Here is a 288,358-nt window from a genome sequence, read left to right on the forward strand (position 1 = left end):
AAAATTGTTTTCATCTCACTATGAAATGGGGTTTTGTCAAGTCTTCATACACACACACACACACACAATTCTCCTTTTTCTTTTGCATCCATTCAATTTTTAAAATTTTCCTTTTTCTATTTTTTCTAATTACTTTTCCTTCTATCTTACAAACACTCCCTAATTTTCCTGATTCCTTCTAATTTTTTTCCAATTTCTTTCTTAAAGCTCTCTCTCTCTCCCCCTCACATCTTTAACCAATTTTCTCCTATCTTCTTCCCTATTTTTTCCTCTTCCTTCCCCATAACTTTCCCTAATTTCACTTGATTTTCCCCCAATTATTTTTATTAATTTTTAAAACTAACTTTTTAAATCCTTTTTTCTTTTTTTCAAATTCTCTCTAGGCCCTTTTTTTCCACATTGAGCTATTTGAATCTGTGTTGAAGCTCCTATTTTATTGTGACCCTGATAACAAGGGAGGGGTGTTTATGACACCTGTCTTCCCAATTAAAGTTAAGCTGGTCCTTACCATGTTTTCTTGTTGGATGGTGGCAAGTATGTAGACTCTCCTCTTCAATAAAAGAGATGCTTATCAGGACTTCACCAAGCTCTTATTTTTTTTGCAAAAACATTATTGTCATTTCTTATCAAAGCTCTTATATACTTTTTATGCAATTTCGTAGGTGCTTTACCTACATACTCCAACTCTTCCTTAATTCTATAATGTCCTCTTTCTATCCTTCACCATGACTCTTTTGTCTTTTCACTATGCAAAAGGGGTTGTTGTCTTGTCTTCCACACACATGTTCTTTCCATTGCAACTCTGGACGGTTGCACATAGTGTACTTAAGTCATTAAGGCCTTATTTGGCTTCTTGACTCCTTTCTCTAACTTGTATCTTGTTTTTCTTTCAAAAAATTTCATGGGATGTTTTGCTCCAATCAGAAGCTCTCAACAACCCTCTTCTGGCTCCTTCTCCCTCATCCCAAGCATCTTTGGATGGTTGCACTTATTACATTTAAGTCATCATGGCATTGCCTTTTGACTCACTTCATTGCTCGCCGAGAAATTTTCTATTTTTTGGGTTTTTTCTTCTAAGAAGTCTTCTGCCCCAAACTATTCCCAGATTAGCCCACTCCATCCTAGTTATGGCTATCATATGAACCCCCTCTATTGTCTCTCTCCTTCTTCCTCTCCTCTATCTTTCTAATTCTAACTTTACTGTTCTCGTTTTATCCCTATCCGCCCCCCCTAAATTGCACTCTCCCACTGACCAACTAATTACTCTATCTACACTCCCTAACCCCTAACTACTCTAAACTATGTTACCTAACCCCCTAGCTACACTAATTACACTCCCTACCCCACAAACTACGTGTCTCCTCCCGACTTCCCTCTACCCCTTTGCCCTATCCACCATCCCTCTCCCTGACCCGCCCATGACTACCAACTAACACTCGACTTCCCTTTTGTCCCCTGTTGACTACCGGTCTATCCACCTTCCATCCCATTTCAACTATCCACCTGCTTGACAATCCACCTCTTGTCCCTGATCGACTACCCCTCACCCTTGACTACCAAAACTGCTCACCCACCTGCCTATTTAGACTCCTCATCCTGCCTCAACTCTCAGTGCTCTTTCTACTCAGTGCAGCTACTACTTGCTACTCACTGACATTGGTACCTCTTGCTCTACCCATGACTCCAGCCCACGGTTCTCGACTGCCGCTCCTTGCCCATGCACACTCATCTACTTGGACCACCGCAAGGCTCTCATCATTCTACCATACCTTCACCACCATTGCCACCATGAACATTTACGTTACCACTTATTGTCAACATCATGGATTTAGAGGTACTAACTTACCACTTAACTTCTATTTCATGGACTCATATTGAATACATTTTTTGACATATGTGCCCTCCCTTTCATGTGTAAATGCATTTATGATTTAATCCTTATGCCCCTTTCTAATACTCCTTTCTCTAGTGTTACTTATTAGCCTATCTAATGTGGCTAATCCCTCTTCTACCTCTTCTTGTCTCTTTCTTTACTAACTCTATTGTCAAATTTTCCCTCCCCTCACAAATGCTTTATATCCCTTTTTTCAATGTTCATTTATCGCTACCCCTCCTAACCTTTCTAAATTGATGGATCTAGATTTTCTAATGCTTAATTTACTCTTTCACCCTCCCAACTCTCCATGGTCTTAAAATTCTAATTTTGTGCTCTATTCTCGATCATATCCCTTGTTAATCTTTTTTGTTAATTTAAATTTAGCTTAATTTAAAATTTCTCTCATCTAACATTTTTAAAGGATTTCTTCTTCTCATAAATTTCCATATGCTTTCATACCTAATCCACCACACCCTTTCATACCTAATGGCACCTTCTCATTATGAATCACCTCCATAATGATCCCAAGAAAAACCCCTTTGTCCTATGCTCTTCCCCTAATATTACCTATCATTACTTCAATCAAATTTGCACTCACAAGTTTACATCAAGCTTGATAAGGTTGTGGTCAAGTTTATATTTTTATTATGACCCTGATAACAAGGAAGGGGTATTTATGACACTTTACTTCCCAACTAAGGTTTAGGCTAGTTCTTATCATGTTTTTCTTGTTGGATGGTGGCAAGTATGTGGACTCCGCTCTTCAAGGAAGGTGTCACTTTCTATGACTTGTTAAGCTCAATGTTTTTACAATTATGCATTCTACAACTTTTGTCCACACACATACACACATGCACATAAACTAGTTTGGAATATAGACATACTTTTTATGTGTGAAAGAAACACACACACACACACATGCACGCATGCACGTGCATGCACATGTGCGCGCACACACACACATGCACGTACACATGTGTGTGCATGTGTGCATGCAAACACACACACACATATGTGTGTGTGCGAACCCATTCACAACAACGAATGTGCATGCACACAAAGTACACACACACATAAGTGCATGCGTGCGCAACACACACACACATGAACTAGTTTGGAATTCCTTCTAATAGGTTTGTGAAATTTAGGAGACTCCTTGTCACTTAGAATATGTTCACAAAACTAGATACATCTAGATTTTTTAAAAATGATATTCCTTTAATATAGGCAATGCAAAGTTTTATGGAAATTTTATTTAATGGTAAGGAAAAATGGTAATTTACTTAGTCATAAGAATAAGACACAACTATTGTTGTCTCAAGATGTAATGTTATAACAAGGATTCCCCAATTTGAGCATTATACAGCTTCGTTTATTTTAAAAATCAATCTCAAGTTTTGTTGCCAACCCCTTAATACAAGAGTTCTATGGGGGACACTTGGATGTTGATTTGTGGAATTTTCCACATGTATGTGTGTTTTTATTTATTCTTTTTATACTTTTAGGAGATACCCTCATCCGTTTGTGTAAAACAAAGGGAGACTCGCCCATGAGCATTCACGCTCTCTTGCTCAAGAGGTGAATGCTAATTCACAAGACAAAAAAAAAAGCTAATTTGCAAGAAGAATCATCCCAAATGATGTGGTGGATTTAATTAGGCAAAGGAAGAGAAAAAGCATCTCATTTATATGCGGAAATTGTCCACCATTAACCAAACTAGTGCTAGGTTATCTATCTCATATAAGTAGCTAACATTACTTAGTGCAAAATCTACCTTATATGCATTACAAGAGCTATTAATGCCATTAGTGATCAACATTATGGACAAATTTATGATTAGTTTAAAACATGTACAAATATGCACAATTGAGAGAGAGAGAGAGAGAGAGAGAGGGAGGGAGGGAGGGAGGGAGGGAGGAAGGGAGGGAGGGAGAGAGAGAGAGAGAGAGAGAGAGAGAGAGAGAGAGAATTCATCTCTTTGATATTCTCTCTCCTGTCCTTATTTGTCCTTCTCTTTTCCTCCTTAAGTCCTACTAAATTCTCATCCTTGGTCTCCTTTACATCATAACCATCACTAGGTTACTGACTAGCCATAATTTGAGCAATCAAAAGATATGTAGTAGGAACTGAAAAAGAAAGAAGACTCCTAGAGGTGTGTCCTTCAATATTCTCAATCTACACACAAAATTTGACACCAACATAAGACCACAGATAGGACAACTATTTCTATACCTACCTCACCACCTTTTTGGCTCCCCTACAAAACACGCTACCCCCTCCCTTCGCTGGATGTTCAGCTTCTTGACATAAACTGAGCCACCATTCCACCTTTCTCATCCTCCCTCGACCATTTGCCTTTAGTGCCTCACAAACTTTCAATCGATTTATTTCCCTTTTTTTTTTGGCAAAGAAAGGAACCTTCTATTAATGCTTGAAAGACTTCATACAAAACAACAGCCACGAAGGTGCTGAGTATGGAAAAAACCGAAAAAGGTTGAAAGAAAAGAACCGATTTGTTCCAGAGAAACCGAGCTCACTGCCTAGGGGATCTCTGGTACTAGGGCTAATAGCCAAGTGGGGGGACTATATAGCCACCGAATCCCTTGTGGAGTGAAGATGTAGAAAACTCCTATAGGCCAAGCCTTGCAGAATCAAGCACGCCTCTCGATAGTCGCTCTAGAGCCTAGAGTCCCATGCTCCCAGGTGGAGTGTAGAGTGTAGATGATATCCTACTAGATGGCGACCATGGTAGCTGAGGTGGAACCGGATGCTCACTTATCACGAGACTACAGCGAGCCACCCAGATGTTCCATGCAGTGATATTGGCTACCACCTCCCAAATGCTATCCTCCAGAGGAGAAAGGGGAGCAAGGATATCAGGAGGGACTACCTCATGGAGCACTATCCTCTGAATGCTTTGACCCTGTATTCGATAGGTTGGGGAGATCTCATCAATCTAGAATGCATGTCCTCCCTCAGTCAACCAGGCCACCATCCCCCAGGTGTAGTCTTTCAAAAAACTCTGCATATGGGTGATGATCCTGAGGGCTCCCATCCATCCTTGTTGCTTCGTGACAAATCCAAAGGCAATGCAGGATCATCTCCAAGAAACCACCAAAGCAACAATGGCACTGCCCCTCCACTTGCATCTACTCCAACCAAAGCCTCCATGGGCGGCCAGCTAGAAGAAGTAGGATATCTTCCTCGACCTCTGCAAACTGGATCATAACCACATCCAAAACTTGGAACAGACATCCCGAGGCACTCCCTGGGTTACCCAATGCCGCTCCCTCGAGGGCGTCCACCTCAAAGATTCCATCTAAAGCCTCCTTCCAATCTGTGTGGTGTGGGAAAAGAAGGGCATCTCATCCATCTGCTCGGCAAGGCTGCCCCTACAGGGTCAAAACCACTCTCCCAGATCCCACTGGACCTCCCTCAAGGTTCTACCCTCCTACATCCAAAGGTGCAATCTGGGGGCATCCCGCTTTGAGATAGTAGAAGGGTCAATGTGCCACTCCTTCCCCAAATATCCCACCACTCTGATCATCTGCCAGTGAATTCCATCAAGACTCCCATCCATCTCAGGGTCTCATTGAGATGAAGTAGGCCTCTAGGTCCTACACGGAAGACGCCGGGGTGCATGCTACCTCGCTACATCATCATCCTCAAGGGGACACCAGTTCGAGAAAACTACCCCAACCAGATGCTATCCCTCCAAATGCAAAGTCCCTCCCACTAGGACTCAAGGATGGCTAGATCAATCTCTCTCAGTCGTCGCCACTGCCCTGCCCCTCGTAGATGCACTACAGTGCCAAGCCTCGCCTTTGCCTCCATGGGTAAACTTCTCCATCTGCTAAAAGACCTGATTGGACCACTATCCCATTGTGCCCAACCAATGTGTGTCCACTGTTTGAGCATATGCTCCTCTTGATTTTGGATCTCTGGGTGCCACGTAAGGGGCTGACACTCAAACTCCTCTTTGTATCTAGGCGGAGCACAAATGAGACCCTCTACTATTCTCTACCAGATCCTGTGAAGGCTCCTCATCAAGGGTGAACCCTTTCCTATAAGGGGGGCCTCTAAGAAGATCCACCTGTGTGAAGGCAGCCACTATGCTCTGGTGCATGGGGTGTTCCTGAGAAGCCCTCGCTGTAAGAGGAGCCTCCAAGGCTCTACACCTGGGATGAGGCGGTGAACAACCAACTTGCTCAGAAGGGCTCTACTCTGCATCTTCGGATCTATGATACCCAAGCCTCCTAGTGCCTGCGGCAGCATGATCACTGTTTGCCAAGCAACCCGGTCTCTAGTATTCCACATGCCATCTGAAACTTCCCAAAGGAAGTTTCAAACCAACCATCAAAGTTGCCCAATGCATCCTTTGTGAAAGCACTAACAGGAGGCGATATACCAGGCCATGGCAAGAAGGACCTAGTTTGCCCTACTAAGGCATGCCCTGCTAGGGAGAGCTTGGTCGCTCCAGTAGAGAAGCTTGTGCTGAACACTCTCAAGGACCGAGCGATCTACTACTCTACTGTAATGTCAATACCAACCTGGCATCCAAGATATCTCGCTGTTTGGCCCCACGGTATCCATCTGAAGCCAAAGTCACTCCTCCACTCATGGATCTTGTGTGTCTCCTCATAGCCGATGAAGAAACCTATACCGAATCATAGGCTTCGGATAGGAGACAAGCAGTCTAAGTTAGATCGAGAATGTGAACAGCTTTTCGTTTTGCAAATATATAGACTTTGTCTAGTTGATCTGTGCACTCGAGGCCTCACAGTGGATAGCCAGGGCTCCCCTGACTCTCTCCAAACTTGCTGTGGTGCCCTCAACATACAAGGCCGTGCCATCTACAAACTCGGAGTCAAGCAGTTCCTCCTCTTGTTTGATTGGGAGCCTCAACCCTATGAGGCCCGCCACCTGTGATCTCAAGTAGTAGCCCAAATCCTCTACCACGAATAAGAAGAGGAAGGGAGCAAGTGTTTAGCCTTGGTGGACCGAGCAAGAGAGACAAAAGGCCTTACCCATGTGTCCTCTGATAAGCATCTGGCTAGAGCTCCCTACATAAAGCGTAGAAATTCCTCTGACCCATCTATCTGAGAAACCCAATCTGCGCAAAGTGCCCTCCAGGAAGGACCACTCCACCCTATTATAAGCTTTCTCAAAATCCAAGAGAAGGATGGCCAGTGACTGTGACTCCTCCCTGGACCAATCTGTTGCCTCCTAGAATGTAAAGATGTTGTCCAAGATGCTACACTCCTGGGACGAACCCCGTCTTTGTGTCGTGGATGATGTAAAAAAGATGGGGTTGTAACTGCAAGCTCAAGACCTTGGCAAGGATCTTGTAAGCGGTATCAAGCAGAGTGATTGGTCTCCACTGCCAAATGTCTGACCTGTCACCCCCTTTTGGGATCAAACAAATCCACCCCTACTCAAGGACTGAGGGAGGGAGCTCGTGTCAAAAATCTTCTAGCATGCTAGTCAGAAAGGGGTGGAGATAATCTCCCAGAAGTTCTGGAAGAAGGCTGGAGTCAAGCCATCCTTTCCAGGACACTTCTGGGTCAGGAGAGCCTTGAAGGCTTCCCAGAGCTCCTCATCCATGAAAGGATCCTCCAGCCTGCTACATAAATCCTGTGAGACTACTGTCGGAATGTGATCCCAAACTGCCTCTCGGACCATAATACCAGCTAGAGTCAACCTCTCTATCAGAAAGATCTTGTTGTAAAAACCTATGGTCAGGTCTAATATCTCCTACGGGTTAGTGTACATGATGCCCTGTGGATCCCAGAGACACTGCAACTATGTGCCTATCGATTGGGGCCCAGTGGTTTAGAAAAATTGCTTCGTCATCTTGTCCCCCTACTATACCCACCAGTTCGAGGAAGCGTGATAGGAGAACTTAGCCCGTTGAATCTACATGTCCTGAAGCTCACGGTGAGCATTGTCGAACTTGTCACTAAGCCACTAAGAATGTGGGTCCTACTCCCTAAGCCATTCTATGGAGGCGAGGTCTCTCCTCAAATCTCACTCATGCTCTAGAAGATTCCTCCTCTACCTAAGGGTGTGAGCTTGTAATTCCTCATTGCTCCTCTCGATCGCATTGGCCACCGACAAAGCCCAACCCTCGCCTCGTGTCATCTCTAACTACTCCCAAATCCCTGCCATGACCTACTGTATCTCCTTGTCCTACAAGAGGTCCTTTGGAATGTAGATCCTCTCTTTAGGAATACCTCAGCGGGGCTGATCTAAGTGAAGTACTACAGGAGAGTGGTCTGACATCGTGGTACCTACCAAAATCCCGATAGAGCTGTGCAATGCCTAGTCCCCAACATAGAAATGGTCTAGTCTCTCAAGCAGTCCATTGTGTCTCCTCTATCCAAAAGAGAAGAGGAGGCTGCTAGGTATTCTACTGAAATCTGGCTCTTGCCATGGGTCTCTGCCACTTATGATCATGAAAATGAACTTCTCCCAGGTGCTACGCTCTGCTGCTATGGCATCTCAGAGAAGGAGGCACTGCCCTGCTTGTCTTCCCCAAACTCTAGGTTGTTGAAGTCCCCTCCAACAATCCAGGAGTCTACATTCGGAAGACACTCTGACAGTCTCCTCCAAAAGGCCCCGTGGTGCTGTCTACACACTGGGGCATACAAGTTTAGGATCCCAATCTTGGACTCTCCCATCCTAACTCCCATCCAAACTGTGCATCCTGGGATAATATAGCCTTGATCGTGGACCTCTGGAGCCATAGTCTATGAGACCGAGATGCAGACCCCTCCGCTTCGTCCTATTGCAGGGGACCACTCCTCTAGGCCTCTCCCTGGGAGGTGGTGACACCGTAGTATGCATGATCCACCTTTGCCTCAAGCGGCAATCTGATAACTCCTACTACCAAACCACACGTCGGCTCCTCTCGTGTGAAGCTCAGCTAGAAATTCACCTCTGCACCATGGGCGTACCAAAGATCCAGTCCCCATGCTCCCACCCACTCATCCATCATGCATGAAATCTGATCTCCCATAATAGCATCAAACAACTTTGGGGTCCACTGCTCCAACCCTGTGGAGGCAAACTGGAAACTCCAAATGGGGTGTGTCTGAGAGCCCACTGCACTGATCAAACCCCCCTTCCGTGGCTGCAGGATCATAAGCGTTACCTCTAGTGGTAAAGGATAGGAATTCGGGATCTTCAGGTAGTTCCAAGGTCCCAACCTCTAGAAGTCCCATGGTAAGGGGCACCCCCAAGTTGTAGGTGGGGAGGTGCTGACTTGGAGGACGAGCCCTATCCCTTTGGCTCCCTCCCTGAATGGGCGATGAGGGAGTAGAAGGGACGCCGTCTTACCCTCACCTGCTGGCAAGGGTGTCAAAGCAGGGGAGGGGAGGGAGCTTGAGTAACCTGCTATGGAGGTGGGGGGCTCCGGGGGCAGGACGAGGTGGAGGGGTAGAGGAAAGGGGGCGGGTGGTGAGAGTGATCATAGCAGGAGGGGCAGGGGGGTAGGAGAGGGTGGGGGAAACCCAGGGGGGGGGTAGTGGAGGGGAAGGAGGGGAGGGATCTTGAGGGAAAGGGGGAGAGGGGGAATAGAGGTGATCACAAGCTCCCCTTGCTGATCAAGCTCACCGAGGCTCTAGATCCGCTCCTCCTCAGCCGCTAATGTCTGGCTAATGTCCACCATCGCCTCATCAAGGACTCTTGGGGCTCGTTGCTAATGCAAGGGTGGATGCGAATGTGAGGATCATCTAGTTGGGTAGTGACCCCTTCCACTAAGGGAGGTGGATCCCCATGTAAGGGCTCCTACTGCTGTTGCTCCTCCTCAGGTGCCTCGTGGACAACCCTATCTCTCTCTCTGCATCTAGCCCTTTGCCTACGACACTTTGCGAGCCTATTTGCTTGGTTTCCTCTTCTTTTAAACCTGGGTCTGGTCCCCTTCTAAGGGGGTCACCCAGGGGGTCTGAGACTCTTGCTACTTTTTGTGGGGGTGTGGGACTCTGGTTTGCTGGCTCTGCCTGCTCTCTGCGGGGGTGGGGGGAGAGGCACTTGGCCATGGCCACATGGGCTAGGTGACCCATCTATCAGCACCAAAGACACTGGCCTGGTAACCCAAAAATCTCCACTCGTCGGCAAAGTGTGCCCCCTTTGAGGGTCTCTAGGAGGATCAACTCTGGGAGGGACTCTGGGCTTCCAACCATAGTCTGATCCTAGGGAGCCCGTCATCTACTACAACTGAGGCAGACGACTCTGGCGGGGACTCAAGCACGGTGCCAAATGCCTGAACAAGGGAGGGGAGGATGGCTTGATACTCCTTCGAGAGCCATAGGAAACGGAACATAACCAAAAAATGGGAAAAATGGTGTGTTGTCCTCCACTGTAAAGCCATGGTACCTAGGAAAGAGGTACACTAGATGCAGGCTAAGGAGGATGGGGCTCTACTCCACGAGCATTGAGGTAGTGTCAGGGGAGCTCAGCTAGACGAGGAATACACCTCTTCCAAAGATGGTGACCTCCTCAATGTGGTCACCCTCTAATGTCAAGCTCACCTTGATCCACTCTTGCACCTGTCTCCGTGTAGGCATGAGGCCCACAATTTTGCCCACGAGCACCTTGTTTTGGAAAGACTGAACTGCCTGTTGTACCTGTTGCTTGTTAGATAGGGAAAGAAGAACCTTGAAGGCTGTGGGATTCAAGGGTGCTACCATAGAGCCCCTCTGGCCAGACCAAGGGTTGCCACCAAGATTTTCTTTCGCCTTAACAAGCACAAAAGCTCCCGTTGCCAGGGAGGAAGAAGAGAAAGGATGGCGGGGGTGAGGAAGAAGGACATCCAAGGTGGTGGCAAAGGTGAGGTAAGGTGAGGCGAGGCAAAGAGGCAGAGGAGAGAGGTGGAGAGGGCGGAAGGGAATGTAAGAGGAAGAAAGGGAGGGAGAGAAAGAGGGAGAAGAGAAGGAGAGAAGGAGGGAGTGAAGGAGCGAAGCGGAGGTAGGGGAAGAGAGCCTATGGGGGAGGGAGGAGGGGCAGAGAAGAGGGTGGAAGAGGATGAGGAGGCAGAGGGGGAAGATGATGGAGGGGGCAAGATGGCAGAGGGCTGCACTGGGGCATAGCCATCAAAGGGGGAGGAAGGAGTGCAGGGGCAGAGGAGCAACAGGGTGGTGGAAGGGGCGGCGGGGCGGAAGGGTGGCGAAGGGGACAACGAAAGGGTGGAAGGGGCAGGGCCGAGGAGCAGGAAGGCAGCAGCAGTGGGGCAACCAGGAAGTGATAGGGTAACCAAGACTTACTTGCATTACACTATTGACCACATGCTCTTTGGCACCCGTGGCCCTCATGCAATCTTTTATTAACTCCCCAAATAGTCCACCTCCTTGGTTGCTATGCCCCAATGCATTCAAACGGCTGTCCTACTCTTCTCTTGGTGCCTTGACCATGGTGCCTCCGCATTTTCTCTGTGCTCACTGCGTAGTCCTCTTGTTACCCCACCTGCAACATCGTGCCATCAGTGCTGTGATTTAGCTGCCATCATCAAACTCTGCACCTCTTTCTTCACCCGTGTCAGCATGGACTAATAGGTTCTCTCTCCTATTCTTCACCTTTATTACCTCTTTAATTATAACCCTTTATTCCCCCCCTCCCCTTCTCCAAAAAACCCCCAAACTCCTTTCTTCTCTTAAATTTTCCGCGATCCCATTCTTTTTTCCTCATTCCTTTCCACCCTCTTTATAATACTATTTAATCTCCCTCTTTATATCTCCCTTTAATCTCCCCCCTTACTCCCCCCACCCCCCTCCCCCCCCACTTTTTATTCTTTTATCTCTATTATCTCTCCCATTACATTAATTTCCCCTTATTCTTTTACACCCATCTCGTCTTTTATATTTTCCTTCTTTTCCATTTTTTCTATTTTCCTTCTTTTCTTGTTTTCTCATTTAAACTCAAAACCTTAAAAATTCATTCACCTTTCACCCTATCCTACTTAGTTCTTATTCCCACCCTTATCTTTTACATGTATTAGGGTTTCCCCCCCCTTTTTTCATTTTTTTCATTTTTTTTGGTTAATTAATCTTAACACATGGCTTCTTCTTATCAGTCCTAGTTATCCCAATAATAAATTTTCCTCTCCTAATTAAACAAATATTTACTTTTCCATCACTCACATAATCCTCCCACCCTCCATGTTCTTACTACTTACATTAATTTTTGTACACCTTCCCTTCCCGTCCATTTAAAACCAAAGATAGTTCACTCCATTCCATAACTTATAAGCCTATCTTTTTGCACTTACAATTCTACATCAAGCTGCTAAGTTTTTGGTTAAGCTTCTATTTTATGGTGACCTCGATAACAAGGGAGGGGTGTTTATGACACCTATCTTCCCAACCAAAGCTGGTTCTTACCATGTTTTCTTGTTGGATGGTGGTAGGTATGCAGACTCTCCTCTTCAATAAAAAAGATGCTTGTCACAACTTAACGAAGCTCTAAAATTTTGCAAAAAATGTTTTTTGCAAAAACATTATTGGCATTTCTTATCAAAACTCTTTTATTCTTTTTATACAAATTTGTACGTGCTTTACCGACATACTCAAACTCTTCCTTAACTATATAATGTTATGTTTCTATCCTTTTCCCTGACTCTTTTGTCTTTCAACTATGCAAAAGGGGTTGTTGTCCTGCCTTCCACACACATGTCCTTTCCCCTGCAACTCTGGATGGGCGGTTGCACATAGTCCTCTTTAGTCATCAAGACTTTTTAGCCTCTTGACACCTTGCATTAAACTTGTTTTACCTACATTTTATACAATTCTTGTTTCATGTCTTTGCAGAAGTACTCTTGGGATACTATACTTTAGTCAAAGTCACTCAACAACCCTTTCCTGACACCCTCTCCCGTGTCTCAAACGGTACTCTCATGTTTCAAAAAACATGAGTTATTTTTGTTCATTAGAAGGCACGATCTCGAAGCCCTTTCAAAGAACACACCATTACTCATTAAAACACTTTCCCTTAATGATTGGATCGAGCTTCTTAAATTCGTGAAAAGCGAAAGTGATGGCACCCTCGCCAAACTTGAAAAAGTTGCCTCAAACCTAGCCGCTATCAATCTTAATAACACGAGGGATTTGAATGAATACCATACCATCATCCACGGCCTCACCAATGACATCCTTGTTCTTAACGGTACCATCATCCCCGACCTCACCAATATCCTTGTTCACAATGGTGCCTTTCCCCTCCCCATCCTGGCTGGGTTAGCCCCTTTAAATACTGGTTTTCACAGCTTTATTAACCTTGACCTTTTTTCCCCTGAAGATAAGGCTTCTTTTGAAACCCTCTCTCAGTCCCTCTCGCAACCAGTAGAGAGCTCAAAATTTTCACCTCCTATGTGCCCCTTCTTCCTCTTAGACACATAGAAATGAAGGTTCCGATTGTTGATCATAAGATTTGGTGTCTTGATAACCTAAGCTCTTTTGACCCTTTTCCATTCATTTGCTTGCCTTCATTTGTAACCTCTCTTCAAAGGAGGTGGATCAATGCAAACAAGATGCCTACCAGGGGCATCAACATTAACTCAAATTATTTCTTCAACTCCCACTTCCTCCTAAGCTCTATTGACATTGATCTAAATGTGGCCTCACCAAGGAGGTGTTCTTTTGCTCAAAAGGTGCCACTTGTGATGATGCTAGTGAGAGTGCTCTCAACGGAAGCAAGAACGGAAGAAGGAGAGAGAGAGAGACAGAGAGCCACACAAGTTTGGTGGGTGCAGAACCACCCTAATCTTCTTTTTCATTCATTTATATATGTGTTTGAGTATTGTACATAACTGGGGTTAAGGCACAGTGACCTTTAACCCCACAACCTCCCACTTAAAGGACAATGTGCCTTTAAGGGAGAACAACCAGTGAGCATACTATCCAATGCCCATCAATACGCGACAATACTCAAACCGTTGACTAGGTAGACTCTTCGTCAGCATATCTGCAGGGTTATCATCTGTATGAACCTTGACAAGCTCTATGCGCTTGTCCTCAAGTACCTCCCTGATGAAATGGTACCTGACCTCAATGTGTTTGGTCTTTGCATGAAAGACCGGATTCCGTGCTAGCTGAATAGCACTCATGGAATCACTATGCAATGTCGGTACACCTGTATGAATCCCCAAATCTCCCACTAGCCGATCAAGCCATATAGCCTCCTTGCAACCCTCTGTGGCTGCAACATACTCAGCCTCTGTGGTAGACAAAGCCATGCACTTCTGTGCACAAGACATCCACGACACTGCACCACCTGCAAAGGTGAACACATAACCAGAAGTGGATCTCCTACTATCCACATGCCCTGCATAGTCTGAATCTATGTACCCAAGTACACGCATGTCTCCTTTACCAAAGCAAATGCACATCTCCTTGGCACCCTTCATGTACCTCATGATGCACTTAACTGCCTCCCAATGCCTCTTTCTTGGATTAGCCATATACCGGCTAACAACTCCCACTGCAAATGCAATGTCTGGTCTAGTAGCTATCATAGCATACATAAGACTCCCAACTGCTGATGCATAAGGAACCTTGGCCATCATGGCCCTCTCCTCATTTGATTTGGGACTATCTGTATGACTCAGTTTCACATATGGAGGCAATGGAGTACTCACTGCCTTCCCCCCCTCCATATTGAAACGCTGCAATACTTTTGTAACATACTCTTTTTGTGAAAGCCAAAGGAGTTTCCTACTCCGATCACGCGTGATGCGCATACCAAGAATATGACCTGCAAGTCCCAAATCCTTCATATCAAAGGCCTAATGTAACTTGGCCTTTAATGCATCTAGCTCATAAGTATTCTTGCTAGCCAATAGCATATCATCCACATATAGTGCCAAGATTATCAGGCTATTATCCTTAGCCCTTTTAGTGTAGAGGCAGTGATCAATTTCACTCCTTCTAAAACCCTGGGACCGAATGAAAGCATCAAACTTCTGATACCATTCTCTAGGCGCTTGCTTAAGACCATAGAGACTCTTTTTCAGCTTGCAAACTAAATGCTCTTTGCCCTTTTCTTCAAAGCCTTCCGGCTGCACCATGTAAATTTCCTCATGCAAATCCCCATGCAAGAAAGCTGTCTTGACATCCATTTGCATAAGCTCCATATCCTCTGATGCCACTAGTCCAAGCATGCATCTAAGTGTGGTCATCTTCACAACTGAAGAGAATATCTCATCAAAGTCCACACCCTTCTCTTGCTTGAACCCTTTAGCAACCAAACGGGCCTTGTATCTAGGCACATCATCACCTGTGACCTTCATTTTGTAGACCCATTTACATGGCAATGCTTTCTTTCCATGTGGCAAAGAAACCAAGTCCCAAGTCTTATTCTTCATAAGTGAACTCATCTCTGATTGCATAGCATACTCCCACTTGCGTTGATCCTCACGCATCATAGCCTCTCTATAGCAAGAAGGCTCCCCGCAATCAGTAAGCATCACATAGTCTACCCCTGGAACAAACCTATCAGGCGGTCTAGACACTCTAGATGATCTTCTCAAGGGCATTTCAGCTTGCTGTCCCACCTGCATATCAGCCACATTTGGCTCATCATTTCCACCAATAGATGATCCATCATCTACCCTTGATTGTATACCTGTGGGAGTACTTGGTTGTACCATTTCTTGCACATTTGGTGCATGGACAGCTTGCTGTCTATCAACATAGGCAGGTGGATTCACATCCTGGAAAGTGATTCTCCTCATTTCCACATCCCTCATGGGTGCCTTATGCATCTTCTTCTCATTGAAGACCACATCATGGCTGCGTATGATCTTCTTTGCTTCTGGATCCCAGAGACGATAGCCCATCTCTCCACTTTCACCATAACCTAGAAAGATGCATTTCCTAGACTTAGGATCTAGCTTCTTTCGAAGCTCTTTTGGCACATGTGCATATGCCTCACACCCAAATATACGCAAATGAGAGTAAGAGGGCTTCTTGCCACTCCATGCCTCTTCAGGAATACCACCATCCAAACTCTTACTAGGTGATCTATTGATCACATGCACTGCAGTCTTCATTGCCTCAGCCCAAAAACCACCAGAAAGACTTGCATTGGAAAGCATGCATTGCAACCTTTCTTGAATGGTACGGTTCATCTTTTCTGCAACTGGATTTTGCTCTGGAGTACGAGGGGATGTAAGCTCCCTCTTAATCCCACAAGTATCACAGAAATGCTGAAAGTCATGAGAGAGATACTCTCCACCATTGTCAGTCCGTAGGCATTTAAGTGTTCTACCTGACTGATTCTCAACCAAGGCCAGCCATTTCTGAAATACCTGGAACACATCACTCTTCCGAGCTATAGCATAAGCCCACACTTTCCTAGTTGCATCATCAATGAATGTCACATAGTATTCAGCCCCGCCTAATGACCGTGTAGGCATGGGACCACATACGTCTGAATGCACCAAATCAAGCATTTCAAACTCTTTCTTTCCCCTTCTTTTATGGGCTGATTTAGTCTGCTTCCCATAGAGACAGTGCTCACAAAATTCAAAATCAGAGAAACTCAAATGCGGTACATAACCCAAACGGCATAAGAGTTTCATTCCATTCTGGCTCATGTGCCCCAACCTGCAATGCCACAAAGAAGTGCTCGGCTACTCGGTTATTGCAACAACATGATCAAATACCCCTGATACATGTAAGGGATACAAAGTCCCACACTTGGCACCCCTGGCCAAAAGCATAGAGCCCTTTTGAATTTTCCAAATTTGAAAGCCAAAAGTTGTGTGAAAACCAGCATCATCTAGCTGACCCACTGAAATAAGACTCTTGGTCAGCTTAGGCACATGTCTCACATGTTTCAAAACAAATGCAGACCCATTTGCAAAAGAAAACTTTATGTCACCTGCTCCCACTATGTCACATGCATAGTCATTTCCAAGATGCACACAACCTGTCTTTCCACTATCATAAGTGGAGAACCATTCCCTATGGGGAGTAACATGGAATGAAGCACCAGAATCCAAAATCCAATCTTGGGAATATGCATCATCTGAAGTCGTAAGCAACTCTGCAGATAAACTAGACATGAAGAGAACATCATTGTCACTATCATGTGTGACTGCATTGATCTCCTCGATCTTCACTTTTCCTTTGTCCTCCCTTGGACTCTCTTCCTTTTGATTTGCACCCCAATTTGCATTCTTTTTCTTATTCTTTTGCTCTCTTTTCAGCTTGTAGCAATCCTTTTTCATATGGCCCTTCTTGCCACAGTGGTAACACTCAATGTTCCGTGCCCTGGATTTGCCACGAGACTTCCCTCTTTCTTGGGACTTCCCCCTGAACTGTGATCTGCCCCTTTGCACATTTAAGGCTGCATCCTGCTTGTTGCCATCCATAGACTTCCGTCTAATCTCCTCGGCCAACAAGCTACCCACAACATCATCAAATTTCAGTACTCCACCAGGTGCAGAGTTACTGACAGCTGTACGGAAGGTATCCCATGAGGATGGCAATGAACATAAGAGAAATATTGCCTTAGTCTCCGCATCAAAATTCATTTTCTGAGCCTGAAGCTGGCTGAAAATAATATTGAATTCATTCAAATGAGAAGCAATGGAGACCCCTTCCTTCATCTGCAGTTCAAACAACCTCTTCATGAGGTAAACTTTATTAGAGGCAGTTTCCTTCTCATAAGTGGCACACAGTTTCTTCCACAAATCTTCAGTAGTCTGCTCATTTACTACTGTGAAATAAACTGACTCTGCAAGATGAAGTCTAATAGTAGACTTTGCTAATGCATCCAACTCATTCCAATCATCCTCAGACATATTTGCAGGCTTAGCTTCAATCCCTGCCAAGGGTTTAATCTGCTTCTTTTGAATAAGCACATCCCTAATTTGTTCTTTCCACAAAGAAAAGTTTGTCCCATCAAACTTTCTAATGCTAAAAAACTCCTTTTCAGACGTGGAAGAGGATGCCATGATGCAAATAAAGCAAAATCCCAAATGCTAGTACCTGCAAGAGAGAATCACACCAAATACTAGGTGCACCAAATGTGTATGCCACAATAGACTGAAAGATCACCAAAGCTCAAAGCTCAAAGCATCAAAAGATGCATCTGACTCATGTGCATATACTATGCATCCATATGAGCAAATCTGGCCCAAAAGAAAATGCCAATAAGTGCCAAATGACTCAAGCATAAACACTGTCCACTGGCATATACATCAATAATGTCTCATCCAAGAGAGCATAGCACTATCAGTGCATCACCTGCAATGTGTCAAAACTGTCCCTCAGCTTAAAATAGCATCCATGTGCAAAGCGTCCATAAAAATAGCATCCCACAAGGCAATTTGGGCCTATCAGCGCATCCAACAAGGACCGCAATGCATCCAAATGGCCTACAAATCATCCACTGCAACCCAATGCACACCACGAATGAGCGCACACTGCTCAAACTGCAACCAGAGTGATCTGCATAAGGTATGCTCAAGAAATCATAGTCCCACAGTAATGAGCACCGAGATGCCTCAAAACATGGGCGCCATTGCATAATCGGACTCAGCAAGAAAATCTGCAAATATCTCTCTTCTGCCAGAACTCCAAAATCCCAACCGATGAGTGAGAAATGGGAGTCAACACTTATCCACTGCCATGTGGCATAAATCTAAGGTTTCAGAACCTTAGTATGAAAAATGCATAACAGAGAGACGAAATCGAATACACAGAGATCTATAACTCTGAAAATCCTCCACCGAATCGCGCAAGAACTGACAGGTAGGGGTTTTTGGGCGTCCGGAACGCAATGGGACAGACGGTTTTGGAAACCGTGGTCTCAATCACTGGGTCCAACACACGGACTGAAAAACGTTTTTGGAAATAGAGCTATCTGTAAACTCCACCGGAGTGCGAATGATGAGCAACATAGAAGTTTTAGGACCTCTTGAGTCCACCGGAACTGACAGATCTGCAAATGATTGCTCCAAACTTGAGTTCCAACACCCGGGCAAAAAACGCAGGAACTGACACAGAGAGCCAGAAATCCAATGAAATGATCCCGGATTCAAGAATGAAGGTGTTTCCAAGCTCCTGAAGTAATGTGGACACCAAAAGCAAGCAATAGTTGCCTCTACAAGTCAATACGGAGTCTCTGTCATCAAACGGAACAGGGAAAAGCTCAAAAAACGACTTTTTCTTTGAAAGCTCTTAACAGGCTCTCAAAACCACTTCGTAAAGCCAAAGTGACTTTTCCAAAGGTTCCTCCAAGGTCTCTGCACACTCGGATGCAAGTAAAGTCACCCACAAAGCTTCCCACAAAGCTTCTCCTTCCTCCCACAGAGCTGCTGAGCTTCTAAGCATTCACGCACGCTCAGCTAGATCACCCGAGCTCTGATACCAGTTGAGAGTGCTCTCAACGGAAGCAAGAACGGAAGAAGGAGAGAGAGAGAGACAGAGAGCCACACAAGTTTGGTGGGTGCAGAACCACCCTAATCTTCTTTTTCATTCATTTATATATGTGTTTGAGTATTGTACATAACTGGGGTTAAGGCACAGTGACCTTTAACCCCACAGCTAGCTCTTCAAAGAAAGACGATAACTATTATGTCAAGTGTTGTTCGAATGTCTTTAGGCCTTACATAAAGTGTACCTGTCTCATACATTATCCATGATTACAGCTCTTCCAATACCTTGCCTCAACTTAACCTTGATTTATTTACACTTCTATCTATCTTAGGTAGATGGTAGGTCATCACATTAGGTGATCACATTAGGTGATGACCTACTGTCTCACCTAGTGTAATGTACCCTACTGGGGCAAAGGCTGGCACACACACACACACTTCCTACCCCTTCCTCCTCTTGAACACCTTTTTCCTATTTATCTTCCCACCTTACTACCCCCCCCCCCTCGTATTTTACCTATTCATTGCCTCTACTAACTATTCTCCTTTTTCTTTCGCATCCACTTAATTTCTTAATTTTCCTTTTCCCTAGATTTCTCATTTCTCTTCCTTTTATTAATTTCCTTTAATTTCTTCCTTTTTTATTGTAATTTATCTTAATTTCCCTAAATTTTATCTTATCTTTTCCCTAATCTCCCTTAAGATTCCCTTAAATTTTCCCTTAATCTTTTTCTATATTTTCCTTTTTTCCCATCTCTTACCCCTTTCTTCCAATTTTTTCATTAATTAATCTCACTCCTTCTTTTTCCTCTTACTCTAATTTCTAATCCCCTTAGTTTTTGTTTTATTTTAGTTTCCCTTTTAATTAATTCTCCTTTAATTAATTAGTTCCTTTTAATTATTTTCCCCCTTTAAATTAATTTAGTTTCCCTTTTTAATTAATTAAGCTTTTTTCTATTTTTTCTAATCAATCGCTTTTAGTTTCCCCCCTCTCCTCCACCCAAAACCCCCCCAACCCCCCCCCCCCCCCCCAAAAAATCCTTCTCTAATCCTTGCTTCTACTTTGGCCATTATCTCCATATTTTCTTATTATTATTTTTCTAATATGCTATCTCCCTAAACACTCTCTAAACACCTCCCTAAACTACTCTATAAACACCTACCGTGAATTGCGCTACCCTCGCCTTTTGGGTCCCCTGCCTCACCGCCTTTCGGCACCCCCACCTTTTTGGCTCCCCCCCAAAATGTGCTACTCCCTCCTTTCCCCAGTTGTTCTACTGCCTAACACGAACTGAGCTGCCATTCTGCCTTTCTCATCCTCCCCCAATTGTTCGACTTTAGTGGCTCACAAACTCTCAATCGATTGATTGCCTTCCCACCCATGACAACTCTCCTATTTAACCCTACCTGTGCAAACTAGATTCCCTCACAAGCCTTACTTCCATTGCACTATGACCACCTGCTCTCTGGGGCCCGTGGCCCTTGTGTAGTTTTTCATTAACTCCCCGAACAGTCCACCTCCTTGGCTGTTGTGCCCCCAATGCATGTGAATGGCTCTCCTACTCTTCGCCTGGCCTCGACCACGGTGCCTCTAGCCTTTCTTTGTGCTCACTGCGTAGTCCTTTGGTTACCCCGCCTACACCACTCATACCATTAGTGCCGTGATTTGGCCGTCATCAAACTCTGCACCTCTTTCTTCACCCATGTCAACATGGACTCACAAGTCCTCTCTTCTATTCTTCACCTTTATTATCTCTTTAATTATAACCCCCCCTCCCCTTCTCGAAAAAAACCCCCATCCCATTCTTTTTTTCTCACCCCTTTCCTCTTTCTTTATAATACTATTTAATCTCCCTCTTTAATCTCCCCCCTTACTCCCCCCCCCCCCCTTTTTATTCTTTCACCTCTGTTATCTCTCTCATTACATTAATTTCCCCCTATTCATTTATGTCCATCTCGTCTTTTATATTTTCCTTCTTTACTATTTTTTCCTCTTTTCTTCTTTTTTCATTTAAACTTAAAACCTTAAAAATTCATTTCCCCCTAATCCTACTTAGTTCTTATTCTCATCCTTATCTTTTACATGTATGACTCTAGGGTTTCCCCCCCTTTTTTTCATTTTTTTCATTTTTTCTGTTAATTAATCTTAACACATGGCTTCTTCTTATCAATCCTAGTTATCCCAATAATAAAATTTTCTCTCCTAATTAAATAAAGATTTACTTTTCCATCACTCACATAATCCTCCCACCCTCCATGTTCTTACTACTTAGATTAATTTTTGTATATCTTCCCTTCCCATCCGTTTAAAACCCAGGATAGTTCACTCCATTCCACAACTTATAAACCCATCTTTTTGCACTTACAATTCTACATGAAGCTGCTTAAGTTTTTGGATAAGCTTCTATTTTATTATGACCCCGATAACAAGGGAGGGGTGTTTATGGCACCTATCTTCCCAATTAAAGCTAAGCTGGTTCTTACAATGTTTTCTTGTTGGATGGTGGCCGATATGCAGACTCTCCTTTTCAATAAAAGAGATGCTTGTCAGGACTTCACCAAGCTCTAATTTTTTGCAAAAACATTATTGGCATTTCTTATCATAACTCTTTTATACTCTTTATACAATTGCGTAGGTGCTTTACCTACATACTCAAACTCTTCCTTAACTCTATAATGTTCTCTTTCTATCATTTTCCCTCACTCTTTTGTCTTTTAACTATGCAAAAGGGGTTGTTATCTTGTCTTCCATACACACATTTCCCACCCATTTTCACCTCAAAAAGACTTTCCAGAGTTGTGAAATGAGTGCTCTTCATTTGGCAGAATTGTAGTTTGTTGCTCTTACACAGCATGTTGGGGCAAGGTGGATCACAATTCAGAGAAATAGATAGATAGATATATATATATATAGAGAGAGAGAGAGAGAGAGAGACTTCAACTCCTATAAGAAGAATGGACTCGAAAGCATCCACACGAGTCGTTCGGATGCTTATGGTTGTGGTTGTTCAACCGCTATTCAAACCTCTTCTTGGAGCTTTACATAGTTTGACCTATTGTTTGGGAGCTTCGACTGAGTTTTGACGACCGTTTGAGCCTTCGCTCTTCAAGCTCCTTTTTCTCCGGTCAAATTGAGCACACGCGCTTGTGGCTACCTGAATGTTTTCTCGGCTCTTTCTCTTCACTCACCCGCTCCTTCCTCCATGCATATTTTCTTGCAAGCTTTGTCCTTCTAACTCACGGTTGTGCTACATGTTTTTGCTCGAGAGTTTGTAGCTCACGCTAAGCCATCCGTGATCTTATCACTCCTTAACAGATCTTCTTCTCCTTGCTTGAGTGTGTCCGCGTGCTATTCCATCACTTCACAAGCTTCGTTTGGAGCGTCTTTTGTTGGCTTGTTCTTCTACCATGTATTGACGACTTCTACCCAACTTCTATCCTTGTAGTGCTTTTCTCCACTGCCAGTGTAACTGTTCAATGTTAATCAAGACATGAGGGAAATGCCTCCCAGTCAAGGTCCTGAGGGCTGAAAACGATTGCTGGTTGATCTTCCGGAAGACAGTTCGGCGTTTTGAGGTGATAGTGACCTGCAGGCATCTTCTCAATTGATGGCGACTCGTCGAGCATGCCGATTAGGCTTCTAAAAGGGAAGTTGATTCCATCGTACAGCCAGGGATGATTTTCAGCCACCCCTGGACGTTGACGTTCAGTTGCAATTTTACCTGGCTGGGTCGGTTTGTAATTTCTGTCGATTCTCAATGCCTTTGTTTCACAATTCCACCGACCAGCAGCTAAACATTCAAGGCCTTTATTTTACATGCAAGGGGTGGGGAAATGATACCGAGAGCCGATTCCTAGGAGGAAACGATGTCACCCGACAACTGACCAGGGGCCGAGAGCCAATGACCCAGCTTTTCGACCGGATATCCATGACCGGTGTCGATTTCTAGCTATCAGCGGATTGGGGAGGGCATGGATACGTGTCATTTTTAAATTGGCGATTGTGGTGGCCCCTTGTTGTGGCGGCGGCGGTTGGTATCATTGTTGGAGCATTGTTGTGAGGTGATTTGGTGACGGTTGGGGTGATTGGGTGTGACACGTGTTCTTGGGGGAGTGGTTAATTTTCTAGTGGGTGCTTGGACACGTGTGTGCATTTTCTTTGGTGCATGTGTCTACTTGTGATTGGCGGTTGGTATGTTTTGTAGATTCTCATTTGGATTGTTGGTGATCGTGTGGTTGTGTGTGATATATGGGTAGCATGTCTTGGCTCTTGTGTTTGTTTTCTTCGTCACTTTTGGTGCAATGGGTTGGGGTGGTGAGTCGGGCATTTGCTGGGGTGAGCTTCTCTAATCTAGGGTTGGTCAACTGGGGGTTGCGTGGAGGTTCTTTCATCTCGGGTTGGTGGCTGAAGGCGTGTCATTTGGCATTGCTACGTCGGTTGGTGTTGCGGGATTTTTATTTTCAGATTTCAAATGGTTTGCAGGTTTTGGTTCTTCTGCTTATGTATGCGATGGGTCGGATGGCTCGTTTGTGAGTTTGTGTTTCGACGGACGGAGATGATGCTGTGTTGTTTAGTTTGAGAGTTGAAGCTGCAGGATGTGGTGGGTTCTGTAGGTTTTGGTTTCGTTGGGGTTGATTCTGTTAGTAGGGATGTGGGGGTTCGGTTTGTTGGGTTGGGTGGACATGTTGGTGGTGGTGATTCGGGTGTTGCGTCCTCTTTAGTTCATTCATGTAGGTGCGGGCAGGTCTGAGATTTTATTCTTGCCATTGGAGGAAGATGAGGAGAGGCTGGTGAGCGAGTCAGGTTCTAATCGTTCTTTGGATAAGGACAAGTGGGCAAGGTGAAGGCTCGACATTTGGAGGCGAGTGAATGGGATGGATGAGACTGTGAGGATAGAGGATTTAGATTTTCGGTAGCAGCTGAACGAGATGCTTAAGAGTTTCTTTCTTTAAGTTGTAAAGTGTGACGGTTCACTTTATCCTCTTGAGTCTATTATGGGCATGTTTCATTGTTTTGGGCATATTTTGAGAAGGGCACAAGATGTTCACGCTGCTACGAACGGTGTTATGGAGATCTCCTTTGATATCGTCAAGAATCCTATCTTCAAGTCTTCGTAGAATGCTATGGTGGTGTCTATGAACCGGTCTGCTCAAAACTCTGCTTCAAATGAGAGGGAGAAAGATTGTGTGGTGGGCTTGGGGAGGAGCGTGAGATTTTGGAGGACATCGAGTTCTCAATATATCATCCTCGTGGTGTTCAGAGAATGTTTGTGTACTAGTCTTTCAAGGTTTTGCATTCGCGGTGGTAGGAGTGTTGAGGTCGGATTTCTCTCGTCATAGTGATGAGATGGGTGATTTTGTTGAGTAAGTTATTTGTTTGTTTCTTTGATTTTTGTTTGTCTTTTGGATTGCAAGATTGTGTGTTTTTGTTGCATGCAACTGATTGTGTGGGTGTTGTTTGGTGCAAGTATAACGAAAGAGTTAGCAAGAATTATGTGATAAGTTTGACGCATTATTAGAAGATTAATTTTCGTCTTGGAGTTCACGTACATGAAGCTAATGTTGTTCGGACGTACGATCGGCTTGTGCATTATCTTTCGCCTCTTGAAGAGTGTTCGGTGAATTTGAAATTTCTTTTCCTGCAAGTTATCGAGAATTTCCGAATTGAGTAATGTTTGGTGGATTTGTGTATTCTTTGTTTGTGTTTTAAAAGTTTGTGTGTTTGCATATTTGGTTTAAGAAGTTATCTAATAAACTTGTACATTCTATGTTAGCTACTATTGGTGTGGGTGGTATAAAGAGGATGTGGTGTGGGTGGTATAAAGAGGATGAATAAGAGTGTGAGGGCTTCGATTGTAACTAGACTTACTCTTTGCCAAGTTCCTAAGGAAGTAGGCCGGCTTGTTATTGGTCATAACGAAGTTCCTAAGGAAGTAGGCCAGCTTGTTATTGGTCATAAACGGGTTTCAAGCTATAGAAAGTATGATAAAAGCAATGCTCTTAAGTTTGCTGTTGCTCAGAGCATGATTGCCAAGCCTTATGATGATTCTGGGGCTCTGAGGAGTTACTCCATTAGGAAAAAAGGGAGCTCATTTTGGGTCCTTTTAGGGTTTAGCAAAACAGGCTCTCGACCAATAAGTAGAGGGCCAATGTAACATTGGAAAAATACCAAAAATCACGTAAAATGATAAAAGAAGTCATATTCAAAATCTCTCTTTTTAATGGTTTGACATATGTGATCTTCAAATATCTTTTTTTGTGTGTGTAGAATTTGATGATTCTGACATCGTCAACACATCCGGAGGGGACCAAAATTTCCAAATCGATCTCGGAGACATCAAAAACTGACGACCGAAGGTCCGAAAAAGAGCAAAAATGTTATTCTTTTTGGGCGTCAATTTTTGTCATTTTTTGGGGCTTTGGGCATCAGTTTTCAGTGTCTCCGAGATCGATTTGAGAGTTTTGGCCCACTTCGAGCGCGTCGACGATGTCAGAATCATCAAATTCTGCACAAAAAATAGAGGATCTTATATTCGCATTCCATGTGAAGCTTGGGTACAAGATTGGCTTTTTTGCAGTAAATATCCGTATCTTATGATATTTTTCATATTTTGAGTGTAAACAAAAATAGGTAAATAGCGAATTTCTTAGAGGATCCCAAAATGAGTTCCCTTCTTTTCTAATGGAAGGTTCTTGAAGAAAATATGAAGGTTTTTTCTGAGAAGGTAGATGGAGTTGTACCTTTTAGCAAAGTGAATGATAATTCTTCGATTTGTAATAATCGTGCTACAAGTATTTGCTTTGTATTTTTAATGTTTTTGTTTGTTGTTTGTTATATAGAGTTGTTTGCTTTGTTGAGTTTGTTTTCTTTTGCTTTTTGCAAGTTTTGTTAGTTCTACTGGTGGTGGTGCTGTGGTCGATTGTCAACCTGTTGTAATTGCTGTGGTGGAGTTATCGATGGAGATTCTTGTGGTGATGTTGGTGCTCAGGTTGTCAATGTTTCTGATTCTGTTGGGAATGTAGGTGTTGTGTGCATGTTGAAGATTTTGCTCAACGTGTTTTTACTATGGTAGAGAATTGGATTCTCCTTTGTGAATTTTCACACACATATATATATATATATAAAATGAGTAGGCCTATTTTTAGCCTGCCCTCCAAGATGATTCATCAGCTTGAAAAGGTAAATTGATTTCTTTTGGAATTATTTGTGACTATCCACGTGTCGTTTCGTGATTAGCCTTTGAGAAGGAATTAATAGCTTATTTAAGGTGCCCTTAAATCGTTTGACTAATCTTCCTTGCTCTTATACTTCACCTTTTTGTTGCGCCATTTTGCGCAGAATAGTTTTGAGGGATTGTTCATCAATTGATGGCCTATTGTTTTCTTGTGGAGTAGAGGAGATTTACCCTTCATGGACGATATATTCCAATGTCAGTTCTTAGCTGGAATGCACTTGTGATTTGCTATAAGGACGTGCAACACGTGGCTATCTTCAATTTGCTTGTATTTTGTTGTTCTGATCTGTTATTCCGAAGCGTTGGAAACAACATTTAGGAAAGGTTGCTTCGAACTAGCTCTCTTTGGACTTTAGTTTCATCTTCAAGCTTCTTTTCTACCAAAACACACTTTTCTAATTACCAAGTAATTTTGTTCTTTTGTGAAACTTGTGAAGCCGTGTCTGTGTTAATATGGAGTACCCCAATGTAAAGGGGGGACTTGAACTCAAAACTCTAATAGTCACTCACAACTCACCCTTAGGCTACACAAAGATATTGTAAAACAAGTATAGAATAAGGGTTATGAATTCTCATCCTCGTAAATAAGAGGGAGGGGGTTCCTTTCCGCATAAAGAGGAATGTCCTCATTACCCTCCCCTTGCCTTTCGACCCTCCCGTCCTACCTTTTTCACTAATTAATACATTTTTGAATTCCTTTCAATTGCAAAGACCTATTCTTGTGCCATTAGAGAGACAACCTTATTTCACATATGGGTGCAAGAACACCAAATAACCTTCAAAGGGTGTTCTAGTCCATTAAAATTGAACACCATGCAAGATCATAGTTTGAGTATATCATATGTCCACTCTATTAAAGAGAATAGATGGAATATAACTTAGCTTAGATTGTGTTTGAGGTATCTTGGTGCATCTTTTCATTATCCCTCTATTGCTACAACCTATTTTGGAATTTTGTTGCTCCTTTTTGTTTTGCCCTGACCTACTACAAGCAATACATTATCTCTTGTATCATAGTTAGAGAATGTCATGTGTCTTTATACAGCATGGTGGTGGAAAGAGTGTTGGAAACAAAAACTCTAACATCAACAAAAACTATTTTGTTGATGGACCAAGACTCAAACTAGCGGTTATTGGAGTTACCATAGTGCTACCAACCTGTTCATTGGAGTTATTAGCTTCAATCTCCATCATTGTGTGGTGACATATGTTAAAGCGACTCTATTGTTCTGTATATCCTCTATAGGTGTTTGGGTTGCACTAGAGTCACGTGGCTAGAGTTGACGATTAGTATGTCAAAACAAGGGCTTCTGCCCCGCCTTCATCTTTCTCAACAATGTTGAAAGAGGAGCTGGTGGTTAAGGGGGGTGAGAGATAGCTTTGACAACCCAAGCAGATTGAAGGGCGTTCCATAGCCATTCTGATGAAACGGAAGGTGTTTGCAAACATAAGGAAGTTGGAAGGGGAGGGGAGAACATGTGCTTCTTGTGCAGAGGACTACAAGAACACGAACTGTGGTTCAACCAAGGAAAAGGCACCATGTATAGAGAAATTTCACTTCAAGATAAAGATTGTAAATTCATGAAGGGATGAGGGATCTCATGCAAGGCAAGAAAGAGGACCCATTCACCTTCCCAATATGGCAAAAAGAGGGCTCCAACATCTCACCAACTCCCATAACTGTCTCACCCTGGGCAACCAACAGCCATCCAAGCTATGTTAAGTTGAAAAACCAATTTCTCTGCTAGACATTTACATTGTACTTTTTAATGCAAATACGTTAAGTTATAAGTTCCGTTTATTGGCAAGTTTTGCAACAAAAAACTACAAACTTTGGCAATGAAAAGTAAATTCAGTTAAAAAGAGTTGACACGATGAAAGAAGAAAACATTAAACTGCTTAAGAGAGAAACAAAAAGAAAAAGGTGGCCATGATTTCACTCCTTGATCAAACCTGCATTTACAATTAACACCAAAATTTTTACATAACCCAAATAACACAGTATGCTTTGCACTATCAATTTACAGGATATACTACAGTAGCAGTTCAGGTATGACATCCCTTCTCTACTGCAGTGATCTCCTAAGAGAGGTTAAAACTGGTATGACATCCCTTCTCTACTGCAGTGATCTCCTAAGAGAGGTTAAAACTTACTGAAAAGATAGCAAGTTTCAGCACCCTTGCTTAGAGGCCCTATAACAGAAACTATTAATCACAGAAGGACTCTACTTCTCACGTAAGACAATAAAATTCCCTGAGCTTGTCTTGTGAATACGAGAGATTTTCTTCACTACAGCAGCAAAAGCAGCTTTGTCCTGCAAAACAAAATAATCTAGTTAAAGCTGTAACAGGCAAGGAAACAAGGAGCTGACAGACCATGAACCCAACGTTGACATCTCCAACAAACCTCAGCCGTCATGAGCCGACTTTTGAATTTGTTCACAAGGTCATGACTGTTGGCAGGGCCCATTTGCTTGAGTACAGCCTTCACTTCATCTTCAGTTACAGGTCCATTAGACTGAGCAATGGCTTTCCCTTGAGGAGAAGCTACAACCTTAGCTGGTGAAGCAACCACCTTCGATGATGATGTTGCAGATTCCTTCTTCCCCATGATAGGGCTCTTGATATCCTGCAAAATGTCATATGAATGAAAGCAGACTAACACACAATTTGTAGTCATGTAAGACACGCACATCCAATAACTCACGATATACTAAATTATTTTTCACTCCCAAGAAAAGAATATCCCAATCCATCACTTGAATTTGTATGATGAGCTTCACCTCCCCTTCACTGACTTTTGCCTGCTTGCTTCTCCATAATTTTTGCTGCAGGAACCCCTATGCCTCCCTTCATCACACACTCTCCCGACACCCAGGTTCATTGTGTGTCTAGGAACCTCTCCAACTTTTACCTTCCCCCACACTCGTATGAACCTCCTTTGTGGCTTGCCTTTCCTATCCTCCCCCATTTCCTTCTGACCCATTTGAGCAGCCTTGACCAATCCACCTCTCTCTCTCTCTCTCTCTCTCTCTCTCTCTCCTTCCCCCCCCCATATATGGTTGGGTCTGCTCTAGCTCTACATACATCAGATACTTTGGGGGGGGGAGGGGGACCGAGAGTTCCCCACCAAGATCCAATTCTATCACAACCACTTTTTGAGAGTATCTGAGGATGGAGAGATTATCAAAACTCAATACCTGGAGGACAGACGAGTCGCGCATGCACTGAGGATAGCCATTGGACAAATGGGGGTCTCATCCCAATAATTGAGGATCGAGGCAGGGAGAGTTGCAGGCACACCTAGAGAGCAATGGATCTGCAGACTCTACACACTAGAGGAGGTGGAGACAGAGGAACATTTCTAAGTACCTGCCTTGTTTATTATGAGATCCGCGGACGATACCACTGTCCCTTTCAGGAAAGGCACGGTTTTGGGCCACTCCTGAGGTCCACTTTCACGACCAGGTTTTTATTGGTCTCTATTTGACTGAGATGCGGTGAAACAGAGAGACCCTTAGCACACAATAGGAGGTGACAATACCTCAGGAGACAAAGATAGGTCGAGCACATCGACATGTCACAGATTTCTACGCATTTGAGTCAGCCCCAAGACAGTGGAGTGGAGGAGGAGGAGCTAGATAATATGAGAGTCGAGTGGATCAATGGATGGAGACGACGTGGTGTCACGAGGACATGAAAAGTGATGTAAAGTACCTTCGTAACTCAACCTATGCTTAACCCAAGGTTAACCATGGTTAAGTGTTGTAATGGTTTGGCCGTGAGGGACTGGCTAGAGGAAGTGCACACTTCCTAGAAGTTCCTAAGGGCAAAGTCTAGGTGCACCACTAGGTCCTAGGGGCAAGGCGAAGGCTTTAAAAGAGAGGTCTAAAAGTTGGGCCCAAGGACAACCAACATTATCCTTGGTATGGGGGTTAAGACTTTAATGAAGGGGCAAATGGCAAGGAGGAGATGCCATTTGTCATGCATGTGTATGCATGCCCTTCCCCCACCTTCCATCTCTCTCCCCTCACTCTCCCAAAGGTGTTGGACGTTTTCAGTTGTTCTTGTGCAGTTTTTGAGATGTTTGAGCTGTTTCAACCCTGTTTTCAGCCGTTTTAAGCCATTTTAACTCTGTTTTGACTGTTCCAAGGTTAGTACTAGGAAGTGCCAAAAGTCATTTTTTGAACTTTCTGAAAATTTTCGTACGGACTGTACGGAATCCATACAGACGTGTACGGCAATTGTTGCTATAGCCATCAATCTTAGCGAGCATGTCACACCGTGAGAGGTCATTGACCATTTCAAAGCAGGAGGGGCAGGACGAAGACAGAGCATCAGAGAGCTTTGAAGAGAGGCACAGTACCAGCGGGGGTGATGACCAGCAAGACAGTGGGGCTCATCCAGTCTCTCCTAAGCATGCCACGAAGGACTCACAGGATGAGGTAGATGAGGCAGAGGAGCTTGATCCCAAAGCACTTTTTCAGCTACGAATGCAAAGTGTAGCGGGATCCCTATCGCAGTTGCAACATGCTATCACGGAGATTATGCAAGCTCCTCCCCCTATGGTTGCTTCCCCTGGAAGCAAAAAGTCATTTCAGAAGAAACATAAGAAGACCCCTGGGCATGTTTCTTTCGGTGGACAACCATCAGAGATGCCCTCGATCACCCCTGAAGCGGGTAATACCAATAACTTCCATTCAGTCAATCAGGGACAGCAAGCCCTTCCTCAGCCCACGATGCATCCAGGATATTTTGGAGGGGGATCAGTTTTTCAGGCAATGGTGGCACCATCCGCAGAGGCACCCGGAATGCCAGGTAGCCTTATGGGCAGCACGCAGCCGGGAACACAGAATTTCCAGCAACCTATGATGGCTGGAATGCCCCTTGCAAATGCCAATGTGATGTACTCAAACTTTGGGATGCAGACAGGAATGCCTGGGACAATGGGAAATACTTGGAATATGCCACAGATGCAAGGAGTGGGACCTGGAATGCCAAACCTTACCATGGGTACGGTTGGAATGGCTCAGAATGCGGGAGCAGTGATGCCCCCACTGTTTTTACAGGCCCCACAATCTCACCCTACAGGCAAATTGAAAGATTACAAGGAGGGAGGGGCAACTGTCAAGTTTGAGACTTTCAATGGGATGCAGGACAGATTGAAGGCTTTGACATTCGTGCAACAGTTTGATGCTGCCTACTCAGGTAGACACTTCACAGAATCCTCCAAAGTCCGAAAGGCAGCCACCTTTTTGAAGGGCAATGCGCTCCAATGGTGGACAAACCTCCTCTTGCAAGGCAGAGCACCTACCACTTGGGTCGAATTCAAGCAAGTCTTCTCAGCAACAGATGATGTAATCTACTACACTAGTGCCCCCCCCCCCCCGTGTGGGAAGCAAGTAAAACCACCTGAGGGCCATAGGTTGAGCCCGTTGTAGATGATGAGATCATGCATCCTTCCCAGATCAAGGAGCACGTGTCCATATGGTGTAACAGGCCCGTGTCGGTCCGATGAGGTCCTGGTCATACTTGCTCCGTCTAGGTCCATGTCTGGTAGCATGATAGAGTCGTCTCGGAAGTCTAGGAGTGATGCCTCGCGCGTGCTCGTCCTGGCGTTGAAGTCCCCAACGAGGAGAACCTCCCCGTGGGCTGAAAGGTTTGGGATATCCTTATGTAAGGGTGCATATGGCGATGTCTCACCCTCCTCTCGTGCCACTCTGGCGAAGTGGGATGTGTCTAGTGGGAAGTAGCATGCCATGAAAAGGTAACGGGTGTCTGTGCGTCGGATCCGGATCCACATGAATCGGGAGTGTGCGTCCTTCCTCTCAATGGAGATGGCTCCAACGAGGGAAGACCTGTACAATACTACGACCCCGCCTGATCCTCGGACTCCTCCTGTATCCCTCGTCTCATCCCTGGAGGCTGGACTCCCATGTGTAGCCACTGACTATCGGTAGTGGACGCTCTGGGCTCTGGTGTGTCTCCGTGTAAAAGATAGCAAGCCATGGGAAAAGAAAAATGGGAGAAAGCCATGGATGAAGAAATGGATGCCTTGGAAGCAAATGCTACATCTAGGAGGTACGGGTGGGAGCCCGACGGGTGCCAGTCAACAACCTACCATCTTGGACCACGACCCATTTCCCCTCCTTGCGAGCAACATCCCGCTGCTGCAGAAGAACTTGTCCCTCCTCAATCTGTAGTGGTGTCAAATCCTCGTCCATGGACAGGGGGGGATGCTCTTGTAGAGAGGCTCGGCGTCGGAGTGTCGCTAGTCGAGCATGTGAATCTCTAAAGCGAATGACTAGGGGCTGCTCTCGGTTAGGATCTCTCCTAGCACGCCATGCTCCCTCTATGCCATGGTTGGGGACCCCCATGGTGGTGGTCACAAAGGTGATCGCCTCCTCCACGGGCGTTGTAGTGGTGCTGGTGCTGTCTCGCGTGATCCCTCGTATCCAGATGTTGAGGGCCTTCGAAGCCCTCTGCTGCTACTCCTCTATGGCGGCTGAAACGGTTGCCTTTGCGGGCTCCCGTTTCGCCACGTCCACCCATCTAGTTGTCTCTGCTATAGCCGACTGTATCGTGGCTATCTGTGCCTCCATCTCTGTGACTGGGGTCCCTCCATGCGCTGCTTTGAGGGTCCCAAGCTCCTCTCGAAGCTGTGTGATGTCGCGTCTGAGTCCCTAGATAAGGGTGCCCTACTCGTGTATAATGCGAGCCTGCTCCTGGGTGTATCAGGCCTGCTCTTGGGTGTAATGTGTCAGCTCTGCCTGACGGGCCCAAATGCTGTGTATCTCAGCCAATAGGGAGTCCCAAGCATCTGGCGGGGGCCTAAGATGTCCTGGTCCAGGTGGGAACTCAATCTCGAGAGGGGTTGGAATGAAGGTGGGCTACTGAGGTTGTACTGAGGGTGGGGATAGCATGATCTGGGCGAGGGAGTGATATGTAGGAGTAGCGAGGCCGGACGAGGTGATGAAGGGTGGCTGACTGAGGGGTAGAGGTGATATGGGGGGAAAAGTACTGTGGAGCCGTGGCTAGTGGGGCTAGTGGTGAGGCTACTGGAGCGGAGACCTGTGATGATGATGCAGGAGAGGGGGAGGAGAGAGGTGGCGTAGATGATGAGGCGGATGATGGTGGTGAAATAGTAGTGGTAACCATAGAGGTCGAGGATGTGGTGAGCGGCATGGGCTTTGGGTGGGCCCCTTTCTTTTGGGCCGCGGTGCTGTCCACTGTCAAACCACTCCGGTTGCTGCGTTTGTTGAAGTCCTCCAGACTGAGTTGCTTTTGTGTTTTCGCCTTCCCCTTCCCCATCTCCACGCGTATGTAGATTTGGATCGAAGGGTCTCCCGCCTAGTCTCCTTTCCTCATCCCCCTGTTCCTTCATTATGGGGGAAACAACAGTGGGCAAAGAAGGAATTGCAGGAGGTCGAAGCTGTTTTTTTTTCTTTTTTTTAATGTCGGAGCTGAGAGCGGGGTTTTTTTAATTCAAAAAAAACGGGAGGGGGGGGGGAGCGGGGGGGTGGCAGAGGGGTAGCGAGGGGGTAGCGGGGGTAGCGGAGGGGGTAGTGGGGGGGTAGAGAGGGGTAGCGCGGGGGGTAGCGGAGGGGTAGCAGAGGGGGTAGCGAGGGGTAGCGGGAGGTAGCAGAGGGGGTAGCGAGGGGTAGCAGAGGGGGTAGCGAGGGGGTAGCGGGGGTAGCGGAGGGGGTTAGCGAGGGGGTAGCGAGGGGTAGCAGAGGTAGTGGGGGTAGCGGAGGGGGTTAGCGAGGGGTAGCGGAGGGGGTAGCATAGGGGGTAGCAGAGTTAGCGGGAGGGGGTAGCAGAGGTAGCGAGAGGGGTAGCGGGAGGGATGTTGCATAGTCAGCCACAAAAATAACGAGATGAAAGAGAGAGAGAGAGAGAGAGAGAGAGAGAGAGAGAGAGAGAGAGAGAGAGAGAGAGAGAGAGAGAAGACGGGCCGGTAAAGCAATGAATGTCCTGGTTAGAGGTTTCGCAGTGGGAGATACCCCAATGGCAGATGCTCAAGCCATATTTGCCAAGCTGGGAGTCAACCTTACATGTGAGGCAGCTTGGAGGGTAGGGAAGACATAGATACCAACAAGACCATTAGTGCTGAAATTCCGAACTGCAATCGATAGGTCTAACCTCATGAGCATGCGAGCATCCCTTAAGGGGACCAAAATCTACTTGGATGATGACCTCACCCTTCTACATCAGGAGCATAGAAGGGAAGGCATGACAAGGGTAATGACAGCAAGGAAAGCAGGGAAATGGGCTGCCTACAGGGATGGCAAAGTGACTATTCGAGAAAGAGCTGATAGAAGTGATAAGGGAGAAGGGGAGAAGGAAGAGGGGGAACTATGACGGTGTCAGAGTCAGGAGGGGAGTGCACAAAACAAGCTGAGTATGGCTGTATGGAGCTGCAATGGTACCCTTTGGTCCAACCCAGGTGGCTTCTCGAAGACATACACAGGCAGAGACATCATCTTCTACACTAAGACACATGAGAGCCCAGAGAGAGGGCTGCCCATGGTGACAAGGTACATTTGGGACTTTGTTCATAGGGGGCGTGTGGCACACTTATGCATGCTCCTTATATGATGTCCCGAGGCAGACACCGGCAGACATGTCCTCTATGCCCAGGCCCACTACCTGTCATCTATTCACTACGCAAAATGTGCAGGCTGCACTTCGCCGGCTCCACAACCGAAAAGCATAGGATCGCGAAGGCCTTCGGACAGAGCACTTCGCACATGGGCAGGAGGTCCTAGCACCGATCCTTGCACATATGTTTAACCTTGCAATTTGTCACGGCTTCCCACCAGCATGGAGCACCACTACTATCGTACCGATACACAAAGCAGGAGACCTCATGGACATCGGGAACTAACACACTGGCCAAGATCTATGGATCGGTATGAGAGAGAGAGAGATCAGCAGTCATACAGAGGCACGAGGGCAGCGAGCACTAGGGTAGGCAGGATTCAGGAGGCAGCACTCTACTCTAGACCACATCTTCATTCTCAGGGCTATCATTGAGGAGGCGAGGTCCATACATAAGAGAGTCTACACATGCTTTGTAGACTTTCGAAAAGCCTTCGACACTGTTCCACGATTCCGCATGATCAAGAGACTACAGGAGATGCAGATCCCACAGATGCTGATTTGGGGTGTGATGAGCTTATATGAGTCAGTCAGAGGCAGGGTCTGTGCCCCAGGCGGTCTATCGGATTGGGTCAAGAGCACCATTGGGGTGAAGCAGGGCTGCCCTCTCTCACTGACTCTCTTTGGACTCTACATTGATGAGATTGCATCTTTCATAGATCGCCTAGGTGGCGAGGGCTCATTATTAGGGGATCTCCTCATACAGATATTGTTATATGCTGATGATATAGTCCTTATATCCTCTTCAGCGGAGGGGCTGTAGAGAGATCTGGAGGCATTAGAGGTGTTTTGCATAGAGAGAGATCTGACGATCAACCTTGGGAAAACTAAGGTCATGATCTTCAACACCTCACGAGCAGTGACTAACCGACTTACTTTCACCTATCGTGGTGAACCAGTAGAGATAGTGCAGTCATACACATATTTGAGAGCAGTCTTCACATGACCCATCTTCATGATGAAACATGCAGCCCAGGCACGACTCACACGAGGGCATAGTGCTTTGGCTAGACTAGAGCGGTCGTGTTTCCAGGCGCACTTCCAAGATCCACCGACGAAGGGCTGGCTTTTCGACACACTAGTGCGGCCGACTGTCATGTATGCAACACCTTTCTGGGGGTGCAATCTTCCGAGGACAGACTGGAGGAGCTTCGAGCGGCTACATGTGACGACGGGATCCAGATCCGATGTAAGATGAGATAGTATAGGCAGAGTTCGCCATGACACCTCTCCAGGTTGATGCCATCTTTCAGATAGTGACTTTCATCCATAGAGTCTGGGACTTACCCCATTGGAGACTTTCGAGGTTGGCCCTAGAGTCATCCAGAAGACTCGCAAAGAGCGGGGCAGACACATCTACATGGCTTGCCATGCACGGTATCCAGATGGATAGGCTTCCCCCCTTTCAGTGCACCATGGATGCACCTCCTAAGTCGATCCCGCAAGATGAGATCAACCGTATCATACGGTTAGACCTCTTCCAACTTCACACATCCCGGACGCGGGGGGGGACCAGGATCTTCCCACCAAGACCCAATTTTATCGCAACCACTTCCTGAGAGTATCAGAGGAGGGATTCATTATTAGACCTCAATATCTCGAGGACAGAGGAGTATCTCATGCACTGAGGATTGCCATCGTCAGATGCGGGTTTCATCCCATCAGCTGAGGATTGAGGTAGGGAGAGCAGCGGGTATACCTAGAGAGCAGCGGGTCTACACGCTATGTACGCTGGGGGCGGTTGAGACAGAGGAGCATTTTCTTTGTGTTTGCCTAGCCTACTATGAGATTCGGGGACGCTACCACTGTCTCTACCTAGAGGGGAGTGGCTTCGGTCCTTTGTCACGACTGATGCATTTCCATGACCGGGTTTGTATCGAGCTTTATCTGATGGAGATGCGGCAACACAGGGAGGCGCTTCTACAACAAATCAAAGAGTAGCAGGGGATGGTCAGACCACTACATAGAGGGTGACTGGGCACAGCGGCACATCACAGACTTCTCTACATTTGAGTCAGCCCTCGGACACAGTGGGGTGGAGGAAGAGGAGCTAGCCGAGTTCACCACACGAAAAGCAATGAATGCAAGAAGTTGCCAAAGAGGTACTAATCAATGTAATAGTATCCTTGGAAAGCAAGAAGTTGTCAAAGAAATAAATGTAATACATCCTTGCCAACAGCAATCTTGTTTCTATGGTTCAAGAAATGTAAGGTCTATGAAACAAGAGATGATCGCCGATGTCAACAAAGAAGCGAACAAAGCTGACCTCTATGTAGAAGTGAAAGAGCATGAAGCGAAAGAGAATAATAGATCGATTTTATTGCCAAACGGCTGGTCTCATGAGGGGGAGTCCACAGAAGACACAATCAATTGCCTCAAGCTAAAAATACCACAAGTTAAATGGGACCAAGATGACATAGGGAATATCAATTAAAAGGAGACAAGTCAACAAGGGTAAAGATTCTCACACAAACCCCAAGTTGAAGGGCACAAAGATATGGATATTTGAGGAGCTCACTCCAATCCAGTTGAAACAAAGAGCTATTGAACTTGCCAAATTGAAGGAATTCAAAAAAGTAGGCAAATGGGCGATAAGGGAATCCAAATCTAATCTCAGCAAGCTTGATGATAAGGTGGAAAAGTGCATTTTTGTTGGCTATAGTATAAGAGCTATAGGCTTTATGATCCCGTGACCAACAAGGTCTTTTATTTTTGCAGAAAATGCAGATCTGCCCCTTGCTGTTTTTGACAAAAGTCAGGGTCCCTTCGATGCTTTGACGGGCTGCTGCCCATCGCGCTGCACTTGACAAGCCTATTGAAAATCAGAATTTGCAGCAAGATACTCCAGTGGTTGATGCCTCACTTCAGCCTATGGCTGATCCAGTCACTCAGCAAGAGATTGAAGGTGCAATGGCACATGAAAATATAGCAATGCAGGAAGAAAGGACAGCAGTTCCTTGTTGGCTGCTCAGCACTCTTAAGGACAGCAAGCTTTTTGCACCTCTTCCAAGCTGTACACGGAGTGGCACTAGAGATGCTAAAGGATGCCCACTATTGTGAAATAGCTAGAGTCAGCAAGATACTTGAGATGGATGAACGTAATTGTTTCAATGACGCACATGACAATGTGTATTGGATGCACGCCATGCAGGTGGAGTTGGACTCCAGCGAGCAAGTGGATTTGCCAATTGGATGTACAAACTGAAACGAAAGTTAGATGGTTCCATAGACAGGTACAAAGCCCATCTCGTTGCAAAGGGCTATGCTTATAAGAAAGGCATAATTGTGATCAGACCTTTTCCCCTACTTCCCATTGCATTGGCTGCACTTCATGGATGAAATATCATCAAAAACTGCATTCTTAAATGGGGATCTTCATGAAGAAGTTTATGTTACTCAGCTCATTGGTCTTGTGGTGCCTGACATTGAGGATAAGGTATGCACGTTGAAGAAAGCCTTGTATGGCTTGAAACAAGCTCCTAGAGCTTGGTATGCCAAGATTGATGCTGTTTTGACCAGCCAGGGAATGCAAAATAGTCCACATGAGAGCACCCTCTATGTCTGGAAAGAAGGGAGAAATTTGCTCATTATGGTTCTTTTCTGTCATGCTGCTTGTTGGTACACATATATTCAAAAACTCTTTTCAGATTTAGAAATTGCAAGCCCATTTCCACTCCTATGGAGCCAGGGCTTAAGTTGTCCATTCATGATGCTAGTGAAGTGTTCAATGCCACTGTTTACAGCCAGGCTGTAGGGTGCCGCCAAAAAACAAATCAAGTTTGCATATCCACCTCAAGGTCAAGGCCCCAATCCTGAGGTGACAGCAGTGCCTGCAGAGAGGACAGCAAACCAACAATATCCTCCTCTGGAAAAAGAGTACGACTGGCTGTTACAGCAGCCCAGGTAATGCCCACACCCGAATTTTCTTCAAGGGTGTGGCCATACACACACACATATACATACTTACATACATACATACATGTGTGTGAATGTGTGTGTGTGTGTGTGTGTGTGTGTGTGTGTCATAGAGTCTTTGGAGACTCCAATTTCTCCAAGCTTTCCTATTTCCGGATGTCATTAAGGCAATCTGTTTATGATTGCCTCAGTGCTTGTCAGATAGATTCCTCTATCTACTTGTCCAATATTGAAATCTTATGACGTTTTGTAACGGCAAGTTCTCACTTTGGGAACTACTTCTTGTAATGTAAACAAATATGATTTCCCAAAAAAAAAAGTGTATATGATGTATTTATTATGTATTTATAATTTATATTTTGCATTCATGCATGTGAACGGCGTGCACGCGTGTGCGCGCGTTGGGTATTGCAAAAGTAAGAAAACCGACAATATAGTGCCTCCAAAAATGGTTTAGTGGCAATAAACTCGATCATTCTAAGATCCATTTATGTCTTTTTGGCAAATCAGCATGCTTCTTTCCACAAACATATCCTCATACCATTGTGTGCAAACAAGGACTACGATCATCTATCTAGTTTCTCCCCTATACTGTATATGGGAATCGAAGGCAGTGGCCAAGTAATAAGGGTTAGGGACAATTTTTATTGTATTAAGGTTTTTTCCCTAACCTCAGTTAGAGGTTGAGTTTGTGGGTTAGTTGATCGCCACACATGTATTGACCCTAGTTAGGCTCCATCCTAGGGTTTTGTCTCTATGACTACCCTAGCTCTGTAGTTCATTGTTGTTGCTGCATTTCAGTTTACCTTCCTTCAGCTCCATTCGTGCTTCCATTTCTAACATTATCTACACCCTATGTGCCATATGAGAACGCGAGATGTCAAGATCTCGGACGATCGTCGAGAGGTGGGCATATTTCTGCAAGGCACGACCTGCATGGCCTCGACCACTGGATGGTGCAAGTGATCTCTGGCAAAAGTGCTACAACTGGGGGGGAAACCTCTGCACAACAAGCTGCTCAAGAGCTCCACGAGACGGCTCAACCACCTCAACCACTGGGGGGGAAACCTCTGCACAACAAGCTGCTCAAGAGCTCCACGAGACGGCTCAACCACCTCAACCACTGGATGCACACCGGGGTGGAACAACTGCTCCAGAACACGCACAACTGGGCTGGATTTACTGCTCCAGCAAGTGCACTACAGGCTGGAAGTACTGCTCCAGCTGATGATACAGAGCTCTAGCCTAGCAAGTCTAGAACAATCAAGAATATCTTTGGACAGAAAATAGACTAGGATTACATCATGTAGGAAAAGGAAACGCATTGCTTGGGTGTGCAGGAAGTACACAAGAAAGGACATAAAAGTCTCTAGAAATGAGGGAGAGTGAGTAAGTCAGGGCCTGGACTTACTCAGGAACCTGTGAGGGGCTACACAAGGTCAGGAAAGAGGTTAATTCCTTATTAGATTCAGCTAGAGCAAGAGCTATTGCTTGTCAGAATCCAATTTTGTAGAGTTTCAGTGTCTTCATTAGAAGCTGAGTACAAATGAGAGAGCCATGCCTTTTATAGGTTTAGGGCAGGCTGTTTTACATCTTTATTTATGAGATGGTGCCCACAGATTGCCACGTGCATTATTCCAGCAGCCGGGAGTTCTTAGTACAAAATACAAAGCCAACTTAAAAGCTACTACTACCAGTGCCATTCCCCACAGCCTACTATGAGGTTCTATGAAATGGCCCTAGTGCCGTTCTCCCATGAGGTTCTAGAGAATCGTAGTGGTACCTTTCTCCCCATTGCAATGTGAGGAATTGCACTATTGTCATTTTGCACAACCTCCTATTAGGCTTAACATGGAGGACAACTTGTATATATACCTTTGTAAGACTAGAATAAGTCCAATCATACAAATTTAGATTTTTTGTTGTTCTAAAGATTAGAAATCTACACAGAAAATAAAAGAGAAAATGAAAGAGAAGAAAAAAGAAGTAAACAAAAACTTTTATGAAAAACAAAAGGAAGACATACTTAGCAAGCAAAGCAACACTTATGTCGTCATCAGTGCCCAAGCATAAGCAGCTATACTGGGTTGCTAAAGACCCGCGGAGTCTCTTGGGCAACTTGGCCTGATTGCATAGGATAAGGCAAGAATGAAGCTTAACATGGAGGACAACTTCGTCTTGCTTCCCATTGTTGCAAGGGGTGAATGGCACTAGTGCCATTCCCCACATCCTTATAGGAGGTTGTGGAGAATGATACTACTACCATTTTTCCCATTTCATTGGGGGAATGGCACCAATTCCATCCTACCCATTGCTTTTATCCATTGCAAGGGGATAATTCCCCTCCTTAAATTCTAAATACCCCTCCTTAAACCTACACATATGAATTACATTAAGCCACTATATAATAAAGTGCATCATGCATGTGAATGGCATGCGAGTCCTACTATTAAAAACATACTCCTATGTGCTAGCCTAACATGCTATGTTACATGTTTACAAGTTACCCCTCCGTCCTCCCATCTCTTATGAGGTTGTGGGAAATGGCACCATCGCCATTCCCCCTTGCGATCTTTCATCATATGTCCATTTGCTTTCATTGAGGGTATAATATTTTATAATGCATTTAAAATGTTTTGAATATTTATTTTGTGTTCATTTTCTTGACATTTTATACTTATTAAATAGACTTGCAAAAATGGCTGGTAAGGGAAACAGAAAGGCTCGTAAGGTGTCTCTTATTGATAGGGTAACTTCTGGTGTAGACCTGCTCATCCCATGTTTGACATTTCAAAAACCTGCTGCAAATCAGCCTTGAAAGCTGCAATTTGTTGAGTATCTGGGCCCGTGATGAGCATATCATCCACATATAAAATCAGCACTAAAAAATCAAATCCACTCCCACAGACATAAAGAGTGGGCTCTATGGAGCTATTCTAAAAACCAAGGGATAGTAAGTGTGCATGAATTTTGGCATACCATGCCCTGGGTGCCTGCTTCAAACCATAAAGGGCTTTTCTAAGCCAGCATATCTTATTTTCAGAATTAACAACCTCAAAGCCAGGAGGTTGTGTGACATATACTTCTTCCCGCAGATCCCCATGAAGAAAAGCAGTTTTGATGTCAAGCTGGTGCACTTGCCAATGATGATGGGCTGCAATGGCAATGACACATCTAATGGTAGTAATCCTTGATGTGGGCGCAAAGGTCAACTCAAAGTCAATGCCTTGTTGTTGGGCATACCCTTTTGCAACAAGATGGGCTTTGTGGCGATCTGCCTTTTTAATTTGTAGACCCACCGGGTTCCAATGGCATGCTTGCCGGGAGGGAGATCTACTAATTCCCATGCGTCATTTTTAGCAATGGAATGTAACTCAGCTCTCATTGCATCCATCCACTCTTTGCTGTCAAAAGCATCTTTATGGCACAGAGGCTCTTCATTGCAAGCTGTAGCAAGGAGTGCAAACTCAAGAAAGTGACCATGCTGTCTATTCCCTGATCTTGTCCGGGCAGCAAAAGGCTGATCTTGTTTGCTGTCCCTCAATGTATCAAGAAGCCATCTGAGAACTTGCCTTTGCTGTCTATTGACAGCTCTTTGTTCAATGACTGCATCATGAATAGTGGGATCATTTTGTGCTGGAAGAGAAACCTGCAAATCAGTATGGGGTAGTGGCTGATTATTGCTTGGTGGAGGGCCTGTAGGAGGCTCATGTTGCTGGTCAAAGTCCTCTTCTGAGGATGGCAGAGGTAACCAAGATTCAAAGGCATCAAACATGTCAACATCTAGCTTAGCTTTGCAGTCCACAAGAGGAGAAGCTGAATGTTCAGCAAAGATTACATCTCTACTAACAATAATCTTCCTAGTATTTGGTTGATATAACCGATACCCTCTGCTCTCTTGGCTGTAACCAATAAATATGCATTTGATTGCCTTATCATCAAGCTTATGTCTCAGCTGAGATGGTACATGAACATATGCAAGAGACCCAAAAACTCTCATGTATGAAAGTGAAGGCTTCCTGCCTTTCCATGCTTCATAAGGTGTAACAGTCTTCAATGCCCGTGTAGGTGATCTATTCAGCACATAGTTGGCACACATCACAACATCAAGCCAAAATTTATTGGGCAAAGACTTGGCCTTAAGCATGCATCTGGCCATCTCCATTGTGGATCTGTTTTTCCTTTCAGAAACAGGATTCTACTGAGGAGTGTAAGGAGTAGTGCATCAGTGAATAATGCCCCGTGAAGACAGAAATGCATCAAACTCCTTAGACATATACTCTCCCCCCCTATCTGTGTTGAGGGTGACAAGCTTGCATCCTGATTCATTCTCAACCATATTCAGCCACCTCTGAAAGCATAAGAAAACTTCAGATTTGGCTTTTAAAGGATATACCCAGCAATATCTTGTGAAATCATCAATGAGAGTCATAAAATATTTGTTACCCCCAATGGCATTTGTCCTCATTGGGCCACAGACATCACTGTGTACTAGCTGCGATTTCCTTTGTGAGAGTTTTGGACAATTCTTTTGAAAAGGAAACCGATGCATCTTACCCAAAAGACAACCCTCACACACATGTTTGGAAACTGTGTGAGTTTGAGATACACCATTTGCTATCTGCTGTGAATGTAGCTTTGCAAGAGCTCTATAATTAAGATGACCCATTCTCTCATGCCAAAGATGAGTTTTAGCAAGCTGCAAATGCTTCAATAGAAAGTGCAGCTGAGTGATGATCAAGGTGATAAAGCCCCTTTTGCAAAGTGCCAATGAGAACTATGGCATTGTCATCACGAAGATCATAAACTAGGCATCTGTAGCCATCAAAAATCACTCTGAAACCTGCAGTGGCAATTGCTAATATGGAAATCAAGTTGACTTCAATTCCAGGCACAAAAAGAACATTTGTCAGAGTGACAGGATGGCTTGAAATGGATGTGAGCTGCACATCTCCAATTCCTTTTACAGCATAGGAAGCATTATTAGCACATGTGACAGTCCCCCCTCGAGGTGCACATCTCCAATTCCTTTTACTGTGACATGCTTGGAAGCACCACTATCAAAGTACCAGGACTGAGCATCATTAGCAGTAAAGAAAAGAATGCATCGGCTTTGGAGGGATCAAATGAGCAATGGACAGCCCATGCCCAATCATCCTTGAAGAGCATGTGCATGTGAAGCATCTTCTGGCTCATGGGATTCAATAGCATGAGAGGCATTAACTGTTAATCCTGGTTTCTTTTTCTCTGAAGCAATGCGCTTCCTGCATTCTGAAATGTCATGTCCAGGCTTGCGACAATAGTTGCATCCTTTCTTCTTTGACTTATCTGCTGTATTTTTAGATGCATGGGAGGAATTGCAGCTGTATGCGCAGATTTTGGCTTGCCCATAGGCTTGGAAGCCTTGCCTCTTCCTGTTGTGAAGCAAATGCATGATCAGGAATAATGGCTTGTCTATTAGCTCTACTTTGCTCTTCTTGCAAAAGCAAAGTAACTAGCTGATCAAAAGAATAGTGGTATGGATTGCCACTAATCGAAGGGTTGTAGCAAACCGTTGATATGTATCTGGCAGTCCATTCAGTGTGGTACTGACAAGCTGTGAATTTGGCACCACCTCATCAATGTTGGCAAGTTGTTCCATGAGGTCCTTGACCTTTGTCAGGTATGCATCCATAGAGTCACCTTCATTCATGCTGACTTCCTGTAATTGCCTTCTCAAATATGCAACACGTGCCTCATTGCGAATCTGATAGAGAGAAGCCAATTTATCCCAAGCATCCTTTGCTGTCCTGCAAGACCGGATGTGTGGAATAATGATTCTCTTGCATGATAAAGCAATACATGAATGTGCATTTGCATCTCTTGCATCCCATCTTGTCTGTACCTGAGTTGGAAGAGTAGTAGCAGGAGTGCTAGAAGATGAGGCATCAGGAGGAGTATCCCCTGCAGAGGGACCAACAGTAGAGTCAACCATTGTAGCATTGGCTGGCCTCAGATCAACCCCAGAAACAATTTTCCACAAATGCTTTGCAACAAGAATATGTTTCATGAGATAAGACCACATCGGATAGTTGGTGCCATCCAACTTATCATCTTCACGAAGAATACCAAATAGATCTCGATTGTTCCCAGCCATAGCAAATGTGATACCTTGAAAGAGACCTGAAAACCCAAAAGCCTCAAGGCTATCACTGCAAAAAGCTGGCTGTCCAAAAATGACAGCAAATATCTGCAAATTTCCGACCCAAATCAAAGGGCAAATGCAAATCTGACCCAAATGTGACTGTGGCAGACAATGTTCACTGCAAAAACAGCAAATCTGGCAATTTATTGAGGGCAAATAGGCCAAAAAGAGGGCAAATGCAGAAAAGCCCCAAATTTTGCTAAAATTTTGCAAATGTGAACAATGTATGTGAATATGACTCAATGTCTTGCAGAAAAGACTCAATGTCTGGAAATCTGACTCAATGTCCTGCAAATGTGACTGAATGTTCTCCAATCTGTCCTAATGTATTGCAATCAAAAGAGAAAGACAAAATCCCAAAAAGATTAGCCTCAAGGTTTGTAACTACAAAATTAGGACTTGCTGTCCACAAAGTGACTGCAAAAATGCAACTGTCCCAAAATATAAGCCTCAAGAAATAGGCTAGACTTCAAACAGTAAAAGGAAGTGAAGGAGAGCAAAAGTCCTCAAAAGCCCCAAGTTTTTGTCTTAATTTCTTGCAAATCTAACTGTAATATACCAAAAAACCCCAAATGTCTTGCAAAATCGAAAAGCCCCAAATTTTGAGATTGAAATTGAGCCAAATTTCAAGTTTAGGTACAATCTAATTGCAAATTAGCCAGGAAGAGGGCAAATCTGACAAAAGCCCCAAATTTTGGGCCAAATCTGCCCAAATGTGCCAATGATAAAATCTGCACGTTCTTAGAGTGACGCTGCTGAAATTTCCAATGCTTCGCTCAAGATTTGCGTTGCTCCATTTCACGCTCCAAGTCACACGTTGTACGCTGCTGGTTGTAGACTTGCAAGTCAGCTGCTCTACTATTATGGTGATTCACCAAAGTTGGCGAAAGTCTCATGTAAGGCGCCTCATGAAGACACCACATCGAAGACAGCAGGCACGTTGTTATGGCGCAAGTCACACGCAAGTTTTGCCTTCACTCCGTGCAAGTTACACGCAAGTCTTGCTTTCGATGGCAAAGACGTAGCACTATTGGGAAACAATGGATTGTACGGTAACGTGTAGGTGCCCAGCAAGAAATCAGCCTCCAATGAGTTAAGGGAAGGCTTGGGATAACTGACATGGGCTGGAGAAAGATGGCAATGCCTGCTCTGATACCAATGTAGGATCGGTTGAGAGAGACAGTGTGCAGGTAGCAAAGCGTCACACAAGTCTTAGCCATCACGAAGGGGGAAGACGAGGAGGCATAAACAGCGATGCATCCTAGGAGGAGATGGAAGAACAAAAAGAAGGGAGGAAGGCCAATCAACGTGAAGGGATACGTGGATGTCAAACCAGCAGCAGGAAAGCAGCAAGAAAGAAAGCATTCATTAATGTCTATAAAAGGCAGAGCAAGAGGTAGGTCGCAAAACAGGCTTTAACCGAAAGGCTGACGAAAAGGACTGGATTCAGTCTGTACAGCGGACCTGCTTATAATGACTCATGCCAATACAGCTCACAATCATCTGGATATATGCAGTTTAATGTCATCACATAAAATTGTCTTCCCCCCCCCCCCAATGTGCCCCCCCAACAAAAGAAAAGAGAAGAAAAGAAAGCATCACATACCTCTTGCTCGGTCTTAACTTTCTTTGCACTTGGAGGGCCATTTGCCTTGGCATCATCAGGACCTGCCTTGCGCTTCCCTTTGGGAGCTGTCGCAGAAGCTGGAGCTGGGCGTCCAGCTGCTGCATTTATTGGTTTTGATGGCGTCGTGTCAATAGGCTCTTCTTTTGGAGCAAGACTACGTTTTGGAGCAAGAACAGGGGAGGAGATGTCTTCATTGTCCAGATCAACCTGCAACAGTTACAAACATGGGTATTGATAGCAACATTACAAACGTGGGCAATACATAGAATTCCAAAATAACATCAGAGCAAATATTCATAATCAATCGGAATTTAAAGAGAAGATAATGACTTATGTGCAAGCTAAGATTTCCATTTTGTGCTTAGATGTGCGGGTAATACTGTAGACGACTGTGTTGAAGAGGTGCTCAATTTCGAAGTGTACAAAAGGTTCCCACTGTTCTTCCATCAAACTTAAACAAATTAAGAACATTCATGCAAAGGTGCAGGCACACTTACACACAGTCAAAAGGATGATAAATTTTATAATTAGTCAAAGTGATATGCCTAGAAATTATCACAAAGTTAACTCTGGCTTGTAAAGGGACTTGTAAGACCACTTTTCTCATGCCAATAATTTGATGTGTGATCAAGGGACTTGTAAGACCACTTTTTTCATGCCAATAATTTGATGTGTGATCACCCCCCATTCAAGCACTGTAACATTGAGGATGGATTTCCTACACTCCACAGAATTTAGGTGGGGCAGTTCTAAAGTAGACAAATATCATCAGCAACCTGCTGGCATCACGAGCACTAACGAAAAGAGGCACAAACAGAAGATCAACACAATTACATCATCTTAAAACCTTATCCTAGGACAGAAATTTGAGGAAACACTAAAGAGATAACAGGTAAATTTCCACATACATCTTCATCCTCTTCTTCAGAATAATCATCTGATTCATCTAGACCGGCAGATTTGCCAAGTAGCTTCTTTAACTCTAGCCCTGATTCACTCAGACCGCCCTTTTCCTCCTGCCGACCCTCCTGCCCTTCCTCCTCATCTTCTTCTTCCTGCAGAACAAAAGAGAAGAGACCAGATTTACAAATGACCTTAAGAGTTTACAAAAGCCTGACTCATATCTGTCTTTTTCAGCACACCTGCAGTTCATTGACTGCTTTAAGTAATACAATGCATGAATCAAACTAACAGTCATATACATCTGTGCATCCTTTCATTGTTATGCAGCTTTCTTGTACACTTCAACCGATAAAAGGGTAATGTATGATCTAAAAGACAATGACTTAACCCCTAAACCTTGAAAACATACAAGATATTCTAAGATTGTCATTTAACGTGACACGTGGCAGTATATATGTCGTTAGACACCGACAATGAAAGGTGAGAAAAGGGGAAAAGAGGGGAGTGGGGGCTGCTTGCCTGCCTTTGTCTTCCTAGAAAACAGTCTGTTACAACCATTGTTACCATGATCAATATAGTTATGGTTGTCTAGCACGATCGTAAGTTCTTGTATTATTGAATACCACATTTGTAAGTGACCTTGAGTCAATTTTGATGACATGTAAAGAACTCAAGAGATATCTCTTGAAATTTTTTCATAATCATTAGAATTTTATTTTTGAATGTACATTCAGGATTATTTCATCTATAAGGACGACACAGTATTTGATGCATTACTCTATAGTATATGAAAGTGCTAATTACCATAAACTAATATTTGCATGCAAGAGTGGATGAGCTTGTAACGAAGGGGGGAAAAGGGCTACTTTAGTAGTCCTTTAGCTAGAGTTAGTGGGAAATGTAGAGGGCAGGGGTGCAGCAACAGCACAGCCTACTAACCCCAGGCTGAGCTGAGCCCCTAGCTCAGTTTGGGGTGTTAGAGACAGCAAAAGGGCCCCAGCTTATTCACAGGCCGTCATGGAGCTTCCAAAGGTGAAGACCTTGGCCACAACCCCTATCGCAGCAATAACCAGCCCATACACATTGCATTACAAGCGGAGGATTAGCTCAGACCCACAGGAGTGTTGGAATTATTGCCATAATTCATGGCAGAGACCAATGTATGACTAATAAGTGGGTTAGGGACACTTTTACCTCATTAGAGGTTTTCCCCCCCAACCACAGTTAGGATCCCTAACTACAATTAGTGGTTAGTGGTTAGGATAGGCTTTTGCCACTTTGACAAAACCCAAGGCTTGTATGTTGTTTCTAACTCTTCAACTATAGTGAGTGTTCTTGCTCTCTTCAGCTTTCTTGCTCTCTTGCACACACACACACACACTCACATTTGGTATCAGAGCTCGGACCAGCTCCCGGACTAGCTCCAGCCTTGCACCCAGCTCCGTCCGTACCATGCACATTTGTCGTACGGTTGTACGGCTCTGCCCACCTGCCGCTCACCATTCGTCCAGCAGAATCCGTACCTATAACCCATCGTACACCTACTGTCAACTCACCGTACAACTCCGTTAGCCGTCCATACAGCGCCATCCAACTGTACGGCCTTGCTGCCATACGCCCATACAGTTCTGCTGCCCATTCTCCGTACATCCGCTTCCGTTTGTAGAGCTGTACGGCAAAATTTCGTACAGCTCTCTCTAGCCTATCCAGCTTTGTCCGTACACTCTACAGCCAACTCAGCAATCTCCGTCGTACTACGTCCGTACACATCACGCCTGTAACAAATGCATGTCCGTACAGTTGCCTACACTAACTGTTTGTTGCCTGTGTGTTGACTATACACTGCTCGTGCGTTGTCAGCTCCCTAGCCCATGTGCAGGTTTTATTCACACGTATTGTTACATGTGCTTTTGGGACACAAGCATTTTGCAAAATTTGGGGCTTTTGCAAGCAAATTGCAATTTTGGCACAATTTGGGGATTTCAGTAAATTTGCCCTCTTTTGGTTGCAATTTCCCTATAGAAATTAAGGATTTAGTGATTGGACTGAAATTTCACAATGTACGAGGTGTTTGGACACTTTGCTGGCATTTTTGGAATCAGATTGAGTCACATTGCACACTTTGCAGTGTTTTGTGGCAAATTTTGGGCATTTGCAGGTTGTTTGGGGCAGATTTTGAGCCTTAGGCCGAGACAGGTAGTTGTCCTTTGGTTTTGGACACCCATTCTCCTATATTTGGCACTTTTGGACTTTTTGCAGGTGTTTCATGATACGACTAAACCATTAACGCCAAACTTTTTTTGCAAATCACAGGTGTAGGCACAACTATGTTCCACCCAACCAACCCCTACTGTAGCAAGCTCCAATGGTTACGTAAGTAGGAAAAACCTGCATGCTACACACAGAGCCCACATATCCCTAGATGGATCTAGTCTGCCAAATGTCATCATTTGAGGGCATCTCCTAAATGCATCATTTACCCCTCTCTTGGGATATCATTGAAATCATTTGCCCCTTGGCACCTTTAATGCATTTAGACCCCTTAGCCTTAGATCCACCTAGTCTTGTGCCATGTCACCCTCACCAAGGACCTTGACCTTGATTCCTTTTGATCATTTACGTGAAACCCAAACAAATATAATGCAAACATTGATCCTTTGAAGGAAAATGTCCACTGACCCTTCCGAGATCATGTTATCTCAACTTGAGCATAACATTCCTTCCCTCTTCAGGCATCAACGTCCTCGATGATAAAGTTTGGAAACACTCTCCGTAGCTGGTATACGGATTCCCAGGTAGCTTCTGATAGAGGTAAACCATGCCATGCAACCAACACCGTGGGTATCTTCCGATTGTGTACTTGCATTGTTCCTCGGTCCAGGATTCTTGTTGGTTTGCGTCCTGCATTATCCTCCATCTCCTGAAACAAAACAACACCTTCGATTAGTGAACAGATCTGTTTTCATCCGCATATACCTTAGCTCTATCCATAGCTTGGCGGATGTTAGTTCTCGCAAGTGCTAGCATCTCCGGCATCTGAACCACAAAGTTCACGGCACTAGGCACTTTCTAAGGTACTCCAACTGTAGTTGGATTTGCTGGTCTATAACCATAGTTCAGCTCAAACAGACTGAACCCTGTAGAGGAATATTTTCTATCATTGTAGGCAAATTCTAACAGTGGTAACCACTTGTCCCATGTATGTTGCCTCAATGACACATATGCTCTAAGCATATCCACTAAAATTTAGTTGATTCTTTCCGTCTGACCATCCGTTTCTGGATGATCCCCACTACTCATTTCCAACTCAGTCCTTAGTGTCTCAAACACTGCAGTCCAAAAATAACTAGTAAATTTGACATCCTTGTCTGACACTATGGATTTGGGTAATCCATGCAAACGAAATATATGTTTAATAAACAAAGCATACCATCTCTTATGGTATATCTTGCATAAGTTTGGCCTTTTCTAGATGCCAAGTCACCCTTTTTCTCGGGCTTAAATACATGAGCCTTAGGCCAAAGGATCTGGACAAACTCGTCCACCTTTTGAGTTTCTCTAATTTCGGTCATTAGAGCACTCTCTAATACTGTGAAACTCATATTATGCATAATGCATGACAATGCATCAGCAACTTTATTATCCTTCCCTCTTCGGTACCAAATTGTCAAGTTAAACTCCTGCATGAGTTCTGTCCACCTAGCTTGACGGCCTCTCAAGTCAAGGTGGTTACAAAAATGTTTCAGAATATCATGATCAACATCAACATAAAACTATGATCCATATAAATAATGTCTCCATGTTTTCAGAGCATGGATAACAGCATACAACTCTAATTCATGAGTTGGCCAATTTCGTTGAGAGGGAGAAAGCTTCTTGCTTTCAAAGGCTACTAGCCTTCCCTTTTGGAGGAGAACTGCTCCTACCACAATGCCACTTGCATCGGTCTCAAGGAAAAACGGTTTTTGGGGATCAACTATTTTTAACACCGGTCCTGAGACCACAGCTTGTTTTATGGTGTTAAAACTCTCCTGTTGATTCTCTCTCCATATAAAAGGTACTTTATCTGAGGTCAAATCAGTCAATGGCAATACTATTTCGAAATATCCTTTGATATGCCTTTGATAAAATTGAACAAATCCCAAGAATGATCGCAAAGCGGTCAAACTCTGAGGGATAGGCCAAGTCAGTATCGCAGCCACTTTCTTTGGATCCATTTCTACCTCCTCAGGAGTAATAATGAATCCTAAATATACAAGTCTTACCATACACTGTACAGTTTTCTTTTTATTTACATAAAGAATAGTATTCAAAGTATTGAACACTATTCTTAAGTGTTCATGATGCTCAACAATACTTTTGCTGAACACAAGAATATCGTCAATAAAATGTTACTACAAACTTTCCGATATACGAGCGTAGTAAATCGTTCATAAGTATAACGACTGTAGCTGGAGCATTGGTAAGTCCAAACGGCATTACAAAAAACTCATAATGTCCAAACTTGCTTCTAAAAGTGGTTTTATGCACATCCTTGGCTCTAATACGGATCCATGTAACGCATCTAGCAAATCATCGATCCGAGCCATCGGATACCTGTGCTTATTAGTGATATTATTCAATGCTTTGTAATCTATACAGAGGCGAAAAGTATCATCTTTCTTTTTTTTTAATATCACTAGCGAAGCAAAAGGTGAGAAACTGGGTTGAATCTGTCCCAGCTTGAGGTATTCTTCCAGTTGTCTTCGTACCTTTGCTTCTTCGGTAAATCTTAATATATAGGGAGGTCTATTTACAGGTTCTGCCCCCGGGATTAGTTCAATCTTATGCTGAACATTCCGCTCTGGAGGTAACCCATAAGGTAACTCATCTCTAAAACAATCAGAGAACTCCTCTGCTATTTGATCAGCTAGCTTGGCCATCTCTCCATTTTGGATAACATCAATGCTAGCCGAAGAACCATCAATTCGGCTCTACCAATGCTGTACAAAGAAACAAAAACTCTTCTTGAGCTTTTCGAACTTCCATTACGAAAACCAATGGTCCTTGAGGTATATCTTTTTCACCTCGTAAGACATACAGTACATCATTCATCTTGAATTGACAAATGTGCTTTTTTCAATCTATGGCTAGATTCTTCCTAGAATGCCAAGCCTTACCTAGGGCTATATCTACGTGAGCAAGCTTTGTCATTTCAAAATCAAGCTTCTCTGTATAGTCTTGAATTCGAAGATCCAACTGAGTAACCCTTTGGTCCCATACTTCAGTTGAACTTCCGTTTGCCATTCTAACTATATATGCATAGTCAGATGGGCTAGTCTTTAATTTCAGCCTCTTTACAAGCTTGGAGCTAATTACATTGTGTGTTGACACTGAGTCCAACAACACAATGACATCATGATTGGCTACTTGCCCTTTCATCTTAATTAACTCCGTATCGTTAAAGGCTGTATACCCCGTTGCCACGGGCTTTGATAGGGCATTATCAGGTGCACTGGTTACTAGCTTAGCAACAGACACACATAACAAAATAGGTACTGACCTTTGAGAAGATCCTGCTAGTTGAGAAGATCCACTCATGAGACTGAAGGCATCCAAAACACAAGCCTTCTCTCCTTGCTTTTTCTCTTTGCTCTGGGTTTAAAGAAGACTTCGACCAAGCCCGGGCTGCCATTGGTGCTACTTTTCTTTTCACTCCAATGGTGGTACTTGGTTTAGGAGTCTCAATTAGCTTGACCACTAGGCTGTGAGGCACTCCCTTTACTAATCCACTTCTTAAACCCAGTTTTCTTTGGGTACTCAGACCGAGTCCCAACCTGCATAAACCCACTTGGTCTGTTTCCTTTGGCATCCTCATACTTCAGGGCTATGGCAATTGCTTCATCTAGCATGTTCGCATACTTAGCCCGAACTTCCATCTTGATCCGATCATTTAGTCCAAAGATAAAATCTTTTACCTCAACTAACTGAGGTAGAGGTTCATAAACTTTTATTACACTTTCTCTGAACTTATCGGTGTATTCCGCCACTGATAAATTTCTCTAACGAAGGTTTCGATACTGATCCCAAGCTCGGGATGCTTCATCAGGAGGTAAAAAGTGTTTTCTAAATTCTTTTTTAAACCCCTCCCAAGTAGTGGATGCCACTCCATCTTTCTGCTGTTTTATCCACCACCTATTTGCTGCCTCATTAAACATATGGGTGGCCTCGCGGATTTTCTTCATATCATTCCTGATTTCACAAATGGCGAAGGCCTCGTCCCATTTGTGTAACCAGGTCTCTATGATATTGGAACTACGGTCAAACATCCGACCAAAATACTTTTCTGGCCTATAATTGGCAATATTAAGCACCTTAGCCCTCCTAGGCTCGACCATATGAACACTAGATTCAGGTTCCATTGGAGCTTTACCCTTCTCTTCACGAGATGGTCTAGCAAACATACTATGAACCATTTTTCTGAGCTCCGATTGTCCTACATTTGCTTGCAATTGTTGCGCTAAAATCTGTTGCAAGGCATCCTCCAATAATGCAATTCTACCAGACAGTGTATGGCCTGCTGGGCGCGACACCTGCGGGGTCGAACGGACTCCCGACTCTACGGGATCCACCCTAGAAGCTTCTTCTTCAACTTCCATTTAGGTCGATGGGTTTTTTTTTTTTAATAAATAAAACACCACCTAAAACTGTATTTACAAACTACTTTTCAATCTCACAACCACAAAAGGTGTCTAAACAGGCATAACCATCAACTGAAAATAGCTGAGAACCAAGATGAATATCTTTTCCCTATACTAGGGAAACATCTGCAATCTCAAATAACTCAAACACCAAGGGCAAATAAACTAGCATATACCCCAACAAAATTTGGCATAGAAAGCTCCCTGGTCATATTTATGCTGCATGAAGAGATCAACTAGTCCCTGTAAGCCACTCCCAATCTGTATTTATAATCTGTCCTGCAACCACCTACCTTTACGTTGGATTCAAGAGAAGATCAGCCATTATAAACAAATACCCAAGCTCCAGCCTCTCTTTTATTAGTGCACACAAGGCTCCCAACAGACTAAGGTTGGTGCGTTGCTAAATAAATGAGTTGTGCAATGAAGCGATGAACAGCCATGTGGGCATAGCACCCGTCAATCACGAACGAGTTCACCAACCACCTGCAACTAATACTATAACAGCGACGTGAACTCTTGCACCCACGCAATCTCTATGATCTGACAAGCTCCCCATAAGGCTCACGACTTGAAACAGGTAACTCTTGGGCACACGTAATTTTTTTTAAACGCAATCCCCTGGTTACTCTCAACCGTCAATCGTGACATCAACAAAATGAACGGGGCTTGTCAACGAAGGGCTAACTCCATCCTTTAGCACAAGATCGCAAAGGTCTGCACCTTTTAACGTTTGCTCAAGCTTAAGGTGGATAACGATAGAGAGCTTCTTTTTCAAACGCACACTACGAAAGCGTCATGCATATTCGAGGTAACAATTCCAACCACCTGATACGCTTCACCCATCGCACCCTCCTTTAAAGCGGACAAACCTTTCACATCCGGATTTTCCTGCTTGCATCCGTGGATATTATGATCATCTGCCTTTCAAGATAATCTCGACATCACCCCTCTGGCTTCCCGACGCAGGTGCCTTCATCTATCGCCATATCAAAAATTTAATTCGTCGTTCAAACCTTCCGAACCAATATTTGCATACATGTTTTTCATGAGTGTTCTAAATTGCTTGAGCTCGGAAGTTGGAGAACATTCACACGTTCATACACAGAGAGCTCGCTAGCCAAGCCTTCCTGCACCTTTGTGACCTGACGCTCTGATACCAAATGATACGACTAAACCATTAACGCCAAACTTTTCCTGCAAATCACAGGTGTAGGCACAACTATGTTCCACCCAACCAACCCCTACTGTAGCAAGCTCCAATGGTTACATAAGTAGGAAAAACCTGCATGCTACACATAAAGCCCACATATTCCTTTTTTTTTTTTTTTTTTTGCAAAAAGAGACTTCTATTAAGTATTAAAGAAAAACCGTTAGAGCAAGCTCCATACGGGATACATCATGCAATGCACGAAAAGCTCAAGAGCCAAAAAGAAAGGATTGAGGCTGAAAGTGCCATCTCAATCCGGTAGAAGCCTCCGAGAAAAAGGGAGAACCCCTCCAAACTCGAAGAAAAATAGTCCTTCTAGAAGAGGCTGCCCGTGAAGAACCCTGCATGCTAGCCCATATGGCTATCAAGGTGTGAACCGTGTCAATCCAAATACCCGTGAACACCTGTAATGGGTGTATCTGGGTGCCATCCAAGGCCTCAGTACATCTGGCTCTCCAAATGTGCCAAGAGGAAATGCTAGCCAAAATCTCCCAAGAGGTGTCCACTGAAACATGAGAAGCTCTGAAAGGAGTAAGTGGTACATCCTGTAGAGAGCAGGGCTCTATCATCTGCCGGCGGACCGAGAGTGCCCAAGAAGAAGGCTCACCCTCATAAAACACCTGGGGCCCGGTAAGAGATAACCATGCGACCGAGCCCCAAGTCATGAAGAAAGGGGATGTGTGAAAGATGCTGAGTATCCGAGCAACCCCTTTCCAAACAGTCCTCGCCTGACTGCAGTCCCAAAGGCAATGTCGCACTGACTCCTCTGCAGAGTGACAACGAGGACAAGTGGGATCAGCCCCAAAACGTGATCTCCACAGGTTCACTGCAATCCCTCCATGAATAGAAAGCCAAAAGAAAAGAGTGATCTTTCTATTTCTGAGGGATTTCCAGAGCCTCCTCCAGAAATTTCTACGCAAGTCTGCGGTGATGAAGAAGCTTTCCCAATGGGGGGTTCTGGAGGGAATCCAACCCCTACTGTTCAGCTGAAACCTCCTGGCATTACCAACCGTGAAACGAAAGAAGGGAATCCCCCTCTCTCGGTGCCCATGATCTATCCATTCCCACTCTCCTGGGTCCCACTGCAAGCACCTGATAGGTGCACCTCCATATAACCACAACCTCCAGGATCCCAAGGCCAAGAGCAGAGGGTCGGGGTCTAAGTACCACTGCAGGCCCGCTCCAAGGTCCACAAAACCAGCAATCCTGACAGGCTGAAAGGCAACCTCAAGAAGAATGCCATCCCTGGATGTAGAAAGTAAACCTCCATCCCCAACATCAAATACCAGAGCGTCTTCCCCGAGACCTCGGAGAGCGATCACCTGTAAAGGAACTGATGTCCGCGAAAAAGCTCCCATCCAAGTGGTGGAAGTAATAGGCAGCTCAACTGTCCATTCCACCGGGATGGCTGCATCTATCTGCTGAATCCTGCGTGCTACCCCTCTGAGGTGACTCACGGACTGCAGTCTCTGATCCACAGGTAGCCTGATAAAAGATTTCCAAGTGCCTACTGTGTAGGCGGGGCCTCTCTCCCATTTAGACCACTGCATGTAATGGGAAGTGCCCAATGGTCTGGCATGCTCGTCAAGAATACTATCATTCCAAATGATCGGCTGCCTATCAATCTCTTCGACGGTAGAAGGAGGAATCCTTCGAAGAGTGTTCCTGAAGCTCCCCCAAGCTTTCAGGATGGCAGTCATGAGAGGAGAGGCAGGAGATCTGAGAGGGGCTGATGTGAAAATCCAGCGAGGGCTGTCTACCCAATCATCTCCCAAGGTTGGTGTGCAAGCCTGAATGCGTCCAAAAAAGAAATCCTTCCAAGGTTCCTGCCCAGGCATGAGTCCCCTCACCACCACCTTACAAAGCAATGCCCTGCACTGCAAGTCCGGGTCAATGACATTAAGGCCCCCTTCACATGTAGGGAGAATAATGGTCTCCCAGGCCACCCTTGCTGCAACATCTGCTGTGCCATCAAGTCCACTCCATAAAAAATTCCTGACTGGTCTGATGAGCTGAGTGATGCAATCCCTAGACCGGCACCAGCAAGAACACACGAACCAGGAGGTGGCCAAGAGAACCTGATTCACTACCACAACTCTAGATGCAAGGTCGAGTTTGGCAGAGCTCCAGAATAGGAGCTTTTTCCTTATACTTTCTAGTACTGGGGCAAACTGCTGTGCTGGAGAGATGTCCAATCCTACCTGGCATCCCAAATACCTGATAGGAACACCCCTCTGAATCCAGGAAAAACCAATGTCAACACCCCAGCCTGGAGTGTCCTCATCACTGATCCAAAAGCCAAAGGATTTATGCCAGTTAATGTGTGCCCCTGCAGCTGAGCAAAAAATATCCAAGGCTGTCCGGAAAGAAACAAGTGACTGCAAGGAGGCCTGAATAAAAATAGCAGTGTCATCAGCCAACTCACAGTCAAAAAGCTCCTGCTCCTGTCTCAAGGGCAGTCTCAGCCCAAAAAGCTCAGCCTGAGATCTAAGAAAGATACTCATAGCTTCTGCCACAAAAAGAAAGAGGAAGGGGGCTAAAGGGCATCCCTGACGAACTGATCTGGAAATCTGAAACCTGTCACCCCTTACCCCACCAATCAAAACCTGGCTGTGGGCTGATCTGTAAAGGGAGGCCACACCTCTGATCCAAGCATCTGAAAATCCAAACCGTAGAAGAGTGCCCTCAAGAAAACCCCAATCTACTCTGTCATAGGCTTTCTCGAAGTCCAAGAGTAAAACTGCTAGCCTCTGCCCACTCTGCATAGCCCACTCTGTGGCTTCCCAAAAGGAAAAGATATTATCAAAAATGCTCCTGCCATGCACAAAGCCTGTCTGAGTATCATGGATCAGGTCTGGAAGAAGGGGCTGTAGTCGGATGCTGATCGCCTTGGCAAGGATTTTGTAAAGTGTGCCCAAAAGAGTGATGGGTCTCCAATGGGATACAAAATTCCTGTTGCCACCTTTCGGGATAAGGTGAATGAGTCCCTCGGTCAATGAGTCAGGCATCTCACCCGAGTCCCAAATGCCCTGCAGGGCTGAAGTAATATGATCACCTATCATATCCCAAAAGGCTATAAAAAAAGGAGGAGTAAGACCATCAGAACCAGGGCATTTGCCCTTATGAAGGGCAGAAAGAGCAGCCTTGAATTCTGTGTTGGTAAAGCGTGCATCAAGTGAGCATAACATCTCTGGGGTGACCAACACAGGTAAACTCTGCCAAACTTCACCTCTAGCCGCCTCTCTAGCCTGTGAGTTCGGATCTGCGGAAAGAAGGGAGGTATAAAAATCTGTCGCTAAATGCATGACGGTTTCCGGATGGGACTGCAAAACTCCGTCAGAGTCAATAAGCTGCCTGACACTCTCTCTACTATGTCTGGGGCCAAGTGTAGAGAAAAAATGTTTATTGACTCTCCCTCCCATTTGTATCCAAAAGGACTCCCGAGCATGGAACGCATACTCTGCTCTCTGATCAAGCAAGGTCTGCAAGTGAGCCCTTGCGGCAGCAAGGCGCTCCTGTACCCAAGCATCTGATGGTCGTTTCTGCTCCTCCCTCTGAAGGGCTGCCAACTGCCGGCGGATACCGATCTCTCGCCTGAGTACCTCATCTCGTCGAGCACTAGCAACTGAGTGATAGAAGTCGCTGATACTGTCAAGTGATGTGGCCACATGTGAAGGACCGGCCACCCCCCCCTGCATATGAGAAACCCAGATCTCCAACACTACCTCTGTGAGAGTCTCATCCATGTATAAGGCGTCTGGGATCCTGATACTGTGAGACCGTCCTCTCAGATGAGGCTCTGAAATGGACAAAATTACCGGAAAATGGTCTGAAGTGGAAACACCGGGTGCAATGCAAACTGTCCCCCCTCTATCAAGAGCCCAGTCATCCACAAAGAGCCCACATATTCCTAGATGGATCTAGTCCACCAAATGTCATCATTTGAGGGCATCTCCTAAATGCATCATTTACCCCTCTCTTGGGATATCATTGAAATCATTTGCCCCTTGGCAACTTTAATGCATTTAGACCCCTTAGCCTTAGATCCACCTAGTCTTGTGCCATGTCACCCTCACCAAGGCCCTTGACCTTGATTTCTTTTGATCATTTACGTGAAACCCAAACAAATATAATACAAACATTGATCCTTTAAAGGAAAATGTCCACTGACCCTTCCGAGGTCATGTTACCTCAACTTGAGCGCAACATTTCGCACACACATTTGGCAAAGATTCAATTCAGCTTATGCTTTTCGGAGGTTGCATTTTGAGCCATTGTTTGGCTGTTTTTTGAGCAGTGGGCAGTCTGCATCAATATCCCTAAAGGGATTTGTGTTGTGCACCTTAATTCCCAGGAAGGGAATTTTTTGTTGGTATTTGCTGCATTTTCTTTGGCGATTATGGCCCAAAACAATCCCAATGAAGTGTTTGGAGTCCTCACACAGGAGGATAAGTTGGATGGTACCAACTACTCCTTATGAAGTTTTATGGATCGCAATATCTTAGTTGGCAAACACTTATGGGACTATATCAATAGGGATGAGCCACGGCCAGAGAATGTGGTTGCACCTGCCACTCCTCCTCAACAAGCTGGAGGAAGGGATAGAGGACAAGCTCAAGGTGCACGACAAGTGCTAGGTGCAACGGTGGCTCCTACAGAGGAACATAAAAGGTGGGATTCACCTGATGCACTAGCACTTTCAGCTATCTTCCTTTCTATCAAAAGGTTTATCATTCCGCACATTCGATCATGCAAGACCCCTCAAAGGCAACTTCGGATATTTGGAGAGTATGTTTTCAGCCTGCAATGATGCTAGGGTTTCTTTCATGAAGAGAGAGTTGACTCATACTCATATGGATGAGGGTGACTCTATGTTTGAGCACCTCACTAAACTCAGGATTTGAGAGAGCAATTGTTGAATATTGATGATCTTGTTGAATATTGATGAGATCATTCCAGATTCAGAGATGGTCACTACCACTCTAAATTCTCTTCCCGAGTCTTATCTTGGCTTTCACACCTCATTGAATTTGTCATTGAGGGGGGGTGGCAACCTTCTCACTTTTCATGAGTTGATAGGACTTTTGTTGCAGGAAGAACAAACCAAGAAGAACATGGCTTCACGAGCTCGTGAACATGTGATGCTTTCGAAATTCAAGCCCAAAGGGAAGGGGTAGCATCAACAGCATGCAATCAGCCTTTGCATCAGCATAAAGCTGATTCTAGAAAGCCTTCTCACAAGGCTAAGAATGATGCAGAGAAGCCCAAGAGAAAGGGTGTTTGCACGAAGCCGGGTCACTACATAGGGGAGTGCAAGAAAAGAACTGACAAGGAAAAGAAAAAGGATCCCGGTATGGCTGTCACCGATTCAGCTCCTCATGCGCGTGATGGTGGTGATGCTTCAGCCAACTTAGAGGAAGAAGAGTATGCCTTTCTAACTTGCACTTATGATCGTTCTAAGGATTCATGTGCTTTCAATGTCAATGAGACATTGAATAATTGGTACTTTGATAGTGGTGCCACCAAACATATCACTTCCAAGGAGTGTTTGTTTGATTCTCTGCATCCATCGCCCGCTGGGAAAAGGGTGTCTTGTGCCAATGATTCTTCTTATTCCGGTCGTGGCATTGGTGAGATTGTACGTACAGCCACAGATGGCACAAATTTCAGAACTCATGATGTGCTTTATGTACCTGGAATCAATAAGAATTTGCTTTCAGTGTCCTCTCTCAATAAAAGAGAGTTTCAGGTTGTCTTTGAAGATGACAAGTGTGCAGTCCAAGATAGGGAAGATGACTATGCCTTGAGACTATCTAGCATGCTGTTTCGTGGTCTTTTTCAGCTTAATGTTTTTAAGAAAAGACCATATGATGCACTTGCAGTTTCTTCTCCCACTGCTGCTATGCAGAATATAAAATTATGGCATGCTAGATATGGGCATATGAGTTATGGCAGCTTGATGACACTTCAAAAACATACTATGGTTGATGCTTTGCCTCCTTTGGAGTCACCTTGTCCTCATGCCTGTGAAGGGTGCATACTTGGGAAGATGCACCGGTTTCCCTTCAAGAAGGATGTTGCAGTATGAGCTGTTCGAAAATTACAGCTCACTCATAGTGATGTCTGTGGTCCCATAAGAACTCCTGCATTGGGTAATTATCTCTATTACGTCACATTCATTGATGACTACTCAAACTACACTTGGGTTTATGGTTTAAAGAGAATATTAGATGTGTTTAAGCATTTTCGACACTTTGTGGCAAAGGTTGAGAATGAAACAAGACTCAAGGTGCAGAACTACACACGGACAGAGGGGGGGAGTATATGTCTCATAAATTTGAGATTTATTTAAAAGAGAAGGGCATCACACATCAGCTTACAGTGCTTACAATGAGGCTTACCCCTCAGCAAAATGGCAGAGCTGAGTAGAAAAATCGAACTCTTATAGAGATGGATAGATGCAGAGTAGAAAATTGCCTCACAGTGCATGGGTGACTATGGACGTTGGACCTCCATTACGGGAGGATCACCTTGCTGGACAGTGGCCCCTGTCGCTTCTTTCTTTCTTTTTTTTTTAAAGGGAGGGAGGGGTGTCTCCAACTAAGCGCTCCTGCAACTGCTCCTCCGCGGGTGCCTCTAACTACTCTCTCTCTCGCGCTTGCTGCCTCTACTCGCCCGCCTTGGCTCCTCCCGCCTCCCTCCTACTCCGCCCGCCTCTGCTCCGCCCAACTGCCCGCTGCTGCAACTCCTCTGCCCCTACCCACTTAGCCCCACCCCTGCTCTGCCCCTGTCCGCTTAGCCCCATCTGCCCTCAACCTACCCCCGCCAGCCCTCTGCCTACCCCCGCCTAGCCTCAACAACTAGGAACCCCTAGTTGGACTGAACCCGTAGCTCAACTAAGGGGTCAGCTCAGCCAAGGGGTAACAGGAGATATGGGCAGCAAAGAATGGCCGAGCCTACCTCTCTCTTCAAAATCACCCTCTACTCCAGCAACCTCTAATAGTAGAGCCCAATACGCCACAATTGCAGCTAGGACACCTCTATATGCGCATATCTATGAATGAGGAATAGCGAAGACCCCTAACTGGTTCGTACCCTTGCCACTCAACCCAAGAATCAAGCCCTAAGCCTCCCTAGGCTACCTGAGCTACTGTTGTGTACCCAGTACATGTCAGATACCAATCCATGCACATGACTCATCTAAGAACTCTCCCGAGTTCGCTAAAAAACCCGAGAATGTCCTCTTGAGGTTCTATAATGTCTCCCATGTTGCATCCTCCTCAACACGATCCTTCCACTTGATCTTGTATTCCGTGATAGTTCTATTATGAATCTGTCTTTCACGAAATTCAAGAATACTCTCAGGTTCGTGTGGAATAAAAGTCAAATCTATAACTTCTATTATTTCTTGAGGAGAAACAAGTTGATCATCCGCACACAGTAACTCTTTCAGTTTGCTGACATGAAACACTAGATGTACTTTAACATCAGGAGGCAATTCTAGTTTATATGCAACTGGTCCAATTCTTTTAATAATCTTGAAAGGACCACAGTATCTGGAGGATAACTTCGGCTTAGGCTCTTGGATTCCTTGGGAATACGCACATATACCATCGTTCCTTCAGAGAACTCTCTAGGTGAACGATGTCTATTAGCATAAAATATGTCCCGATCTTAGGCACTTCTAATAGACTCCTTGGCAAACTGCAACATTTCTTGCATGTCTTGCAAGAATGTCTTTGATGCATCATTTTGGATTCCCTTTAACCCAACCATAACTGGTGACTTAGGTTGAAACCCATACATAAGCATAAAAGGACTGTAACCAGTACTCGAATGCTTTGCACTGTTATAGGCAAATTCTATCATAGGGAGATAGTCTTCCCATGAAGACTGTCTCTTAGAAACATATGTCCCAAGCATATCTTCAACTAATTGGTTGACCTTCTCTGTACTGCCATCAGATTGTGCATGATCTGAGGAACTCATACTTACAGTAGTTTCCAACTTCTCAAAAACAAGTGTCCAGAAGTTACTTGTAAACTTCGAGTCCCTATCACTGACTATGTAAAACGGCAAACCATACAGCTTAAACCAGTAGTCCACAAACTCGTGAGCCAGTTAAACAACTGAGATGGTTGTTCTAGTAGGTAAGAATCTAGCCATTTTTGTCAGACGGTCCACTATGACCCAAATGGAGTCAAGACCCTTGCGCGTTCTAGGCAAACCTGTAATAAAATCCATGGAAATACTTTTCCATTTATTACCCGGGATTTGCAATGGCTGTAATAACCCCGCGCTTCTAACGTGTTCTGCCTTAGTAACCTGACAAACCCGGCAACCTACCACATAGTTTTCAATAAATGCACGCATCTTAGGCCAATAAAAGGTATGTTTCACAAGAGACAGAGTCCGATGTGTACCTGGATGTCCAGCACTAGGAGCATCATGACACTCCCAGAAAATCTTGGATTGAAGATCCGAAACATCTGGCACACAGATCTTTCCATTCCGAAATAGCAAGCCGTTCCTAATCATCCACTGACCCCCGCCGCATGTACCGTAGGTGGCACAATCCCTGAGTCCTGGTCAACCATGTAGCTCCCATCCTAGACTTCTGCCAATAAGAATTGAAATGACTATCAGTTGCGCAAAGCCCTCTCAAGGATTGAAATAGGTCTGAGGATATTTTCGTAAATGACATAGCATTTACAAACTTGACTCGACTTAAGGCATCTGCCACACTATTTATCCAACCCTTTCGATAACGTATTTCAAAATTAAAATCTTGCATTAAATCTGTTCATCTGGCCTTTCTTCCTCGCAATTCAGACGTGTCACACACATACTTGATTGACTGATGATCGGTCAATACAAGTAACTTCAAACCATACAAGTAGTGTCTCCAAACCTTCAGAGCATACACAACTGCATAGAGTTATTTTTCTAGTGTGGGCCAACGATATTGGGTAACGTCTAGCTTCTTACTCTCAAAAGCTATAGATCTGCCCTTGAACATAACGCTGGGTAGGATCAGGTAATGCAAGAACGGGTGCTTCCTTGATAGTTAACTTCAAGGTTTCAAAAGCCTTGTTCAATGCATCATTCCAAGAGATCGGCTAGGTAGACCTACGTCCACGACCTTTCAATATGTTGGTCAAGGGTGCCGTGATACTGGAATAATCACACACAAACTTCCGTAGAAAAACCATTAATCTTAGAAAAAAACGAGGTTGTTTCACAGTCTGAGGAATAGGCCATTTCAAAACCTTGGTCTTGGTATACTAAGGCTCTGTGAGATCTTGTTTGGGATATTAGTTCGTCTTGGTATACTAAGGCTCTGTGGGATCTTGTTTGGGATATTAGTTGGATCTTGGTGTTTCCTTTTTGTGTTTCATCATGGTGAAGATTCCAGTGTTTTGAGGGACCCAAGGGGAAGACCCGGAGTCTTATCTTCAAGATTTTGTTCGAGGATGCCAGCTTTCTGGATGGTCCATGAAGGATCGGGCAGAGATTTTGGATACGATCCAGATCAATGCTAATACCTTCAGAAGAAATCTTGTGTCCTAAGTAAATGATCTCCTTCATAAAGAAGTCACATTTATTCATCTTGGCATAGCCTATGCTGTCTTAGTATAACTAAGACAATCCGAAGGTGTCCAATGTGTTCCTCTAGCGTTCGGCTATATACCAAGATGTCATCTAAGAACACGACAACTAATTTGCCAGAAAATCTTAAAACAAATCGTTCATCATTTGCTGAAAGGTAGCAGGCGCATTGGTCAAACCAAAAGGTAATACGAGAAACTCGTAGTGGCCATACCTAGTTCAAAATGCGGTTCTATCTATATGTTTAGCATAGATATGGATTTGGTGATAACCCGTACGCAAATCAATCTTAGTGAAATACTTTGCTTTGGTCAAAAGGTCTATCAAATCATCGGAACGAGAAAGAGGGTCTCGATTCTTAATTGTCACTTTATTCAATCGTTTATAATCTATACACATTCTCCACAAATTATCTTTCTTCTTTCTTAAAAGGACAGGTGCTCCCCAAGGTGATTTACTTGGGCGTATATAGCCCATATTCAGATAATCTTGTAGCTGTGAAGCTAACTCATCCTCCTCAAGCTGGCTCGTCCTATAAGGTGGAATACTAATAGGTTGAGTCCCATGTACTAAATCTATGCGATGATCTACTGCCCGTTCTGGAGATAAATCTTCCGACAGTTGAGCAGGGAATATATCCACGAAATCATCCAACAACGTTCTCAATTCATGGTGTTCAAACACGCTTAAATCATTTTTGTTATTAACAGAGACAACAAATGAAGAAAGCGGAATCAAAATACACTAATGCACATCATAATGAGAAGTGTTTATTATATTCCGAAGCTGCATCGCAAATACAATAAGTCCCTGAGAAGAGGTAATATTATCACACTGAATACAAAATTGAGTGTCCTTACCCAAAAAAGAGTATATGCTCTTTCCATCCAATCCGAATATCGTGGGTTTTAAACCACTCTATTCCGATTAACAAGTCCACATGTTCCAAGTGCATGACATAGCACATAAGAGCAGCTGTGTAGTCTTGATTCCGGATAGAAAGTGCGTCAATCTTGCGATCCCAAAACTGCTTTTCAGCTGGAAGCTGCACCTCGTAGGTGTGATCGCTAGGTATCGTGGACAGTCCCCTCCTCTGTACGAGTTTGTAATTAACAAAATCATAAGAGCTGCCCAGGTCAAAGAGAATGTGAACTCTTTGGTCCATTACTTCTCCATAAACTCGGAAAAGATCATGGGAACCAAATAACGAATTACCAAAAGTACAATTACAAGAAAGTGGGCAGGTAATGACACAGAAAGAAATACCTGTCATCGAAACCTGATTAGCTCCCTTAGCTTTAGTACCCTGACCCGCATGGAGCTTCGGTCCCGACACTTGCATCTGGTTCTTGCGCTTAGGACATTGAGGCATTTCAACATGCTTTACACTTGGCTCCTTTTGTCACGTGAGCGATAACTGTGTACATATCATAGGTTGCTATATCCCTCTGGGACGAATTTGTGCAACCATGATGTAGTTTCCAGGTATTCCAGAGATATCTCCAGGATACTTCAGCCATACCATGGAGGGGGTTTGTTTACCACTTAGCCCTGGTATGAGCCTTGTATGTCAAGTCAACCCTATGAGTTGACTTCTCTGGTCAACCATAAGGTTGACTTGGGGGCCATGTAGGCCACCCTTTGTATTTTCCTCTTCTCCATTTGAGCAGTACTATGTTTTGCTCCAACTTGTTTTTTGCTTCCCACACTCCACTACTTCCTACACCCAACAGCCATGCTATGCCTCTCCCTAGTACGTAGCTAAATCATGCTTCAAAGCCATGGAAGATGCCTCAATATGCAAGACAAAAATATGGTGGTTTCCAGGCTATTACAGCTTCAATTACAAGAGGGTTATGTTGGGATAGCTACTCAAATAAAATCATGATGGAAACAAATATGGACAGCAAGGGGGCTGTTATATCAGTTTGCACGACCGATACATTGCTCCAGATGAAGCCCTAGCAGCTCAGCGCATAAATGGAAGAAATGCCTATATTTACAGTAGCCTACATAACCATGACAATGAAGTAGGCCTAATGGGTGAAAAGATAGATGAGGCGCCAAGCAATGATGAGCAAATCCGTGATATTGTTCAAGATGCAAATGTTAACCAGCAAGATAAGGATGCGGATGCACTTACTCTCGATCCTTCTAGGCATGCAAACTTTTAAGGATAAAGTTTTTGAGGAGAATTGTTGTGAATGCGAACTTTGTGAGGGTGTCCTTGTGCTTGGTACAAGATGTGATAAATGCTGCCATGTATTGGCACTCACAAAAGCCAATCCGTGTGCACATGATGAGGCTGAACAGACCCATGAAGGTGACAACACATGTAACCTGTCTGCCATGAACATGTGTGATGCTCTCAAGCCACTCTTGGCGAGGAGTCATGTGCTTAGTAGCACCACTGTCGATATACCATGTATCACTTGCAACAAGGGAAGCATCCCCTAATTGATTTTCAGCATTCAAATCCCCCCTAGCATCCATCTTCTCATTAAATGCAGCAAACACAAAATCTCTATAACCTTGGGCAAGATGAGCTTCACCGTGTGCATCTGAAGCACGAGTTTCAGTGGGGGCAACAAAATTACTGCTAGAGCTGTCCCTTTGCCTCTTCTTTTCATTGGCAATCCTGTTCTGACACTCTGTGATGTAATGCACTGGCTTCTTGCAATAATTGCATTTGCCCTTTTTCTGATTTTTGCTTGAACTGCTTGCATTCCCCTCCTTGGGCTGAGTTGTATGGCTGTGTTTTGGCTCAAACTTTTTCTGAAATTTGCCTTTTCCACCCATGGCAAGCGCTTTCTCACCCTGACGAGAGGCTTTGGCAAAATTTGAGCATCTCTCCTCTTCCTGCAACAAAAGCCCAACTCACTCATCAAACGAGAGTGAGACTGCCCCGAGAACAATGGTCAATGAAGTGACGAATGTGCCATATGATGACGCTAAGCTATTGAGAGTAATAGAGATGAGCTTCTTGTCTTCTATTTTCTTAGCAATACTTGCGAGCTGATCACGTAGATCAATGATCTTGGCAATATGATTAGTGATGGCCTGGCCTCCTGCATCTCGAGATCCTTGAGCTAATTTGTCAAGATGGCCCTTGCCTCATTCTTAACATGATACATGTTCGCCAATCTTTCCCATGCTGCCTTTGCATACTTGCACGACTTGATAGTCGTCATAATGTGCCTCTTCACATTTGTGGCAATCAAAAACATCGCTTGGGCACTGCAGCGGTCAAACTTCTCTTCTGCTCCTCCATCGATGCTATGGGACTAGCAGGAGGGACTGTAGCAATCTGTTGTCTGCCTGTAGTCTGACCCGAAGAAGCTATGCTGGATGTAGATGAGCCTGCTGGCCTCACCTCATCCCCACTAACAATATCCCACAAGCCCTTACCAACCAAGATGTTCTTAAGCATGAATAACCACAAGGCATAGTTTGGTCCATCCAGCTAGTAACTTGCAGAAACCACTAGCCTATGAGCTAGAAATTCAGAAATATGTAAAATGGTCTGTGTTCATCAAGTTGCAGACATAAGCCAGCAAGATAAGCCCCGACATAGAGCTGTTATGATTGCTGTCCTAATGCAATGTTATGTTGATGTTTTTGGGCGACAAATTTTGCCGTATTTGCCATCAGGGCATTATGCTTCTTTATGCCGCATGCAGTTACCAACAATGAAGGTCCATGGGTGTTGATATCACAAGGAGATCACCCATATGTTTGCCACTTCCTTCACTGCCACATGCAAAATGTAATCATAGAAGGGAATCATGATGTTGAAATGAATGGCTGCTCAATAGACATGCTTTCAAGCCTGGACAGAAATGAAGCCATTGTACTTCCAGATTTGAGCATTGTGGCTATGGATCTGAAATTTTTGATGCAATTCTTTTCAAGGGGTAAAGCATTACATAGCCTTATGTGCATGCCACTATTTCAGTCCATTCACAACGAGGATATATGGAACCTCATTTATCAGCTGATTGGAAACCCTACAATAATATCAATCTTGGGAATTGTCCCTTGTGCTCTGCAAAAGAACTAGCTGAGCTTGAAGGAGCCAGTTGGAACAGAATGATTGCAGGGGAATGTATGGCTAGGCCTTGTATTTCCAAGTTTAATGTTCATGCTACATGCAACCTGCTGATGTTGTGCAGTAAAAGGCGCAGAAGCATCCAGCCAGCCAATGGTAATTTGGTTACAGATTTGGTTGCAGCATATCTTGAATATCAATGTATGCAAGCTCATGCCTCTCCTTCAACAAAGAAGGCGTACTCTTCAAAGGGCTTGACTGGATCTTGGTTAGTTGTACTTGAGGACTATGGCAAAGACGACTTGCTCAATGATGCTCAAATGTAGGCATGGGCTGTGGACGGGCTGATAGGCTGCAACAAGCCCTGGAGATGGCGCAGCAAGCAGAGGGAGCCAGCAGGCTTGGTCGGCCAGTATTGGGGATGGTAGGGCTGGTCAGAGCCAGCCTACCAAGCCTAGAAGATGGCAGGGCCAAGGGGGGCTGGACCCCACATAATATGGAGGGCAATATGCCCTGGAACAAAGGCCTAGAAGCCAGAGCCCCTTCCTTGGGCCTACATCCAGGAGGCAAAGGAAGAGCAAAGGTGCTGCAGACTTAGCTTCACACACGGCTGAACCCTAGGCTGTCTACAAGGGCAGCAAGGAGCTGAGGTCAAAGGACGGAGAGTCTACATATGCTCGAGGTGGAGCACGTGGGCTCAAGTCTAGAGATATCTGGTAGATAGTAGAGGTACGTGGTGGTAAGATCAAAGGACCACGCTCTGGTGGGACTTTGGATCTATCTCTCTTTTGTATTGTGTCCACAGCTTTGGATGTGATTCCACTCCCCCCACACACTCTGTGAGCTCCTGGGCTATTCTATCAATCTTCCGCCGTGCATACCCTCTGTTAGTCCATTTCTAACATCTCTCTCTCTCTCTCTCTCTCTCTCTCTCTCTCCTTACTGTTAGCCTTACTGTTAGCCCCTTCATGCTCTCTGCCGACCATGCACTCATCCACTTTACTTTGACTAATGTCTCCCATGACCCCCCCCCCCCCTCGTTATCATGACCGCGAAGCTTGCTTTTCAGCTGTGACTCCAAGGAATTCTGGAGAAAATTCCTCCGCTCGAAGTCTCAGAGCCCCCTCACAGATCCACGTGTCTGGTCTGCATACACTTCAGCTCTATACGATGTTCCAGATCAGCCAGCCATCGATTTATCCCATTCCCCAAGGCCAGCTTCATCTAGTCTCTTCACACCAGAGAGTGTCCGTGCAGTAGTCCACCGATTGAAGAACGGGAGAGCTAAGGATCATGATGGATTGCAAGCGGAGTATGTAATCCATGGGATTGATGCCTTAGATTTTGTTCTTTCCCGTCTCTTCAATGAGTCTGTTTGTACAGGCCTACCACAGTCCTGGTTAGGCAATACCATAGTACCTATCCACAAGTCGGGGGACCCTATGGAGCCGTCGAATTACAGGACCATCATGATTGGCCACGTTATGGCCAAGATCTATGCATCAGTTTTGGAAAGCCGTATAAATGACCATGCCGAGACGACAGGACTCAGAGCCAGAGGGCAGGCTGGATTTCGCAGGGATCATTCGACACTTGACCACATCCTCACACTCAGGGCACTAGTAGAGGAGGCGAAGTCACGAAGGCAACGGCTTTATTGTTGCTTCGTGGACTTCAGGAAGGCATTTGATACAGTTCCGCGATTCAGATTGTTTCAGAGGATTCGCCAGATGGGCTTCAGTGGAGAGATACAGTGGGCTATCATGGCTTTGTATGAGAGGGTCACTGGTCGGGTTCGGACACGTGACGGGCTCTCAGAGGAGGTATGCAGCACGATTGGGGTGAAGCAGGGTTGCCCGCTCTCTCCTACTCTCTTTGGATTATATATTGATGAGCTAGAGATGTTTGCACAGATGACAGGCGGTGCTCTACTCTCTCAGGATCCTCCATTCCTATCCTCCTGTATGCGGACGATGTGGTTCTCATTTCCTCTACTGCTCAGGGCCTCCAGGCACATATTGAGGCACTCCACAGGTTTTGCTAGGACAGGGGGTTGACCGTAAACCTTGGCAAGACCAAGGTTATGGTTTTCAACACCTCTGATCGTATTTACAGCACGGATGAGTTTTGCTTCACTTATGACGGACAGCCCATTGAGCTTGTTAGAGAGTACACTTATTTGGGGGCAGTTTTCAGGGGACTGGTTTTCACCATGACATATGCAGCACGAGATAGGATTAGTAAAGGGTATTCTTCGTTGGCTCATCTTGAGCGTCAGTGTTTTCAGTCCCACTTTCAGCATCCCGATACGAAATCCTTGCTTTTTGATACATTGGTGAGACCAGCTGCGATGTATGCAGCTCCTTTCTAGGCAGGAGACCTCGGCGCTGCAGATTGGAGACGAGTAGAGAGGTTACAGATCATCATGTTCTCTCGGCTCATTAGGGCCAAGGCTACAGTTCCGCACGAGATCATGCTAGCAGAGTTTGGAGCTACTCCCCTTGCATTGGATGCAGCGTTTCAGTCGGTCATGTATTTGCACAGGGTTAGGGAGTTTGGAGACTCAGCAGCAGGCAGAGCTCGGTTGCCATGGTTAGCACTTGCATCTTCTATGGAGTTGGCACGATCTCGGGCCCGATACTGCTGGTACTTCAGACTCACTAGGTGGCTCACATCTCTTAGACTAGACATGGATAGACTGCCTCCCTTCCGATACAGCATAGATGCCTCTCATCTCGAGTTGACTCGCCACAAGCTTAGCCAGGTCACGAGAGCAGACTTGCTGCAGCTTCATACGTATCGCACTTGGATTTATCCCACGCAGCTTCGGACGAAGATGGCCACATATCGTGACCACTTCCTTCGGATCTCAGAGGATGGATTTGTCATTCCACCAGGCTATACAGGTATCCACATGTCCCGCTCACTGAGAATTGCCCTTGGCCAGCTTAGAGTCTCTTCGCATCAGCTCGAGATAGAGGCTGGTAGGATGCGACGCATGGAGGATGGACGGCGACCAGGCTGAGAGACCAGGATCTGCCCTTGTTGCACCATGGGAGAGGTGGAGTCAGAGGAGCACTTCATTTAAGATGCCCGCTATATTATGAGCTCAGAGGTAGATTCCACTGTCTCTTCACGGATGGCTTTGGACCTCTCTCACGAGTGATGGACTACGAGGATCAGCATTGCCTAGCTCTTTATGTCAGGGAGGCCACTATGCTTCGACGAGACTACCTCAGAGACCATCAGCACAGACCGGAGCGTGATAGAGCCCAGCCTGATAGAGCTTAGACACACGCTATACTAGAGGACAGAGACCAGGAGGAGCACGAGGAGGTCAGAGCTCACACACGACACATGCCTCCACCCTGTGGATGTACATATGAGATGGTTTGTAGACGCCGCAGGATCTTGTTACATAGGGGACGTACTCGCCGCTTCATCTCCAGACGATCCAAGATGATGGCAGCTTTTCGGAGGAGACTTACTCATGGAGATCTCGCCCCACCAGCCGCTCACCTCACCTTTGCTCAGATTTGTACTCTCATAGCAGGAGGCAGAGTCGATGGACAGGATTTCCAGTATTATTTTGGTTCTCAGACTCCGTGACACCTGGACTTGTATCTTTGCATTGGCATATTGTACTCATCCCCCCATTTTGCACCCAGGGGCGGTTTCCTTGCATCTAGTTTACTTTGTATTTAGGCTCAGATTTGACATTATGTACTTTCACTTGCATTGTATTGCGTAGCACTTAAAGCTTCACAATGAGCAAGTGAAAGATCATGAGGGCCTATATACTGAGTTCATTGCATATGGGATAGATACCTTGGCGCCAATCCTAGCAAAGCTCTTCAATCAAGCAGTTTGCACAAGCTTCCCACACACTTGGACCCTTAACACCATCACACCCATACAAGGCAGAAGATCCAATGAGTCCTGAAAACTACATGACCATTATGATTGGACATGTTATGTTCAAGATCTATGCATCAGTACTGGACGCAGAGGTTAGCCTAGTTGCAGAGCTTCAGGGGATTCAGAGTCATGGGGCAAGCAAGCTTCCGGGTAGATCACAGGTCCATGGACCATATACTCACACTCAGGGGGATCATCAAGGAGGCCAGAGAATGGAGACAAAGGGTGTATTCTCGCTTTGTGGATTTCCGCAAGGCTTTTGACACGGTGCTGAGAGCCTCGCTCATCAGGTGCTTACAGGAGTTGGAAAACATAAGAAGATCATCCAGGTAGTCATCGCAGTTTATGAGAGAGTCTCGGGTAGGGTTCGGACTGGTACAAGGTGAACAAAGGAGATCATAAGCACCATTGGGATCAAACAAGGTTGTCCATTATCACCGACCTTGTTTGACCTCTACATAGATGAGCTTAGGACCCTTATCGGGACCCTAGGAGGGAGCCGGATCCTTGCTTCAAATACTCTTATATGCAGATGATGTGATCCTACTATCTTCCTCTGCAGAAGGGCTTCAGCGACATCTAGACACACTACATACTTACTGCAAGACACATGACTTGAAGGTCAACCTTGGTAAAACCAAGGTCGTGATCGTCAACACATCCCAGGCAGCCATGCACAAAGAATATTTTATCCTGGATGGGTTGCCAGTGGAGGTAGTTCCATCCTATACCTACCTGGGGGTCCTGTACTCCAGCCCGATTTTTACAATGCGACTAGCACTAGACCAAGTCTCTCCTCTTCGACTCCCTAGGTCAACGCGAAGGTATGTATGGCAGCCCTTGTTGGAAGCCCGACGGAGTGGGCTCAAGTTGAGAGACTTCAGGTTCTCATGCTTTCACGGATGATCCATAGTAAGCCTTCTATCCCACATCAGATAGTTTTGGCTGAGTTTGGGGCATCCCCACTACAGCTCGATGCAGCATTCTAGATCATCACATCTCTCTTCCGCATTCGGGAATATGGATTTGACCCCACAGCTCCCTTGGTTGGCTCTATGTTCCCCCGTGACAATTGCAGCAGAGGATGACCAGAGGTGGTGGTTTTCATTACTTGCAGATGGTTTGAGAGCCTTGGACACAATATAGACAAGCTACCCCCCTTCCAGTATAGCGTTGAGGCCTCATTTATCCAGCTCACGAGGTGAACCAGGTCATCCGAGAGGATCTCCTATAGTTAAAACATTCAGGACTTAGTTGGCACCTCGTGAGCTCCCTGTGAAGCTTAGCTTCTACAGAGACCACTGCCTAAGAATTTTGGAGGAGGGTTCATCAACCCACCAGGATACATGCGTATCCGCCTCACCCACTCCATGAGGATCTCGATTGGGCAGCTCCAAGTCTCATCACACCGCCTTTGTATAGAGAGGTCGAGCGGAGAGCATACCTAGCGAGGGCCGCATCTGTACCCTGTGCAAGAGATCGAGTCAGAGGAGCATTTCACTTTGAAGTGCCTAGTGTACTACGAGATCAGAGGTCGGTACCACTGCCTTTTCAAAGACGGTTTCGGCTCCCTACTCAGCTTCCTATCCTACCCAGACCAGAGATGTTTGGCAGCTTTCATTCATGAGGCCGTACCGCACAGGAGCAGTTGCTCAGAGCATGATCACCGAGTTTTTCCGACCAGACAATATTGATCAACAGGACTCACAAAGGTGGTGGCCACGATAATCCGAGCTAGAGCCAAACACGCCACACTCACCAGCGCACCGAGGCACAACTCATGCTAGGGGACCTTACCTCCATGCTTACTAGGCCAGACGCACGACCCACTATCCACAGGCGTGACTGTAGCACTTGTTCACCACAGGGATACAACCAAGAGGCTTCAACAAGCTGTAGATATCGACAACCGCTAGCGCCCTATCACAGGATTTTTGCCCCGCAACAACCTCACACATCGATGCTCCCCTCCTAGGTTTGACACTCTCAATGGCTTCCACCATATGTACCGATGCCATTATGGGCAGGATTATGGATTTTTTATTTTGTATCCGTCCTGGGTGTTGATGCTTGTCTAGTGGCTCCACCCATCAATTCATTGTATCAGCTTCTTTTAGTCTCATAGAGTCTTTTTGGTCTTCCGCAGACTTTAATAGACTCTCTCTCTCTCTCTCTCTCTCTCTCTCTCTCTCTCTCTCTCGCTCGCTCGCTCGGAGAATAACTTGAAAAATATGCTAGAGCAACCATCAAAAAAACTAGGGATTTACATAAAAGAAGTCTTAGAACACCGTAACAAGTTTTCTTTGCGGAAAAAAAAAGAACACCGTAACAAGGTACTAGGGCTATTCCACAAGCTAGCTCAATAGGTACTCTGTTGGAGATATCATAGTCAAAGAGTGTGTTAGTGTGTAGTACTAGGTGATCTAGTGCTAGTTTATGTGTGCGAGTCTTGTGTGAGTGCCACGTGTCGTCATGGGACTTATCCCATATGCACTAGGTGCTAGAATGTGTGTGAGTAGCCTATGTAAAGGCTTGTTATACTTGATGAATGAATGAAAGCCTTTGTCATGTCTTCATTTGAGCATCATTTCCTCACACTCTAACTCTCTCTCTCTCTACCATGCTTCTAACATGGTATCAGAGCCACTTAGCCCTGCCAGCCATAGCTGCCACGACCTAACCCTAACCCTAATTCGAAACCCTAAATCTGCTAAGCTGCCCTATTTTCGCCTCTGCTGCCTTCTCTTTTCTGTTGGCTCATCCCACCTAGGGTTTCTGCACTACAGACCTCCATTGCTTCTCCTCTTGTAGTCGCCTTTGCCTCGCCTCTTCTTTTCTGCACAGCCGCCCTCCATAGCTTGGTTTTCACCCTGTCTTTCTTTCCATAGCCAGCCGCCTTCATTCCTAGGTGCTCTTGGTAGCTTTCCTGCCTGCTGGTCGGGTCATTTCCCTAGGCCAACCTGCTGCTGCTATCATCTTTAACTAGTTAGGGGCACTTTTCCCTCTTTAAGAGGTTTTTCCCCCTAACCGCAGTTAGTTCACTAACTATGGTTAGTGACTACTAAGGTTTTGTCACTAGGACAAAACCTTATCTCTAACTCTTTTAGTTGTACACTCTTACACTCTTCTATTGCAACTAAGCTCTCAAGCTCACTCTCTCTTGCTCTCTCTCTCCCCAAACTCTCACATTTGGTATCATAGCAGATCGTGCTCTTGGACCTGCTCCTTGCTCCCGGACTCTAGCTCCCACGAGCTTCCATCGCAAGATCCATACTGAACTAGCTGTACACTCCCGTCCGTTGCAGCCGTACAACAGGCCCGCATTCGCGTCGTGCAATCAACTCGTCCGTACGGATCTGCATTCCGCGTACAGATTCATCGTCCGTACAACCGTACTGACAGAACGAAATCTTTCGTACCTCGTCGAACGGCTCTGCGTCAGCTTTCGTCCGTACACAACTCGATCTGCGCCGTACGCCTATACTTCGCCGTACATCACGGGTACCTGCTTGTCCATACACGCATTTTGTCGTACAATACCGTATTGGTATGGTCTTCCGTACAGCAACGCAAGCAACCGTACACATCCGTACCTGTAGATCTGTACCTGCAGATCCGTACCTGCTACCTCGATTTGCGCATTCTGCCGTACTGCAGATCCGTACATACTCGCCATCCAGCCGTACATGTATGTGCCGTACTTCCATACTGCAGACCTGCATCAGCCATTCCATACAGTTGTATAGCAGGTGTACGGATTTTGTACAAGGTTTATTGTGCAAGTTTCCTTCATCTGCAGGTGATCTTTGGCAGGCACATTTTGCAGACAGCCATTGTTTGGCTCAGTTTTTGGGAGTACATTTGGGGCATCCTGTTTGTTGCAGACATTGCAATCAATTTGCAGAATCTGCTCCAAAAATTTGGGGCTTTTTGGTTCTGCTTGCAATCTTGCAGACAAAATTTGGGACTTGCAGATAATTTCAAGCTCGAAATTTGGGGCTTTCAATTCTGCAGTACATTTCTTGAAGAAATTTGGGGATTTTGTAATTACACTACAATTTCGTAGTGAAATTTGGGGCTTTTGCAGACAGAGCGCAATTCTTGCAACATTTGGGGCTTTTAATCAATTTGCCCCTTTGCGGTTGCAATTTCGGGCCTGTTTTGGGGCTTTTGCGTTGGGAGAGCAATTTTGGAGTTTTCAGTTCAAACTGCCTTTCTTGAAGTGTTTTGCAGCACTTTTGGCAGATTCTGGAGAGTTTTTGATGCTTGGACAGATTTCTGACAGTGCAAGTGCAGAAATCTGAGTTGCATTTACAGCCACTGCTTGGCTGTGTTTTTTAAGAGTTGTGCATTTCATTCCCAGTAAGGGAATTCAGTTTTGTATCTGCTTAAATCTCTTTCTCAGATATGGCCCAGCAAAATCAGAATGACTTCCAATTCGGTGGTCTTTCACAGGAAGACAAGTTGGATGGTACCAACTACTCCCTCTGGAGTTTTATGGTACGCAATATTCTGATTTCTCGCAATTTATGGGATTATGTGAATGGGGGTGAGATCCGACCAGCAGGTATGGCACCTAATATCCCTCCTCATCAAGGAGGTGGAAGAGGTTATAGCCACTACTCCAGAGCAGAAGAGATGGGATTCACGGGATGCCTTAGCTTTGTCATGCATCTCTCTTTCAGTGAAAGATTTATCATTCCGCATATCCGGTCGTGTAAGACCTCGAAGGCAGCGTGGGATATCTTAGAAAGCATGTATGCAGCCCGGAATGATGCAAGGGTATCTTTCTTGAAAAGAGAGTTAAGTAATACACATATGGAAGAGGGTGACTCCATGTCAGTCCACCTCACAAAGCTACAGGATCTCAGAGAGCAATTATTGAACATAGATGACATTATTCCTGATTCAGAGATGATTACTACCACTCTGAATTCTCTTCCTGAGTCTTATCTCAGCTTTCATACCTCGCTGAACTTATCATTGAGGAGGGGTGCAAATCCTCTCACTTTTCATGAGTTGATAGGACTTCTGCTTCAGGAAGAACAGACCACGAAAAACTTGGCTTCATGTGCAGGTGAACAAGCTATGCTCTCAAAGTTTAAGTCAAAAAAAAGCTACGTGGCACAGGAGAAGTTGAGCTTACTGCCATTGATGGCTCAGTTTCAGACTTTCAGATGTCTTATATGTGCCTGGTATCACCAAGAATCTTCTTTCAGTATCCACTCTTAACAGAGCTGGATTTCAGGTCATCTTTGAGGATGACAAATGTGCTGTCCGAGATAGGGAAAATGATTATGCCTTAAGATTATCTGGTACTCTGCTGCGTGGGCTTTTTCAGCTTGATCTTTTTGAGAAAAGAGCAGCCCATGCTCTTGCAGTTTCTACCCCCACTGCTGCCATGCAGAATGCAAAATTATGGCATGCCCAATATGGCCACATGCATTACAACAGCTTGATGACACTTCAGCAGCACTCTATGGTTGATGCATTGCCACCTCTTGAGATACCTCCTCCACATGCCTGTGAAGGGTGCATTTTAGGCAAGATGCATAGATTCCCCTTCAAAAAGGATGGTTCAGTTAAAGCTGTCCGCAAATTACAGCTTATACACAGTGATGTCTGTGGTCCCATGAGGACTCCATCATTGGGTGGTCATCTCTACTTTGTTACCTTTATTGATGATTACTCCAATTTCACTTGGGTCTTTGGGCTGAAGCGCAAATCAGAAGTGTTCATGGTGTTTAAACACTTTTTAGCCATGGTTGAAAATGAAACCGGACTCAAGATACAGACATTGCGCACAGATAGAGGTGGGGAATAGTTGTCTGCAGATTATAATGCTTTTCTAAAAGGCAAGGGTATTGTGCATCAGCTCACAGTGAGGCTGACCCCTCAGCAAAATGGCAAAGCTGAGAGGAAAAATAGAACTCTTATGGAGATGGACAGATGTATGCTGAAAAGCAAACACATGCCTCACAAATTCTGGCTTGAAGGTCTGATGTGTGCCAACTACATTTTAAATCGGGCTCCCACTAAGGCTTTGAAAACAAAAACTCCCTATGAGGTCTGGAATGGGAGAAAGCCTTCAGTGGATCATTTCCGAGTCTTTGGATGCCTTGCATATGCTCATGTGCCAGTTGAATTTAGGCACAAGTTGTCAAATAAGGCAATTAAGTGCATATTTGTTGGGTACAATGCAGAAAGCAAGGGGTACCGTCTCTACAATCCTGCTACACACAAGATCATTGTCAGTAGAGATGTGATATTTGCAGAAAATTCAGCTCACACTCAGGCTGAATTTCATATGCCTTCTTCTTCAGAGGATGTTTTTGAGGGGTTGCTACCCATTGCCTTGGGTTCCCCTGCTGATATTTCTTATGCAAATCAGAAATTACAGCCACCTCCCGATGCTTTAGTTCAGCGACAAGATGTCTTGCCACCTCCACAAGCAGTGGAACAGGTGGTGCAGCAAGAATTTGCAGACATACATGCAGCAAAAACAGTCCCAAACTGGCTGTTACAGACTCTCAGAGAGAGTAAGATTGATGCTCCATTACCTGGCAGGACTCGCAGTGCAGCAAGGCACATGGAAGGTGCTAATTGAGTGGAATCAGCATATGCAGGTACTCTTCTTGATGAGGAGGAGCCTGCAACATTCGAAGAAGCAAAGGACAATGTGCATTGGATGAATGCCATGCACGATGAATTGCAGTCCATTGAAAAAAATCAGACTTGAGATCTTGTAAACTTGCCACCAGGTAAACATGCCATTGGCACATGATGGGTTTTCAAGGTGAAACGAAAGCCAAATGGCTCCATTGACAGATACAAGGCAAGGCTGGTTGCTAAAGGCTATGCTCAGAAAAAGGGCATAGATTATGAGGAGACTTTTGCTCCTACATCCCGAATGACCACCATCCGATCTGTTATTGCAACGGCTGCACATTTTGAGTGGAATGTTCATCAGTTGGACATAAAAACAGCCTTCTTAAATGGAGACTTGCTGGAAGAGGTGTATGTCAAACAACCTCCAGGCTTTGAGATTACAGCAAATGCACTTCAGGTATGCAAGCTAAACAAAGCTTTGTATGGGCTGAAACAGGCCCCGCGTGCATGGTATGCCAAGATTCATGCCTTTTTGACCAGCAAGGGGCTGCACAATAGTCCTACTGAGAGCACCCTCTACATCAAGATGGATGGGGGGGAAATTTAAGTCATCCTTCTTTATGTCGATGACTTACTGCTCACAGGGTCCAATGAAGATTAAATTGCAGATTTCAAAGCTGATTTGCAGACCACCTTTGACATGTCAGATTTGGGGCTGCTTCACTTTTATTTGGGGATCCAGTTCTCTCAAGAGAGACGTGGCACTGTAATGTCTCAGTCCAAGTATGTGCAGAAACTCTTGGACAGATTTAACATGCGTGATTGTAAGCCCATAGCCACTCCCATGGAGCCGGGGCTGAAACTCACAATGCCTAATGCAGGAGAATCAGTTGATGCCACATCTTACAGTCAAGCTGTTGGATGCCTCATATATCTCTGCAACACTAGACCTGATATTCAGTTTGCAGTATCTCAGGTGAGCAGGTATATGCACAGCCCAAAAACTATGCGTTGGCAGGCAGTTAAGTGCATCTTCCGTTATTTGCAGGGCACGAAGTCTTTTGGCTTGTTATTTCCCAGGGGGGGTGACTTGCAGATGCATGCCTACAGTGATTCAGATTGGGCTGGTGATTATGACACTAGGCAATCCACTAGTGGCAATTGTTTCTTTTTGGGTAATTCTTGCATTTCCTGGCTGAGCAAGAAACAATCTACAGTGGCTACCTCATCATGTGAAGCTGAGTACAGGACAGCTTTCACAGCAACACTTGAATGTGTCTGGCTGCGACGTCTATTTGCTGATCTTCATCTGTCTTTGGAGGGTCCTTCTCCAATTTTCACTGATAGTCAGAGGACCATTGCAGTAGCAAAATCCAGTGTTTCATGCTTGCACGAAGCACATTGAGGTTCACTATCACTACGTCAAAGAGAAGTTGCATGCAGGAGAGATCAGTATGATCTTTGTGTCCACACATGACAACGTTGCAGATATTTTCACCAAAGTACTACCACGTGAAAAGTTTGAGGCATTTCGCAGTGCCCTGAACTTATATCCGTTTGGTGATTGATCAGCCTTGTACATGACATTGGCATTGCAGGGGGGTGTTAGAGTTATAGATATAATTCAGCAGTGACCAATGTAATTTAATAAGCTAGTTAGGAGCACTTTTCCCTCTTTAAGAGGTTTTTTCCCCTAACCGCAGTTAGTTCACTAACTATGGTTAGTGACTACTAAGGTTTTGTCACTAGGACAAAACCTTATCTCTAACTCTTTTAGTTGTACACTCTTACACTCTTCTATTGCAACTAAGCTCTCAAGCTCACTCTCTCTTGCTCTCTCTCTCCCCAAACTCTCACATTTCGAGGGTATTCTTGGTGCTTTTTCATTAGGCTGCTGATCTCTTTCAAAGCCCTATATGGAGCCTCATCCTCATTGTGAAGACACCTCCACTAGAGATGACCAGCATGACAAAGCAATGGCCCTTCTTGGTGTGAGCTTGGTCAACAAATTGCTTCATCATCTTGACCTCACTGTCACACGGGAGGTGTTGGATAGTTGGACTTGCTCTTTGCAGTATTGCGGTGGAGGGGGGATCGGTCTACTCTTGCGTGTTGGGTCTCACACCTCTTTGCTCTGAAGGGGGGTGTTGGAGATATCATAGTCAAAGAGTCTGTTAGTGTGTAGTACTAGGTGATCTAGTACTAGTTTATGTGTGTGAGTCTTGTGTGAGTGCCATGTGTCATCATGGGACTTATCCCATATGCACTAGGTGCTAGAATGTGTGTGAGTAGCCTATATAAAGGCTTGTACTTCTTGTCATGGTACACTTGATGAATGAATAAAAGCCTTTGTCATGTCTTCATTTGAGCATCATTTCCCCACACCCTAACTTTCTCTCTCTCTCCCTTCACCATGTTTCTAACATACTCATTACATAAAAAGTTTTGTAATATCTAATATAAGGGATCACTAGTTAATAGTAATCACCAGTCCCATAGATCCTGAACACCAGTAGGATACCACGCAAGGCAATGGAAGCTATGCAAATCAAGGGATGGCACAAAGAGGGCATGAAATGGATGGAATCATGGGTATAACAGCTGCTGATATACCAGAAGATGCATGTGAAATCAGAGAGAGAGTGACGCAGAGAATGCTACAGAAGTTATGGCAAAACCCGGGGACAAAAATGCATGCATATGGGCATTGGATTACAGATCACTGGGAAGCAGTCATGTCCACATTTTAGGGGAAAATTCCTGGTTGCCCTGTTTCTACTGCTTTTATTCATGATTGGAAGAGAATTCTCTTATATGCAAAATGGACAGGTGCTTCCTCTCATCATGGTAATTCTTTTCGCTTGGAAAGCATCCATTGGAGCAAGGTGTTTGAATTGCCTCTCGCTCTACAGGCACCTATTAAAGCATACAATGAAATTGGGCATCAGATTTGTTGGTGATGTTGTGGATCAACAAGGTTGTATACTTTCATTTCCACAAGCTTGGAGGACATTCTCCTTGGGTCTGCATCATAGGTCCATTTGGAGAACACTTTCAGCTATGTTGCAGCCATTTGTTCCGGTTCCTCCACTGTTTGCACAAGACAGATTAATGGACTGGAATTTGACTTCCTTACCTCCTGCTACCCATACACTCTCAATGCACAATCTGACCTCCTCGAAGGTCTACAGATTTCTTCTTCCACCGCCATGGATTGACAAGCATGCCAACACTCTTTGGAATTTGGATAGGCCTTCATCTTGGTGGCAATCATGACTCATGAAAATCTGGAAAGCCAAATTGCCATTGAAACAGAGGCTTTTCTTTTGGAGATGTATAGTGGGAGCTTTTTCCATTGGGGTGAAATTGGCAGCACGCCGCATTGCTTCCCCTTCCTGTCCCCGTTGCTCTCATCATTGCGAGACAGTTCCTCACCTATTATGGTCTTGCCCACACTCTCGCATACTGATCACTCATGTTTCTCATTTGCTGCGGCTTCGGTTTCCTTCTATCAGATTTGGGAAACTCTTCTGGATGTTTGGATGCCTCTCATCTCAGATGTCTCCATTCCTCCTCTTCTTTCACTGGACTCGCTTTTGGGTACTATGGACCATTTGGACACAGAGACTGCATTCTAAGGATGGGTCAACAGTTTCCTCAGGCATTTATTTTCTTCATAATGTCCCTCAAGCAATCCTTATATGACAGTTTTGCTGCAAGGGACTTGGATGCCACTAGCCTTGAAGTGTTCTCTACTTGTTTTTGAGTTCTTCCATTGGGCTCTCTTTTGGAGTCTCATGTCAGTAAGTGGGAGACTTCCCATCTTGTAAATTTATGATAATATAAATACACTGGATTTTACCAAAAAATGTGTGTGTGTGTGTGTAGTTTCACCAAGCATAAAACTACACACACACACACACACTCTTTTTTTGTGAAAACTTTGAATGCTTTATTTTACAAAACACATACATGTTATTCCTTTTGGCCAACTCTTGCCCCATCGCCATATTGCTCCTGCTTTATGCCATAGATGTTTGGCACCCAAGGAGTCCTTGCTTCATCTCTTCTGGAATTGTCCCGTCACCCGTCTTTCTTAGGCAATGCCTTCAGGCTCGCTTTCCAACTGCCTCTTTGGGGCAAGTTCTTTTGGATATTTGGCATTCACCCAAGGCGAGCGAGTTTGATCTATTCTTCACATGGGTTAGATATTGGGCCTTTGGACTCTGTGGAAAGATAGGAATCACAAAGTCTTTCAATAGTCTGGTCCTTCCCTTTTCTTCTCTTTCCGGATGTTGCTCAGGCAGTCCTTCTATGATTGTCTGTTCATTCGTCAGATAGGTTACAGTCTCTACTTGTCTTATAATGAGATTTTCTGATCTTGTACTTGCTGATCTCTGCTTTGGGGATAGCATCTTTGTAATATAAAGACATGGATTTCACTTCCCAAAGAAGAGTGTGTAGTTTCACACAAAAAAACTGTGTGTGTGTGTGTCTGTGTGTGTGTGTGTGTGTGTGTGTGTGTGTGTGTGAAAGAAGGCAATAACCTTCTTCTTTCTTCTTTCTTTCTTTCTTTCTTTCTTTCTGGAAAAAGTTTCTCTTTGCTTTTGATTTCCTATTGAGGCTCTCTGTTTTTTGAGACCCTCATGTAAATTTTGCTGATAATATAATCATGGATTTACCAAAAAAAAAAGGGGGTGTGAAAGAAGGAAAGAAAGAAAGATGTATTAACGTCCGCGGGAGGCCTTACGGGTCTATGGGACAAAAGTGTGGAAACAAAGTAAACTCATACAAGCCATAGTGGGCTGGAGCGCAGGGCTCGCTAAGGCCCTCGCTGAGTACTAGAAAACACATAAATTGAAATACTAATGTAGTACATCATATCAAGTCAGGCCAGAAAAGCCAAATAGTGTGTAACATGAGTGGGGCATGTCAGGTGTTCAGGGCTAATGCTCCAAGAACATGATCTGGCTCCATGTATCCAAGCTACGTGATAGCTTTCTGGTGTGACACAAAGAGCTCACGTATCTGCATCTGTCGAGCTGTCTGGCGCTGTGGTGGGGGGCGTGGTCTCCTCGATCTCTGGATCCAATGGGCTATGTCAAGTGTAATGCCACATCTCTGTCGATCACCTCTGAGAAGAGCTGAGGTAGGTCTAACCTCAATCGTGTGTGATCTGGTCTCCTGTCGCATGTGAGATCCCCGTGACCCTCGTTCAATAGTGGTGTCGTGTCGACTCCCTCTACTAACCCATCTATCTCTCATGTCAGCTAGCTCCTCCTCCTCTACTCCCGAGTGCCCTGGAGCTGACTCAAATGCATAGAAGTTGGTGACCTGCCTCTGCGCTCCATCCACCTCAGTGTCCTGTGACGTGGTGCTCGTATCCTGCTACTCTCTGATCCATCGCAGTAGTGTCTCTTTGTGTCTCCGCATCTCCATTAGGTAGAGCCCAATACAAATCTGATCCTAGAAAAGAGACGCGACCTTCACCCCGCCCCTTGCGCTGCCTAGGCTCCGCCCTGCCACTCCCACCCTTCTCTCCCCGCGCCCTCCCCTCGCACCTTGGTCGCCGCCCTGCTCACCTTGCTGCAAGCCCCCTCCGCTGGCTGAGTGCTCCCGCCTGCTGACTGGCTGCCCCCCGGCTCCGGTTCAGCCGTGAGCCTCTCCTGGATGGCGCATCCCCAGCCTTGGCCTGCTTGTTGGTGGCTTCCTTCCCGTGGCAGTGTGGTCTTCCAGGCTAGTCTTTTGCACCCTTCTCCCTCTCCGTGGAGTAGAAAGCGTATGGGTTGGGGGTGCTCGGGCATTTGGAGGTGTCGAGCCACTTGTGGCATGGGGCCTTGCACTTCTTCGGAGGGGAGTATCTTCGGCTTCAGCCGTCTCCCTTGCCCTGGCGGTCCTCCACTTTTGCACCTTCACAGCAGCAGTAGGTTCATCTTTCAGGAAGCGTCTCTCCCTTCCCGGTGGCATTTCTTTGGAGGGAGGAGGTTTGCCCTGCACTCTCCTGCTCTTCCGGAGTTGGAGTTCTCCTCGCAGCTTTGCCCTGGCGACATCGGCCATGGCCATCCCCCAGCCGTACAGTTCGTGCCTCCCCGTGGTGGTGGTTGTGCTGCCCTCATCCCATCAGCATCTCCTGGCCGCGAGTGGTGCACTGGAGCTGGAAAGACCTGGCCCTTGGACAACAACCCAGAGGGGTCGCGTCGGCTGGTGGCCTCCTTGCTTGGGTCTCCAAGCTTCTCAAGACTCATAGTTTTTCTCGAAGATTCTTTTCCCACAGGGCGGCGGCCCTCGACTCTTTCCTCAGGGATCCCTTCTCCTTTGGCTCTACTTCTTCTTGTCGTACCAGGAGGCTCCCCATGTGGGTTGAGGCTTGCAGGTGCGTGGAGCGGGCTACTGGAGTGCGGACTCGCCCCCCGTCAGGTGGTGGTTGCTCATGCTGGCAGGTCTCTTCCTATTGGCACCCTCGGGCGGGCACGATGGACAGGAGCTCAGCGGAGGAGGGATCCATACATGCTTGGATTGCGAGTATCTCCAGGATTCACTTCATCAGGGATTATTGGTCGGCCTCAATTGTTGGATGTTGACTCAGAGGAGTCATATCAGTTGATGGTTCACTGTCTCGAAGACTTTCTAGTACTTCCAGGATTCACTTCATCAGGGATCCGTAGCTTTTTTAGTTTCGCGGTTTACTGGTTTTCAGAAGACCCAGACTAGGGCTTTTTGTTTTGACAGCATTTTGCAACAGTTTTATGCTTAGCCCTGTGTGGCTTGTAGTTTCGCAGGTGGGAGTTATCCCTCTGCTCCAGCATTGCTGTTGAGTCTCTTGTATCCCTTGTCTCAAAGTAATATAATTAGCCCTTCTTTTTGCCAAAAAAAAAAAAAAAACCTGATCCTAGAAGTGGATCAGTCGTGAGAGTGGGCCAAACTCGTGTCCCTCCTGAAAAAGGCAATGGTAGCGCCCTCGAATCTCGTAGTAGGCGGGACATATACAAAGAAAGTGCTCCTCGGTCTCGACCCATCGTGCATAGCATACAAGTCCACTACTCTCTGGGTATGCCTACAGCTCTCCCTGCCTCAATCCTCAGCTGATGGGAGGAGACTCGCATCTATCCAATGGCAATCCTCAGTGCATGTGAGACTCCTCTGTCCTCAAGATACTGGGTCTGATGATGAGGCCATCCTCCGATACTCTCAAGAAATGGTCATAGTAGAGCTGGGTCTTGGTGGGGAAATCATGGTCCCCCCCCCCTAAGTCCGAAGTGTGTAAAGCTGGAAGAGGTCTAACCGTATGATGCGGTTAATCTCATCCCGCGAAATCAGTTGGAGGGGTGCATCCATGCTATGGTAAAAAGGAGGGAGCCTCTGTCCATCTAAATGCCATGACTAGCTAGTAGCAAACCAAGCAGAGACGCGTGCATGCCATGATGTATCAAATCCACTCTCTACCAGTCGGATAGAGGATTCCAATGCCAGTCTCGATAGCCTCTCACGAGGTAGATCCCAGACTCTATGGAGGAAGGTCACTGTCTGAAAGATGGCATCGATCTGAAGAGGGGTCATAGCAAACTGCAGCTGCCTGTACTATCTGATGGGGGACTACGGGCTTACTACGAATCATCCTGGATCCCATGATTATCTGTAGCCGCTCAAATCTCTTGCACTCTGTTGCTGAAATATCACCCCCCCAGAACGGTGCTGCATACATGGCAGTTGGTCTCACTAGGGTGTCGAAAAGCCAGCACTTCGTCGTTGGGTCCTAGAAGTGCACCTAGAAACACTGTCGCTCTAAACGGGCCAGAGCACCATATCCTCGTGTGAGGCGTGCTCGGGCTGCATGGATCATCGTGAAAGCTGGCCCAGTGAAAACTGCACCCAAGTATGTGTAGGACTGTACAATCTCTACTGGCTGACCTCGGTAAGTGAAGCTATGTCGATGGAGCACTGGGTATGAGGTGTTGAAGATCATAACCTTGGTCTTCCCAAGGTTAACTGTCAGATCTCTCTCTGTGCAAAACTGCTCAGATGTCTCTGTAAACCCTCTGCTAAGGACGACAAGAGAACTATGTCATCCGCATATAGTAGTATCGGTACCAACAAATCAGCCAACGGTGACCCCTCGCCTCCCAGGCGGTCTATGAAGGATGTGATCTCATCAATGTAGAGGCCGAAGAGAGTCGGTGAGAGGGGGCATCTCTGTTTCACCCCAATCGTGCTCTCCACCCAGCCTGATAGGCCTCCTGGGGCACGAACTCGTCCCCTGACGAACTCATATAGGCTCATCACCCCCCAAATCAGAACCTCTAGGATCTGCATCTCCTGGAGTCTCCTGATCATGCGGGATCGTGGGACAGTATTGAAAGCCTTCCGAAAGTCTACAAAGCAGGCATAGACTTTCTGACGCCTCGACCTCGCCTCCTCAATGATAGCCCTCAGTGTGAAGATGTGGTCTAGGGTGGAATGCTCTCCAAAATCCTCCCTGTCCTAGGGCACGCTGCCCATGTGCCTCTGTGTGACTGCTGATTTCTCTCTCTCTAGTACAGATCCATAGACCTTGGCCAGAGTGTGGCTAATCATGAGAGTGCAGTAATTCCCAGTGTCCATGGGGTCACCTGCCTTGTGTATTGGGACGATGGTGGTAGTGCTCCAGGAGGGTGGAAAGCCGTGGCATATGGTGTGGTTGAACATCTGTGAGAGAGAGAGAGAGAGAGAGAGAGAGAGAGCTATGCAGGCACATAGGGGCAGGAATCACTGTTAAACATAAAGCAGAAACGAAGTCATGCCATACCTGTTTCATTTCTGGTGGAGCAGGAAGCTCTGGAGCCTGATCGTCTCGCTCCTCAGGATCATTACCAACAGCTTCATCATCATCAGTAAAGGTTTCCTCATGTTCCCAATCATCACCTGTTTTATAATATCAGTCTACTGATCAGTTCACAGACTTCTGAAGGCACTAAGGTTACAATGTCACAAGGTGTCTGGCTTTTTTAGTTAGCATATTATGATAGGCGCTTCCTACTGCAAAACTGTGCAAAAACCCTCCTGATTGAAAAAAGTAACCTGCCTCTTTCAGGGTCATCATCATCAAGATCAAGATCATCCCCTCTGGCTGGTTCCTCTCCATCATCATCACCTGCTTTTTTACTCAAACCAAGCCGATTCTTTCTATCTTCCTCGTCATCTGCATCTTCTTCTCCTTTATCAGAAAGGACAGGATCATCTTCTTCATCTCCTCTCCGCCGAAAACCACCGCGACCACCCCCACCTGCTCCTCCTCCTCCACCTCCTCCAGTCGTTTTCCCCACCTCTCCAAAAGCTGCAGCACCAGTGCTAGCAGCTTTCATCATCCACCTTTGGTAGCCATCTGCTGTTCTACGCCGATTCTTCATCTGCTCTTCTGCTTCTTCTAAAGTTAATTGCTTGTACTGAGCGACCTTATGGAAGTTATACCTGCCCCGCAAGTACATCAGCGAAAGGTAACATCTCTCTCTCTCTCTCTCTCTCTCTCTCTCTCTCAATACCAGACATAGCAGCATATAAGGGAATATACCAAGATACATATCCTGTTGCCAGTAAATCAACATGGTCTCTTCAGACAACTAGCCAAAATGCTCAGGTTCAAACGAGAGGAATCATGGCATATCACAATAACATTATGGGAATGGCGAATGACTTGGCAAGGTTGGTCATCTTTGTCTACAAGGCCTCCTCTCATCTTTTGTGACACTGAAGTGATCCTTATCCAAGATTCAGCTTTTTTTACATCTTTCCTTGCTTACAAAAACTCTAGGAAAAAATACTCTTATTGATGTCTGACAAGACACAATAATATCAGGCTACTTTATATCCTGTATCCCACTTGCCAAAATCCAGGCAGTGGATGTGAGGACTTCATATATGCCACCCGGTGACAATTAAAGTCTCCGTTTTTAGCTAAGTGGTTTAACCTCAAGGATTCCTATGAACAATGACTAGCCAAATCCATGGCTAACCAATCACCTACATGGCCAGAATTCCCATGTCCCATACAAATCCACCAATCTAGATGTTTAGTCAAGTTGTGATTACCTTGGGATAACCAACTAGTTGCATATACCTAGATGAATCCAATCACATTCCCAAACTCATCCTCTAAAAACACAACATAGTGCAGTTTCAATCTCACGATAGTCACTCATAAGATTGAAAACCATAAACTCCATCACGCATAGCAGGGACTAGCTACTCTGACATCCCCACTGACGTCATCAACGCCCAACAGTGGGTGTAGACCATAGTATAAAAGTATGCTCTCACGCATACAAATCCACACACCCACACATACTTGAGCATCCATTTATACAAAGTCTTCGTACTGAGTTTCTATCGACACTCCGGAGTTGAAGGGCAAACTCAGCCATGACGAAGGCTAGCACTAAAGGAGAAGGCTAATCAAAAAGTAGTCCAAATCTCTTCATTCAAGCTACAACTGCTTGTGAAGTCTAAACGATTTCATTTTAGTCTCTCCCAAACGAGCATCTAAATCTAGCTGATAGCGCAATGCACCATTTAAGATAGAAAGAATTATCGCAATACCAGCAGGCGCAACTTGGACGAAAACTTCACAAGGTGAAATTTGCATGTCCGCTAATACGGCAGAAGCATATACCTAGATGAATCCAGGAACATTCCCAAACTCATCCTCTAAAAACACAACAAAATGCAGTTTCAATCTCATGATAGTCACTCATAAGATTGAAAACCATAAACTCCATCACGCATAGCAGGGACTAGCTACTATGACATCCCCACTGACATCATCAGCGCCCAACAGTGGGTGTAGACCATAGTATAAAAGTATGCTCTCACACATACAAATCCACACACCCACACATACTTGAGCATCCATTTATACAAAGTCTTCGTACTGAGTTTCTATCAACACTCCGGAGGTGAAGGGCAAACTCAGCCATGACGAAGGCTAGCACTAAAGGAGAAGGCTAATCAAAAAGTAGTCCAAATCTCTTCATTCAAGCTACAACTGCTTGTGAAGTCTAAACGATTTCATTTTAGTCTCTCCCAAATGAGCATCTAAATCTAAATCTAGCTGATAGGGCAACGCACCATTTAAGATAGAAAGAATTATCGCAATACCAGCAGGCCGCAACTTGGACGAAAACTTCACAAGGTGAAATTTGCATGTCCGCTAATACGGCAGAAGCATATACCTAGATGAATCCAGGAACATTCCCAAACTCATCCTCTAAAAACACAACATAGTGCAGTTTCAATCTCACGATAGTCACTCATAGATTGAAAACCATAAACTCCATCACGCATAGCAGGGACTAGCTACTATGACTAAACTAAACTAGTTGCATAAACTAAACTTTAACCAATTACCAACGAGGTACATACTTCTTAAACTCAACAAATTATGAAAACACAGAGTACCTAACTTTCTAAGCAAGATGCATTTTAAACCATAATCAGAATACTTGAACATAGGGTTGAGAAGAGACATAATATTGTGGCAAACAATATGATGTAATCACAATATATATAAGTGGCTAAAATTAATAATTACAATCTTTTCTCTCCACACCATTAACAAAATGGTGGTATAATATATATAATGGCCTTGCTCAGAAGCAAAAAGAATTTGATTTGGGGTTTGCTGTATTTTCCTTATCCACTTTATTTTGGGATTCTAATGTAGCCCACCCATTACTAATCGGGGTAGACCAGCCCTCAGAATATTTGTCCGCGTTCACCCAATGGCTGAACTGGTCTGCTGTGTTACTATCCATCCTTCTATCGGATAGCTTTGCACATGTGCTAAAGATGTTAGAAACAGGGGTGGAGGTTTCTTGCTACAGCCAGCACTCATTACTAATCGGGGTAGACCAGCCCTCAGAATATTTGTCCGCGTTCACCCAATGGCTGAACTGGTCTGCTGTGTTACTATCCATCCTTCTATCGGATAGCTTTGCACATGTGCTAAAGATGTTAGAAAGAGGGGTGGAGGTTTCTTGCTACAGCCAGCACTCCTCACAGCAAAAGCTAAACAATGCGATAGTGCCCAAGAATCATATTTTTCTTTCCGTAGTGTGTACTAGTATAGAGAGAGAATTGTGCAGACAGAAAATGAACAGTGCTGAAGACGGAGATGTAGAAACAACAATATATATTGTTCCAAGATGGACCAAATCATATACAAAATATGTGCACAGTGTACCACCCTCTATCAGCAGGGTGCTGAATAGATGTGGACCCTTGTGTAGCTCAAAATATGGACCAAATCATAAACAAAATGTATGCAAAGTATACCACCCTCTATCAGTAAGGTGCCGACCAGATGTGGTCCCCTGTGTCACACAGCACTGTTCTCTTACCTCCTCGTGGCACCTTCAAAACACTTCGGCCTGCGTTGCTCTCCCACAGCTTCTGTGGGCTTCGTAGTTGTGTCCCACAAACACACCTTCCTGCTGCTCAGTGAACAGCCCAACGTAAGGCGGAGTTTGCTCCTGTGAGCCTTGACCTCCTTGCCGTTGTGGAGGAAGCCAATGGTGAGGCACAGGTCTCCTACGAATCCTGTCCTCCTTGCTGCTATGTAGGCAGCCAATGATGAGGATGTTCAGCACACCTTATGGACGTCCTGCTGTAGTGGTGGCAGCCTAAACTGAGACACCAAAGACTCTGTAGAATGGAATAGTAAATGCCCCCTTGGCGGCCCTTTTTATACGCTTCTGGAATGAGTCGGAGTCATCCTTGTTCATTAGTCTTTCAACCCGCAGCTCCTGCTCCTCCATGTTCGACCATGCAAGCGAACCACCCTCGTACAAGTTACAAGCCAAGCGGCACCAATGGGTCCACGGCATCACCATCTTCAGTCATGAACCCGCCAGTGATCTTAAGCAATCTTGGTACAACCATCCAGCTATCCCTCTCATAATCTAAGGACAGCCTGGAGCCATCCAAGTATCATGCTCCCGAGGTCTGTTTCAACCTATCTTCACTCTAGCAGTATCCGCAGCCAAGTAACCAATCTGAGCAATGGGATCCCAGTGGCTGATCCACACAGATCTCCTTGCCCAGGTGTATTCTCCAGAAAATCCGGACCATGAGCTTCAAATGAGCTCTCGTGTAGGTATTCTTAAGATGACAGCACACTCCTTTCACCTGTAGATGTCCTGTCGCCACCACAAAGGCTTCAACAAGTTCATCAAGTCCACCTTCAAGCAACCTACAACTGGGCTTCAAAGAAGCACCAAGTCTTCCATGTCTGCCTTCCCGGAAGGCTTTCACCCTCCAATCTCTCATTACTAGAGAAACATACAGCAAAGTTTCTGCCCATAGCATGCTACTAAGGTCTGAATGAATACACAATAAATATACATACTACTAGAAACACCCATTTGTTTGCTTGCTCTGAAAAAAAGCCATTTACCTCATGGAGCTACTCACAGCTTCCTGTGCAATCATATAGTGCCTTCTTCAGTTTCCTAGCTTCCATCTAACTTTGACTCCTAAGATCCTTTCAAAGAGACTTACCACATGACAATGATATCAGCTTTGCACTCAGAGCAATCTAAGCACTCTCCACAAAGGTTGTTGGTTCGCCTTCAAACCACCTTTCAATTTCATACATACATACTGGTACACCACAGTCTACAATTCTTACCTCAGCAACACTGGGAGTTATTACCAAGACAAGCACCTTCACAATTCATCATCGTGATGTGCTCCTGAACTAAGTCATGCTCATCCACATCCATGCTATACAACTATATCTCAAGATTAGGAATCCTTGCATCATTGTTTATCTAATACATGTCTTTGACGATGGTCCTACGCCAACTACTGTGTCCACAAGCTGAATATGCGGGAGGACTGAATCTCCAATCGTGCCAATGATAATGGCAAGGCCTCTACATCATCCAGTACCCAATCCCTCACTGCAACGGGATCTGTTGGTGGTGTCACCACTGCAACCATGGCTTTAGCTCCACTCCTATCGTGATTTCTCAAATCACCCGAACCACCAAGTGGCTCTGCATCTTCATCTTCCATAATTGGTAATTGGTTCCATCGACCTTACCTATTTCCCCAAAGCTAGGGGTCAATCTGTTAGTAGACATGACAAGGATGTGAAGGGCTTAGGAATTTGTCACGGGGACGTGAATGTATGAACCGTGACTAACTTTGGCTTAGGGGGCTAGCCCAAGGGAAGCGACACTTCCTAGAAGTCCCTAGGTGCACACACTAGGCCTACTTGCTAGGGGCAAGGCAAGGTTTAGAGAGGTCTTAAAGCTAGGCCCAAGGAAACCAATGTTTCATTGGTTAGTAGGGGTTAGGCCTTTAATGTGAGGGGCAAACCAATGTTCCATTGGTTTGTGTGGGTTAGAACATTAATGAGGGGGCCACGTGGCAGCCCCTCATGCACACCTACCCCCCTTGCTCTCCTTCCACCTTGGTTTTTAATGAAGGTACGGGTTTTTCAACGTAGCTTATTTCTCTCCCCCCCCCTTCGTGAACATTGGCATGCATTGTTGGAGTAAAGGCACATTGCCAACCCTTCATTAAAAGATAGGACACCTATGACTGTCTTAAGACAGTCATAGGGTAAACCTAATCCTAATAAAACATAAGTGAGTTTGTGGTGTGGCTCATCATTCTTCACACCCGCACTAGAGTGTCACTCTCTCTTACTCTCACTCTCTTGCTCTCTTCCACAACTCTCCCACTCTCAACTAGTATCAGAGCCTACCTTAGCCTCCCTTGCCTACCTAGCCTCCTCTCCCTACCCCATCCTTTCCGTACGGACGTACGGACAGATCCGTACGGACGTACGTCGTCCGCACGACCGTACGGACGGATCTCGACAGATCTCGACGGGCTCGACCTGCGCAGGACGACGGTACAGGGCGGCGCATTTTCGCGGGCTGCAGGGTGAAGGCGCAGGCGCGGGCTGCAAGGTTTTTGCGCGGGCTACAGGGTGACGTCGCGGGCGCGGGCGTCGTCGGGTTACAGCAGCTGCTGTACGCAGCATTTCGACGCTACATCAGGCAGCTGCATAGCTGCTGTGCGCAGCTAGTCATACGGCAGCCGTACGAACTGTCCGTACAGTCGTACGGACTGCCGTACAACTGTGTACGGGCATCTCCTTCACGGTTGTACGGACGACTCCTTCACTCACCTGCAGGACTCGTTTGTTTTTTGCTGCAAGACTCGATTTTTTGGGGGGAAGCGTGCCTGCTACAGGCACAGATAGTACACAGGTACTCTGCAGGGACAGAAGTACAGCAGGTACTTTGCAGGTACTGAAAAGTACAGCAGACACATTTTTTGTTGGAAGAGAAATAGTGCTGAAGCACTCTGTTTTGTGCATGTACGCGCAGTACATGAAGCATTCCTGAAGCATTTCAGCTGTATACTGTGCATTTGTTGAGGTACAGCAGATACTCTTGTGTCACTCACGCTTGAGGTGACTTGTACCACAGTGGTGGTGTTTGCGCAGTTACTTGTCTTTCAGGAAGGTCAGATGCTTGTTTTGCAGAAGCTTCTATGCATTTACTGAGTGCAATTCTCAGTTTTGGGTGACCATTTCAAAGGGATTTTGCCTGGATGTGTTTGCAGTATATGCCTTGAGGCAGTGTGTAGCCAGGGAGCACACATTTGCTTTGTTTTCCGCAGTGCATTTGGTGACATTTGTTGCAGGTCACATTCTTTGTACGCACTTTGAAAATCTCAGTTGAGCCACGCTTGGTCAGGGCGCATCGAGTTTACTCGGTCCCTAACTGCCCATCGTTGACAATGCTCAAAAGATTTTCTTCTTGGTGTTTGTACTTTGTGATTTGTGTTGTTACTGTGTACACAAGGGCAGTCTATGCATTGCACATTGTCAGGTAAAAGTGTCAGAGAGATTTTCATATTGCATGCTACCTCAGTGTTGAGGTGTTCTCCACTTGATTCAGGTGTCAGATCAAGGGGCTTTTGCCCAGACTTTGTTTGATAGCACTTGGGTTACCGACAGAGATCTTCAGATGCATTTTCTCCCCTTGGTATAAGGGTGATTGCTTGGGATTTATCCCATTTACTGTTGCAGGTTTTGTGACAGGCTGAAGGGTCATTTACTGTTTTTTGGGTGTTTGTCAAGTGGTTTCTGCAATTTAACTCAGTGCAATACCTCATCTGAGGTGGGAGAAGTGATCAGTACAGTCAGTACAGCAGTGTTTACAGCAGTGTTGGTGGTTTTGTCAGATGATTATGCACTGTTAAGCACTTGTTGAGCAGCTGCAGCAGTCTGAAATTACTGTTTTTATGCCCCTTTGAGCACAGTACAGTGTGTCAGAAGGTACAGTATTTGCAGGGTCATTTACTGTTTTGCTGCAGATTTTACTGACAGTAAAAACAGCACCATTGAGAGTGCTTCTGGCTCTTGAATAGAGCAGGTTTTTTCTGAGAAATCAGAATTTTTATTCAGTCTTTTTACTTCCAGGGTGTCAGGTACTCTCCTCATCTGATATGGCATCAGGGGGAAGTGATTCTTCAATTCTGAACATAAAGAAACTGGAAGGAGCACACAACTATGCATTATGGGCAGAACAGTGCTTGAATGTACTTCTGTTAAAGAAGATTGCTAAGCCCATAAGGGTGAAGGGTGTCAAGCCATCTGACATGGCAGCTGATGACTGGGAAGAGCTTGATTTGTCCGCGAGGGCAGCTATCATGCTCACTATTTCAGACACTCGTGTTCAATGTACAGGCTGAAAAGACCTCTTATGGTCTATGGCAAAGACTAGAAGAATTGTATGCCCAAAAGAGCTCAGCCAGTAAGGTTTATTGGCTGAAGAAGCTGGTCGATCTTCGCATGAAGGAAGGTACAGCTATGACCTCACACTTGAGTGAGTTCAATGCTATCTTTACACAGCTGATTGCACAGGGGTTGAACCTTGATGAGGAGTTCAAGGCTACTTTCTTGTTGTGTACCCTCCCCGAGAGTTGGGACACTTTCAAGACCACCCTGTCAAACTCGAATGCCACTCTTATTTATGCTGATGTAGAGAGCTCTCTCCTTATGGAGGAGATGAGCAGGAAGAATAATGCGGGCAGCAAGTCTTCAAATGCTTTGCAGGTACAGGACAGAGGCAGGACTCAGCAGAAGGGGAGATCTGCTAGTAAGTCCAAATCCCGCAGTCAGTCCCGTGGTAAAAAGGACATTGAATGCTTTTATTGTGGCAAGAAGGGACATGTGAAGTCGAAGTGCTTCAAGTTCATACGGGATCAGAAAGCCAAGAAGGCTGAAACAAAGGATGCAGGAAATGCAAGCAAAGGCAAAGGCAAGGCCAAGGCAGATGACTTGGATGCAGTGAATGTTGCAGCAGAGGACAGTGACAGTGACATACATGATGTTTTATGCTCTTCTGCTGTAATAGCGCATGCTTTGGTTATTGATGGCCATGACATGCACACCTGGCTCTTGGATTCAGGTGCCTCTTTTCATGTTACTCCTCATAGGGAGTGGTTTACTTCCTACACAGGTACTCATGGAGTTGTTCATCTTGGGAACAACTATGCATGTCAGATTGCAGGGATTGGCAGTATACAGATAGTATTTCCTGATGGACAGTCATTTATGCTTGATGGTGTTCGCCATGTAAATCTGATTAGCACTGGCTTATTGGATGACAGTGGTTACCACACCACATTTGGGGATTCCAAATGGGTGATTACTGATGGCCAGACTGTAGTGGCTGAGGGTTTTAAGAGTGATACCTTGTACCCTCTTTATGTTTCCAGTGTGGGTAATCATGTTGTTGCCATAACCGAGCTGCCAAAGGTTTCATTGTGGCATAGCCGGTTGGGACACATGTCTGTTAAAGGAATGCAAGAACTGTCACGTTTGGGTTATCTGCCGCCTCTCTCTTTTTCAGATTTGCCTACTTGTGATCATTGCATTTTTGGCAAGCACTCTGTCACTCCTCATAAGAGGAGAACTCCTCAGAATAGAGCACCACTTGATCTAGTGCACACTGATTTGTGTGAAATGCCACAGTTATCACTAGGGGGTGCAAAATATTTTATTACTTTCATTGATGATGCCACACGTAAGGTGTGGGTCTACTTCTTGAAGCATAAGGGAGATGCCTTAGATGCTTTCAAGAAGTTTGTCGCTCAGGTTGAGAATCGGACAGGTCGTAGGCTGAAATGCCTAAGATCCGATAATGGGGGTGAGTATGTGTCACATGCTTTTGTGCAGTTTTGCCAAGCTAAGGGCATCAAACAGGAACTCACAGCCCCTCATAATGCATCTCAAAATGGTGCAAGTGAGCGGATGAATCGAACTATTCAGGAGAAGGTTCGATGTATGTTGTCTTATGCTGCATTACCCCATGGCTTTTGGGCAGAAGCCGTGCAAACAGCAGTTCACATTATTAACAGGTCACCAAATAAGGCTTTGGAGTTGAAAGTGCCAGAGGAGGTGTGGTCTGGCAAGCCACCCTCATATAAGCACTTACGTGTATTTGGCTGCGAGTGCTTTGCTCATGTACGCAAAGATCTACGCACCAAACTGGATCCAAAGTCTATCAGATGCATCTTTATGGGTTATGGTGACGAAGGTGAAATGGGGTACAGGTTATGGGATCCCGTTAAACGGAAGATTATACGCAGCAATGATGTCATCTTTAAAGAAGATAGTGTACACAAGGAACCCGTGCAACCTGTGGAATACAGGAGGGTTATTTATGATGATGTTGGACAGCAAAGAATGCCCATTTATATGCAGCAGCAGGCTGCTGCAGATCACCCCGTTCAAGAGGGTATACAGGCTGAAAATCAGCCAGATCATTTTGCCAATGATGCACCACTGGATGTGCCAACAGATGGGGCTGTAGAACAGCCAGATATGGTGGTACAGCCACCCGTCATGCATGAAGAACAGGCTGGACAGCAGCCTAATCCGGAACATTTTGTTAGGAGGAGCACCCGTGCACAACGGCCTCCTGCCAGGTTTGTTCCAGGAGCCAATAATGTGGCTGATTTTATCATGCTGACAGATTGTGGTGAGCCTTCCAGCTTCAAGGAAGCTATGGGAAGAACAGAGAAAAAGAAGTGGGAGAAAGCCATGCAGTCAGAAATGGACTCCCTACTTCAGAATGATACATGGGACTTGGTGCAGTTACCTGCAGGCAGAAAGGTTTTACCATGCAAGTGGGTTTACAAAGTCAAAGTGGATTCAAATGCTTTACCTAGGTATAAGGCCAGATTGGTTGCCAAGGGATTTAAGCAGGAGAAGGGTATTGACTTTGATGAGATCTTTTCCCCTGTAGTCAAGATGACTACATTGAGAGCAGTGTTAGCTCTTGTTGCTCATGACGACATGGATTTATGTCAGATGGATGTGAAGACAGCCTTTCTTCACGGAGATCTTCATGATGAGATCTATATGAGTCAGCCAGAGGGATATGTTGTTAAAGGGAAAGAGCAGCTTGTGTGTAAGCTCAAGAGGAGCTTGTATGGACTCAAGCAGGCGCCAAGGGAATGGTACAAGAAGTTTGATGCCTTCATGCAGTCCCAAGGGTATCATCGGTGTGAGACCGATCATTGCTTGTACACCAAACGGGCAAAGGATGGCAGTTTGATGCTACTCATTCTATATGTGGATGACATGCTTATTGCCAGTAAATTTCAGCATGAGATTAGTGCTTTGAAGAAACAACTGCATAAGTCTTTTGACATGAAAGACTTGGGTGATGCAAATCATATTCTTGGCATGCGTATTACTCGTGACAGGTCCAAGGGACTTTTGTTTCTGTCACAGAAAGAGTATATTGACAAAGTACTGCAGAGGTTTAAAATGGAGGGGGGGAAGTCTATTAGTACCCCGTTGCCTCCACATTTAAAACTCAGCAGTAAGGACAGCCCCAGATCAGATGATGATAAGGCTGAAATGGCCAAGGTTCCGTATGCATCTGCAGTTGGATCTTTGATGTATGCCATGGTTGCCACTCGTCCGGATATTGCTTTTGCGGTGGGAGTCATCAGCAGGTATATGGCAAATCCAGGCAAGCGGCATTGGGAAGCAGTGAAAGGTGTCTTGAGGTATCTCAAAGGTACCAAAGACTTGTGCATATGCTATGGTAGGCAGGATGCATTGGTGCATGGTTTTACAGATTCAGACTATGCAGGGAATGCAGATAACCGGAAGTCTACTACCGGTTATATTTTCACATTTGCAGGAGGTGCTATATCATGGGTGTCTCGGTTGCAGAAATGCGTTGCACTGTCAACCACAGAAGCTGAATATGTTGCAGCCACTGAGGCTTGCAAGGAAGCAATATGGCTTACTCGGCTGGTGGGAGATTTGGGCATTACAGGAGATATGCCAGTTTTGCATTGTGATAGTCAGAATGCTATCATGTTGGCAAAGAATCCGGTCTTTCATCAGAAGACCAAGCACATAGAAGTGAAATATCATTTCATCAGGGAGGTACTGGAAGACAAGCGACTTGAGCTTGTGAAAGTACATACTGATGATAATCCTGCAGATTTGCTCACTAAGAGCTTGCCTACAGAGCGGTTTGCACATTGCCGCCACATCATGGGATTAGGATGAGACCATTCTTACTTTATGGTCTTATATACAATAACTGTATATTGCTGTAATTTTTATTCTTTTCTCCCCTTTAGGCACATTGGCCTTTAGGTGGGAGGTTGTTGGGGTAAAGGCACATTGCCAACCCTTCATTAAAAGATAGGACACCTATGACTGTCTTAAGACAATCATAGGGTAAACCTAATCCTAATAAAACATAAGTGAGTTTGTGGTGTGGCTCATCATTCTTCACACCCGCACTAGAGTGTCACTCTCTCTTACTCTCACTCTCTTGCTCTCTTCCACTCTCACGCATTTGAAGGTTGTACGGAAATCTCACGCATCCCGAGATCCTCTCTCTCTCTCTCTCTCTCTCTCTCTCTCTCTCTCTCTCTCTCTCTCTCTCAGGGAGATCACCAGATACAGAGAGAGATTCCTCAGAGAGCACCGTCGCATCCCTGCCAGAGACCTGATTATTCATGAGGAGCAGGACGAGGCGCAGGATCATGAGCACAGAGATAGCCCATCTTGCCAGAGAGCACCGATGGTTCCACCCCGAGGATGTACATATGACATGATCCGGCAGCACCGCAGGATGATCTTACACAGAGGCCGTACCCGTCGCTTTATTTCTAGACGACGGAGGATGATGGCAGATTTTCGGAGGAGATTGCTCCATGGAGACTTGGCACCGCCAGCAGCCCATTTGACACTTGCCCAGATCTTCACACTCATAGCAGGAGGCATGGTCGATGGCCATGACTTCCATCATTTCTTTGGATCACAGCTCCTGATCTCTCGCACACACCAAGACCCACCTCTTGCACTCTATTCAATAATGGGGGCGTCAAGGACGCGGTAATGAAGCTTCACAACGGCAGAGTGAAAGATCACAAGGGTTCATGCACTGAGTTTGTTGCATACGGGATTGATATCCTAGCCCCGATCCTAGCAAAGCTGTTCTATAAAGCAATTTGCCTTGGTTTCCCACACACATGGACCCTCAAGACCATCACACCTATTCACAAGGCAGGGGATCCCATGAGACCAGAAAAATACAAAACCATTATGATTGGTCATGTCATGGCCAAGATATATGCCTCAGTACTTGACATGGAGGTCAGCCACAATGCAGAGATGTAGGGAACTCATGGCAGATGGGAAGGCAAGGTTCCGATTTGATCATGGGACCATGGACCACATACTTACACTCAGGAGTATCATAGAGAAGGCCAGGGCACGGAAGGAGAGGGTCTATTGCTACTTTGTGGATTTCCACAAAGCCTTTGATACAGTGCCATGAGCACGCCTCATCGGTCAGTTACAGGAGCTCGATTATGGCCACGAGATTGTCTAGGCTGTTTCCGACAGAGATTGGACGGGGGTGGATGGACAAATGAGACCATGAGCACCATTGGTGTCATGACATGATTATTTGTATTAGATCCTAGTGGATCATTCTAGGGAATCTGACGATTACCCTATGGTTGTAATATTGTAAATTGGCCAATTGAATTTAATAAAATATGCACATTTGCATTAGGTCCTAGGATGGTTAGGAAAGGGTAGTATTGTGCATAGGTATTGTATTAATCAATGGTAGGCATAAACAGTCGTAGGCTAAGGGTAGGATAATGGGGTATTCCCAAGGGATGTGATCCCAAGAGGCATGAGGATTGTACCCTCTCACATCATTCATAGTGTATGAGTATGGGCATTTGCATGCATATGGATTGTGGCTGGAGATGAGCATGTAGTTAGAATCTAGCAAAAATACACTCACGTGGGCACTCCTTCCACCCCATTTGGAGGGCCAATCCTTCTCAAATTCTGCATCATTCTCTCACACATGAGCATCCTGCATTTATGATCATGACAATTGGTGTCAAACAAGGCTGCCCACTTTCTTCGACCTTGTTTGACGTTTATATAGACGAGCTTGAGTATTTTATGAGGACCCTAGAGAGAGCCGGTTGCTCTCTTGCCAGTTCCTTGCTCCAGATTCCATTATATGCTAATGAGGTGGTGCTCTTATCTCCATCCGCTGAGGGGCTCCAGAGACACCTAGATGCACTACTGGCTTTTTGTGAGTCCCATGACTTGAAGGTCAACCTGGATAAAACCAATGTCATGATCTTCAACACCTCCCGAGCAGCTGTACACAGAGAGCAATTTACTTTTGACGGATCATCGGTTGAAATTGTCTCATCATACACATACCTGGGGGTTCTATTTTCTGGCCCTATCCTCACAATGAGACCGGTGATGAAGGCTCGTCTGTGCGAGGATACGCCTCCCTTGCCCAATTGGAGAAACAATGCTTCCACTCACATTTCCAGGATCCATGGACCACAGTTCTCCTCTTTGACTCCTTGGTCCGACCTTCAGGCATGTATGGCAGCCCTTGCTGAGGGCCAAACCTCCCCGATACAGAATGAACTCGAGTGGAGAGATTACAAGTTCTCTTGTTATCACGAATGATCTACAGTAAGCCATATGTTCCCCATTGGATCATTCACGGTCTTGGAACAACTAATTGCATGAAAAACATGTCACTGCAGAAAAACTGAATGAAAATGAGATACATTAAGAATGAACCGGGGGGAGGCATATCCATTGCAGTTAGATGCAGCAATCTAGACTATCACTTATCTATATCACCTTCGAGACTATGGCTCCTGTACTGCAGGGCGATGCACAGTCCTTCGTTGGCATTGTCCTCTTCTATGGCATTAGCAGCTCAGGGTGATCAGAGATGCTAGTATGCACACACATGCAAATGGTTCGAGAGACTAGGTTTCCATATAGACAAGCTACCTATCACCAAATTGGTACTTCTCCCAAGACATAAAGAGGAATCTTTATTGCATTGACGATGGTCAAGAAAGTTGACTTTGATTACCTAGAATAAGCTTTGTTTTACTTTTGCTTTGCATTGGTAAAAGAGAACTATGGGAATGCCCACAAGGAACTAGGATTAGTCCAAGACTAGAATGCATGCGTTTGGTTAACCTCTAATGGGTTAAAGTGTTGGTATTTGTTTATTTTGGTGTGTAGGCTCTTAAGGGTGCAAAAAGGCCCTAAATTCAAGGGGCAAGTGCCAAGAAGCAGGGCCCACAAGGAAAATTTTCAAAAGAGGCGTCCCTACTTGTATGGAGGGCCCACTAGTGCTAGAAAGTCCATTAAAGGCACCCCACATGGAAGAAAGAAGCGCTTTATGTAAAGGGTAGCCTAAAATGCAGGTTTAGCTTTTGTAAAAGCACAAGCTAGGCCAAGTCTATAAAAGAAGGGCCTCAAGGCTCCTAGATGGATGGAAGAGTTGTAGTCAGCTTCATGCTCTTCTCAACGCCAGTTGTACAAAGTATTTTCTATTGCAATAAAGACCTTCCGGGGGATCCAACCCTTATTTCTAGGCCCCAGTGTTGCGCGTGATGCGTCTCCTTCTCTCCCTCTATTCTATCACAAAGAACCTTTGAGATAAGTGCTGCAGTTCTGATTTTCAGATTTCAGTTTGTGTTCTCTAGTTTTTCTATCACGAAGTTCTTGTGAAATACTGCAAAAATATTACGTGGAAGTGTTTGTTGCTTGCTACAGTGGTATCAGAGCATAGGATTTCCACTTTCCTTGGTGGAAACGGTCCAAGGCTAGCATACAGCTGTGAATCAAGGTGAGGCGCACCTGTTTTTCTATCAGTTCGAGTGCTAGAGGGTGAGGCGCACCAATTGTGACATGATTCTTGCTCGAGAAGGTGGGGCGCTCTTGTTTGTGAACTAAGACACATCCAGGAAGGTGGGGCACTCTTGTTTGTGAACTAAGACACATCCAGGAAGGTGGGGCTCTTGTTTGGAGGCTCGTTGTGGCACTAGGAGCTGAGGCACATCTTTCAGGAGACACAAATTCTTCTTGGCTAGACATCTCTTCTCTCTCTATCGCCCTATCTCTTGGGCTGTTTTTTCCTATGCTTTGTGATCTATCAAGTGGAAAAGAAGGTCATCTTGTCATCATCCTTGGTGACACGCTTCCAATCTCTAGCTCAGAATTCTCACAACCTAAAGCACTCGCTTTTCACGAAAAGCATCTCCTCCTCCAAAAAAGCACCCACTTTTCACAAAAAGCAACTGCTTTTTGTGCACACGCGGCCTTCTTTTCTCCAAAGGAGCAAAAAGCAGCAGTTGCTATTTCGTTTTTCTCATCATGGACACAGCCTCTCAGCCCTCACAAGTACAAGCACCTAAGCAAGATCGCGAGATGAAGGGGAGAAGGTCCCAAGATGAGGATTCCTATCGAGCACTATTGGCTGAATTGGCAAAAGCAACAAAGAACCACTTCCTAGTGAAAGCTTGCCATTGGACAAAATGCTTTTAGAGATGGTATGGGACATCTAAAGCTAAGTATTTCTTTCATAATTATAAAGTTTGATATATCTTTATTTAAAGATCTAACCCTTGTATCTTATTACAAGGAAAGAAGTGTGTTTTTTCCTTGATTGTTTCAGGAATCAAAAGCCAAGCACACAAGATAGCTTATACATGCATATTGTGGTCCTAAAGGATGGGACAAGCTAGCTATTTCCAGTTATTTGGAGGATTCCAAGTTATTATAAACGAGTGATATAGTCTCTATTATGGAACCAGTTTTCTATGAAGTATGTGGTCAAGGCAATGGACTATTTGTTTGGTCTCATCAAACTTTTGTATACATAGTACCAGGACAAAAGGATCTCAAAGTTATCACATCCAGTTTATGGGTTTGAGCAGCTTATGCCAAAGAGGAGAAGTGTTAGAGACTACTTGTATATCTTTTATGAATTGAAGAGTTAGATCCATGACAAATTCAAGATCAGACCCTATTTGAGGGTAGTATGTAAAAAGTTGGCAATTTGATGCCTGATTTTATGATCTTCAATTAGGGAATTGAGTTATGATAACTAATCATGATAATCAATTATGTTCTTATGGAGGATGAGATGATCAAGTAATCGATCCTTTATGGTAGAATTCCATGTGGTCATTATTGGCCAAGTATTTCATTTTCAAGTTGTATTATCTCTGCTCCAGAGGAGTTTCAATTTTGAGATTCAGTTTTGTTGTTTTCTTGTGGAGCATGACATGCTTAAGGAGCTCTCTATATAACAGCATTGAATACAGTCATCAGTGACCAAGTCAGAATTTTTATCATTCCACAGTTCCATTATTGGGAATCGTATATTGAATAAACAGGAGTTCTTATGAGGACGCATGATATATTCAAGAACCAGTTTTTGTTAATGATGACAGGATTATATTTGGTCACTTTGGCCCTGTATTTTATTTAGGATACTATTATTCAATAGTTTCCATTGGAATTTGTTTTATACAAGAACTCTTATGGTTTCTCATGGATGATTATGGCCGAAGCGACATAGTTTTTCAGTTCATCTGTCAATTATATGTCCTTTTGGAAAGTTTGAGATCCCTCCAAGTTTATGTCTGATCAGCACGGTAATTGTTTGGTAGCAAGATATTTTATGTATAAGGAAGCACCATATTAGTGAATAGAATTGCATATATTCTTCAATGCACAGTTCTTTCCAAAGGAACTTCTAAGTTGAGCTTTACAATACTTGGAAGAGTATTGGTATGGAGTTTATCACTTCATTCAGAAAGATTTGAGAGGATTCTCAAAGAAAGAGGATATTGAAAGATTCCAAGAAACAGTTTTATTAAGCTGATAAAGTTTGCCTTATGAACCCTTGTATGGCAAAGCAAGGAGAATAGTGGATTATATTCCTAGAATTTGTTTCAGGGAAACACTACTCATAAATGGGAAGTCTTTCGAGCTTGATGCGCTCAAGTATCGGTACAAGTGATCATTGGCCTAATGTTTCTTTTCCTTATTTGGGAATCAAAGGTGGAGTTGCAGCCAAAGAAGCCAAGGGAAAAACAAAGCCCATGGAAGAAGCAGCATATCTTATTACAAAACTATTGAGGTTATCTGCAAGGAAGATGATAAGCAGAGTATGAAAAAGTGATGGATTTCTATTATTAGAGTCTTATGACTGTTTTGGAACACTTTAATTCCACCACCAGCATAAATGGCAAGAGTCAGGGCGTGTGAAAGGCAAAGCCGTCTACTCCACAGAAAACAAGGGCATGGATTTGCCAAGAAAAAAAAGGGCCTATAGCTCTCCAGTGCTCTTAAAGAGCAAGACTTGCATATTGTAATGGTATGAGATTATAATTGCAAATTCTAAGTGCTCTTAAAGAGCAGGAAACACCAAGAAAAAGAAGGGCCTATGTCTACCCAGTGCTCTTAAAGAGCAGGAAATGCCACAGAAAAGCAAGAATCTTCATGCGGAAAACAAGTGTTTTAGATACAGAAAGAGGGGCATGTGGCTGCCTTGAGCCCTGGAAGGCTAGTTGGCCAAAAGGAGCAGAGAATGCCACAAGACTGATCTAAGTCAACGATCAGAAGTTACCAGATTCCAAGATCCACTTTAGGTAGAAGGGATGGAGTAGATCCTCCAACAAGAACAGACTGTGTATTGCACAAAGAGGAAAAGCACCCATAGGCAAGTTTATATGTAGGTATCTTGCCAAGTACCATAACTATTAGGCAATTGATGCCAATAAAGGAGGTATCCTCAAGTTTTATGGTTGTATCAAGAACCTTTTCAGTTGACGACAACTGATTAGAAGCCGAGGAGATGTCACCAAATTGGTACTTCTTCCAAGACATAAAGAGGAATCTTTATTACATTGACGATGGTCAAGAAAGTTGGCTTTGGTTGACTAGAATAAGCTTTGTTTTACTTTTGTTTTGCATTGGTAAAAGAGAACTCTGGGAATGCCCACAAGAGACTAGGATTAGTCCAAGAGTAGAATGCGTGCATTTGGCTAACCTCTAATGGGTTAGAGTGCTGGGATTTGTTTATTTTGGTGTGCATGCCCTTAAGGGTGCAAAAAGGCCCTAAATTCAAGGAGCATGTGCCAAGAAGCAGGGCCCACAAGGAAAAAATTAAAAAGTGTCGCCCCTACTTGTATGGAGGGCCCACTAGTGCTAGAAAGTCCATTAAAGGCACCCCACATGGAAGCAAGAAGCGCTTTATGTAAAGAGTAGCCTAAAAAGCAAGTTTAGCTTTTCTAAAAGCACACGCTAGGCCAAGTCTATAAAAGAAGGGCCTCAAGGCTCCTAGATGGATGGAAAAGTTGTACTCAGCTTCATGCTCTTCTCAGAGCCAGTTGTACAAAGTGTTTTCTATTGCAATAAAGACCTTCGGGGGGATCCAGCCCTTATTTGTTGCGCGTGCTGCGTCTCCTTCTTCTCTCCCTTTATTTCTATTGCGAAGAATCTTTGAGATAAGTGCTGCAATTCTGATTTTCAGATTTCAGTTTGTGTTCTCCAGTTTCTATCACGAAGTTCTTGTGACATACTGCAAAAATATTGCGTGGAAGTGTTTGCTACCTGTGACACTACCACCCTTCCAGTGTAGCATTGATGCTGCGTTTGTCCCGTTTCGGGGCAATGAGTTCAACCCGATCATTCGTGAGGATCTTTTAGAGCTACACACATTCAGGACCTGGTTGGCAACACAGACAAAGCTCCCTGTGAAGCTCAGCTTCTATAGGAACCACTGCTTATGCATCTCCAAGGAGGGTTTCATTGTCCCGCCAGGATACACTCAGGTCCACCTACCATTGCAGTTTGCTAGTTTCCCCCTGAGACCTCCCACTTTGCCAGAGATATTCGAGGTGAAGATGAGACAGCTCCATTTGCTGCTCTTTATCAATCCATTGTTGACTTCTCTAGCCACGGAGAAGTCCTCCTAGTTGGGGACTTCAATGCGAGGACAGACGCTTGTCAGGCACCACCCCTCGACTTTAGGGATGATTCCACTCTATTGTTGACCTTGAGGAGGCAGGTATGCTACGGGTTTCGGTTGACAGACGAGGACCATTCACATCTTATGGGTAGGCCCTATCCGACCTCAACAGGATGCATGATCTCATTATTTATAATGGTCTTGACAGATGGCCCGCCTCAAGTGGTTTCACGTGCTTTCCACATGGGGGAGGCTCCAGATTTGTTGACTACATCATGAGATCCCCTGCCTTCACATCTCGCATCACTGACTTTACCGTAGCACCTCTCCCTCCATGGGCTAATCATACCTATCTTTTCTTTAGCATTTTCACTCCCCGTCACGCAGCTCTTTCCACCCCGTTGAGTTCTTACTCCACCTACCATGATATACGCTTTGATCGCGATCATTCACCTACTTACTTTGGCCGTCTATACATACTTCTCGCCTACATTGACTTCATACCCCTATTAGAGGATCGTGCTGCCCTAGTCACCCACTCACTACACGAGGCTGCTCATCACGCTTTCCCCCACACCACCTGCTCCACCCGCCCACCACCCCCTGGGACCGTACCCTGCAATAGCTTCTACAATGATGAGTGTAAGGCTTTACATCGTCAGCTCAGATTCGAAACCAAAAACAGTCTTCCGAGCAAACCAAAGACGCTACGCGAGTACCGTCGACTGAGGAGGAGCTAATGAACATTCTGTTCAGTAACAACTCTAAGGACTTTTGGCGGAGATTTTTAGAGGAACGGTCTCCCTCACCACTCACTGACACTCAGTGGTGGTTTAATCATGCACGCACACTCTATGATATCCCAAATCAGCCAGTCCCTAACCTCTAGGGACGAGCATTTTTCGAGCGAAATCTTCAAAGCGTCCGAGCGAAGGAAAAAAAAAGCTTCCAACTATGTAAAAATATGAAAAAAATAGATTGGAACAAAACATAGTTTCACTTAGAAATATGCAAAGTATTATAGCAATGCCTATTTTATACACAAATCTTTACATGAATCTTTGGGAATGGTACGTAACATAATGGGATGGCTTTTGAAGAAGCCCACATGTAGAGTGGACTTCTCTATGACAATTCTGTTATGATCCTTCTTACAACTTTTACTTAATAGGGAGTGACATTGAAAACCCTCTCTCAACCTAGCCTATGAAAGGGTTTATTCAAAGAAACCTCATTGAAATAAGACATCAAGGTAGTTTCACCAACGAAACCCCTTTGAAGTAGGTCTTCCAAGATAGTTTCGCTAGCCAAACTACCATGAACAGCATTTTTAAAAGTGGCATAACTTTCACATCCAATGTCCAAATATAGTCATTCAGCCACTCAAATTGATCGGGAAACCCCATCATATTTTGGAAGATATTACATATATAGTATTAAATATTACATATATTTTTATGAGAGTGATATATAAGCCCAAGTTAATACTTATTTATAGTAATTTAAACTTCTTTAGAAACATATCAATAAATATCTTGTTATCTATGCTATTAAAATACTAGAAAGCTCTTGTCACATTGATATAAATGTATTTAATAAGTAATTATATATGCATAATATTATTACATTGAGAGTGATTATGAGGGATGTTTCTTAAACGAATTATTTTTCAACACTTTTTTAGGATGTCTATGAAGAAGAAAATTTATGTTATGTAAAATTCAATGTCTGACAATTTTGTATGTTTTTATGATAAAGGGATCTAGTTAAAGAAATACACTTTATTAAATCTCTTAAAAAACACGCTCGGATAAACCTGCTCATAGGTTTTTGCTCGTAAAATTGACGCATCCCTAACCTCTCACATATGTCACACCCCACATCCTGCACCCTCTTCACTAGAGGGGGTGTAAAGGATGCCGTAATGATGCTTCATCATAATGGCCGAGCGAAGGATCATGAGGGACTATGCACTGAGTTCATTGCATATGGAATTTCCTAGCCCCAATCTTAGCAAAGCTATTTGATGAAGCTGTTTGTTTGGGGTATCCACGAACCTGGACCATTGACACTATCTCACCCATTCAAAAAGCAGGGGATCCCATGAGCCCAAAGAACTACAGGACCATTATGATTGGACATGTCATGTCCAAGATTTATGCATCAGTACTTAATTCCGAGGTCAGCAGATTTGTGAAGTGTCAAGGACTTAGAGTAGCAAGACAGGCCGGATTTTGGCATGATCATGGGACCATGGACCACATTCACACGCTCAGATGTATCATCGAGGAGGCGAGGGCACGAAAGCAGAGGGATTACTATTGCTTTGTGGATTTCCACAAGGCATTTGACATGGTTCCGAGGGACCACCTCAATACGGTGCCTACAGGATTTGGGTTACGACCAGGAGATCATTTGGGCTGTCATGGCACTTTACGAGAGAGTTTCAGGCAAAGTCCGAGTAGGATCTGGGTGGACAGACGAGATTATGAGCACTATCGGGATCAAACAAGGGTGTCCATGATCACCTACCTTGTTTGGCCTCTACATTGACGGGCTTGAGACAATGATGTAGACACAGGGGGGGATGCTCTCTTGCGGGCACGTTGATCCGGATATTGCTTTACGCAGATGACATGGCTCTCTTGTCTTCCTCAGCAGAGGGAATCCAAAGACACCTTGACGTACTACAGTCCTTTTGTGAATCTCATGATTTGAAGGTCAACCTGGGTAAAACCAAGGTTATGATCTTCAATAAATCTCGAGCCGCCAAAGGAGCAGTTCGCATTTGATGGGTCACCTGTTGAGGTAGTTTCATCATATACTTATCTTGGGGTCATCTTTTCCAAACCCATCTTCACTATGAGACCCGCGATGCACGCATGCTTAAGCAGAGGATATCCTTCATTGGCTAGACTAGAGAGGCAGTGCTTCCGCTCTCACTTTTAGGATCCACGGACCAAAGGATTGCTTTTTGACTCCTTGGACCGTCCAGTGGGAATGTATGGCAATCCATGCTGGGAGCCAGACTTGTCGAATACAGAGTGGGCCACGGTGGAGCGGCTACAGGTTCTCATGTTATCACGGATGATCCGTGGTAAGATATTCGTTCCTCACCAGATCATTCGGGCGGAGTTTGGGTCACCCCCATTACAGCTAGATGCTGCATTTCAGGCCATCACGTATGTACCGAGCCAAGGAGTATGGGGATTACACCTCTAGGCGTAGCAAGCTACCATGGCTAGCACTGTCCTCTTCTATGGCACTTGCAACAAGAGGAGACCAGAGGTGTTGGTATGCACACACAAAGAGATGGTTTGAGGGACTCGGGCTCCACATGAAAAGACTACCTCCATTCCAGTATAGCATGGATGCTCCGTTTTCTCCCCTCCTATCACACAAGGTCAGCCAGTTTATCCGTGAGTATCTATTACAGCTACACACATTCCGGACCTAGCTGGGCCCGAGTGATCTTCTAGTGAAGCTGGGCTTCTACAGAGGTCACTTCTTACATACCACAGCGGAGGGTTTCATTGATCCACCAAGGTACACTCAGATTTACTAACCCCACTCACTGAGGATCTCTCTTGAGCAGTTCCGAGTCTCTTCATATAGACTTCGTATCGAGAGCAACAGAGCAGAGTGACTACCCAGGGAGAGGCGCATATGCACTTTGTGTGACATGCAAGAGGTTGAGACAGAGGAGCACTTCATCTTCAGGTGTCCTGTTTACTATGAGATTCGAGGACGTTTCAACTGCCTCTTCAAAGACAGCCATGGGATTTTGGCCCGATTCGTCTCCTACCCAGACCAGCGATGTTTGGCAGGTTTCATTCATGAGGCACTCAGACACCGCGAGAGGACACTTCGAGCACGGAGACAGGAGCAGACTTTTTCATTGGCTGATCCCTCTCAGAGCTCTATCACGGAGTTTTTCCAACCACATCACATGGACACCCACGAAATGAGGCCTCGACATGACTGTGACCCGGAGCCTGTGACCCGACAACTCAGACAAAGGGTTGACACACAAATCACACTTGGGGACATCCGCTCCATGTTTAGAGTCGGGTCCCGCCCGACGAGGGTCACATTAGACGTAGAGCTATGACCTGGAGACATGCCAGGGCTGCACCTTTGAGTAGCCGACAACACTCTATCGTCGATTTCATGCCCCCATTGCCTCATCCACCCTGATGTCTTGATGGTGATGATGATGATGATGATGATGATGATGATGATGAGATAGTCGACTACCGACATGACATGACTATGTTGTACTTAGGATTTAGTACTGATATTCTGCATTTTTTGCATTTGCATTGGTGTGGATGCTCGTTTAGTAGCTCCACCTACCACAATATACGCTTTGACCGGGATCACTCACCTACTTACTCTGTCCGTCTATACATATTTCTCGCTTATATTGACTTTATACCCCTTTTAGAGGATCGTGCTGCCCTTGTCACCCGCTCACTACACGAGGCTGCCATTCACGCTTTCCTCCACACCACCTGCTCCACCCACTCACCACCCCCTGGGAATGTACCCTCTAATAGCTGGTACGATGATGAGTGTAAGACTTTACGTTGTCGACGCAGATTCGAAACCAAAAAAAGTCTTCCGAGCGCACCCGATACGCTACGCGAGTACCGTAGACTAGTACGGAGAAAGAAACTAGACTTCACTCATCAGAACGAGGAGGAGCTACTGAACATTTTGTTTAGTACTCTAAGGAATTCTAGCGGAGATTTCTAGAAGGACGGTCCCCCTCACCACTCACTGACACTCAAATCTAGTTTGATTATGCTCGCACACTTTATGACATCCCAAATCAGCCAGTCCCTAACCTCTCACACATGCCCCGCCCCACATCCTGCACCCTCATCACTAGAGGAGAGGTAAAGGATGCCGTAATAAAACTTCATAATGGCCGAGGGAAGGATCATGAGGGGCTATGCACTGAGTTCATTGCATATGGGATTAACCTGCTAGTCCCCATCTTAGCAAAACTCTTTAATGAAGTTGTTTGTTTGGGGTTTCCACGCACCTGGACCATTAACACTATCTCACCCTCTACATTGATGAGCTTGAGACAGTGATGCAGACACAAGGGGGGTAGGTTGTTCTGTTGCAGGCACGCTGATCCAAATATTTCTCTATGCACATGACGTGGCTCTCTTGTCTTCCTCAGCAGAGGGGCTCCAGAGACACCAGGACGCACTACAATCCTTTTGTGAGTCTCATGATTTGAGGGTCAACCTGGGTAAAACTAAGGTCATGATCTTCAATACATCTTGAGTCATTATGCGCCAGAAGCAGTTCACATTTGAGGGGTCACCTATCGAGATAGTTTCATCATACCCTTATCTTGGGTTTATCTTTTCCGGATCCAACTTCACTATGAGACCCGCGATGCAGGCACGCTTGAGCATAGGGTATCCTTCATTGGCCAGACTAGAGAGGTAGTGCTTCCGCTCGCACTTTCAGGATCCACGCACCAAGGGGTTGCTTTTTGACTCCTTGGTTCGCCCAACGGGGATGTACGGCAGCCCATGTTGGCGGCCAGACTTGTCGGATACAAAGTGGGCCCGTGTGGAGCAGCTACAGGTTCTCATGTTATCACGGATGATTCGTGGTAAGCCATCCACTCCTTCCCAGATCATTCACGCTGAGGAATTTGGGTCACCCCCTTTACAGCTAGATGTTGCATTTCAGGTCATCATGTATCTGTACCAAGTCAAGGAATATGGGGATTACACCTCTGGGCGTAGCATGCTACCATGGATAGCTCTATCCTCTTCTATGGCACTTGCAGCACAAGGGGACCAATGTTGCTGGTATGCACGTACAGAGTGATGGTTTGAGTGACTGGGGCTCCACATGGATAGACTACCTCCCTTCCAATACAGCATGGATGCTCCGTTTTCTCCCCTCCTATCACACGAGGTCAACCAGGTTATCCGTGAGAATCTATTACAGCTACACAACATTTCGGACCTGGTTGGGACCGAGTGAACTCCCAGTGAATCTTAGCTTCTACAGAGATCACTCCTTACATATCACAGCGGAGGGTTTCATTGACCCACCAAGATACACGCAGATTCACCTACCCCACTCGCTGAGGATCTCTCTTGGGCAGTTCCGAGTCTCTTCACACAGACTTTGCATTGAGAGCGGCAGAGCAGAGTGACTACCCAAGGAGAGGCGCATATGCACACTGTGTGACATGCAGGAGGTTGAGACAGAAGAGCATTTCATCTTCAGGTGTCCTGTTTACTTTGAGATGCGAGGGCGTTTCTACTGCCTCTTCAGAGATAGCTATGGGATTTTGGCCCGTTTTCCCTCTTACCCAGACCAACGGTGTTTGGCAGGTTTCATTCATGAGGTACTTAGACACCGCGAGAGGATACTCCGAGCACGGAGACAGGAGCAGACTTCTTCCTCGGCTGATCCCTCTCAGAGCTCTATCACGGAGTTCTTTCAGCCAAATCACATGGACCCCCACGAGACAAGGCCTCGACGTGACCGTGACCCGGAGCCTGGACCCCACAGCTCAGACAGAGGACAGATCACACTTGGGGACATCCCTTCCTTGTTTAGATTCGGAGCCCGACCGACGGGGGTCACAATAGCCCTGGTTAGACGCAGAGCTACAACCAGGAGACATGCCTCGACTGCACCTTTGAATGGCCAACAGCACTCAATTGCCGACTTCATGCCTCCACTGCCTCATCCATCCTAATGTCCTGTTGATGTTGATGATGATGATGATGATGTTCATGATGATGTTGAGATTGATATATAGTCGACCATCGACATGACTATGTTGTACTTAGGACTTAGTATTGCCATTCTGCATTTTTTGCATTTTGCATTGGTATGGATGTTCGTTTAGTAGCTCCACTACCACAGCTCGTTTTATCAAGATTTTCACAGTCTCATAGACCCATCGGTCTTCCGAAGACTTTAATAAACTCTCTCTCTCTCTCTCTCTCTCTCTCTCTCTCTCTCTCTCTCTCATTCATATACATGTACATGTACATGTGTAAGCGTGTGTAAGCGCCCACACACACATACACATCCCCCATCCATTAGAAGCTTTTTTACAATACAAGGATTCAACAGTCTGTGAAGCACTTAAAATAAAACTGTTGGCCGTACAACTTGCCCCTCTGGATCCTAACTCATTGCCTAGGGTACTGCAAACGCCGGTGCCAAGAGCCACTGTGAAGGATTACACAACCAAAAGATATGTCAATCCATGAGTATATGCATGCCATGTGCCTTGCAGAAGAACTCTCGCCTTTTGGTAGCCCTCTGAGCGTTGCTCTCTGATGATTCGGAATGTCATGCCAAATATTGACAAGGTATAAGCCATAGGTCGAGTCTACTAGCCCCCATCACAAGAATGCATCGCGCTACTTAGATTCCAAACTAAGAGGCAACCAACCATCTCCCGAATATTGTCCTTTGGCGAAAGGTCCAAGGGCCAACAAACTGCAAGGGAGGTATTCTGGATATCTTGGCTGATAACCTACTTCAAATATATCAGATAGGCCAAGGAGATCATCTCTATGGAGGAAGCACGCCACCCCTCTAACAAAAACATCAACAACCCCAAGTGAAAGCCCAACAAAACCTCTGCAACAACCCCAAGTGAAAACCCAACAAAACCTCCGCAACATGGCAACAATCTACTACAAAATCTAGGCCGAAGGACAACTCTTTAGGCAATGGGCGATCGTCTCCATGTCTCCTGCCTTGCCTCATTTGCTCCAACCACAAGCCAATGGGTAGACCTTCATGGACTACTAGCCAGAAGTAGAAAACTCTCCTTGGGTCTATAGGCAAAACCAACACGAAAATTTTGTAATAACCTCAACGAGCACCTAGCAATATCGCTTATGTGACTCATGAGGGGCTCCATGATGAGGCATCAAGCTATAATCATCTACCAATATGGGTGGTGTATGCCATTACCCCACAATGCCAAGTTGGTGTGCGTGTAATTAATATACGACATTCGGATGCAAAATCAAGAGATGCTACCCTATCTCCTTTCTACACTAGGGGCTGGTTCGAATGAGGCCAATGGAGAGATGCCTGCACACCCACATCAAGCTCGTCATCAACACTGACACCTTCCCTAGGCCTCTGTGAAGATTCAATGGTGTGATATCTAGTCCCCCTGTGCGAGTGGAAGCCCCTACTAGAGCAAGATCTTCTAGGGCTTTGAGGGGTAATCACTCTCATGATGAGCTTGCCACAAAAGGGTATTTGCAGACGATAGTGTATAATATATGCTCAGATGCATGCACTTTCGAACAAATGAGCATCCATTTAATATTTAGCCTTCACAATGAGTTTCTATTAGATCTCCCAAGGTAAATGGGCAGGCTAGCATTTTAAGCATACGGTTAATGTGAAAGGGTCCGCATCCCTTCATCCAACCTACAACTCCTTAAATTTCTTTCTCAACTTTATGTGCAAACTATCATGCAAGCATAAAAATTTATGATTATATCTCCTCGTGGATGACAACAGAGATCTCATGCATAAGCAGCTGCAGGTCCTCAAACGTCTTCTGATGATAAAAGAGAAGTTGAATCCTGCGACCCGAAAGTTTTGCCCACACCTGGCAAGCTCTAGAGTCTAGATAGTGGATGGCAAGGTATGTTCTCCATACAGGTCATATTCGAAGGGAATTATCCCGAAACCAGATCTAGGTTCACAACAAACTACACAAAAGACCAAGGAAGCTACTTACAGTGAGATCCAGCATCAGGCTGAATTGTGCAGTGTAAAGATTGTACAGAGGGATCTCAACGGTCTTTCACATGCTTAGAAATTTTATTCACTCTCTAAGGTGTGCATTCCAATACATGGTTAGTTGTGCTTTGCTCAAAATGCTGTGAAGGTCCATCCAGTACTAAACAAAGGTGCTGCATCAGAAGAAAGTACCAAGAACCAGCAGGCATGGCAAGAAAGTCTTTCCCATGCATCATAAGGAGGTAGTACGTAGCTTGCTGTCCACCTTCCAGCAGCCCCTGGAATGGCTGTTGTCCTTGGTCATCCTCCAAAAGCCATGGCTTTCCCTTGTATTTTTCCTGATTTCAGTCACCCCCCAATAAAACATGGGCTTTTAAAAACATGTGTCCAGTAACAATACTCTGGTTTAAAGAAACAAAATCGAAATCAAAGCACATGCCTACAAAGATTTTAAGAGAACAAAAAGTGACAGTATCTGCCATGCACTTTTGTGTTGCAATTCTTGAGAAGTCTTGACTTCATCTTCAGCTTGTAACATATGTCTTAGAGGACCTAAGGGACAACATGAGTAAAACATACAAGGCAAGATATGTAAAGACCTTTATAAGAAAACACACCAATATAGAAAGTCTGGGCTACTTACAATTAGTCTTGGCTCCACTCATTTTGACAAGATTATGACACAAATAAACATCCACCAAACCATGGCACAAGGAGGTAACTGAAACGATGCAGACTTGAATTCCAAATTGCCCTCTTTAAGTTCCAAAGTGTGCTTTTTAAAACAAAGGTCCTCCTGCCCTTACATAGATGTGCTTTTCAGACTCGGTGGCACAGGAAAATATTAACAATTTTTAAAAAAAACAATCAAACATAAACAAAAAGAAACTCATTCAAACAAACAAAGGCCAACAAAAGATAGTATGTATCTTACAAATAACTATCAAATTGCTGTCTCGGTTTGAAAGACTAGGAGTATATTGATGAAGGTTCAAACCAGTGACTAGGTTGTGGACAGCATGGTCTTGTTAGAATTATTATTATATTCTAGCAGTGACCAATGTAATGTAATAAGTAGGTTAGGGGCACTTTTCCCTCATTTGAGGTTTTTCCCCCTAACCACAGTTAGTTCACTAACTACGGTTAGTGAAGGATAAGGTTTTGTCACTTAGACAAAACCTTTCCCTTTTGTTGTACTTCTTCACTTCATCTATTGCAACGTTACGTTCAGCTCTCTTGCTCTCTCACACTCTTTCTCTAACATTTGGTATCAGAGCAGCAAGACCCTACTCCTAGCTCAACAGCTCACTGCTCTTTGCTCAACACCCGACGTACAGTCCATACGACCTGCAAGTACCATCGCTGCTCTTCCGTACAGTTCGTACCTTTTGCTTGTAGTTCGTCCGTACAGCCATACAGCAGCCCACGCTGCTGTCCGTACGCCCATACTAGCGACGAAGCTCCAGCCATACAGCCTGTCGTACATCAGCCCGTGAACAGCCGTACAACGTCCGTACGCTGTACGGATTTCGAGTTTGCCGTACAGCCACACGTGCAGTCCGTACCTACCATCCGTACAACACATGCGCTGACTGGCCGTACAGAGCTGCGTCAGCCAGCTGTACAGAGCTGCGTCAGTCAACCGTACGTCCGTACACCTCCAGCCGTACAAAGCCGTACAGTCCTGTGTCAATCAATCGTACGTCTGTACACCTCCAGCAGCAATAGCAGCCATACATCCATTCAGCACCAGCTGTACTTCCGTACAACAGCAGCCCGTTCAATTATCTGCTGTACAATTATTTTGTTTCGGAGCAGATTTTCTTAGCAAACATTTACAATTGGTTGTTTGGCATAACTTTTTGTGCATTTGAGCCATTGTTTGGCTGTAAAATTTGGGGCTTTTGCAATTGGATTGCAATTTTGTAGAAGAAGAGCAATTTGGGAGCTTTGCAGGCTTTTTGGACTCAATTTGAGTTACATTTGAGCACATTGGCAATAGAATTTACTCCTTTTGCATATAAATTCCAAAATGGGGCTTTCAATCAACTTGCCCCTTTTGATTTGCGATTTCTTGCAGAAATTTGGGGTTTTTTCTTTATACAGCAATTTCTTGCATTTTTGGGGCTTTCAGGCAATTTGCCCTCTTTTGGATGCAATTTCCCTGAAAAAATTGGGGCTTTTGGCATTCGGATGCAATTTGGCAGTGTAAAAGCATTTTGGGACTGTTGCAGCCAATTTTGGACTCATTTTGAGTGACATTGCAGACATTGCCAAATTCTGCAGTGTTTTTTGGAAGTTTTTGAGAGCATTTGCAGGACAAATTGAAGTGCATTCTGAGCCTTTCACAAGCTGTGACAGTATTTGTCACTATGGGCAGATTTTTCTTTGCAGATTTTACTTGTGCATTTTATATCCCAGGAAGGGATTTCACTTGGTCAGTCTGCTGTATTTTTTGATATTATCTGGTATAAATGGCTCAAAACAACTCCAATGAGGTGTTCGGGGTTCTCACACAGGAGGATAAGTTGGATGCCACCAACTACTCCATGTGGAGTTTCATGGTTCGCAATATCTTGGTTGGCAGACATCTTTGGGATTATGTCACTAGAGATGAAGAAAGACCAGATACAACGCCTATACCTGTCACTCCTACTGCTAGAGGCAGGCGAAGAGGTGCAAATACAGCACAGGTGATTGGAGCAGCCGCTCCAGGAGTTTCCACAGCAGAGCAGAAAAGATGGGACTCTAGAGATGCACAAGCTCTTTCAGTAATTTCTCTTTCTGTCAAGAGGTTCATTATACCTCATATTCGGTCATGCAAGACATCTATGGCAGCTTGGGAGATACTTGAAAGTATGTTTGCAGCAAGAAATGATGCCAAGGTTTCCTTTCTGAAGCGAGAACTTTCTCATACAAATATGAAAGAGGGTGATTCCATAAATTCTCACCTCACAAAGCTTCAGGACCTCAGGCAACAATTGATGAATATTGATGAAGTCATTCTCGATTCAGAGATGATCACCACCACTCTGAACTCTCTTCCTGAGTCCTATCTCGGTTTCCACACCTCGCTGAATCTATCATTGAGGGGAGGCAACAATCCTCTCTCCTTTCACGAGTTGGTAGGACTTCTATTGCAGGAGGAACAAACACGCAGAAATATGGCAACCCGGGATGGCGAGCATGCTATGCTCTCCCAATTCAAACCCAAGGGTAAAGGGCAGCATAAGCCACATGCCAATCAGTCCACACATCGGCATAAAGCTGATTCTGGACAGCCTTCTTATAAGGCACAGGGTGATACAAATAAGCAGAAGAGAAAGGGCATCTGTCATTATTGCAAGAAGCCAGGTCATTATATTAGAGAGTGCAAGAAGCGCATAGCCAAAGAGAAGAAAAGGGATTCCGGTATGGCTGTGTCAGATGCATCAGTTCCACATTCTCATGATGGATGAGATGTTGCAGCAAACTTGGTTGAACAGCACTATGCCTTTTTGTCTTTCACTTCCGATTCTGCAATGGGTAGTTCAGATACTACAGCCACTAATGATGATGATCTATATGCATTGTTATGTCTCAGTCCAAGTATGTTCAAAAACTCTTGGACAGATTCAACATGCATGATTGCAAGCCTATGTCCACTCCCATGGAGCCGGGGCTGAAGCTTACAATGCATGATGCGGGTGAATCAATTGATGTCACACTCTATAGTCAGGCTGTTGGATGCCTCATTTATCTCTGCAATACACGACCTGATATTCAGTTTTCACTTTCTCAGGTGAGCAGGTATATGCACAGCCCAAAGATTATGCATTGGCAAGCCGTAAAACGCATCTTCCGTTACTTGCAAGGTACAAAGTCTTTTGGCTTGATGTTTCCCCGGGGGGGTGACTTGCAGAGGCATGCTTACACTGACTCAGATTGGGCTGGAGACTATGATACTAGGCAGTCCACCAGTGGGAATTGTTTCTTTCTAGGACATGCTTGCATTTCTTGGTTGAGCAAGAAACAATCTACAGTGGCTACCTCCTCATGTGAAGCTGAGTACAGGGCAGCTTTCACAGCGACAGTTGAATGTGTTTGGCTACGTCGTTTGTTTGCTGATCTTCATCTTTCATTGGAGGGTCCTTCTCCGATTCTCACTAATAGTCAAAGTGCTATAGCAGTGGCAAAGAATCATGTGTTTCATGCTCGCAGGAAGCACATTGAGGTTCACTATCACTATGTCAGAGAGAAGTTGCATGCACGAGAGATCAGTATGATCTATGTGTCAACACATGACAAGGTTGCAGACATCTTCACCAAAGCACTTCCACGTGAAAAGTTTGAGGCATTTCGCAGTGCCCTGAACTAATCTCCTTTTGGTGATTGATCATTTCCTTGTACATACATTGGCACTGCTGGGGGGTGTTAGAATTATTATTATATTCTAGTAGTGACCAATGTAATGTAATAAGTAGGTTAGGGACACTTTTCCCTCATTTGAGGTTTTTCCCCCTAACCACAGTTAGTTCACTAACTACGGTTAGTGAAGGATAAGGGTTTGTCACTTAGACAAAACCTTTCCCTTTTGTTGTACTTCTTCACTTCATCTATTGCAACGTTACGTTCAGCTCTCTTGCTCTCTCACACTCTTTCTCTAACAGGTCTAGCCCTAGACAAGCTCAGACTGAATGTATGCAGAAATCAATGAAAATGATCATTCATGCCAAACAAATCTGTAGTCACATGGTGAAAATAGATTGCATACTGCAGTGCCTAGAGATTGAACAGCTCTTGGATTCTATGACACTTTTCCGACAGACAAATTTGGGCGTGAAGGTTACTGCATGTTTGCAAAAAGGGTTCAGTATCGTCTATGAACTTGACTATTACAGCTATCAATATATATACATAGGAGTTCCAGGACATCCAATGAATACATTTGAATATGTATAATACGAGTCGTTTATAAATCTCGCTCCTATTGAAATATGCTGTATCACACATATTGTTTAGCTAATAATATTATATTGTAAAGCTATACTCAGGCTCTTCAAGCAGAACAGCACCAGAAAGAAAACATTGGGAGGAATGAACAATGCCAAGTTTGTTAATTGGGTATATATAAGTCTCATAATTTTGATGAGGGAATCTCTCATCTAGTTTGACAAAATTTGGAAAAAAAAGCTCAAACATGACAGGTTAGGACAGATACCCGCAATGCCTCTGTCAATTGACGGCCTTGAAGGCCCTCACGATGCATGCTCCATTTTGTGTCAGGGCTCTTCTTTTTTGAAAAAGATGGCAGACCTTGCAAGAACCTAGAAACAAAATACTGCTTGTTGAGAGGGTGAGCTTTCACATTATACTCCTGCACACATTCAATTCAACAATTCACCTTGTCATGGCACACCAGCCATCATAAGTTCTGTAAACATTTCAGCACACTCCCAGACTTCAATTACCATGTTCAAGCAAAGCTATCTTTACAAAACTAGAACTAAAATGGTGGTAATGGCAGGTATTTCGTGTATGCATACATACGTACATAGATAGATAGATAAAGGTGGAATCAGAACCAAATACCTCTGAAGATCATGGCAACACAGCGCAAGTCCTGACGCAAGCATAGAACGGAGTCAATATACATTCACATAGTTGCGCAGACAAACGCAGACTGAAGGTGACAGGGTGGGTGGTCAAGGATCCTAAACCTTTACCAATTTGGGTGGTACTCAAAAGAAACGCCTGGAGCTCTTGCTGCGAAATAGTGACATCCAGCCAATCCAAAAGGCACATGAAGACATGCGAACAATGTGGGATAAGGCACCCAACACCTCCAAGCCAGCATCCTACACAAGCGATCTCCAGTCCTTAACACAAGGAATCCTTGAGAGCCCGCTGGTGGAGGAGCTCATCTCCTGCAACAAGATAACAACCCATAGGGGGGAGAAGGCCCTCTACCACACTCGCAATGGCCAGAGGACAGAAAGCAGAAGGCTTCAGTGCCACCCGAGAGAAACAAAGCAGATGAAGCTCCCACAAGAGCTAAAATTGCCCCTTTAACCTTTGTGCATGGCTCAACAAGCACCTTCCCATCACCACCTGGCCCATCTAATCCCACTGTGAGTTTTCTGGAGATCAGGGAGATGCAGGATTGAAGCGACACACAAGACTCAACCAGGATGAACCTGCTCATCAAGATTATCTATTATGTGACTGGGGTTAGAAAAGAATACTTGGTTTTTCTGTTTGAGAAGCCTGAAACGACAAGGGGAGCAGACAACCTAACCAGCGGAATAGGATTCTCTTTCAGACACAAAATGTCTATGGACAGATGAAGCTACTGCAGATGCTGGGATACACTGGCCCTCCCGCCAGCAGACAATATGCAGAAGGATTTGGATGTCAAAATGTCAGATCAGTTTGAAAAGGAATTGGAGCAACTTCACAGTGTCAGGTTGGGGAGGAAGAACCCACAGAACAACCTCTAGAAATTGTACAGGCCTCAGCTAATGATAACAATGCGCTATCTCAACAAGCTGAAGTTTTGCACACAAGTACATAAATATTTTAATCCTTAACCTCAACGTTCGAGGGCTCACATATGACTAAATCCCTGGCAGATGGACCTGACAGTTTGTCACCACTCATTACTTCTTTTCAAGAGGTTAAGATAGTGGGTGATGAGCTCAACAAGAGACTAAAGTCTAAGAATAATAGATAGGAGCCTGGAGAAGGATCTAATATCTTACAGATCATGATCAAATAGACAAGACAAAGTAGTTGGAATCCTAAACCATGCTAACTCAATGGGTTGCTCTCAATCTGAAGCTTCTCATGGGCAGAATTGACTTTGTTTCAATCTATGCTCCTAATTCACTCGTACAAAGGAAAGCGGTTGCCCTGGAGCACCGCTGACTTAATGGTAGAAGATGACTTCAAAATAGTAGAAACTTCAGAGACAGATGGATGGGCGAGGGTTCAATGAGTAGAGGATTAGATCTTGTGGTTGGGATGCTAAGGAGAGATCATACTCAGTAATGTCAATGCAACGAAAGTGTTTACTTGGTTTATGCATTTCTATGCACTATAGATTTCTATGAATCCGGATCTGCCAGCGCCCACCTTATCAGACACCTGCAGGATTTGGGTTATAATTAGAAGATCATCTTGTGAGAGTTTGGGGGGGGAGAGAGAGTGAGCTTGAGAGCTGAAAGCTTAACAGCTGAGTTGCAATAGAAGAGTGTAAAAGAGTACAACTGAAAGAGTTAGAGATAAGGTTTTGTCCTAGTGACAAAACCTTAGTAGTCACTAACCATAGTTAGTGAGCTAACTGCGGTTAGGGGGAAAAACCTCTTAAAGAGGGAAAAGTGCCCCTAACTAGCTTATTAAATTACATTGGTCACTGCTGAATTATATCTATAATTCTAACGCCCCCCTGCAGTGCCAATGTCATGTACAAGGCTGATCAATCACCAAACCGATATAAGTTCAGGGCACTGCGAAATGCCTCAAACTTTTCACGTGGTAGTGCTTTGGTGAAAATATCTGCAACGTTGTCATGTGTGGACACAAAGATCATACTGATCTCTCCTGCATGCAACTTCTCTCTGACGTAGTGATAGTGAACCTCAATGTGCTTCGTGCGAGCATGAAACACTGGATTCTTTGCCACTGCAATGGCACTCTGACTATCAGTGAGAATTGGAGAAGGACCCTCCAAAGACAGATGAAGATCAGCAAATAGACGTCGCAGCCAGACACATTCAACTGTTACTGTGAAAGCTGCCCTATACTCAGCTTCACATGATGAGGTAGCCACTGTAGATTGTTTCTTGCTCAGCCAGGAAATGCAAGATTTACCCAAAAAGAAACAATTGCCAATAGTGGACTGCCTAGTGTCATAATCACCAACCTAATCTAAATCATTGTCGGCATGCATTTGCAAGTCACCCCCCCTAGGAAATAACAAGCCAAAAGACTTCGTGCCGTGCAAATAACGGAAGATGTGCTTAACTGCCTGCCAATGCATAGTTTTTGGGCTGTGCATATACCTGCTCACCTGAGATACTGCAAACTGAATATCAGGTCTAGTGTTGCAGAGATATATGAGGCATCCAACAGCCTGACTGTAAGATGTGGCATCAACTGATTCTCCTGCATCATGCCTTGTGAGTTTCAGCCCCGGCTCCATGGGAGTGGCTATGGGCTTACAATCATGCATGTTAAATCTGTCCAAGAGTTTCTGCACATACTTGGACTGAGACATAACAGTGCCACGTCTCTCTTGAGAGAACTGGATCCCCAAATAAAAGTGAAGCAGTCCCAAATCTGACATGTCGAAGGTGGTCTGCAAATAAGCTTTGAAATCTACAATTTTATCTTCATTGGACCCTGTGAGCAGTAAGTCATCGACATAAAGAAGGATCACTAAAATTTCGCCCCCATCCATCTTGATGTAGAGGGTGCTCTCAGTACGACTATTGTGCAACCCCTTGCTGGTCAAAAAGGCATGAATCTTGGCATACCATGCACGAGGGGCCTGTTTCAGCCCATACAAAGCTTTGTTTAGCTTGCATACCTGAAGTGCATTTGCTGTAATTTCAAAGCCTGGAGGTTGTTTGACATACACCTTTCCAGCAAGTCTCCATTTAAGAAGGCTGTTTTTATGTCCAACTGATGAACATTCCACTCAAAATGTGCAGCCATTGCAATAACAGATCGGATTGTGGTCATCCGGGATGTAGGAGCAAATGTCTCCTCATAATCTATGCCCTTTTTCTGAGCATAGCCTTTAGCAACCAGCCTTGCCTTGTATCTGTCAATGGAGGCATCTGGCTTCCGTTTAACCTTGAAAACCCATCGTGTGCCAATGGCATGTTTACCTGGTGGCAAATCTACAACATCACAACATCCCAAGTCTGATTTTTTTCAATGGACTGCAACTCATCGTGCATGGCATTCATCCAATGCACATTGTTCTTTGCTTCTTCGAATGTTGCAGGTTCTTCCTCATCAAGAAGAGTACCTGCATATGCTGATTCCACTGAATTAGCACCTTCCATGTGCCTTGCTGCACTGTGAGTCCTGCCAGGTAATGGAGCATCAATCTTACTCTCCCTGAGAGTCTGTAACAGCCAGTTTGGGACTGTTTTTTTTTTTTTCATGAAAAAGACCTCTATTAAGTAAGAACAAAAACCCGCGAGAGCAAGCTCAAAGCGGAATACATCATGAAATCATGAGGATAATAAAAAACCCCTCAGAGTGAGGTGGAAAGAAGCCAAGGCTGAGGCTGAAAGTGCCATCTCAACCCTGTAGTAGATTCACAGAAGAAAGGAGAATCCTTCCATTCCCTGAAGAAAGAAGCCCTCCTAGCTGAGGCTGCACGGGAGTCCCCCTGCATACCCGTCCATACGGCCATCAGAGTGTGTACGATGTCTGTCCAGATACTAGCCAGTGTGTGCGAGGGATGAACCTGAGTACCCTCCATAGCCTCTGTGCATCTGGCTCTCCAGATATGCCAGGCTGCTATGCTCGCTATAATCTCCCAAGAAGTATCCACAGAGGCATGTACAGCTGTAAAAGGACGGTGTGGAACCACATCCAATGAGTAGAACTCAACCCGATGACGTCGAACCGAAATGGCCCGAGAGGAGTCAAGTCCCTCATAGAAAACCTGAGGTCCTGTAAGAGAAAGCCAAGCCACCGAGCCCCAAGTCATAAAAAGTGGGGAATGGGCAAAGTGACTGAAGATCCTGGCTATCCCCATCCAAATCAATCTCGCCTGTCTGCAATCCCATAAGCAATGCTGAATAGACTCCGAAGCAGAAAGGCAACGAGGGCAAGTAGGGTCGGCTCCGAATCTGGACCTCCAAAGGTTCACTGCAATCCCTCCATGAATAGAAAGCCAAAAGAAGATAGTGATCTTTCTATTCCTGTGGGATTTCCAGAGCCTCCTCCAGAAGTACCTCTGCTGATCCGCAGTAATACCAAAAGTCTCCCAATGAGGAACTCTGGAGCCTCTACTACTGAGCTGAAATCTCCTGGCATTACTTGACCGTGTAACGAAAGAAGGGGATGGTCTTCTCTCGATGCCCCGCGTCAATCCACTCCCACTCTCCGAGGTCCCACTGTAAATACCTGATGGGAACTCCTCCATAGAGCCAGAGCCTCCAAGACCCGGTGGAGAGTAACTGGGGGTCAGGGTCTAAGAACCACTCTGAATCTGATCCCTGCATCAAAAGGCCTACAACCCTGATAGGCTGAAAAGCAGACTCAAGCAAGATGTCCTCTGTAGATCTGAACAATCTGCCACCATCTTGGACACTGAAAACCAAAGCATCCTCCTGTGCATCTCGGAAGGCTAAGACCTGAAGTGGAACCCCGCCTCTCGAGAAGGTACCTGCCCAAGTGGAGGAAGTGAGAGGTATATCATCTGTGTCTATCCAAGCCTCTGGGAGGGTTGTCTCAATCTGCAAGATCCTCCCTACACTCCCTCTGAGATGTCCTGTCAACCTTGATTTGGTTTCCTCTGGAAGCCTACGGAAAGCTTTCCAAGATCCCAAAGAAGAAGCAGGTCCCCTCTCCCACCTGGCCCACTGCATGTAGAGTGAGGCATCCAGTGGCCTGCCACGATCATCTAAAATACTGTCGTTCCACATGATGGGCTGCCTATCAATCTCTTCCGGGGAGGAAGGAGGAATCCTCCGAAGAGAGCTTCTGAAACTAGCCCAAGCTTTCAGAATGGCAACCATGAGAGGGGATGAAGGTGATCTGAGGTGTGCTGTGGTGAAGATCCATCTAACACTGCTCATCCAGTCTCCTCCTGAGGAAGGTGTGCACCTCTGTATGCTGCTGATAAGAAAGTCCTTCCATGGTTCCTGTCCTGGCATAAGTCCTCGCACCACTATCTTGCAAAGTAAAGCTCTGCACTGTAAATCTGGATCAATAATATTGAGACCCCCATCCTGTGTAGGGAGGATGAGGGTCTCCCAAGCCACTCTGGCTAAGGCATCTGCTGTGCCATCAAGCCCACTCCAGAGAAAGTTCCTGATCGGTCTTCTGAGCTGAATGATGCAGTCCCTAGAACGGCACCAACATGAACAAATAAACCAGGCAGTGGCCAGGAGGACCTGGTTGACCACCACGACCAAAAAGTATGGCCAGAAAGCAACTTGCCTGACTTGGCACAATCTCTATAATCCAGCTTGTGCTCTTGAATAAATAATATATCAATGGAACCCCCAGTAACACCTGGATGAAGCTGATCCCGGATCAGCTGTCTACGGCGGCGATGTGGGACGCCACCTAGGCCCTGTATGTTCCAACTAATTATCCTCATCGACGGGAGGATGTAGAGTGGAACACCTTACCCGACCTAGTGGCGGAAACAAACCCCTCAACAGGGGAAGACCTCCTGCTCGAGGAGGGGGGGAAGGAACCCAGTGGTGGAAAATCAATAGGGGAAAGAATCCTGGCACCTGAAGAAGAAGCCCTGTCAATAGGAAACCCAACCACTGGGTCCCCAAAAGTAGCGGGCACAAACTCCTCCTCTGGGAAATCTGAACTCTCTGCCAAGGCTGAAAACGAGTTCCTGTGGAGCAATCCAGACACCGGAGTACGAAGGATCCCTTGTGAGGGAAGAGGATCAACAGTGTAAGCTATCCCCTTTCCCCTATCCAAGGGAGGGAGTGAGGAATGCTCTCTATCCTGTGTCTACCCAGCCGCAGAGATCTCTCCGTCCTCAAGAGGAACATCTGGCACTGCTGGATCTAAGGAAGAAGCTGCAACTGGGGAGGAGGTCGAAGCTTCAGCGTCTCGGACTGTGCAAGGTGAGACAGGAGGGACAGCTCGAGGTGAAGCAGAGTCTACTAAGGTACCCTCGTGAACTGAAGGAGGGACCTGCACACGTACTGGAACCCACTGTAAAGCGTCACGTGTGCCTAAGGGAGGTGGGGGTCGAGGAGCAGGTGAAGGACCTGTACCACCCCCTGTCGAGGCCGAGAAATAGGTACTGGACCTGTACCACCACCTGACTGAGCCACCTGACTGAGCTGGACCGCCACGTGAAGAACGAGGAGCAAGAGCTGGACCTGTACCACCCCTCTGTCGAGGTCGAGGGGCAAGTGCCGGGTCTAATCCCCCCCCCTGTCGATGCCCTGAGGCGGTAGCTGTACCAGAGGGCTTCTTAGGCCTTTTCTTCTTCCTAGGGCAATCCCTGGCAAAGTGTCCCGAGGTCCTGCAAATCCTGCACTGGTCCTGCCTGCCTGAAATCTCCACTCTCTGGCGAAAAAAGAAACCATCCGGGCGCTGGATCATGACGTGGTCCATCTTGAGGTTAGGATCCTTGCAAAGGACCCTAACTCTAGGAACCCCATCAGCCTTGGTTGCCTCTGCTGCAGTCAATGGCAACCCAGGGAGGGGTGGGATCTCAACAACTGCGCCAAAATGCTCCCCAATAACAGAAAGAAGTCGATGGTAAACCTGGGGAAGCCCGGGGAACCTGATGAAGAGCGAGAAGATTTTCTTATCTGCCTCTACTGGGTCGAAACCAATGTGAAAGGCTTCAAAGAAGATCTTCCTGTGTCCCAGGTGTAAAAACTCGGCCTTGAGCACAGTGCTCGCAGCCTCTGGAGTGTCAAAAACAACCTGGAAAAAAACTCGTCCCAGAAGGCGAACATCTAACAATCGAGGAGTGAGGTCTGGGGGGAGAGCCGCAAGCATCCAGTCTCTGGCTTGGGATCTGGAGGGGTGAGACCCGAAGATGCGTGCTAGCAATGTGGTAGAGCATTCAATCTCTACATCCTTCTTGAGCTGCTGCAACTCGTCTTTAGAGAAAGTGATAGTTTTCGCGGCCGGTGGAGGTGGAGTAGGATTGGCTGACGGGGTATCCATCGCCAATCAAGGTGAGGAGCCGACTCTAACAAAATAAAGGCTCCTTCCGTTCCTAAAAAGCTGCGGGGGGCAGAGGGAGGGGCAAGGAGGCAAGGAGGAAGCAGGGGGGAAGGGGAGGGAAGGAGGAGAGGGGCTGGGGCTGAGAGGGGAGAGGGGCAAGCTAAGAGGGAGGGAGGGGGCATTGGAGGGGAGGGCTAAGAGGGAAAGGAAAGGAGAAGAAGGAGAGGGGAAGGAGAGAAGGGAAGGGCAGGAGAGGGGGGGGGGGGGGGGGGGGGGGGAGGGGGCGAAGAAGAAGAGAGGGGGCGGGAGAGCAGGCAGGGAGGGGGCGGGACAGCAGGGGGGAGGCGAAGCACAAGCAAGGGAGGGGGCGGGACAGGGGGAAGGGGCGGAACAGCAGGGGGGAGGTGGCGGAGGCAGGGAGAGGGGGCGGAACAGCAGCGGGAAGGGGGCGGAACAGCAGGGGGGAGGGGGCGGAAGCAGGGAGAGGGGGCGGAAGGGCAGGGGGAGGGAACGAGGGACAGGCAGGGGGAGGGGGCGGAGCAGCAGGGGGGAGGGGGGGGAGCAGCAGGGAGGGGGCGAGGGACAGGCTGAGGGGAGAGAGAGAGGGACGGGCTGAGGGAGGGGGAGCAGCAGGGGAACGGGGAGGAGCAGCAGCTCTTTCACTCAATGTGTCATGTCTTTGTGTTCAAGGATTGTCATTTGGGACTGTTTTTGCTGCATGTATGTCTGCAATTTCTTGCTGCACCACCTATTCCACTGACTGTGGAGGTGGCAAGACATCCTATGGCTGAACTGAAGCATCGGGAGGTGGCTGTAAATTCTGCTTTGCATCAGAAATATCAGCAGGGGAACCCATGGCAATGGGTAGCAACCCCTCAAAGACATCCTCTGAAGAAGAAGGCATATGAAATTCAGCCTGAGTGTGAGCTGAATTTTCTGCAAATATCACATCTCTACTGACAATGATCTTGCGTGTAGCAGGATTGTAGAGACAGTACCCCTTGCTTTCTGCACTGTACCCAACAAATATGCACTTAATTGCCTTATCTGACAACTTGTGCCTAAATTCAACTGGCACATGAGCATATGCAAGGCATCCAAAGACTCGGAAATGATCCACTGAAGGCTTTCTCCCATTCCAAACCTCATAGGGAGTTTTTGTTTTCAAAGCCTTAGTGGGAGCCCGATTTAAAATGTAGTTGGCACACATCAGACCTTCAAGCCAGAATTTGTGAGGCATGTGTTTGCTTTTCAGCATACATCTGTCCATCTCCATAAGAGTTCTATTTTTCCTCTCAACTTTGCCATTTTGCTGAGGGGTCAGCCTCACTGTGAGCTGATGCACAATACCCTTGCCTTTCAGAAAAGCATCAAAATCTGCAGACAAGTATTCCCCACCTCTATCTGTGCGCAATGTCTGTATCTTGAGTCCGGTTTCATTTTCAACCATGGCTGAAAAGTGTTTAAACACCATGAACACTTTTGATTCGCGCTTCAGCCCAAAGACCCAAGTGAAATTGGAGTAAGCATCAATAAAGGTAACAAAGTAGAGATGACCACCCAATGATGGAGTCCTCATGGGACCACAGACATCACTGTGTATAAGCTGTAATTTGCGGACAGCTTTAACTGAACCATCCTTTTTGAAGGGGAATCTATGCATCTTGCCTAAAATGCACCCTTCACAGGCATGTGAAGGAGGTATCTCAAGAGGTGGCAATGCATCAACCATAGAGTGCTTCTGAAGTGTCATCAAGCTGTTATAATGCATGTGGCCATATCAGGCATGCCATAATTCTGAATTCTGCATGGTAGCAGTAGGGGTAGAAACTGCAAGAGCATGGGCTGCTCTTTTCTCAAAAAGATCAAGCTGAAAAAGCCCACGCAACAGAGTACCAGATAATCTTAAGGCATAATCATTTTCCCTGTCTCGGACAGCACATTTGTCATCCTCAAAGATGACCTGAAATCCAGCTCTGTTAAGAGTGGACACTGAAAGAAGATTCTTGGTGATACCAGGCACATATAAGACATCTGAAAGTCTGAAAACTGAGCCATCAATGGCAGTAAGCTCAACTTCTCCTGTGCCACATACTGAATATGACGAGTTATTGGCACAAGTGACTTTCTTACCAACGGGAGGTGGATGCAAGGAAGTAAAAAGACACTTCCTAGAAGTAATATGCTTGGATACACCGCTGTCAAAATACCAAGTGTTCAGTGTTTCATTGACACTGAAAGCAGATGCATCCGTGGAAGAGTCATAACTTCAAGTCAAAAATGCATATGTATCATCATTACAAGTGGTTGTACTATCCCGAGCATCTGGAGCAACCAGCCTAGAATCTGAAATGCAAGATAAAAAGGCATAATCCTGTCCAACAAAGTTAGCTGCAGCATCCCCACTGTCAGATGCATGAGGAGCTGAATCTGAAACAGCCATACCGGAGCTGTTTTTCTTCTCTTTTGCAAGCCTTTTCCTGCATTCTGCAATGTGATGACCTGGCTTTTTGTAGTAATGACAAAAACCCTTCTTCTTGGGCTTACTTGCATCATTTTTAGCCTTTTGTGAAGGCTGTCCTGACCCACTGGAAGGCAAATTTACTGATGTCTTTGCCTGTCCCTTTGTTTTTTACTTAAACTTTGAGCATAGCTTGTTCACCTGCACGTGAAGCCAAGTTTTTCCTGGTCTGCTCTTCCTGAAGCAGAAGTCCTATTAACTCATGAAAAGTGAGAGGATTTGCACCCCCCCTCAATGATAAGTTAAGCGAGGTATGAAAGCTGAGAAAAGACTCAGGAAGAGAATTCAGAGTGGTAGTAATCATCTCTGAATCAGGAATAATCTCATCTATGTTCAATAATTGCTCTCTGAGATCCTGTAGCTTTGTGAGGTGGACTGACATGGAGTCACCCTCTTCCATATGTGTATTACTTAACTCTCTTTTCAAGAACGATACCCTTGCATCATTCCGGGCTGCATACATGCTTTCTAAGATATCCCACGCTGCCTTTGAGGTCTTACACGACCGGATATGCGGAATGATAAATCTTTTCACCGAAACAGAGATGCATGACAAAGCTAAGGCATCCCGTGAATCCCATCTCTTTTGCTCTGGAGTAGTGGCTATAGCTGCACCACCAACTTGTTTTGCAGCTGCACCCTATGCACGACCTCTTCCACCTCCTTGCTGAGGAGGGGTATTAGGTGCCATACCTACTGGTCAGATCTCACCCCCATTCACATAATCCCATAAATTGCGAGAAATCAGAATATTGCGTACCATAAAACTCCAGAGGGAGTAGTTGGTACCATCCAACTGTGAAAGACCACCGAACTAGAAGTCACTCTGATTTTGCTGGGCCATATCTGAGAAAGAGATTTAAGCAGATACAAAACTGAATTCCCTTACTAGGAATGAAATGCACAACTCCCAAAAAACACAGCCAAGCAGTGGCTGTAAATGCAACTCAGATTTCTGCACTTGCACTGTCAGAAATCTGTCCAAGCATCAAAAACTCTCCAGAATCTGCCAAAAGTGCTGCAAAACACTTCAAGAAAGGCAGTATGAACTGAAAACTCCAAAATTGCTCTCCCAACACAAAAAGCCCCAAAATAGACCCGAAATTGCAACCGGAAAGGGGCAAATTGATCAAAAGCCCCAAATGTTGCAAGAATTGCGCTCTGTCTGCAAAAGCCCCAAATTTCACTGCGAAATTGCAGTGTAATTACAAAATCCCCAAATTTCTTCAAGAAATTGTACTACAGAATCAAAAGCCCCAAATTTCGAGCTTGAAATTGCAACCAGAAAGGGGCAAAAGCTCAGAAAGCCCCAAATTTTGCAATTTCAGCAGAAAGCCCCAAATTTCAAACCAAATCTACAGATCTGTCTGCAATGTTTGCTCCAAGTGCAGCTCCAAATTTGTTCACCACCTGCAAATTGACCCTTGCAAAGAATCCTTTCTTGAAAAAAACTTCGCAATGAAAATAACTAATGCACGAGGCAACTTCAGCGTTGTATGGGCCTACTGGTACGATTGTACAGATGGCAGCGTGTACAACTGTACTGAATGTACGGTCAAGTTGTACGGACGAACGCCTTGCTGTGTACGGTTGTACGGACGACCTTGTACGGTTGTACCGTCTACGAACTATACGACGAGCTGTATGGACAACGAAGTCGACACGTGCAGGTACGAACGAGCTGGGAGACAAGCGCTAGTACGGCGACGCAAATCCAGTACAGGATGTATGGAATGTACGATGGGAAGCAGTACGGCAATCTCTTGTCGCTTGTACGGAGGTACGGCGCAATTGTCACAGATGTACAGCTACAGTAGTACGGCGCTGTACTGGTGCTGATGCAGGACGGTACGACGGGTACGAATGGCGATGACGCAAATACGTGCAGGGTACGGATTTCGTACAGTCGTACTGTACGAACAGTCGTTTGATTGCTTCGAGCAGGTACGGACGGGATGTAGCAGTAGGAGCGTGGGCTATAGGCTGGAGCTGAACGAGGAAGGAGCAAGGAGCAGGATCAAACTGTTCTGATACCAAATGTGAAAGTTTGGGGAGAGAGAGAGAGAGCAAGAGAGAGTGAGCTTTTGAGCTGAAAGCTTAAGAGCTGAGTTGCAATAGAAGAGTGTAAAAGAGTACAACTGAAAGAGTTAGAGATAAGGTTTTGTCCTAGTGACAAAACCTTAGTAGTCACTAACCATAGTTAGTGAACTAACTGCGATTAGGGGGAAAAACCTCTTAAAGAGGGAAAAGTGCCCCTAACTAGCTTATTAAATTACATTGGTCACTGCTAAATTATATCTATAATTCTAACACATCTGAGCCGTTATGACACTCCACAAGAGGGTTTGAGGCAAGGTATGTACTGGCGTAGGACAGACAGAGAAAAACATAAGCACTGTTGGAGTCAAACAAGGTTTTATGTTGTCACCTATCTTGTTTGGCCTCTACCTAGATGAGCTTGAGACTTTCATGAAACATTGGGGGGGGGCGATCACTCTCTCGATGGCACTTTGATTCAAACATGACTTGAAGGTCAACCAAGGTTATGATCTTCAACTCATCCCCAGCAGTTCACACTAGATGGGTTACTAGAGGAGGTTATTTCATCACACAAACTTGGGCATTCTCTTCTTTGGCTAGATTTTCATGATTTGACCGGCGATGCAGGCCCAACTAAGCACAGGATATGTCGTACTTGCTCCATTAGGGCAGCAGTGCTTCCACTCCCACTTCCAGGATCCCCGACCCAAGTCTCTTCTTTTTTATTCTTGGTCTGCCCAACAGGTAAGTATGGCACCCCTTGTTGAGAGCCTGCTTTATCAGAGGCAGATTGGGCTCCGATAGAGCGACTCCAAGTTCTCTTGCTATCATGTCCACAACAAGCCATCGGTCCCATACCAGATTGTATTGGCTGACTTCGGTGCATCTCCACTGCAGCTCGATGCGGCTAGTTTTTATCTTGAAGCAATTTTTCTAGGGGATGTTGAGGATGTAGATTCCATATAGTGTACAAAAGCATGGTAATGTCCCTAAAGGCATAGGCTAAGTGTAAAGAGAACATAGATTAGGGTTCTCCTATCAAGGTTTGTCTTTACATTATTGTAGCCCTCATCAAGTTCAATTAGATTCAGTGTATATTTTATATACAGATCCTGGACGTGTGGTGGCTGCATCCTCGTCCTCCTCTCTCTCCTACACTCCTCTCACATCTCTCAACACCTTTCTACAAAAGTACCTTGTGGAACATCTTCAATAGAACTCATCTCCTAATTGCTTGTACAGCTTCTGTAATCATGGCCCATGACTTAACTACTCTTTCCACAATTTTACTGTAGCTTAGGCAAGTACCTGCACTATGATTAGAGTAGCCACAGTACCCTTCCTTGGCATACCCCTTCTATTTTCATCCAGATCTTATTGAAGCTATTTAAGCAATATTATCCCCTTGTGATAGCACTAGTCTCATAGTGGTTTAGGAATACAGAGCATTTAGAAGTTATACTTTTGGGAAAGCTCCTTGTATAGCATCCTCAACCTGATTGTTGAGCAGTCGAAATCAATGAAACTAATAAATGAGTGAGAAACGCTTGTTTCTTCTATCTCTACACAACGAACTGGCATCTCTCCTATTTACAATATATGAGTGTGCTAGTATTCGTCTTTTAAGACTTGGTGATCCTGTTGAGTGAAGCATCCTTTAGCAAAATCATGTAGACTGTTACTCTATGATTGTCCACCCTTCTACTAACTACTTTAATCTATCTTGACCCCTTTAGCATGTGTATTGTGCCCATGGGATATTTGGATAGGCACAACATGCATTCCTTCATCTTCATGTCGCTTTGTATTGGTTGTTCTCTTTCGTATATTGTTTCTTGCTCCCTCAGTTCTCGACATGGCATGTCATTCATGAGATTGGTGCACATCTAACATACCAATGGACATATATGGCATGAAAATAGTTACAATATAAGTGGACAACATGATAAATACAAAATTGATAAGTACAACTCTTTCCCTCCACAGCAAGGAAGTATCCACCCAGGTGCAAAATGGTTTTCATTTAAGAGTATAAGATGACTGGCTCAAATTTACCGAACTTTCGGTGAGGGGTTTTCGCTTTTAGTAGCTGGATTGTTATCACTTCTATTTTAGTCTGGGCTTCTAACACTGCCCATCCATCCTCGAATGTGTCGACCCTCCCTCGGACAATCCCTCATAATTCAGCGATCGAGTGAAATGGATCAAGTGAAATGGAGTCCACCCTCCCTCAAACAATCCATCATAATTCGCTAAGTTAACTTAGCATCAATATCTGAGGCACTCTTCTCATTCAGCCAACAACTGAACTCTTTCTCAAAATCACTTCCTTCATCTAACCAGTCACTGCCAACACTTGTTGGCTTAAGTTGAGCCATATGTGCAAGGGAGGCTTACAGCCTACCCAGACTGCCATACAATCAATTTAGGACTGCCACACAGTCATCAGCCTACAAGCAGACCTGCAAGTGATACTTTGAGTACCTCAATCAGCTCAATTGCTGTGTGATCAGCCTGTAATCTGCTACCATCCTCCAGACAATTCGAAATAGCTCTTCTGCACAGCTCTTTGCCAAACATGCCACGCAACTTCAATCCAGGAACCTTCTTACTGGTAAATCAGGTCAGAATAATCAGTTTTCAGCCTGCTTTGTGCTGGTAAACACTGCATGTATGCATCGTTGTGACCTATTCACAATGTTTGGGGCTGCCCACAAACTGTAGCTTCCTGTTTGCAATCATTCCAGCCCAAACCAAGCCGACGAATAAGCCCACATCAACCCTATCAGGACTTCGCTCTTGCTGGAAGTAGAATCCTCTACCAAAAAAGTACTCAAATTCTAGACAGTTTGGTAAAGAAGAGTATATGATTCTTTCAAGCTCTCACTCTCATACCAAATAAAACACCCCCAACCACGTTAAGTCACTTCTGACCTCGGTGGGGTGTAGCACTTGAGCAGGAATCAGATGCTGCTGCTGCATAGCCGACTACCTCTGAGTTACTTTTCCAGCACTTTGAAGTGTTTGAAACCACTTCCGAACAGTCCCAACATCCACAAGTGCTGCATTTTCATCTGGTTCTGCTTTTCGGGGCACCCTCTTGCTGCATCTCGACCAGGGCTTGCATTTTGGAGCACCTAAAGCCACCGACTAGCTGCAGCAACCCCTACAGGAGCACCTACATCTGCCGCCTTGCACACATGGAACCTGCTGTTGCATTTTGGAGCCCTATACCAGCCACCTTATTTGCTGGTTCTTCCTTTCAGGCTGCGAGCTTCATCTCAAGTTCCTGCCCGCCATCACAAAGCCCTCTTCCACCATGACTTCCTTGTCTTCACGTTCCCTGCTCGGGAAGAAGTTCAAGGGGGAAGGATTCCCAAATGGCAAACAAAGATGCAGTTGCTTCTTATGCGTGAAGGAGTTTGGGACACCGTTGAGGAAGACCACCTTGATACAACTGATCAGCAACAACGCAAAGTATGGAAGCAGCAGAATGCAAGAGCAATTAATCTCATTGGTCTTTGTTTGGCCGACTCTCTCATTCATCATGTGGATTTCACGTCAACTGCTAAGGAGATTTGGGATTGCCGTGAGAGCTTATTTGGTTGTCACATGCACCCCTGCACTTGGGTGCAAAGTGACACACTGGTTACATCGACAAGTGCGTAATAGTTCCCTAATAGGAGATTTTGTCGTATGTTGTGAGCCCTTGTCCAAGGACAGTCAAGCACAAGCTACATAAGTCAATCTCTCAGCGTTAGGTCAAGACAGAAGATCAGTCCTTGTTCACTAGTACCCACTTGAGAACCGTAGGGTAGTGTTTCCGTCTTAGGTTTAGGGATAGGTTTAGGTCCAGCCTAGGATAGGACCCCTTTTGGGCCCCTCAGGGCTGGAACAAGTGAAGACAATGGCAAGGGAAGGGCTGCCTTTATAGGCTACCCTGCACCCCTCCCTAGGCTGCCGTTTATGGGGCCTAGGGCTGGCATTTATGGGGTTAGGGCTGGCATTTATGGGGCCTAGGGCTGGCATTTATGGAGCCAGCCAACCCACCCCAAAAGCCCTATAAATAGGGGGCCTCCAGGCCCTCTTTCCTCATTCAGTTCTACCAGCACTTCAGCCTCCTACAGCTCCTCCTCAGCCCCCTCTGAACAGCCTGACACTCACCCCCAATGGCCCTCTAACCAGCCTCAGCCTTTGGCATCAGTTCAGCCCTTTGGGAAGGTGTTCACGCAGCGCATCACATGGGAGTCTGGACAGCGAACGAAATAAGGTTTGGGGTTTGTTTCAGCAACTCTTTTCAGTTATCTTTTACAGCTTTACACAGCTCACTCTCAGCTCTATATTTCAGTCATCTCTCAGCTCAGTAACCCTGCATTCTAGTGGACAGCACAAGCCTCTCCCTTGCCTTGCAGAAGCATCCTACATCGTCAATGTGGACAGCATCAAGGTCTCGGAATTGGTCGGCATTGCCTCTCAAATCTTTGGGTCTGCTATACGTGTGCACAGTGAGCTCTTCAAAAGCGCGTTCCGTGCTCTCTCGAAGAGTGTTCTTTGTATTTCTCAGTTCTCCAAGTATAAAGCAAATTCTCCCCTGATTGGGGGAGGGGGCCCTCAGTGGGTACAGGGACCCAATCGGTTGTCCACTCTACTCTCTCTACCCTCATCTCCTTTCTCTCTTTATGGTAAACAATGCTAATTCCTCGATGCGGGGCATAGGAAACGTGTTGCTTACTGTAACCTTGTTGAGTGCTCTATAGTCGACACATAGTCGTGCAAACTTATCCTTCTTTGCCACAAATAGAATGGGAGCCACAAAAGGCGAAGAAGAATGTCTAATAAACCCTGCGCGCATTAATTGAGATAATTGCTACTCTAACTCCCCCTCCATAGACTAGGAAAGTCGATACGTGAACTTACTTGGAGGTGTCCAGTCCAGAAGTAGATGAATGCGATGGCCTTCTAGTCAGTTGGGAGGAAGCTGGGGTGGCAGATCATCCCGGAGCATGATGTCTTGGAACTCTTTGAGTAGATCCACCATTGCTTGCCCCATCGGAGGAGCGACTTGACCTACAGTGATTTGGAACTGGACGTAGACAAGTGCACACATGGCACCCTTGCGAGCAGTCATGATGGTAGTCATAAGAGCATAGTTGGTGGTTTCCACCTAAATTGGTTTGCCTTTCTGAGCATATGTCAATCTGGCTGGTGGTTTGCTTTCCCTAGTAGACCGTTTGAGCTGCTGTGGCACTGCTTGGGGTGTTGCTGGCAATTCTTGCTCTTCTTCATCAACCTGTTCTGTAGATGACTGTGAAGTCGATGCTTCTATCTCCTGTGTAGGTGAGGTTTTCCATTCTGATTCCTCATCAAAGATTACATCTCTGGAGATAATGACTTTGCGGTTGATGGGATCATACAATTTGTATGCTTTGCTTTCTTCACTGTAGCCAACCATGATGCATTTGTGTGACTTCGCATCCAATTTTCTACGATGATCATCATGTATGTGGGCATATGCAAGCAAATATGCGGAGATGCCCAATGCGTGGCTTGTGTCCAGTGAATGCTTCATAAGGAGTCATACCTTGTATCGACCTGCTTGAATATGCGAGATTAACAGAATCCCTGGTATGCTCTGATCACCGTGTATCACAGTGGGCTCAGGTAAACCTTGCACAATAGTGAAGGTGTCTTGCTACCAATCAGGCGTCGATAAATGCTCACGGAAACACTAAATCCCAAGGATCATGTCGCATCCCATCAAAGAAGTCAAAATAAAATCCCGCGTAAACATGGCCTTTTGAACTGAAAAAGTGAAATGAATGGCCTTATTGTGAGAAGGAGAGAGTGACAGAGCAAGAGAGCTAAACGTCAAATTGCAATAGATGAAGTCACTAATACAAGAAGAGGGAAAGGTTTTGTCTAAATGACAAAACCTTATCCTTCACTAACCGTACTTAGTGAACTAACTGTGGTTAGGGAAAAAAACCTCAAATGAGGGAAAAGTGCCCCTAACCTACTTATTACATTACATTGGTCAATACTAGAATATAATAATACTTCTAACACCCCCCTGCAGTGCCAATGTCATGTACAAGGAAATGATCAATCACCAAAAGGAGATAAGTTCAAGGCACTGGATAATGCCTCAAACTTTTCACGTGGAAGTGATTTCGTGACAATGTCTGCAACATTGCCATGTGTTGACACATAGATCATACTGATCTCTCTTGCATGCAACTTCTCTCTGACATAGTGATAGTGAACCTCAATGTGCTTCGTGCGAGCATGAAACACAGGATTCTTTGCCACTGCTATAGCACTTTGACTATCAGTGACAATCGCAAAAAACCCTCCAATGAAAGATGAAGATCAACAAACAAACAACGCAGCAAAACACATTCAATTGTCGCTGTGAAAGCTGCCCTGTACTCAGCTTCACATGAGGAGATAGCCACTGTAGATTGTTTCTTCCTCAACCAAGAAATGCAAGCATGTCCTAGATAGAAACAATTCCCACTGGTGGACTGCCTAGTATCATAGTCTCCAGCCCAATCTGAGTCACTGAAAGCATTCATCTGCAAGTCACCCCCCCTCGGAAACATCAAGCCAAAAGACTTTGTACCTTGCAAGTAACGGAATATGCATTTTACAGCCTGCCAATGCATAATCTTTGGGCTGTGCATATACCTGCTCACCTGAGAAACTGAAAACTGAATATCAAGTCTTGTATTGCAGAGCTAAATGAGGCATCCAACAACCTGGCTATAGAGTGTGACATCAATTGATTCACCCGCATCATGCATTGTAAGCTTCAGCCCCGGCTCCATGGGACTCCACATAGGCTTGCAATCATGCATGTTGAATCTATCCAAGAGCTTTTGAACATACTTGGACTGAGACATAACAATGCCACGTTTCTCTTGAATAAACTGGATCCCCAAAAAGAAATGTAACAAGCCCAAGTCTGACATATCAAATGTAGCTTTTAATTGCACTTTGAAATCTACAAATACTTCCTCATTTGATCCAGTGAGCACCATGTCATCTACATAAAGAATGATGACCAAAATATCCCCCCCAATCCTTCTTGATGTAGAGGGTGCTCTCAATTGGACTATTGTGCAACCCCTTGCTGGTTAGAAAGGCATCAATTTTTGCATACTATGCACGAGGGGCTTGTTTCAGCCCATACAAAGCTTTATTCAGCTTGCATACCTGGTGTGCATTTCCTGAAATTTCAAAGCCCGGAGGTTGTTTGACATAAACCTCTTCCAACAAGTCTCCATTAAGGAAAGCTAATTTAATGTCCAACTGATGAACATTCCATTCAAAATTTGAAGCCATTGCTATAACTGACCTGATGGTGGTCATTATGGATGTAGGAGCAAAAGTCTCCTCATAATCTATGCCCTTTTTCTAAGCATTTCCTTTTGTAACTAGCCTTGCCTTGTACCGATCAATGGACCCATCTGGCTTTCTTTTGACTTTGAAAACCCAACGTGTACCTATGGCATTCTTACCTGGTGGCAAATCCATGACATCCCAAGTCTGATTTTTGTGAATGGACTGCAATTCATCGTGCATGGCATTCATCCAATGCACATTATCCTTTGCTTCTTCAAATGTCTCAAGCTCCTCCTCATCAAGAAGAGTACCTGCATAAGCTGATTCAACTGAAAGAGCCTCCCCCATGTGCCTTACTGCACTACGAGTCCAGCCAGGCAATGGAGCTTAAAGCTTACTCTCCTTGAGAGTCTGAAGCAACCAATGCGGGACTGTTCTGGCTGCATGTATCTCTTGAATTTCTTGCCTGACAACTTCATCCACACCCTGAGGTTGGACTAATTCAGCGGGGGGCTGAATCTGTACATGTGGATCTGGCGCAGGTTGCTGTAAATTCTGAGTTTCAGCGGGGGAACCAAATGCTATAGGAAGCATCCCCTCAAACACATCATCTGGAGAGGCTAGAATCTGAAATTCAGCATGTGTATGTGCAGAATTTTCAGAGAATATAACATCTCTACTAACAAAAATCTTGTGTGTAGCAGGATTGTAGAGATGATAGCCTTTGCTTTATGAGCTATATCCCATAAAAATGCATTTGAGTGCCTTATCTGACAACTAGTGTTTGAACTCCACAGACACGTGGGCATATGCAACACAACCAAAAACTTTGAAATGGTCCACTGAAGGCTTTTTCCCATGCCATGCCTCACAAGGAGTGATTGTCTTGAAAGCCTTTGTAGGAGCCCGATTTAAAAGATAGTTGGCACACATGAGCCCTTCCAGCCAAAACCTTGAGGCAACTTCTTACTTGTGAGCATGCATCTATCCATTTCCATGGCGGTGCGATTCTTTCGCTCAACTTTGCCATTCTGTTGAGGTGTAAGCCTCACTGTAAGCTGATGCATGATGCCTTTTTCTTTCAAGAATGTTTCAAATTCATGAGACATATACTCCCCCCCTCGATCTGTTCGAAGTGTTTGTACCTTGAGTCCTGTCTCATTCTCAACCATAGCCACAAAGTGTTTGAAATGCATAAACACTTCTGATTTTGCCTTGAGACCATAGACCTAAGTGTAGTTAGTAAAGTCATCTATGAATGTAACAAAATAGAGATAACCCCCAAAAGCAAGAGTCCTCATGGGACCGCAGACATCACTGTGAATAAGCTGTAATTTCCGTGTAGCTTTCACTGCACCATCCTTTTTGAAGGGAAGTCTATGCATTTTGCCAAGAATGCAGCCTTCACATGCATGAGGAGGAGGAGACTCCAAAGGAGGCAATACATCAACCATATCATGCCTCTGAAGTGTCATTAAGCTGCCATAGTTCATGTGCCCATACCTGGCATGCCATAACTCCGCATTCTGCATCGCAATAGTGGGAGTGTTAACTGATAATGCAAGATGGGATCTTTTTTCATATAGATCAAGCTGAAAAAGACCCTGATACAAAGTGCCAGACAGCATCAAAGCATAGTCATTTTCTTTGTCTCTGACTGCATACTTGTCATCATCAAAAACAACCTGAAATCCTCCTCTATTGAGTGAGGACACTGAAAGCAAATTCTTCTTTATCCCTGGCACATAGAGTACACCTGAAATTCTGAAATCTGTGCCATCAGTGGATGTGAGAATAATGTCTCCCACTCCACACACTGAATAAGAAGAAATATTCGCACAAGTTACCTTCTTCTTGGTGGGTGAAGAAAGGAGAGTTACAAACAGACTCTTCTTGGAAGTGATGTGCTTTGAAGCTCCACTGTCAAAATACCAAGTATGAAGTGTCTCATCAACACTAAAGGAGCATTCATCCTTTAAAGAATCGTAACTGCAAGTCAAGAAAGCATATAGGTCATCATCTTTAGTGGCTGTAATATCAGAACTACCCACTGAAAAATATGAAGTGCAAGACAGAAAGGCATAGTGCTCTTCAACCAAGTTGACTGCAACATCTCCTCCATCATGAGAATGTGGAACTGATGCATCTGACATAGCCATACCGGAATCCCTTTTCTTCTCTTTGGCTATGCGCTTCTTACACTCTCCAATATAATGACCTCGCTTTTTGCAATAATGACAGATGCCCTTCTTTTTCTGCTTATTTGTATCACCCTTTGCCTTATAAAAAGGCTGTCTAGAATCAGCTTTATGCTGATGTGTGGGCTGATTGGCATGTGGCTTTTGCTGCCCTTTACCCTTGGGCTTGAACTTGGAGAGCATAGCATGCTCGCCAGCCCGGGTTGCCATATTTCTGCGAGTTTGTTCCTCCTGCAACAGAAGTCCTACCAACTCGTGAAAGGAGAGAGGATTGCTGCCTCCCCTCAATGACAGATTCAGCGAGGTGTGGAAACCAAGATAGGACTCATGGTGATCATCTCTGAATCCGGAATGACTTCATCAATATTCAGCAATTGTTCCCTGAGGTCCTAAAGCTTTGTGAGGTGAGAATTCATGGAATCTCCCTCCTCCATATGTGTATGGGAAAGTTCTCACTTCATAAAGGAAACCCTGGCATCATTTCTTGTTGCAAACATACTCTCTAGTATCTCCCAAGCTGCCATAGATGTCTTGCATGACCGAATATGAGGTATAATGAACCTCTTGACAGAAAGAGAAATTACTGAAAGAGCTTGTGCACCTCTAGAGTCCCATCTTTTTCTGCTCTGCTGTGGGAGCTCCTGGAGCGGCTGCTCCAACCACCTGTGCTGCATTTGTACCGGTGTAGTCGTTGTATCTGGTCTTGCTTCATCTCCATTGACATAATCCCAAAAATGTCTGCCAACCAAGATGTTGCGAACCATGAAACTCCACAAGGAGTAGTTGGTTCCATCCAACTTATCCTCCTGTGTGAAAACCCCGAACACCTCATTGGAGTTGTTCCGAGCCATTTATACCAGAAAATATCAAAAATTACAGCAGGCTGACCAAGTGAAATCCCTTCCTGGGATAGGGGATGAGCATTTTTTGAGCGAAATCTTCCGAGCGTCCGAGCGAAGGAAAAAAAATGCTTCCAACTATGCATAAATATGGCAAAAATCGATCAGAAGAAAACATAGTTTCACTTAAAAATATGCAAAGTATTATAGCAATGCCTATTTTATACAAAAATCTTTAGGTGAATCTGTAGGAATGGTGAGAGCATAATGGGATGGCTTTTGAAGAAACCCACATGTAGAGTAGACTTCTCTATGAAAATTTCCTTATGATCCTTCTTACAACTTTTACTTAATAGGGGGTGACATTGAAAACCCTCTCTCAACCTATCTTCACGAAAGAGTTTCTTCAAAGAAAACTCATTGAAGCAAGCCATCCAGGTAGTTTCGCCAGCGAAACCCCTTTGAAGCAAGTCTCCCAAGGTAGTTTCGCTGGCGAAACTACCTTGGACAGCACTTTTAAAAGTGACATAACTTTCATATCCAATGTCCAAATATAGTCATTCAACCACTCAAATTGATCGGAACACCCCATTTGAGCACATCTATGAAGTTATATTTTGGAAAATCTTCCATATATAGTATTAAATATTACATTTATTTTATGAGAGTGATATATAAGCCCAAGTTAATACTTATTTATAGTAATTTAAACTTCTTTAGAAACATGTCCATAAATATGCTATAAAAACACTAAAAAGATATTGCCATATGATATAAATGTGTTAATAAGTAATTATATATGCATAGTATTATTACATTGAGAGTGATTATGAGGAATGTTTCTTAAAAAAATCAACACTTTTTTAAGGTAATAACAGGGGTACAAAGGGATGTCTCTAAATAAGAAAATTATGTTGTGTAAAAATGAATGAGTGACTAGTCTGTATATTTTTATGATAAAGGAATCTAGTTCTAGTGAAAATAAAAGTGTAAAAACCATGTTTCCGAAAGAAAAACATTTTTAAAAAGCTCTTGAAAAACACGATCGGATAAACCTGCTCATAGGTTTTTGCTCGTAAAATTGACGCATCCCCTGGGATATAAAATGCACAAGTAAAATCTGCCAAGAAAAATCTGCCCACAGTGACAAATACTGTCACGGCCTGTCAAAGGCTCAGAATGAACTTCAATTATCCTGCAAATGCTCTCCAATGTCACTCAAAAATACCTGCAAAACTTGCCAATGTCTGCAATGTCACTCAAAATGAGTCCAAAATTGCCTGCAACAGTCCCAAAATGCTTTTACACTGCCAAATTGCATCCGAATGCCAAAAGCTCCAATTTCTTCAAGGAAATTGCATCCAAAAGAGGGCAAATTGCTTGAAAGCCCCAAAGATGCAAGATTGCTGTGTAAAGCAAAAAGCCCCAAATTTTTGCAAGAAATTGCAACAAAAGAAAGGGGCGAATTGACTAAAAACCCCAATTTGCAATTTATCTATAAAAGAAGTAGATTCTACTGCCAATGGAAATCCCCAAGTGCTCAAATGTCACTCAAATTGAGTCCAAAAAACCTGCAAAGCTCCAAAATTGCTCTTCTTCTGCAAAATTGCAATCTAATTGCAAAAGTCCCAATTTGTCCCTAGAAATTGCGACCAGAAGAAGGCAAATTCAACAGAAGCCCCCAAATTTCACCAAATGCCCAAATTCTCACCAAATGTGGTCACTGTTGACCACCCACCTGCTATAAGTCATAGCCAAACAATGGCTTCCTGCGCAATGCACCTGCAAGAACAAGTTACAAGAAAACAGTCACACAGCTGTACGATGCAGCTGACTGGAGCTTTACGGATCTATACAGCTGGTTGTACGACATTGTAGGACTGACTGCGCAGGACTATCCGGATTGTCAGCGCAAGTACGAATGGCAAGTACAGACTGGCGTAAGAGTACCGTACGGACTGTACGGAGAGTCAGCGCATGTACGATATGGCAGTACAAAGAAACTACAGGTACGACGCAACTTGTACGAAATGCATTCGGACGACTTACATACGGACTGGCATCGTGTGTATGGACGGAGTGACGCCTGCAGTACAGAAGTCCGTACGTTGTACGGATGGGATGCAAACTATATGACTCACGTACGCTGTACGGATGGAGAACTGTACGGCGCTCGTACAATTGGTTGTACAGACAACGAGTTGTCGGACTACGAGCAGGAAGAGCTTGCGGGCAAGGAGCAGGGAGCTAGGCAGGAAGCTAGGAACAGGATCTTACTGCTCTGATACCAAATGTGAGAAGGAGAGAGTGAGAGAGCAAGAGAGTTGAACGTCAGATTGCAATATGAAGTGACTAATACAAGAAGAGGGAAAGGTTTTGTCTAAGTGACAAAACCTTATCCTTCACTAACCGTAGTTAGTGAACTAACTGTAGTTAGGGGAAAAAACCTCAAATGAGGGAAAAGTGCCCCTAACCTACTTATTACATTACATTGGTCACTGCTAGAATATAATAATAATTCTAGTGAGGCACCAAGGTGCACCCCACTGTCTTGGCAAGCTGAGGGGAGATGGCATCTTCTGAACTCCCCATATCGAACAGGACAATAAACTGATGTCCGTTAGCTATGCCGTACACTCAAATAAGCACCTTCTTTTGATCTGAGAAATCGCCCTCCTTACTACCTTAAAAGACCTCCGTGGGAACGGTGTTCAAAGCAAGGAAGACAGCATTCGTACCTGAGGATGAAAGCAGGGCTGAAAGAGCCAATACATTGGCAACGGACGAAGTAGGCACTTTCACAGCCTTCTCGGCAAGCCGCTTCGGACAATCCTTCTTGCCGTGCCCAGCGATGTGGTGGCAATGAAAGCAACGATGTTCTTGGTGGTACCGCTTCTGCTCGTCGGGCTGTAGATAGCCTCGCGTAATGCCCGCTTTAGCCTTCTCATCCGAAGTCATCTTGGGCTTGGACTCCTTCTTTTGACCAGAGCCTGGCCGTCTTTCTTTTGGACTAGTTGTCCTTCTTCAGATCCTTACCCGCTGTGTTGTTTGACTGCTGCAGGGCTTTGGAATCTTCTCGACCTACTTGGGCTTTCCCCCGTTCAACATCATCTCTTGATTGTGTGCGAGAGTCAACGCCCGCTCGTAATCCGACGGGTTGAAGTTCCGAATGGTATAACGCATGTTCGTGTCCAATCCTCGAATGAATTGCTTCATCTTGGCACTCTCCGTCACACCCAACTGCTACGCCAACGTGATGACCTTGTTACTATATGTCAACACAGGCAAACCATTCTGGGATAGACGAGAGAACTCATCCTCTAGGTTAAGCATATATTGGGATGGGAGAAAACGGGCTTTGAGCTCGGCCATAAACATTGCCCAAACGAAATTCGCCTTAAACGTTGTTGGGTTAGTATGCTTACTAGCCCAATGTTGCCACCAGGTCACCATCTCACCCGTAAGATGAGGGGCTACGAGGTGGACTTTATCTTGCTCATCTTGAATCCGAGCTAACGGAAAATGAGCTACAAACTGATGAATAAATTGCAAAATTTCAGAATGGTCACACTTACCATCATACTTAACAAAATTGGGAGTGGACCGAGTGAGTGGTGTTACATTTGTCAATGACAAAGCTGTGGCGGTGACGGCTGTTGCGCTCAAACTTACCTGCATAGCGGCTAACATCTGTTTGTGCTAGAGAAGATCGCCTCTGAGTCTAGCTTTTGTTGCCTCTCTGCCTGGGCAAGCTCTGCGCGTCGCAATGCCTCATTTTTGCATTCCTCACGCATCAACAGGAGAAGTTTTTCAAAATCTGTGGTTCCTCTTTCTTCAAGCAGCTTTTCTGCTTCTTTTTCCTCCAAACGTTGTTTTGTCTGGTCCACCTGTCTTCTGCTTTCTTCCAGCTGGGATGAATGTTCTTCGAGTTGCTGAAGGAGGACCCGCTTCTGCTCGAGAAGGTTCGCCATCACGTCTTGAGCACTTGGCGGAAGCGTATCTTATTGGTAGTCTTTCTCCTCTTCAAAGTCTTCGAGGTTGAAATCTTTTCCGGACCCTTCCACGGCGCTTGATTGTGTGTCCTTTCCGGATCTCAACACAAATATACACTCGCGGTAGTCAAGCTGGATACAGGAATTAGTGTTGTTTACCATAGAGAGAGAAAGGAGATGAGGGTAGAGAGAGAGTAGAGTCGACAACCGATTGGGTCCCTATACCCACTGAGGACCCCCTCTCCCAATCAGGGGAGAATTTGCTTTATACTTGGAGAACTGAGAAATACAAAGAACACTCTCAGACCCAAAAACCTGAGAGGCAACCGACCAATACCGAGACCTTGATGCTATCCACACTGACGATGTAGGACGCTTCTGCAAGGCAAGGGAGAGGCTTGTGATGTCCACCGAAACGCAGGGTTACTGCGTGAGTGAGAGAGTGAAAACTAGGAGTGATAGATCCTATAGGAGAGCATGGTTGTTAAGAAAGTGTCTTATGATAAGACACTTAAGACACGTGTATTACCTTAAGACACCTTTAGACACTCTTTGTTTTTTTTTTTTTGGTGGGTTGGGTGTAACAACAAACATCGAGTTTGACTTAACCATGCTATCATTGATGGTGACTTCGAATCCAGCAGTGGCAGTGACCTCGCAGATTCGGATTAGGATGAACTTTGAGAGATTTAACTCTTGAGAGTCAAAAGTTTCCTTTCAATTATATGTATCGAGATGCATATTTCATTCATGTCACATGTGATTGACAGGCTGTTGCCATGATAATTATGTGTATTGATTAATGATGTTGGTATATAATCTATGTAGCCCTCTAGGCTCTTGTTAAGTTGTTTATCTAGATTTTTGAATATCAAGATTCTATTGTCAATTTAAATCTTTAAAGTTGTGAGTCGTGACTTGCAAGCTCTTGAGTTGTGACTCTTAACTTGCAAGATCTTGAGTAGTGAGTCTTAACTTTAACTTTTAAGTCTTGAGTACATTGTCTAAGTGCATTGTTACTTCTTGCATTAAGTGTAGCTTATTGTACTTATAGAATCAAGCAGCTAGCTATGCTAGCAAGTTGTACACTTGTATAATTATACATATATTGATTAAATATTTATTATTACAATGACGAGTCTTACGTGTCTTATCTTTAAGACACTTTAGACACTCGTGTCTGAAGCGTGTCTAACATGTCGTGTCTTAACGTGTCTTACAACCATGTAAGAGAGCTGAGAGATGACTGAAATATAGAGCTGAGAGTGAGCTGTGTAAAGCTGTAAAAGATAACTGAAAAGAGCTGCTGAAACAGACCCCAAACCTTACGCCGTTCACTGTCCCGGCTCCCATCTGATGCACTGCGTGAACACCTCCCCAAAGGGCTGAACTGATGCCAAAGGCTGAGGCTGGTCAGAGGGCCACTGAAGGTGAGTGTCAGGGTGTTCAGAGGGGGCTGAGGAGGAGCTGTAGGAGGCTGAAGTGCTGGGAGAACTGAATGAGGAAAGAGGGCTTGGAGGCCCCCTATTTATAGGGCTTTTGGGGTTGGTTGGCTGGCTCCATAAATGGCAGCCCTAGGCCCCATAAATGCCATCCCTAGGCCCCATATATGCCAGCCCTAAACCCCATAAATGCCAGCCCTAGGCCCCATAAACGGCAGCCTAGGGAGGGGTGCAGGGTAGCCTATAAAGGCAGCCCTTCCCTTGCCATTCTCTTCACTTGTTCCAGCCTTGAGGGGGCCCAAAAGGGCTCCTATCCTAGGCTGTACCTAAACCTATCCCTAAACCTAAGATGGAAACACTACCCTACGGTTCTCCAGTGGGTACTAGTGAACAAGGACTGATCTTCTGACTTGACCTAACGCTAAGAGACCGACTTACGTAGCTTGTGCCTGACTGTCCCTGGACAAGGGCTCACAAAGGGGTCACAGCATACGACAAAATCTCCTATTAGGGAACTATTACGCACTTGTCGATGTAGCCAGTGTGTCACTAAGAGAGTGAAGAGTTCAATGATCATTTAGCAAGATTTCACTCTCTTATTCAACAACTCTCAAGCTTGAAAAGCCTACCTGATGATGACGATAAAATGGATGTCCTTATGAAGAGTATGCAAGTGATACCACGCTTTGAGCAAACCCTTGAAGTTCTACACCTTGCCACTACCACGTTTGATGATATGGTGACTCTACTTGTTGAAAAAGACCGCCGTAATAAAGATGTGATTATTGCCTCTGCTGGTGATCATGCATTTGCTTCCACAAGCAAATGGAAGACCAATAAAAATATTATTTGCAGATTTTGTAAAAGAAAAGGACATGTTGAAGCTCATTGCTTCAAGAAGAAGGGGCAAAAACAAGAGAAGCACCATGCCAATCTCATTTCTCAAGATCAAGCTGAACCTGAAGAGCCCCCTACAAAGACACATGCAGCCACTGCTAAGGTTCACGGCCTCTCTCTTGAGAAACATTACGGCTGGGATTCTTGGGCTTTCTGGGCCCTATATGATGTGTCTTTTTTAGTTGAGTCGATAAAGGTTCTCTGCCTTGAGTAGTCCCTCTCAAAAGATTGTATGTAGAGTCAAGAAGGATACTCTACCCAAGGGTTGTCCCCCAAAAATGATTGTATTGTCTTTTACTTTGGTATGATTGTATTGGCCACCCAGTTCAGAGTAAGGGGGGTGACGAGTGATGTTCTACCCTTGCCGATTGCAAGCTGACTCAGAAGTCACTATCATACAAGAGGTGTTGGATAGTTGGACTTGCTCTTTGCAATATTGCGGTGGAGGGGGGATCGATCTACTCTTTGCGTGTCAGGTCTCACACTCTTTGCTCTGAAGGGGGGTGTTGGAGAAATCATAGCGGGGGGTGTTGGAGAAATCATAGCCAAATAGTGAGTTTTGGTGAGATCTAGTAGTAGTTCTATGTGTGAGTGCCACGTGTCACTTTGCGAGTTATCCCATATACATTTGGTACTATGAGTGTGTGTGCCTATTCTATAAAGGCTTGTACTTCTCATGTCACATCAATGAATGAAAGCCTCAAGCTCTTTTAGTCATATGAGTACTTTGTCATTTCGTTATGTTTTCATTTGAGTATCATTACCTGTCTCCCTAGCTTACCCTCTCTCTCTCTCTCTCTCTCTCTCTCTCTCTCTTCCTCAACACCATGTTTCTAACAGCCACCACGAGAGCTAGCTAGCCTCAAGGTCAAGACATGCGTCCATCACATGCCTCTTCCTCTAGCTGCTACTCTCTCAGGTCTACGTCCAAAGGAATCTCCAAATCCTCGGACCCCAATGATGAGCCCCTGGCTCATACTTATCGGCCTAGCATTCGCTATCTTTAGCCGTTAACCCTAACTTTAGGCGTCATGCATAAAGTAGCAGTACTTCACTTAAAGCCACGCTTTCCCTATTAGCTCTGGGCTGGCAAATTAATTCCCCTATGTTACCACACCCTGACATCTAATTCTTTTGCGTCTAGACTATAGTGTTTGAGTAAAACGACATTAATGTTCCTATTGCCAGCAAACTCTCCAATCCCAATGCTATACCAAAGGATTTGAGCCTAATGACCTACATGGAGAAAAATGTTTCACCACCATATCTAGCGTTGGGATTGCAAACAACCAAAACCATTGCCATCTTGGCCTTGAGCCTTAATCGCTACCGATTAAATGCAACTCACTCCCCCCCTTTATCAGCCTTGTTATTGCCTCTCTCCATCAAGCTCAGCAATGATCATGTAGGTAAGTCCTCAGTATGACGCTATCATATCTCCAACATCATGTAGAGATAAATGCCTTGGTGCATCCATCTCCTCACATGATTTTGTTCTAGAATCTATAATAAATCCTTTGCCATGGAGTATATCAAGCAACGATCAACATATCAATCATTAGGACACTACAACATCAATTCAATTATGCCATAGTGCATACTACTTGGGTAAAAACACGCTATGGTGTATGTACTATTGGCAAAAATGTAGTTCTATAAATTAGCACTATTTCAAAAGAACTCGAGTTAATGCATATACAAATTGTCATGCACAAGCGTGAGACAAACTTAAGATACATTCAACAGAATCTTTTCGAATCGTTATGGGTTCTAGCTTTGTCTTTCATTTTTGGGCGCACATAGGTTCAGGATTCTATCAACCACCTCATTCTCAATGTGACCTGCAACCACCTCATTCTCACTGGGACCTCCTCACTAGTTAAGGATTTTGTCAAACACTAGCACGTCGGCCAGCCGGTTGAACTTTTCTTCCAAACAAAGAACAAGTGCATCTGGGCTAGAGAGTGGATGTTGGCTGGAGGGCTTCTAAACCAAAAGGTGACTATTTGACTCTCTCTCTCTCTCTCTCTCTCTCTCTCTCTCTCTCTCTCTTTTCTTCTTCTTCTTAGACTTTTACCTCTACATACGACTTTTGCGAACTACAAAAGGTGAGTGACTCTCTCTCTCTCTCTCTCTCTCTCTCTCTCTCTCTCTCTCTCATCTTCTTCTTTTTTGAGTTTTTCCTTTGCATACAACTTTTACATATGACTGAGCCGTAGCTTTGTTTGTTAACATAAAACATGTCTCCAAAGAAAAACCTGAGGTCACCAGGAAAGATTAGCAAATCCAAGAAAGAGCCTCGGATCCTCTTTCCATCAAAGAGAACTGTAACAAGGAAAAGGGGAAGGGCAACGGACTTCAAATTCTTTCAATTCCAACTGGGGTGAAGCCTAGGTGGGAGTTTGTCCTTAAAGCTAGGCAAAAGTCTACCAGGACATGGATGAGTGGATGCAAGACACCTGGGTCACCCTAGACAAGTTAAGCTGACGAGGCTATCACATTGGAAACCTCAAGAAAGAATTTTATGAAGACTTTATTTTTGTATATAGAAGGATATACCAGACTGAAACAGTCATGAACGGTGCACATTGTATTGGCTCGAGCATATGCTATATCTATTCACAACAGTGAGGTGGATTGGGATGATTTTGCCTACCACCATCGAGAAACCAATGTGAGGAGTGCTAGTTAGGACAGCACCTGTATTAAATAGGAGCATGCTGCGGGAAACCCCGTTGGACGGCTTCTTACAAAGGAACATCCTGTGAAGACGAACCTTAGTACTACATTGTGTGAGACACTGACTAGGAGATCAACAAGCCGTCTTATCTAATTGGAAGATAACGGTGGGGAAGGAGAAATGGCGATTAAGGCCTCAGAACTTGTCACGAGGACGAATTTACGGTGACTGCCCTAGCCTTCAAAGGACACTTCAATGCAATTAATTCCATGGGCCAAGGCAAGGGACTGAAGTTTAGAGAGGGGTAAAAATCCCTTTAGCTAAAAATAGCTCCAGGAGCCACATTTGGCAAGCTGGCTTGTGGGACAAGGCAAAAAGTCAAAATTTGTTTTGAGGCTTATTTGTGGACAGCAGAAGAACAGGGAGAGGTAAGTCAAGGCTATTCTATCCCATCGCCTTGCTGATTTTTGACTACTAGGATAGTCTGCGAACTGTTGGTGGGTTGCCAGAAGCTCAAAAACAAAATTTGTTTTTTTGCCAAGAGCCTCCAGATTAATTCTATTTTTTATGCATGCCTACTGTTCATGCCTTCCCAAAGGGCCAAATCTAATTCGCACTTCTTCTAGGAGCCTTCCAAGCCAAGCTCCTATCAAAATCGCACTTTTCCAGGCAGTTTGGAGCTTCCAGGCAACTTGATTTGCTTCCAAGGCATAAGGATTTGCTGAGTTGCACCTGCCAAAGGCTTTCCAGCACTGCCAAACCTGATTTCGTTGTTCTAGATCCACTCCAAGGTCACCAGGCAAGCTTCTAGCGTGCCAGATTGGTACCAGACCCATTTTGTCTACCAGGATTGGATTGCCAGGAGCCGAAGGGTGCTAGAAGGAAATCATTTTTGCTATTTTTCGCCTCTTCTAGGGCTGCCCTTGCTGATTTCACCTGCAATGCTTGAGAACAGCTCCAAACAAATTCGCCTTTTTGCTTATTGCTGTTTCAGGCTTCCGAGAGCCTTCAGATCACTCAATTGCTTCCTAGGTCTCCTACTGCCTCAGAATCTTCACATCCTATTGCTTTGTTGCAGCTAGCCTTTCTGTGTGCCACGAACAGCTTACTGGTCTTTGTCCTGTCAGGACTCCCTTGAAGGATATCAGAGCTGCCAGGTTAGAACTATCAACCAGAATCGGAAGAAAAGCTGCCATGGGATATTGCAGTAGACTGGGATGCCTTTCTGAAACTAAAACTAATGCATAGCAGGACGGAAGTGCCTGCGAACAAATTATTCAGTTGGCTGATTTTGAGCTGATGCACAACAGTGCTTTTCTTGTATTTGGATGCCTTCTGAATAAATGACAAAGAAATACCGAAAGGGGCGCTAAGTTTAGGGCCAATCTAGTGTCTGGTGCAGGACTAGGGCAATCTAGCTCTTGGGTGTTGTGTTCTAAATTGTTTTGGTTTGTTGTGGGAAGTTCTAAATGGCAGGAAATTAAGTATTTGCTGGTTATTTATTGTTCACGGCCCTTTGGTGTTTCCGGAGGCTGGTTTCGAAACCTTCTTTGATCGTGAGGCTCCCTGATTCAACTTTTGTTTTGGGATCTTCAAGCTTCTTTGTTTCAGCGCTACTTTCAATATTACATTAGGGCTGCTTCACTTCTATGGTAGAACTTTTTGCTATGAGTTAAATACAGTCTTGAAAACTTTCCCAATTTGGCCAACCCCGGGGCCTTGTTTTAAAAATTCTTAACACTGCCTTCCACTGAAGGCTTTCTCCCATGCCATGCCTCATAGGGAGTGATTGTCTTCAAAGCCTTTGTAGGAGCCCGATTTAAAATATAGTTGGCACACATGAGGCCTTCTAGCCAAAACCTGTGAGGCAACTTCTTACTTGTGAGCATGCATCTATCCATTTCCATGGCAGTGCAATTCTTCCGCTCAGCTTTGCCGTTCTGTTGAGGTGTAAGCCTCACTGTACGCTGATGCATGATGCCTTTTTCTTTTAAAAATGTCTCAAATTCATGAGACATATACGCCTCCCCTTAATCTGTTCGAAGTGTTTGCACCTTGAGTCCTATCTCATTCTCAACCACAGCCACAAAGTGTTTGAAATGCATAAACACTTCTGATTTTGCCTTGAGACCATAGACCCAAGTGTAGTTGGTAAAGTCATCTATGAATGTAACAAAATAGAGATAACCCCCAAAAGCAGGTGTCCTCATGGGATCGCAGACATCACTGTGAATAAGATGTAATTTCCATGTAGCTTTCACTGTACCATCCTTTTTGAAGGGAAGTCTATGCATTTTGCCAAGAATGCAGCCTTCACATGCATGAGGAGGAGGCGACTCCAAAGGAGGCAATGCATCAACCATATCATGCCTCTGAAGTGTCATTAAGCTGCCATAGCTCATGTGCCCATACCTCGCATGCCATAACTCCGCATTTTGCATCGCAGCAGTGGGAGTGTTAACTGATAATGCAAGATGGGATCTTTTTTCATATAGATCAAGCTGAAAAAGACCCCGATACAAAATGCCAGACAAAATCAAAGCATAGTCATTCTCTTTGTCTCTGATTGCACACTTGTCATCATCAAAAACAACCTGAAATCCTCCTCTATTGAGTGAGGACACTCAAAACAAATTCTTCTTTATCCCTAGCACATAGAGAACATCTGAAATTCTGAAATCTGTGCCATCAGTGGATGTGAGAATAATGTCTCCCACTCCACACACTGAATAAGAAGAATTATTCGCACAAGTTACCTTCTTCTTGGTGGGTGGAGAATGCAAAGATACAAACAGACTCTTCTTGGAAGTGATGTGCTTTGAAGCACCACTGTCAAAATACCAAGTATGAAGTGTCTCATCAACGCTAAAAGAGCATTCATCCTTTGAAGGATCATAACTGCAAGTCAAGAAAGCATATGGGTCATCATCATTAGTGGCTGTAATATCAGAACTACCCACTGAAAAATCTGAAGTGCAAGGCATAGTGCTCTTCAACAAAGTTGGCTGCAACATCTTCTCTATCATGAGAATGTGGAACTGATGCATCTAACACAGCCATACCGGAATCCCTTTTCTTCTCTTTGGCTATGCGCTTCTTGCACTCTCTAATATAATGACCTGGCTTCTTGCAATAATAACAGATGCCCTTCTTTTTTTGCTTATTTATATCACCCTTTGCCTTATAAGAAGGCTGTCCAGAATCAGCTTTATGCTGATGTGTGGGCTGATTGGCATGTGGCTTTTGCTGCCCTTTACGCTTGGGCTTGAACTTGGAGAGCATAGCATGCTCGCCAGCCCGGGTTGCCATATTTCTGCGAGTTTGTTCCTCCTGCAACAAAAGTCCTACCAACTCGTGAAAGGAGAGAGGATTGCTGCCCCCCCTCAATGACAAATTCAGCGAGGTGTGGAAACCGAGATAGGACTCAAGAAGAGAGTTCAAAGTGGTGGTGATCATCTCTGAATCCGGAATGACTTCATCAATATTCAGCAATTGTTCCCTGAGGTCCTGAAACTTTGTGAGGTGAGAATTCATGGAATCTTCCTCCTCCATATGCGTATGGGAAAGTTCTCACTTCACAAAGGAAGCCCTGGCATCATTTCTTGCTGCAAACATACTCTCTAGTATCTCCCAAGCTGCCATAGATGTCTTGCATGACCGAATATGAGGTATAATGAACCTCTTGACAGAAAGAGAAATTACTAAAAGAGCTTGCGCATCTCTAGAGTCCCATCTTTTCTGCTCTGCTGTGGGAGCTCCTGGAGCGGCTGCTCCAACAACTTGTGCTGCATTTGTACCTCTACCCCTGCCTCCAACCGTAGGAGTGACAGGTGTAGTCGCTATATCTGGTCTTGCTTCATCTCCATTGACATAATCCCAAAGATGTCTGCCAACCAAGATATTGCAAACCATGAAACTCCACAAGGAGCAGTTAGTGCCATCCAACTTATCCTCTTGTGTGAAAACCCCGAACACCTCATTGGAGTTGTTCTGAGCCATTTTCACCAGATAATCTCAAAAAAATACAGCAGATGGAGTTGCTCGTGTGGCTGTATGGACAGGCGCAATACGGATGGTGCAGGTACGGAATGCAGGCTGTATGGCCACCACGAGTCTGCTCGTGCGGCTGTACGGCAATACAAACGAAAGGCGCAAATGTACAACGGCGCAGATGTACGGGCTAGCGCAGGTGCTGTACGGACAGCAAGAGCTTCATGAGCTTGAGAGCTGAAGCGTGGGCTGTACGGCTATACGGAATCAGTCCGTACAGATTGTACCGACAGGCTGTACGGACGGGAGCTGGGAGCAGGAAGAGCTTGCGGGCAAGGGAGAGAGCAAGAGAGTGCTGAACGTAAGTTGCAATAGATGAAGTGAGAAAAATACAAAGCAGGGAAAGGTTTTGTCTAAGTGACAAAACCTTATCCTTCACTAACTGTAGTTAGTGAACTAACTAAAGAGGGAAAAGTGCCCCTAACCTACTTATTACATTTCATTGGTCACTGCTAGAATATAATAATAATTCTAACATAGCAAGCATATCAGATATGTAAATAACTTGCATGTAGAGCAAGCAACACAGCAGTTGGTGGACTTCAACAGCTGCAACAACGTGATTTCAAGGTTAATTCCAGAGTCTCTTTGGTGATTTCAGTAGCATATTCTGGAAATATGTGTTGTCAAAGTACTCTTTGGTCCTTGAATTGGACGATTGAAGGCCTTCTAATGAGCAGGGAGGAGGCTTCACTAGAGAGGCATTCAACGCCTCGTTTACTATGAGCCATCAAAAAGACAAGGTGGGTGGAACCAATTGAAGGCTTAGTGTCAAAGCCTGAGGCGCCATCTGCACAAGAGATGCTATGATTCATGAAGACTCTAGAACTCAGGATTCCTAAGTACAACTCTACTGGGACTAGGAGATATCAGAACACTCAGGACTTATGGAAGAAAAATCTCAAGGGGAAAGGTTTACGTGGAGCAGCCACTGGATTGCCCTACCCAAAAGTGGAGAAAAGAATATGCATACTTCACAAGTTCGTGTACGCCCCAAGGGCTTGGTGACAACTACTTCAGAAATGGGGGCAAGAGGATGGTCATCATTCTATTATAAATGACTTGATCATCACTGGTGACTGCACCTCGATGAGTCACTGGAATGGCAGCACATATTTACTCAGATATCTTAGAGGCACATGCAGGTATGGACCCACTTATCAGACAACTACCACCCTAGGCAAGTATCGTATTCAGGAGATTGGGATTCCAGCTTGGAGACTGATTAGGGCTATTTTGAACAAGCTGTCCAGTGCCTTTTATAAAGGCCTGGAGCAGGTCAGATCTGGACAGACGAACCCTGAATGAGCCAACCTGCTCTGCCATTGGGCTGACAACGAGTAGCTGGTTGGCCTGCTAAAGGAGGGGCAGACAGCCCTCCCCGTTCCTATAACAAGAGGGCCTTTGTCTTTTATTCACCAATCTCACTAACCTTTATCTCAAGGAGTAAGAGCAGTAAATTTCAAGGCATCCAGCCCCCTGTAACTTATAGGCAGCTTCGCTACTTACTTGGAGCAATGTTTTATATCTTCAACCCACTTGTTTGGTGGAGCTTTTATAGAGCATATTCTGGCTGTTATATAGCCTTGAGAACAACAGGGGTACGATCAAGAGATTCTTATTAAGATGTAGATGTCATCATGGGAATGATGGTGAGAGAACGTGTTCTCTATCACAAACATCAGGACTGACCTCAGATATGACAGTTCCAGAAAAGCAATGTCTGAACCTGAAACTTGGGGAAGTGTCATCCTTCCCATGGGCCAGACACATGGTTTGTACCAATTGTGAACAGAGATCATAATCAGAAACCTCCTTCGTTTCGTTCCTTTTAGGGCTCAAAACTTAGTTCAGGTCCTTGAAATATTGGAAGTTAAGGACCCTGGTTAGGTTCTTCAACATCGCCAGTTACTGGAACGAATAAGCCGAAAGCGGTAGCGCAAATAGAGAAGTCTTCCCACGTCAATTTGATAAAGGAGATGCGAACCGGCGTCGCGTTGCTCACCCGTATTAAGCGAGTGACGGGGACCCCGCAATCCGAACATGGAGCCCCGTTCTCAGCCATATTCTTGCCGCACGCAGGGCACAAAGTCATGTGGCGGCAACAACTGCTATATAGGTCGGAAGTCGCTCCACAAGAGCTGCAACAGGGCTTCAGAACGAGCTCGGAGGGCATCATCGTGTTCGCGCTTTTTTCGACTCTCTGTGTCTCTCTCTTTCCTTGCAGCGTTCACTAGTATTTCTTTCGGAGTAATTCGGTGTTCGCTTCTTCAAATCCGCTGTTCGGATTGACCCATTTAAATTCGATCAACTTTGTTCTGCCATGGCCCGAGTTAGGGATCATAGGAATTAAATTTAAGGTTTATTTCTAGATCTTAAACTTTTGATAAATTTTACGAAATTGAAATTTCAATCAAGAGTATGATTTGATCATGTCCTCGTCTCTCTCTCTCTCTCTCTCTCTCTCTCTCGCTCGCTCGCTTGCTCTCGTTGGAAATGTTGACTATGGTTCTCCTTCATGGGGAGGCACATTTTGTCTAAGTTTGAAGGGGTGGTGACAGGTGTGTTGTGATTGGAGGTTATGATCTAGATTGTTCACTACTGCGATTGGTCCTCTCTCGAGCTAGCACATCCATCCCCCCAAGAAGGGGGTGCCACATTGCATCACCCTCTGAGTCCCATGTGCCACCTCCTCTCTCTCTCTCTCTCTCTCTCTCTCTCTCTCTCCCCTCTCCCTCCCTCCCCCCCCCCCCTCTCTCTCTCTCTCTCTCTCTCTCTCTCTCTCTCTCTCTCTCTCTCTCGCTCCCTCTCGTTGGAAATGTTGACTATTGTTCTCCTTCATGGGGAGGCACATTTTGTCTAAGTTTGAAGGGGTGGTGACAAGGGTGTTGTGATTGGAGGTTATGAACTAGATTGTTCACTACTGCGATTGATCCTCTCTCTCTCTCTCTCTCTCTCTCTCTCAACCTTGTTAAGAAATGGATCATCATTACTTAGTGATTCTAAGTGGTGATTCTATGTGAGAGGTACATCAGAGTGGGTGTCTAAGGTTCTAGTCATATGCTAGGAAGGACAAGTGGACTCTTCCATTTGCATATTTAAGGTCTTATATATGAGTGTGTGAGACATCTACGTGACTTGTAATCCCTTTGTGAACTATTAATATAACCTTCATGTTTCTTCGTGACATCTTGCCTCCATCTCTCATTCCACAATTCACTTTAGCTTCTCCCTAAATGTTTAACATGGTATCAGAGCTTTCTTTCATTTAGGGAGAGCTTGAGAGAGAGAATCCATTGCCTTGTAAGAGAGAGAGAGAGAGGGATAGAGAGAGCACTTAGAGGATTATTCCTCATGAAATGGCCTATTTCATGATGAAGTTCCACATCTATGGCCATCATTCTGCTGACCCGTATGGGATGCAACAAACTAGCCACATCATAAGAGAGTAGCATGTGCCTTATTTTGATCACTAACTTATTTAAGGACATCAATAATTATGAATATGCTTGTTGTCGCACACGTCGTGTACATGCTAGTTGATAATTGCGTAGGGGAGCTAAGAATGCTACAACAAATAGATGATGATGTTTTAGAATACCGGGATTCATGCTTGCTATTTTGATTTGCATGGAATAGCCATACCACTCTTAGCTTTGGCATAAGCTATGGAAATGACGTCAATCAATGCCCAAAGCAAACCAACACAAGCAAAAATATATCCTCATCTGACACAATGGAAAAGGGCCTTAAACCATATCTGCCTATACGCAAATCTTTGTTTGAGGAGTTGTTTTTCTATTTTGTGGTAAGCTTTTTTGGATCGACTTTGTGAAACTTGTTCTTTGCATCATCTCATGGCGTGCTCTACGTGATAAGACATGAAGCTCTTTTCTTTTTTTTGAATCAATCTGCAAATGAGGATCCATTCTATGACTTCTTGAGAACTCCTACAAATTTAAACATTCGTGATGACTGAGTAATCAACCTATGTTGAGTAGATTGATGCTCTCGCTAAGGTTTATCTATGTGACGAGTTTTGAAGAAGCCTATTCAGAACAACTCGCATATCAAATCCCTCCATGTGATTATTTCTATTTGTTATTTGAGGCATGAGGCTTGGAAGGAAGGCATATGATTTAAGAATTGAGCCGCTCAATTTTTCCAAGAAGATCTATTTAATTGCTCCATTGTTGCTCTACTTTTGTAATGAATAGAGAGAATAGGAGCAGCATAGCAAGACTCAAAAGAGCAATCGCTGTCGCATGAAAAGAGCCAGGGAACACCAAACCAATGTCTTCTTTGCAATGTTCTTGCTAAGGCTTTGTTGAATTGACACATAGTCTCTAGATTTTTTGTTCTTTTTTGTGTTTTGGAGGGTTCTTCTTCTAAGTCAACCAAACAAATGAGTGATCCCCTCTCAAAGTCATTTACAAAATTCTTATATTTCTTTGTGAGAACTAAAGGGCCTTGTATTGTTCTAAGTGGCAGCCTCCTAGGTGAAGATCGTGTGATCTTTCTACTTTATGTATAATTGATCATAACCATCGGCATTAGTTTGCAAGAATCAAACCATCGGCAGCCTCCTAGGTGAAGATCGTGTGATCTTTCTCTTTCTGTATAATTGATCATAACCATCGGCATTAGTTTGCATTAGGATAATTCTTGCTTTGGTATGTTTCACTTTTGCTATGTGTGTTAGTACATTCTATTAGGATCTCATTATCAAGACCTCTTATATTTTGCATATTACAAAATAGCATAGTAGGAATCATAGAGAAGCATTTCTTATTCTACACATTAAAGAACAGAGTAGTAGGAATCATAAAGAACCATTAGAGACGAGAAAGCTAAGTTTGTAGAGAACCATCTGAGTAGTAGGAATTGTAGGATTTGATTTATCAAGACCTCTTATTTCTATCACACTATAGAATAGAGAATTAGGAATCATAGATATTCTACAAACTAAACTATGTAGAAGGAATCATAGATAAACATTATTTTATAGAATAGAGCAATAGAGAAGCATCATATCCTACGTATAAAATAATCGAGTAGTAGGAATCATAGAGAGCCGTTAGAGATGAGGATGCTACACTACTACATAATGTCAATTTGGTGCTTCTTACTTAGAAAATATAAAACATCAAAATAATTTTGAGTTTGAAGAGCGTTGATAATTCTGGCAACATAAGCATTGATATAAATGTTGAAATAAATATCAAACAAATGTCAAAAGTCTTGCTAGAATAAACCTGTCATAGCATTGAAAAAAATGTTGATAAAATAATCAAAGGGCTAGAGTTCACAAACATAATTTCTTAAAGATAATTTGTGGTTCACGTGTATAATGTGAGTCATCTGGAAATATTTGGACGTTATTCACCATTTAGTCCAAAGAAGTGTCAAATGATTCTCCATCACCCATAGCCAAGTCCCTTGCATCTTGTGAATTCAGATCCTAAGTTTTAGTTATCCGAGCACTCATTGCATGAGCTCAAAGAATCTTCATTATGAAAACACATGTAGGAGATGTATTAATCACATATGGATAATTTTTTACACTCATGCATTCTGCATGGTAAAAAACAAGGAAATACACATGCCATACATTTGGCCAGCCTTGGTGCACCAATTTCTAACTCTCCCATCATTGTATCACTTAGCTTTGAGCATATCTTGTTGCTCTAGCCTTGTATCTTCTCTATTCTATTGATGATATATCAATATTTGCAATTTTTCCATGCACTTTTTGCAACTTCCTTATAGTTTTCATGTAGATATCGCCCTTTTTTTATATGTCCATGGTGATTGGTAGCTTGCGGGCTCCATAAGAGTTGTGTTAGTGTTGTGTGGTGTTTAGGAGTGGTTGTACACTTGTTCTTTCATCAATTTGTATGGAAATTGTAAGGTTATACATGACTCTTTGTTCTTTCAAGAGAGCAGTAGGTTATCCTCTTTCAAAAAAGGTTTTGTGGTTCAATAACAGTATGTTTCTAGTTATTTTGTGGAGAAGTTCCCATATTGCACAAGGCATAGATGTTTGGAGAGTAGAATGAGAGGCTCGATCATCAGTTATTAGTGTTGTTCTATGTTTATGGTAGGTGTTTGTGGGGCTTAGCATCGCATAGCCCTTTCCTTTGCTACCTAGCAATAGCCAGTGCTACATAGGAGTTGAAAACCGCTCTCAATGCATGATAAAAAACACAGAGGTATGCATATGCAACCACGCAAATGATATTTGAACCAGTAAGACTTTGTGATAACATGTATCATATTCCTATACAAAGTATCATACTCATCGTAGCCATACACATATGCCTGCAATATTTTGTGCCTAGGTGGTGTATGGATTAAAAAATGAGTGTGATTGGGGACAAAGTTGGTAGGATTCTTGGTTGGACTATCTTCTATATCCTTATAAATATCTTCAATGTAGCCTAACTTGCCCTTGATGCATCCCAATTTGGTAGGTATGCAGGGTACGGAATAAAAAACAACTCCATCTATCAAAATGTGATGTTTTGTACGTTTAAATGGGAAAAACAATGCTAGGATTCTTGGTTGCAATATTTTCCAAGTCATTACCAAGTTTTATTACATTTGGATCAATGTAGCCCAACTTTCCCTTGATGCACCCCAACTTTATGCCTAGGTCAAGATTGGATTAAAAAACAACAACATCTATTAAAATGTGAGGCTTTGTATTTTCTAAATAGGACCAAACTTGGTAATATTCTTGGTTTCAATGTGTTGTAAATCTTTACCACGTTTTGTTCCACTTGGTTCAATGTACCATAACATGCCAATGGTGCCTAAACAGGGTAAGTTTAAAATGACAACATTTATTAAAATGTATATCTCTACAAATCAAAGTAAAACTAGAATTGGTAGGATGCTAGAGGTAGGCATGCCCTTGAGTCCCACCAAGTATGGATTTTCAATTGAAAATGAAACAAAACATGCAAGTTGATTTTAATATCAAATGTTGATAAATATAGAAGCTAATATTATTGAAATAAGAATTGAAAAATGGTATACAAAGCATTGAATAAGTGTCGGTAATCTATCTTAAAACTTATTTGATGTTCATTTCTTTGATTTTCGGGGCATGTTTATATTGAAGTTGTTGTAGAAAAAGCTTGATTCCGTTGTTTCACCTACACCTGTGATTTTGCACCTTCACTCCCTCAAAATTTGCTCAAATACCTATTGATGGCCCCCCATTGCCCCTGTGTCCCTAATCTATAAATATCACCCCTTCCTGTTGTGCCCACCCACAAACTACCCCCCCCCCCAATGCCGAATTGCTCTCCCATGACTATGTAGCTGCCGGTGACTCCACATGTTGAGGGATCTTGGAGGAATGTTGACAGACACTCCACTCCCATACAACTCTTGTGAGAGCTTTGCAAGCATGAGCCTAACACTTGTGTCACTCAAGTGTCTACTGGGTTGCGTCAATGCGATTCCACAAGAGTGCAGAGGAAAGGAGAGAAGAAGGGAAGATAGGAGAGTGGAGGGGATGTGGAACAGATGGGAAGAGGAAGAGTGAAGGGAGGGGAGTGGCAATCACAAGACAACACACAATGGAAAGCAAGAAATTTCACTCACAAGAGAATGAAGAGAATGAGAGAGCTTGTATTCCAAAAGCTTGCAAGTACACAATAAAGACCAAAGTCAAACTGTTGGCCATTTATACAATCCACCTCTTGAAGGGAGGTCTAACCCTTGTACTCTCTTTTAGCTCTCTCACTCTTTTTTTACGAGCACTTGGACCCATACGGGGCTCCAAGGCAAATATCATATAGCCTTCCTCACATCCTCTCCTACTTCTCCACTTTATCTTTACAATCACTTGGCACTTGCATGAACTGTTAAACGTAGTGGTTAACATGCCCCCCTTCCTATTCACGATCCATCCCCGGATTGTATCTAGTGCATGATGCCTAATTTTAGGACATTGTTCATGATGCAATGCTGATTAAATAGTTTGTGTGAGATTTGGTAGACAAATGGAGAGGCTTCTAACAGTGTGTCTCAAACATGTCTTTGAAGGTCTACATGTGGCGACGATGAAGATTTCAAACACGTATGTAAAGCCACATAACTTGGGAAATGAGGGGTCTAATGTTGAGGTCGAAGACAAGTTCGGAGCAGAGCTTTTGATGATTTTCTTTTGTTATGGGCTCGAGGGTAGTAATGTCCCTTAATAAAATGATGAGTAGTTGAAAGAAATACATCGTGGCCACAACTATTGAATCTGGGACGGAGGCAAAGGTAGTATTAAACTCCTCCATTTGAGCTGCTAGAGCATAAGAGGACCCCACTTCTGGAAAGTTAAGCTCGTTGTATGCAATATTTGAATCCGAGGCGCTCATCTTTCCAAAATTGGGGGTCAAGACCTCCGTCGGTACAAAGGCATGTAAGTTGGATCAACACGTCGATCACACGCTTACAGAGCAATATGTCCTCCAAAAAGCTTCATGCTTCAAAAATGGGATGTACCATTGAGGCCAAAGACTTGCTTCTATGTTTATAGTGGGCACTTGAGTGGTCTGCCCTCTGTAGCTGCCTCTTGTAGTTCTAGGATTCTTCCTCCGCCACTTTTGAAAACTTTCTAGATAAGATTTGTGAAGGCCCATACTTCTAGAATGTATTTTCTAATGAGGTGGAAGCTTTGGAGCTTAGCCTTCCATTTATTGACATCAACCACATCATCAACAGCCGTGAAGGATGTAATGTAATAGCATCGTACTAGGTTTTGTGGTGGTTGGGTGTGAGATCTTGAGGCTACTCCTCCTCTTCATGTGGGTGATCATCATTGACTTCCTCCTATTCTTCCTCCTCATATGGACCTTCCACATCCAAGAAGAGCATGGGCTTGAGAATCTTATACCAAGTGTTGGTACCCATGTCTTCTGAACCCTCTAGGCCAAGCGACTATTGTTGTGTGTTTGTGGTGGGTGGTGCTATGGTGTGCTGCGAGGTGGAGGGATGTGATGGACTAGTGGCACCAGTGACAATGGACATGGGGTCGAGATTAAGTGTTGTGTCGAGATTAGTAGGTGAGGGTTGTGGGGGAGCAGAGTTAAAGAGAGCCCATGTTGTATCAGCATTTCACATAGATCCATAGGGTAAGCTACGTGCGAATCATCAAATTGGCTAATGTCGATTTGAATCATGTTCTACAATCTGAATAGCTTCTATGACTCTATTGTATAAGACTATAATGTCGGTAGGGGGATAATGCTCGCTTACTATTGGCAAAAAGGTGATTGAATGCAAACTTTGCATCCCCTCAACCATACACCTGCAACCATTAGAGGCTTCTATCTAATATTTCTGGGTTGCAAGGGAGGTCCTATAGGTCTTAAGGCTTGAGCAAATCTAGCATAGGGATCTTGTTGGAAAAAAATGATGGAGTATTGGATAATTCGCACCCACACCATAAAATTATATACAATGGGGTGGTATGCGAGTATTAGGATATCGATGTCATCTTAGAGGACTATGCCCTCATAAAAAAATATGCCATAGCGAGTATAGGATGAGCCATAGGTTAGTACTGTGAAGAAGTGTATCTAGGTCATGGGCGGTGAGTGGGTGCTCAAAATTAATATCTTGCTGGGTGGTGGTAGCAAAGATGGTGTGGAAGAAATAGTTGGTGTCTTCAACTGTGCGCCATGTGGAGAGTGAAACATAATGAAGAGGTGCATGTGGAAGCATCCCACAGTCACTCGTGGAGGTTGTCGGGGTCTTGCTATAGAGGGGTAGATGTGTGGGCCATCTAGAGATCTTCTTGGAGGCAGACTATTTGTTGTTGCCTCTGTTGGTGGATGAGCACGTGGAGGCACCTCCCTTTGTCATCTAGAGTCTATGATGTGCTTGGTTTCTAGTAAGAGTCTGCTGGGTTGTATATTCTTGTCTTTTTAACAATAGGTTATGTGCTATTGCGGCCAGGGCTATCAGGGTCTCCATGAAAAATAATTCTTTCTGTGGGGTCTGCTTGTCTTTGCACATAAGCCTGGCATAGCTCTCTGCCATCTTATAGGTGTCAGAGGTGCAATGCTCAATGACTTGGAAGGAGTGGGGGGTGACGAGGCTATTGTCGTGGTTAAATCAAGAGTACTAGATTTTGGTGTACCTGGCTTCTTTCCAAGTTGTGTACTTATTGAGTGCATCTGTGAAGAGGGTGGAGAGCTCTACCTTAGATGTATGGACAAATGGCATTTTTAGCTAATTAGCGTTGAAGCAATATGGCTTGAAGATCTACATAGACTTGAGGATCTTCTCGATTCTTTGGGGTGCTTACGAGGATGTTGGAGATTGAGGCCGGTAGCTGTCGTGTATGTAGCGATTGTAGGTTCTTGTGGGGTAATTAGATTTTTCCTTTTTGGAACATCTATCCTTGTTTTCATCACTGCTAGAATCATAATCCATCATTCTATCTTCAATGTCTACCATTGCTGCAGGAGCACCACTGAATGTCTCATAACTATTGTTGTTGATTTTTTCATTTCTTTGCAAATCTTCTTTTTAATGCTGGCAACGAACCAAGCTGGCAGGTATTTGTCATTTGGGCATGGCTTGCATTTGGTAATCAGGTGCTTCATTTGACTAAGATATGTGCAGACTTCTTCTCTACGGCCTTGTTCGATCTTGCCTAATTCGAAGAGCTGGGTCATCTTGAAGGCATTCATTTTGGAATCGCCTCTTGAATTGGTTTGAAAGGAGGGTCCATGTGGTACATTCCTCTACTAGAAGATCTAATTACCATTCAGAGGCTTCATCCACCGATGGTACAGGGAATCAACCAGCTTTGGGCTCATTTGATGGTCACCTCCTACTCTACATGTGGCATCAAAGAGTTGGAGGAACCTCTTTGGATCACCCTGGTCATTGTACTTTAGAGATTCAAGCTTTCATAGGGTTCTTCTTCCATGGCTATTAAAGTTTGGGCAGTTGAAGAAGTTACTGCCAGCAACCTCCAAGTCAACGTCATCATCATCATGATGGTGCTCTACCATGTTGTGGATTGGAGGAGGATAAGCGGTTGGATTTATTGGAGGAGGTGAATTTTGTGAGGAGGGTCATTGTAGATGTTGGTTGAATCGTAGCTGCATGCACATTTGCCAAGTAGCCCATTGACTACATCCTTTGGTCCAAAAGTTGAATTGTGAGTCTTATAGGGGTTAGATATGTGTTAGTATTTTGAGTAATTTCATGCTTAAAAATGTGCCTAGGATTGTCCCCCTTGAGAGTGGGAATGTGTTGGCGCAAACGGATTGTCAATTGGAGGTCATGAGTGAAAGTTATGACGAGCAAATTAGTGTGAAAACTAGCCCACATGGGAGCATGAATTCAGGGGTGCTAGGGATGCCAAAATGGTGTGTAATGGGATGGAAAAATATATTGGTTTGGTGTTTTCATGTATGAAACTATGGTCCATACATGGTTCAATTTGGGTCCCAAATGGGCAAGGTGTGAAGGGACTTTAGGCTTCAAGACTAGGTGTGAAGATTCTTTAGTTTTAAGAAACTAAAACTAACTTAGTTGAGCTAACTATAAATTAATATAACCATGAGTCAGTCAGTTTGGTTAGTTTAGTTAGTCTAATTAATCGAGTTGATTTAGCCTAACTAGTCACAATCTTAGGTCAGTTACACTAACCTAACCTAGGGCTAGTTAAATAGTTATAGTGAGAAGTAACCTAGGGTCAGGGGTTATGGTTAGGTTAGTTTTTTTTTGGGTTAGGTTCTTGGGGAGGGCCGACAACAGCCTTCAAGCTATCGACCTGGTAGGGGAGGGGAGGTGGAGGTGTGGGAGGGAGGAAGACAACCAATTGAAGGGGAGGTGGAGGTGCATGCAAGAGGAGGAGAGGGTTAGGTGTGGGAGGGAGGAATATAAATTTTCTTATGCTAGTAACCGAAGGTTTTTGCTTGGGATTCTTATATTTTCCTACAGTTTGAATTTTTTTCTCTCTCCTAGCCCTTGAGTGATATGTCCATGATATTTCATGCTGGCTTTTTTTTAACATATACTTGTGTATTTATAATTTTTACTTAAGATGCTAGTCTCCCTGGTAGTGGCCCCAAATGTTGCCACTATCCTAGGGCATTCATAGGATGTGCAGGGTATGCAGGATTATGAGGCTTTTTGTTGCCTAGAGGTATAACAATGTCGTCATTATTGTAGTATACTTGTAGCTTAGGACCCAAATCATATTCCAATGGGAGATGTAGGCTCAAGTGTCGGAAGCAATTATTGTGCATGCTTGCATGAAAGGAACACTTAGCAACATGGTTGGTAAAAATGAAGGATTTTTGCCTCCATTGGGGGTTTTAAGATTTAGGAGTTTAAAGGTTTAGAAGGATGCTTCAGGGTTCAGAAAATAGGTCCAAGTTTCAAAAGAAGGTTTCAGGGTTCAGAATAGGATCAAGGTTAGAAGGGGGATCAAGGTTAGAAGGGGGATCTAGGGTTCATGAATAGAGTACATGGTGGAGAACTTGTCTCCCTTAGAGACCTTGCAGGTCAATGGTTGAGGAACTAATCTAAGAGGGTAAGGGTTTAGGGGAAGCATAGGAGTGGGAGAAAAATAAGGTGTAAGAGCAAGGGGGTGGGGGGAGAGAGAGGAGAAGGGAGGAGGAGAGGGAGAGGAGGAGTTGCAAGGTTGGAAGAGATTTTGCTAGTGCATTCTTCTTTTGCATTTCAAATGCTACATGTTGTAGGAACATGGATAGATGCTATTTTAATCATTGAGTTTTGCAAATACATGCCTTTAAGACTTGCTACAACCTTCAAGATGTTGATCATAATGATTTTAATTCTAGTTACCCTCATTGTGATCATTCTATTGTGCGAGATTTTCAATGTTCTGTTGCACAATTGCACATGGTGCAATTATTCCTACAGACTAATTAACATGTGAGCGGGACAATACTTTTGTTCTTCAATTCTAGCTTGGATTGCCATTTGTGTTGTGGCCACAATGAATGTACTCATAATGTTCGCTAAATGGGCACCCCATGTATTTTTTGGCCACATCCAATGTACTCATACATTTTGCTGAATGAGCATGCGTGACTCCATGTATTTTTCCCACATCTTATGTACCCATAATTTTTGCTAAATGGGCACCGAATGTTCTTTGCGCATATCCAATGTGGCTCTCCATGCATTTTTTACCCATATATAATATAATGACAAGCTTTGGCCATGCTTCCTCAATACTTATGTTTGTTGTATGTTGATTGTTGGGTAATGTAAATTGTGTAGTTACTAAAAGTACACTTTAAAATTACACTTTGCTGATGGTTTATGCGTGTTGCATTTACAAATTGTTTCTTAGTTGTAGGATTGCCATGCAAATGTAATGCATGAACTTGTCCTTTCATGAAGTTATAGATCTTTCCCTTACACTTTCAGAGGTAGTAATCCTTTGTGTAATCCTCATTTCATTGTTGTCATGCGCCATCACTATCAACGAAAGCGTGCTAGCCCCTAGGAAAGATTTATAACGTCATTAATGGCTAGTACACAACACAATGAATATAGCAATGCTCCACCACTTGCATTATCATGAAATTGTTATTAATACGTGACACTTTGCAATGCACCCATAATTATGGAGATGTTGAAGTAATGTAGTTGTACTTGTTGAAATGATGCCTACACTACGACTTGATAATATACTAGAACGTGCAAAATTTAGACTACTATATTAAATCGGGATGGAAACATAAACTCCAAAAGCAATCCATAATTTAAAAGACAATCTACAATGCCTTCTAGTATGTAGAGCACAAAATGGTTGCAACAATAGCCTCAGCTCCCGGTCCCTTGCATTTTGCAATGTCTCTCCGCACATCACCCAAGAAATGCAACCTTATTCTTTGGCCAAATCCATTGTATTCTTGATGGCAGATGTTATATCTCCACTGTTTTTGACTAGTATTGTAACATAATTGTCCACCCTTGCAATAGCTTCAGCTAGTGTCATAGGTTGTGCTGTTGTGTGAACATCATTGTTACCATCTCCCCACAAGATGGTGACCACCCTCTCAGTACCATGCCCTCTAAACAGTGGCATTGCTCTATTGGGATCACCCAAGAAGTGCCATAATATTCTTATAGATGAGCCTCTATATTCTTCATGGTAGATGTCACATCTATAATGATTGCCAAAATTAACATCATAACATAGTTGCGTGCCGCTCTTGGATCTCAAGTCCTCTCTGGGGCCATGGTGTGCTGTCAAAATTGGGAAAAAAGAACACAATTACTTACACATATTTCATAATCATTGAAATAATTTAGAGCTTCCAAGTGTCCTTGAAGCATATAACATCTAGATTGTAACATATAACTAGTACTTGTAAGCTTGCTAGACCTCAAGAGAGAGAAATAATCCAATTAGATGATTATGAATGTGGTAATCTACCTATTAAAATAGGTGTGGGATGGCATATTACCTTTTCCCACATCCCCCCCCTCCTCTCTCTCTCTCTCTCTCTCTCTCTCTCTCTCTCTCTCATAAGCACCTATTTGCACCATGATCATTCGCAACATTATGCTCTGCTGGTGAATGTCAATATTTTGTAGTAGCTAGCATTACTTACACAAGAACTTATAGGTTGCAAGCCATTTCAATTCTTTCCAAAATAAAAACACACTTGCCAATTGTAAAAATTTAATGGGGTGAACTTTTTCATGGGTCATAATGCAACAAAAAATAGGAGTATCAATACTCTTACAAGTGGCATGGAAGATTCTTGTGTAGAAAATGAACAAAAAATACTATGGCATGCTAGTATACCACAAATCAATGAACTTAACAAATAGAATAAGAGATGATCTCTTTGCATGGAACATAGAAAATAAAAAGAACCATAATCGACATATTATTCACTTATTATTTATTAGTATCTCTATAGCTCTACTGAGCTTATTGGAGTTTATTATAACACGCACACACACATACACACACACGCACACACACACATCCCTTTGGGGACCCTTGTGTGCTTCAAGCTTGTCAATATACTGATGGCCCATGAAGGTAGGAAATCATATTGAAGTATTTCATAAAGTATATGATGTTCCACTTAGGCACATGCTCAGTCCCGTGGAGGTTATTGCATCCTCGAGAACTTGACAATTCTTTTTAATATTGTTTTCTCCATAATGATTTTTATTATTGAACATGGCACTATTATAATGGAAATAATGGATGAACATGGCCAAGTTATTGTTTATTTAATTTTATGAACTTTACCCATTAGCAGAGGGAAGTTATAGGGTTGATTAAGCTTTAAAACACCAATTACACCTGATTGAATCATTTGAGATGGTTGTTGCCATAGCGACGGAAAAAATACTATACACAATTTGTAATGGCCTGAGATAGAGAGGGATTGAGTGTTATTGGCAATGGGGAGTACTCCTACCCCTACTAATGGCATTGAGATTATAGATTTGGAGAATTTCCATGACACTATCAGGAAAATATAGAAGTACTAGAAGCGTGTATTAAAAAATTGGTACTTGGGGTTGGAGAAGGAAATTACCACCTGCCCAGTATTTCCCCCCCTTCTTTTGCCTTAGTGAACCTTGCCCATTATCCATACTATCCATACTACACAAACTGAAGTCGAATAGGAGCTAAAACCTTCAGTAGTTGGAGTGAACCTGGTGCTACAACACATTAGTCAAAGAGCCATTTCTAAGTCAAAGATCCAGGTGCGGTACATGATTGTCTATGTCCTCTCGCACTTAGTATGGGGTGATGATTCATCTGTACATGAGGGACTAGTGTGATAGAATCTTCGAGGATCCTGACTACATACCAAGTGGTGAAAGTTCATCAACAAATTCAGTTCACAATTTGGAAATCCAAGAAGCAACAAATGAGCTTGGAGTGTTGAGTGCTTCAACACCGACTAAAACTTTCCTACGAATTACACTCGGCACACATTTAGCTGCAGGCTTATACATTACTACTGAACTTCAACCCTTGCAACCCCAACCAAAAAGGATTGCATCTGTTCCACCATCTGTCAAAATGTAGAACCCATTAGTCAAAGCAACAAAATTTTATAGGAAGAGAGGACTAGACCCAGACAGCCATGTTGGATAGTTCGAGACCCATTGAACTGCTACTAGATTTGGGGCGCTACCTTCTGATACAGTGAAGAAAGAACAATTTGCAGCTACCTTTGAAGGTAAGACAATGAGTTGGTTTATGCAATATGGTCTTACTCATTTTGTAGATTATGATGCCTTGAAGAACTCATTCTTGAGTAGACTCAAAAAAGAAAAAACTTCAAAAGCAATGCTTTTAAGAAGCTTTAGAATATGAAACAAAAAGACCTACTGGTGGAGGACTATGCACAGAAGTTCAAGAATCTAAACCAAAAGCTAGTTGCCCCACAAAGGCCTACTCAAGAACAACTTGGTGACTACTTTTGCAAAGGACTGAGCAAACAATTGAAGACTACAATAGCAACACGAGACCAGTTGGTAGGAGCAAATGACTTCAACAACTTGGTAGAAGCAGCCCAAAAAGTTGAGCAGAGATTTGGATCTAACAAAAATCAAAGAGAGGAAAGAAGAAAAAAGCCCATGGATCTGACATAGATTCAGTCATAGAAACTGATTCCGATGTAGAGGATGAGGACAGTGAAGACTGAGAGTCAGATAGCTCTGATGAAGATTTCGATGATGAAGAATCTAGCAAAAGCAAAAAGAATAAAAAACACAAGAAATCAAGGCCAAGGATAAGGCAAAGAACAAAAAGAAAGAGGACAAGATCTCGAGCAATTGTAGAATCTGAGGTTGTCACCAAACAGGTCAAGATTTCTTGTGAGTACTGTGGGAAAGACAATCATGACAAAGACAAGTGTTGGTAAAACCCAAACTTCAGAGGGAGGGTACCCCATCACATTCAAGGAGCAAATAATGCAATCCCATGACCTGCAATCAATTGGATTGGAGTGGGAGGACAAATGCAACAAAGGTTGGAAGAACAACCAGAATTGGGTAGCTCAACAAAGACCCAACATGAATCTAGCTTGTAATTATTGTGGTGTAGATGGTCATAGACAAGGTCCACAATGTGAACTATGGTGCGAGCATGAGGATGAAAGAGGCATTCCAATTGTGTAGTATAATGGAAGAGGAAACCCAAATCCCCCAGCACAACCACTAGCAAGAGTTAATATGGTGTTCCTAACGAGCATTGAAGAGTAGTCTAAGGATACTATGCATCAAGAGACTATTCAGACTGTCACAATAGTCCATACAACCAAACAAAGCAAATCATTCCTTGAAGTGGAATGTGAGGGCACAACATGCAAGAAGTAGGATGAGATAGCTAAAGCTCAAAAGGATGTGGATGCAATGGCAATGACAAGGTCAAGGGAAAACAAACACTCCTAAGTTTGGGGGAATCTCTAAGAATGCAATTAAGCCAATTGATTGGGCTGAATAAGAAGAGGTTCAAAACAAAGACTTAGAGCAAATTTTGTAGATCAATGTAGCAAAAGAAGCAAAGGAAGCTGAGTTACACAAGAAGGGGAAAGCAAAAGTAGATTTGATTCCAAAAACATAGTTGTCCGACTTCAAGGTGTCGAAAGTGTTACCAAGAATCAATGAGAGTCCCATTCATGCAAAAGATGATAGAGATTCAAATAGGCCAAGCCATAAGAGGACAACAGAGCATCCAGCTGATGCAAAACAAGAAAGCCACAGTCAACAAACTAAAATAAAAGTTCCTAAGGAAGAGATTCAGATTCCTGTCAGAACCAAATTGGAGAGTAATTGCAAAGTAGAGAGCAACAATAGTAGACAACTAGCAAAGGATTTGCAAGAGGATATGCCTGACATGCATGAAAACATTATGGTATTTAAAGGAGACAATGCTTACAAGATAAAAGGTCATGGTTGTTTCTTTAAGGAGCTACTACACTCAAAAGTACAAATTACCTTGGATCAGCTCTTGAATCTAGTACTTGCATTCAAATAACAATTATTTCAAGGCTAACAAGAAGATGACCTACCTAAGGTACCAAAAGAAATGCTCGAAGAGGATGAAGAAGAAGCTGTAGAATAACTGTGGAAGAAGTGGATTATACATGTAGAGAGAGAAGCTCTCCAAATTGTATAAATATACCATAATGGAATGAAGCCCACACTCTTTGGGTTGTGTTGAGTTCTACTTTGGTATTACAAGCAATTGTCTCAAGTGTCCATGCTTCCTTGCACTCCACATCCAAAAGCATATCCTAACCTTGCAACTCCTCCTCCCCTCTTCTCCAACCTTACAACCCATCCTCTCCCTCTCCTCCTTCCTCCTCCTCCCTTCTCCTCCTCCCTCTTCCTCCTCCTCCTTCCTCTTCCTCCTCTTCCTCCCTCTTTCTCCCTTCTCCTCCTCCCTCCTCCTTCTCCTCCTCCTCCTCCTCCCTTCACTCTCTTCTTTCCCCCATGCTCTTACACCTTCTTTCTCTCCCACTCCTATGCTCCCCCTAAACCCTTAGTTCCTAAACCCTTAAATCTCCATGATCTACAAGGGAGATGAGTTCTCTACCATGTACTCTACTCTAAATCTTGGAACCTCTTTTAAACTATGGAACCTCCTTCTAAACCTTGGAACCTCCTTCTAACCTTGGAACCTCTTCTAAACCTTGGAACCTCCTCCTAACCCTTAAACTCCTCCTAAACGTTGCAACACCCAATGAAGACGAAAGCCTTCATTACCTCAACCATGATGATACACGTTTTTTTTCCACATGCATGCACTATGTTTACTTACCACACTTAAGCCTATGTCTCTCACTGAAACACCACTCGAGGTCCTAAGCTACACGTATACTACAAACAACAATCCCGATATATCTGTAGGTGACAAAAAGTCTCGAAACCCTGCATATTGAGAATATCCAACTCTTCTCGTGAAAGCCGTGGGAGAGAGCCTACATTTGGCGCCACTATGGGGGAGACTAGCATCTCAACAAGTAACGAGTAAACATACATGGGTATGTGTAAAAAACAAACTTCAAACTTTCACGAACATATCACTCAAGAGCTAGGAGAGCTAAAATTTTAACTCAAGTAAAAAAATAAAATAAAAATCCTAGCTGAAACTCTTCATTCCCGGTTTAGGAAAATGCATGTTTTTTGGAAAAACAGCACCTTAAGAAATAAATCAGACCATGTGATGGTTGTCAAAGTATAGAGCTTGAAATTTTGAACATTTCTCCTTTTAACGGAAGCACATTCTGACACAACCACCAAAAGTTATGGGCAATCGATGATTAAAGGGTCTAAATGCCATCACCCAAAAGAAAAATTAAAACCACCTCCCTAGTCAAACTTGGACAAATTCAAAGGTGCACATGTGTTTGACTAAATCCACAGTTCCCCCTCCTTCCCTATAAAAGAGCACACACCCTCTCATACTTTTTCTTTCACATCTTGCCTCCATACTCTTCCCCATTCTGAGTCCTACGCAAGACACTCCTCCCTCTCCATCGACCACCACCCTACTCCCATCCTCACACAGTAAGTTACTTCGAGTCCATCTTGCAGTGATAACCTAGCCATCCACCCACCGTCCATTAGTTCTCAACAATCCCGTTACATCGAGAAAGACTTGGAGAGTGTTCAGGTGACCATATCTTCCTCCCTTAGGATTTTCGTTAAAGTTTTTCATCTGTCAAGTTTTTTTTCTTTTTTCCCCCTCTCCCTCCTCCATCTCCCCCTCCACCGTCCCCTCCATCTCCACCACCCCTTTTCCCCCCTCCCTCTCTCCATTCCCTCACCCCACCCCCCCTTCCATCTCCTCCACCCCCCTCCACCACCACCCCCTTCCCCCCCCCCCTCCATCTCCACCTCCCCCCCTCACCACCACCCTTTCCCCCCCTCACTCCCTCCATCCCCCCCCCCCCCCCCCCCACCCTCCCCTTCCATCTCCTCCACCCCCCCTCCACTACCACCCCCCTCCTCCATCTTCCCCTCCACACCCCTCCATCTCCACCACCAACCCCCCCTCCTCCATCTCCCCCCTCCACCACCACCACCACCCCCTTCCCCCCCCCCTCCATCTCCATCTCCGCCTCCCCCCTCACCACGACCCTTTCCCCCCCCCTCCTCCATTTCCACCACCCCCCCTCCCATCTCCACCCCCACCCTTTCCTCCCCCTTCCTCTCCACTACCCCCTTCACCACCCCCCTTTGCCCCCCCTTCACCACACCCCTCCTCCTAACCCTTAAACTCCTTCTAAACCCTGTAACCCCCAATGAAGACGAAAGCCTTCATTACCTCAACCATGATGATACATATTTTTTTTACACATGCATGCACTATGTTTGCTTACCACACTTAAGCCTATGTCTCTTGCTGAAACACCACTCGAGGTCCTAAGCTACACGTATACTACAAACGACAACCCCGATATATTTGTAGGTGACAAAAAGTGTCGAAACCCTGCATATTGAGAATACCCAGCTCTTCTCGCAGAAGCCGTGGGAGAGAGCCTACATTTGGCATCATTGCGAGGGAGACTAGCATCTCAACAAGTAACGAGTAAACATACACAAGTATGTGTAAAAAACAAACTACTTCGAACTTTCATGAACATATCACTCAAGAGCTAGGAGAGCTAAAATTTTAACTCAAGTAAAAAAATAAAATAAAAATCCTAGCTGAAACTCTTCGTTATTGGTTTAGGAAAATGCATGTTTTTTGGAAAAACAGCACCTTAAGGAATAAATCAAACCATGTGATGGTTGTCAGAGTGTAGAGCTTGAAATTTTGAACCTTTCTCCTTTTAGCAGAAGCACATTCTAACACAACCACCAAAAGTTATGGGCAATCGGATGATTAAAGGGTCTAAATACCATCACCTAAAAGAAAAATTAAAACCATCTCCCTAGTCAAACTTGGACAAATTCAAAGGTGCACATGTGTTTGACTAAATCCATAGTTCCCCCTCCTTCCCTATAAAAGAGCACCCATCGCTCTCATACTTTTTCTTTCACATCTTGCCTCCATACTCTTTCCCATTCCGAGCCCTATGCAAGACACTCCTCCCTTTCCATCAACCACCACCCTACTCCCATCCTCACATGGTAAGTTACTTCGAGCCCATCTCGCAGCGATAACCTAGCCATCCACCCACCGTCCATTAGTCCTTAACAATCCCGTTACATCGAGAAAGACTTGGAGAGTGTCCATTGGTCCTCCATCTTCCCCTCCACCCCCCTCAATCTCCACCACCAACCCCCCCTCCTCCACCTCCTCCTCTGCCACCACCCTCTCCCCCCCCCCCCCCCATCTCCACCTCCCTCGCTCACCACCACCCTTTTCCCCCCACTCCCTCCATCCCCCCCTCCCACCCTCCCCTTCCATCTCCTCGACCCCCCCTCCACCACCACCCCCCTCCATCTTCCCCTCCATGCCCCTCCATCTCCACCACCAACCCCCCCTTCTCCATCTCCCCCTCCACCACCACCACCACCACCACCACCACCCCCTTCCCCCCCCTTCTCCATCTCCATCTCCACCTCCCTCCTCACCACGACCCTTTCCCCCCCTCCTCCATTTCCCCCCCCCCCCATCTCCACCCCCACCCTTTCCCCCCCCTCCCTCTCCACCACCCCCTTCACCACCCCCCTTTCCCCCCCTTCACCACCCCCCTCCTCCTAACCCTTAAACTCCTCCTAAACCCTGTAACCCCCAATGAAGACGAAAGCCTTCATTACCTCAACCATGATGATACACATTTTTTTTACACATGCATGCACTATGTTTGCTTACCACACTTAAGCCTATGTCTCTCACTGAAACACCACTCGAGGTCCTAAGCTACACATATACTACAAACGACAACCCCGATATATCTGTAGGTGACAAAAAGTGTCGAAACCCTACATATTGAGAATACCCAGCTCTTCTCATGGAAGCTGTAGGAGAGAGCCTACATTTGGCATCGTTGTGGAGGAGACTAGCATCTCAACAAGTAACGAGTAAACATACACAGGTATGTGTAAAAAACAAACTACTTCGAACTTTCATGAACATATCACTCAAGAGCTAGGAGAGCTAAAATTTTAACTCAAGTAAAAAAATAAAATAAAAATCCTAGCTGAAACTCTTCGTTACCAGTTTAGGAAAATGCATGTTTTTTGGAAGAACAGCACCTTAAGGAATAAATCAAACCATGTGATGGTTGTCAGAGTATAGAGCTTGAAATTTTGAACATTTCTCCTTTTAACGGAAGCACATTCTGACACAACCACCAAAAGTTATGGGCAATCGATGATTAAAGGGTCTAAATACCATCACCTAAAAGAAAAATTAAAACCAGCTCCCTAGTCAAACTTGGACAAATTCAAAGGTGCACATGTGTTTGACTAAATCCATAGTTCCCCCTCCTTCCCTATAAAAGAGCACCCGTTGCTCTCATACTTTTTCTTTCACATCTTGCCTCCATCATCTTCCCCATTCTGAGCCCTATGTAAGACACTCCTCCCTCTCCATCGACCACCACCCTACTCCCATCCTCACATGGTAAGTTACTTCGAGCCCATCTCGCAGCGATAACCTAGCCATCCACCCACCGTCCATTGGTCCTCAACAATCTCGTTACATCGAGAAAGACTTGGAGAGTGTTCAGGTGACCATATCTTCCTCCCTTAGGATTTCCGTCAAAGTTTTTCGTCCGTCAAGTTTTTTTTCTTTTTTTCCCCTCCCCCTCCTCCATCTCCCCCTCCACCCTCCCCTCCATCTCCACCACCCCTTTTCCCCCCTCCCTCTCTCCATTCCCTTGCCCCACCCCCCCTTCCATCTCCTCCACCCCCCCTCCACCACCACCCCCCTCCTCCATCTTCCCCTCCACCCCCCTCCATCTCCACCACCAAGCCCCCCTCCTCCATCTCCCCCTCCACCACCACCCCCTCCCCCCCGCCCCCCCTCCATCTCCACCTCCCCCCACTTCACCCTTTTCCCCCCTCACTCCCTCCATCCCCCCCCCCCTCACCCTCCCCTTCCATCTCCTCCACCCCCCCTCCACTACCACCCCCCTCCTCCATCTCCCCCTCCACTCCCCTCCATCTCCACCACCAACCCCCCCTCCTCCATCTCCCCCTCCACCACCACCACCACCCCCTTCCCCCCCCTCCTCCATCTCCATCTCCACCTCCCCCCTCACCACCACCCTTTCCCCCCCCCTCCTCCATTTCCACCCCCCCCCCCTCCCATCTCCACCCCCACCCTTTCCCCCCCCTCCCTCTCCACCACCCCCTTCACCACCCCCCTTTCCCCCCCCCCCTCTCTCTCTCTCTCTCTTTCCCCCCCTTCTCTCTCTCTCTCTCTCTCTCTCTCTCTCTCTCTCTCTCTCTCTCCCCCCTTCTCTCTCTCCCTCTCTCTCTCTCTCTCTCTCTCTCTCTCTCTCTCTCTACCCCCCCCTCGCCGGCCGCTCCACACCCTAAAATCCCTAACACTAACCTAATAAGCAAGGGACATGCCCTTGCTGCTAAGGGCATGGCGCCCGTCGAAACGACGATGCTCGTGCAGCGCCTGCCTCGCTAGCGGTGGTGCTCACCACCACCTTGTCCCCCACCACCTCCTCCCCTCACCACCGCACCCACCACCTCGCCATCGCGCTGCGACGCCTGTTCCCTCCACCATCCACCCCCGCCCCGCCTCACCTCACCTCACCACCTGCCTCCTCCCCCCTCCCCTCCCCTTCACTCCACACCTCCTTCCCCCTCACTTCACCAGCCCCCCTCCCCTCCTCTCCACTCCACCCTCCCCCCCCCTTCGCGAAACCCCCCCTCTTCATAAACTCCTGCTGCAATGCAACCCCCCCCCCCCCCCCCCCCCCCCACGAATTTTTAAAAATTAATTAAATAATTTAATTTATATTAAAAAAACCCTAACCTGACCCTAAATCTAAACTTTGTTAGGTTTAACCTAGGCTGGGTTAGTTTAACCTAGCTTAGGTTAGTTTACCTTAGGTTAGGTTAGTCTAACTTAGTTAGGTTTAACCTAGGTTAGCTTAACTAACCTTCAGTTTAGTAACTAACTATAGTTAGTGAAAGTAGTTAGGTTAACTATCCAGTTACAGTAACTGAGGAGGATATAGACTAGTTAATCTAACTGGAATTAACTTTGTTCAAACCCCTCAGTTGAACTTAAAGCCCATTCACACCAACCTTAATACCTCCCCCAAAAGGCCAATTTTACCCCTACTTCAAGACATTGTATCACGCCCGTTTGGGACCCAAAATGGACCCCGTTTGAACCAAAATTTCACACACAAAAACATCATGCTATAGGGTATTTTTCTAGTCCATTACACACCATTTTGGCATCCCTAGAACTTGCTCATTTGTGTCCCCGTGCGGGCCTCGTTTTGCACAAATTTGTTCGTATCTTTACACCGTGACCTCCGATTGACACTCCGTCTGCACCGGCACATTTCCCTACACACATAGGACAGCCTTAGGCACATTATTAACACGATGGTCCCTCCAAAACTAACACCACTCTAACCCTCAAACAAAACTACATCAACACGTGCACTTGCGGCAGAGACACCCTTTGCAAATCTCACCCAATCTGCATGTAGCTACATTTCGGCCAATGCCTCTGACTCCAACGCTCACCAAATCTGCATACAAATCCACTGCAACCACCACTCCTGATAATCCTCCACCCCGAATCCCCCCCTGAAAATCAAGCAATTCCTTTAACTCCTCCATGCCACAACATGGCTAGACGCCATCGCGACAATGATGGGGATATCGACCTCGATGTAGAGACTGACAATTTCTTTAATAGAAGAAATAATGACAATCAATGCAGACACCCCTTGGGAAAGTTTGAACTTCCCAAATATAATGGTAGGGGAGATCCATCCCGATTCCATCAGCATGTTGATGCCGCATGCTGAGCAGGTGGAGATCAATCCCATAAAACTAAGGTGGCTTGGTTTCCCATGGCCTTAACTAATGAAGTGTCTGAATGGTACCTAGACCTTCTATTGGAAGAGCGAGCCACATGGGACCTACTTCAAATAGAATTTAAAAGACACTTTCAAATGGAGAGGCTACAAGATGATCCTGCTCTCCAACTAAGCAAGATCGAACAAGGCCGTCGAGAAGATGTACGCACGTACTTGGGTAAGATGAAAAGATTAATCATGCCAAATGTGACCCCCACCCCGATGCAAAGTACCTCAAGGCCTGGTTCATTGTAGGACTAAGAAAGAAAATCTGAAAGGATATGAAAAAGATTAACAGTTATGAAACGTTTAGTGTTGCTCATGCGGTAGCCATTGACATCGAGGAGGGCATGACCGCGACTCTGACACTAGCAGTGATGACGGCAGATCTAGTGCACGAGATAAGCACTCAAAAAAGCGCAAATCCAAGTCCACTACCGAAACATCAAATGAAGATCACCTAGAGGCGATGACCATGAAGTTGAAAGAAGACGTGATGCAGGCCAAGGAACAAAAACTTCACTTGTCTCAGCTACCACCTTAGACATATCCACGGTGAGAAAATGTCTGGTGTCCACACTGCATGGCCAATCATACAGCAAATGAGTGCTCGGCCCTAAGAACCAGGATCATTGCACAAGCAAATCCATCGCCAAGGTTGTGATGCCATATCTACATCATCGGCGGCCATGATGAAAATAGTTGCATCTTCAACATACGCAACAACCCACCTCGACCTCAACAATACCAAGTGGCACCCATGCCACTGTACAGGAAACTGGCACTTGCATAAGCGCCCCTAGCTCCAAGGCTAAATCCTATTCCTGTTCGGACACAAGTCCCACAACTACTTAGGAATCCGAATCCACGACCATATCCAAGAGCACCAAATCCAGCTCCTTAGGCAGTTCCAATACATCAATTACAAGCTGAGAAAGTGGACCCATCATTTGAGTATGAAACAAAGTACCCAGTGTACTATGTAGAAGTTGCAAAGGGTCTAATACCAGTTTATGCAAATAAAGTACATCCCAACACATATCGAGCACCAATCAAGTGCTACGGTTGTGGAGAAAATCACCGGATTGCAGAGTGCCCTCATCATGGTAGCCCCGCTACTTTCCAACCACTCTGTAGAGATTGTGGCATAGGACATGCTTGTATGGATTGTCCCATGAAAAATAGAGTCCCACAACAAACAGAGGTTAAGCTTGACATCCCAATCGGCATCATTGGGGTGGATCATCAAAGTCTGGGTTCGGCAAGTGTAATATCACAACCTATAAATGTAATTACATGCCAATAGAAAGAGGCCACCAAAGACGCTAACATTCCAATCCAACCAAGGTGACTTCTTGAAAATAAAGCATAAGTGCCTCCATCTCCACCAAGCAATGAGCAGCTGAGCTCATCCACATTAACTCTCAAGCCTCAAATAAAAGAAGCTCCATACCCAAATGCAGAGGTGGAGAAGGCTCATTTTCAGGCACTTCAACAATGGGTACAAAAGGAACAAGCTCAATTTGAGGCTAGGAAATAAGCTCAATTTGAGGCTGAGAAAAAGCTCAAGACCCAATCCATGACTTGGCCCCATAGAGTATTGATACTGTACTCGAACCTCTGTTCCAACAATAGACTCCACAACATAATGTACTACCACGTCAACTTGAAGGAGCCGCACTCTCTAGCATCCTGAGTTGCCCTGTGTCAATTTCCATTGGAATCCTCCTACAAAATTGTCCCAACCTCTGGGAGAGTTTCAAAGGATGGATGAACTCACAAATCCTCCTCCACCTATGAACGACATCGAAGATATCCCTGTGTGGATGGGTGAGAGAGATGACATATGCAACATTACTGTGCCTTTGATCCACAAGGCATATAATGAAGTCCAAGCCATAGTGGATGGTGGAGCAGGTGTAAATGTCCTATCAAAGGAGCTCTACGAAGATTGGGGTCTCCCACCAATGCAAAAGGCTATTTTCAACATATGCCTTGCTGATTCACGGGCTAAGCCCTTGGGAATAGTAAATGGCATGTCCACAAAGGTCACAAGAGTCCGCTTTTTTCTTCAATTCACAATCTTGGATCTCCCAAAAAATCCTATCAAATCTTACTGGGACGTCCTTGGTTATGGGAAGCATCAGTCCATGATTGGGGAACTGATAGACTGACAATCCAGAATCACGATACCGCAGTCAGGGTGAATGTGGCAATAGGAGCTATAAAACCAGTTGTGCCTAGAGCATTGGATGACACATCTTCCACGACAATCTCAAGCAAATTAGCTCCCTTGCAATAGCATGCCATAGCAGGTGACTCACAAAGCAATGTCAATAACTGGATACAAACATTGGCAACCATTGACAACTACCATTCATTAGACCCCATCTTCTCACCTATAGATGCTAAGGTGCTACAGGTAGATCTTTCACTCACACATGAAGAACCAATCGATCTAGAGGTGCCCTTCTTTATGGCTGACCTCGAGTGGAATAATGAACGTGAAGAAGGTACCCATACCAATGATGACTCAGATTTTCCTTGGGACCTTGAAACAGAGGCTAAGAATGCTGAAATTGAAGATCAAATCTTTGATAATTAGCCATTCTGCATGCCCTAATGGCAGTCGAGCTCCCAAAAGTTAAACCTCCAAAGTTGAATAACAGCAGAAGATCCCGCAAGAAAGCTGAAGGAGGAAATCGTAGAAAAGCCAAGGCCGAACACTTTAATGAATTCGAACGAGTCCAAACAAGGATCGTCGAACTGTACCTTGCAAAGCTAGCTCCCTCAAAATTAGAACCATTGCCTCTTGAATGGTTCCCTAAGGGATTGGAAGGAGTATGTGCAGCAAATGAACCCTTGGAAACACCTTACTCGTGGAAAAGTTACCCCACAGTTCCCAACGTAAGAAGTTTCAAAAATATAAGCCACATGTGCGGATGAGCTCGATCAAGAGACTTCAGAAAAAGAAAGTCAAAAAGAGCCTAACAAATTGGTAAATGAAACTATGCCACCTAGTACACATGGCACATGTTAGGCTAGTTCAACACCATCAAAGGCCGATCTTCAAGAAGTGCCAGAATACTTCAAGAATTACACAAGTGGTAGTGTGCCAATAGCAATGCCAAGACCACTAAGGGAATCTGAAGTTCAAAAAACTGATAGCATTGGAGAAACTCCAATCTATGAGGGACTAGCAAAAACACACACAATAAACCTCACCCTTGAAGGGGAGGAAGAAAAACTGGTTTTCATTGGGAAACAACTTCGACAATAAACCAATCAGGAGTGTGAAAACCAGTTTTCAAAAGCACTCCTAATGGAATAAATGCTGCTACAATTAGGGATCACTATCCCCTACCCTTAACAGAAACAGTGTTGGAAAAGGTGGCAAGCTCTGAAATATATAGCTTCTTGGATGGCTTCAGGGGCTATAACCAAGTGCAAATTGCTCGTAAAGACCAATTAAAAACAACATTTGCTACAAAATAGGGTATTTTTGCATATAGAGTAATGCCCTTCGGCCTTTGTAATGCCCCGGTCACATTCCAGTGAGTCATGTTCACAGCTTTCAAGTCATTTCTAAATAAGTTTTTATAGGTGTTCTTGGATGATTTGTGCATCCATTCAAAACAAAAAGACACTTCAAATGTCTTGAAGCAGTACTAATCAAATGCAGGGAGTATGGCATCTCCTTAAATCCAACAAAATGCCAGTTCATGGTCACCCACAGAGTTGTTTTGGGACACATCGTCTCTCAACACGGGATTGCAACTGACATGGACAAAATCAAAATCATCATGGAATTGCCTCCTCCTACAAATTCCAAAGGTGTATAGGTCTATGGGACATGCCCGCTATTATAGAAGATTTATATTGTGGTATACCATGATAGCTAGACCACTTTACAAATTATTAGTGGAATTCTTATGGACCGAAGAGTGTGACCAAGCCTTTGAGCTTTTAAAGTGGTGCCTAATCACAGCACCCATCCTTATATCTCCCAATTGGGATATTGATTTTCATGTTCATACTGATGGATCCAAGTATGCAATTGGGAGTGTGCTTTGTCAACTTGGTGAACATAAGAAAGACTACCCATTCTACTTCGCCAATCGACAACTCAATGATGCAAAGATCAACTATACCACCACAAAAAGAGAAGCCCTAGCAATGGTGTATAGTGTAAAGAAATTTCGGCACTATCTACTGGCAAATGATTTTGTCTTCTACACCGACCATCAAGCATTGCTTTATCTTGTGAACCGTCCGTATACAACAGGAAGAATAACCAGATGGCTCCTCTTGCTTCAGGAATTCAACTTGAAAATAGTGGTTCGCAAAGGTGCCCAACACTACATTGCCGATCACATGTCTCATGTCAAATCGGGAGAAGAAGCCACTGGAGTAGAAGACGACATACCAGATGCCACACTATTTCAAATAGATGCTGTTCTAGAGTGGTATGGAGATATCGTTGGGTACTTAATGGTAGGAAGACCACCCCCTGAAATGAAAGCAGTAGATGTCAGAAATTGATTCTAAAGGCTGCACCCTATCAACTCATTGCAGGACAACTGTACAAGATGGGCAAGAACCAGATATTAAGAAGATGTGTAATGCCTCATGAGATCATGCCAATCCTAAGTGAAGTCCATGAAGGCATTGCAGAAGGACACTTCCAAGGGGAAGCCACAGCAAGAAAAGTTCTCCTCGTAGGCTACTAGTGGCCAACAATGTGGGCAGATGCCTATGAATATGTAAAAGGCTGTGATGTATGCCAACGGACTACTAAACCACAACACAAAGACTTCAATCCCCTAACAATAGTTGTTGCACAAAAACCATTTGAAAAATGGGGGATTGACTATGTGGGTCCCATACATCCAGCAACAAAAGGAACACAGGCATGCTACATCATTGTGGCCACTGATTACTTTACAAAATGGGCTGAAGCCAAAGTAGTTAGAAAGGCAGATGCCAGAAGCATAGCAAGAGTCTTATATGAAAATGTGATTACCTGATTCGGATGCCCCATTGAAATTGTGTCAGATAGAGGCACATATTTTGTCAATGAGGTAATCCAAGAAGTCTTGTCGGGCTTTATGGTAATCCATAGAAAAAGCACACCCTACTACCCCCAAGGGAATGGACAGGCCGAATCCACCAACAAAATAATATGCATTATCCTCACCAAGGTAGTAGAATCACAGCATTTTGATTGGGCAAAGAAGCTGAATGCAGCCTTATGGGCATACATAACCACACTCAAGGTCACTACAGGGAACACACCTTTTCAATTGGTGTACGGCCTTAAAGCTATGGTCCCACTAGAATTTGTCATACCAAGCCTACGCATAACAATATAGGAATGCATGGGAGACCATGAATCCTTGAAAGAAAGACTCTATCAGTTGGAGAAGCATATAGAGACAAGACTAGTTGCCTACAATGCCATGACAAGAGAAAAACACAGAAGAAAGGCATGGTTTGATAGAAATCTAAAAGCTAAAGACATCAAGGAAGGCAACTTAGTCCTGTTATACAATGCCAAAGTACACAAGGGGAAACTGAAGTATCTAGGTCAAGGGCCCTACTGAGTACGAAAGATGAATCCCATCGGAGCTGGAGTTGTGCTGCTATAAACATTGGATGGAGTCCAATTCAACACAATAATAAACAGGGGCCGATTAAAGTGCTACTACATCAACACACAAGCCATTCCCAACAAAAATGAAGATTTGGGAAACCAAGTCTTCCTTAATTAGGATTAGATTGTATCATGAGCACTCACTTGCATATGTACGTCTTCGCACATATAGGTAGCATCAATCAATTTTAACCTAGGGCTCAGAAGTGATGCATGAGTTATAACTGCCCTATGAAAACACCAGCAATAAAAAAAGCATATAGTTAGTCTCTACCTAGCTACTAGGTCACATGCACACATGCTTTCGCTTAGACACATAGATGATTGCATGAATAATTATGCCACATACTTTCATTCCACAGTCTAAAAGCATGTATAAAAATAAGATCTCACTCACACACACACACACACAGGTCATACTTGCATGCCAACCAATCTAATGATCAATGGTACACCACATGCACATGGATGCAGGTTCAGAAAAGATGCCACCACTACAGAGGATGTGCAGAAAGAGCCCACCGCCTCAACCATGAGACCCCCTCCAGAGTTCATAGCCATCTGCATCCTCTCAACCACGGTGACCACAGGTATTTGTGGTCTAGAGCGATAGCTCTAAAGAGGATTCAGTGCATGACCAAGAAGAACAAATGCCACCCCAGTCACCACCGGCCTACACAACCATTGATGGGGCTCAATCACTGGAACTTGTTTGGCCACCCACATCAACTTATGCTCTTTCCTAGGAAGCAACATCTTACTTAGAGCAAAGGGGTCTAGGTAGTTTGCATGAGAGCCTAAAATCCTTGGAGGACAATCCTACAATGACCACATACATCAGGGACTTTCTCTATTCTTACCACTCCAGAAATGCAAATGTTGGCAAATACAGTACAATCATTGTACATCAGAGCCCACTAAACATTATCCTCGATAGTACAGCCATTCAAAGGGCTTTCTCACTACCAACACATGGTGTCGAATACCCTACATGGCCTGTCGATGCAAAGTTTCTCGAAGTATAGTCTCTCCTCACCAAGGGCACACTGTTCCATAGGGACAACATATTGCTTTGCACAATCCTTAACCATTGCCCCAAGGAAGCAGTACAATTCTTATCCACAATCTTGGGGGTTAAGTGCGGCAAGAATCGATCCCTTCCACTCCACACATTTATTTTCTGAGTAGGAAGCTAAAACAAGTCTTGGTCCATCACTTAGCCATCTTCTTTACAAAGAAACTAGATGGTTCATCAGGCCAAAAAAGTAAAATTCCACACTTATTGGCTATAATCATAAAAAAAGTGCTACAAGGAAGAGAAATGACTCTGCCCCAATCAACAAAACCAATTGAGGAGTTGGACATACCCTTCTCACTAGTATGGGAGTCGTCACCAACTTCTCCTACTATCACATTGATAAGTGCAGATGCCTTAGAAGAAATACCTATTCTGGAGGTCGAGATTGAGGAATTGCCCCACGAGATGCTATAACTCAGTGCACAACTGCAACCAATATATCTCCAACAATAGTAGCAATCAGAGCCTGAGGCAAGATCGGCACTAGAACCTGAGGAAAGATCAGCACCAGAGCCTAAGGGTATAGAATCGCCCATCGACGCCATGCCAGTCAATGAGCCATAAGGGGAGCTCTAGTGCTTGATCAATAGTATGACTATTGTACACAAGGGACTGAAATACCATTGGAACAACCTCCCCCAAGTCATAATCATCGGGATGGCTACATGGGCACCACTTGTATCAATAGTATCGCCAATCCTCATCACCGTCTATCATTCTCCAGCATCAAGCTAGCCAAATGATCCAAATGTCAGAACTATTCAGTAGCTTGGCCAAAGAAGAATATGCAAGAGAATTGGGTAGACAGACTGCAACAAAAATCGAAGACCAATTCTAGGCAATTGCCATAGAGGTCAAGGCACTTTGGGTGCAAATAGATGAGAAGGAGGTAGAAGAAGTGCACATGAACCAAGCTCAAGAGAAGGCAGTGAGGGATATGACCTCCAACCTCCACCAAAATCAAACATAGCTGACAGTAGCAGTACAACCAATGGCAATCCTACAGACCTACTATAACTCCTTGACATGTGCACATGCTCAGTAGATGGAGGTAGTGGCACAAGCTTGACTCACTCTAATTCACAAAGAAGAAGAGCTCCAGGATTGCAAAGACAGAGAATCTTAAAGGACCAACTTGCTACCGCTCAAGAGGCTAGCACTTCACAAGCACAAGTCTTGGACCAATGGTCCAATACCATTGAAGACATTCCTCAACAGGCAAAGGTCACCTTGCAAATGAGAAAGCTTAAGGAGGCATATACAACCATCTACCAGCAATATAAAGAAAAAATGAATGAGATGCACTCCCAAAAGATAATCATCTCTAAGCTTGAACTCCAATTGCTAATGCACAACAATGAGGCATTGAAAGACATCAATGAAGCCCCACTACAATGCACAACGGTGGTGTACCAAGAGCTTGTGTCTGCTCTACAAGTGGAAGATCACCTCAACGCACACGTGCTTATCCAATGGAAGCAACTCCAAATCAGGATCATATCTGCTCATCCAATAATCAAATGGGAATGTTCCATAGGGACCAAAACCCTGTGCCTAATTTGCCAAGACTTGTCTGAAGATGAAAAAAATGTCTTCTGCCTATCTACACATGTCGGGTTTATAGCATTCAAGATGGATGCTTTCATTGCATATGTATGCCTCATGGGTAGTCCTCCCGTCAGGGTTATTGCTGGTTTGTTGCCATTGCTTCAAAGGCCATCACTATTATTTGCAAGGCATGACATAACCGACATCCCACCCATGCAGCTGATGATCCCATTGCACTAGCAAAAAGAAATGTCGGAAGATGACAGGGCTTATCTCACATCCAGCTTCCCATATCTAACCACTCTCTCTAGCAACCTCATAACCTCACTTACCCTTGCTGCTACCACCCTCTTAACCTTCCCCGAGCTCCATCCTAACCATCTATTCCCTCCATCATCTCTTTGCTCATGCCTCTCACCATTTTCAACTAACCCAATAGTCACAAACTTACAAGCCCCTCACACCTAGCTTCTTCCCCTCCCTTGCTAATCCTACCCTTGAGGATTACCAAGCTACTCAAACCATTTGCCGAGTCCTTTTCTCCCTCCCCTCTGCTCCCCCTTCCGTAACTAACACTCTTCCATATTTCTCCCCCATGTCCCTAGATTCCCTCCTTGCCCCATCATCACCTTCGACACTACTTGTGCTTCCATCAGTAGAAAATGACACAGTATTTGATTTTGAATATTAGGATCCAGATAATCCAATTCGTACTCCCATGCCAAGTTCCAATGATGGGTATGATTTTGATGAGATACCACTTCCCAGTAACCCCATCAAGGAATTTTGGAGCAAATATCTTGATATGAAAACTCGAGGTGGATGGACCCTGGACAACTTTTCTACCAACCTTCGTTAGCATCAAATTAGTGAAGGTTGGATTAGCAAGTTGGATCCACAACCTGATTGGCACCATCCCAAGCTCTTTGATGTAATCTTCTTAAAGGAGTACCTATGTGCACCTCCATGTTGTAGAACCCATCCCAAGTTCTATGCAGTTCCACGATGTAAAAAATGGGAAGCCAACACACACACTTTGGATGAAGATCAAACTGTTAATTGGCCAATGATCGAACCATACTTTGGTGTTCAATGGAATATCCAAGGCACAATGATCCGAGCACTTTAGCAGCATGAGCAAATAATGCATGGCAACATTGATCGCTTCCTTTGCCTAAGTGCTATATTCTATAAAACATTGGAATTCATTCTGGAGGTCCCATGTTACCTCGATACCCATTTGCCTCCACTCAGTTTCAATCCCAATGAACAAGTCGATGCTCAGATTACAAGCCGACTCTATCAAAGAGTGATCTTCTTAGAAGCATGTCACATATCTCTGTTCGAACAAATGGTGGATATAGGCTACCTGGAAACTGAGCAAAAATTATATGGTGCCAAGGCTTTATAGCAGGATTGACTGGCACGACACAAGTTCCACAACCATTGGACTAAAGGCATGGCAATCCAAGTACATGCTCGCAACAAGCCATAACTCGAGGATGGGTAATAAAATGGATCCGGGAGTATGTTGTCTTTGTGCCAACATGGACTTAGGTGGAACAGAATGTGTGTGTAGCGTAGGGAAAAAGCTCCGCTTGTACTTGCATAAGGCTAGAAATAATCCCTCTTAGAAATCCAACTTGCATGTTTTACATGCAAGTTCTACATACAATTCCTACATGTGAGTTCTACATGCAACTCCTACATGTGAGTTCTACATGCAAGTTCTACATGCGAGTTCTACATGTAGAGAGAGAATGTCTTATAATTCCTACATGTAGAGAGAGAAGCTCTCCAACTTGTATAAATACCCCATAATGGAATGAAGCCCACACTCTTTGGGGCATTGTGTTGAGTTCTACTTTGGTATTCCAAGAAATTGTCTCAAGTGCCCATGCTTCCTTGCACTCCATGTCCAAAAGCATTTCCTAACCTTGCAACTCCTCCTCCCCTCTCCTCCAACCTTGCAACCCATCCTCTCCCTCTCCTCCTCCCTTCTCCTCCTCCCTCTTCCTCCTCCTCCTCCCTCTTCCTCCTCCTCCTCCCTTTTCCTCCCTTCTCCTCCTCCCTCCTCTCTCTTCTTTCCCCCATGCTCTTACATCTTCTTCCTCTCCCACTCCTATGCTCCCCCTAAACCCTTAGTTCCTCAACCCTTAAATCTCCATGATCTACAAGGGAGATGAGTTCTCCACCATGTACTCTCCTCTAAACCTTGGAACCTCTTCTAAACTCTAGAACCTTCTTCTAAACCTTGGAACCTCCTTCTAACCCTGGAACCTCTTCTAAACCCTGGAACCTCCTCCTAACCCTTAAAATCCTCCTAAACCCTGCAACCTCCAATGAAGACGAAAGCCTTCATTACCTCAACCATGATGATACATGTTCCTTTTACACATGCATGCACTATGTTTGCTTACCACACTTAAGCCTACATCTCTTACAAGAACACGACTCGAGGTCCTAAGCTACACGTATACTACAAACAACAACCCTGATATATCTATAGGAGACAAAAAGCCTCGAAACCTTGCATATACTGAGAATACCCAGCTCTTCCCGCAGAAGCCATGGGAAAGAGCCTATTGGGTTCCCCCTATATGTCAATGAAGGCCTCAGTATTTTCAGAGCAGAGTACTCTCGACTTGTTGGGGGGGCCGTAATCTGAGTCCTAGCAATGTGGATTTTCTTCGGTCTCTCCATCGTATCCTCCTTTGGCTCTCTAAAAATTTTTAATACAACAAGCTAGACTGGGGGAAAACTGAGTTGTAAAAATTCCCTCTTATTCAGATGAGGCTCTCTGCAATGGCTAGATGTAATCTTTTGGGCTCTCAAAATGACCTTTTGGCTCACTGGATGTAATGTTTTGGTCTCTAAGGCATTTATGTAATCTCTTTTTGTTCAATTTGAGGCTCTCAGTATGCATTGTTGTTAACTTTTATATTTGAATGGTTATGGCCGCTACTTGTAATCTTTTGGCCTTTAAGGCTCTTAGCAATTGCTGAGTTTTTATAAATTTAAGATCCTCTATTCAATTTTTGCTCGGTATAAGTTGATAATTTTTATATAACCTGTTATTGGAGATAGATGTACATTGTAATCTCTTTTGCTCAATTTTCACTCGATAAATTGTACTTTTGCCCTCATTTATATTTACTGCAACAAGGAATAAAGTACCAGAAAAGGACTACAATTTCCTTGGTTTATGACCAAAATAGCACTAAAATAACTCCAACGACCCCATCATTGTGGTTGCATGGAGATACATCTAGAAAAATACAATTAAACTTTCAGAAAATGCAATTGACGATATGGTCCTTGAGGGGTCCCCTCTAGGGGCAAGGGCCATAGCGACGTACATTATACAATATCCAGGATGCCACTAGATAGAAATCACTACAAGGCATAGGCCCTTTTTCGACGGTTACACACCGACGTTTAGCACGCATGGGACGCTAGTCATCGGTATGCAAAGCGGGCTTAAAAAGTGTCGCTATATAGCGACACTTGCCAAACTTGTATAAGGTCATTATATAGTGACGTTTTATAGAGAGTATTTTTCCCCATACCAACCTTTAAAGATAGTTTTACCCAATGACAAAAAAAAATTCTTTTCATACATGTTTGATCCTTTGAAAGAATAAAAGTACAAGAGCATGTACATCAAGTTTGAAGCTCATATATTCATGTCTACGTTTGAGACTTGGCTTCATCCTGAGCCAAGTCTAGTGTGCCAAACAAGTCTATCTCTAACTCTATACTGACTTGATCTCCTATATCATCATCGTACTCTAGCATCATATGTTCACCATAGACTTGATCATCTTCTTCAATAAAGTCAGGTGATTCTTGATGATCGTCATCTTCTTTCTCAATATCGTGATCTCCATCTTCCTCCCATATGATGTCATTATGCACATCTTCCTCTTGGCTCATATTGTGATCTTCATCTTCTTCTCTAAATCCATCTGGATCAATTGGATCCGGCATTGGTAGTGGCATCTCCATATCCACATGATCTCTATCTTCATATCCACATTGGTAGTGTGAAGGTATATGCACACCACCCTCCTCATCCTATCTCAAGGTTTCGTGTAAATATAAGATCTTGTCTCAAGATTTTGTGTCATGTACGCATGCAATATTAATCACGAACTCAAATAGCATTGACTTTTCGATGATCCATCACCATGTGCACCACCAATGGTGGGTACTGGTTTGGGCTCCTCCCCATACATCCTCAAGTGGCACATGACAATATGGCATTGATGTCGTACTTCTCGCTTGCAATGAGTGCAATGACAATACAACCTCTCTGTAAGCCACTCTGCACTCTCGAGCATTGGCGCATCATTTGACAAGCTTTCACTCATCCCTTCCATCTGCACATCTCCAAAGTCACAACATAAAATGCAAGGAAATCCATTAAGATCAAAAAAATAGCCACCCATGAGCTCCTTCCCTCTCTTCTTAGATCAAGTGCCTTGAATTGACACTTTTAAGGTATATGTATCGCTATATAGCGACACTTAGGGTTAAAGGTCGCTATATAGCGACTTTTAGGGTTAAGTGTCACTATATAGCGACACTTTTAGGGTATGAGTGTCGCTATATAGTGACGCTTTTAGGATATAAGTGTCGCTATATAGCAATGCTGGGAGACTAAAACTCGAAACGCCGTCCGATGCCATCTTTCACAACTCTATTGTGAGAAAAGCAAAAATCTCTCCTCCCATGCTTTCCTCCTCTATTCGGCGACCTCGCTTTCCTCCTCTATTCCCCACACTCCTCACCCCTATCAAACCCCTCTCCCATTGACACTTGTGCTCCCTCTCCACCCTTCTCCCTCTCTACTTATGTGAAAGGAAGTTTTTCAAGAAGGTGTGCCTCTTTAAGCAATGTAGGTTCATTTTTTGTGAGAGTTGAAGCATGTTTCTCCTTGCATTGCTAAGCCTATGTGCTAATTTTCATGCTTGATTTTCAGAGATTAAGGATAAAAAACCAGATTTGCTCTTCTCTTTTTGGTATTTCTCTTCCTCCTCTTTCCCTTCCTTTCGTGCTTTCTCCTTGTTTGTAGGCTTATGCTTGTCTCCTCAATCCAATCCCTTTGGAAAGTTGCTTCTCCAAACTGCTTCTTCCTCTAACTAGTTATCTGAAAAATGGAATGTTTCCTCTCTTTTGTAGGGCCAGTCCACGAAACACCGAGCGGGACTTTTCCAGGTAAGAAAGTGCTTCTTCTTTTTCCTTTTTTTGTTTCCGTTATATGCATTGGTCTGCAGCTAGCGCTTTAAGTGCTAGCTGCAGTGATGGGCGTAGGAATCCTTTCTTCCCCTCTCTTCTCTTATTCCCTCTTCTTTCCCTCTTTCCCTCTTTCCCTCCCTTTTCCCCCCCTCTTTTCCTCCCTCTCTTATTTCCTCTTCTTCCTCTCTTTTCTTCTTTTCCCCTCTCTTTTTTCATTCTCTTTTCCCCTCTTCCTTCCTCTTCCTTCTCTTCTATGTTGTATATCTTTGACATGTATATGCTTTTGTTGCTCGGCTTGTTTGAGCGATTTTGTATCACCCTTTTCACAAAGAAAATTTTATAACAAACAACATTCTTTTGAATTACTTAAAAAAAAACATTAGTGGGGCAAAACAGGGCTTGCTATGGCCCTGTTTAGCCCCACTAGAGTTTTTTTAAAGCTTCTGTTAATCGTCGCTATATAGCAACGTTTACCAGTGTCGCTATATAGTGACGTTTATTAGTGTCACTATATAGCGACGCTTATATAGCGATCGTTCTTTTTCGACGCTAATAGTGACGTTTTTGCACCCGTCAAAAAAACTTTTTAGTGTAAAAAAGGTCGGTATTTTCATCAAAAAAGGGCATGTGCCTTGTAGTGAATGGCATGTCGATATGGCCCTTGCCCCTAGAGGGGACCCCTCAAGGGCCATATCGTCAATTGCATTTTTCTTGGTTGCACAACGGAATACATTTTCCTTGGTACACAAATATATAACTCAAAGAACCAGCGCGATGGCTTTCATAGATCTCCTTCCATTTGCTAGCACACTCGTCATCATAGGCCTCCTCTTGTAATACATAAAAAAAGGTAATGGATCTATAACTCCAAGAACCAGTGTGGTGGTCTCTCCAAGACAACCTTGAATTCTAGGCGATGAGACAAGTTGTCAGGCCACTGTGCTGAGGCGATGCTCGGAATGATAGATTGCATCTCATTGTTATGTAAAAACCAGTGTGTTGGTCTCTCCAAGCCAACCTATCATTTGCATGGGTTGTGGGCAAAGATGTGGCAAAAGGCTGCGCGATGATAGGTGGTCAGGCTAGAGAGTGCGCTACGGCGGTGTTTAGAATGATAGATTGTGTCTAATTATTACGCCAAGTACCAGCATGGTGGTCTGTCCAAGCCAACCTTCAATTTTAATGATCTGCATGGGTGCGGTGCCCAGTGACAAGTCGCAAAGTTGTGGCAAAAGGCTACGAGATGATAAGTGATCAAGTGATGTAGGCCAGAGACTGCGCTACGTAAAACAGTGCAGAGATGGCGTGTGTTGAGCTATGCGGTGTTTAGAACAAATAGATTATGTCTCATTCTTATGACAGTGCGCCTTCATGATGTCGAAAAAATTTTCGGTGAGAGTACGGGTCCGCGCATAATTCAAATATTCACCCAGGAGCGCATTGCATCGTGGCCACAAAATGGCCCTGAAAATAGTTCCACGATTGGCTACACCCAAGCAAATGTTGACCCAGTCCCTATTCTGGACATAGAGGTATTAGAGGAACCATTGATAGAATTGAGAGATATTTCTATTGGTCAGGATTGAGAAAGGACATAACTACTTTAGTCCAACTGTGCTTAACTTGTCAAAAAGTTAAGAGTGATCATGGTAAGACACCAAGATTACTTTAGCCATTACCCATACCTAGCGAGGTATTGGAGCATATTACCATAGACTTTGTGTCAAGATTTCCAAAGACGGAGACAAAATGAGCAAATCCTTATTGTTGTAGATAGAATTAGCAACCAGGCCCATTTCATTCCATGTAAGAAGAACATCATTGCCATAGAAACCGCTAAGTTATTTGTTAAAGAAATCTTTAGATTACATGGATTACCTAAATCCATTACATCAGATAATGATTCCAAGTTCCAAAGCCAATTTCAGCAAGCTCTTTTTGAAAACTTAGGAGCTAAATTGCAATTCTCCACTACATATCAACCATCGATTGATGGACAAAGTGAAATAGCTAACCAAGCTATTATCTAGCTGTTACGTAGTTATGTCCACGACAATCCTACCCTATGGGAATTATATTTACCTCTATTAGAGTTTGTGTATAACAACTCTACCCATTTTGCTACCTGTAAGGCACCATTTGAGATCATCTATGGCCAAATCCTTCCCACACCCATTGCACATTTAGGAGATAGGATTTTGGCAGCTGATCACTTTGTTGAAGATGTGCAGGAAGCACTTACATAGGTTAAATCATATATTCAACAAGCTTAAGAAGTGTATAAGAAGGCTGCGAATAAGAAGCGAAAGGATGTACATTATGAGAAGGGAGATTGGGTTCTTTTAAAGATTAACCAAAGGCATATAAAGACAATTCGAGGAAATACCAAGTTTGTAAAGCTAGCAATAAAATCATATGGACCTTTCTAGATTTCAGAGGTTATACATCTAGAGGGAACATCATACATTGCCTACCACCTAGAGGATGAAGAATGGTTTCCATGTTAGCATCTTGAAGCCATTTAAAGGTGAACCACCAGTGAGGCCTATTGAAGAAGAAGAACCAAAACTTGAAGATGGGGTAGAACCCATTGAGCCAAAAGAGCCAAGAAGAGGTCTCAGAGGTATCCACCTTCACATTGGATAGTTCCCATGATTTGGTAGATGATTATGATCACCATGATGATATGATTTGTGCAGTTATACTTTCAGTTGGTATGCATGTGTCTCATGATGAGGCAATATTACAGGTTTCTCATGCTCATGAGAATGATGCTCATGTTTCTCAAATGGATATTACTATTTATGATTCGATTGATATGCCTTTACGTGTTGATCTTCCATTGGATGATGCTTTACATGAGGATGATGCCGATGATGCTATTTCTCAGGCTATGGTCATTGTTTCTAATGGATATGACATGATGCTTGATGATACTTATTCCATGCATGATGAGATGCATATTGTTGGTTTATGCCATATATTGAGTGTCTCTACCATTGTTTGAGTAACCATGATAGGGCTGATTTGTCTATTTGTATCATGCTACATAGGGATGGACGTTCAGGATTATGATTATGCATGATATGTCATGGTGGGATAGCATAGATTTTCCTGTGCTATTGGCATGTAGACATGATGTATTTATGGCTCTATGTCTTTGTATCTTTTGATGAGGGTGTGCCTTCACCACCTGTATTGATTAAAGACCTTTCATATGCATGTCAATGCATGAGGAAAATGGAGCAGATTGATGGGTATTTTTCTTATGATGCATATATGGCTCTCATGGAGCCCATGGATACTTATGTTTCAGCTATTGGTGATTCATCGACATACTTTTATGAGCAGTGCTATGCCTACACCATGTATACTCCATGCCAGTGGAGTCTGGACATACTCATGTTCATGGTTCTATATTTTCATTCTCTATCAGCATGTATGGATGTGTTATACTTGATGGGTTCTCAGCCTTGGCATGTAGGTATGAAATGGTACAATTGTAATCAGTAGAACTTGCACCATGGGGGTTAGGAAGGGTTCGAGTGTCTTCGTCTTTTTGTTCCAAAAAGGACTATCCACCACCGAGAGTGCCATGTGTTAAGGGCATTCTAGGCACCGCGCTTAGGACAAACATAGAGTATGATTGTGGTCTTGGTCAAAGGTCCTAGCACTAGCAGAGCAGAGAGGAAGTTACAATAGTCATGGGTTGTGGGGCATCTTGGAGATTGTGTACATGTTATTGTTGGGGGTATCTTCTTGGGACTTGTATCCTTCTGAGAGTTGGCCTTTGTTTCTAGCAAGCAAGCAATGCAATGGTGCTTCCCCCTTCTCCTCCCTCTTCCATGTTCTATGTTGTAGCAAGCTACAAAATTCGTGGTTGAGTGAACCTGTTAACGTCCATACTTCAGCAAGATTTGGAAGAAACACACGTTTGATCCTCTGATCTTTTAAAGTTGATGATATTGCTTTGAAAATAGAAGAGTAGTATTTCCTGCTTACCCACTCTCATCAAGAGCCTCTTGGATTAAAATTACATAAACTTTGTTGCTTTCCACAAACTGATGCACAACGTTGCACTTGATGGTTTAAAACTTCTTTTCCTCAATCATCTCTTTCGCAATAGTAGTTGAAAATAGACCTTCCATTTGTTTCATTGGAAGAGCGTTTGGATCAACATTCTTGTTTTGAGGCTCCAAATTTTTTTCTACAAATAGCACGTGTACATAAGAGCACCTAACAAGATTGAACATATATACATTCCAAATAGCAAAAGCTACTTATCGTGCTTCTTGAACATGTGCTTGCACCATCCAATTCCTGCCTTTCATTATGCAAATTTGCAAAGTTTTCTTTTTATAAGCCTATCCCCCAATGGGGTTGCTTTCGATCTTGCTTTGCGTAACTCCTCTTTCATCTTTGCATGCTATTAAATTTCATTTTGTAGTTCCTCTTTCAATCTAGAGGTTTTGTATCCATGCATACCTTTATTTTTGTCACCCACAAACTTCAGCAATGTCGTAGGATTTGCAAAAGAAGGAGTAGAGTTCCTAAGTAGACATTTTGGATAAATATTTCCATCACACCATACTCGATATGATGTAGGCCTTCTCTCCTCATGTTCTCTCTTTGCATGGTGCCTACGGATTGTCGTTTTGGTAGAGGCGCATATTATTCTGCTAAATTAATATGAAGATGGTGCTGTTGTCTCTTATTGGCTTGTTCTATAGTGTTGTAGTTGGATGCTGCCATTTTGGGAGTAATGTTTTTCCATTTCTTCACAATCTCGTTACCTTTTCATAAAGCAACAAGTTGATGATGGTGGTAAGCTTTGAAAATTTAAAAAACAAGATTATGGCGAGATTAGTTATAGTGTCGTGATAGAGGAGCTAAACGGATCGCAATGGTGGCTGCAAAATGTTTGAGAGAAAGAAGTGGTTTGTAGGGGCATTGAATGCAAAAGCTCGTGGAATACTAAGTGTTGCATATAGAAGAATATCTTTACTATTCTTCTATCCTCTGACATGTTTATAGTACTTGTGTATATTTTATTGAGTATTTTATTGTTTTTGGATATTTCGAACCAACAAAAACTAAAGAAATCGTGAATTTCTCTTAGGGTGCCAAAATGAGCTCCCATTTTTCCTAATGAAACCTCAGCAAAAATGGCTACACCCAAGCAAACATTGACCCCACTAACCAACTTAGGAGAAATCCATCTAGTGTCCTTGCTATGAGCTTGGCCATGGCCTTGTCAGGAGTGTTTAATAAGGTAATAAGTCTCCTATCTCTAATCTTATTATCTTTTAAGGCACAAGCTGCCTAGATTCACATCAGTTGATAACTTTCCCTTGCAGCACCATATTTGTTAGTCATTCCAACAATAGTGTCAAAAGTGAATGAAAAAGTATAATTGAAGACCATCAACATATAATTGAAGACCATCAACATACAGGGAAAAATTATAATTGAAGGCCATCAACATATTGGAATATCTCCTCATCCATACTCAATAGAACTTCTTTTAATTCTTCTTCACCAAATTCATTCTTTGTAACAAGCAATATCCCTCAGACAATCTAGGCATAATGCAATGACAAGAGGATCGGACAATAAAGTGTGATCCTTTTGTAGAGAATTGGCCTCCCGAGAGACAAGGGCCTTTTTGGTAGCTAGTCTTTTTGGTTGGGGGAATCAACCATCCTTTGCTAGCCTCTTCTCTTCTCTTATATATTAAGGAGAAGTTTACCGACACTAGTGACATGGCAAGAGGATGGAGAGATTGGAGGTTTGGAGAGAGGAAAGAAAGAGATTGGAGGTTCGGGAAGAGAGATGTGGTGTGCATTTAATGCCCGTGCAAAGCACATGTACATCACTAGTCTATTTAACAAGTTGAATAGATTCAAAAGGCTTGCCTTGGAAGCTGAGAGAGAGAAAAAGAAGAAGAAGAAGAAGAAGAAGAAGAAGAAGAAGAGAGAGAGCGAGAAAGGGGGAGAAAAAACGTGAGTACAAGTACTCGTGAGCACTGCCTTCAAATTGTTTTTGTCAAAGGAAAACAATTGTCAAGATGAATAAATGATTGATTTGCAACACCTCTAATGGAAGTCTGTGAGGAAAGTTCGAATGATTTGTAAACTCCGTGTGTGTGTGTGTGTGTGAGAGAGAGAGAGAGAGAGAGAGAGAGAGAGAGAGAGAGTTCTTAAAAAAAGAAAGTGTTGTGTGAGTGAGTGTGTGAGAGAGAAAGAACCAAAATAGAAGGGCGACACATGGCAACAAAGTGTGTGGGACACTTTTTAACAAAAGTGCACCTAGAGCGCTGCCTGAAGGTAGTGCTAAAAAGGGGACAAAAATAGCAAAAATCCATGTCATTTTAGGGAAGTAGCCTTTACTAAAGCTTTCCCTCTTGAGGCAGGCCAAAAACAAGGGGGCATTTAGTTCCTTATGAACCAAGAAAAGCAACAAGGTGGAAAAAAGCATTTTGCAACAACATTTTGGAGTGGCTTTACAATTTTTAATTTTGCTAATTCGAATTTTCGACTTTTCAACATTTTTCAAAATTTCAAGATCGAGAGCCCAACCATGTTCACAAACATAGAAATTAAAGACAAAGAGTCTTCCGACGATTCTCTCATTCAAATTTAAACATCTATGCTTTCCTCCTGTTGCTTCGCCGCCGTTAATTTGAGGATTTGCAACGAATTTCCGGTAACGTGGTGGTGTTCGCAACGAATTGAAGGTCTTCTTGTGAACGGGTTTGTGATTAGAGGAATTCTCACAACCAAAGAGCTCCTGCTGCTTTTAATTTGGGTTTCAAATTACCCCTGATGTGTGCTGCCATCAGCCTGTCTACGCCGCCCACAAGCTTGCCTCCGACGAATACAGCGGGCACCGCTGGCTTTTCACCGACCATGTTAGATAAGGCCTCCTCCATCTCTGTCCCACCCTTTTCTTCGTCAAGCTCAATTACCAAAGGATTTACCCCTAAGCTACAAAGCAACCTTTTCACCACATGGCTCATGCAACAATTGTTACTGCTGAAAACCACCACTGCGTTGTCTGACGCTATCCGTTCAATTCTCTCCTTCACGGACAAAGATCTGGATGCAACCTCCGTTGAACCAAGGAGTTGGAGAGATGATCTTCTACCTTGCAGCTCCTTCCATGCGGTCATGTTTGCAGGCAGGAGCTTATTCACCTGCGTTTGCATGTACGGATTCGCAATAAGCTCAGTGGCACGATGCACCTATTCAACAGATAGAGAGACCTGAAATTAGCTCCCGCCCGGATGCGCAGTGGACACACTGGGGCTACGGCGGCTAGAGAGAACGGGCTACTTCTCGTGATCACAAGTTGTGAGAAATTGGGATAGCAACTAGAGAATGATAACAAATCCAGAGATGGAGAGGATCGATGATGGGGTTCGGCCGGGAAGAGGGGTTTAAGAAGGCGCAAAGAGGACTGTGAGATCGCATCCTGCCCCTCATCACTGATGATGACGATTATGAGGCGACCTACAATTAGCACACTAATAATAATGCCCGTCTATGCTGGCTGAGGTCAGCCTTTGCTTGCGTCAGTGCATGACGTGTATGCTAGCGCCGTAATCCGAGAGGCGTTGCGCACCGTGCGGCCCTATGCTCAGTCAGCAAGCACCCCCCTGTCTTCAGCCGCCCTGCTGGCCGATCGCGGTATCCGCCAGGTATTAGGTAGCAACGTATCCTTCCACGTGGCAGAGACAGGATGAGCGGCAAAACAATAGAATCCAGAACGGATCCACGTGGCAGAGCTACGCACTCGCCGACTCTCTCGCTTAAAACACTCGTCTCCGGTCGGCCTTTATTACCACCGACAATGGATAACAGCTTCCCGTGCGTATCCATCCAGAGAGCAGAACGTATGCTGTGTGCTGGAGCGCAGAAGTTTCGTCAAAAATGTGTGTGGGTTTGAACTTTGTACATGCGTGATGCATCCGTGACCCGTCCACCGTCCACGCTATACTAGTTAGAGTAGGACTTTTGGAGTCGGCCGCCTCCGCCTGTTTTTCTCTGGCTTGCGGCGGGCCGCGGAATGATTAAAAGAGCGTGACGTCGTAGCGATCTCTCTTTTCTGAAAGAAAACATCAGCTACCAGGTGAATAATAGGAAAATCACGATAACCGAGCAAGGATTTCGCTGAAGATAGCTTCCTACTGAAGAAAGCTTCCTACTGAAGAAAACAAGCTATAGAACGACCAATTCGACGGAAATCCTTCTCGCATGAACGGAGATCATCGGAGAGAGGGCAATGCCTAAAGAGAGTACCAAGACATACATAGAAGGCGCCTCCGACAACGCTAGTCTTGTATTTCCCAGCCTCCGACGATAGCCTACGATGGCGTTGAAGCCTTGAGAAGTTGTTCAGATGTCATCAAATTGGACACGTGCATTACGGTATTGAGATGTTATCAAATTGGACGCAATTCCATGATGCGCGAACAGCTCCACAACTGCAATCCATCGCACGAGTACTCTACAATTTGAGCTTCTCGCTTTAATATTTGTCCAAATCGCAAACTGGTAGATCAGACATAACGGGAAGTCCAGCTTCGAGAAAAAATTAAGGCACAGATTCTTTTTGGATACAAGGCCGCTGCTTCCATCATCCACGACTATGATTGCAGTTACATCGCCACTCACTGCAACAGAGAGACCTGGATTGAGGCGGACACTGGACCATGCAACGTGCTGTGCTGCAACGTGGATTGAGGCGGACACTGGACCATGCAACGAACGTTGGCATCTCAAGTAAAGCTTCCAAATGACATTGCTGAGCTCACCAATGAGCATCCATCCACGCGCACTCAGAACTTGCGAGCACTAAATACGTCCTATTCTTATTTTCTTTCTATTCTTTAAGGAGAGGTTTCGAAATGGAAGAATTCCGGAGGTTGGGAGAGAGGAAATGGGAGCTTCGCGGAGGTTAGGGGGAGGTAGGCAGAGGTTTGAGAGGTTCTGGAGCTTTGGAGAAAGCTTTAGGAGGTCGAACCGACACGTGGCAATGATACTAGAGATTGCGAGACTGGGCGGTCTCTAGGATAGCAGAGTGCACGGCTGGAACGGGGACTTGATGACGTTGTGTGACTTGATGATGTGGCGTGTGCAAACCTGATGACTTAGCGTGCACAACAATTCGCTCAGAGTTGATGATGTGGCACGCACACGTGCAACAAAGTTATGACATGGCGTACAAAGACGATGGCAAGACTCAATCACAATAAGACAAAGCACCCACAGACGTGCACACAGACGCGTTTACTGAACTATACAAAAAACTTACGGGCGCATCTATTCGCGTGTCTATTTCTATGTCTAGAGACCCGTGTCTAACAGTGCGTTTATATAGCAGACAAACGCACGTATAGACGTGCATCTAGACGCGTAAATAGACGCTTTGCTAAAAAATTTAAAAGACAGATAGACGCATCGTCAAACGCGTGTATAGATGCATTTATAAACGGTCATATAGACGCCTTTATAGACGTGCAAATAGACGCTTCTCGAACAGACAGATGCGTATATAGACGCACTGATAGACGTGCTACATAATATTTTTTTTTAAATTTACAGAATGCTGTGTATGTTGTGTATGCTATATAGTTACAAGAATCCCATTTCCACATTATGTAATTCAATTCTTACAGCCAACTGCATTTTAATTACAATTTCAAATAAAACATTACAACTCCAAAACGCAATAAAATTAAAAGCTCAAAAAGTGCTTGTATGTACATATAGCACGAAGCTAAGCCACGTCATGTGGCTTCAAGTATAAAAAATAAGAGGAGTGTATATACAAGATTAGTGGCTTTAAGTACAAAAAAGAGTAGCTAGCACTACTTCTATGACTAATCTATGTTCTCCATGTCCTCGCTTCCTTCCACGCTCCCTTCTGCGCTCCCTTCTCCACCTCCTTCCTCGTCTTCTTCCTCGTCTTCTTGTGTAGGGACCTGTAAACAAGGGACAACATATATCAATGTATGAAAAATTAAATCTTTACTTATAATATTGACATTATTTAATTACTTTCAAATACCTCGGGGGCCGCTCCAGTAGCCCAGATAACTGCTCCTCAATAATCAACCCATCATGATAGAAGTGCTTCCATGTATCTCCTCTGCGATGGTGGCGGTGGTAGGCTGTCTCGACAAGAGTACGGTATCTGCCCACGATATCAAGCTGCAAGACGACACAATTTGCGGAGGGGTTAGTACAAAGAAACAACCTCCTAATAAACTATATAAGCAATATAATTTGAGATCGATACTTACAAATTGGGCCTCCCATGATTCAACACCCCCTGCTCCAAAATGCACGCTTCCATATTGCTCCATTTGGATCCTTCGTGCCTCCACGTGCTATAGACTGGGGTCCTCCCTCGCTGACTTCATTGCTTTCTTCCACTCACGCTTGTGAGTGGTGTGGGGCGGGTCCCTTGGTGGTTGACCTCCCTCGAGCCTGGCAAGCTCTGCTAGTGCCTACCTCTTAAGCGAAGATCTTTTATTGCCAAGTATCGTAACAATCTTTGACTTGGCCCATTTATCTGTGAACTGACGATTGGGGGGTTAGGATACCTAGAGCGAACAGTAGCGAGGGTCTCATCAGCCAACCTCTTTGGCTGGTCTTTGTAGTGGATAAAGCAATCTCTATAATTGTTAGCAATTACAGAGCGCATGAAGGCCATGATGTCCTTTCACCGTGCATCCATTAAGATGCCTCCTGTCTGAGTGATGTCATAGATGATCGTACCATCACCCAGAGGCATGTCTAAATCATCTGAATCATCATCGTCCCCACCACCACCCCTCCCAAAGCACTGTGCCATGCATCCTCCACCGCTCTCCCTGCTACTACGCCTGCTACCGTGTCGTGTCGAGCTAGTACGCTGGCCACTCATAGTTGGAGACTGCACGAGACTACGTGGACCACTCGTAGCTGGAGAACCGAGTCTCGATTGCACAGGAGTACGCCGACGGCTGTGCGAGACAGAAGGACCTCTTGACGGCATGGGAAAAGGGGCATAAGACAGCATGGGGGAAGGGGCATAAGATGGCATCGGGAAGGGACATAAGACGGCATGGGAGAAGGGCCTTGGCTATGTAGCCGGCTAGGTTGTGCTGACTCCGCTGAGGTAATCTCAGCTGGTGTGGGGTGGTTTGGAGTTTGTAGTGCAGACTCTTGGGGGGTGTTTAGAGTACTCGTCATATACCCGTATAACTCCGTAGGACTAGGAGGGTGCCCTAAAAGGTTATATAAGTCCCTAAAAATAGACTCCTAGAGATCAGGTGAGCCCGAAGAGCTTCCTGGCCACATGATGAACTAGAAAAAAGAAAAAAAGACGATTACTGATGAGCTGAGAAGAAAGGGGAAGGGAAGAAAAGATTACTATCAGAAAAGATTACTGTCGAAGCGCGTCTATAGACGCATCTGAGAAGCGCATCTATTTTTGCGTATAACAATGCGTCTATAGACGCGGCTGTTTGTGTCTGTAAACAGGCTAGACGCGCGTCTAGACGCGCCTGTAAATGCGATTTTAGACGCGCTCTGAGACGCGTCTATAGACGCACTCTGACGGATGGACTATTCTAAAAAGTAGAAAAGGACATGCGCGCGACACAAAAGGTAACACTGATACCAAAATCATGCATTTCTTGGATACGACAAAGGACAAATCCAAAGAGAACAACTTCCAAAAAAGATCAACTGAAAAAAGACTTACCTTGGATAGAGGTATGAAAGCTTGTTCTCCTTTTGCAAAGTTGCTTCTCTTCCTTGTTCACCCTCTTCTCCTTTAAGCCTGGAAGTAAGTGTGGGTGCCTTCCTCTTAAGTGTAAGCTTGGAAGTAAGTGTGGGTGCCTTCCTCTTAAGCGTCGAAACTATGGATCTGCTAATAGCAAAGCAAGCAAGCCGTGCGAAGTATAAGTAATGTGAAGAAAAGCAAAGCGAGCGCACTAAAAGCACATTTAAAAACCGTGTCTATAAGCGCGTCTATACATGCGTCTAAATATGCATGTAATTGCGTGTCTAGATACATAGAGCAGATGCGATTTTAGATGCGCTTGTAGACGCATAGCACAGAATAGACAGACATGGTTTTAGACATGCCTTTAGATGTGCCACAGAGGTTTAAAATTAAATATTTGAAGAAAAGCAATTTTTTTTGGGTTGTTTGTTTGTAGGATGTCTTCATCTTCAACAAGTAGCTCCAGTGAGGATGAATCCCTCCGTATCCACCATTGCGAAATGTGGTTGGCACAAAAAATCAAATGTATATGTGATCGATGTCGAGGAAACTGCATGTATCGTGCATGCAAGATTACACTCAACCACATCTCAAAGTATGGAGAATGGGATGTGACCGTAAACATGGTAAGTGTTAAAGAGTTAAGGTTGATTGAGATACCTATGGGTGTTCATATGTTTGAGTTATGATCCCGTTCTAATTTGATACAGGATGCTGTGCCACACCCGCATATGTTGCCCTATGCTCGCCGTGAGGAGGCGAAGCGTCGGCGATATGAGGAGGGATCTTCAAGAGGGACCGTTACGAATGCATGGAGTGATGGTGATAGTAGCCCTCCGCCATTACCTCATGAAGCCGTGGAGGAGGAGTGTTTAATGATATGGTGCGGGATTTATATGTCCATCCAGGGAGGGATGATAGCATGGAGCAGGATGATCTTTTTACCGCAGCATCGACTCCATTGTTTGAGGGGTGCACATTCTTTGTTCTACGTGCCTCCCTTGAGTTACTAAACTTGCAAACCATCTATGGATGGAGCAATGCAAGTTTGAATGCATTACTCAAGTAAGCTTTAAAGTCTATTTTGCAAACATGGTGAATTATGCTAGTGGGTCAATTACTCGAATGCTTTTCCTCATTTATGGTCTTCACGTGCAGGCTATTGTGTAAAATGCTTCCAAGGGAGAATAAATTATTGACCTCAAGAGATATGGCAAGGCAACATGTGACCTCTCTTGGAGGATTAGATTACAAGCGCATCCATGCATGCGTCAACGATTGCGTTTTATTTCATGGACTACATAAGGATGCAAGAGAGTGCCCTACTATAGAGAGGCAAGATATAGAGTAGATCTTAAAACTTTGGACGTGCCTCGTAAGGTTCTGTGACATTTTCCCATAATCCCTTGCATCCAACATATGTTCAAGTGCAAATCCATTGCAGAGCTCATGTCATGGCATTCTTCCCATCGACCAACCGATGGCAAGTGGAGAACTCTCGCAGGCTCTCCTGCGTGGAAGCATATTGAAGACACATGGCCAATCTTCAAGGAAGAACCTAGGAGCTTGAGACTTGGATTGGGTATGGATGGTGTGAACCCATTTGGTCTCAAAAGCACCTCTTACAGTGTATGGCCAGTGATATTGGTGAATTATAACCTTCCACCCTCTATGACTATTAAGAATGGACATGTTATGCTGTCCCTTCTAATTCTAGGGAAACATAAAGTCAAAAATCATGATGTTTATTTGGAGCCTTTGATTGACGAGCTAGAGATACTTTGGAGAGGTATCGAGGTGCATGATGTGAGCAGGCCTCCCTCACTCCTCCCTCATCACGAGACTTCAACTACAAAGCAGTCTTGATGTGGACGATGCATGACTTCCCAAGCTATGGCGAGTGTTCACGTAAGCATTGCACTTCTAATTATGAATAGGCAAAGGATGTGGTACCCCAAACCCACCTTCAACTCTTAATTGTGTCTATTGTTCAGGTCTCACTACATCGGGTTACCATGCATGTCCTATTTGCGGTCCTTCACTAGTTGCCTCATGGGCAGACGCATTGAATAAGGTCATCTATGAGAATCACCATCGATTTCTCCCACCTGATCATCCTAGATATGTTGCCCCTTGGAATGAAGTCCTCCCACAATCACTCACTGCGGGAGATTGGATGAGAATTTGGGACGGTTCCATGACTCCACCACTTGGCATGAGCTGGTAAGGGTTTGTAACTATTGTGTGCTATATTGGCTGGAAATAAGGATTGCCCGCTAACACTTTATTTTGTTTAGATACTCCATCTTTTATCATTTACCATATTGGTCCCACCTCAAGATTAATTACCTGCTTGATCCCATGCATATCTTCAAGAATGTGGCATCTACCATTTGGGAGCATTTGAATGGGACACGAGATTCCATAGGCATAAGGGAGGATCTACGTACCACAGGGAGGATGCGTGAAGCTTGGCCATAAGAGAGACCAAATGGGTGTGTTTTTTTACCTCGTCCACCGTGGAGGTTATCAAAGCTAGAGATGGCGACGGTGAAGCGCGCTATTACTACAATTCGTACTCCCACTGGATGCATGAGGTGTTTGAAGGGAGCCTTTACAAAGAGCAAGAAAAGAGGCGTAGAGCAATTATATGGCTTGAAATCTCATGATTGGCACAAGATGCTCCAAGTAAGTATTTTATGTGCATAATATCTTTTTTCTTTCAAATTTGTGAGTGAATATAAGCAACTAATCAACCACCTCCTCATGGGTTCAGTTCATACTACCTACTAGCATTTCATGTAGTGCATCGAAGGACGTGAAAGATTGTATTTATAAGATGGGCAAGCTTGTGAGGTACTTTACATGATACAAAATATGATGCATATCAATGCTCCATGCAAGGTGTTCATATTGCTAATATGGTATACTTTTTCATTTCTAAGTATGTGAGCTCAAAGGAAATAGATCCCACCACGCTTGAGAATGCTCAAGTTATGTCAGTGGAGGTGGTTTGTTTAGTGGAGGAGACATTTCCACGTTCTATTCTCACAAGCCAACTACATCTTATAGTGCATTTGGTGGATGAGATTGCTATATGCGGTACTATACATGCACGATGGTTGTTCTTCCTCGAGCACTTCATGAAGACCTTGAAGGGCTTCGTGAGACAAAATGTAAGACCCGAAGGTAGCATGGCCGAGGGTTGGTTGGTACAAGAGTCACTTGTATATATTTCTGAGTTTCTTATTGATGTGGATAGCTCTCTCCCATGACTATGGAGAGATGATGAAGACCTAAGGATGACCTCTATTGTGCCTCAAGGGAAAGGACACAACAAAGTAATAGACACGGAGTTGCATAATAGTATCAACCTCTATTGCATGCTTAATAGTGATGTGATGAAAAGATGGGTGACAAGATACGAGGATGCAAAGGCAAGAAGACAAGAAGAAAGGGCCCTCTTTTGTGCACACCACGGATCTCGTGTGCCATACACTCAGTATCTAAGAGCACTTCCAAAGGATATTCATGTGGATTGGCTACTTGATGAAATGGAGAAAGCAGAGAAAGACAAGGGGATGCATATCACAATGGAAGAATGGGAGTATGTTAGGGGATGCATAAGCAAGGCCGGTATATAGAATGTTATGCATAAGTTAGGAGCTTTCAATAATTTAGATTGCTTATTTAATTGATTTTTTCTTGGTGTAGTACACTATGTTATATGGTGTGAGGGCAAGCATTTTCGAACACAGCGGATTGATGATAAGAGAAACACACAAGATTGCGGCGTCATTGCTAGCTTTGAGGGAGCCAATGGAGCCATGGATGATTATTGTGGCATAATCCAAGATATTATTAAGCTTGACTTTCGACGCTTCTTTGTGTATGTTTTGGATGTAAAATGGCTTAAGGACATGGTGGAAAGAGGCCCTAATGCAACAATCAAACGCCATGCAAGTGACTTTGTAACTATTGACTCCACAAAGTTTTGGCAAAGTAGGAAGGACACACTAGTACTACCGCAACAATGTGAACAGGTACTGTGCACACATATAAAAATACTCGCCTTTAAATATTTGATGCAAGGAAAATAACATGATTGTATTTGTCTTTGAATTAGGTTGTCTATCAACCAATGGTGGATAATAATAGATGGTGGCATGTCGTACCTATTATGCCACGTTCCAAAGTGATGTATAGTACATTTACTAATATGGAGTGTATGGAGGATGATCATGGCCATGGACATAATGATGACCGTATACGAGAGAGGAGGATGATCGTGAGATAGGAGATATAGATATTGAGGCCATTACCCGTGAGGACGAGCCTACCATTGGTGATGCTGATTTCGATGAGCACATGAGTAGCACAAGTAGTAGTGGGTTAAATGTATTTGTAGATCCAAACACTTGTTTGGATTTTGAAGTAGATAGTTTAGCAAGGGTTGATCTCATTGAGGATGAGATTGAACCATAGCCCATCATTGATATTGGCAAAACTATTTTACATATTGTCTCATTCTCCTCACCTCACTTAATTCTTGTATATGTGGGCTTGCAAAAAAGCATTGATGTTTTTGGTTATTCTCTTTCGTTTAACTAAAAAACCCCCCCTTCCCTCTCTCTCGTTTCCCCTCCCCTCCCCTATATATTTTTATAGAACTCCACAGGTATAGTCCACGTCGACATCTAAGTCCCCCCTTCTTAAAATTTTTTTCTTTCTTCTAAATATTTGTATCTAAATTTCCCCTTTCTACTTTTAACTTTCCCTCCTCTCAATTTTAAGTTCCCCCCTTCTATATAATTACATCTAGTTCCCCCTTTTTTCTTCATATAAAATTCCCCCTCTCTATTTTGCATTATCCCCCCTCTCATTAGAATTAAAAACTCCTTACCTTATTCTTCCCTACTTCTTGTTAATCTATGGCACCTTAATTCTCATTAATTTCTTTGGTTTTTTAATCTATGGTCCTTCATAAAACCCCTTGCATTAATCCCCCCCCCCTCTCTCTCTCTTGCAACAACCCCCTCTCTTTTTTACCTTTTATCTGCTCTTATCTGCTCTCTATTTTTTTCTCCCTCTTTGCTTACATTTATTTAAGATCTTTTCCTCCTTTCTTAACTCCTTCAAACCACGCTTAGGGTAGGGGAGGAGATTAACCCCCAACCTGTTGCATGCGTAATAGGTTGGGGGTTAACCCCCTCCTCTCCTCCCACCTCCCTGCCATCCCGCCTCTCCCTTCCTCCTTCCCGCCTCCCCCTCCCGTTTGCGCCCTCCCATCGACCCCCTCCCCTCCCTCCTGCCTCCCCCTCCTGTCTGTGCCCTACCCGCCCTCTCGCCTCCTTGCCTGCCTCCTCTCCCTCCTCCCTCTCGCCTCCCCGCCTACATCCTCTCCCTCCTCCCTCTCGCCTCCCCGCCTGCCTCCTCCCTCCTGACTGCCTCCTCCCTCCCGACTGCCCTCTCCTCTCCCTCCTCTCTCCCCTCCCGTCCTCGTCACTGCTCCCCACCTTAAAAAAGAGGGAGAAGAGGGGGGGAAGTGGGAGGAGAGTGAAAGGGAGCAGAGGGAGGAAGGGAGGGGGTCGATGGGAGGGGAGGCAAGGAAGGGGGAGGGGGCGACAGGAGGACGGGAGAAGAGGAGGGAGGGGGGGTTAACGACCGGAGAAGGGGGAGGGGAGGCGGGGAAGGGAGGGCGGGGAGGGAGCAAGAGGGCGGGAGGAAAGGAGGGAGGGGGGGTTTACCCCCCCTACCTGTTGCGTGTGCAATAGGTGGGAGGGGGGTATTATTACCCCCCCTGCCCTCCCGCCTCCCCTCCCCCCACCCTCCCACCTCCCCTCCTCCTTCCTCGCCTCCCCCTCCCGTCGGCCCCCTCCCCGCCTCCCCTCTCCCTTCTCCCCCTCCCTCCTCTCCTCCCGCCCTCCCCTCGGCCTCCTCCCCTCCCCCTTCCCCGCCTCCCCCTCCTGTCGGCCCCCTCCCCTCCCTCCCTCCCACTTGCGATGAGGAGGGGAGGCAAAGGGGGAGGCGGGGAAGGGAGGGGCCGACGGGGAGGGGGAGGGGAAGGGAGGGCCGGTGAGGAAAGGAGGGGCCAACGGGGAGGGGAAGGGAGGGACGATGGGGAAGGGAGGGGCCGGCGAGGAGGGGGAGGCGGGGAAGGGAGGGGCCGACAGGGAGGGGGAGGGGGAGGGGGAGGCGGGGAAGGGGAGGGGAAGAGAGGGCAGGGAGGAGAGGGAAAGCGAGGGGAAGGGGGAGGGGGAGGAGGGGGAGGAGAGGGGAAAGGAGGGGGAGGGGAGGAGAGGAAGCAGGAGGAGGGAGGGGAGAAGCGGGAGGAGAGGGGAAGGGCGGGGAGAGAGGAAGCGAGAGAAGAAGGGGGAGAGGGGAAGGGAGGGGGAGGGGAGGGCAAGGGAGGGGAGGGAGGAAGCAGGAGGAGAGGGGAAGGGCGGGGAGAGAGGAAGCGGGAGGAGAGGGGATGGGAAGCAGGAGGGGAGGGACGAGAGGGAGGGAGGGAGTACCTAGGTGGAGAGATGGTGGAGGAGCTCTAGGAAAGTTTTATAGGAAATGGGTAGCTTTTAGGTTAAGTTAGCTTTTTTTAGTTTTTAAGGTTTTTTTAGTTCTTTTAGGTTCACTATAAGTAGAACATTCTTCATTCTCTCTTTCATTCAAAGATCATTCTTTTACACTCCACGCTTCTCTCTTCTCATCAACCTGTTGCAAGATTCTCAAAAATTTTCAAAATGTTGCAAGAGGTGAGTTCATTTCTAACCTATTGCATACACAAGAACTTCTAAGAATCAAGTTTTTGTAAATTTGAATTTTTTTTCAAATCTGCTTCTTTTCTCAAAAACTTGTGTGTATGCAACAACTTCAAAAAACCATTTTTGCATTAAATCTTTTTTTCCACAAATTTTCTTATTTACCTCAAACTCTCACAACCTATTTTAAAAAATTTCTCTCTTAGCCTATTGGGCACGCAACAATTTTTCAAAAAAAAAAAAATCTATTATAAATTTCTCTGTCAACCTCAAAACCACTCAAACCTGCCTATCTATTGCATACACAACAACTTCAAAACATAATTTAATCATAAATCTCTTCAAAAAACTCCTCAATAAAAAAAAAACAATCTATTACAAATTTCTCTCTCAACCTCAAAACCACTCAAACCCCCCTACCTATTGTGTACGCAACAACTTCAAAACAAAATTTAATCATAAATCTCTCCAAAAAACTTCTCAAAAAAAAAAACAATCTATTATAAATTTCTCTCTCAACCTCAAAACCACTCAAACCTCCCTACCTATTGTGTATGCAACAACTTCAAAACAAAATTTAATCATAAATCTCTCCAAAAAACTCCTCAACAAAAAAAAACAATCTATTACAAATTTCTCTCTCAACCTCAAAACCACTCAAACCTCCCTACCTATTGTGTACGCAACAACTTTAAAACAAAATTTAATCATAAATCTCTCTAAAAAACTCTTCTCACGACACTTTATTACAAATTTCTCTCTCAACCCCAAAACCACTCAAACCTCCCTACCTATTGCATACGCAACAACTTCAAAACAAAATTTAATCATAAATCTTTCCAAAAAACTCTTCTCACGACACTTTATTAATATAAAAATCCATTTATAATATTTTTACTCCATAATATAATAAATTTTTATTAACTAATGTTAAAATATAATTTTGCTAAAAATATATATTATTAATCTATAAATTAATATAAATATTATATAAATAATTATATATATACATTAATCAAAAAATATAACTTGAAAGGAGGTCTTCTAGCATATGTGCTTTATATAATACTTATTCTTAAAACAATAAAGAATTAGTGAATATATTGCTATTCTATACATTATTAACTTAAAAACTAATATAAATATACATTAATTATTATATAAATTTAAATAAATATATAAATTATTAATATTATACATTAATAACATTTAAAATTATGTAGATTATATACTAATAACCTTTCAATTTTAAAAAGTAGTCAATCAAAGAATTGAATTAATTAAAAAAATAAGAAAATATTAAAATTTACACACGTACTTTTAGCATGTGTGCTTTTCTTCCATGTGCATAATACTTGTTAGTTAGTCGAAGAATGAAAAATTAGATAATGTATTTGTAAGGTAGGTATTTAAAACCATAGAATCTAGAAGAGGTTTAGCATACTTACTTATCTTTGTTACTATGTGTAATACTTTGCAAAAGCCTTAAACTTTGTTTAAGGCTTTGCACAAAACTACAGTATCATTGTATCCATATCATTTTTTTACTTTAGTAACCACCAGATATCCATGGTATCCATGATATGGAATACATATTTCTTCTGAATATTTCTTATCACATACTTTTTCATTTATTCTGATACACCATGCAGCATGAATGTAAGAAAATATGAATCGGTGTGCTTTTAGCCTATATACTTGTCCCTAATCAGTAGGATACTTTGACTAGGTAGACTTATAATTACTTAAAGTAAAGCCTTTGCAAAGGATCGTACCTTCTGATACACCATGCAGCATGAATGTAAGAAAATATGAATCAGTGTGCGTTTAGCCTATGTGCTTGTCCCTAATCAGTAGGATACTTTGACTAGGTAGACTTATACTTACTTAAAGTAAAGCCTTTGCAAAGGATCGTACCTATATACAAAACACTTTGGAAAGCATATAACATATAGTCTATATATATCTAAACTAAATACTTTGGAATGCATATTTTATATAATCTATATACCTTAAATCTTACACCCTAAATCTTAAATCCTAAAGTTCCCTAAATCTTAGGTTATACAATCTAAGCTCTTAAAGTTATATAATAGTTATAATCCCTAAACCCTAAACCTTAAACCCTAACCCCTATAACTTAAATTCTAAAACCTAATTTTCAATCCTAAACCCTAGATTCTAGACTCTAAGCTCATGATCTTATATACTAAACCCTAAACCCTAAAACCTAAAACCTAAATCCTAAATCCTAAACCCTAAAACAATAATCATAAACCCTAAATGCTAAATCCTAAACCCTAAACCCTAGATTCTAAACCCTAAATCCTAAACCCTAAACCCTAAAAACATAATCATAAACCCAAAACCCTAAACACTAAATCTTAAATCCTAAGCCCTAAATCCTTAACCCTAAATACTAAACCCTAAACCCTAAACCTAAAATACAATCAAAATTTAATGATTTTTTTCAATTTGTGCAATAGGTTTGATATATCCCCCAACCTGTTGCAGGTGGAATAGGTTAATGGTGCACTCAACCTATTGCAAAAATCAAGGAATTTTCTTGATTTGTGCAACAGGTTGGATATACCCCCCCAACCTATTGCTTGATGCTCAAGCAATAGGTTGGGGAGGTATATCCAACCTGTTGCACAAATCGAGAATTTTCTTGATTTGTGCAACAAATTAGATATACCCCCCAACCTGTTGCTCAAATCAAGCAACAGGTTGGGGATATATCCAACAGCAGGCCTCGGTTGGGGTGACCCCAAGCAACAGGTTGGGGTGACCTTAACCTGTTGCTTAAGCAACAAGTTGGGGGGTATATCCAACCTATTGCTCGAGCAATAGGTTGGGGGGTATATCCAACCTATTGCACAAATCAAGAATTTTCTTGATTTATGCAACATGTTGGATATACCCCCAACCTGTTGCTCGAGCAATAGGTTGGGGGGTATATCCAACATGTTGCACAAATCAAGAAAATTCTTGATTTGTGCAACATGTTAGATATACCCCCCAATAGGATTCTTAATTTGTGCAACATGTTGGATATACCCCCCAACCTATTGCTCGAGCAACAGGTTGGGGGTATATCCAACCTTGCACAAATCAAGAAAATTCTTGAGTTGTGCAACAGGTTGGATATATTCCCCAACTGTATATCAAATTGTTGCACAAATAAGAAAAATTCTTGATTTGTGCAACAGGTTGGATATATCCCCCAACCTGTTGCTTGAAACATGTTGGATATATCCCGCAATAGGTTGGGGGATATATCCAACCTATTGCACAAATTAAAAAAATTCATTAAATTTTGGTTGTATTTTAGGATTAGGGTTTAGGGTTTAGGGTTTAGGATTTAAGATTTAGGATTTAGGGTTTAGGATTTAAAAGTTTAGGGTTTAAGGTTTAGGATTTATTGTTTAGGAGTTTAGGATTTAGGGTTTAGGGTTTAGGGTTTAGGAATTAAATGTTTAAAGTTTAGGATTTATGGTGGTTAAGATGTTATGGTATTAATTATTTAAAGTTTAGGATGTAAGGTTTAGGTTTAATGCCTTCTCTACTAGTTTTGATATAGAAGTTATTAAGTAATAATAAGCTCAATGATTATTTATTATGTTCATTTTGAGTTGCTAATCTATTTTTGTACATAAAACAAGTATTCACCCTAACAGAGGGTATGGATGTGGTGTTATATAAGAAGAATAAAGTGGTGGCTTTTGGACGAATTCATAGTCTTGATCCTATGAATATTTGTCATTTCCAATGTTGTGGTGAGAGAAGATGTGTAGTGATAATCACCAACATTGTAAATCCTAAAGTACATTTAAAATATCCACATGGAGACTTTGAAACATTGGGAGATATCTTACAATGTGACATATTTGATATGCAAGCACACAGAACACTCTGGGACCAAGACAAAATTGTTCCAAAGACATACTTTCAAAAAGTAGAGATGTTATCTTGCTCCGGAGAAGTTTTAGCAATTGGCAACTTTAAGGGCTATGCTCAGAGTTTTCTTTGTATAGTGGAGATAATTAAGTTGACTAGTGTAGATGTCATTCAAAATGCAATGGATAGTACTTCACATTTAGACGTCCATAATACTACGTCTCAACTACAAGTTCATAGTACTTGTAAATGGGGGTTAGCTTTCTTGAAATCAAGTTTGCCCAAGACAGTTTTCTTCAATGTCATGGAAGACATAATAGAATATTATTAGAAGAAAAGGACTATAACACAAATGGGATCCAAATTGATAAGAAGCTATAGTAGTAATCAAGAGTATCATAGTGGCATGCTCACAAGTATTGAGGACATTATAGTAACAGAGGTTGATGTAGAAAGGTTCTCTTGTGTTGCAAGTGAGTAAAATATACTCATTGGTATAAAAGACTTGTCTTGTGTTGCAAATGACTCGAATAGGCCCACTGGTATAGAAGACTTGTCATGTGTTGCAAGTGACTTGAACAAGCTCATTGGTATAGAAGACTTGTTCTATGTTGCAAGTGACTCGAACAAGCTCACTAGTATAGAAGACTTGTCTTGTGTTGCAAGTTACTCAAACATGCTTACTGATATAGAAGACTTGTTGTCTTGTGTTGAGAATAATAAGATGGGACCACAAAGAAAAATACATGCAAAGATCGATGGGATAAGTGATGCAATAACAGGAATTGATGATATTAGTGACAATGATCATGATGTTACCACTCGAACACAAGGCGAAAGGGGCAGAGAATCTAAGACTTGTCATGTTGTTCGTAATATTGTTGCTAGCATGCCAGAGAATATAGATGGGAGAATCTTGAGTTACGAAGGAGAAACAGTTCAACCACAAAATTCAAGAGGCATTGGCAACAAATTGACATCAATGAACATATCTACCAGATTGCCATTTCCAAGATATTATAAGGTATCAAATAATTGTCAAGCCCACACAACATTTGATTATAAAGATGAAGATTCGAGGGAAATGGATTCGAGGTTTGATGGTCTTACAACTAGAAAATGCAAGATAATATTTACAAAAAGAAAGTATGTGAGTGTGAAGAGGCAAAGAATCATGGCATGAATTCCAGAACCAAAGAGACATGTAATGCTATCCGAGGAGAATATGGAAAGGATGCTTATGCGAGTTTGTTGCAAGAGACTTTGCATTATAAAAGTTGGGAAAGATGATTATGCAGCCATACGCCTTGGTATTTAGAGTAAGACAGTGCCTAATAGACATAACTATCTTCTTCAAGAGTTTTCATGCTTTCTTCATCAAGGCACTAATCAAGGTTTAAGCACAAGACACTGTAAACCTAGATTGAAACTCATGGTTAATGGGAGACCCATTTGCAATCGAGGATATCAATGGTTAACTAGACTATCACATGGCACATACTGGACCATTTGGGCAGAGGTGAAAGAAAAAGTGGTTCATACAATTCATGGAAATACCTATAAGCTTAAATGCCATGGAAGCACTATAAATGCAACCGCAACATTAAAACAAGTTCTCGAAGAGCATGCATTACCATAGCCTCCTCTTCAACAAACAATGCTAGATGGACGTGTCGAATGCCAACAACATCTTCCTTTGGGAATGACAAAGAAGGACGTCCTAGAAACTGTCAATAAAACTTTACAAGACAGAGATGAAAGCATGATTTCGTGATCAACCTTGTACAAAATTTGGTGTAGAGATTTTTGCCATGTCAAGACACCATTAAAGCAAAGGATGTCAAAATGTAAGACATGTGATGAATTAAAAAATGCCATTGAACATAGTAAATGTGATCAGTAGTGAGGAAGATATATTAAATGGCGATCAATCCATTTATGTCATGTGCCGGATGCTCGAAATTTGTATGCTTCTTGGAGAGATGAAGCTATTTCACATGTTGATAAGTCCATGTGCATCACCATTGATGGCATGGACTAGAGTACAACCACTTTGCCACGAATCTTTTGTGATGTATGGATTGATAGTTTGCATGACCATGATTGCAGATCTCACAATCTCCTACAATTGGCTAGTATCCAAATTTTGAAATGATGTACACATAGATATGAATGTAGCAACTCTATAATGGGTTAACTGAAAGCATTGCATCTTTATCAAGATCAAGATTAGACATTGTTATAACGTGTTCAATATCTATTTTTTGTAAAAATCTAGCAATAAACTGTAAACCAGTACTAAATCATAGCAAAAATAGTACTAAAATAGTGACAAAAGAAGTACTAAAATGAAAGGGTTTGATGTACAAGTTGCATTTGCATATAGTTCTCTTCACTATCATGCATACCTCACAATGAAATGTTTGCCAAGATTTCTTCATTCACCTTCGGGAAGACACGATACACTGTTCTATGCCCTTTAACCTTGTGCTTTTCTTGCAGCATCTGAAACTTGATTGCCAACACTGCATCAGCATGCAGTATAGCAAGTGGTGCCTCATCACATAGGAAATAATTTCTTCTTCTAGTAGGGAGTTTTGTATAGAAGATTCCATAAACTAGTTCACCTCCAATGTTGAACACATTACCCCAGCCATCCTTGACTTACTTCGACATGACTATTTTGGGTTGCTTGCATAGGACCACGTAATAATCCTCATCATTGTCATTTAGAGGGGACGTGATCTTTGCCTATTGGTCACACATCTCGAGCATGTCAGCCACCTAGTCTCTATACATTGAGTATGCTATATCATCCTCTATGGCTCTTGCATTCAGTCCATTGAAGGGCTCCAGCTTGTGCAATGTCCATGTACCTACAGGAGATAAATTGGTGCATATGTCCCATGTTTCATCGATGCAAAATGAAAAAAAGCATGATAAACCTCTGACTAGGGCTTGTGTAGGATCTTTGTGACTAAAACCCAATATGTAGTGTCTTGACCAAGTTCCTTTGTGGTTTGTGGTCTGGAAATCCCATGCTTTAGTCCTATCTACATCACCCACCATTACCTCCACAAAAAGTCTTTTCTTCACATCTCCCATCTTTCAAGTCAACCAACCCACCTCATAAGCATTCTGTAGCTTTTCACCATTTCCATCCAATTTTTTGGTGGTTAATGCACAATTTATCACACTATACTAGCACCATCATGTTGTCCCTTGCCATACCCACTACCAGAAAAGCTCCACATCATCCAAATACCAAGCAAAGAGCAGTACCTAGCATAACCAAAAGAGGAAGAAGTTTGTTATATAGCACTTCAAAATGTGCAACATCATCATAGTGATGTAGAAAACAACAAGGACCTATTGGAAATGCCTTACCCTACAACAACAAAGTGAAATGGGTGTGATGCCTTGGACTAACATGCTATCTAGAAAGACCAAACCTAATTTCTTTTCAGCTTTAGACCTCTGGACAGTAGCCATTGGTAGTGAGGCATAAAGCAATGTTCCACGAATAGTGTGTCATGTTGTTTGTCATCTAAAATATAAAACATGGATTGCTTTATAATCTCTCCCATCCTCCATTAATAACAAATATGAACCATGATGGTACATTGGTCATTATACCAATGCATTGATTGGATTTCATTCTGCACTTTAAAATTATAGTTCTCTGCAAAATCAACCTACTGACACCACCACATCCTTTGGAAAATTTTGATACACTCTTTAAATTCAGAGTTCTGCCAGTAACTACAAAAGCTGTGCATGATAAATACTTTTTAAGTGGTGCTCAAATTGTTGGATGATGGTGGATGGAGTTGTTTCCTTATATACAAGTTTGATTCCTTTTTTTTAATTCTCAGTGACATACACATATGTCTTCCACCTTATCAATGCACCATTTGCATCATTCAACTCACATGGAAACGTTAGGGCATTGGGGTCATTGTTTGCTTGGGTGTAGACATTTTTGGTGAGGTTCAAGGACTTTTATGTATATAGGTATCTTGCATGACCCTTAACTTATGCATTGCTCAACAGAATTCGGCAAACTTTGTCTTCAAGTTGTAGTACACATTCCAAACTTGAACATGAGAGTAAAAAACTATGGAAAACGATTTGGAATGAGACCATTAATGCATTACAAGTGTTGTGTTGCATGCATCCTGAAGACTATAGGATATAACATTTTTTTCAAAAACATCAAAATTTTGTTCTATACATACATGCAACCAAGTAATCATTCAAAAGTACACTACGTGAGCTTCTCCTCAAACCAAGGACACACCTAAATGACAGCATTAGGCATGGGTTAATGGGCCTCCAATGTTGTGCTAAAGTGATGCATACCCATTTGAGGGCGTGCTCCATAACTTTTTTTTGATTTGTTGAAAACCAAAACGGATTGAACATTGATAGTTGTTGGTATTGGTATCTAGATTCACCCTAAAATGGAAGAAGTTGAAAAAGTGCAATTTGTGCATGTGAAAAGATCTTTTAATAAATCCAACACTATTTATACCAAAGGTTACTGCATTTCATAATACACAGCATCAAACCGGTAGCATGCCCTTTGGCCTATTTGTGTTTTGAAGCATTTTAGACCACATTGCACTTATTTGGGATATCCAATTCTGCTAATGTGTATCACTGGACGGGAAAAAACTGACGGCTAAAATTTTGCTGCTCCCATGAATTTTGAATTTTCACACCTCCCGCCCATCAAATCTTAGAAGATTAAGTACCTGCAACCTGCCCTCGCCCTGCAAATGCCTTGCAACCCGCACACACCTCGATGTGACCTTGTGCAGACTTTGGTTCATCATTGTCTTCTTCCGGGTAAGTTATCTTATATTCTTTGCTTGTCTCACCAGCTAGGTTCTTTGGGACTATTCTAAACTAATCGTGGCCATGGCATCAATGGCAACATGTATCTCGCCATGGCTTGTAAGAGAAGCAGACAGAGGCTTTGAGACGAGAAACCTAAAAAGTTAGGCTAAGGCACAAGGAACAGAGTGTGGGTCGAGGAAAGCACTGGCACAGTATCGAAATGGCAATGGAAGACAATTTTGCAACATTTGCAAAGGGAGAAACAACAAGAAGAAAGAAGACTCCTTGCAGAGCAAGAAGCGATTGCAGATGCACGTGTTCGATCATTGCCATTGGAGTGAAGAACACAAGCTGTGGTGTCACGATTGGTGGGAGCATTTGGCTTTGGCACACAATGTCAAAGATGTTGTCAATTAGAAGGACCAATGTGTCTCCAGCGGTTGAACATAGAGCAGAAGCAATGCACAATCATCCCGATCTAAGAAGTCTGTGGGCTTAAACAAAATGCAAGAAAAGGAGAGATAGCCTAAGTGTGGAAGTCCTTGCTATAGTGATGACATTTTGGCACAAAAATACAAGAGTTTCTCCAAATAGAAAGGACATCTGTAAGAAGTAGACGGGATGCAAGGTGTTTGAGGAGCACATCATACACATGCTAGATACAATGCAGGTCAGTGGTGCCTAAACTAGCCCAGTGGTTGTTTGTGATTAAGCTTTGGAATAGTTTACTTGTTTCATTTCTTAAACTAGGCTTGGACTAAATGTGATTGTCCTAAACTAGCCCAGTGGTTGGAATATCATGCAACCGTAGGCTAGTCTAGTTCAATCACCCATTTTGTGATTGTCTTGAACCAGCATGGTTGAACAAACATTAGTTGTTGTCCAGCTCGGTGGCGTGGTTGAGCAGAAATTAACATCATTCACAATATATTGTTATTTTACTAAACCAGTCTGGTGGTTGGAACATCATGTAACCGTGGCTGCTTCAGCTCTGACTTGGAATCTCAAGGGAAGATAGTGGGAAATGATGTCCAAGAGTGCTCTAGAGTGAGGACAAAACCAAAGAAGATGTGGAATTGTCTCTGTAGAAGTAGAACACCTTAAACAATATGGATCTGCAATCCCACATTTGCTCAAAGTGACTCCCACTAAAAAAATGCCCACCAAACATCTCCAAAGAAAAAATCTTTGCTTTAAAGGTACCTTACTTCTCCATACTACTTTGAGATTTGACTTCCACCATGAAAGAGATTTGTTCAGATGCCAGAGGGTATCCCCATGCTATGCAATCCATGGAGGAGGAAAAATCAACCTATAAGTTTGCATAGAAGAAATGGTTTGCAAAGAAATGGGGCGTAATCCATGATTACAGGCCATGAGCCACCAATTCTGAAGTCGGAGGGAGCCATCATAAGGTGGAATTGGGAGTAGGTGTTGCAACAAGATGCTTATTTTCCTCCATATTGGTCTATGCGGCATACCAAGGGGAAATCGATGACAAGCATCTAAAAATGATAAAATATATCTCTGAACATCCACCACATCATCAATGTAAAGAATCCCAAGTTTCATGAGATTGTATGCCTTAACCGGTTCCTGTAAGGCAAGAGGAAGATCAAAAACTGAGCTCTAGTGTATACTTTCATGGTGAAGAGAATTGGCCTGAGTTGAATTGACAAGAGACCATTTAACTTTAGAAAACACTCGCTTCCAATCCTATAATAGAGAAGAGGAGTAAGGACAGCCAAGGACAATGCCATGAAATTTTCCAATGACCACTTCCCAATGATTAGTAATCCAATCCCCATATGCCTTTGTCCTTATGTTCATACACATGGCTGCGAACATGATAGCCCATGGCTAATTCGCTGAGAAAAGGTAGGAAGCATGGTAATCTTTCTCACTACTATATGATACCTGATGTTGAGAATGTTAAGACCCCCATGCATCTTTGGAGAACATATAAAGTGCATTTTTAGCAGCCTCAAACCTTTCCTGCAAGATTTTGTCTTCCAAAATAGCTCCATTGCATGATACATAAAAGTATTGAGATCTTTAGTAGTCCGGTGTAAAAGGGGAAAATTAAACCAAACATGAGCCATAATAATGGACTGAACAATTTTGAGGCGAACATGTAGTGGCCATGTGGATAATTTCCAATAATCCAACTTCTGATAAAGCTTCTCAGATACCCATGCTATTTGTTGTTTGATGGTAATATTCCAGCCCACAGGATACCCTAGATTTTGGACAATCTGATCAGGAGGCAAAATTTGACCAAGCCAAATAAACGAGTGCCAATAACAAGCTTTTAATGGCAAAAGCTTAGATTTTTCAAAATTGATATTCAGATCAACTGCCAATCCAAAGTCAGAAAGAGTGCCCATGAGAAGCCTGATTTTAGCAAGACTATTTTGAGGCATGAAAAGAGAATCATTAGCATACACATGTGCCAAGAAAGATTCTGCTCTAGGTAAGTAAAGACCATGCAATTGTCCCAAGTTAGTCAAATAATCCATATATAACAGTAGCGGATGGGTAGCAATTGCATACAACACAGCACTCAAGGGGCAACCATGCTGCATAGATCTGAACAAAGTCCATGTCTTGGAAAAGTGCTTTCCAAGTATGCATTGAGAAGTGGAATCTAAATATAACAGTGCTTATGAGGATTTGGATTTTGCCTGGGAGAGTTTTGTATGCCGCATTCAAATGATCATTGAGGATTATGGCAAGGGGCATATGGCTGATTTACGACATCAAATTCAATGGGCTACATAGTAATGTCAAAGCCTCACTCAAATTAGCCATGAAAGACAGCTTACTCCTCATGAGATAGATATTCTTTCACCTGCCCAGAATATCTTAACTCAAAATGATCAAAGAAGTCTTCATAAATGGCAAGTTAGAGCCAAGGTCAGGGACCTTGTTGGGGACAAAGGTTGTTCTTCAAATTCCTTTTTTAAGAGTTTGCATGCAGGAAGACAAAGACAATCAATTCAAAGGATTACAATACAGGATGGTTGTTGGACACAATCTCAATCCCAACTGGAGGCTGAATGTGTACAGCATATCAAAAACATTTTCTCGCAGCCTTTGCCTTTCTCTGATCAATTCCAAGCTCAGCACAAATTTTTGGATCGTGTCAGCCCACTTATTGATTCAAAGGCTGCTACAGATCTTGAAAAGCATTTCTAAGACACTAAACTTGATGATGCATATTTGGCTAAAGGTAAATCCCCAGGATGGGATGGATTAATAGTGAAATTTTTTGAGGCTTTTTGGGCTGATCCGAACCATCTGTCCAATCTTGCCTGGTAATGGGAAAGTGCAGTATCATGATATGTGAATCCCAATTTTTGAGGCTGAGAGATTTTCCACAAATCTTATGCATTAAGAGAACTCTGTATCTCCTCCCATTTTTGAAATTCAGAAGGTATCATATGAGATTTGTGAGTAGTATTATCCTATGGATGAGGGGAGTTATTGAAATCTCCACATATGAAGGCATTAGACATCCAAGGATAATGATTGATGGCATCCCACATTTGTCCACGCAAAGCAGAAGTTTGAGAGGCATACACAGAAGAAATCTCATAGGAACATTGTAAGAAAGACATTTCAAAGCTAGTATATATGTACAATAAATGTGAGAAAGCATCAAGTCACTGCCATGTCCTCTACCTCCAGTTGAGACCCATGCTCATAAGGAGGAGCAAAATCAACTAAATCAAAGATTGGAATACCTTTTTTGAGGACATTTGTCCATAATCTAGTGGTAGGGGAGACCTGAGAACTGGAAGCCTGACTAGGAGTGGGAGAAGAGGCATCCCAGTGTCTGGATTGCAAAGCTTAGAGGCCTTAAAGAAATAACCTTTTTAGGTTGTTTCCAGCCTTCATTCTTTGAAGTATCCTTATCCTTTAGCTTCTCTTTACCTTTGTCAAAGACCCCCCACTTCAACTCAAAATATTTCTCTCCCATCTGAACCTCCCCCACCTCAACCCTCCCCCACCTCAATTGATGGAAGGAGGCGTAGTCTTGTCAGTGTCCCATAGAAAGCAAAATCTATTGCGATTACCAATGGGTCTAGGAGGACATATCACTTGCCCCAAATATGCAGCCAGTCCAGGCAACTCCTCACGCATGTAGTCTGGAAAATCAACCAATTCCACCCATACTAGACAATGGTGCTTGAACAAATTCTGATAATCTTTATTGGGAGACCAAGGTAAAACATGTACCATTTGTCTACCATAAAACAAAGGGGAGAATTCCAATAACTTCTTATTTTAAGTGACATTAGCAAGATGTACTTTATAAAAGCCCTTGGAGGCAAAATATACTCCCTCAACAAAACATCCATCCAACAAGGCCTTTATCCGCTACACTACATCATTAGCAGCAGGGATTCTTCCTAGAAAAAACACAATTACAGCAGTTTGTGATAGCTTTTTCAGAGGAATTACCAACGAGGGAAGCTTCAATTTGTACTTGACTTTCGGAATAGGTTTGTTCCATGCTTGTCTACTCTACTGTGAAAAAATTCCTCATGAAGCGTGTCAAAGACATAACGTGCATCCAGATTATCCTCTACAAGAGCTTCTATAAGTCTTTGTTTGGGATCAAGAGAGCAATCCCTGTGAGAATAATGCTTGAGTTGAGGGTCATAATCCATCACAAAAGAGGTGAAGGAGGAGAACTAAAGCGTAGAAGACGATATGGAAAGTGTAAGGGATATCCACAAACCCACGCAAACTAGGCTTGAAAAAACAAAGCAAAAGTCTGAGTATTAAGAAGGAAGAGATTCGATGTAGCTAGGGTATGAAAGGAGAAGAGGGTTAAACAAAGACAAAGCTAAGGAATTGTTGGAGGCGATGCAATGAGAAACGATGTGAAGGCGAGAAGAGCAGTGTGGCAGGCTGATTTTAGGATCTGCATCAGGGTTTTGGGGCTACAGGGACAAATAAAAACTATCTGTACAGTTTGTACAAACAATACGGATTATGTATAGAGGGCTGAAGATGCTGAAGAAGATCGGTTGGGCTCAAAGGAGGTGCAAGTTCATTGGATCTAGGTCGACATGGGATCTGTCACCCCCCCCACACACAAATATGTCATAGTCTCATGGATAGGAGACTTATATGTTTTCCCCAAATGATGATATAAAGAATAGATTTTATACATTGAGATCAGGCATCATTGTAGGCATAATTGTTTTTGTGAATATTACTCTCATGGGCTTAGATGCCATCATTCATGACCTTACTTCTTATCCCCCAGCTGTGGTAATAGCCTTCTTGACCATAATGATTTTGAACTTCGGTTTAGAGCAATCCCAATTCCAACATTTGTTAGCTCATCTTGTCTTAATCTAAAAGCTTCCAACATATAGTTGAACTTGCCCACTAAGCTCCCTTACATTCATCTAGGATTAGAAGAAACATAGAATTACTACAAATTGCATGATAAAATTACCAAAATTGTATTGGATAATAGAATTACGAGCAAGATAGAATTACAAAAAATCATACAATAGGATTACTAGGGTGATCTAATTTGCTCCTGAGGGTCTTGACGAAGACCTGGAGCTACACCAACATATGATAGATCGATGAGGTTTGTGTGAGGAATACCTAGAGCTATAGCAATGTATGGTAGCTAGAAAATAAAGAAGCAAAAGGAATGGCTATTAAAGAAAATAGTGGGTGGTTGCAAGGCGATGAAGGTTTTTGAGCGGGTGGTCATAGAGCAGAAGGAATGGCTAGTAGAGAATATACAACAACTGGTCACAAGGCAATGAAGGTTTCCCAATGCAAGGCAATGAAGGAAATCCTCTATTTATAAAGAGATGGAGGGCTCATTGTAGTGTGGACCAGAGGCAAGCGGAAGCCATTTCATTGGTTGTCAATTGAGTGTTTGGCCTTACCTACATATGCACTTGGATTACAACCATCAAACATTGATTTTCCTTCTAATTTGCAACCCTTAGGAGCTACCTTGCCATATCAGCTTCAAGTGCTAAAAGGGCTTTAAGCTATTTATCCATTCAAATTCCCTTATCCTTATCTCATGGGCTATTGGAGGCACAAATGTTTGCTAGAGCCCTGCTCCATAGAACTCTCTACTAGCATAGAGGCATAAATGATGGTGCAAAGCCAATCTGCGCTAGCATGATGCAAATCCAGTCTACTATAGATTTTGTAGGCTAACGATGACAGCTATGCAAAGAACTCAACTTGACTTCGAGTCTTTAACTATTTTGCATGTTTGTTGAGGTCTACTAGAGGCTCTAGTTGATGATGAGTCCAAGCTACATGGTCATTTATTTAAGTTATTCTGAGTTTTTATGTTGGATCCTTTGATGATTCATCTATTGTGGATGACTATTTGACTTTTCTCTTTCTTTATTTCTTTAACAAAAGTGCAGATATTGTAGTGCTCTTCATGTTATGATTTACAAGATGTGTAATCTTCTCTATGTTCTTTCTTTTTCTTTCTCTTTTTTGAAGGCTACATCGCATATTGTTGGATCTTTAGAGCTCTTTTAATTTTAATTTTTATTTTCCTTCTCTCTCCCAATAGGTCTAGAGTGCATCCTCTCACTTGCATGCCATTGTAATCAAAAGTTAGGAATGCTCTCGCATAAATAAAAAGCACCACTTGAAGCATTATGTAAGAATCAAAGGAACAAGGAGACAATGATAGTAGTTGGGCACAATCTCCTCCCCCTTAGATGAGTGGATCACGGTTCCTCATGTAGAGTACTTGAGATCTTTCAATTATAGCAGCATGAGCCTAAATTATATTTCTCATCCACCAGAATAAGGGATGCTTTTATATAGCCTCTTTGGCATCATTTAATCAAAATATTTTATGTCCTCACACAAAAAAGACTACCCATGGCATAAAATATAAAAGCAAAACAAAAATTGGCCTATGGACATATAACTTCTTTATGTTCAACAATGCAATTGTTACCCTTATATGAACTCAATCTTGTCATAATTAGTTACATAGCTTGTACTCAAGATACAATCTTGGGGAGGGGGGAGCGGGAGGCACACTAAGCAATATGTAAGATAGCATGTGCAACCAATAGAAGGGGTTTTATATTTTTATGGAGCTACATAAAATATACATTCATAAAGGGTTTTTACTTTAAAAAAAGTAAACTTCCATTCATAAGAGATACTTTTACCATCTCAAAATCTATGGAAGGGATGTATATAACTTATAAAAATCTGTTAATAGGGGGGTTTTTTAATACCCTTTGATCGCACATGCTATATGGGGTTTTTACATTGTGACCCCCAAGGGGATACAATCACATTACTAACAATCAATTAAATTGAGCATGAAACTAATTAATCCCAACAAAATTTTTCTCAATGTATAAGAAACAAACACAACACCAATAATACTAGCGATATCAGAGTTAACATGGAATCATCCCCAATATTGACCATCTAGTATGGCAAACATAGGTTTGATCAGGCATCCCTAACTAAAACACATAAATCATCCAATAACACCCACTGCATCAAGTGCAGCTCATTGAAATACGTTGCCATAGTCCATATGACTATAATATCCCTAGAAAGTGATGTTAATTTTTATAATAATAATATATACTACCAATTTACCGTTTTGGTTGTCATGTTTGGGGTATTTCATTCAATGCAACTTCACATGGACAACGTTGTTGTCATGCACACTACATTTGTTTGTGGAAGCAAGTTTCACAAGAGACTCAAGCTAGTTCAAGAGAGACATTGACATTGCCAATGCATTATCATGAAAGTGAGTTCTTGAAAGTTTAATTTTTAAACATCTTAAAAGTATAACATGTTCATCTTGGATGTGAAATGGTTCAAAGTATTGCATAGAGGTGCTAAGGCAATAATGAGACAAGACTGCAACAAGCATATTTTTTCCAATGACTCAATTAAATTATGCAATTCTTTACAAATGCAAATTCTTTACCTCACAATTGTGAATTGCATATTACATGCTCTTATATTCTTTGTATAGCTTCACAACATTCTTATTCGATAGATAGTATTATAGAATTACATATTATTAGTGTTCTAGTGCACAATTTGCTCTAAAGTCATTTTCGACAAAGTTTCTTGATGTCAAGTGGTGCTATTTGATTCAAGTTGCATTGAGGAATTTACAAGACTTCAATATGTAAAATATATTAATAGATGATATGGAAGTAAGCACTCACATTTCTAATACATTGCTCCCATATCCCATGAGTTAATATAATTTCCATAATATGATATTATAGATAATGGGGACCTAATTGTTTATATCAAGGATTTCAAAGAATTAGTAGAAAATGAAATGTTGGGAATGATGTTTGAATAGAGGAAACATGTGCTTTCTCCTATGCTTCAAATGATAAAATAGATTTGTTTGATTAAACTTAAAACACTACACTTTAACTTTGTTTGTATGTATCTATCTATCTATTAAGTATGACCATCAAAAGAATATTGACCATCAGATTAGATCTAGGAGGTACATACCCTTAGATGTATGTGTTTTAAATGGATGAAACCTGAGCTTTACAATTTGAACACCTATGGTGAGTTATTTCTCATTTGTATTAAATGGAAATAATTGGCTTGCAATGTGAGAAATTTTACTCTATTTTAGGGGAGCTTATTTGCTGAGTGCTATTATATGAAGTGACTAGGTAGAACCTGGCTCTAACAACTGATGTGTGTTTGCATGAAATAGACTTTGTGAGCATAGACTATGGTTCACAATCCACTTTGCAGTTGCAGTGTAATTATGGAAAGCATTTTGTGCATGTCTTTCCTCTGCACATTTCTGCAACACAAGAAACTAGATTCATTCTAGATGCGTCATGAGCAAAAACCTTTGAGCAAGTTTATCTGAGCGTGTTTTTCAAGAGATTTAAAAGAGTGTATTTATTTAGGAAACATGGTTTTTACATTTTTATTCTCACTTGAACTAGATCTCTTTATCATAAAAACATACAGAATTGTCAAACATTTAATTTTACATAACATAAATTTTCTTCTTCATAGAAATCCTTTGTACCCCTATTATTACCTTAAAAAAGTGTTGAAAAAGAATTCTTTTAAAAAACATCCCTCATAATCACTCTCAATGTAATAATATTATACATATCTAATTACTTATTAAATACATTTCTATCAATATGACAAAATCTTTATAGTATCTAAATAGCATAGATAATAAGAAATTTATGGATATGTTTCTATAGAAGTTTATATTACTATAATTAAGTATTAACTTGGGCTTATATATCACTCTCATAAAAATATATGTAATATTTAATACTATATATGAAATATTTTCCAAAATCTAACCCCATAGATGTGCTCAAATGGGATTTTTTAATCAATTTGAGTAGCTGAATGACTATATTTGGACATTGGGTGTGAAAGTTATGCCACTTTTAAAAGTGCTGTCCATGGTAGTTTCGCCAGCGAAACTACCTTGGAAGACCTACTTCAAAGGGGTTTCACTGGCAAAACTACCTTGATGTCTTACTTCAATGAGGTTTCTTTGGATAAACCCTTTCATAGGCTAGGTTAAGAGAGGGTTTTCAATGTCACCCCCTATTAAGGAAAAGTTGTAAGAAGGATCGTAATGAAATACATGTGCGCTTCTTCAAAAGCCATCCCATTATGTTACTTACCATTCCCAAAGATTCATGTAAAGATTTGTGTATAAAATAGGCATTGCTATAATACTTTGCATATTTTTGAGTGAAACTATGTTTTGTTTCGATCTATTTTTGCCATATTTTTACATAGTTGGAAGCTATTTTTCCTTCACTTGGATGCTTAGAAGATTTTGCTCGAAAAATGCTCGTCCCTATTCTGCACCAGGATGATGATGATGGAAAGCTTTGATCATTTGATGAGGTATAATGAAATTTGTGCAAAGCAGATGAATATATTCCAAATCTCTATCTTTTCCATGGACAACACACTAGTCTATATAGTATCCATATTAATTAGTTTTCCAAATCTTAGAAGAAGTTCAATTCCACTTTGTGCCCTTCATAACTATAAGTTGATCATATCTCAAAATAATTGAATTTCTTTTACACTAAGTAAAATTTCACCTAAATATATTTTTGTCTAGTACATATTTAGTTTTACCATTAATCCTACAGGGTTGTTTTAGGACCCATCATCACTACTTTAAATAAAACAAAGCCCCATTATCCCTTCATGCAACATTCTAGTTTTTATATATGGGAGTGGGAGAAAACTCACTACATTGTCAAAGAAAATTGTGGACTGATAGGCCTCCAAACATGAAAATAATCTTAAAATGTATTAACTAGCTCAAGGGGAGGAGGGAAGGGTGAAGGAATGGGCAACCAATACATGGAATATATTGTCATGATTTCATGTTAGTATTGTTTTCCCCTCCATCTATTAGTCGCTTCCTTCATGTACCTTATGATCATCTACGTTCATGATCTAGCAAGATCTGGAAAAATCTATGTGATTGAGAGGTGGGGGCCAAGGGCTTGCCACGGTACTTTTGTGTGAAAGACCTCCTCTCTAACACACCTCTCTTGAGCTGTGTACATCCCACTACCTCTCCAAGGCACTTGGCATCTCTTTGCTTTGTGATTGCACTTGAATTCTCCACATCATGCATAGTCATACATTTCATTTGATTGCAATTGTCAATATTGCAAATCAAGCTTGCCACCACTTCTCCACAACTTGTTTCCTCAACTCATCACAAAACTTCCCAAATATTTGGTTCTCAATGCATGAAGTCTTGGGCATGAACATGGCAACAATCTTGCAAGCCAATAACCTACAACAATCTACAAAGAGCTCTTGGTAGCACCAAGATGCTGCTTCCAATAAAACCTAGAATCCCAATGCCAAACTCAGCACAAGAACATAGAAACCTTATGCCACAACACAATGCTAGCTCTCTTCTACATGTGTGCATACAAGCCCATAACAACACTTGGAAACTAGTGCCAAAAATTGGTGCAATATGTCTCAACCACTTGCCAACCATGCAAAAGTGATAACTTTTGACACACAAGTTGGATTTGTACATTGTAAAAACAAAACTTGTAGTCCTTGAGCTTATCTATGAATCTTTCTTAAAAATCAGATCAAAATTTAACGTGTATATCAAAATATGATCTTTGCATAGCTTGCCTATTTGTGAAAAATGCATGTATAAAGAAGCTCCCACGGGTTTCTAATGCTAGAATCTCTTCCAAAAATAGCTCTAAAACTTCCAAAGTCAGCTCATCCATGAAAAAAATGACCTCCTCAACTTTTTGGTGCTATAGCTACCCCCAAAAGCACCTCATCACAACCTTATATATGCTTTTAGTTGACATGCACCCATGCGTCCTTTGCTTTTTTAGTTTTTGCTAAAGATATCTCCAAGTAAACCACAGGACAACATGTAGCCTTTGCTATTGACTACTCATGCAAACTCCCATATGCCATGCAACCACGACTTTCATCATAAAGACTGTAGTAGAGCTTACTCATCTCTCAGTATTTCCCTCAGTCTCCATCATCCTCATCACATGAACTTAGGTGCTAGTTTCCCAATACCCACCATCAAGGGTCTGCAAAGGTATACCAGTTATCTATGAGTGGAGATGAGCACTTCATCATCACTTCCTATAATTAGGGTCTCCCTACAAAATCATATAAGAAAATCATGATTATTTACAAAATAAAAACCAAAAACTCTTATAGGGTTCCCTATTGCTACTTCCTAGCTTTTATGCCTAGAGCTAATTCACCCTAGCCTAGGTTTGTGCCTAGTAGTACTAATCCCATGTACCGACTAGTGCTCTTGTATGTGATATATGCAACATGTACAACTTGAGCTTCAAAAATAGTCCCATCATATTTTTCCCTCCCCCCAATTGCTATGAGCATGATCAGTAGCAAATTACTTCCTTGCTGGATGCTTGCATCGATTCTTCAAAAGATTGAGTTTGCATCTTCCTTCTTCTTGCCACATTGCATCTACACCTGGTAAAAGATATGACTATAGCCATAATGGTTCATCATCATTCATCCCATTCGCCCCTTCAAAAGGCCATCTATACAACCTATCATGCACAAGATGACATAGGAGTCATGGCATCATACCCGCATCATCTTGAATAGATTTTTACCACTCTGTCTTAACAGATGCATCCACATATGGCCATTGCCATGATGGGAGCATGCCTTCCATCTCCTCTTGCATGAAGATTTCCATATCCTCTTCTTGCTTGATCACGTTCTTGCCTATTTGCTCCTATTGAATAGTCTCAACAGACTTGTTTCTCCCCTTTTTCATGGCTTGGAATGGAAAACATTTGTCCACCCCACAGTGCATCTTCATTCTTTGATAATGACAACTTTTGAGTTTGCTAATTCAATCTCAACTTCATAAATCTGCTCCGTAAATGTGTCTGACATACTGTTGGATGGGGCATCATGCTTAGCATCCATCTTATACCAATGAGTGCCTCTTCATCTAGTCGCTTGTTGTCTTCTTCCTTGATGATGACCACAACTCTTGAAACATCAGTGTGGCCTGGAGCTTCATCTTCACACATGGAATCCGAAAGACAATCAATAAATGGAAAAGAAGAAAAACCATCTTCTTGAAAGACACAAGCTGGATCATATAGAATCTGTACTTATTGAGTAGTTGCCACATAAGATCTCACTTCTCCCTCTCCACATTTTCCTCAAGCATATTGAAAACCCTTGCATCGCCATAGTTAGACATGCTTCATGGTCCATTTTTATAGGCTTTAACATGTGATCATGAATGCCCTCTTGATTCTTTGCAATACATCAACATCACACACCAGTTGTGTTGACAAAAGAGCTTCATCCTTGGAATTTTTAGCACTTGGTACATTTAAAAGAGGACCTGACGACATAGACACACATGGTAAAGACTTTCCTTGAAAAGTTGGCATAGTCACGAGGCCTAGTGTTGTGCTGACAAAAGAGCTTCACTCATCCTTGGATTTTTTAGCACTTGGTACATTTAAAAGAGGACCTGACCACATAGACACACATGGTAAAGACTTTCCTTGAAAAGTTGGCATAGTCACGAGGCCTGGCTTATGTAGCTTCCATTATTTCATTCTTGTAATCTCCAATTCTTTGTTAAAGGTTCTTGGATGCTTTGACTCAACCTTGATCCACAATGCCTTTCTCATCCCTACAACATATTGGTTCACTTTGAGCATCTTTGGAGGTTTCTCATCTTCAAGAGACACCTGGACCATAAGATATTGGAAAGGTTCATATAATCTTTAACAATTTGTTGTTCATATTGGGTTAAACCCAAAATATCATGCCAAAGGACAAAAGGATCTTCCACTTTCTTGAAAAGCTCTAAAAATGCATGCTTTGTAGCATGATACTCTAGTGTTTCTTCATTAATAGATTCATAATCCCACCACCACCTCTTTTCCTATCTTGCAAGAAAAACACAAACACCTACAAAAGCCTTCTTGGTTCTTCAATATCCTTTAGAAGACATGTGATTTCAAACAAATCCACAAACATCTCTGCATCTTCAATTGGCCTCCCATGAAACAAAGGAAGATATGATGTCATGTTTGACCCTTGCAATAGCAACTAGAACCACTGGTCTTGCAAATTAAAGGTTCTTTGAGAGACCAATCCCTTGTGGAGGCATAAAAAATATGATAGGATGGGTAGCAACAAAGAAACTGCCTTTGTAGCATCAAAGATATGTCGCATTTCATATATAACTTGAGCATATGACCCCATCAACCTGAAACAAGAAGGAAATATACTTAGAAAATCATATGATGACACTAAAAAAAACTATAAAACTCATAGGTAAACCCCCAAAGGATCAGATAGGAAGCTCTCTTCCACTCAAACTAGACAACTAGCACCCACAAAACCTCTGAAGGTGTCCCCAATGCACTTGTCAATCCTACAAATCAATTCACCAACACTCCTTCACAACCGATTTCCTAATCTCTTCAAAAAACTTTCCAAACACCTGCTTCTCATCAACACATGAAACCTTTGGCATGAACCCGACAAGAATCTTGCAAGCCAAGCCACAGCTTGCAAGAACCTATGAGATGCTCCTTCCAACAACCTCAAGGATCCCAATGTCAAATTCAACTAAAGAACAAGAAAAATTATGCTACAACATAGTGCCAAATATCTTCTTGCATTTGCACACACAAGTCCACAACAACACTTGTAAATTGGTGCGATAGTAACCACCTATTAGTCTTTGCAAAAATGATGAATTTGATACGAAAGTCAGATTGATACATTGCAAAAATGAAAATTGTATCCCTTGAGATACTTTGCAAATTTCTTCAAAAAGAACATTAAAATTAGATGTGTATCTCAAGATATGATCTTTGCACTGCTCACCTATATGTGAAAACTGCATATATAGAGCAACTACCATGGCTCTCTTATGCCAAAATCTCTTCCAAAAATAGCCTTGGGACCTCCCAAATTAGCTCATCCATGAAAAAAATGACCTCAGATTTTTAGTGCTACAATTAACCCCAGAAATAGCTCACCATGCAAAAAATAACATCAAATCTATATTTAGCTAACATGCACCCATGCACCCTTTGCATTTTTAGTTTTTGCTAAAGATGTCTCTAAATAAACCATAAGGCCAGATGTAGCTAATTGACCCTTTACTATTGGCTACTCATGAAAACTTCCAACAACTACCATGCAACCACTACCTTTGTCATCATAAAGATTCTAGTAGAGTGTGCTCATCTCTCAGTATTTCTCTAAGTCTCCATCATCCTCATGACATGCACTTAGCTATTGCTAATTTCCCAAGATCCACCATTAGAGGTCACAGGTATCCCAATTGCTCGTGAGTGGCCGTGATCGCTCCATCAGCACTTCCTATAATCAAGGTCTCCTACAAAATCATATATTGAAAGTCATGCTTTTAGAAAAGCAAAACAAAAAACTCTTATAAGGTTCCCTATTGCTACTTCCTACCTTCTATGCTGAAATAATCCACCATAGCCTAGATTTGTGCTTGGCAATGCTAATTCCATCTACCTACTAGTGCACTTGCATGTGATATATAGTGCTATTTAGAACTCACAATGGTGCTTTAAGTGCTATTTACTAGTAAAACTGAGGGTTGTTAGCACTCTTAGTAGTAGATGCTTGGTTTCCCACAACCAAGCACTATAAGGATGTTAAGTGATACACAACCCAAGGAGTGTAAGAGAGGCCATCTTTTAAGACAAGCACTACTATGAGCACTAGGAGCCAAGCACTCGCCAAGCACTAGGTTATCATTGGTCAACCAAGGTGTATGAGTATTTTTAACTCAAATTTGGTGTACATACTCATCATGAATATATGAGTATTTTTTACTCAAATTTGGTGTGCATACTCTTACATTTTTTATCTTTAAAACACATGTTATTGTATAGTGTTCCTGCTTCAAATGTTACTGATACAATGTTCCTACTATAGTCTTCTAGCTATAGCCTTCACTCAGTTCATTTGGTCCAGCTTCTACAGATGGTCAGTTATTTGTACTCCATTTTTTGTTTCCAGGGGTATGTTTTAAGAAGATGTATAACTGAAAAACTCTTATTAATATAAATCCTCTCTTAGCACTTTTTATATCAAGGATTCTCTTATAGAATCCTTAAATGTATGGGATGGCCATTATAACAAATGTATCTTAAATGTTTCTGACTCCATTATAGTTCTTACATCTTCTACAAGAGGAATCCCTTGAATGTATGTCCAATACAAGCAAGGCCATAGCACATTCCAGATCATACAACATCATAGCCAACAGTTACAACAATTGTCTCAATTATTTGCTACCATGGCATCAGATGAGCAGGAAAGAGAAATGGAAAGACATATGCTCCCATCACTCCAAACCAAGTTGCAAAGTGCCGAGATTGAAATTATTAAGCTCAAGGAAAGCATGGCAGAACAAATGTAGCAACAGCTCCTTGCACAAATAGGAGAAAGTAGAAAGGATGCCCTACAAGCCATGGTTTCTCTCCAAGAAAAACACCTATAGCTATCTAATGCCTTGAACCAAAAGGAAAAGTTCAAGTTATCCCTCTCCCAAATGCAAGCCACTTGTGATGATATCAAGAAGGAAATGGTGCACTTAAATGAAAGATTACTACTTAAAGAGGATCAACTCCATGCCACATTAGACACAAACAATGAGTTGCAGAACAGAGCCTCAAAGAAGGTAGACGTCAAATTCAAGCACTAGAGAAGGAATGCATCATCAAGAGAGATACTTGTGAATACCAAAGCAAAACTGGATGCTCAAGAGCAAGAGATAGTCCAACTCCGAGTGCTTAATGATCAATTTCCAGTGCATCCAAAAGCAACTCAACAATTCAATAGTCTAAAGCTTACATACACCTCCACACTAGGTAAGTATAAAGACAAGTGCATGGAGTAGCAAAATCAAAAGTCAATAATTTCCAAGTTGGAAATTCAACTACTAGGTTAAGCTGATGATGATGTGGAGGGGTCAACACAAGATCTTTTGCTATAGGGCATCACTACATTATACCAAGGTGCTACCAAGAGCTTGTTTTAGGACCCATCATCACTACTTTAAATAAAACAAAGCCCCATTATCCCTTCATGCAGCATTCCAGTTTTTATATATGGGAGTGGGAGAAAACTCACTACATTGTCAAAGAAAATTGTGGACTGATAGGCCTCCAAACATGAAAATAATCTTAAAATGTGTTAACTAGCTCAAAGGGAGGAGGGGAGGGTGAAGGAATGGGCAACCAATACATGGAATATATTGTCATGATTTCATGTTAGTATAGTTTTCCCCTCCATCTATTAGTCGCTTCCTTCATGTACCTTATGATCATCTACGTTCATGATCCAACAAGATCTAGAAAAATCTATGTGATTGAGAGGTGGAGATATCTCCAAGTAAACCACAGGATAACATGTAGCCTTTGCTATTGACTACTCATGCAAACTCCCATATGCCATGCAACCATGACTTTCATCATAAAGACTGTAGTAGAGCGCACTCATCTCTCAGTATTTCCCTCAGTCTCCATCATCCTCATCACATGAACTTAGGTGCTAGTTTCCCAATACCCACCATCAGAGGTCTGTAGAGGTATACCAATTATCTATGAGTGGAGATGAGCACTGTAGTAGAGCGCACTCATCTCTCAGTATTTCCCTCAGTCTCCATCATCCTCATCACATGAACTTAGGTGCTAGTTTCCCAATACCCACCATCAGAGGTCTGTAGAGGTATACCAATTATCTATGAGTGGAGATAAGCACTTCATCATCACTTCCTATAATTAGGGTCTCACTACAAAATCATATAAGAAAATCATGATTATTTACAAAATAAAAACCAAAAACTCTTATAGGGTTCCCTATTGCTACTTCCTAGCTTTTATGCCTAGAGCTAATTCACCCTAGCCTAGGTTTGTGCCTAGCAGTACTACTTGTGATCTTGTATGTGATATATGCAACATGTACAATATTTACATTGATTTCTCGAGCTTCAAAAATCATCCCATCATATTTTTCCCTCCCCCCAATTGCTAGAGCATGAACATGCTCATCAGTAGCACATTACTTCCTTGTTAGATGCTTGCATCGATTCTTCAAAAGATTGAGTTTGCATCTTCCTTCTTCTTGCCACATTGCATCTGCAATTGGTAAAAGATATGGATATAGCCATAATGATTCATCATCATTCATCCCATTCGCCCCTTCAAAAGGCCATCTATACAACCTATCATGCACAAGATGACATAGGAGTCATGGCATCACACCTGCATCATCTTGAATAGATTTATACCACTCTGTCTTAACAGATGCATCCACATATGGCCATTGCCATGATGGGAGCATGCCTTCCATCTCCTCTTGCATAAAGATTTCCATATCGTCTCCTTGCTTGATCACATTCTTGCATATTTGCTCCTATTGAATAGTCTCAATAGACTTGTTTCTCCACTTTTTCATGGCTTGGAATGGAAAACATCTGTCCACCCCCCAGTGCATCTTCATTCTTTGATAATGACTCAACTTTTGAGTTTGCTAATTCAATCTCAACTTCATATATCTGCTTCGTAAATGTGTCTGACATACTGTTGGATGGGGCATCATGCTTAGCATCCATCTTATACCAATGAGTGCCTCTTCATCTAGTTGCTTGTTGTCTTCTTCCTTGATGATGACCACGACTCTTGAAACATCAGTGTGGCTTGGAGCTTCATCTTCACACATGAAATCCGAAAGACGATCAATAAATGGAAAAGAAGAAAAACCATCTTCTTCAAAGACACAAGCTGGATCATATAGAATCTGTACTTATTGAGTAGTTGCCACATAAGATCTCACTTCTCCCTCTCCACATTTTTCTCAAGCATATTGAAAACCCTTGCATCGCCATAGTTAGAGATGCTTCATGGTCCATTTTTATCGGCTTTAACATGTGATCATGAATGCCCTCTTGATTCTTTGGCAATACATCAACATCACACACTAGTTGTGTTGACAAAAGAGTTTATGCTTGGATTTTTTAGCACTTGGTACATTTAAAAGAGGACCTGACCACATAGACACACATGGTAAAGACTTTCCTTGAAAAGTTGGCATAGTCACGAGGCCTAGTGTTGTGTTGACAAAAGAGCTTCATCCTTGGATTTTTTAGCACTTGGTACATTTAAAAGAGGACCTGACCACATAGACACACATGGTAAAGACTTTCCTTGAAAAGTTGGCATAGTCATGAGGCCTAGCTTATGTAGCTTCCATTATTTCATTCTTGTAATCTCCAATTCTTTGTTAAAGGTTCTTGGATGCTTTGACTCAACCTTGATCCACAATGCCTTTCTCATCCCTACAACATGTTGGTTTACTTTGAGCATCTTTGGAGGTTTCTCATCTTCAAGAGACACCTGCACCATAAGGTATTGGAAAGGTTCATATAATCTTTAACAATTTGTTGTTCATATTGGGTTGAACCCAAAATATCATGCCAAAGGACAAAGGGATCTTCCACTTTCTTGAAAAGCTCTAAAAATGCATGCTTTGTAGCATGATACTCTAGTGTTTCTTCATTAATAGATTCATCTTCCCACCACCACCTCTTTTCCTATCTTGCAAGAAAAATACAAACACCTACAAAAGCTTTCTTGGTTCTTCAATATCCTTTAGAAGACATGTGATTTCAAACAAATCCACAAACATATCTGCATCTTCAATTGGCCTCCCATGAAACAAAGGAAGATATGATGTCATGTTTGACCCTTGCAATAGCAACTAGAACCACCAGTCTTGCAAATTAAAGGTTCTTCAAGAGACCAAAGCAATAGCATCATCAAGAGAGATACTTGTGAACACCAAAGCAAAACTAGATGCTCAAGAGCAAGAGATAGTCCAACTCCAAGTGCTTAGTGATCAATTTCCAGGGCATCCAAAAGCAACTCAATAATTCAATAGTCTAAAGCTTGCATACACCTCCACACTAGGTAAGTATAAAGACAAGTGCATGGAGTGGCAAAATCAAAAGTCAATAATTTCCAAGTTGAAAATTCAATTATTAGGTTAAGCCGATGATGATGCGGAGGGGTCAACACAAGATCTTTTGCTATAGGGCATCACTACATTATACTAAGAGCTTGTTGTGGTTCTCTAGCAAGAGGATCACCTTGAAGAAAGAATACGCATACCATGGAAACACTTGTAAATTAAAATGTTACATGTAGTATATGGTCTTGATTGGACCATACCAGTAAGCACAAAGACTCTTTGAGATCTATGCCAACATATGGATGAAGACAAAAAGAATATTTTTTGTCTCTCAATGCATGAAAATCTCATACGGCTAAAGGCTGATGCAATACTACTAGTAATATGAATGCTTGATGGGAAGCCTGCCTCTTCGGGTAGTAGCCGGCCTCCTACCCTTATTGTAATAATTAGTAGCAACAACTTCCATGGGATTTAACTTCCAAAAAAATTCCAACATTAAACCTATCAATGCCTACCAGAAGCGACAAGGATCTGCCAGAGGAATATGTGGTCTACCTTCAATCTAATCTCCCCTATCTTGCCACACTCTATTCTAATCTACTCACATCCCTCCCTATCTCTAGTACTATCCTCCATACCTTTCCAAAAATCCACGCTTACCCATATTCCTTGCCATGCCTCTCAACACTATCACCTAATCTAAGAATCTAACTCCTATCATCCAGTTACCAGTTACACCTAACTTTTTTCCAACACTTGACAATCCATCCCTTGAGGACTCTCAGGTTGCTAAATAAATTTGCCTTGCTCTCCCTCCACTTTCCACCAACATCCCTACTTCTACCTTCTCAAATTCACTACTTGCTTTGACCTCAAGCTTTTCCCCTATAACCTCTTCCTCTCCCCCAAGACCACATATTCCTCCAATCTCCCTTGAGATTTCAATGGAAGACACCATTAATGATTCCATCAATGAGCTTCAAGAATTGGATAATCCAATTCGTACACCCACCCGGGAGTTGCAACAAGATCCTACAAAAATTAAAAATGCATCAAAGGCCAAATAGACAATAAAGATCATAGTCCATGCTTAGACTTGGACTACATGCTTTTATAATACATAAATCAGTTTTATAGAAGTTATATTTAAGACCTTACAAACTTTTTGAGATTGAAAGAATTTATAAAATGAAACAATTTCATTTATATTATGGACATTCCATGAGGTAAAGTCCCCAGTTGCAACCTTCTTACCACTCTTCATTCATCCTCGTCACACTCTTCATGCTCCATCTCCTCAGCCAAGGGAGGGTAAATATTAACAAAAGAGGAGCCTTTTCTGGCTCAACTCTTGACAACCCTAAATGACTCAGGTTTTTTTGGTGTCACATTCTACACAATACCTGCTTACATACTACAATTTTTGCCCTTTCTCCTATGAAGTGATTTCTTATTGCTACGAGTTTCTCCTCTATGCACATCAACTTTTTCGATGTTCTTAGGTAGTTATTTAGTTGGTAATATGCTAATTTTAACTCAATGACCTGATACCATAGGCCTCATAAAAAAGTATATCCTTGAGAATGATCATAATTTCACTGCTCTAAATTTCTTAAAATAGTGCTTGGAGTTCATTTTGATGAGGGAGAGGAAGAAGCTAAAGAGAGATTTAGGAGCAACATAGTCAATTAACAAGAGAAGATTGGAGAAGACAAACCATTCAACATTGCAACCTTAGAGTAATCAAAGAAAATGCATACTCATATTATCAATATAGGGCCACTGGTGCTATTTCAAAATACAATTTCAAACTGACTCATTACACTTCAAAATCTTACATAAAATGCAGACTTACAATGCGATGGTATTGTTGATTAATTGCTTGATGGAGGAAGGCACATGTCCTTCCCCATGTAGATGTGTTGCACCTTTGCAAGCCATCCTTTCTTCCCAAGCTTGAACTTCATGATGCGGCCCTTCCATTCATGCAAAAGATCACCTCTTTTGCTCTTGGGAAGCTTATGTGGACCCTTGGAAGATCCTCTCGTGACTATCCAATCATTCAAGCTGTAGGTGCAAGGCACCCATTCACCTAGTGCATTTTTGCTCTTGTGGGAGACAGAGTACATGTATGGTCGCCTCATCATGCTTATACAGAGGTCACAATAGCAATAGTGGACTAGAAGTGACTTAGATGCTAAGTTTAACATCAATCTTATTGATATGTATGTAAAATGTAGGGCCCTAAAGGATGCACACATCATGTTTGAGAAATTGCACAAGCAAATTATGGTGACATGGAATAAGTTGATTCTAGGTTATGCCAAGGAGAGAAATAGATTTGAGGCTTTTCATGTTTTCAATCAAATGCAACATCTTTAGCTTCAACACAAACAGATCACAATTATTTGCATCTTGGACTTGAGTTGGGATTGTTTATTGGCAATTCTCTCATTGATATGTATTCCAAATGTGGGAGTTTAGAGGATGCACAAGTGGTGTTCAACGGATTACCTAGGAAAGACAGTGTGGCTTGAAATGTGTTCATTTCAGGGCATATGCAACTTGGGCATGCTCAAAAGGAACTCCCACTATATGTACAAATGCAAAAGTAGGGCATGGAGCATCTTTGGTTCACATTTCTTTTGCTTTCTTAAAGCATGTTCGTTTCGAGCATGGTATCCCTAGAAGAGGCCAGTCAGCAAGTTCACTGTGTAGTTATTGATCCAAATGGATTTAAATCATATCTTTTTGTTGGCATCACCCTTATTGACATGTATGCAAGATGTGGGAGACTAGATTTTGTGAGCATAATATTTTATAGGTTGCATGCATAGTCAACGTGTGGTGACATAGAAAGATTTGATGATAGGATATTCCCATCAAGGGAGCTCTCTAACTTTTTAAGAAAATGAAAAAGGAGGGGATGAAGCCAAATTCAATAACACTTGTTTGCATTCTAAAAGCATGATCCAACATGAGAGGCCTAAAGGAAGGCATGCACACAAATTCATGATGAAGTTATAGAAAGTGGGTTTGAGTTGGATGCGTTTTCGGGTAGTACCCTCATTGACATGTACCGAAAAAGTGGAAGCCAAGATGTTGTACATTCGATTATTTACAAGCTGGCCAATAGAAATGTTCTAACATGGAGTGTATTATTTAAGTGGATATGCCTAGCATGGGTGGTGAAGAAGCCTCCAAATTCTCAAACAAATGTGATTCTCAAGGGTTTGGAATCCAAGCATGGGTGTTGTGAACTATCAATAACATTGACTAGAAAAAAAAAAATATTGTATTATATATTTATTATTTAAGAGGAATTTGTGATCTTCATTGACATAAAGAATAGTAATGGTGAGAAAGGGGGGGAGGAGCTACCTCCCCTTGCCCGTGCAGGAATGGCAAGGAGGGGAGGTGAGGGGATAGCCCTCCTTTCCCTACCAAGTGGCAGGAGAGGAGGGAAGTGGAGGACTCCCCATGGAACTCAAACGCATGGGGAGTCTGACGAGGATCTCTATGGGAAGAGAGAAGGAGAGAGGGGAAGGGAGAGGGGAAGGGAATGGTTTCCATGGGAAGACAGGAAAAGAGAGGGGACTCACTTTAGTGGACTCTAGAGTGAGTTCTATCTTCTTGATGTGATCTCTCTCTTTTCTTCCTCTTCTCTTTTAGTTGTAATGGGTAGCATGACCCCGCTATGATGGGTTATAGACCAGCTATGCTAGGTCTCAAAGTTGGGAGCATAGCATAGCTCAATTTTTGAGGAATCAAATTTAAGATTTGATTTATAATCTCAAAATTTGAGAATTTTTTAGAGCCCTCCATGATAGTTCATGCTAAAAAGCATAACAAATAAAAATAAGCCGCCTTATTGCTCATGCCTCTGTGTTTGTGTGCATTGCACACACGCACATGTGTGCACACATTCATATTTATTTTTGCAAATAGGGTAGTATGTTTTTTTAGAAATGCCTTCGAGAAAATTACCCTTCACAAAAATAGGCACTTTTTTTTATTTTCTCTTCCTTACATGGATATCCAAAAGTTTCCCCTTCTAAGTTGAACATTAACTAAATGTGTTGACCCCATAAAACAATGCTTTTCATGTATGTAGATCATTGAACCATTGGCTCAATACCACAAAGAAAATAACAAACTCTTCATAATCATTTTATACATAGGATTCAATTCTTGATTTCACCAACTTGTCACGTTTTGACATATAGGAAAAAAATATTAACTAATATCCCTTATCAAAACACATAATTTGTTTTAATATTATGATTGCTTGATTTTCCATAATTTCTACATGCAAGCTCAATTATGCATATATATGTAAAAACATACACACTTGTGTGTGTGTGTGTGTGTGACACACACACACACACAGTGTGAGTGAGTGCATGTGCGATTCCATATTTAATTTTGCAAGTATGATTTGTTAAAGGGTCTCCTAGAAAGGTCCCCTTCACAAAAATGGGCACCTTTTTTAATTTTCCCTTCTTTAGATGGATATCCAAAAGTTTCATGTTCTAAGTTGAACACTAACTAAACCTGTTAACCCCATAAAACAATGCTTTGTATGTACATGTAGGTCATTGACCCATTGCCTTAATATCACATAGAAAATAACATCTTCATAGGTTGTACCCGCTGAACCCATCCAAGAAGCTATACACTTTAGATCTTGCTACCCTTTCTAAAACTGTTTCAATCAATGGTAGGGGATAATGATCTCTAATTGTTACTGCATTGACATTCTTGAGATTCACACATATTCTGAGCTTCTTATTTTTCTTATGAACAATCACAATTGGTGACACCCAATCGGTGTGCTCAATCTCATAAATGAAACTAGCATCCAATAAATTTTCTAGTTCTTACATAGACACAGGTGCCATACTTGGTATTTGTCCTGTAAGGTCCGCATACCTTTGGTTTGGATCCTTCCCTTATTGATATGGTATGTACTACAACTTCTGGGGAAATCCCTTTCATTTCTTTGTAGAACCAAGCCATGCAATCTCTATATTCGATCATCAATGCTTTCACTTCTTTTTCTTCTTCTTCTAGAGTGAGCTGTTTGCCAATGTATATAGCCTTTTCTTCTTCTCTGTCCAAGGCAAGATTCAGTTTCCATATCTTGGCTGGTCCTTCATAAACAAGGGTATCCTCAATATTCTCTGTTTCTGTGAGCTCTGATTCCCTGACTGACCTAGGCATTGCTATTGTTGCTTCTCCCCTATTGTAGATTTTGAAGTAATCGAGAACTTCCCTTAGGCCTTCATGGCACTTTGAAGTGCTTGCTTGGCTGCTAGCTCCATTGGGATATATTTGGTCCAATTTCACATGTGTTCCCTTGTTCTTATTTTTTGTTACTATTCACCATTTCACTCTTCATTCTCACATTGGGTTTGAACTTTCTAAACTTTTTGCTTTGTGAGACCGGTGATGGATTTTCAATAGGAGTCGCACTCCCAAGGAGTGGTTCTTCGGCCATATAAACACCTTTAAACCCTTTAGGTCCCTTTCAAAATTTGGGGACTCAAGTGCTTTTGTGGGCTTAGTTAAGTACAATTCCACTACTCTGGTCTACAATCTTTCGAATTGGTTGAAGTGCTCTATCTTGGACTTTTGGCTTTGTACACCCTCCTTCTTTTCCTGGATCGATTGCTATTGGCTAGTGCTGGAGGGTCGATCTTGGGGTATTCTATGGCCATGAGTGCCTGAAGATTGCCAAGTCATTGTCAAATACTTGGCCTTCCAAGGATGCATTATCAGCTTCAGTTTCTATATCCCAATCAATGTCGGCACCATAGCCTTCTATTATGGACTCTTTAGGGTCACTTTCCCACTCGATGCTTGCCATGAAGACTGGCATTTCCATCACTTCTGATTCATCATCCTAGATTGGTGCTTCTAGTTGTATCATTTGGGCATCCACATCTGGCAACATTGGATGTGTTGTTTTACAATTATCTATTGTAGAAAATGCCTGTATCCAATTATTGATGTCACTTTGTGTATCCCCTTATATGGGTTTTAATACATTGGTAGGTACAGGGGATGCATGACTGGTGCTATAGTAGAAGAAGTGTCTTTAACATTTCTAGGAATAGTGGGTTTGATTTCCCCTGCTCCTAGATTTATCTTGATAGCGGTTTCTCTATTTTGGATAGTGATTCTATCGGTGTCCAATCACAGAGTACCGATGCTTCCCAAAGCCATGGTCTACCCAACAATATCTAGTATGCTGTGGCTCCCTTGGGAAGATCCAGATAGTAAACTGGAGAGTGAACCTCACTTCGGCAATTTTTGTTGACACATTGTCAACTATACCCAATGGCTTCATTTTTGTGTGGTTAGCTAGGTAGATGTTAAATGTGGCCTTCTCCATCATAGGAGGTAGGCCCCATTCTTCATATATCTCTCTTGCCAAAATTTTTACTCCGGCTCCGCCATCCACTATTGTCAAGTATTGGCCAAAGACTTTGTGCTCCAGCAGGATGGTTATATTTTTTATGTCATCCTTAGCACCGAATTTTATTGAAGTTACCTTTTTCTCTTCTTTAGGTGGGGGGAAGTCTTGTGAAGATTTGATCCATCCCTTGAAACTCTCCCATATTGTAGGGCAATTTCTTGTGACAGGGTAGCTTACCAAGCTTGCTAGTGCGGTCCCATCCAATTGGGGATGTTTTGCATGTTTATCTATTACTTGTTGGAAGTTGTTGGGATCAATCACTGTGTCAATGCTGCATGCTGATGGTGCTCTGACCTCTGTTGCTGCCATCCTATCTGTCTCAAAATTTTCTTGCTCCTGTTGTACCCATTGCTTCAAGGCTTGGTAACGTTCCTTTTTCAGTTTTAACATTCGGGTATGCTTCCTTGGCTCCTTGGGTGGCACTTTCCGTGGATGTGCTAGGCGTGGTCTCAGTGTGTTTTGGGATTGGGATGGCTTGTTTTGCTAGAGGGCTCTTTGATTTTCGAACGGAAAGGAGTTTTTGCTATGCCGCTTATTTCTACTATCTTGTTATGATCAAGACTCACTGTGATGTCACACTTTGTGTTGCCGCACTATGATTTTCCACACTTATCATCCCCAGGGATACATTAGGTTTTACTTTCATAGTTGGTTGAGGCTTTGTTCTTAGTGGCCAATCCATGCAAGTATGCCTGCAGACAGGTTGGGATGTAATGGGGTTACCTTTGTGTGGGCATTTTGCTATGCGATGGTTTTCTCCACAACCAAAACACTTGATGGGTGTTTGATATGTGGTGGGCCTTACTTGATTAGCATACATCGGGATGAGTCCTTTGGCACCATCCATGTAGTACATAGGGTATTTTGTTTCATACTCATAGTGAGGTTCCAACCCTTCAGGTTAGAGTTGTTGCACCAGAACTACTAGAGCAAGATTGGGAGACCATGGATATTGCAGAGGATTGGGATTCCTTATTAGTTGAGGCACAAAACTTATGAGCAAAGTAGTACAAAAAAGGGGCCCAAATGGGGTTGTAAATTGGTGAGTGTTATGGATTCCTAAATGGTGTTGAATGGGTTGGAAAAATTCCTATAGCATGGCGGTTTTGTGTGTGAATCCGTGATTCTCAATCTGGGTCCGATTTGGGTCCCAAATAAGCAAGTTATGGACCTTTAGCATGGCGGTTTTGTGTGTGAATCCGTGATTCTCAATCTGGGTCCGATTTGGGTCCCAAATAAGCAAGTTATGGACCTTTAAAGTTAGAGAATTTAGGAGCCCTTTGGTCTTTAGGGCCAAGTGTGAATGGACCTAGACCTTAGGCTTAACTAGGGTGGAGGAGGAGGGGATGGGGGGGGCGGGAGGGGAGGAGAGGATGTAGGTGGAGGGGGGGGTGGAGGGGAGGGTGGAGGAGAGGGGGGGCAGGGGGGGGGAGGAGGAGAGGGGGAGGGTTTGGTTGGGGGTGGCGGAGGGGAAAAGGGGAGGTGGAGGGGGAAAAGAGGAGATGGGGGTGTAGTGAGAGGTAGAGAGATGGTGGAGTGGAGGGTGATGGGGGTGTAGAGAGAGCTAGAGAGATGGTGGAGTGGAGGGTGATGGGGATGTAGAGAGAGGTATAGAGATGGTGGAGGGGCAAAGAATGGTTACCTTGAGTGGGGGAGAGGGGGGATGGATGAAAAAAGTGGAGGTGGTGGGGAGGAAGATCATGGGAGGTGGAAGTGGAGATGGAAAGGGGGGCGACGAAAAAAGTAGTGGTCGAGGGGGGTTGGTAGAAAAAGTGGAGGTGGTGGGGAGGAAGATCATGGGAGGTGGAAGTGGAGATGGAAAGGGGGGTGACGAAAAAAGTGGTGGTCGAGGAGGGTTGATAGAAAAAGTGGTGGTGGTGGAAATGGTGGATGGAAGTTGGAGGACGAAAAATAGAGATAGATCGAAAATATGGAGGCTTAACGAAATTTGGAGAAGGAAGTGGCTTGCAAAAGTGTGGGGAAAGAAGTGAGGGGGATTAGTGTTGCTTTTATAGAATGTGGGGGGAGTAAGGGTTAATTTTGGGTGTTTAGTGTATTAATGTGATTTTGTAAGTTAACATTATCCTTTTGCACCCTTTGGAAGCATTTTTTCGCTCTTTTTCCGTGAGGGATGTATCTTGAATGGTTTTTTGAAGGGATTTCTTTTTCACACATGCAAATGCATGCTCAACTTTCATTTCAGGCGCTAATTTTGCCAGCAGCGGCACCAAAATGTTGTCACACTGTTTCTCCCAAGTGCAAGTTTCGAGGGTGTTGGTCACCTATAGTCATGTCATTGCTCGTTGTAGCATAGGTGCTCCTAAGTGTAGCATAGGCCCTCGAGTTGATCATAACGATTAATGGAGGATCTTGCCTCCACATGAGTTTAAGGGTTTAGAAGGGGATTTTAGGGTTCAAAAGGGGGATACGGTTGAGAGAGCTAACTAGGAGTTCCAGGGTTCAGAGGGGGTTGTAGGTTTAGGAGGAGTCCAAGGTTGAGGAGTGGAGAGCTAGTCTCCTTCGTGGATTCAAGGGGTAAGGGTTGAGGAGGAAGGACAAGGAAGGAGGAGGAAGAGGGAGAAGGAGGAGGAGGAGGAGGAGCAGGGAGGAAGGAGGAGAAAGGAGGAGGAGGAGGGAGTACAAGGGTAAGCGCATGCTAGAACATGATAGTGTAAGAGAGCATGGATACAATAGAGATCAATCACATGAACACAATAGTGAGCTTGAACACTAAACCCAAAAGAGTGGGAGCTTCATTCCATTGAGAGATATTTATACATGTTGGTCTCTACAAAATCTGTAGGTACCTCCGTGGTGGGACCTATTTTGTAGGAGACATTTTGGATAGGAGTCCCTCCACTTTTGAGGGGGGTCTTTGGGGTCTTTATGCAAAGTGGGGGGACTTTGAGTCTCTACACAAAGTGGGGCAAAGTGGGGGATCTTTTGGGTCTCTCGACAAAATGGTGGGACCTTTTGGGTCTCTACACAAAGTGGAGAGACCTTTGGGATCTCTACACAAAGTGGAGGGACCTCAAAAAGTGTAGGTTTTTAGTCTTTCTCTCTCTATATTTAGTATTTCTCGCTCTAGATCTTGATTCTGCAAGTATGATTGGATCCTTTCTAGAGAGGATTTTGGCCATCCTCATCCTTTAAGATTAATCATACCATATTTCAAGCTCAAGATATTATAAGCAGAGCTTTGCCGCCCGCTACTCTACACGCACAATGCTCTCATAGTTGTTTTCCTAGACTGCACTTCTAGCCCTTGTTGCCACAGGGTTAACAATAAAGCAGATGTAATTGAAGTTATTTTAGAAAAATTTAGAGAATACATGCACCAAACAGGTGTTACAGTATATCCTTGTCCTTGCAAGGCATGCCGTGGATGCTTGACTTCAAGGTATGCAAGAATTTAAGAGCATTTGTTAAAGAGAGGTGCATGGAAAAATACTATAATTGATGGAAATGAGAAGGTATGTTAGGTTTCTTTCGCTTATACACATGTGTGTCTATTCAAATTTGTTTGTTCTTTACATTTTGAAGGCTAAGGACTTGTTTTACATATATGCAGCATACAAATGTTAAAAATACACCAATATAGCAATCGAGGACATGCTTTGAGATACATTTGAAGTTTGTGAGGAGGCATCCATGCACTCCAAAAGAATGGATACATGCTATGGTGATGATGATTTTGAGAAAGAGGTTGATAACATATCCAAATTTGAAGATTTAATAAGCGAGGCAAAGTAGCCACTTTTTGATGGATGCGAAGTGAGCTCATTGTCAACTACTCTTTTACTCTACAATTTAAAGAAGGTGCATGGATGATCACAAACTAGCTTTAGGGAGCTCCTTTATCTTCTGAAACATAAGATTATTCCATGTGACCTTATGCTAGTAGATATTGACATGTATTTCTATGATCTAATATCAAAAAAATAAAAACATGAAATGGCATGTTGGTGGAAGAAGTGAAGATGGTTTATGTAGGCATCCAGTGGATTCATTAGCATGGAAGCATGTGGATAGTACATGGCTAGAATTTGCAAGAGAGATAAGAAATGTACGATTAGCTCTTGCAATTGATGGTGTGAATCCATTTTCAGATCTATATAGTGTGTGAAGCACATGGCATGTGTTGATTGTGAACTACAATCTACAACCATGGTTGGCAACCAATAAGTTATTTTTGAAGCTCTCACTTTTAATACCACGTCCCAAACAAGTTTCTTAAAAAAAATTTGATGTGTACTTGCAAGTAATGCAATCTTTATGCATGTCAGCATCAAACTTTCTCACAAGTGGCATAGATGTATGTAGTATTATTCTTTAGTTGGTGACATTTCATGAATAATAATAATTCATTTTATGTTCTAGGTTCTCATTGATGAGCTTCAAGCCTTATAAAAAGGAGTAAATGCATATGATGCAACTGAATCAGATATAAGAAGAAAAATAATCACTTTGATGGGAATCTTGCTATGGACTATCCATGACTTTCTAGCCTATGGGCTCATTTCTAGTTGCTACACAAAGGGATACAATGATTTTCCTATTTGTGGTGCTGCATTTCGAGGAAGATACTCACATCATGCCTTAAGAAGATGGAATATAGAGGCCATAGGCGCTTTCTTCCAATGGACCATAGATTCAAAAGTTTAAGAATTGCATTCAATGCTCCATCGAATATAGAGAGCATACTATATATCCTAGTTTCAATGAAATAAAGGAATTTTGTAGACAAAGGGAGAAGTGGCTATTAGAAAGTAATAGGAGCCTAAAGAAGATCCAAGGTTATTGACTGGGTGGAAAAGATGGTGAATATTTTATACATTTCCATATTGGGAGGTAAGCAATCATGCTTTCACATGATAAAAATTTATAAAATACCTTGTTTTATTTTTCATGGAAAATTAAATCTTGTACTCTTTCTCATGTAGCACCTTCTTGTTCGTAACACTCTTGATGTGATACATGTGGAGAAAAATATTGCTGAAAATGTTTTAAAGACACTCTTACAAGAATCAAATAAAGATTCATTAAGAGATCATCTAGACATGAAGGATATGAAAATACGACCAAGATTATGGTCTCAAGTAGTCTATGGAAGAAATGACACGTTGAAAAATCCAATTGCGTCAAATAGATTTACAAAGAAGGAAGAGGATGATTTTTTTGCATTTGTAAAGAGTATCAAAGTTCCAACAAGGTACTCAACATCTTTGCAAAAGGATGTTCTTAGCAAAAAGCTACAAGGAATGAAAACACATGATTATCATATTTTCCTTCAACAGATACTGCCACTAGCAATAAGACATTCTTTGACTCAATCTGTTTGCTTCACTATTATGAGACTAAGTCTTGTGGTTTCCAGAATATCTGCAAGAGCTTTGGACATGACACAATGGGATGCATTATATGAAGAAGCCATATATGTTTCATGTTTAATGGAAAAAGTATTTATTCCTTCCTTCTTTGACATTATGACACAATTACTCATTCATGTAGTTGAGGAATTGAGAGTTTGTGGACTTGTTAGTATCAAATGGATGTATCCTTTTCAGAGAAATATGAGGGCTTTGAAACGGTATGTGAAAAATAAGGTAAGACTAGAAGGAAGTATGGCTAAGGGATATGCAATCACGAAAGCCATGGGATTCTTCTCAGAGTATACTAGTGAGTTTGATGGATCATGCAAAAGAGTATGGGATGTAGAGGAGCATGAAATTTTTTACAATGAGAAGTTGAAAGGGAATGAAGTGAGATTGTACTCGATGACTTGACAAGACATAAAGCCCATCTTTGTGTCTTGGAAAATAGTGAAATCATTATGAAATGGAAAAGGTAATTGCATTAACTAGCTTGAACATCCAATCATGTTCTTTAAACTATTATGTAATTACATTCTCTTTATTATGATATTCTAATAGGACATTTGAAGAGGAGATAGACGTGATGTTTCAACATTCAAGAAAGAAGGTCTCTCATAATGAAAGAATAAAATACTTGAGAACTTTTCCAATGTGGTTGAAACAAAAGGTAAGTATTAATACCCTTGATTTTCATTCACATGTAGATTTTCATCACTAAAGATAGTTTTGATTTTATTCATGTTCTTCATATAGGTCACCAACTTAGTTCAAAGTGGAAGCTTTGAAGGTGATGACTATTTTACACTTCTTGATTTGGCAGAAGGGCCTAGTCATAAGGCGGTTTCTCATTAACAAATGTGTGTCAATGGATACCATCTATGAATAAAAGATGGGGATATTGGGAAAATAACACATAATTGTGGAGTTGCAACATATTTTGATATGCTAAGCCAAAGTAGTATCAAATATCAAAATCCAACATGAAGGTCTATTCATTTTTTTGGAAAGATTGAGAAGATACTTCTGTTGGATTTTGGGTCTTTCACTACCATCTTATTATACAATGATTGGTTCAAATCCGATACCAAAGAAAATAATGCTACAATGAAAATAGATAAGTATGGATTCTAGCTAGTCAACACGATTGAGCTCTTCAAATCTTGATGACCAACCCTTTGTCAAGGTTGCACATGCACAACAAGTTTTTATGTGCCTGACCCAAAGGAGCAAAATTGGAGTGTTGTGCTTGACCATCTTCCAAGAGCAGGGGCAAATAGCAATTCTATTGTTGATTTCTCTATATCTAGAGATTTCTCATGCCCATCATCATTTCCACATGATATATTAGATACTTATGATGGACCTAGATAGGGAGAAAAACCAATTTTAGCTGACTTGGTGAATATTGTAGATGATGGTGATGATGATGATGTAATCGATGAGGATTAAGCAATGATATCACTTGGGTGATTTCTTTAAAAATTGTTACAATTAGAGAGAGAGAGAGAGAGAGAGAGAGAGAGAGAGAGAGAGAGAGAGAGAGAGATGAAGATTTTGTTCATGGATGATCTTGCCTTATATTTAACTAATGTTTGGCTTCAAATGATACTTGAAAATTTAGGAAAATATTGTATAGACTTGTTGACTATTGAAGATAATGGTGGTGATGACGATAACATAATTGATTAGGATTAATCAATTATGTTAGCTGAGAATTTTCTAAAACTTTTCAAAGTTGCATCATATGGAATTCATTTATGTGTGTGCATATGTAGAGAGAGAGAGAGAGAGAGAGAGAGAGAGAGAGAGAGAGGTATGCTTAATCAATAACTTTGAAATGAATAAATAGTACAATCAAGGATAATGTTGCTCGCTAATTGGCAAATGTTTGGGCTGAAAGGATACCAAAAAATATAGGAAATTTTTGTAAGAGAACTAGAAGAGGATCCAGATGTAACCAAGATAAAGAGACACTTTTCTTTGATAGCTCATTCATCATCATCATGATATGAAAATGACCAACGACATAGAAGGATATCATTGTCAACATCAACTTAATAATTTGGAGAATAGTGATATATTAGGTATTTAACATTCCATACTTTCTTTATTTGTATTATTATTTGGATTGATCTAAATTAATTTCAATATCTTGACATTATCTTTGTGTGACTTATTTTTCTTACTTTTGCTATTGCTTTTTTCTAGAAAATTTTCCAAATAATGTTCATGATCAAGAAGTTACATCACCTATAACAAAAAAAGGAAAATATTAAAGGATGATGCATTTTTAGAAAGAGAAAGATATCTTAGAAGGGCATCTAGAGAGGCCAAGAAAGAAAATTTTATTGACCTAGGAAATTGTATTAAGGTGGATGTAAATGAGGGAATACACAGAGACTCATATGCTCAGACAATAACACCATCCATAGGCGTATGGATATCTCATTGCAATCAATTAAAGTTGTACTAATAATTCAAAAGGAGGTAGTGAGAAGATATGTTGATGTGTGGAGATATGTCGATGTGAGGCTTGACTTTTTCTTGATATGTTTTGATCATCTTACTTTTAATGGTTTAGTATTTAAAAAGTATTTTATATCGATGAATACATTTTTGTATATGTTATTGTATTTATAGGCTTGATATGAATGTAATATCATTGACATGCTAGAAAACTAAAGTCTCAAAAGCATTTGGAGTGAATAAACAGGATATATGTGAATTTTTTAAGTATTTTGTTAAAAACTTGTTTACTTTAACATTGATTTTATTGAGTTTTTATTAATGTGCTGTTTGTTATGAGTTGAGGCTAGGCTTATAGTGTTTACTTATGGGATGGAGATGATGCACAAAAAACAACATGGCTACCAAATGATGTATGGGAAAGAATAAAGACGTTGGTAAATTCAGAGGAATTCAAGGTACACATACACACACACACACACACACACACACACACACACACAAAAATTTTATTGCAAGTATCATATGTTCTTTCTTTATTCTATTTAACTTAACTACACTTTGATATTTTTTTTCAAAGATCTAGTGAAAGAAATAAGAGAAATAGAAAGGCCCAAGAAAACATTACGAACTTAGGTCGAAAGGGTTATGTTGGAATGAAGCAAGAACTTGTAAGTTTAATAGTTTTCTTTCTTTTCATAATTCATGTTTTTATAGTAGTACTCTTTGATAGTCCACATATATGACAAATATTTTGAACATGTAGATCTCTCGACTTCAAAGGTTTCCTTCATAATGAGAGGTGTTTTTAGAAGATCATACCTCGAAAGCATATGGGGTGAAAGGAAGAGGAATACTATGTGACTATGCATAGTCGAAAGAGACCAATGGTGTTAATTCATTAGAGGTACTTCATGTTCTCTTTGTTTTATGAATAGAAATTATTGATAAATGAAAAATAATATCAATTTAATATATTTCATGTTTTTGATTATGTAGGATTGATCCTAATCCAAATGGAAATGGGGATTATAACATTTCAAGTCCAAGACTGGTTGTACCTACTAAAAAGACTACTTGTGGTAAAATAGATTTTGCACAATTGGCGGTGATTTAGACCAAGTGATACATGAGAAGACTGCTGACTTGCAAAGAAAGCTTCATGAAAAGGATAAGGCTATGAATGTCTTGCAAGAACAACTTCATGATTTGAGGAAAAGCATTTTTGCTCTATCTTTGGTAAATTTCATGCCTACTTCATGATAATTTTCACAAAAAAGATAATTCGTGCTCTCACACACACACTTTTTTGGTGGGGAATTCCACAATCATAATATTACAGTTTCAATATTTTACAAAGAGATTCTCAAAAGAGTAGAATCTCATGCACATAAAAAACACAAGAAAGCAATCTCCATGCAAGAGCTATGAAGATCACCCTCCTGACAGGCATCATAAACAGATTGCCTCAAGGAGGCTCAGACATAAAAATGGCAAAAATATGTGGCATTTTTGGTTGCCATTAAGACATAAAAATGGCAAAAATATATAGCACTTTTGGTTGCCATTTCCTAAAAATGGCACATGTGGAAATGGCAGCAAGAAAGTGCCATTCAATAGTGTAGAAATGTCAATTTTGGGCTACCATTTCTACCTAGTTTTGTAGTACTATATATATCATTAGATTTTGTCAATAGGACCCCCACTGAAAGAAAATGCCTATTGATTAATTAGTTGTGGGAGGGGGCATCGCAAAAATTAATGTTTAAGCTAAGGGGGATATGACAATCGGTTGATGTGATATAATCAGGTGGTATATGAGTGGGAGTGGCATATTGGAGAAGTGGGTGGGTGGTCGTGGCATATTGGAGAATCCTCGGGTTATGATTCTGGCTACTTCTAGAATTTGAAGCTTCTGGCCCCTTCTGATTGCTTCCAAGTAGTGATATAAGAAGGACGAGAGGTAGAGGGGAGGAGCAAGCCTAGTGATGGAGGGGAGGAGAGGCAAAGAGGAGCAACGAAGAGGAGAGGGCTCAGCACGGGTAGAGCACTTACATATGTGAATTAATGCTTAATTGAGAATGAATGAGGGGGGCGAGAGTGATACACTAATTGATTAATTGATCTCGACAAAGGAGTGATTAGGTTTTGTCATAACTTATGATACAACTTGGTAACAACATTGAGTTCTTTCATAATTTATGACATAGCTCGATGCTATTATTGACTTGTGTCATAATTTATTATAGAATTTTCCTAATAAAATTATGAAATAGTAAGATGAGTGTAACCTTTGAATTGTAACTCCATTTTGGGAGCTGTATGGCTCAAAAGTTAGAGCATGAGCGGCTCATTAAGTTACAAAATAGGCTAAGATTCATTTGCCCAAGATAGTTTGTTCAAATTTGAAGCAAAGATACTCAAAATTTGATGACAACCTTAGGTGGTCATTATCTACTTTCTTATTTCTTATAGAAAGGAAATCCTTATCTAACCCCAACACATACCCCTACTAGTAGCTAGCAATAATCTTTGTATGATTAGAGATCATATAACTCTTATTTTGGCTCATTCCTATTTTATCAAAACTTATCACACAACTCGATAATATCATTGAGTTTTGTCATGAGTTATGCCTACACTCGATGTTGATATCAAGTTGTATCATAATGTATCATAAAAACATCATGTCTTCTCATGACATTTAGATCATTATTAAACCTGGTAGTGTATCTTTATAATTCACCATACAAATAGGGAGGTGATGTTTGGCCATTGAATGTAAATATGACACAAATCGATGATATTATCAATCTATGTCATCATTTGTAATGCTATTGGATAATCTGATTAAGTTATAACTCATGACACAACTTCATGATGTTATCACCATTTGGCATAACTTCTTCATAATATCATTGAGTTGAGCCACAACTTATGTCAAAATGTGATGATGTTATCAAATTTTATCATAAGTTATGTCAAATCTTGATAACATTATCTGTTGTGTCAAAATTTAATATATTACACATTGTACAACTTGATGATGTTATCAACATTATCTGTTGTATCAAAAATTAATATATTATATATTGTAAAACCTGATGATGTTATCAAGATTGGCCATAAGTTATGATAAATCTAGATACCATCATCGATTTGTGTCATGATTTATGACTCAACTTGATGTTGTTATCAAGTATTATGGTAACTTCATCAATACTATGTAAATTGGTTTCAATTCAAACAAAAGTTAAAAAAAAACCCTTTAATTATATACATTTGAAAAATGATTATTTTGATTCCATTGGAATATCCCAAGTTTGATAGAAAATACATACCCGGCTATTGTTGTCTTCCCGAGGTGTTTAGTTCCACACTTTGATTGACTCCTCAAGTCACTTAAAAATCACGTTTCTAGCTTGATATGAGCAACCTCGTAGACCAAAATTTCAAATGAGGAATGTGCTTGTGGGATCTTCATTATGTAATTTTTAGATTTGAATTGCATTAATTTTAAAATTTTTAAAGTTTTGGATTCCAAGGCCACTTAGATTAGGCTTTAGGGTTGCAACATTTGAGTTGTATGCACTATCCTCATTCCCTATGCACATTTGAGTTGTATGCACTGTCCTCATTTCCCTCATTTCTCAAAACAAATGGCCCACACCATGAGTTATCCCATCTTAGAAATCTAGTTCTCCAACAACCTCATCTCAAAATCATGGGTCTTGTCTTAATACATGTGTTGAGTCTCCTTCACCTAAACATGCGGTCAACCATGTCCAATCAAACTTTTTATCACCAGATGTGGAACCACAATATGCCAACGGCAAGTCACAATGATCCCCATTTCCAATGTGAGTCATCAGTGGAATCGCATATTGAGTCTCCTTGCTCTATGCCAAGTAAGAATGGGAGTGTATTTCTTTGAGGGTCATCTCATTAGAATCATATGTAGTCATAAGGGACTCAAATTGATGTAGGCATCCAATCTCCTATGAATGTGGAGGTTATGTTAAGGAATCCACCACCAGTGAGATTGAAGCATCTCTGATAGTGATGATGACCATCTAAACATAAATAGAAGACATTCCAGCTATGGTAGGATGAGGAAAAATTCTTCCTATAAACAACTCAACTCTTCAAGACATCTGATGTGTATTGTTGCCAAAATGGTTGCTCGAGATAGCTAGGATTTGGAAGCTCAAGTCCATCGGATTTGATTATCTTAGACTTAATCATGAAGAGCAAGATGCTTATATATGCCAATCCATCATATGTGAACTACAAAAGAGGTATTTGAATAATACCTTGAGCATGTATTTGTTTGTAGAGGAGCATTCAAGCATGCACTCACTCTAGGAAACAATAAATTGTAGTGTTTTCAATCTTGGCCTTTGAAGCATGGTCTACGAAGCAATCATCGCTATGCAAAGATGATTGGTCCGTGTGGAAGTTCTGCTGTGTCATGGATGGAAAGTTATTTTAGGACACATTGCACGAGTAATGCCAACCACGAGGAAACTTGAATTGATAGACAACTACACAAGATTTGAGGTATTCTCAATATACAAAGAGGAGATGTTAAGTAGTAATGAGCAATACACTAGCTATTTCCATTTCACAAGGTTGTGGAAGAATTACTTTAACAATGTGACCATCCCAAGGAAGGTTAGAATGGGGATATCCAACATATGTGAAAACTTGAAGAGTAGAAGGAAAAAATGCAAAATCAAAGAATGGGAGAGGTACTATCTATGCTCAATATTTCATGTTTTCTCCATCTATTTTATCTTAAGTAATTGCTTCTTCTCAACACCAAAATTGTGCTTTTAGATCAAGTAAATGAAGTTCTCAAGGTCCATAGAGAACAACAAGCATTGGAGTGAGCATAGCTTACAAAGTATAGGAAGAAGTGCATTAAGAACCCAGACAAATACTTGGGGATTGTTATTGATGGAATGGACCAAAAAGACTAATCTCTCACATTTTGTTAGGTTACCAAAGGATTTGATGGAGGATTATTTTATGCAAATGCATCTTATGGAATGTCTCATATACAACAACCGACTTTTAAAAGTATTTTTTACATATCCTAATGTTTGTAATGATGCCAACCTAACAATAACTATTCTTCACCATATATTTACCACATGGGAAGGGTATCTTCCCTCAGGGGGTTCTACTAAGAAATTGTGTGTATCACATGCATTCAAGAAGTATTTAGAAAACCCCTTAATTAAAATTTTCCCCTAAATAAAAACACCTCTCTTTACTTATGAACTAAATGGGTTTTTCCAAAGTTATATTAAAAAACCCCTCCTATTATTGTAATCCTATTAAAAATTTCAAAAATTTGATTTACATACCCCTCGTTTTGAATGCACGTGGTACACTAAATTTTTTTGATGTGAAGCCCTCGAGTCTCTTCCTTTGGTCTTATATTTGCAATTGAACACAGCTAGAGAGAATAAGAATCAAACTTTTCTTGTATTTTTTAATATGCTAGTGCAAATAAGCATCTTTACTAAGATTAAAATTATATTTCTTTTGGTTGATCAGGCACATGACCAAATTGATCAAATTTTAGCACTTTCTTAACGAAGCTATCACGATGCCTTCACTTTGACAACAATGATTTCACTTATAATTGAAGGACATATACTGCATCCTCATGTGCTAATTTGAAGAGACACATGACTTCAGAAAGTTTGTTAGGTCCAAATTCATTAGAGACATGTGTATTCAAAAGCTAAATGACCAAAACTTTTAACATTAGTATTTTGTAAAGAAGAGAGATGGCAAGACATATATGGATGGCAAGCAATACTCTTCATCTCCTAAATGGCTATGAGAGTTTGGAATGTTATTTTTATATTTCATTCATGATCATACAATGTTTACTTCTTTGCAAGGTGTAGTAGAGGTTTCATCAGAAGTGCAATGCTCTCAAAGCCAGAAGAGGGACGTTGATTACCATAGATGCCTGCAAGAGAAGAAGGATATTATTGAAAAGGCCCACACAATTGAAAGGGATGAGGATGCAAGATGATGGAATGAGTTCTTTGAATACCAATCCCAAATTCTTTCTACGGTTTGAGCATAATGATGGAATTCCAAATGTTTCTTTCTATTGGCCATCACTTCATGTGACTCTAGTTGCAAATGAAACAACTTTTCTTCCTACACAATTGCAAGGTATGATTAATGCATAGGCAAGAGAAATGTATTTGGGTACACCAAAATCTTGTAAAAGACAAGAGTGACTTGTAGAAATGTGGAGTGGAAGTGTGCAGGACATAAAGGTTGATTCCATGGTTGCAGCACTTGTAGAGGATGATCTTGTTGGCCATTTATTTTGGATTGCAAAGGTAATTTCTTTGATTAGACCTGAATCTGAAGACACTATTTTCCTTCAAGTGCATTGATTTAGAACCAAGAATCATGATGCATACAATGGAAATTACACCCTTGAAATGGCCACAAACTCTAGTGTTAGGGGTAACCAAAGAAGGGGGAAAACAAACCCCATGTAACTGTGCTTGTTCTTAACGAGTTTGACATTCTTGTTTATGACTTCCAATCAACCAATGCTGGGCATCTTTGCGAGGAAACAATTGGCATCATTAAACAAAAGATTTTCTATAATAATCTCATTGATGAAGCTAGACCCTCTAAGAGCATTACTCAAGGAAAATCAAATGCAACATTAGGATTGCATAGGGATGATGACAATATGATTGTTATTAGTGTGGAGGAGGATGGATCATCAACTTAATCTCCTAGTGATGATGATGTTGAAAGTGAGGAAATTAGGGGTGTAGATATAGCTGAGGATACAATACATGATGATTTGTAATTGGTTTGAGCCTAGGGTGCCAACTCAATATGTAATACGTTACTACCCTCGTCCAAAATCTAGGGTGTGGGGGGATAAGGTCCATATATAATATGCATGGATTTCCTTTAAGAAATTCAAATATGCAAGGGAAAAATATGAAAATTTCCCCTCCCCCCTCCCACAAAATATAAGGTATGTGCCTTGAAAAATATGCAAGATTTTAAGATTTGTACATATTTTTCATAATATGAGGCCCAAGGGGGGGGGGGTCTTTTGGATAAGGGGGGGTAATTAAAAAATACACTAAAATATGAAAACCCATCTACCTTCACATTAATGTAACTTTTTCATGTGCTACCAAATTTTCAAGGTGTAAAGACATATTTGAAGCTCTTTAAGTGTTGAACACAACCATGTTAATCTGAATAATTTCTACTCATGGCATATTGTTAAATTCATCTCATACTTGGGATTTTGATAGGTTTTCTTACTAAAGGGAGTTGGCGCCCCAGGATTTTCAGATACTAGTTGCTTCTTTCATTTTGATATGATGGTCTTTAAAGAATTGATATCACTTTCACTTCTTTGCATGTGTGTACCTTGCTTCAATGGAGAATGTGCAAACTTCAATGTAATCAAGACAATCAATAAAATTAAAACCTCCATTTTTCTGTTTTTGTTTCTTTGGACTTATGATATGAAGCCATACATCTTTTAAAAGTGATTTTAAAACAGTAATTTTTAATAGTATAAAAAGTAATATTCCATATAATTCTCATTTCTACGCAATAGTTCTCATCCCAACAAGCTTTATTTTCCAAGCACTTAGTCTTGAAAAGTGCTAAAAGAGTGCTTTTTCAGTATGTCATTCTTTTATGTGTACCAATAAAACATGCATACACCCATGCAATTGAAAGGGTATAGGATGATGTGATGAGATAGTGTATTGATAGTGAGCTTGCATAGTAGTTATCATCTAGTGTGGCATGCCCTTACCTAGTAATCCTATGATTAAGCAAGTAGAAGAGTGTTTCAATGAAAGAGATGTTGATGCGTATTTGTCAATTTGAAAATATAAATGATCATGTGTGTATATGCATCATTTTTCCATACATTCATTTATATTTGTTACTTGGTCTTTTATTTAATGTAGGTTTTTTCTTGTTAATTTCTCTTCTAATGTGAAGCATAATTCAAAATATGTAGTTGCAATGTGTAAGTAAATTGCTTATAATAAACTTGAATCATTTATCAATTGCATCCTTCAAAGGAAACATACATTGCAAAATAATATTTATCATGAATCTCTTGTTTCTCATAGTGTGAAAATCATTGAGTTTTTGGATTATCATAAGACCAACTATATGTCTATCCTAGAAATATAAATCGAGTAGTATTAGAAAAAAAAATGAAAAGGAATTTCTAATGGCAAGAACCATGATGTAAGGTTCAATCACACCACCTACATCAATCAATTGATGTGTTGAAAGGCTCTTTGCACATCTGCAATGACTGATGGTACGTGGCAACAATGTGAGAGTGTTCTTGAAGCAAAATCTCTATATCTTGGGTTACTCTAGTCTATGTAATCACTGCATTGAGGTATCGGTTTTGATCTACAAGCCTCTCGTTCTCTCCTATGATGCATCAATAATTGAAAACCATTGGTTCATGAGAGATCTCTCCCCTAAGCATCCTTAAGCCCTAGGATCCTTCTTTCTTATCACTCCCATAAAGGTATCATCATAACTCATGAAATACTAAATGGATATTAATATAATATATTTAAAACATTGAATGGAAATATAAAATGAAGCAGAGTTGATAAATAGATATTTATTTACTCATTTAAAGATAGACTACAAAGTCTCATAAGGTTGTGATTGAAGCACAAATGCTAGTATCGGTGTCAATGCACATTTAACTTTGTATGCTCAAGCTTATTTGTAAATTCAACAAGATAACTCAACATGAACCATGAATATAGAATTCTTGCAAAATACAATGAAGCAGTTCCATTGTATGGCTTCTTTGTATGCACATTTGCAGATTTGACTAGTTTCAATAGTTTTTAATGGGCCCTGACCCAATATTTACCCCTAGGCCGAATAGATGTGATCTCCTCATTAATGATGACTATTTTGATCCTTTCCCACTTCCAATATTTAAGTTCATCATAAGGGCTAGCTTGTGCTATAGCTTTTGGCTTTGCCCTCCTAGTTTGATATAAGTTAGCATCTGGCACGTCCTCTATAAATTTCATTGCTAAAGTACATATAATTTCTTTGTTGAAGACAAGGTTACCATGCCACTATAAACTATTCTAGAGAAATACATACTTGCTGTATACTCAAACTGATCATCACACGTACTATTCCAAATAAATAAGTGTTGACCTCATGAATCACTATGGACTAGGGAAGGTCGTCACACAAGGCCTTGCCATTGGGAAAAGAAAAAGCCATAAAGAGATTCCTATGTTATTGGCAATAGCAAGGGGGATGATGAATGATCTCCCTCATATGTAATGAGTCTTTTGCACATGATATATGCTACTATTTATCTAATCAACAAACTTCTTGTTATGTGTCGAATTTAACTATACATCAGCTTGTGGCATCCACTAATGGGTTCAAATTGCACGTACTTAAAGGCATGAATGATAATAAAAAGGCTCAAGATGAGTCATGAAGCTGCATTCATCAACACAATTTATCTAATTAACAAACTTCTTGTTATGTGTCAAATTTAACTATACATAAGCTTGTATGTGGCATCCACTAATGGCTTCAAATTGCACGTACTTAAAAGCATAAATGATAATAAAAAGGCTCAGGATGAGTCATGAAGTTGCATTCATCAACACAATAAATGTATTTCATTGGTATCTAATGCACAATAAAATTAGTAGTCCAACTTTTCCAGAATGGTGGTAAAAAAGGCCACTCACAAGTCCTAAGAGTAGGTTGCCACATGCTAGATGTATATTGCAACATAGTGATGTATGGAGATGTTAAACATATCATGATACATCTTATGAACAACTTGTTTTGACACAATAATGGGATAGATGGGTAGGAAATCTTCTATCTTCGATAGTCATGTGGCATCCAAAATGTTCCTTTCATAGAAAAAATGCCAGTGCATCTAGAGCTAAAAAGGCTAGGAGCCATTGATGGTAGAATGTTCATGTCAAGATTTAGAATTCACATCCTACTACAAGTGTCAAAGTTAGTTGTAGAAAAACGTTGTGAATACAATTCACAAAGTGGTATAGAGATTTTGAGATTCAAAACACCACAATTTTATTTGGCCACCATTGAGGTTTGAAGATCCTTTAAAAAAAAGATCAAAGATGGCTTGCCATTTGGCCTGGGCATTGCAATGAGCCCAATAGATCATTATGCAACAATGCACATTCCTTCCAATCAAGCACTAAAATAGTTTTATGTATAGTAGCCCATAAATAGCAATTGCCAGGTCCTCATGGTTTGCCAACCTTTATTAATGTGTACTTATGAAAGCCTTTAGTGGAGCAGAGTACTAACCATGCAAATTTTGTATGTGAAATGGAACGTTAGTCACAATCATTGTATGCATTCTTGCTCAAAACTTAAGACCTAGCGATGTTTTTACAAGCATGAATGTTTATGGGAGCATGTCACACATCTCTAGGAGCTTAATAGTGTTTATACACTTTTGCTCCCTTTGGGACTATAATGTTTAGTACTAGAATTTTATTGCAAGGGTTGCTAGTGGTGTTTATGAAAAACCAAGGCCTAATATCAAGTGAAAGGCAAATGAAAATTAAAAAGTGATGGTCTTCAAAAATTGTAAAATTTTTAGGGGTATGCGATTTTTTTGAAAATAATGTGATATTGGAAGATTGCAAAGGTATTTGAATTGTATACATATGTTGGCAAATTTGTAGTACTAATGTAAGATATAGATCTTAGGATCTAGTATCTAAGATTGGGTTGAGATAGTGGGTATTGGCCACCTCTAACATAATAATGGCTGCTACCAATGCTATGGTTTGTTATGTTGCAATGAGTTGTTTTAGTGTAGGTTAATTGCTTTATAACCTAGCTTTGCCAAAAGTGTTTTCTTTTCCTAGGTTTGCTATGCGAATAAGATTGTTTACACACACTACAATTTTGCTATATTGTGGGAACAATCTTATTGGCATTGCTTATTGACTCCATTTGAGAGGAAGATGTGATCATCTTTTAAATGTTTTTGTATCCCTATTGGTATATGTAGACTTCTTATTTGCTAACTTTAGAGATGAGATGGATTTCTATCACTTGATGTAAAATTTTGTTTCTACCACATGTTAAGTGTAATTAGTGAGATGTACGCATATATTTTAATGTTGTTAAAAGTCTTTGAAGGCATGTTGAAATTTTTCAAGGCATTGTGATTTAAAAAAAAAATTGAAGGCTTGTTTTCTGGCCACACGTGAACGATGGGACGCTGCCCCTAGACTAACACTCCCATACTATGGACTGCGCATTCGGCCAGTACTCTGTGGTGCAGAGAGGCACATCGGGTCGCGCTCCATGTGGAGAGCTCGAATCTCCACAAAAACTCACTTCCTGTTGAGCCCACGCTGTCACACGCTATGGACCACGTCACCACGGTGCCAGTTTTTCAAACGGAGAACGGGGAGTATCAGCAACACTCACGGCGTTTGATGCCCACGCTGGTTACCGATATCTACCGACGGCGGCTCCGTGCGAGTCACGCTGCAAGTTCAACCAAGTGACGTAGAAGCTGCGGCAATGGGCATCAGCGCAGGCTACTTGCAGCCCAACTTACACGACATGGTCGACGAAAAGCATGAAATTGGTGTAAGCGAATTTCTTTATGAAAAGTATGAAATTGGTGTATACGAATTTCTTTTGTTATGACATTCTTTTTCTCCTCGAGATTCTTCATGTACACTACAATATGTCGTCAAAAGGAAACGATGAAGATTTGATTCCTTTCGGGATCTCCCTCCACTCACCTACCATACGACAACAAGAAGTAGCTTTTCATTATTCCAGACTATAGAAAGTCTTTTCTTAGGTAGTAGTAGAGAATTTTCCAAACTAAAAGCTTTTTTGCTTTCATTTACAACTATAGCACTTGTTGTTTGAAGAAATTATCATTTTATGTAACTAAGAAACCCCTACCTTGTTTATCATAAAGTACAAAAATGGTCTTGCTCATTTTATTATAGCATGTGATAAATGACATATTAAAGGTAAGGATCTTTATAGAAGTAGATTGAAGATTCTATCATATTGGGTAATGGGATGTCTTTCCATTCCTAGTAGAGCTTTGCAAAAGGGCCACGCTACAATCCTAAAGTTTAAAAGGTTTGGAGAACATATTTGGTTAAATCCAAAATCGCATTAAGGTAGGTGTCTTTGTGTGGCCTACATATTAATAGATAGCATTGAAATCTATAAATACAACATGCGATACAAATAGTTTACTATGAAGTTGTAGATAAAAGTGAGGTTAAAAATGCCATCATAGGAAAGCTTGACCGACAAAGGCAAGTATCTATTTAGTGGCAACAAATGAAGTTATACAACTAGGCTACTGGAGGATCAACCCTTGTCCACATGGAGCCTTAGTCTCTCTGCACTCATTTGATATTATGATGCTTCATTTGCTCAGGGCACATGATTCCTCACTAACCAAAAGTGCTTTTTCATATTGATACTCCTTTTATATCTAGTTTTGCATATTATACACTTTTGAGTGATGCTTTTCCATCCCCCCTTTATTGCATCTTGCTAATAAGATCCCTGTTATGTATACTTTCAAATCTTAGTGGATTATCTATAGGCTATTTTGCATACATTACTCTTAATTACTTTGTTTGCATTTCCTTACTAACAAGAACATCAACAACACCATCAAACTTTAAAGTATTTGACTTAGAAACAAAGTTACTCACAACCACAACCAAGCCATTCCAACTTTCTAGAAATGAGCACAAAATCAAGAGAGCTCAAATATCATCATCAAAGTTTACTCCTACATACCTTATTTGGCTTATATTCATATTGAACTGATTCAAATGATTAACTATAGACCCTTCTTCTTATAAGAAAATAATACAATGTCTATGCTCAACAGATAACAGGATCTCGTATGCAAGAGAGAAAACAAGATAGTATGGAGAATCAAAAATTTTATTACTGTAGAACTGATACAATAGATGGTGCTACCTCCCAACCGTGCGCTCCTGTGAAAGAAGCTTCGATGGCATGCTGGAAACAGTAGAAGACGGAGGCTAGATGCTAAGAAATCAGGGTTGCTGTAGCTAGTGATAAAATGGGCTTCACGGGCTTGCTCTTATATAGCTACTAGTCGTAGTTGGTTAGGCTCAATTGGGTGACTGACCCAGTCTGCCCAAAATGGTCGACTGGGAGTCGGTCCCGAAATAGGCCACCGACCATACGATAGAACCGATGCACAAAACAGAGCAACAAACCTACGGTGTCCATTCGGGCCAGAGCCATCTGAGATCATCTGAGGCTCCAAACGGGCCCCGCAACCCAAGAGTGGGCTACCCCTAGAAATGCTCCGTCTACCCTCAGTGCGGTCAGTTAAGGGATGCCTTTTTGCACTTGCATGTAGCCTAGTTGGCGGTGTGCCAACTTTATCTGAAGCCGTCTAGCCATCAGGCCACACATGGCCCCCATTTGGTGTCCAAACTAGGACCTACCGGATAACCAAGCTACTCAAATGCCTTCTCCTCATATGGGGGGCTTACAAGTAGAGTTAGATGGTTCTCGCATAGTTACACGAGTCACAGAATCTGGTCAAGATGTTGTCCTTGGTATAGGTGATGCCATAATCAAGGTGCCTTTGATGTATTTCAGCACCCACATCCCTGCCCTCCAATGGTTCTCCCGGGGCTTATTGGAAAACCTGCTTAGTATACCAGTCACAAAACTGATGTTCGGCCGTGTGTTGCACAGGTAATTCAAGCTGCCCACAAGCCTTCTGTACTTCACTTCGTCCACCAGTGGTGATGGCAACATGTATCTCGCCATGGCTTGCAAGAGAAGTAGACAGAGGCTTTGAGATGAGAAAGCTAAAAAGTTAGGCTAAGGCACAAGGAACAGAGTATGGGTCGAGAGGAAAGCACTGGCACAGTATCAAAACGGCAATGGAAGATAATTTTACAACATTTGCAAAGGGAGAAACAACAAGAAGAAAGAAGACTCCTTGCAGAGCAAGAAGCGATTGCAAATGCATGTATTCGATCATTGCCATCGGAGTGAAGAACACAAGCTGTGGTGTCACGATTGGTGGGAGCATTTGGCTTGGGGGCACAATGTCAAAGATGTTGTCAATTAGGACCAATGTATCTCCAGCAGTTGAACATAGAGCAGAAGCAATGCACGATCATCTCGATCTGAGAAGTCTATGGGCTTCAACAAAACGCAAGAAAAGGACAGATAGCCTAAGTGTGGAAGTCCTTGCTATAGTGACGATGTTTTGGCACAAAAATACGAGAGTTTCTCCAAATAGAAAGGACATCTGTAAGAAGCAGACGGGATGCAAAGTGTTTGAGGAGCACATCATACACATGCTAGATACAACGCAGGTCAGTGGTGCCTAAACTAGCCCAATGGTTGTTTGTGATTGAGCTTTGGGATAGTTTACTTGTTTCATTTCTTAAACCAGGCTTGGACTAAATGTGATTGTCCTAAACTAGGTGCTCGGTGGTTGGAATATCATGCAACCGTAGGCTGGTCCAGTTCAATCGCCCATTTTGTGATTGTCTTGAACCAGCATGGTTGAACAAACATTAGTTGTTGTCTAGCCCGGTGACGTGGTTGAGCATAAATTAACATCAATATATTTTGCAATATATTGTTATTTTACTAAACCAGTCTGGTGGTTGGAACATCATGCAACCGTGGCTGCTTCAGCTCAATCACTAGTTATGTGATTGTCCTGAACCAGCGTGGTTGAACAGACATTAGTTATTGACCAACTCGGTGGTTGAAATTATTATTTTTCTTAGTACTTAAATTCATTAAATTTAATTTCCTGTTATTTGGGTCACATACAGTGTATTTCTAGACCGGGATGGCTTGGACTTAATGTGATTGTCCTAAGCTATCCCGATGCCGATTCATGACAAACAATAAGCAGTTACTGACATAAATTGTGATTGGAATTGTGAAATTCAGAAATGAAAAGCAATATACTTGTTATTGTCTAATATGTGAAGTTGGGACCGTCGGGCTAAACCAGCCAGTGGTTGAAATTGTGACAGTGTCCTAAACCATCCCGTTGGTTGAAATTATGACTGTCTTAAATGTGTCCTAAACTAGCCCAGTGGTTGACTGTCCTAAATGTGTCCTAAACCAGCACGGTGGTTGATGTCCTAAACGTGCCCTAATCCAGCTATTAAGTTTTAGATGCAACTTGTGCCACAATGAAAGAAGGGCAAGAGTGTCTTCAAATTGGATTTAGACACATGTGAGAACATCTTGGGATGTCTTGGAGCAGTGGATGAGGACGATTGAGATAGTAGTAAGAAAATGTAGTCTTATTGCAAGGAAACAATATTCCACTTGTCCTAGAAAATGTAAAATGTATTTGAGACTATGCTTCTTATTAATATATTCCAAACAACCACCGTGCTGGTTTTATTAAATTGTTTTTGTAAATCCCATGCATATCCCAACAACCACCACGCTGGTTTTCCATAACAAATCCACACATCCACAAATCCATTCATCTTGTACTAATAGAAGCAAACCATCGTACTGGTGGTTGTTAATATCCTAGTACAACCAACCACCACATTGGTGATCACTTATCTTGCACTACTACTGTGCTATCCCTACACTACTGCCATGCTATCCTAAAATTTGTTGCACAGTGCTATACTAAAACAGTGCCCTTTAGACTGTTTATCATTTCATTAACCATGAGATTTCATCCCATGCTTGTTTTTAGTATATCCCAACAACCACCATGCTAGTTTTCCATAACACACACACACACACATACACACACATACACTCCCATCCTTTGATAAGAGTACTAATAAAATGAGATTAATTATAAAAGTAGGATCTTGAATTCTACAAGATACTACATTATGAATTATTATATTATAGGGATCACTAGATCAAATATTAGCAGAGATATAATTATTTATATAACTTGAACATACCATTGATCGCTATAATCAGGAGTAGAAACTACCCCTATATTTGAATAGATATAAAGACATATTTGATTTTTGGATTATAAGGGGTAGTCCCCTATATAGTATGTACTCCTATAAACCCAATTTTCAGAGTGATAGAACATTAGATTTGATATATCCTAGATGGAGATATGGTATAACAATTCAGCATGTAAGTTTCTTACCTGTTGACGTAATTGAGTAATTATTTGTGGCAATATACGCTATAAAATAGATGCATCTTCATTATTTTAATGATGCTCTTTTACAGTACAAAAAGTATAGTGCATTATGGTCATATGGACGACATTTTTGCGTGGAACACATCGATTCAAAGAGAGTCACGTATGATTGTGGAGTCATGGCTAATTTCACAAAGATAGCCGAGCAAGTGCTTCAGATACTAATATTCTCTCCTCACAGTTGGATTATTGTGGAACCATACGTGACATCTATGAAGTTGATTTCAGACGATTTAGTATTTTTATTCTTAATGTAAAATGGTTTAGAACTATATACAATGGTCCCCATGTGACAGTGAGAAAAGATAGTAGCGGTTTCTTTGCAATAGACTCCACCAAACATTGGACCGATGAAAGTAACACTTTTGTTCTTCCTGAGCACTGTGAGCAGGTGCATACTAATGATTTAATTAATCGAAGCTTTCGTTTTTAAAGATCCATTGATACAGGTACTTGAGCATAGTTTCATATATATAATTGACGACATTTGGCACCCATCTTCAATATAGGTGGTTTTTCATCCGGATCGTTCTGATCCAAGATGGTGGTACATGATCCAAGTTGCATGACAAAGTAAGAAAATTTTTAAAGATAGAGATGTGAATATGGAGATGCCACTACCAACGCCAGATCCAATTGATGAATCTAGCGAAGAAGATGTAGATCACCATATGAGCCAAGAGGAAGATGTGCATAATGACATTGCACAGGAGGAAGATGGAGATCACGATATTGAGGAAGAAGACAACGATCATCAAGAATCACCACACTTTATTGAAGAAGATGATCAAATACTTTTAGGTGAACGTATGATGCTAGAGTACGATGATGATATAGGAGATCAACTCAATATAGAGTTGGAGATAGACTTGTTTAGTGCCTTAGACTTGGCTCAAGAGGAAACAGTTGATGTAAATGCTCTTAATTGATTTTTTTCATCTCAAACTTGGACATGAATATATGAGCTTTAAAGGCTTGATGTACATGTCTCATTTTTTTATTCTCTATGAGATCAAACATGTACGAAAATTTAAAAAAATTTGTCACTAGAAAAAACTAACTTTTAAGGCCTATATGGAAAAAAAAACCTCTCTGAAAAACATCGCTATAAAATAGTATATCAGTGTTGCTATATAGCGACACTTAAACGTTGCTATATAGCGACCTTTATAAAAGTTGCTATATAGCAACTTTTGGCAAGCGTCGCTATATAGCGACACTTTACGAAACTCGCTTTTTATACCAACGATTAATGCCACGCGGGCGCTAAACATCGATACGTAAACATTGCAATAGGATCTGTGTGTAATAGTGTTGGAAGACATATATATCCTTTGGCTCAAATGTTTACCCCCAATAACTGACTGCCTGAGGGTTTTTAATTATGATAGAGGATGTTAACCTAATTGGGACAGCTTGTTATTCCACTAATACTTTGAATTCTACAAGAATTAAGCTTACTATTTTTTAAAATGCATTTAGGTTCTTCAATGTTGGGATAGATAGTGAATTTAGATTACGAGTTTCAGATATGAAGCTACATTAAGAAAGAGAGGACTATTGGAGATATGAAGGGTGAACTTAGAATGATTAAATAACTTTGATTGAAAGATTATTTGAGGGCACATAGAGATTGGTAATAAAAGGATTCTGAAAATTATTCAGTTATAAGTGGTTGGGAATGATTTAAGAGGTAGTAGCAATATAGGTTGAACACACTCTATCCTAACCATTGTGAGGTAAGAGAAATCTCATAGCAAATGGTTATGCTTGGCGTTGATTAACAAGCCTCTTTGTGGCACAAGGATCTGATGACCCTCGGGTATGTGGATCTATTGCCTACTCCATCATTGGGTTGCCAAGCCATAATGACTATGCTAAACAAAAGAGTCCATGAGAGAATCGTAGCCCTAGACATGCAGGAAATTAAGGAACAACTTGAATCCAATAAGTTACTGGCTATGCAACTTTTTGTTAATGACTGGCGCAGGATTCTACTCATCAGATAGGGAAATACAAAAATAATCCTGGAGGTTATCAATCAATTGTCTATGTCTTGGGAATAATTAATGGAGGAAGATAATGTTGCTTTTGTGGAATTTGCTGAAAAATCTCCTGATACTATGAGGAATCTCTTTATCTATCCAAACCTCCCTTCTCCAGTAGGGCCTTTGTCTCTAGAAAATCTGGGTTTGAAATGCTTTTCACTACAAGAAGGGTCTACCTCCAGTACTACACATCATAGTTTCTGTCACCTTGAAGGGCTTTCAGAAGATGTCCAAGAAACAATTTTCTCAAATCAACTTATGTCGATAGCAGTTACTCCAAAGAAGAGTTCTACAAACACATATACTAATCCTTTTCCCCCCCCACGAGTGTTGGAAGTTGAATTATTGGCATATGATAATAAAGTTTGGGAACTCCATGATATGAACTTATTGGCACCATTTGCACCAGATATGTGGCTGTTTTTAGCAAATCTAGTAGATTCATCAAAAATATTAAAATTAGAAGCAAAAAGGCAAGCACAAAGCTTTAATATCAGCATCACACACAACCACCCCCTCTTCAACTTTTTCCCAATGTCAACCTTTGCTACAGGGAGGTGCCCTTCCCCTGTGGGAGTGTTTGGGAGTTGTAAGAGCCGGATTTTAGAAACGGAAAGGAGGACTTCCAAGTACCTGAATGATTTCTTTAATGTGGGTAGACCATACATACAATATAGATGTTTAGAGGAAAAGACTGACTGCAGACCACAACCACTATGGTTTGATCATGGCATTTGGTATATGCTACATAATTTGCTAGCGTTCTTTCCTAACAGGCCATTGAAAGCTGCTTTCAATTCTTTCCTTTTATTTATAAAGGCAACTCTTATTATTTATTTTTTATCCATTGTCATATTTGATGTAAGATAATCCATGAAATTGATGGAATTAATGAGTTTGACCTTTTGGTGTATGAAGGCTAGTGATATGGTCATATTTTGCAAGGCTTCACTCATGTTCCATTATATGAGGGAGTTGGTCTTATTAGCAGTCAATAATTTGGAGAAGAATCCTCTTGCTCCACTACTCCCCCCAACCATCACCCAGGGTAATGTCATACGGGGAACTCATGCTACAATCCCTCGAAATGTTACCTTCTAGAGCATTTGGATCTAGAGCAAGAGGGAGAGCAACAAGATGCATCGGTTACACACAGGGCCAAGGATGCATGTCCTATTACTCACGTAGAGACCATTATTCCAGCAAGATGCAATATTGAATGGGAATCTCCTTCAGAGAGCTCGGTACACTTGGATAGTATGGAATCCTAGGTACGACCATCAAAAATCTTGAGAGGTGGTAAGACCATGTCATATACTGATCCAAAGAGCAAAAACCTACCGGTTCGACATTTGCTTTATGATGACAAGGATTGATTAATGGCAGGTATGTAAAGTTCAATTGAGAAGTATTACAATGTTACCACATAACATAAAGACTTTGATATTAAAAGAGAAGAATTTGAACCACTTCATTCATGCACTTTTTGATAACCCATTACTTGAGATGTTTTCAATTAAAAAATTATTGTTGGATTTTCTGTGCAAGTACGAAATGTATGATCTGATGGACACCATAAAAGAGATTAGATTGCATGGAAGTTTTCTGAAAATTTAGCATCTATACTTTGTAAACCCAGCACGCTGTTCAGGGATGGATCATGAATTACATGTCAATGCAAAATGGGTACCTTTGAAAGGTTTGTAAAAGGATTGGGGACATGTATGTACTATTGAAAATGATATTGTGATTGATAATACATTAAGAGATGATATGAAGAAAGGGTTAGGACATATACCTAGAAAACATTTGAGCATTGAGGGGACCCTTAACACAATATCTATGTTATGGAATGAATTATTGATATGGAATCCCTTACTTTCGGAAAGGCTAAACCCAATGGAGAGAGTTTTCAAAATTTTTTGCAGAAATCACTTGATGGGATTGACTAAGAAGAAAAAACTTTGTATTGAAGATAAAGTAGCCCCCATGAGAAGTCCATCCATAATGAAAGAGGATAAAGAGATTAATGTTGACCCTTCTTATTACTTCTATGAATAAGTCAGCTTCGATGCCATCATATATCTCAAGCAGTTTATTTTTTATCAAGCACTACAGATGCTATCCAGCAAGGACTTCAAAAGAGTGGATAGCCCATACATCTTAGACCGACTGGTCGAAGAGATATTGAACTTTAACTTGAAAATTACGTTGAACTCTATTTCATTACCATATCTCATGGCTACCTTCAAAGCTCACAAGAATACTTTCAGATGGATAACTAATGCACATCTTTGTGTTTTTTCAGAATTGGCTTCATTAATCACTTTCGCTTTACAAGCTTGCCTAGACCCAATCATGGAAATATCTAGGGATCTTCAAGAGCAAGTCAAACTGGAAGCCGATATTACAGTAAGTGCATTTTGGTTAGTTAGTTCCATCTACGAAGTAAAATTGAATTTATCGACCCAAATCTATTCAGTTTTCACTGCAGATATTTGGAAATGTTATGAGAACACCCCTTTAGAAGGTGAATACGGTTTGAAAAAGGTCATATTAGGAATCATAAACATGGACTATAGACAAAAAAGTAAACGCTATCTGAATTTGAATTGGAATAGGAAAAAAGCTTCATGGAGCAAGTAAGACCTTGACATCATGGTCAGAACAAGAATGCATTATGATCAATATGTGGCTCCTCAAAAATATGCATTTGAGATTAGGAGACCAAATATTTAAACAAACCTCAGGCATACCTATGGGGTTCTCTTGCTCACCCTTGTGGATTAGTTTGTACCTTCAGTGGTTTGAACTTAACTTTATTAAGAAATTATGGGAAGATAAGGACTGGGGGAGGTTGTGTAGATTTGAATACCCCTTTAGAGACATGGATGATATACTATTGGTCAATGTGGATTCCCCCAAAGAGTTCTTCAAGGTTCATGAGAATGATGACATTGACCCACTTTGGATCTACCCCCTCCAATTTCTAGAAATAAAAGACACAATGGTGAATAACCAAATTAGAGATGATGGTCATAATACTAGTGTAAAGGCCAATTTCTTGAACATGTCCATTACTACTACGAGCAAAGATAATGGAATTGCAGTAACAAACAGATTTGATAAAACAGATTCCCTGGACTACCCAGTATGTAAATAAATACCTTTGGGCGTGTAGTAATAGACCTATATCATTTGCAGAAAAAATAATCCTTTCTCAAGTAATGCCCATACTATACACTAAAAAAGAAGATTTCAATGCCTTCATTGAAATCAAAAAATTGATCGGGAACTTTGAGAAGAACGGGTTCAAAGGAGGAAAAAGTAGAAAAATAATAAGAAAATTTCTACACTAGGAGTTCCCCGGATGTGACTTGGACCTTCAAAAAATAAGGAAGTGGTTAGGTAAACACTTATCTTATATCCACAAACTTTATATTCTTATATGTGTGTTTTTATTGGGCAGAAGTCCGACCCAATCCATAGTGATGGGCGGTCTATTGCCCTCACTTGGATTGTGTGTTGGACCTGCAGGAATGAGGTAGGTCGGTCACACAAACACACACACACACACACACACACACACACACACACACACACACACTCTCTCTCTCTCTCTCTCTCTCTCTCTCTCTCTCTCCCATCCTTTGATAAAACGATTGTAATGCGGGGTGTGTAGTGCAAGAGGGGCAGAGAGTTCTGTGCCTCATCGGATTGCATGTTGAGGTGCCATTTCTAACAAGCAATGTATGGACTCAAAATTGACATGTGCATGAATCTTTGTTCAAATTTGATTATGCAATATTCCCCTTTTGTACTCTCATCGAGCTTGTGGTTGTGAACAGTTGCCCCCCCCTTTGAGGAGGCTTGTTATTTTTTATTTGAGTGGGGTGGTGCTACATAGGAGTCTGAACAGTGAGGGTGCCTTGTCGATCAAGGGGTTCAAGCTTGGGAGTCATTGGGTATTCTTGAGACCTGGTGTCCGAGTTCCTACAGGAGGTGGGGAGGCAGTTTGATGTGGCCATTTGGAGCTCAATAGAGCAAGACAATCTACACAAATTGTTGGGCCTCCTAAAGAGATAATGTCGCCAAGCCACTAGCCACATGCCTCTCTTTGTATTTAAGTGCAGCCAAAGTAGATGTACCACACAGGCTATAGATACAAGAAGAGGAGCAGGGCGTGCGAAGGGAAAAGAATGGAAGCCCAAATTTTGGAAATGCTTGATTGACATCGATCGGAAACACTTTGACTCTTTGGCAATGTTGTTTGTGGATAATAGTGTAGAGAAGATGGATCAATATCTTGCAAACATGTACATAATCCTCCCACTTTTATGGGGGATGCCATGGATATAGTACTCCTATCAAGCCTCTTGCCCTATCTACAAGAGTTAACAACCTATGCCGGAACAATCTAGGATTTTGTATCAAAAAATCCCTTCCATGTGCAACCCATGGAAGAAGAAACAGAATTGTGATATTGTTTGGAACTATGAATTAATTTTTTTTGTATGCGCCTCCAAGTACTGCAATATTGTTTAAAAGCAAGTAGCATGAACTTCTATCCAATGCTTGCTAGTTGCTTCAAAATGGGCATGTACATGATCTTTCCATTTGCATTTGTGAGACAATGAAATGTATTGGAAAAAGTAGTACATACACATTGTGTAGGGGATCATTAAAATAAACATACAAATTCGGGGGGGGGGGGAGGGAGGGAGAGAGAGAGAGAGAGCAAGAGAGGGGGGGGGAGAGAGGATCATGGAGAAGAAGAATTATTATGTGTTGGTTATAGATGCACACACACACACACACACACAACACACACACACACACACACACACATATATGTATATATATATAGAGAGAGAGAGAGGGGGGGGTCTATGTCATCTAGTTCTAGCTAGGGCTCATCAAGGTCAGAGGGAAATGGAATTTTTAGAGTGCTATCTTTTAAATAACGTTTCTATTATTACAATGTGAATCCTTTGATGTCTACAATGATGGGGCTAGCCCTAGCATCCACCACTAAGAGTTTATCACAAATTTCTGTAGGATAGCTTAAGATAGAAAGTGGATAGAACTTCTCACTCAATAGCTATTGGAAGAGGATGGGAATTGGCATAGGGCTGGCATTTCATCTTCTAAGCTTATCATCTTTAAATTTGTCTCAATTTTGTGTAACTAGTCAAACCATATGGCAAGAATTTAAAGACTCCATTGACTATGGGATTTCTTGTATTATCCTTGGAGGTATTGAAAAATATTATTGGACATTCCATTTCAAAATTTACAGATAAGAATAGCAATTGCAAGAGAAATAGTAGGCTTGATGGGAAAAATAGAGATGTTCTTTCAAGAAGAGTATTTTGGAACAGTTACAAAGTCAATTGTTATCAAAAATCACCTCTCACTCACAAGAAAAGTTGGCAAAGATCGATGGTAACTTGCTCTTTGAGAGATGTCAAGATCCATGAGGAATGGTCTTTCCAAAACATTACTTGAGAGGTCACATTTTCTTTTTCTTAATGTCCTCTACAATATCCCATAATCACATCAAGTTGCACAATATCTTTTTGAAAGATTATTGAAAGTAACAGCAAAACACTTCATGGATGAAAGTCAAAATTGATTGAACATGCAATTAACTGATGTATGAATCTCAAATGAGAAGGAAGCATGCACAAATGCATGTGTAAAGAATTCAAAAAACCAACTTCTTCTTGTTGTCAAACACATTGCATTTTACCCAATCAAACACATTACTTTATAGTAACGACCATGGAGTTGTTAAAAACTTTGAATTTGATAGCCATGCAGCCACGACTTGGGATGCCAACGTAGTGAGTAAAACAACAATGGTATCAATGATTATTTTGATAGTAATCTTAGCATTATCTTCTAATGCATATTTTGATGCCCATTATTTTCTCAAAATGGGCATTGGAAAATACCCATGTTTGCTGTAGTGGAGTATAGTTTCTTTTAAGAACTAAAATATGATATTTAAACATTCTCATGAACACATTAGAAGCAAGTTTATATGCTTGCTGCATTGAATATATTCTCTTGTATATGCTTCCAAAATGATTGACATTTTTCACCATGTTGAAGAATTTAGCAAAGCATTGTTGGGATCTTTAAATTTACTTTCAATGTGTTGGTATTTCTTTTTAAGTTATTTGTTTGCTTCATCATGATCCTCATTCTATAAAATAAATGCATCAATATGGCTTTGGACATATAGTTTTGTTCAAAAGAGCTAGTCTTAATAAATATGCTAATCCATTTGCCATCCCATTATGAAAATTATAAGTGATAGAACCCTTCATATTCTTCTAAGAACAAGAAAAAATCTATATTAGAATGTTTATTTTTATGTGCTAGGTATTGGAGAAGAAAGTAATTCTACAAGACCTATGTTCCATCCTTTTTTCTCATGTAGAAAGAACTCTTGTACTCCAAAGCTAAGGCAGCTCACTTTATGAAACATGTAGTAATTACATGACACAGATAAGGTAAAATTCAACACATCTATATAAGACATATCATGAACTTGATTGTAAAATAAAGATGGAAGTAAATGCTATGGATGATGTAGTAGTGGATCATTACAAAGGTTGTGTTTTTGGTACATGTTACTAGTCTCATTGTGCATCATGAAAGAATGAGTTTTCAATTAGTGCAAGGCACTAATAGAGTAGTTATGTAGTTCTTTGATAAATAAACTCAATTCATACATGTGCAATGACCTTTAAATAAACCTACATGTAGCCTCATTGCAAGAACGTTTGCAAGGAAATACATTTTCCTTAGTTTAGGATTGACTTCAACCCACACTAAAATAGAACCAGCACAATGGTTGCATAGGGACATATTTGTTTCTTGATTTTAGGATTAACTAGAAGTAGCACTGAAATAGTTCCGAGCCAACCTAAGAAACATCATGGTCCTTATATTTTCTTTGGTTTAGGATCAACTAAAACCCCCAGCATGGTGGTTGCACAAGGAAATACGATTAACTTTGTTTAGGATTAACTTTAAAGCAAAGGAAATGTATTTCCTTCCTATAGGATTAACTTTTAAACAAAGAAAATGTTTAACTTTGTGCAACCACCATACTAAAATAGAACCAGTATGATGGTTGCAACAAGGAAATACATTTTTCTTGCTTTAGGATTAATTGCGACCCACACTAAAATAGAAACAGCGTGGTGGTTGCAAGAAAATACATTTTTCTTGGTTTAGGATTAATTGTGACCCACACTAAAAATAGAACAAGCGCGGTGGTTGCACAAGGAGATACATTTTCCTTTGTTTAGGATTAACTTTCAATCACTTGTTTAAAACTATTTATTGCACTCTCATTACACTATAACAACATGCTATTCCAACCATTGGGCTGGGTTTAAACCTACCCAATCGCATGCTAAAAGAACATAAATTAAGAAAGGGGACCACTTGATGCAAAAAATATGAGAAATTTTGGGACTCCAATTGGGGTCTCATGTGATCCAGCCAATTAACGTAAATACATTCTCTTTGGCTCAATTAGGAGTATTTATAGCCACCTCCAAGAACTAGTGCGATGGTTGCACCAAGCCAACATTTGCACAATGGTCATGAATTTAAATTAGTATGGAAAAGCTACGTGTAGATGGGGGATATTTTTTTGCAAGCTTTTTTTGAGTTGTGAATGGAAACGACATGAAAGGGAACACTAAAAACATACATCTTTAAAAGCTTAAGGGTTTTCTTGCTATCTTTATTTGAGCCTCAAAGTAAGAATTTTGTGTAGTGAACAAAAAAGAAATGGAATTGGGGGACCCACGAAGCTCCTTCTATCGAATTCCCTCTGAAACAACTTTCAATAGCTCATTAACTAATTAATATGATAGTAAACATAATTAACACACATGAGCAAAATGTTTAATAATACAACCAATAAATCATTGATCACCTTATAAACCATTATGCACACCATTTATGGATCACCTTCATGTCACCATGAGCAAGAATAAACTTGTGTGATGGAGCTCCTAGAGCTCAGCTAGGGATTGTGTTGGTATAGACCTTGGCCAACAAGCTTTGGAGCTCCTTTTTTTTGTCTTTGTTTAGGACAATCATCCCCTTCACATGAAGCTTATAAGGATGCCCTTTTAGTATCATTAATCTCTCTTGTTGAAATTATTGATTATTAATAACTACTAAGTCTATATGTTCAAACTATTGATATACAATAATGGTTGGTAAAAAATTATGTCCATGTGTAGCATGATAAGTTCAAGCTCTTATGAAACAAACATTTTTCAATAAAACTTGTTAAATATGTAGAATTTTGACACTATAACATAAGAAATGGCTTTATTCATATCACATTGATCATTTTGACTACAAACATGACCATGTTTGGACTCATATTGACCAATTTATGGCTAAAATAAGACTGGCTATCCAAGCTCCCCAAGCACGGCTAGGGGTTGCGCTAGTGCAACCCCTCAAGCATCTGGGAGGCTTGGACAACCAATCTTATTTTGGCCATAACTTGGTCAATATGATGCCAAACATGGTCATGTTTGTAGTCAAAACAATCAGTGTGATATGAATAAAGCCATTTCTTGTGTTACAGTGTCAAAATTCTATATAATTAAAAAGTTTTGGTTTAACTTTTCTATTGAACACTTGTAATTGGTAGTTTTTAACTAAAACAAGGAGGCATTATTGGCATAAAGGTTAGCTTCTTGTCCGTAGAGACTTGAAAGAGTATCTTTATAATTGTCTTGTGAAATGATTTAGAGATCCCAAAGAGCTAGGTGGGGCTAGAACACCTTGTTGGCATAAAGGCTTTCATCAGTCTTAATAGTATCTTCATGATTTTCTTTTGACATGGTTTGAGGATTACATATATTATCATCAACATTGGTGATCAAAGAGACATGAAAGGTCTTCAATTTCAGGATCTATTACATTATTGGTGTCCGTGCCTAGGTTGTAGTGCTTGTGTGGAATGCAAGTTTGAAATGCTTGCCTTTAAATACATGATGCTTTTTATGCATGAACAAAAAGATTCTTTGCTTCTAATTAGTCATTGCATTGGTTTGAAAATCAATTATTTGAAGGGTTTTTTTAGAATGCAATTTTGAAATGATTACCTTTAAATAAAAAATTCATCCTTCCAATCATTGCATTGCTTTGAAGATGTGTATGCTTCCAATTAGTCAAATGCTTCCAATCACTACATTAATTCAAAGATTAATGCATGTTTAGAATAATCTAAATATGCAACCACACAAGAATCTCTCATTTGAAACCCTTACCTTGTTTTCTTGAGCTTTCACACTCCTCTAAATCCATGTCCCAGAACCATGCCAACTAAACTTCTTTCTCAAGTGATTGCGGATCAAGGTTTATGTTATAAATGTTGCTCAACATATGTGAGTATTATATCATGTGAAGTTCCCCAAGAGTTTTGCTATATAATGTTCTACAAAATGTCCAAAAAAATCAAGTCCCCCAAGCTTAGCCCAAGAAAAGATCACAAAAAAATGAAAAAGATCACAATTAAAGCTCACAAAAAATAAACACCCCATGTAGATGATAGGTGGCGAGTTGTAGGTAGATGACAGGATAGACGAGGGATAGACTGTGGGCAATATGATGCACAAAGATGCAGCATGGTGCAAAGGAGGGTATAGCTACTCATGTAGTGATATGTGTCAATGCTTTTCCATGTTCATAATAGCAATCTCATTATTACGTGAGTAAGGCAATCATTTCTCTAGGAAAAATTCAGGTGAGAGCACGAGTCTACTCAAAATTTATCACCTTGTGGCCCCAAAATTTCCCCTAAAATAGTTTTACAATTGGCTACACCAGATCATGCATTGATTGTCACATAAAGCTATGCATAAATTGTGTAGAATATTTTCCACCATGCTCGATAATCTGATTCTCTTGGTTTCTTTGTAGCTATGACCTGTCCCTTCAAGCATTTTTCTCCTTTATGAAAATTGTTTTACTTGCCACATCTATCTTGGCTTCTTCCCATCCATGCATTTTTCCTCTCAAGGGCATTACCCACTGTGCTCTCCATGCTCCTCAAGCTGTCTTGGAACGTGCAAAAGTTTCAATTCCCATCACAAAGCTTCAAGCGAGTCCTTGTTTCTTTTCACAAGCTAGCTAGTCTAACATAAATATATCTTACTTTTAGGTTTTCTTTCTTTATTTAAAATAAGATACCACATGGTATGGTGTAGTCTTTCAAGGGTTGTAAGAAACCTAGATAGAGACTAGGAGATAAGAAAGTTGATATATCTAATCAAGGTAATGGGAATATTGAAGGCCATGAAAATTTATGATATGATATGTGAATAGCGATCCGGAGACACTTTTACACTCGGGCGGGTCACTCACAAATATGAAAATATAGAATGTGGGTTCAATATAAAGACTTTCCTAAACCACCATTTTACAAATTTTCACATACAAATGGGTATCATATAAAGGGGGTATTCATAGATTGAATAGAGAAAGGGTGTGTTTTATTCATTAAAAAATTACAAATAAGGGTTTTTACAAATAGGCCTTGAATGCATTTGATATGCAAAGTTTATACATAGCGAAACCCCCCCCCTCCTGCTCTTGTAATGAATGTAGAGGGAGAGAAAATGCCAGGAAAAATGCATGCTCATAGAATAGCATGCACACAACATCAAAGGTGTTGCCCATTAGAAGAACCAACATGATTTTAGTGATTGGCCATCAAGTGGGAGTGATGTTGTCCAATGTGAGACTTCTATGGGCATCACCTCAATGCAAGAAAAGCAGAGACAATTTAAGGGAGAAAATCATATTTGAAATTACATCGATTTGGCACAATATTATATGAGTTTCTCCAAACAAGTAGGACATTTGTAGGGTACTATGGTATGATGAGCACATCATACACATGCTTGATACAATGGATCTTGGTAGTTATACTTCTAATGCTATCAACTACTATCTGTGTGTGTGTGTGTGTGTGTGTGTAAGAGAGAGAGAGAGAGAGAGGAAATATTATTTTGTAAGACCGATAATTGAGATATCCATCACTGTGGTAGTTGTGTATGTTGCTATTCTTTTCCTCCCATATCATTATGTTGGGGGGGAGAGAGAGAGAGAGAGAGAGAGAGAGAGAGAGAGAGAGAGAGAGAGACTCACTCCCACACACACGCACGCATGTGTGCACACACACACACAACACATGCATGCACATGCACACAGACACACACACAAAGAGAGAGAGAGAGAGAGAGAGAGAGAGAGAGAGAGAGATATGAAATATTATTTTGCAAGATTGATAATTGAGATATCCATCACTATGCTAGTTGTGTTTGTTGCTATTCTTTTTCCTCCCATGTCATTATGTCGGTAGAGAGAGAGAGAGAGAGAGAGAGAGAGAGAGAGAGTCACTCCCACACACACGCATGCACGTATGCGCACGCGCATGCACACACACACACATGTGCATGCACACACAGACACACACACACACAAAGAGAGAGAGAGAGAGAGAGATGTGTTGAAAAATGAACTTTGGAGGCCTCGATGTTAATTTATGTAAAGGTTTCTGACATTTTATGTGAATCTTGAGTATGGTTGTGGAAGGGAAGAAATATCTTGAGGCCTTTTGTTGGTGGCTCTTGGAAGTGTGAAGAAATTATTAGATGTGGTGAAGCCTCATCGTGGATGTTTTTATCGAAGCTATACTTTTATATTAATATAAAATCTTGGCAAAAGTTTATCAAGCTAATTTTTCTAGTTTCACAATATTAATAAAACATAGTACAGTTTTATATGCTTTCCTTTGAATTCCTATGTAAAATATGTAAATTCTGGTGAAAGTTTAAAATTTTGCATAGAAGTTTCAAATCTTGGCGAATGTTTCAGAATTTTATTTTTATTAGGGCATGTAAACTTTTGATACCAATATAAAAGTTTCAATTTTTAATGAAACTAACAAAAAGAATCATCCATGAGCCTCATGCATCACGTGTTGCATGTAGTTGGAATGGCTTGTACATGACATTTGGCAGATTAACAGGTAGAAAAGAGAAGACAAAAAATTGGATTTCTTACTTGTCTTCTACTAGCTATGCATGCTAGCTCTCCAACATAGAAGCTTGTACTCAAACATCCTTCCTCATTGAATTATAGTGAAACTAGAACAACAAACTCAACCATCAAAACCTACCCAAAGTACATGCACCAATTTGGGATATTTGTGGAAAAGTTCCAATAGGAGAATTGCCTTTGTGTCTTACTCATCTATTTTAGACCCTAGAGCATTCAATTTTTTAAGCAAACATTGACACTGATTCAAGCACGTACCAAGAGTCTTGGAATCTCCCATATTGAAATGGCGATTCCTTAATGGTC

At 42.6% G+C, this 288,358-nt stretch overlaps 2 protein-coding genes across 2 annotated transcripts; both read right to left on the minus strand.

Moving 5' to 3' along the window:
- Positions 1-28,594: 28,594 nt before the first annotated feature.
- On the minus strand, positions 28,595-160,215 carry RAP74 (transcription initiation factor IIF subunit alpha RAP74). Its single transcript, XM_087391654.1, has 9 exons — positions 159,888-160,215; positions 122,198-122,353; positions 117,190-117,335; positions 88,911-89,296; positions 88,635-88,750; positions 47,784-47,930; positions 46,855-47,082; positions 28,896-29,117; positions 28,595-28,803 (listed from the first exon to the last, which is right to left on the minus strand). The coding sequence occupies exons 1-9, from the start codon at positions 160,059-160,061 to the stop codon at positions 28,714-28,716; spliced, it is 1,665 nt and encodes a 554-aa protein (XP_087247780.1). The 5' UTR covers positions 160,062-160,215; the 3' UTR covers positions 28,595-28,713.
- Positions 160,216-202,985: 42,770 nt separating this feature from the next.
- Positions 202,986-203,875, minus strand: LOC147889178 (glutaredoxin-C1-like). The gene has a single exon (XM_087391619.1). The coding sequence runs from the start codon at positions 203,614-203,616 to the stop codon at positions 203,182-203,184; it is 435 nt and encodes a 144-aa protein (XP_087247745.1). The 5' UTR covers positions 203,617-203,875; the 3' UTR covers positions 202,986-203,181.
- Between the last annotated feature and the right edge of the window lie 84,483 nt (positions 203,876-288,358).

This window comes from Dipteris shenzhenensis, chromosome 20 (assembly GCF_047967505.1).
Source record: "Dipteris shenzhenensis isolate YYH24624 ecotype China chromosome 20, Dip_SZ_1.0, whole genome shotgun sequence".
NCBI classification, from domain to species: domain Eukaryota; kingdom Viridiplantae; phylum Streptophyta; class Polypodiopsida; order Gleicheniales; family Dipteridaceae; genus Dipteris; species Dipteris shenzhenensis.

Coding starts and splice junctions, on each gene's coding strand:
- RAP74 (XM_087391654.1), bottom strand. CDS start 160,061: ATGATGCCCTCCGAGCTCGTTCTGAAGCCCTGTTGCAGCTCTTGTGGA. Junction 89,297..117,189: donor GCCATGCCTGCTGGTTCTTG/GTACTTTCTTCT, acceptor CTTGCGGGGCAG/GTATAACTTCCATAAGGTCG. Junction 47,083..47,783: donor CTGAAGAAGAGGATGAAGAT/GTATGTGGAAAT, acceptor TAACTGTTGCAG/GTTGATCTGGACAATGAAGA.
- LOC147889178 (XM_087391619.1), bottom strand. CDS start 203,616: ATGCAAACGCAGGTGAATAAGCTCCTGCCTGCAAACATGACCGCATGG.